Genomic DNA, 288,358 nt, shown 5'->3' with positions numbered 1-288,358 from the left:
TTGAGTTTATGTTTTGGGTCTCGTGAGGGATTGGGGATTAGAGGATCAGGAGTCATCTTGAGGGATGGGAGAGTTGGAGGATTATCTCGAGGAGGAAGTTGGGGGATTATCTTGTAGTTTGGAATAGGGAGTTGGAGGCATTTGGGTCAATACAAGAAACAGGCATTCAATCTACACACACGGTTCTGCAGAAACTCTAACCCTTCTATGCCTAACCTGAGGTAGCATTAAAGCTCCTGCCTTGTGTTCATCCTTAATATCTTCTGCACACCTCTCTGCATTGGCGCCAAATAGCTGATAGTTCCTTTAACATTCATTTTAATATGATGTGCGCCAAGTTTACAAAATTGTCTTCTGCAGGCAACACTTCTCTGCATTGCATGACAATAAATTTATGCACAGACGTCATGCTAATCCCATGCCAACATCTGTGCAAGCTTTCTGCTTCAGTCCCTATGTCAGGTCAACACCACTCAATGAGCCATCGTATACGTTTAATAAGTATTTCTGCTGCTATTACTTATCCTGCACCCCTTTAATGAGTCCTCTCACTCCCAGGTCCCCGTCTAGCAAAATGTGCTACTTCCAGGAAAATTAGGAAAATATATACTGTGCAGGTGGAAAAAATGAGGGATTGAGATCAGTGACAGAATGCAACATGTTCTTTTTCTAAGATCGTGCTTGCTGCAGTTCAATACTGACCTCACCCACATGGAAATCCTCCTTCAAAAAATGTGGAAAAAAGATATAATGTGGTTTTGCCTTCCAAATCAGTGTTCCAAAGCATCTTGGCTCTCCACAGAAGTAATCCCTCAACTTGAAAAATGAAACAGAACTGCAGTACTTGTGTGGCACTCGCCCTTCTCTCTCTCACGTGCTGTTATTTAAGCATAGTTTGAAAGAAGTTATAGGGATCTGTGCTTAGAAGGTTCAATTCAGATGTGCTCACAGGTATATATGATGCTTGCATAGGGGGGCAGGTGCATACCAGAAAAGACTGAAGCTGCCAATCTGGTATTACTTGATTTTGTCTTTCAGCATGTACTGTCCTCCTTCCATGCAGGAGATTCTTCTCCACATGGAATGTCTGAATCAGACCCAAAGTGTGTTAAGATGATTTCACAATTGCACTGTGTATTCCCCTCTAGTCTTTTTCTCCAGAATCTAGTAAAGTGGCATTAGCCAGAACCCCCCCCCCCCCCCCAAAAAACAAAAGTTACAGATGATTCAGCCTACTGCACAGCTCTTGTGGGCATGCGCCAGGAATGTTTGGACCTCTTTACAGACCAATGCTCAACACTAATATCGTGCATACAATTTCTATACTATTAGTGTTGAGCATTGGTCGGTAATTCCGACTCACTGTTGAGCCGGAGTTTTTCCAGCACTGTTCCCAATAGCACGGAAGTTATGTGCATCGGGACTTCTGTGACAGCGTCAGGTATTATATCAACCACAAACTTGACATTGATGGGTGGAGGAGTAGCCTAGTGGTTAGAGCACTGGTCTTACTATCCAGATCAAATCCCACTACTGCTCCTTATGACCTTGGGCAAGTCACCTAACCCTCCATTGCCTCAGATACAAAATTAAATTGTGAGCCCTCCAGGGACAGAGTGGTACCTGAATATAGCTCACCTTGAGCTACTACTGAAAAAGGTGTGAGCAAAATCTAAATAAATAATATTGGACACATTATATTCACTATAGGTTGCATAAATTGGAAGGTATCTTAATGTTGACAGAATGGTAACAAATGCCTTTTTTAGAAAGGCAATTTCATATTACATGCTTGGGGATGTGTTCAAATCGTGCTGATTGTCCTTCCTGGGACCAGGCTGCTGGCATCGGCATTTAAAAAGGCGATAGAGCAGCTTTTAAACTAGAAATAGAGGGAAGGCCAACAGTCGCTCAAAAGCACATGGTTCGGGATAAGGTATCTTTCAAAGATATCACCAAAACAGGGAAGATAGGGTATCCTGATAGTGAGGTTGCAAAAGAGACAGTAGTAGATCAGATGTCCTTAAACAAAAATAAAAACACAGACAAAAGATTGCAAATTAATACTGTCAAGTATTGAGCATAATGTAAATAGGAACAACAAACATAGTTTGAAATGTCTATATGCGAATGCCAGAAGCCTAAGAAATAAGATGGGAGAGTTAGAATATGGAGGGGCATAATCGAATGCGAACGCCCATCTCCATGGGCGACTATCTCCAAGGACGGGTACGCGAAGGGGTGGGACAGACCGTATTTTCGAAAAAGATGGGCGTCCATCTTTTGTTTCGATAATACAGTTTGTGCCGGGCAAATGCATCGGATTTGGGCGGATTTGAGCTGGGTGGTATTGATTTTCAGCGATAATGGAAACCGAAGCCACCCAGCTCAAAAACGAACAACTCCAAGGCATTTGGTCGTGGGAGGGGCCAGGATTCATAGTGCACTGGTCCCCCTCACATGCCAGTACACCAACCGGCCACCCTAGGGGGCACTTGTAAAAAGTTTTTTAAAAAATTAAAATACCTCCCAAGTCCATAGCTCCCTTACATTGGGTGATGAGCTCCCCAAATCCCCCCCCCAAACCCACTGCCCACAACTCTACACCATTACCATAGCACTTATGGGTGAAGGGAGGCACCTAGATGTGGGTACAGTGGGTTTTGGGTGCGGTTTGGAGGGCTCCCATTTACCAGCACAAGTGCAACAGGTGGGGGGGATGGGCCTGGGTCCACCTGCCTGAAGTCCACTGCACCCACTAACAACTGCTCCAAGGACCTGCATACTGCTGTGATGGAGCTGGGTATGACATTTGAGGCTGGCATACAGGCTGGCAAAAAAAAGTTTTTAAAGTTCTTTTTTTTTTGGTGGGAGGGGGTTAGTGACCACTGGGGGAGTCAGGGGAGGTCATACCCGATTCCCTCCAGTGGTCATCTGGGCAGTTGGGGCACTTTTTGGGGACCTGTTCGTGAAAAAACAGAGTCCAAAAAAAGCGGCCCAAATTCTCACTTCTGCTGCCCTTCTTTTTTCCATTATCGGCCGAGCGCACCCATCTCTCCTCGTCCGATAAACATGCCCCAGTCCCGCCTTCACCACGCCTCCGACATGCCCCCATCAACTTTGTTTGTTCCCACAACAGACTGCAGTTGGAGGTGCCCCGCATCGGCTTTCGATTATACCGATTTGGGCGCTCATGAGAGAAAGGCGCCCATCTCCCAATTTGGGTCGAAATATGGGCGTCTTTCTCTTTCAAAAATAAGCCTGATATTGCACTAAATGAAAAATTAGATATAACAGGCATCTCTGAGTAGTAGTAGGGTGGATCGAATTGGTGGAGGGGTAGCATTGTATATTAACGAGAGCCTTGAATCAAATAGATTGAAAATTCTGCAGGAAACAAAACACTTCTTGGAATCACTATGGATTGAAATTCCATGTGTAAAGGGGAAAAGGATAGTGATAGGAGTGTACTACCGTCCACCAAACAGACGGATGCAGAAATCTTAAAGGAAATTAGGGACGCAAACAAACCGAGCAACACAATAATAATAGGTGATTTCAATTACCCCGATATTGACAGGGTAAATGTAACATCGGAACACGCTAGGGAGGTAAGATTCCTTGATGAAATCAAGGACTGCTTTATGGAGCAGCTGGTACAGGAGCCGACGAGAGATTTTTCTCTTGCTGTGAAAACCTTCCTATGTATTGTCACCATTCAAGGTTGGAGTGGCTGGACTAGCTGGACAGGATCCTGAGAGTCGAGGTATCCCTTTACTCTTTAGGAGTGTTGAGATTTCTGAGAATTTTTTTTTTTGATGGGGGTTCTATTATCCTGCTGGCTCAGTCAGATACTTTCTCTATCTCCCACTAAGGACAGAGAAAGTACCTGCATGTAATACATGTAAACTACTTTGGTTGTACAACAGACAGTATATCAAATCTATGAATTAAAGCAAAGTTGTGGAAATTATCTACAAAGGCATCCCTCATGGGCGCTGGGAGCCTTGTAGAAGAAAAAAATAAGTTTAGGAGTTTGTGAAGTATTTTGCTACTACTTATCTTTTCTATAGGGCTACTAGACATGTGCAGCGCTGTATACTTGACCATGTAAGAGACAGTCCCTGCTTGACAGAGCTTACAATCTAATCAGGATAGACAAACAGGACAAATAAGGGATAAAGGAATTACTTAAGGTGGGAATGATAAAACAGACATGGGTACTGAGCAAGTGAATAGGGGTTAGGAGTTAAAAGCGGCCTGCTTTCAGATGCTGGAGTTCTAGAGGTGACACTACTGAAGAAAGAGGAGAGGCTCCCTTTTTACCCAATCAGGCATGTCCCATATCAGGTTTTGAAGAAAGATCATCCAGGAAAGAGGAGAGACTCTACCACTGTTCCCTCTACCTACAGTCCTGCCAGTGAGGGGTATTGTTTCACTATACATTTTCAATAGTGAGAAACAGGCAAGCTTGACTCTAGGGAACCTGCTTGTCCCTAATGATTGAAAATGCAATATTGAAGCACCCCACCCCACCCACCCCATGCAGAAATGCAGATGGAGGACTCCCACTAAGCTTAGAGGGCACAATGGACTCCAAGAAGATAAAGAGATGGGCTTCAGAAGGGAGAGCTAGAGCTATAAATAGGGCCACAAACCTTTATGTAAGGAAAGTAAATAAAAGCAAGAGAAAAAGGAAACCGCTATGGTTCTCCAAGCAAGTGGCTGAGAAAATAAAAGCTAAAGAGTTGGTGTTCCAGAAATACAGAAAAACTCAAGACGAGGAACAAGGGGAGGAATACCGGAGGAAACTGAAAGAAGCCAAGAGAGAGGTACGTCTGGCGAAAGCACAAGCGGAAGAACAAATGGTTAGAAAGGTAAGGATGGGTGACAAAAATTTCTTCAGGTATATTAGTGAAAGGAGAATGACTAAAAAGGGAATTGTGAGACTAAAAGATACTGCAAACCGCTATGTAGATAATGATGAAGAAAAGGCAAATTTGCTAAGTAGATACTTTTGTTCTGTTTTTACTGAAGAAAATCCGGGAGAAGGACCACGATGGACTGGCAAAAGTTCATTTGAGAATGGAGTGGATATAGCACCGTTCACGGAAGAGAGTGTGTATCAACAACTAGAAAAACTAAAGGTGGACAAAGCCATGGGACCGGATGGGATCCACCCCAGGATACTGAGAGAGCTCAGAGAGGTTCTGGCGGGTCCTCTTAAAGATTTGTTTAATAAATCCTTAGAAATGGGAGAGGTTCCGAGGGATTGGAGAACGGCGGAGGTGGTCCCTCTTCACAAAGGTGGTGACAGGGAAGAAGCTGGAAACTACAGGCCGGTAAGCCTCACTTCGATTATTGGAAAAGTAATGGAAGCGATGCTGAAGGAAAGGATAGTGAATTTCCTGGAAGAAAATGAGTTGCAAGATCCGAGACAACATGGTTTTACCAAAGGGAAATCGTGCCAAACGAATCTCATTGAATTCTTTGATTGGGTGACCGGAGAATTGAACCGTGGACGTGCTATAGACGTAATCTACTTAGATTTCAGCAAGGCTTTTGACACGGTTCCCCACAGGAAGCTCTTAAATAAACTGGATGGGCTGAAGATAGGACCCAAAGTGGTGAACTGGATTAGGAACTGGTTGACGGACAGGCGCCAGAGGGTGGTGGTGAATGGAGTTCGCTCGGAGGAGGGAAAGGTGAGTAGTGGAGTGCCTCAGGGATTGGTGCTGGGGCTGATTCTGTTCAATATATTTGTGAGTGACATTGCCGAAGGGTTAGAAGGTAAAGTTTGCCTATTTGCGGATGATACTAAGATTTGTAACACAGTGGATACCCCAGAGGGAGTGGAAAACATGAAAAAGGATCTGAAAAAGCTAGAAGAATGGTCAAAGGTTTGGCAATTAAAATTCAATGCGAAGAAATGCGAAGTGATGCACTTAGGGAGTAGAAATCCAAGAGAGGCGTATGTGTTAGGCGGTGAGAGTCTGCTAGGTACGGATGGGGAGAGGGATCTTGGGGTGATAGTATCTGAGGATCTGAAGGCGATGAAACAGTGTGACAAGGCGGTGGCCATAGCTAGAAGGTTACTAGGCTGTATAGAGAGAGGTGTGACCAGCAGAAGAAAAGAGGTGTTGATGCCCCTGTACAAGTCATTGGTGAGGCCCCACCTGGAGTATTGTGTTCAGTTTTGGAGGCCATATCTTGCTAAGGATGTAAAAAGAATTGAAGCGGTGCAAAGAAAAGCTACGAGGATGGTATGGGATTTGCGTTACAAGACGTATGAGGAGAGACTTGCGGACCTGAACATGTATACCCTGGAGGAAAGGAGGAACAGGGGTGATATGATACAGACGTTCAAATATTTGAAAGGTATTAATCCGCAAACGAACCTTTTCCGGAGATGGGAAGGCGGTAGAACGAGAGGGCATGAAATGAGATTGAAGGGGGGCAGACTCAAGAAGAATGTCAGGAAGTATTTTTTCACGGAGAGGGTGGTGGATGCTTGGAATGCCCTCCCACGGGAGGTGGTGGAGATGAAAACGGTAACGGAATTCAAACATGCGTGGGATAAACATAAAGGAATCCTGTGCAGAAGGAAGGGATCCTAGAATGGGTGGCAGAGCTGGTGGTTGGGAGGCGGGGCTAGTGCTGGGCAGACTTATACGGTTTGTGCCGGGGCTGGTGGTTGGGAGGCGGGACTAGTGCTGGGCAGACTTATACGGTCTGTGCTGGGGCTGGTGGTTGGGTGGAGGGGATAGTGCTGGGCAGACTTATACGGTCTGTGCCAGAGCTGGTGATGGGAGGCGGGGATAGGGCTGGACAGACTTATACGGTCTGTGCCCTGAAGAGGACAGTACAAATAAAAAAGTAGCACATATGAATTTATCTTCTTGGGCAGACTGGATGGACCGTGCAGGTCTTTTTCTGCCATCATCTACTATGTTACTATGTAATCATTTTCTGTGAAATTAACAGATTTTTCTCTATTTTTTAGCTATCACTCATTAAAGGCCAAAACCAGGATTGGATTTCTACTGCATTTGGATAAAATAGTGCAGTAACTGTGTTTACCCACTATACTGTCCTGGCCTGAGGAAGAAGGATTTGGTCTCTGATAACTTGTCAAAAAATGTTAGTCCAATAAAGAAGATATCTGCTTATTTTTCTTTCTTTCTTTTGTTTGTTTTTTACTATTTAATTTGGGTGAATGACAAGTGATGGTATATATATATAGAGAGAGTGCTGGGCCCTAGAGTTGAAGAATGCCTCCCCCATCTCACATAAGCCCTGAAGGTAAGAAAAAAGCCTTCCTCCTCTGGATATGGTCATTAAAGAAAGTACCAAAAAGATCTTGTACTTATCACATGCTTTTCTGAATTATGATATTTTTTGTGTCCCCCAACACCCTTTCTGAGATACTGTTTCATGTGTCCATCATACTTTTAATGATTTATTAACTCCCTTATTAAACCCAAAGGAATTATACATGTATAGAATTTCCCACAGAATTTGTAACTATGCAAATAATCATGCAAAACTGCATAATTCCCAGGGTGCAGCCAAATGAGAAGATGGATCTCACAAGAACAGTCAAAACTGAGTATCACATTCAGAGATGGTGCCAGAGTGTGGCCGGAATTAGTTACCTGACAGTATAAATGTGTTATCTGTATTGTGCCTACGGATCAATAGGATCAGTGCCTGAAACTAGGTCACACTAAACGTCATGCAAGGTCAGTGAAGACAGCACTTGATTAGAGGTAAAAATTCACATGCATTTGCCAGGACTTCAGTGACTGGAAAGAGAAGGTCATATGCAGGGGCTGACCCATCAGACCCCAGGAAGTGACAGAGTTGAAAGAAGTAGGCTTTGCTGAAGGGAAGAGGAAGTCACATGCAAAGGAATAACCACTAGGATTAAAGATTACACCCTAAGCAGAAAGTAACTACAGTTACATGCTGAACTACATTACAGACAATACACTGCTCACAGATTGGGGGTGCAGAACAGTTCCTCTCACTTGAAAAATGTGCAGTTTTAATAGTGTTTCATGCTTTTGATAGACCATCTACTTAGGCACTTTCACAGTTAGAAAACTCAAAACAAGCAGTTGCCATACTGATCTTAAGTGGAATCCCAGGTAGACTTTATGCTGATCCATGTCCGTGAAAAGACGTACAAACAGCCGAAAAGCCAATTCTGAGAAGGAAATTTAAAAAAAACGCAGGTGCATTATATAATAAAACAGCATATGTTATTTATAAAATGTGCTTAAACAAGCATAAGAAAGAAGATATTAGCATTATTCCCCACAGAAATAGAATTTAATCTCATTACACTGACATCATTTCAATAGTTTGAATTTTCTATATACGTTCTTGTCATATTGTATAACTCTCTGTATGATTATGTAGAAAGGGTTAGCCATGTTAGTCTAGTCTAGTGTAACAAAATTGACAGAAGCAGGTTGCACCTTATAGACTAACCAGGTCCGCTGTAGCAGCATCTACGATGATGTTCCTGATGGTATGCAGTCCATCTTCATGGAGGATGTCCATCTTCATGGAGGATGTTTGTGTAAAGGGATTCAGCATTTATGGTTTATAGAATGGTATTCTCTGGAAATGGTGTTTCCTTAGGAAGTTAGTGCTATCCTCAGAGGTTATGCTAGTAGCATAAGGTCTGAGGATGAATCCATGTAGCCAGTTCTGGCTGTGATGCTGGAAACAGGGCATCAAAGATTTCCCGGTTTGTATAATTTGGATAATAGATAGAATATACTTGGTTATGTGTGTACAGTATTATATTCATGTTTTAAATCTTGTATGTTGCCCTAGGCCTTTTAGTGGACAGATTGTTAAAATTATATTACATGTACAGTGGTGGAAATAAGTATTTGATCCCTTGCTGATTTTGTAAGTTTGCCCACTGACAAAGACATGAGCAGCCCATAATTGAAGGGTAGGTTATTGGTAACAGTGAGAGATAGCACATCACAAATTAAATCCGGAAAATCACATTGTGGAAAGTATATGAATTTATTTGCATTCGGCAGAGGGAAATAAGTATTTAATCCCTCTGGCAAACAAGACCTAATACTTGGTGGCAAAACCCTTGTTGGCAAGCACAGCGGTCAGACGTCTTCTGTAGTTGATGATGAGGTTTGCACACATGTCAGGAGGAATTTTGGTCCACTCCTCTTTGCAGATCATCTCTAAATCATTAAGAGTTCTGGGCTGTCGCTTGGCAACTCGCAGCTTCAGCTCCCTCCATAAGTTTTCAATGGGATTAAGGTCTGGTGACTGGCTAGGCCACTCCATGACCCTAATGTGCTTCTTCCTGAGCCACTCCTTTGTTGCCTTGGCTGTATGTTTTGGGTCATTGTCGTGCTGGAAGACCCAGCCACAACCCATTTTTAAGGCCCTGGCGGAGGGAAGGAGGTTGTCACTCAGAATTGTACGGTACATGGCCCCATCCATTCTCCCATTGATGCGGTGAAGTAGTCCTGTGCCCTTAGCAGAGAAACACCCCCAAAACATAACATTTCCACCTCCATGCTTGACAGTGGGGACGGTGTTCTTTGGGTCATAGGCAGCATTTCTCTTCCTCCAAACACGGCGAGTTGAGTTCATGCCAAAGAGCTCAATTTTTGTCTTATCTGACCACAGCACCTTCTCCCAATCACTCTCGGCATCATCCAGGTGTTCACTGGCAAACTTCAGACGGGCCGTCACATGTGCCTTCTGGAGCAGGGGGACCTTGCGGGCACTGCAGGATTGCAATCCGTTATGTCGTAATGTGTTACCAATGGTTTTCGTGGTGACAGTGGTCCCAGCTGCCTTGAGATCATTGACAAGTTCCCCCCTTGTAGTTGTAGGCTGATTTCTAACCTTCCTCATGATCAAGGATACCCCACGAGGTGAGATTTTGCGTGGAGCCCCAGATCTTTGTCGATTGACAGTCATTTTGTACTTCTTCCATTTTCTTACTATGGCACCAACAGTTGTCTCCTTCTCGCCCAGCGTCTTACTGATGGTTTTGTAGCCCATTCCAGCCTTGTGCAGGTGTATGATCTTGTCCCTGACATCCTTAGACAGCTCCTTGCTCTTGGCCATTTTGTAGAGGTTAGAGTCTGACTGATTCACTGAGTCTGTGGACAGGTGTCTTTCATACAGGTGACCATTGCCGACAGCTGTCTGTCATGCAGGTAACGAGTTGATTTGGAGCATCTACCTGGTCTGTAGGGGCCAGATCTCTTACTGGTTGGTGGGGGATCAAATACTTATTTCCCTCTGCAGAATGCAAATAAATTCATATACTTTCCACAATGTGATTTTCCGGATTTAATTTGTGATGTGCTATCTCTCACTGTTACCAATAACCTACCCTTCAATTATGGGCTGCTCATGTCTTTGTCAGTGGGCAAACTTACAAAATCAGCAAGGGATCAAATACTTATTTCCACCACTGTATGTTTTTATCTGTACAGGGATAGGAAATCCACCTGTGTGGATGAACAAAATCCCACGTAACCAGCAAACAGAAAAGTGGGAAGTGGACCAATGACTCCAGAGGCTGGGACGGCTGGGTCAAACTGGGAAACTTTATTACAGACTTAACACAGATCTGTGTTTTGGCCACAGATCTGCCTCAGCAATCTAAAAACATAAAATATCATGAGACAAGATTATATGGCATATATTTTGTATTCTATTGTTTGTATCATTTTACATATCACTTTAGATTACATATATTCATGAATGTGTAGTTTTTTAAATATTGTTTTATGTTGTTTCACATATGATTTTATATCTTATATTATATGGATGTTTTATCATATGATTTTTGTATAACTCTCTCTCTTCACTCCCATTGCTAGGCTGTCCCCACCACTGTCTCCAGCATCCTCCCTCTTCCCCCCCCCCCCCCCAGTCATGAGGCTTAAAGGTCCCTGCAATCCTTGCCATTTCAGATGCAGCTGAAGTAGTGACTGTGCAGGTATAGCTGGTGGCTTTATGCTGCATGCCACCAGACATGCAGCACTAAATGACCCCCATGACTCGAACCCTGTGTTGGCTTCACTCCTGGCCCCAAAGTGATACTGATATAGCTGCAACTGTGGGCCTGCCCCACAACTACCTTTCCGCTCAACCTTTTCCCTTCAAATATTATTGCAATGCTTTTTATGATTCGCTCATATTTTCTGGTAATGTCATCTTTGCTCATTCTGTTCTGATCTTATGTTGCATTAAGTTAATGTAATGAAAAAGTACCACCTTCCTTTTTTGGTTGATTTGTTTTCTTTTATCAACTAACTTATTTCAGCACAGTATCTATCATTCTAGGAAATGTGCTCATTTGTGTGGCCAGACAGCATGGGCACATTTCCCAGAATGACAGACATATGAGTATAATTTATGTTTGAGAAAGAGCAAAAAAACCCACCACACACACACCACTACATAATATACTACTACTACTTATCATTTCTATAGCGCTACTAAGACGTACGCAGCGCTGTACACTTGAACATGAAGAGACAGTCCCTGCTCGACAGAGCGTACAAACTAATTAGGACAGACAGACAGAACAAACAAGAGATAAGGGAATATTAAAGTGAGGATGATAAAATAAGGGTTCTGAACAAAGTGAATAAGGGTTAGGAGTTAAAAGCAGCTTCAAAAAGGTGGGCCTTTAGCTTAGATTTGAAGACGGCCAGAGATGGTGCAATATAACAGGTCCTTTACTACTAACTACGATTCTCATACAACAGGACACATCAGAGGTAGCAATAGTAGTAAGTGGATTGAACCATTTGCTATGGCCTACCTTAAAGTAAACTAAACTCTAGGTTCGAGTAGCCACAGAGGTACAATCCAAGGGTTTATTTATATTTACATTTGTACCCCACACTTTCCCATACATGGCAGGCTCAATGCGGCTTACATAGCAACAATATAAATAATTACAAAGTTGTAGGACGAATATACAGTTTGTGGTAAACGCAAAACTAATGGGGTAACGGAAAGTAGTTAAACATAGGAGGAATTGGGTTCAGAAGGAAAAGAGCGTTAGGAGGTAGGCGTAGAAAGATGGAAGGAATGGATATGGGGTAGCAAAAAGGATAATGGGGAACATGGTCAGAATATAACTACTGTCAATAAGAATCATATGGGCAAGTTTCGGTTAGGTTGGATCATTAGGGTAGGCTATCTTGAAGAGATGGGTCTTCAGTGCTTTTCTGAAGGGCAGAAGGCCATTAATGGTACGGATAGATCTTGGTAGGGCATTCCAAAGCTGGCTACCTAAAAAGGAAAAATTGGTTGCGTAGAAGGATTTGTACTTAATACCTTTGCAGTTGGGAAGGTGTAGTATATAAACTCATGAGAAATTACCAGTCAGTTTTGAAATATGAACTAGGAGAGAGAGGAACCAAGTCCTGTCTCCAGGTTCACAGTGAAAAGCAGAGGACTACACAATCAGTCTTTCTGGTGGTGCCAGGTTAGTATCTCCAAAAGAGTTAGTTTTGTATAGGGATGTACCTTGGCCAAAGGTTTTGGTTTGATTTTAGAAACTTTGGCCTTTCCCTCAATTTTCATTATTTTTCTCAGTTCATTTGAGAAATGTGTGACTGCTCTGTAAATGTTTTGGTTATGCACATTTTTTCTGGCACATTATTTCTTTCTGGTACCATCCTTTTTATTTTTCATTTTTATGTTTTATTTTTGACTGCTATTCATGTACTCTTTTATCCCAGCCTTTCTATAAATGTCACCGATGGATAGTGACGGTCTATCATGTCACTACCTTTCTGTTTAAATTTTAGCGCGCTACTGGGGCACCGATTTTGTTTGTTCGCTCTCTCACTGTTGATTGTGGACTGCACCACATAGGTATGTATTTTCTCTTATGCCGGTTTTCATAACTTGTTTCTCTGGTAGCAGCCTCTGTCACTTTCTCTGGTTTTTGGTGCTCTACTTTTGGCTTTCCTTGCTTTTTCGTAGTCTGTTTTTTCAGTAGCAGCTTTTGTTATTTTCTTCGGTTCTGGCCTTTTTCCCTCCCCAGACTGCCTATTCATTATCTCTTTGTCTTCTTCACAGCGGTGGTTTTTAGTTTTATTTTCTTTTTTCTGGTTATAGACACTATCTTTTTACTTTAGTATTACCATCACCCATCTTTATGACACATGCGGTATAATTCTGTTTGTTTAAAAAAAAATTTTTGTAATATAAAATTACAGCTTTTTTTTGTGTAATACGCAATTACATCTACAGTTGTCCATTTTCTCCTTTTTATCCAATGCAGCACATTGCACCTCATTTTGAGAGGTTCAGATGCTTCATCTATACACGTCAATTTTTTGGTATGAACATTTATAACTCCATTTACAAACGTGCCTGTGTTTTGCCATTGCAGCTGCTATATAGATCCCCTCTATTTCTATGTCCTTTGCAGTGTGATTTTATGTGGTCATATATATATTTTTCATATATTTTTTATCTTTCTGTGAGTATTATAGACATATATATAATTATGACCCTCTACCAGTGTGTGTGATACAACCTTTTTTTTTTTATTTCAAAATATATATTTGTTTTTAATTTTCAAAATATTTTCAGAAAAAATATTCTCTCTCTCTCTCTCTATATATATATAATTGGATTTTTCCATGCATATTCTTATCATGTTTATCATTTTTATATCACAGCAAAATATAAACTTAGGAAAACTCTTTTGAATGTAAGCATATATGTAATTAGGAGGAAAAAGCCTCAAGAAGCACCTCATCGTTCCACAACAGTGTCAAGAGAGCTAGGACTTCTTCATCACTGGCAAAAAACCTCTTCATTTATAGTGTGTAAAAAACAACCTGATTCAACACACTCTTGAAATGGAAGTGACAACAGTATCAATAGGCACTTAGCTTACGGAATTGAATCTCATCGTTGTTCTGACTCTTCTTATCCCTCCTATTCTTGATGACCATATTCAGTTGCTCTCTACTTACATAATTTTTATATGTCATGTCTTAAGATTAAAGTTTTTGTTATAATTCAAATATATTTTCAGTTTTTTGTATTACAGTTTTTATATTACAGATTTACCTTTTTACATATTTTTACATTAAATGGTTACATTTTGTATTTTATGCTTTTAGACCCCTGAGGAAGGCTTTGTAGCTGAAACATGGACCATGTAGGGTCCCAATAAACTGTGGTTTTGGTGCTCTTACCACCGTGGTTTCAGTACTGGTCTTTTGGACTTGGTTTACTTCTACCCTTGTATACTTTACAACTGGCAAAACTACAGCAAGACACTGAGGACAAAGATGAGGGATATGCATTGTTTAATGGAGTTATATATTCAGCCTCCCAATTGCATGGTAATTAAGGAAAACCAAGCTGGGGGCGGCGGTTTGTCTTTAGGTACAACAGGTTTTCCACCAAGTCTTTTGTTGGCCATAAACAATGTGGACTCACTCTTTCCCCTGCCATTAAACATACACATTCACTATGCATGCTTGTTGGTAGGCAGGGAAGGAAATGTTGGGTTACCTTAGCCAGATCTGACCAGACTTGTGCCTCTATGAGTTCTGCAGGTTCCCATGTCACATAGGTTTATGCATAGATCTCAGTTGCAGTGGCTTATGCTGGTCTTTGACACTTACTGCCATATCTAAGGCCTGCATCCCAAAAAGGACAGTGTTATAGTGTCTACAGGGCACTGGCAGATAAAAATAGTAGCTAAATGTGGTCAATACTGCTTGATGGTGTGCCTACTCTTTCTCCTGTTGCATCCACACTGTTCCTCTACCTCTGGGTTCTCCCTTTCCCTCATCTAAATCACCAACGTATCCCTACAGTACATAAGTGAATTGCACCAGATGGTGATACTTCTTTTTACCTATGGATCACAGGGTGGCTAGCATGTAGGCATTTTCCTTGGTGACGGATTTCAACTTATTTTGCACTTCAGTACTCAGGGAGTCCACTAGAACCAATACCTCTGATGTCAATCTCTCTTGCTATCAAAAACCATCTTCACATTCAGGAAATTCTCTATTGGCATGACAATGCCCAGGATGGCCCTTATGGAATTCAGTTCATCCATGGGAAAAAACAGTAGAGGAACACAAAGGAAGCCTCTCACAGATGGTGGTCACAAAGCTTTCTTTATTTCAGTAGACTTCAAGAACAATACAGGAGACCCAACACAACTCGTCAGGTCTCGTTTATTGTTCTTGAAGTCTACTGAAATAAAGAAATCTTTTTGGACACCATCTGTGAGAGGTTTCCTTTGTGTTCCTCTACGGTTTTTTGCCTGGTGCATCCTATCAGTGGAGTTTTTTCTTCTGTTTGTGACTGATTCAGTTCCTCCATGATATCCTTGAAGAGCTTCAGGGCTTCTGTGACCTGAGTCATTTTATTTATTTCATATCATAAGATTATATACTGCTTTTCAAATCAATATCAAAGTGGTATCCCATTTGATGGATCTCTGCTTGTTGTTTCACTCAACTCTCCAGTGTCAGATAAATAGAATTTCACCTGGTTCCAATGTGCCAATATCCTGAATGAACTGGTTCACAGGTATCCCTGCTTATTCTTGCTTCTAATGCAGCTAATGCACACTATTCACACTCCAGTGCAAATATACTGGTATTCTTGGAGTCTATCAATCAGAACCTTCAGGAAAGGGCTACCATGGCTCTTGCTCTCCAGATCCAGGAAATCACCTACTACCAGGTATACCATGCATGCAAAGCATCGAATACCATAAGAGCTACCCCCTCCTTCACTACCTTAACCATATTTTCCCACCATCTGTTACAAAATATCCAGGAAAACATGATTGTCTTTATCTGGCCTACCTGCCAGCCTTCCAGTATTGACCTTATTTCTGCTAAGATTTGGGCCAAGGTATGACTGTCATCCATCACCTGGGTGTGTAAGTGTGCCCCCACTGTACCTGTAGCCTGCTCCAGCCTCATCCAGCTGCCACCAGGGTTGCATCAAGGCAAGATAGAGGTGTACTTTTCTGACTAATGCTTCTGGACTACTCCAGATAGCATTGGTGAAATGCAAACTACTACGCTCTGCCTTGGCCAGCTGTGGCTGTAGCTGGGCAGAACACTATAATAAAAGTCAAGGATCACTCATCTACTAAAAGTGGTCATGGAGGGCATTTGGTAACCAGGCACTAAAAGCTGCAGTAGTCTTTTAAACTCCATGTCCTCAAACACCTGCATGTCCTCAAACACCTGCAAGAGTCATCGAGGGCAATCATTTCTCCAATGTCCCAGGTCACCACCTTTGATACTGCACAGAGACTAAGGACACAAGGATTAATAAAAAACAAAATAGGTAAAATTAATAATAAAAATATAAGTAATGGGACAAAAATGAGATGTAGGAGAGGATGATATCACAAGTAAAGGAAGCATTTCATGAGGAATGGATAGACCATTAACAATTTGAACCTTAGTATCATGTCTTTTGCAACATGAGACACCATAACAAAAGAAAAGCAATACAGAGAAAACCAAATACTAAGCACAGGAAGAAGAAAATAAAAAAAAGTCCATAACTGTTCACAACTAGAAAGCAGTCCAGGAGCTGTCACTTAAAAAAGTTCATTGCAGTGATAGGCAGACAATCCGGATGACAAAGGAGACTGCAGTGGTCAGGTTTGGTTCTGGAATTGTGAAGCGGTAGTCCTAACACAAATCTGCAGTGAAGACTAGCGCTGGCAATGGGCACACAGTCAGGGTTCAAATGATGTGATGTCCTACTTCCACTGTAAGGCGTCAACTAATGTGAAATGACAGTTTCTCAGACCTGAAAAAATGACTACAAAACAATAAATCAATTAAAAAGAGCAGGGCAATGAGGGCCTCAGTTTAGGCCTCAGGTCATAAAGAATAACAATTCACTTAATGTCTGGCCAAATCCTTAACAAAATGCCATTAGCTCAATTCTGTGCTCAGATTTTATGCTTTATTCAGTTCTAGTGATAGTTAATTCAAAATAAAATCAATTGCTATTCTGGCCAATCCCAAAAGAGTATATCATAATTCATATACATATTCCTGTTCAAACACTTCCACATATATTCACTTCCACAGACCTTCTAACTAACTTACAGTGTACTTTCTAGACATGCTGCTTAGTATATTAGCATGCACTCCTGCCATGTGATTATTCACAATATGTATTGTTAAACAGTGCACACAACTTGCAATGGGCAGTAAATAACTTTACAATGTCCAAACATCTCAGTAACCTTTCACATAGAATTACATAAGAATGAATGGGAATTTTCATCCATCTTCTTCACAATTTGACTCCCTACAATTCAAAACATAAATTTAAATCTTTATCATGGTAGATTTCACTTCTCTGGATAACCAGGTTTAAGCGTCTGCTTAAAATCATGAGATAGGCACATTTCAGTTATGGAAAAACATAGGGAAAAATAAAAATGACATCAGCAGCCTAGGGTGGACAATGCAGAGTAAGGAAAATAAAGTTCTATACTTGTCCTAAGAAAACTAATTAATAGCTTGCATAACAAAGAAGATTAGAGCACCAAGTAATCAAATAGGAACACAGTTTCTCCATTCATAGAAAACAAGGCTAAGAAAAGACACATAAAGTGAGAGAAAAAAATGTAACATTCCAACTGTTTACAATGAGTATCTAAATGGTAGATATGTGATTTAGAAGCATCCCTCTTATGGCTGAAATAAGGAGGAAAACAGTAGCTATTTGTAAGGTAGGGGAAAAGGTTTTAAAATTCAGGTAATATAAAACAATAAATTGTGAAAGTTTGCACTCAGATAATGGTCCCAAATAAGAAAGCTAACAATGTATGTCTTATGCAGTGAAAGAGAAGGCAATTTAAACAAATTAGGGCAAACAAGGCAGTTGCCTAGAAAGGTACTTTCCTTTTTTCTAGAGCAGCACAAAACAGTTTCAGGCAAGGCACATAAAAAAACTAAACAACTTTGTAATCTAAAAGCTCATCTAGATACACTCTTCCTGGGAGTTATTTCTCTGAAATCTCAGTTACTGTCCCGTCCGTGGCCGTGACAACCCTCGGACTTACCCTGTTTCTGGGGGTCAGTGTCTGTGCTGGCTTCTGCTTGTCTCTGTGTCTGTGTCCGTCTTAGGTTCTCTCTGGCTCTGTGTGCTGATTGCCCTACTGAACCTCACCTGTGTGGGCTATGCCTCTTCCAAGATGGCTGCCGCCTCTTCCTCTCTGCCAGTATCCAAGATGGCTCCCGCTGTCCCTTCCTATGGGATGACTGCTCTGTGTGTCAAGCCTCTGTTTGGTTGCAAGGTAATTGCTGCAGCTGTGGCTCTGGTGTTGATGAGCTTTATTAGTGACTTGGAGACTACAGTCCTGGCCTTTGCATCTCATCTAAAGGTCCTGGTGTATAGAGTGCTCTGTACCCGGTGTCAGTGTTTGCTCTGTGTGAGTTTCTATGTTTGTCTAGCTAGCTTAGGCACCGTGTGGCTTGTAGCCTGTGTATAGCTTTGCTAGTGTTCTATGTTTGTTCAGACTAGCTAGCTTAGGCACCGTGTGGCTTATAGCCTGTGTATAGCTTTGCTAGTGTTCTATGTTTGTTCAGACTAGTTAGCTTAGGCACCGTCTGGCTTGTTGCCTGTGCATAGCTCTACTAGTTCTCTGTGTTTGTTTCCAGTGTATGACTAGTTAGCTTAGGCACCGTCTGGCTTGTTGCCTGTGCATAGCTCTACTAGTTCTCTGTGTTTGTTTCCAGTGTATGACTAGTTAGCTTAGGCACCATCTGGCTTGTTGCCTGTGCATAGCTCTACTAGTTCTCTGTGTTTGTTTCCAGTGTATGACTAGTTAGCTTAGGCACCGTCTGGCTTGTAGCCTGTGTATAGCTCTACTAGTTCTCTGTGTTGTTTCCAGTGTATGACTAGTTAGCTTAGGCACCGTCTGGCTTGTAGCCTGTGTATAGCTCTACTAGTTCTCTGTGTTGTTTCCAGTGTATGACTAGTTAGCTTAGGCACCGTCTGGCTTGTAGTCTGTGCATAGCTCTACTAGTTCTCTGTGTTGTTTCCAGTGTATGACTAGTTAGCTTAGGCACCCTCTGGCTTGTAGCCTGTGCATAGCTCTACTAGTTCTCTGTGTTGTTTCCAGTGTATGACTAGTTAGCTTAGGCACCGTCTGGCTTGTTGCCTGTGCATAGCTCTACTAGTTCTCTGTGTTTGTTTCCAGTGCATGACTAGTAGCTTAGGCACCGTCTGGCTTGTAGCCTGTGCATAGCTCTGCTAGTTCTCTGTGTTTGTTTCCAGTGATAGACTAGCCAGCTTAGGCACCGTGTGGCTTGTAGCCTGTGCATAGCTCTACTAGTTCACTGTGGTTGTTTAGTGTTAGACTGGCCGCCCTTGCTAGTCACTATCCCAAGACTGTGTTTGTTCCTAGTGTTAGACTGGCCGCCCTTGCTAGTCACTATTCCCAGACTGTGTTTGTTCCTAGTGTTAGACTAGCCGCCCTTGCTAGCCACTATCCCAAGACTGTGTTTGTTCCTAGTGTTAGACTAGCCGCCCTTGCTAGTCACTATCCCAAGACTGTGTTTGTTCCTAGTGTTAGACTAGCCGCCCTTGCTAGCCACTCTCCCAAGACTGTGTTTGTTCCTAGTGTTCAGCTAGCCGTCCTGCTAGCCCTTCTTCAGAGTTGTGTCTTCAGCTAGCCGTCCTGCTAGCCCTTCTTCAGTGTGGTGTCTCCTGCTAGCCGTCCTGCTAGCCACCTCCAGAGACAGTGTTGTATCCCCTGCTAGCCGTCCTGCGGAGACAGTAACTTCTGCTAGCCGTCCTGCTAGCCACCTCCAGAGACAGTGTTGTGTCTCCTGCTAGCCGTCCTGCTTCCCACCTCCAGAGACAGTGTTGAATCCTGCCGACTGCCAGAACCCGGACAGACCCTGCTTGTCTGCCTTGCCTTCGCCTAGGTGCCAGGGGGCACCCCTGGACCTTCATTCCTGCTGTTCCTGTAAGTCCTACCGGCTGCCAGAACCTGAGGGCTCAACCCGAGGGGGAAGGCAGTCAAGTGTAGGTGAAGCCTAGGTCCAGGGTGTTCCAGTTCCGCGGGTTCCGCTCCAGTGTGTTCCAGTCCAGCGGGTTTCACTCCTGTATGTTTCAGTCCAGTGGGGCCACTCCAGTGTGTCCAGTCCAGTGCGCACCCGTCCGGTGCGTTCCAGTTCCGAGTGTTCCGGTGTAGAACTCCAGTCCGGAGTTCCGGTCCAGTCTTATCTCCTCTCTACCTGGAAGGTGATTTTGCCTAAAGGACTCACAAACCCCGCGCTTCCGGGGAAGAAGCCTGAAGGTATGCCAAGGTCCTCGAGAGCGCGGCAAGCGCGTGAGACGCGACAGTTACCTTGGGTACAGAACCTACATATATATATACCTCTAGCATGAGACCTAATAATTAAACACATTTAATATTTCACTAGACAAACATTTCTTGTAAATAAATTTACAGGTAGAATCAGTTGTGTACAATCTTATTAGGGCAACAGTCCAGCAGGTCCGTGAAATCCTGTTTTGTTATAAACCTCACAGTAAAGCTACAGCAGATAATATGGTCCCTCTTGTTTATCAGGGAGAAATGCAACCATAGCAGCCGACTTCAAACTTATGTACACGCACACTTTCAAGTGTACCTGCGACGTCGGCACCTCTCACCGCTTTATGCCAGTGAACTTTATCACACCCTGTGACCTTCCCCCACAGGATTCAATACCACTTCTCAATTTGTCAGCTCTGGAGGATACCTTCTCTGAGCTATCGATAAGTCTCCACAGACCAGCTGCAGGAATAGCCCAAGTCCCTGTTTGGGCACCAAAAATGTGTAGTCCTGTCCCTTGTCCCTGGGGAGGGGAAAACACTCCAGCCCTAGGGGCTGGAATAAGAGAGACAATCAGACTTAGATATAGGCGCAACCAGTAAAAATCTTTATTGGCATCTCATTAAGCCAATACAAAATAATTGTTCTCTCTGGAGCAGGTTGTCACCCAGTAGCCAGATGCACAGACTGAAAAACAAAACTGCTCAGCAAAAACGTTCTTAGCCATCACTTATAAACTATTGTAAGTTTCGTTTCTCCCAAATCATGTGATTTCTCCTAAACTAACTTATGGTCATATATGGATTTTCCTGTAATATTCTATTATTTTTTATATGTATACATATATGGCAATTTCCTACATTGTATCATCCTCTCCTCTTGTGTGCACATGCACACTTTGTGGCAATTGGTTAACTCCTTATCAGTACCATATAACAGGTCAAGGATAGGAAGGAATATACAAACCCCACTATCTACCCTTCTCCATTGAGAATACTGACCATTTAATCCTACTCTCTGTTGATTTCTATCTTTTAACCAGTTTTTAATCCACAATAGGATATTACCTCCTATCCCATGACTTTTTAATTTCCTCAAGGATTCTTTCACGAGATACTTTGTCAAATGCCTTTTGAAAATCCAGATATACAATATCAACTGGCTCACCTTTATCCACATGTTTAATCACCCCTTCAAACAAATGTAGTAGATTAGTGAGGAAAGATTTCCCTTGACCAAATCTATGTTGGCTTTGTCTCATTAATCCACGCTTATGCATATGCTCTGTAATTTTGTTCTTCATAATAGTCTCTATCATTTTTCCTGGCACCAACGTCAGGCTCACCTGTCTATAATTTCCCGGTCACCTATGGAACCTTTTTAAAAAATTGGCGTTACATTGGCCACCCTCCAATCTTCCAATACCATGCTTGATTTTAAAGATAAATCCTCAGCGATCCAAGATGGCGGCATAGTAAGACGCACGGAAAGCAGCTCTGAGCCCGATTCGGCAGAAAAAATACTTCTATAGCAGAATGCCACATACAAAACGAAAAGGGGTAACGCGGGTAGTTCCCCCACCTACCTCGACTCCCACGGTGCCTTTGTCGGGTATCGGGCGTTTTTTTGTGCCAGTCTCCCATACAACAGGAGATATGGAGCCTTTAGCAGGGATCTCTGGGGAAGCGGAGGCCCTGCAAGGCGAAGAAATATCTCTTTCTCCACCTGCAATTGAGAAACCTCCATGCCCGGCGTCTACGACGGAGCCCGAGGAGCAGAGACGCCCTACCGGAAGTGTTGCGGGCGAAACTGTTTGTGGAGGGCGGGAAACGTCGGGGAAGTCGCCGACAGCAGAAGAAAGATCAATAGGAACATCGAAGGAGGTAAATTTGGCAATGATATGGACAATGCTGAATAAAATGGATGTGACACTACAACGAGCATCAGGAGAAGTGAGTGCTTTTGGAAAAAAATTCCAAGAATTGAATTTTAAAGTTGACCAGTTAAAAACAGATTTTGCTGAAAAAGTAATTGATCTTCAGAATAAAGCAGATTCTTTTCAAGAATTTAAATTTGGTTTGGTTAAAGACAATGCAGATATTCGAAGAAAGTTGGAACAAATTGAGAACTTTAACAGAAGATTAAATTTGCGTCTGTTGTATTTTCCCAAACTCCCGGGGATTAATCCTTATGACTTGTTTAAAAGATACTTAAATGAAGTCTTAAAAATGCCCCTGGAAGCGATGCCGCCTGTAAATAAGATTTACTATATTCCTAATCCCAGAGGAGAGAAAGGGAAAAAACAAGACTAATTACAAGCTAATTTAGACCTCGAAAATATATCAGCAATACTAGAATCTACAGTGGATGAAAAAGCAGAGCGGTCAACTTTGATAGTTTCTTTCATTTTTGAACAGGACTTGAATAATATTATGAGACTCTATTTTAAAAATTTACAAACTTCCTTTGGTGGGGTAAAAGTACAAATCTTCCCCGATGTTACAAAATCGACCCAGCAAAGAAGGAAAGCCTTTTTAGCATTGAAAGTAAGAACTTTAGAGATAGGCGGGTTGTTCTTTCTCGCTTACCCATGTAAATGTTTAGTTAGGCTGGGTCAGGTTAAATATACCTTTTATTCACCAGAAAGTCTTAAATCATTTCTAGATTCTAAGCAATTGTAAACAATTTAAGTAAATGGGAGTATTATGCCACTAAGTTTCTTCTGTATATAGAAATGAAAAATTCTTCCCTAACTCTGATTGCCTCATGATCTTAAATGGGGTCTAAGGAAGCATGATTATTTTGTTTGATAAGATTCTGAAAAGTATGTTAATATTTTCTCTTGCTTATTGTTTATATGAAGAGTTATAATACTTTGATTAGCTAATTATTGCTGTATTTCAAAACAAGTGTATTCTTGTTAAAACTGAAAATTAATAAACAAATTGAAATATAAAGATAAATCCTCCACACACCGCCAAGGACTTTCACTAACCACACCCTCTCCAAAAGACATTACACGATGTGATACCCGCAAGCGAGCCTTCTCCGGAGTAGCCCCCACACTCTGGAATGCACTGCCTGAAAGCAAGCGCTTAACACAAGACTATCTCTACTTCAGGAAGTAGGTGAAAGCTTGGCTCTTCAACCAGGCCTTTACTGGAAGAAGTAACTAACTCAGTCTCACTCACACACACAAGGAGTACTCAGGCTGCATTTATCCACTCCTACCCTTGCTGAGATAACATTTAACCATTTCTCTGACCTCATGTGCAACTTTCTTTAAATCAGTCACCTTACTTTTTAACTCTTCCTACTTTCTTACCCTTCTATATGTTACATCTTTGCTTTACCCTTCTCTATCACTTATAATGTTCTATTATGTATTGTGTTGACATTGTAAATAGTATACCATGCCATACTTTGTATTGTTTTTGAATATTTTTACTGCTGTAATTGTCTATTGCTCATGTTTGATCTATTCTTACTGTACACCGCCTTGAGTGAATTCCTTCAAAAAGGTGGTAAATAAATCCTAATAAATAAAATAAATAAATTACATATTACTAACAATAGCTCTGCAAGTTCATTTTTCAATTCTATCAGTACTCTGGGATGTATACCATCAAGTCCAGGCAATTTGCTACTCTTCAGTTTGTCAAATTGCTCCATTACATCTCCCAGGTTTACACAGATTTGTTTCAGTTTCTCTGACTCATCAGCATTGAATATATTTCTGGCACTGGTATCTCTCCCACATCTTCCTCAGTGAAGACCGAAGCAAAAAATTCATTTAATATCTCTGCTATTGCCTTGTCTTCCCTGAGTGCCCCTTTTACTCCTCAGTCATCTAGCGGTCCAACTGATTCTTTTGCCGGTTTCTTGATTCTAATATACCTAAAAAAGTTTTCCTTTTTCTCCGAGTATGCAGGCAGTCTAGACCTACTTGCCTGGTCTCTCTTTTGGACTTGGCTCCTCTCTTCAACAACCCTAACGCCAGCTCTGAGCTGACATTAGGTTCCTGGCGATAAGGGCACCCTTGTTAAGGGTACTCTTCTTTGAGCATCCAGGTGCATCTAAAGTTACCTAATTTACATGTGATTTACATGCTAGCTGTGCTAGTTGATCTCTGCATTGGAGCTCTCCGAGCATCCAGCACTAGTCTGGCACTGATGGCCTCTAGCACCCACATTTGCTTCTGAGCATCAGGGCCTCAGTGTAGGAGAGGAAGTGGTGCTGAATTGATGGTGTTTGCTTTTCAGTTTCCTACTGAGTGGCTGACTTCATCAGCCATGAGATTTGGAAGAAGTGAGGCAAGGATAGACTGGTTTAACTGTTTGTCAAAAAGTTTCAAAATGATTGGTGAAATGATTCATGCTTCTCCCTTCTCTCCTCTCAAAGCAACTCAACTGTGTCTGACCCCATAGCCTGAACTGACATGGTGCCAAAAATAAATATGAATGAATGGGAATATGGTTCATTTCAGTCCTGCAGTCATTTGGTTTGTTTAAAGCTAACCAGATAAGAAATTCTCTTATTTGTCATGTTTGTTTGAAAATTAATTCACTTCTGTATTGAATGACATGTTGAAATGCTAAAGTCTAAGGCAAACGAGTCTTGCTATTACCTCATTGACTGGAGTTCAAATTGCACCCCCCCCCCCCCAATGTACCCTATTTTTCTTTCTAGAAACCCTTAGAATAAAATATCATAAAAAGATAATTGAAATGTTCCAAAAAGAAACATTGCCACACTGTGCTTCATGTCTTCCTAAAGGAATAAACAGTATTTTATTATGTTTTCTGAAGGACTGGCAGCCTGTTAGATTATTTCCAGTGTTTCAATCATCAACATATTATCATAACCTGATACAAGGGGTTTGCAAACTCATTTGCTAACAGTGTACCTTTTGTGGTTCTCTCTCAATAGAAATTTTGGAAAGCTTCCCAGCTATAAAATACCTTCCCAGTTCCATGCAAGAAAATGATACTTCCTACAAAGCCCCTACCAAGCGAAACTGGTTGAATAGTGGAGGTCATGAATAAAGTCAGAAAACATGCCTACAGTTTTATTGTGTTTTTTTTACAAGCAACCTAAAGTGTAATGCTACTACTACTAATAATAATGTTAATAAGATATAAGATAGATGTGTAAAAGAGTGTTCAGTGGTTTCAAGAAATGTTTTTTTAAAAATTCCTGGGCTCCTTTAATAAAAGATGGAATGGGGCTGCTAAGGCAAATAGTCTGGATCGAAAAACACATTCTTTTAGTTCCACTTGAAACTCTGAAAAACCCCTGGGTAGGAAAATAATGTTAAACAGCCAAATCTTTTCTCAGCTGGCTGAGTCTGTAACCCCATAACACATAGAAGAATACTTCACTTGGTGAAAGGACTGCAGGCACTGCTCTCTGACTCATATGAAAGCAAATAAAATGAGACCTAAACAAATAAACCAAACTCTCCCCTGGAAACAAATCCAGCTTTCCAGCTTGGCTTTGATTTTATTTGTACAGGTTTACAGCCAGCGGATGCCACTCTGACAGCTTCAGGTTGATCACAGAAATATTTAAAGGAAACTGACACAATCTGACTGATGTTCAAAGCAAGTTAAATGTGAATGTATAATTTTATTGTCCATTAATTTCTAAGGCAATTATATACAGTCAATACTGAGCCAAATATCTCATTTTGGGCCAGGTTTGAGTTAGGGCAAGGGGAGGCTAAAATATTACCTATTTAGGACTAGATTCTGTATATCAAGGCTAAAAAATCGGCACTGAAAAAAAATTAGGCATGGTTTATAGAATATACCTAAAGCCTGTCCCTGCAACTAAACCTACTCGTGGCCCTTTACGCCAAGTAATACTTGATGTAAATGCCCAAGCCTAAGTTAGACAAGGGATCAGTGTATTCTATAACACTGCACGTATATTTAAGGAATGCCCACGACTTGCCTATGCTCCTCCCATGGCCACATCCCCTTTTGAGATCTGTGTGGTAGAAATTTTACGCATACCACTTTATAGAATATGCTTAGCAAGTAGTGTGCATAAATTCTAATTATTGCCAATTAGTGCCGTTAATTGTTTGTTAGTGTCCAATTATCAGCACTGATTTGCTCATTAATCAATTAAGTTATACACACAATAACTTTAGTCACCATATATAGAATTTGCTGGTTAATGGTGATATGCATTTGCTAAGCAGATAATTCATTTTTACTGTAGGCATGGTGAATAATGCCAGCACAATGACCTCAATCTGTATCACTATCTATAGTGTCACTGTAAATTAGAGAATGACATGAGGATGGGGACCTGCGGTTACTGCAGGGACAGGGACGGCGATAGAGCCCACAGGGATGGGGAAGGGACAGAGCCTAGGGAGATGGGGAGGGGACATAAAGGGTGGGCACAGGGACAAACTTTGTCTCTGTGTCATTCTCTACTTTGAAGGCTGTTAATGAATTGGGCAGTTATTTATGTTTGAGAGATGCAAGTGACTGTGTTTTCATTTTTTGGACAAACAAGCAAAAGTGCTGTCCACAACTTGCAAAATTTGCATGAGGGATCCTGTGTATTTTCTGTTGCAGGAAGGACTAGGGAAGACGGGAGAGCTAGACTAAATCCTGAGATTGTTGATGACTTATTATTCATCCACAGATTAAAAAATCATAACAGTGCTTCATAGGGCATACTTCTCCCCCACTAGAACACAGAGAGCGGGTTGTATTTTGTACCCCTGGACATTGTAAGGGTGGATTAGGGTTCCTTGGAGTAGTAGAAGTCAGCTTTGTTGGGGTTAGAAGGGTAGACGGAGACAGAGGGAGGTTATTATAGTTGCTTATTGTTATTATTGCTTTCTATTTGTGATTTTATAACCAACAGTTGCACAGAATATTATTACTTTTTATACTTTAATAAAAAGATTTAAATATAAAATCATAAGTGTTCAAGGATTGGATGGGGACAGAGTCTGTGGGGATTTGGCAGGGACAGAGTCAGGGCCTGTGGGGACAGAGCAGAGACAGAGCCCGTGGGGATGGGGCGGGGGCGGGGACAGGGATAGAGCCTACAGCAGCGAGGACAAACTTTGCCCCCATGTCATTCCCTACTATATATCACTATCCATAGAATAACAAGAAACAGCATAAGAAATGGCAAGTCAAATGCAAAGCGCTAATAAGGAAGGCAAAGAGGGCCTTTGAAAAAAAGATGGCATTGGAGGCAAAAACACATAGTAAAACTTTTTTTAGGTATATTAACAGGAAAAAGCTGGCAAAAGAATCAGTTGGACTGCTAGGTGACTGAGAGGTAAAAGAGGCACTCAGGGAAGACAAGGCCATAGCTGAGACATTAAATTAAGTCTTTGCTTCGGTCTTCACCGAGGAAGATATGGGTAGAGATACCGGTGCCAGAAATGACATTCAAAGATGACGAGTCAGAGAAACTGAATAAAATCTCTATAAACCTGGAAGATGTAATGGTGCAATTTGACAAACTGAAGTGTAGAAAATTGCCTGAACTGGATAGTATTCATTCCAGAGTATTGATAGAATTGAAAAATGAACTTGCAGAACTATTGTTAGTAATATGTTTATAATCAAGCATGGTACTGGAAGATTGGAGGGTAGCCAATATAACGCTAATATTTAAAAAGGGTTCCAGAGGTGACTGTGAAATTATAGACCAGTGAGCTTGACGTTGGTGCCGGGAAAAATGGTAGAGACTATTATAAAGAACAAAATTATAGAGCATATTCAAAAGCATGGATTAATGAGACAAAAGATGAACACATACTCAACGCATGGAAGCAAACACAAAGAAAAGACAGACCAAAAGGTCATACTATAAAACTAAAAACAGGAACAGATTACAAAAACACGAAGAAACTATACCAACTCGTGAACAAACTACTAGACACCACCCTGGTCACTACAACCAATATAGACATCCCATCTGCAGACAAACTTGCTAAATACTTCAATGAAAAAATCGGAAACCTACGCAACACGCTACATCAGGACAATACCGGTATCGAAAACTTCCTCGATGGTCTGGACCCAACCCTTGGAGAATATCCAGCTGAACGAACCTGGTCAAACTTCGCTCTCCTCACCGTCGAAACAGTTACCCAGGCGATTATTAGGTTCTCCAACACTCACTGTAAACTAGATACCTGTCCCAGCTACCTAATAAAATCCGCCCCTGACCGCTTCATAGCAGACCTCACATCCCACCTAAACTACATGCTTCAGCAAGGCCTCTTCCCTAAGGAAAATGACAACAACCTACTCACCCCAATACCAAAAGATACCAAGACAAAACCAAACAAAATCACTAACTACCGCCCAGTAGCATCTATCCCACTTGTAGTCAAACTGATGGAAAGTATGGTAACCAAACAACTTACTGATTTAATAAACAAATTCTCAATATTACATGAATCACAATCAGGATTTCGCCCCCGCCACAGCACTGAAACAGTACTAATTACTCTCCTAGCCAAATTCAAACAGGAAATAGCAACAGGTAAAAGCATACTTCTCCTCCAATTCGACATGTCCAGTGCATTCGACATGGTAAAACCATAATATATTACTAAGACTACTAGATTACTTCGGGATTGGTGGAAATATACTTAGTTGGATCAAGGGTTTCCTAACCACTAGAACATATCAAGTGAAATCAAATTCAAACATATCATCACCGTGGAAAGCAGACTGTGGAGTACCTCAAGGATCACCACTATCACCAATCCTCTTCAACCTAATGATGACCCCACTAGCCAAGTCCTTATCCAACCAAGGCCTTAACCCTTTCATCTATGCAGATGATGTCACAATATACATTCCTTACAAACATGAACTGACGGAAATCACCAACGAAATCAAGCTCAGCTTGAACATCATGGACTCATGGGCAAATGCATTTCAGCTAAAACTCAATACAGAAAAAACACACTGTCTCATCCTCTCATCCCAATACAGTGTGGACAACCCCACAAGTATCAACACCCCACACTACACCCTCCCTATCTCAGATAGCTTGAAAATCCTTGGCGTTACAATGGATCGTAACCTCACACTAGAGAGCCAAGTGAAATCCACAACAAAGAAAATGTTCCATTCAATGTGGAAACTCAAACGCTTGAAACCATTCTTCCCGAAGGAAAAATTTTGCAACTTGATACAATCAATGGTACTAAGCCATGTAGACTACTGCAATGGAATTTATGCAGGATGCAAAGAACAAACCTTAAAGAAACTTCAGACCGCTCAAAACACGGCAGCCAGGCTTATATTTGGAAAAACACGATTTGAAAGTGCAAAACCCCTCCGTGAAAAACTGCACTGGCTCCCAATTAAAGAACGTATTGCTTTTAAAATCTGCACCCTGGTTCATAAAATTATCTTCGGCGAAGCCCCAGGATACATGACAAACCTCATAGACCTACCAACCAGAAACACATCCGGATCAACACAAACATATCTAAATCTCCACTACCCAAGCTGCAAAGGACTTAAATATAAATCAACATATGCATCCAGTTTTTCCTACATAAGCACACAACTGGGAACGCACTACCAAAAGCCGTGAAAACAACGTATGACCACCTAAACTTCCAGAAATCTCTAAAAACTAACCTGTTTAAAAAGGCATACCCTACCGATCCAACTTAAATGTCTGAACTCTGCAACACAACATAACCAAAGCACGTAATGGACATAACTCTTCCCCTCTACGATTCCCTAATGTGCCTATTCCACATGAACCTTATTTTACCACAACATCACTTTGTATTTGTTCATACTGGAGCCGGCGAACGCCTCTCCGGTACTATGTAAGGGACATTGAGCCTGCAAATTGGTGGGAAAATGTGGGATACAAATCTCTCTATATAAAAGGCAACACCAACGTTCTATGAAGCCTCCAGCCGGAAGTGTGAAGGGGGCGAGATATCCGGTTTCCCTATGAGTGTCTGCCCCGCCCTCTCTGTAACACAGTCAGTGAAGGAAAACAGCAGAGCACAAAATCAAATCGCTGGCTCTGTAACAGTGAAGGACTCAGAGGAGGGAGGGGAGAGAGGCCAGAGGGCAGGGACACACACACTCCCACATGCACACAGAAGAAAACATTGCTAGCCCCCGTTTCATTTGCATCAGAAACGGGGCTTTTTTACTAGTATAACAAATAAATAAAGCCAACATGGCTTTAGTGAATGGAAATCTGACCTCGCCAATGCATTGCATTTCTTTGAAGGTGTGAACAAACATGTGGATAAAGGTGAGCCAGTTGACATTGTGTATCTGGATTTTCAAAATGCATTTGACAAAGTACCTCATGAAAGACTACAGAGTAAATTGGAGAGTCATGGGATAGGAGGTAGTGTTCGATTGTGGATTAAAAACTGGTTAAAAGATAGAAAACAGAGAGTAGGGTTAAATGGTTAATATTCTCAATGGAGAAGGGTAGATAGTGGGGTTCCCCAGGGGTTTGTACTGGGACCACTGCTTTTTAACATATTTATAAATGATCTAGAGATGGGAGTAATTAGTGAGGTAATTAAATTTGCTGAGAGCACAAAGTTATTCAAAGTAGTTAAATTGCAAGAGGATTGTGAAAAATAACAAGAAGACCTTAGGAGACAGGGCATTTAAATGGCAGATGACATTTAATGTGAGCAAGTACAAAGCGATGCATGTGGAAAAGAAGAACCCAAACTATAACTACATGATGTAAGGTTCCATGTTAGGAGTCACCGACCAGGAAAGGGATCTAGGTATCATCTGCTCAGAGTGCGGCAAAGAAAGCAAATAGAATGTAAGGTTTTATTAGTAAAGGAATGGAAAACAAAAATAAGGGCATTATAATGCCTTGTATTGCTCCATGGTGTGACCGCACCTCGAATATTGTGTGCAATTCTGGTCATTGTTTTTCAAGAAAGATATAGTGGAATTAGAAAAGGTACAGAGAAGGGTAACAAAAATGATGAAGGGGATGGGATGACTTCCCTATAAGGAAAGTCTAAAGTGGCTAGGCATCTTCAGCTTGGAGAAAAGACGACTGAGGGGAGATGTGATAGAGGTCTATAAAATAATGAGTGGAGTGGAATCGCGTGTTTACTCTTTCCAAAAATACTAGAACTAGGGACCACGCAATGAAGCTACAAAGTAGTACATTTAAAACAAATCAGAGAAAATATTTTTTCACTCAACCTGTAATTAAACTCTGGAAATCATTGCCAGAGAATGTTGTAAAAGCAGTTAGCTTAGTGGGTTTTTAAAAAGGTTTGAAAAGCTTCCCAAAAGAAAAGTCCATAAGCCATTATTAAAATGGACATGGGGAAAATCCACTGCTTATTTCTAGGATAAGCAGTATAAAATGTATTGTACTGTTTTGGGATCTTGCCAGGTACTTGTGATCTGGATTGGTCACTATTGGAAACAGGATGCTGGGCTTGATGGACCTTCAGTCTGACCCAGTATGGTAATACTCATATACGAATTAAATTAAACACCAGCATTTAATATAATCTGGTTGCTTTACTAGCTCGATATTTACCCCCAAATATATAAAGGCTTACCTTCATTGATGTGGCTGGACAGCAGGGTGCCCCTCCTTGATAATTTGTCTTACTGCCAAACTACTGGGGTTTTTTTTTTTTTCAAATGCACAGGCAGGCAAAGTAAGGCAGGTGATTTTTGTGCTATCTGTTCACATAAATTATAGAGATCATTTCCCCCTACTTTTTCATGTGTGCTGCTGGTAGATCAGTATAACCAAGAGAACTGTTATATTTGTATTTTTCAAGGTAATTCATGGCTTATGAAAAGTGTCAGATTACCAGTATTGGAAATCCGAGTTATTCATGTGTCCATAAAACAGTATAGCATAGATAGGTGATCAGATGTCTAATTTCCTAAGGGAAAGTCTCATTCAGGCCTGGGGTTCTGCCAGTGCATCACTTACTACCAGGTTCAGCAATTTAAAGTACCCAATACCATAAGAGCTCCCCTCCTTCACTGTCTTCATCATATTCTTCCCACCATCTCTTACAAAATATGCAGGAAAAAAGGGTTGTTTTTCTCTGGACCAAATGCCTGGAGATGCAGTTCTGATCTCCCTATGAAAAATAACTCAGTTTAGACAGATTCTAACTTCCAGTCATGTATATCAACTTAGTTCCGCTTTCATTTTAGAGAGCTAAAAAAGAGAGAGAGAGAGAGAGAAATCTAACAAAAAAAGAAAAGGAAACCAGTAATAATGTATAGTATAAATAAAAAAGGAAGCACAATGCATGGAAAAACTTAACAGGGACAGTTATCAAGCTGCATTACAGCGACAGCTCACATTATTTACCCCTTAAAGTGTGTTAAATGGTTCCAATGCAGGTTGCACTGCAGTGGGAGTACATAGTAATGAGAGGCAAAGCATGCAGACCCATGCCAAACTCCTCATTTCTATGTAATTTCTATAATAAGGCTTGAGGTGAACACTGCACGCAGTGCTATAGCTGGAAAAATAGCCCCATCCAAAAGTTGAGGTTATTTTACCGTCCTGGGAACATGGGGCTGCTTCTTGAATTAGTCATGCATAGCACCAGACAGGTGCCCCCAGGCCCTTCTAAGCACAAACCCCTCCAGAGGTCCCCTCCCAAATAAAGACTCCCAATACAAGCACCCCAATCTGAAGTCCTCATCCTGAAGCCCCCAAATCAAGCTTCCCTCCCTCTAGAAGTCCTCCCCCTTACTGGAAAACCCCCAGCCACCTAGAGGCCCCCCCAGTAATACCTTTAAAAATTCCTGTTCCCTAGTGGGGGCGGACAGGAGTGATCCCCAGCTGCTCCTGCCCTCACTGATGCCAGGTTCAAAATGGCATCAAAGCAGGGGCATATCTGCGTGGGGCCACAGGGGCCTGGGCCCCCGCAGATTTCGCCCTGGAACCCCCTACCGCCGTCAACCCTCCCCCGCCGTCACCTACCCCCGCCGAGGTCCGCTTCCTCCTGCCTGCCGGTGCCTTTTACTTCAGCTGGCGGGGGACCCAACCCCCGCCAGCCCAGCCGAGGTCTTGTTTTAAGTTTTCTTCCTCGTGCTGTGCTGCTGTTAAAAGCTGCATCCCTTCCCTTCCATGTTCTGCCCCCTGTGTTCATGGTAGCGGGTTGCATTGTTGTAGATATGTAAAGATGGTAGAGTGGAGGAGTGGCCTAGTGGTTAGAGCACCAGTCTTGCAATCCAGAGATGGCCAGTTCAAATCCCCACTGCTGCTCCTTGTGACCCTGGGCAAGTTACCTAACCCTCCATTGCCTTAGGTACAAACTTAGATTGAGCCCTCCTGGGATAGAGCAATATCCAGTGTACCTGAATGTAACTCACCTTGAGCTACTAGTGAAAAAGGTGTGAGCAAAATCTAAATAAATATTTTGTATGAGTGTTATTTATGTTTAATTGCATTCTGTATGGTACATGGCACTGTGTATTGGGGCTGCTATCTCTATAGTTTGCAGTATCCTGTGATTGACTCCTTGTGAGCTTTCCCTATTGACTCTTATTTCTGAGCTAGGGACCAGCCCTCCCTCTCTGCTCCTGGAGGCTGTGCTAGCATACCTTTATGATCAGCAGTTGTTTTAGGGGCTGATCCCTCCTTAATCTACTTTGATTCCATCAAAATTCTTCACCATTTATTCCCAATTGTCCCACACTTTTTCGTTTGAGTGTTATAGCTTTTCCTTTCAGCTGGGCTGAGGTTCTAGCCATTTTCTTGCCTCTGAGGTGGCTGGACATAGACTCTATTTTGCAGAAGGCAACAATTCTTTCCATGCAACTGAACTGTAAGTTGATTTTCTTTATTGGCTATGATTGCTACATTAAAGAAGAGTTGGATTAAGAATTGAGAGTATACTGGTAAAGTTTTTTGCTTGGGAACGGCTTAGCTGGCTGTTGGAGCTTTGTGACCTCACCTAGCCTAGAATAGCATAAGCTAAAAAGTCAGCAATATAAGGATCTAACAAAATCTCATCAGCGTGATTATTGAAATCGCCGAGAACAACAGTCTTTAACAGATTAACCATAGTAACCAGAACAATATTCATTAATTTATAAAAATTCTGAGTCAGTATCCCTGGAGTACAATAAAATAACAAGATGTTTAGATTAGAGAACAACAATCCTAACATTTCTATGCCTGAATTAGTTGGGACCTCCATCTTATGTAAAAATTCTTTTAAATTTACTATTAGCAATACGCCACTCCCTTGTCTGTAATTAATCAATACTATATCTTCCACAGTTGTCCATGAATCAGTAATAAATACATCAAGCTTAGAGAATTATTAAATCTTTTAAAATAGGGATCTTATTTCTAACACATCTAACATTAAAGTGCATTGAAATGGTTTCATATAAGATATTTCCTTTACAGGTTCTTGAGATATAACAACTTAGGATGTGGTAACTTAATGTTATTCAAAGTGTCTACAACAAAATCCAATAAATTCTACTTCTGACCTAACAATGTCCAGAAACTAATATACTACCCGAATTCTGCATGAAGGAGCGCACAATGAAGCACTTCTTTGTCATGCTCCTTCATCTGCACGACAAGGTGCGCAGTGCCTCCTGTGTCGGGCCTGTCCTTTTCAGGTCTTGATGCCCCTCTATGACATCACCGAGGGGCAGAACTTCACATGTTCCAGGTCAAGCTCCTTCATTGATGGAAAACAAGGAGACAGACAGTGGAATGATAAAACTACTGATGGAACTGCACTTGGTCAGACAGAAGGAACAGATGGAAACAGCCTTCACAGTTGGCTTCTGGCATTGAGCCCATCCTTTTCAGTATCAATGCCCCTCTATGACATCACTGAGGGGTGGAGCTTCAGATGTTCCGGGTTGAGCTCCTTCACTGATAGAAAACAAGGAGACACTCAGTGGAATGATAAAACTGTTAATGGAACTGCGCTTGGTCAGACAGAAGGCACAGATGGAAACAGCTATTTCTCTTCTGTGCAAGTCATATTCTAGGTAGGTTTAACTGGGTCACTAACAGTGCTAAGAAAACTAAATATGTTTCTTAGGGTTCAGAAAATTGCATATACTGAAACTTGGCTATATAAGCTTTTTCAAGGGAAAGTTCCTTGGAAGACTTATAGAAGTGGACAAACTATGACCGGCAGGAGGCCTCTACCTGACTGTCTGCCTGGGAGTTAAAGTATTTTGGGATGAAGCTGATCCTTTGCTGTAACTTGGGGGCTCTCCTACTCACCTCCACCATTGTTTCTTTAATCCTGGAACCAAGGAGGAATACCTCCCTACAGTTGATTGACCAAGTATCTCAGATTTGCTCACCAAAGATAAATGATAACCATAAGTCTGATTGTTAAATACACCCCTGACTCAACAATAGCAAAATGAGGGGCCCTTTGTCTGGTTTTGAAGTATACTGGGAGGATGAAGACATTGTCAATTTAAATGTGAAGACGTCTTCAGATAAGTTTGTTATTTTGGATCAGACCATTTAACATGTTATATATTTCCCTCAGTAATTCTAGGTTTTTTGTGGGGTCATTACACGGACTACGATAGGTGATAGTGTGGCATTTTTTAATGCCTTGTATTGTTTTTTTTCTCCATTACTGTCCTAAAAAAAGGAATGCCAATGATTAGCACAGCTGTAGTGTAACCTGGAGTTAAATAAACAAAAAATAAATTTTACCTGGGTGGCCTGAGGCATTGGTGGGCAGTGGGAAGTCCTTCCTCAGTTCTGGGTGTGTCTGGGGAGGTCGTCAGGGCAAAGCTGAGGCAGGTGCATCCTGCTATTTTATTTTTTTAAATTTTTGTTACATTTGTACCCCGCGCTTTCCCACTCAATGCGGCAGGTAATGGAGGGTTAAGTGACTTGCCCAGAGTCACAAGGAGCTGCCTGTGCCGGGAATTGAACTCAGTTCCTCAGTTCCCCAGGACCAAAGTCCACCACCCTAACCACTAGGCCACTTCTCCAGGTGCATCCTGCTATGGCATGGGCCAGCCAAGAAATGGAGGGCCGACAGGGGAGGCAGGCAGGAAACTCTTGAACACATGCGCCTGGCACAATCCTCCCCCTGAACTCCCTAATGCTCAATGCTTTGAGTGAGCCTGTATTTGCATCTCATTAGCATTGAGCATTAGGGAGTTGTTCTGCGCTGTTCCGGTGCTGTTCAGTACAGCGCTGGAGTTTTGAGCATCTGCTCCTAAGTGCACTATCATGGCAACTATACTACTTCATTCTAGCTTTGGCATAGTTACATATATAACAAGGTGAAAAGCCCCATCTAGTGGTCAGAGAGTGAATTGTGTTTCACTGGCATTCTGAAGGCAAAAGTCCAGTGTGTTCTCAAATCATTGTAGTCCAAGTTATTCTTAAGTGTTTGATTAAAATGTCAGTGTGATAGATGATTGCACATAGCAAGCACCATTTTTGAGGGGCCATGATTCCCCTTGTCTGAAGAATACTAACCAGCTTATAATCGAACGAGAATAACGCCCAAGTTCCGACCTAAATCGGGAGATGGGCGTTCTTCTCACAAAAACAAATAAAGCGGCATAATCGAAAGCCGAACTTTGGACGCTTTCAACTGCACTCCGTCGCGGATGCGGACAAAGTTGACGGGGGAGTGTCGGAGGCGTGGTGAAGGCGGAACTGGGGCGTGGTTATCACCCGAACAGAGATGGGCGCCCTTCGCCGATAATGGATGCGTTTGTAGCTAGAATTTAGGGCACTTTTCCTGGACCCTGTTTTTTGACGAATAAGGCCCCAAAAAGTGCCCTAAATGACCAGATGACCCCCAGAGGGAGTCGGGGATGACCTCCCCTGACTCCCCCAGTGGTCACTAACCCCCTCCCACCACAACAAATGATGTTTCACAACTTTTTACTTTCACCCTCAAATGTCATACCCTCCTCCCAAGCAGCAGTATGCAGGTCCCTGGAACAGTTGTTAGGGGGTGCAGTGGACGTCAGGCAGGTGGACCCAGGCCCATCCCCCCCTACCTGTTACAATTGTGCTGCTTAATGCTACTAGTCGTCCAACCCCCCCAAACCCCCTGTACCCACATGTAGGTGCCCCCCTTCACCGCTTAGGGCTATAGTACTGGTGTAGACTTGTGGGCAGTGGGTTTTGAGGGGGATTTGGGGGGCTCAACACCCAAGGGAAGGGTGCTATGCACCTGGGAGCTCTTTTACCTTTTTTTTTGTTTTTGTAAAAGTGCCCCCTAGGGTGCCCGGTTGGTGTCCTGGCATGTGAGGGGGACCAGTGCACTATGAATCCTGGCCCCTCCCACGAACAAATGCCTTGCATTTATTCGTTTTTGAGCTGGGCGATTTCATTTTCCATTATCGGTGAAAAGCAAAAACGCCCAGCTCACACCTTGGCGAATAAAGCATGGGCGTCTATTTTTTTTTAAAAATACGGTTCACTCCGCCCCTTCACGGACCCATTCTCGGAGATTAACGCCCATGGAGATAGGCGTTTCTGGTCGATTATGCCCCTCCACGTGAATAATTATTCTCCTCTATAAGAGAATATTATGTAGATGTTTTTTGCTCCCTTTCTTAGCTTATGAGATTTATAATGGGGTCACTAAAGAAGTGCAAAAAAAAAAAAAAATTCCTATGGATATAGTACTAACCTAATCCCTCAGAAAAAAAATGTTCCTGACCATCAACACTAAAACCTTAGTATATCTTTTGGTACTGATAATAATAGCAAGTCGTTGAATCAATTTACATATGTACATAAGTACAGACTGAAAGTCCATCAAGCCCAGTTTCCAATAGTGGCCAATCCAGGTCACAAGTACCTGGCAAGATCCCAAAACAGTACAATACATTTTATGTTGCTTATCCTAGAAATAAGCAGTGGATTTTCCCCATGTCCTTTTTAATAATGGCTTATGGACTTTTTTTTTTTGGGGGGGGGGGGGGGGGAGCTTTTCAAATCTTTTTTAAACACCGCTAAGCTAATTGCTTTTATAACATTCTCTGGCAATGAATTCCAGAGTTTAATTACAGGTTGAGTGAAGAAATATTTTCTCTGATTTGTTTTAAATTTACTACTTTGTGGCTTCATGGCGTGCCTCCTAGTCCTACTATTTTTGGAAAGAGTAAACAAGCGATTCATGTCTACCCATTCCACTCCACTCATTATTTTATATACCTCTATCATATCTCCCCTCAGCCATCTGTTCTCCAAGCTGAAGAGCCCTAGCTGCTTCAGCCTTTCTTCATAAGGAAGTCCTCCCATCCCCCTTATAAGTTTTGTAGCCCTTCGCTGTAGCTTTTCTAATTCCTCTATATCTTTCTTGAGATGCAGTGCTCAGAATTGCACACAGTATTCAAGGTGCAGTCACACTATGCAGTGATAAAAAGGCATTATAACATCCTCATTTTTATTTTCCATTCCTTTCCTAATAATACCTAACACTCTATTTGCTTTCTTTGCTGCCACAGCATACTGAGCAGAGAGTTTCAAAGTATTGTCAATGATGACTCCGAGATCCTTTTCCTGGTCAGTGACTCCTAATGTGGAACCTTGCATCACATAGTTATATTCGGGTTCCTCTTTCCCACATGCATCACTTTGCACTTGCTCACATTAAACTTCACTTGGATGCCCAATGTCCCAGTCTCATAAGGTCGTCTTGCAATATTTCACAATCCTCTTGTGATTGAACAACTTTGAATAACTTTGTGTCATCAGTAAATGTAATTACCTCACTAGTTATTCCTATCTCTAGATCATTTATAAATATGTTAAAAAGCAGCAGTCCCAGCACAGACCCCTGTGGAACCCCACTATCAACCTTTCACCATTGAGAATACTGACCATTTAGCCCTACTCTCTGTTTTCTATCCTTTAACCAGTTTGTAATCCACAATAGAACACTACCTCTTATCACATGATTTTCCAATTTCCTCTGGAGTCTTTCATGAGGTACTTTGTCAAATGCCTTTTGAAAATCCAGATACACAGTATCGACCGGCTCACCTTTATCCACATGTTTGTTCACCCCTTCAAAGAAATGTAGTAGATTGGTGAGGCAAGATCTCCCTTCACTAAATCCATGTTGGCTTTGTCTCATTAATCCATGCTTTTGAATATGCTGTATAATTTTCAAATTTATGACAAACTTAGCAAATCACTCAATATTCCAGTCATGCCAGATCACAAAAATAATACATTAAAACTCCTAAGTTCTGTAACTAAACAATACTGCTATGTTCACAAATAGATATACAGTACATAGAAGGTAATTCTCTACAGGTTGCCTACAATTGGGCACCGAGATGATGCATACTAAATGCAAATTCTACATCCGCAATTGTGCATGCAATTGCCATTATAAAATACTTTCAAACAATGTTTATCACCTAATTGCTGGTACTTGCCCCTGAGGATTACTACTATATAATGTAAGCAAGAAGGAATATAGTTAATGCAGTTATTTTAAGGAGGAAAGACTTCAGAAACTCTGTATTCACTGTGTGTAACTGTGAATTACAGACTGTCATCAATCTCAAGCATATTTCACTATAGAGATCATGATACAGGTTCCTCATCAGTCAAAACCTCTGCTAACAATCAATAATCAATATTTTATTTTTTTTAACTATGGTTTTATATTCTATCAAATACCAAACAATAACACCTATCTGGGCTATAGCATGGACAGGAGTGTGTGCTCGACAGAAAGCTTCTGTTTCCCAAACGCTTCATCGGGAGCTCTGCCCTCAAACGCCAGATTTTGCCCTCTCCATGCTATAGCCCAGATAGGTGTTATTGTTTGGTATTTGATAGAATATAATACCATAGTTAAAATATTGATTATTGATTAAGTTAGCGGAGGTTTTGACTGATGAGGAACCTGTATCATGATCTCTATAGTGAAATATGCTTGAGATTGATGACAGTCTGTAATTCACAGTTACGCACAGTGAATACAGAGTTTCTGAAGTCTTTCCTCCTTAAAATAAGTGCACTCATTAAAAAATACTGAAATAAGTTCACATTTATGCACCTAACCATAGGTGTTTACACTAGCTCCCTGCCTGGTGCAAATGCTCGCACATAACTGCTAGTATTCTGTAACTTCTATTTTCTTGTGCTCTTTGTAAATATGTGGTACTCCAAAGTTCTATACATATACACATGGTCAGTGCAAAGCTTTGGTACTTATCTCAAAACCACTTTCATAGTCCCATGATGCCTACCTCCATGGTGAGTTTCGTGGATTCACTGCTTCAAGGACAAGGATACAAGACCATGTTTTCTCCAAAAGAGATTATTCAAATTAACTGCCTCTACTTCTCACAAAGGCATCTAATATGGTGCTTATAGTGTTAAACTTTTCCTATGAGCATTCTTCTCTATTCAGCTCTAATAATTCAACAAAAATGCAGGCAAATTTATTAACACAGAATATGCAGACTGTACAAATACTTTTCCAGGATCTGATTCAAAATGTTTTGTTTGTTGGTTTGCTTTACTTGCTTATTCCCATTATGTTTTGTTTTTGCTGTTGTGTTTTGTGGGGCTTTGTGATTTTCTCTCTCTTTGAACTTCACCTTTAAAGATAAGTACATGCATATAGAATGGTCCAATGTAATTAAGATAACTTTAATGGCCATTTGGATTTATATTTATTCTTGGGTCAAGATTTTCTGTGTTTTGTACAATTTGAAACTAACATTGTATCTGGATTGTGAAAAGGAGAAGTTAGGAACAGTGTGCTAGCTTAACCACAAGGTCAGCTGGTATATAGTTTTGATATGTGATATAAAAAAAAAACTGCTGAAGTAGCTTGAGGAGGTGGGATTAGAATATGTGACAATTGAAGGCTTTTATTTTTAGAAAATATCTTTTGAACTGTTAATAATTGTTGGTTATGAAGCTTTTTGAGGTTCTCTTTTTGTGAGATTTATCTGCTGATTTGTAAACTCTCTGAAGAATTCTTTGGATTTCTTCACTGTTAACCACATTGAACTTATTGGCTATTGCAGAGATACAAGATTATAATGTAAGTCAGAATGATTGAATATTTTGACACCCAACAGACTGGACTTAACAAAGATCTGGGTTTTCTAGCCCATTATAAACCATAAAGTTGTATCGCTCTGTTTATCAGCCTCCTGTCACCTATCCACCCCACCCTGTTAGACTATCTCTGAAATGCTTTGATGTTCCCATGCATACCTCTTACCCACCCCCACCCTGTTAGACTGTCAATGAAATGCTTGGATGTTTCACGTATATAAACTGTCATCTACCACATTTGCTTATTTCCGATCTGACGAAGAAGGGCAACCTTCGAAAGCTAATCAAGAAATGTACTATGTTATGTCCCATAAAAAAGGTATCATCTTATTTTCTTTTCCATATTTTGTTTGATGTCTATTGATTAATGTAATGTAAAAAGGCTCTATCACATTAGTAAGTCATTTTCTAAATTGTCACCAGTATTGAGCACATCGCAGCCTGAATGTCTCCAATCCGATCTCTATATTCTATGTAAGGGGCTTATACTATATTAAATGCAGAAATGTCTAATGTTGTAGTATCAGATCATACTTATCTCTTACACTGTCATGGAATGACACTTCATCTCTCAAACCTGCAAGGAGTTTAATTTTAAATGGTAGAAGATCTGGCTAGAGAGTTAATTGTTAAATGGGTGTGAAAGGTACTTTGAATTTAACAGGGATAACAGAAATTATTTGGCAATATGATGGTATACATTTAGATAGGGAATTATAAATTATTATGCAGGTAAGAAAAAATAGACAAAGAAAGAAACATTGGATTTGGATAATGAGATTTTTTTTTTAACCTGGAGGCTCAGCATGTTAAGAGAAAAGATGATTTATTACTGAAACTTCAGCAGTTATAACATAAATATGGTACCTTCAAGCTCATCCATCTTTCTCAGAAAACCAAGTGCTATGTAGGAAATTATAAATATGGGCACTTATTGGTTTAATGTTTGATGGTTAAAAATTGTAGAGACAGAACGCAAACACTAATAACATGGGAAAATAAGAAAATATACTGCAACCCTTACAGGCCACAGTATGCATCAAACGGGTTAAGTAAATTTTTGCAGTTTGTAGGGAGGTCAGGATGGGACTATCTTACACAGGGAGGCTAATTGGCAGAGTAATCCACTCTCAGCACTCTTCTTTCATCCAGTAAGTCACTCCAGGCCAGAATTTAGATTCTGAACCAAAGGGTTTACCTACCTTGGATTTTTCAAGCAAAAACATGGGGCAACGCTCAGCATCAACTATACAGACCTAAGTAAAGAGAAAAAAAATTGTTCAATTACTTAAGGAGGAAGTTATCAAGGTGTGATAAAAGCAAGATTTTTATTGTACTTTCATTTACTGAGGGAGTCAGCAACTGACTTCCGGGCACTTCTTAAACGGGCTGGCAAGTGAGCCCCCCATTATTTAACCCCTCCCCAATAGAGCCCCTGATCCATATGGCACCCATCGGGATGGCATCCCCTTATCAAGGCCTCTGACCCAGAAGGCAAAGGCCCATATATGGAAACCAGACCCCTACCAGCAGTACTGCAAGATTACCACCATTTTAAACCCAGCATCTGCAAGGGCAGGAGCAACAGAAGATCGCTCCTGCCTGGACTGCAAACTGAAATGACCACCAGCAAAAACACAACTCTCCAGGTCAGATACTTCAGATGATAGAAGTCAAGTGGCTCAAAAGGAGCTTTCATCAGCTGGGTGAGAATTATGTTGAGATCCCATGACACAGTAGGAGGTTTGACCGGGGGCTTTGTTAACAACAAACCTCTCATAAATCAAACAACTAGAAGCTGAACAGAAATGGGCTTACACCCTACACGGAGATGGTAAGCACTGATTGCACTGAGGTGTACACTTACAGATTTGGTTTTCAAACCAGACTCAGATAGGTGAAGGAGGTATTCAAGCAATTTTTGTGTAAGGCAAGTAAAAGGATCTAGGACCTTGCCCTCTCCAGACAGCAAACCTCCTCCATTTAAAAGAATAACATCTCTTAGTGGAATCTTTCCTGGAAGTGAGTAAGATTCTGGAGACACCCTCAGGCAGATTCAAGGACTGAAATTCTATGCTCTCAACATGCAGGCCATGAGGGACCCCTCGTTCTGCATGATGAGTTTCAGAAAACACTCCAATCTCCACAGTTCTTTGGAAGACAGCTCCAAAAGAAATGGGAACCAGATCTGTCTCTGTCAGTACAGGGTGATTAGGATCGTAGATCACTGATCTTGCTTGAGTTTCAGTAAAGTCTTCTTTTTGAGAGGTATGAGAGGATATGCAAACAGAAGACCCTGCCCTCAATGGATGAGAAAGGCATCTGATATTAGTCTGCCTTGCGATCTGAGCCTGGAACAGAACTGAGGGACTTTTTCTGTTGAAATGAGTGGCAAAAATGATCCACAGACAGGGGTGCCCCACTCTCAGAAGATCTTGCAGGCAGTGCCCATGCTAAGAGAACTCGTGAGGTTGCATCATTCTGCTCTCTTTGCCAGACAGGTACATCACCTGATGGCCCACTGGTACATCCTCATCACTTCCTGACCCAAGGGGTAGGATCCTATATCCCCCTGCTTCTTCAAATCACAACCTGGTTGTCGATTTGAATGAGAATAATTTGGTTCTGCAGCCAATCTCTGACAGGTTTTAAGGTGTTCCATATGGCTCTTAGCTCCAGGAGGCTGATGTGGAGATCTGTCTCCCAAGCAGACCATGTCCCCTGGGTGTGATGCTCATCCACATGAGCTCCCCAACTGAGGTTGGATGCATCCATTGTCAACACCTTCTGAGTTGTGTAATTTTGAATGGTAGTCCCACAATCAAATTTGGCTGAATTGTCCACTAGAGTAGGGGATGAGCTAGCTCTGGGGGACCTGGATGACATCTACCAGATTCCCTGTAGTCAGAGACCACTGGGAAGTCAGAACTCATTGGGCCCCTCTCAAATGAAGGTGTGCCATGGGAGTGACATGCACTGTGGAGGCCATGTGGCCCAGCAATCTCAATATCTGCTGAGCTGTGACTGACTGCTGTGGACTTGCGAAGCAATCACAATCAAGGCATCTGCTCTCTCTTCAGGTTGAAAAGCCCGGACTTGCACTTTAAACAGGGCTCCTATGTATACTAATTGTTGAACTGGGTGAAGGTGGGATTTGGGGTAGTTGATCATGAACCCTAGCAGCTCCAGCACCCAAATAATTCTCTGCATTGACTCCTGCAGCTCCTCCTGTGGTGTGCCAATCAGCCAGGTAGGGAAACACAAGCTCCTAGGCTGCGTAGTAACATTGTGACTACTGCTGGCACTTGATGAGGACCCTGGGAGCTGATATGAGGCCAAAAACAGATTGTGATACTGGTAGTGATGTTTCCCTAGTCAAAATCTAAGATACTTCCTGTGACTGGGAAGCACAGAAATATAGGTATAGGCATCCTTCAAGTCCAGACAGGATAGCCAATCCTTTTCCTGAATACTGGAAGAACAGTGCCCAGAGAAACCATCCTGAATTTTTCTTTGACAAGGAATTTGTTCGTGGCCCTTAGGTCTAGGATAGGATGGAATCCCCCCATTTTCTTGGGCACAAGGAAGTACGTGGAATAGAATCCTTTCCCTTCTTCCTGGTGGAACGGGTTTGCCCCCAATGGCAAGTAGAAGGGTGGAGATTTCCTGTGCAAGTACCTGTTTGTGCTGAGAGCTAATGCAAGATGGTAAGATGTTCTCAATGGGCAATTTGTTGGTTTCTGATGCTAATGAAGTGCATAACCAAGACAAACTATTTGAAGAACCCACTGGTCAACTATGATGGAAAAAAAATTCAGTCTCCTCCTCCCCTCCCCGGGATGCTATCCGGGGCAGTTACTGGAACTGCAGCTATGCTCTCTTGGAGTCAGTCCTGGAACTTCTGGCCCATTTCAGTGTGGATTTGACTATCAATGCGTGGCGAGGCAGTTGCACCTTTTCGAATCCAGGAGCCTTTTCGATATGATATTGCATATCCACCTTCTTTGGCACAACCTGAACTAAGAGGGGAGATTCACAGTTTTTCAACATGTAATATCATTGAACTAAATTCATGTGCAAACAATCAAATAAATCTCAGATCTGAGTTTGCTACCAGTACACACACACTCTACAATACCTATCTAAGGGAAATTGGTGTGTGTGTGAGAATCTGCTGAAACCTGTAACGGAAAAATTAAGATTTGAGCACAAAGAATCAGGTCCCTAGTGGACAGAATTGGAATTACATTAAGGCAAAAGAGTAGCTTTGTGTGCTTATCTGATGCTGTGGTCCAGTTGCAGTTACTTTGTAGCTGAGGTACACCCAAGTTTTGTGCAAAAGGTTTGAGATATTTTGTGTTATTACAGAAGTTAAATTATCAACAGAAATCAAACAAAATAAAACATGGAAAAGAAAATAAGATGATACCTTTTTTATTGGACATAACTTAATACATTTCTTGATTAGCTTTCGAAGGTTGCCCTTCTTCCTCAGATCGGAAATAAGCAAATGTGGTAGCAGATAGTATATATGAGAGAAACATCAAAGCATTACTTTGACAGTCTGACAGAGTGGGAGGGTGGGGTTATGCATGGAGACATCAAAGCATTTCATTGATATTCTAACAGAATGGGTGTTGGTAGGTGAGAGGAGGGTAATAAACAGAGAAATACAGCTTTATGTTTTATAATGAGTTAGAAAACCCAGATCCTTATTAAGTCCTGTTTGTTGGGTGTCAAAATATTCAATCATTCTTATTTCAAAGGTCTTGCGTTCCTGTATTGTTTTAAAATTACCTTTCAGTATTCTTACTGTGAAATCACTGGTGCCATGTTCTGGTCTTGTGAAGTGTTGGCCCACAGGGGTGGGGGCCTGACTGGCACCTGCTATTTTCATGTGATGTCTGTGCAGATTGAATCTTGTCTTAAGCATCTGGCCTGTTTCTCCAATATAGCATCCTTCGTTACATTTTTTACACTGAATGATATATACTACATTGGAAGATGAGCATGTAAAATAGTCCTTTATGTTGAATATTTTTCCTTTGTGAATGACTGTGGGGTCTTGTGAAATGTTTTGGCATAGTTTGCAGCTGGCTGTGTTAAACGGAAACGTGCCCTTTTCTTTTTCCGTCTGTGTTGGAAGTTTACTTCTGATCAGCTTGTGTTTTAAATTTGGTGGCTGTCGGAAGGCCAGCACTGGTGGGGAAGGGAATATCTCTTTCAGTAATTCATCTTCCTGTAGTAGTGGCTGTAGGTCTCTTATGATTTTCCTCAGTTTCTCCAGCTCTGGGTTGTATGTCACTACAAAGGGAATTCTGTCTGTGGCTTTTTTTTCTTTGTACTGTAGCAGATTTTCCCTGGGTGTTTTGAGGGAGGAGGCAATATTCTTGGAGATTATTTTGGGGTTGTAGCCTTTCTGTTTGAAGGATGCAGTCAGGGTTTCAAGGTGTCTGTCTCTATCCTCTGGGTCCGAGCAGATACGGTGGTATCTTGTGGCTTGGCTGTAAATAATGGATCTTTTTGTATGTGAAGGGTGGAAGCTGGAGTTGTGGAGGCAGCTGCATCTGTCTGTGGGTTTCTTGTATATAGATGTTTGTATACAGCCATCACTGATTGAGACTGTGGTGTCCAAAAAATTGACTTTTTCTGGGGAGTAGGATGGTATGTATTGAAGGAATAGTAAAATTGTTTCAGAGTTTCTTCCCCCTCCGTCCAAATCATAAAAATGTCATCGATGTACCGGTAGTATTTTAGAGGTTTGGTCTGGTATGTATTCAGAAATGTCTTTTCCAGCTCAGCCATAAAAAAGGTTGGCATATTGGGGTGCTGTCCTGGTGCCCATTAAATTGTTAATGGGCACCAGTTAAATTGAAATTGTGGCAACATCTTATTGCCTTTGAAATTTGTTAACACTTCGTACCATTTTCTTAAATATCAACAAACTTTAACAATTAATACTAACCTAAAGAAACATATCCAAGTGTTTAGTGCTTGCTTATTTTTAGCATGCACTAAAAACGCTAGTGTGTCTCTGTAAAAGGACCCCCTTAGTCTTTAGTAGATGATTCCTTCCCCGACTGGAACTCAGTGACTAGGGTTCTTTCTCCTTGTAGATTTTCAGGGACTCTCCTCTATCCTCTCCTTTTGTTCTTTCAACTCTTTCTCCCCCTCTCCTTCATAGTGTGTTGTGGACAACAGGTTTCCTGTTCCAGCAATCACCAGAGGCAAGCACAGCAGCTTTATAGGCTCTGTTAAATGTCTTCCACTCCTTGTACAGTGGCTATGCTAACCGGAGATCCTTTTCCCTAGTATCAGCTAGTGAGGAAAAAGTAAAGTTCCTTTCCCTCCCTGTAATGGTACAATGGCCAGGGAAGCTGAAGTCATTGAAACTGGGCTGAATATTTATGTCAGCACATGTTGCCTCCAAGAGGTGCCTCCTCCTACCATTGTCAATCACAGGCAGGAGTAACCACCTCTTGTTCCAGAATCTGTGAGATTATTCTCCTCAAAACTTCAAGAAGCAATTCTAAGTAGAGCCACTAGAGGTCTCTACAAGTCCTTAAGGGAGCAGACCATAGGGCCTCTACAGTATAAAAAAAAACAGAAATAGTGAAACATTATGAACTATATTATTCCCCTCTATAAAAGTGCTTAGAAAAAGTCTGTGAACCCCTTGTATTTTAATCACAATTTAATGAGGAGCTGCATGGAAAAAATGGTCAGTTTGTTTTTGGATTTTGAATTATTCGGATAAATCATTTCAAGTCAATGGGGCAAGCAATTTTGAACTCTACCGCTACATTTTTCATCCCTATTTAAATCAAACTAGCTTAAAACTTGCTGACAAGCATCTACAAAGAGCACTTACATAGAGATTCAAAGCCATCACGACAGGGGCAACAGTGGCAGACCCCCAGGTACCAACAGAGGGACCGAGTGTACCAACATCGGTATGAAGACCAAAATTTCTGTGAGTATTTGTCAAAGAAACACCAACATGATTAGATTAGGGTCACTGCTTTGTGAGGAAATGAACACTTTAGAGCAGTGGTTCTCATATTTTCGTTAATAGGAATACATAAAAACAAAACTTTTAAGTCATTAGTTCTGGAGAACTAGGACAAAAATTGGATAAGAAAAAAAAATGTACAAACCTGAATAAGAACTAAAATTATTAATCCCCATGAACAAAAATTCCTTACAGTAGAACAAAAATTGACAGTGTGTAGTGTTGTCCACAGTGTCTTCCCCTCCTATGAGTCCTACCCAAGCCAGGTACACTGCTCTTTTGCTTGCAGTCTCCCTACCTCCCTAACACCTCCAACCACACATGCTAAGTTAAAGGTGTCAGCATAGGTCAGGGAGACGCAGCAGACTTCACAGCTACAATCTGCATGCCTTCTGGTCCACCTGGGCCCACCCAATCTGCCATCTGTGTGCAGTGCTGGCCCACCCAATCTGTTGTCTGCATGCCCTGCCTGGCCCACTAATCTGCAGTCTGTGTGCCTGCAGTTGGCCTTCTTAATTTGCCATCTGCATGGCTGTTGGTCTACCTGGTTGCCTGCTCCTTCTGGCACACCAAATCTGCTGTCTGTGGGGGCAAAGCAGATTTATACCACCCCCTAGAGGACGGTACAGACAGGAATGCATAACTACTTATAATTAGCACTCTGGAAATCACACTTATGGTTCCTGATTTATAGGCCAGGTTCACAGCCCCAGTTATACTGAGAAGTGACACAAAGCCCAAGTATTATAAAAATAAAATAACTTCTTTATTTAACAGCAAATAGCTTAATAGGAACATGAGAACAATGCACAGATGTTAGATTACCTAAAGAAAGGCAATGAATACCTGTTAGGCAAGTTAAAGAAAACACACACCTATTTTTCCCCAGCATTACAGATTAGAAACAGTTACAACCTAGCTAGTAAAGCAGATTTCTGCCTCGGAAGCTGAAGCAGGAGAGCTGCTAGGAGGTGCTAGTGGTTCCATCTTCACTGATGTGCAGGCTGGTCGGTATACTGTGAGGGTCCATCTCTGGAGAGATGCAAGATAGTGCAGAGCGGCACTGGCAGCTCAGATCCAGTTGTCACCAGATAACCTCTCACTTCTCAAGAGGCTCCTTATAGTCAGTTCTTGGAAAGAACTGTGACCCCAAAGGTTGTAACACAGTGCTCTTTGTTCCAGACATTTTGGCTCTGCAAACCCCAAGAATATCCTCTTTTACATCTAGAGTCTAGGGTTCAGTCCTTGACTCGGGTGCACACAGTTTCTTGGGGCAATAAAGCACAGGAGTTGCATCACTCAAATAGGCCATAAGCATCTTCCTGGCTGTTCGGTGGCCTTGGCAAATCGGAGTTTATACTGACTTTTAAACCAAGTCTGTAGTATGTAGTGCTATAAATTTTTGCAGGAGTTAATAACGAGCCTGGGTCTATATTGTAGTGCTATGTCGAGGTTTCACCCCAACATTCCCCCCTCTGTTTCAAGGGGGCCAACTCTCAATGGGGCTGGATAGCTTGAAATACTAGCTTAAAAAAAAAAAAAAAAAACACAGTACAGGGTACATTTTCTCATAACCAAATATGACAGGCAATCTTGCAGTGCAAATGAATCATGATTCAAAAATGCTAAGGCCATTTCAAATTATGTTTGATTTTCTTAGCATGCATTTTAAATCTGAATTCAGTTCAAGTTGTTTGTAGTAACTAACAATAACCATCATATCTTTTGAATGGCATTATTTTACTGTGTTTTTAGCTCGAACATTTTAACCCACAAAAATTTCTAGGTAGTAATGCTAAACTCTCAGTAACATTAAACATAGTTTAAGATAATTAAATGTTGTTTAGCAAGTATGATTAACATATGTAAAATTTCTCATTGAAATTCAAAATGGTTGCTGAGAAAATGGCAAAAAAAAACCCCTCTAGAGTGCTACTTTTTTTTTTGCCTCACTCTATTTATCTATATGTAATAATAAAATCCTAACTATCCTATAATTTGTATATCACACTTGTGCCCAATCCCAAAGCAATTTTTAATTAATAAATGTCATACAATCCCTAATCCAACCCATTCTTCACCCAACAGAACATGCAATATAACCTTGGCACCTTTTTACCTATTGCTCAGCTACCTTCCAATATCAAGGCCCATTTTAGAACCTAAAAATAGTAATCAATACTCCAGGTCAGGATGTGTACAGTTGTAGTAATATTTTCCAAAAAAATCTGTTGTCATAGAGCTTTTTCTAAAATGCACACAGAGTGCATGTGTATGTGGTGGCAGGAGTATCCCTTTTATAAATGTGGGAGGGGGGGAAAAAATCAATAAAGGAAACGTGGCAACCTACATGAGTAAGTGTTGATACACACGTAATTATGGTATTTCACAATTATGGAGTAGCCTAGTGGTTAGTGCAGTGGACTTTGATCCTGGAGAACTGAATTCAATTCCCACTGTAGCTCATTGTGACTCTGGGCAAGTCATTTAACCCTCCATTGCCCCTGGTACAAAAAAAGTCCATTGTCCCTAGTACAAAAAAAGAACCTGAATATATGTAAACCGCTTTGAATGTAGCTGCAAAAAAACTCAGAAAGGTGGTATATCAAGTCCCATTTCCCTTTCCCTTATGTGTGTCGACATGTATGGCAGCCATTTTGAAAATCTACACTTGTGAATGCAGATAATTAGCTACGGAGGTGGTGAAAAATCACCACCTATTTTTCATTTGGAGGGGAAATAAACAATAGGGATTAAATTCATTTATTGTACATTTATATCCCACATTTTCCCACTCATGCAGGCACAATGTGGCTTACAAAAATTAGGCAGATATACAAACAAGCTGAAAGACAGTGCAGAGGAGACAGAGGATAGACAGTGGGAAAAAATAACTAGCAACAGAAGGCAGAGCAGGGTGGGGATCAGGAGGGGGTTATCATATTGCGGAGTAACTAGGGGTGTAGCTTTTAGTAAAGAAGTGGGTTTTCAGCAGCTTCTTGAAAAGGCCGTGGTCCAATTTTTGCTTTAAGGTGCTGCGGGAGAGCGTTCCAGGATTCAGGGCCCCAGTAGCGGAAGGAAGAGGTGAAAATCCTTTTGTACTTGACTCCCTTACAAGTTGGGAAGTGTAGGTGGAGATCCGTCCGTGCCGCAGGCGTGGCATTCCTGGGAGGAAGGTCAATCAATGGGAGCATGTACTCAGGAGCCAACCCATAGATGATTTTGTGGGTTAAGGAGCAGAGCTTAAAAGTGATGCACTCCTTTACAGGTAGCCAGTGGAGCCTGAAGCGAAGAGCCTCGGCATGAGCATAACGACGTTCTCCTAGAATCAGTCTCGCAGCAGTGTTCTGGACTGTCTGGAACTTTTTCAGTAAGGAGATCTTGCAGCCTGCATAAATTCCGCTACAGTAATCCAGAAGGGAGAGAACCAGCCAGTGCACAAGGGTACAGAATAGGGCTCTGGTAAGGAGGCATCGTATGCGTCTTAGCCTCCACATAGCATGAAACATTTAGACTGTTGGAAATTGGGAAAGAGTAGCCCTTTAGTGGAAGCACTGTGTCGGTAATCTGGGCATAGGTGGATGAGAGAACGAGACATTGGGTTTTTTCCTTGTTCAATTTAAAGCGAAACACCTGAGCTCAATGCGAAATGGTGGAGAGGCATGAGTCGATGCGATCAGCGATTTCCGATATGGTGGTATGGAAGGGGATGTAGATAGTAATATCGTCCGCATAGATGAAAGGATTTAGGCCTAGTTGTACTAGGGCGGAGGCTAGAGGTGTTAGCATAGCATTGAATAAGGATGGTGAAAGGGGGGAGCCCTGAGGTACCCCGCAAGAGGCTTTCCACAGCGAAGAGAATGCGGAGTTCGCTGAGACCTGGTTGGTTCTAGTGGTTAGGAAGCCCTCGAACCAGTGCAGAACAGATCCTCCTACGCCGTAAGAGTCTAGTAAATGTAATAGTAGTTCATGGTCCACCATATCGAAGGCGCTTAACATGTCAAATTGGAGCAGTAGTACCTTCCTTCCGATGGCCAATTCTTGTTTAAAGTTTGAGAGGAGGGTGACTAAAACAGTTTCTGTACTATATTGAGCACGGAAGCCGGACTGCGAGTAGTGAAGGATGCCATGGGCAGCCAGGAAGTCATTGAGCTGAGTGTTCACCATACTCTCCATTAGTTTGGTGAACAAAGGAATTGAGGCCACTGGACGGTAGTTACAGATAACATCTGGCTTTGTCTGTTGGTTCTTCGGTATGGGGGTGAGGAGAATGTTACCATGGCCTGATGGGAAGGAACCAGTGCTTTAACATAAAGTTTAGGTAGCAGGTCAGATATTTGACAAAACACGTCGGGGCGGCTTTTAGAAGATGGGCCGGACAGACATCCAATCTACAATGTTTACTGGAGAACTTTCGTAAAGCAGAGGATATGTTGTCGGGTAATAGATGGTTAAAAACAGTCCAAGTGCGATCAGCCAGGCAGAAATATGTAGGCTTAACCAAGGAATCCAAGAAGTCATCTACATCCGAAAAACATCTTACAGTCGAAGACCGTAAGGTTGAGATTTTCTCTTTAAAGTGGTGGCAAGTTGGGTGGCAGACGGAGTGACAGCACTGGGAACTTCCAGTTTGCGGGTATCAAGGAAGGAGCGTGGCAGCTGATACACCTTTTGTATGTCACGGCCATCAGACAGCAATTTAGAAGAAAAGTAGGAGCGCTTTGCTTGCTGGATTGCATATTTATATTTGCGGTGACAGGTTTTCCAGGCCTCCAGTGTCTGGTCTGTTTTCCGTTTACGCCAAGCTCGTTCTAGTCTTCTCGTCTCAGACTTCAAGGCTCTAAGGTCAGCGGAGTACCAGGGAGTTGACTTGCGAATAATAGAAGTTTTAAGATATAAAGGCGCAATGGAATCTAGCACTGACTTGCATTTAGTTTCCCAGTCAGAGAGGTAGGTAGGCAAGTTAGGAAGTAACTCCCTGTCGTTAGTATAGATAGCCTTCCAGAATAGGCAGGGGTCAATGGCGCCTCTAGAATAATACTGGAGGATCTTGTGGGTCTTTGGAAGGCCTGAGCGTTGCCAACGCAAGGTGAATAGCAACTTGTAATGGTCTGACCAGGGACTATCAACCCAGCCGGCATCGTGCAGGAAAAAAAGTTGTTCGTCCAAAAATTTAAAGGAGAGGAAATCCAAAGAATGCCCTTTACAGTGAGTTGGACCAAGCATAGGGCATTCGAGGTCCCAAAGTCGAAGGAAGTCTAAGAACTGTGTGGTGTCCGGCGAAGTGGAGTGTTCTAAGTGTAGGTTGAGGTCGCCCAAAAGGAGTATATTCGAGTTATCCAAGCAGATGTGAGAGATAAAATCCAGTAGCTCAGATTGACTGCTAGACCAAGGAACCGGTGGTCTATAGAATAGCACACAGACTAGCTTACTATGAAGAGAGGAGTGATGGACGTGGACTGCTGCGATTTCCAGTGAAGCAGACAGAAGCTTCCGAGCTAGTTTCTACCATGAGGTAGGAGCGGTAAATAAGTGCTAAACCCCCTCCTCTTTTATCCTTCCGGTCCCAGTGGATGATTTTATAACCTATTGGGCAGAGATCTAGCATGATACCTTCCTTAATCCCTTTGATAAAAGGCTAGCCAAAAATAGCACTTTTAAAAAACTGAATTCCTAGGGTTTTCAGTATTATTTATGTTCAAGTTCAGCTAATGTTCACTAATCCGTGACAAAAATACTACTCCATCTCTGTGCATTAAAAATCAGCATTCTCTGCTACAGTAAAAGGCCATTCTGCACATTTCCATGATACTGGAAAGATAAAATAGATATTACACAGTACTTTAAATCATTCAGATTAATTTAATCAAGATACAAAACATAATGGCATTCCTAGGTGCAAAAAAACATATTACATTTCAAGGCGTAACCTCATCATGAGAATATTAAAATTTTGACAAAAAATGTTTAACATGTTAGCCTGCATATGGTAGTCACATCATGATTCTGAAGAATGTAAGGCACAGCTGTCATCTAATCAAATATTGCAGGATTAACTTATTTACAATGAGAGGTTGGATGATATCCACACTTTTCATCTATAAAAAGGACAATTTCCATGTTAAAGATGATCCTTTGCCACAGCAGGTCGATATAGACACTAGAACGCACACAAATTTATATCCAGTGTCTCAAGGAAACCCCCTGTACTGATGAATATTATTGCCCATAGCATACAAATCGTTATGTCTTCTCCCAAAATAAATAGTAGTTATAAAGTTTTTAATGAGCTTTGCTATCATCCAGGAAAAGAGCTTCACTCAAGCTATTAGTGTGTTGCATTTGTTTCAGTAATATATAAGCATCAAGGAAAACTGAACCATGACTTGCTCAGTTCTGGTTTCCCAATTACATTCCTTAACAAAAGCAAGACTACAAGTGACAGCATGCAATGTGTTAAAACCCAGGTCTGGATCACCTATCAGGTGAATCTGGGACCAGCTGGCACCCAATCTACTGACAACTGCTGCTGGGTTTTAGAAGGGGCAAGAGGAAGAAGATACAATGATTTCCACCGCCCAGCCAAAATCTAGCATGGCTTGATATTCTTCCAGCATCCATAGAAATGTTAAAAATAAGCAGTTTGAAATCCATCTTCATAGCTTTACCTTCAGATCTACTTCCTGGAGAATGGATCAGACCACACTTTCAAACCTACAGACAACACAATGTAAAGAAAAGTATTATGCAGTTATTCAATGACTATTTGAATTCAATTGCACCTTTTGTCCATACAAAATCCTGATGGGTATCACAATTTAAAAATCCGGAAACATACATTTTTGACAGTATACTTTTAGTGGAAGTTCTATATTAAAGGTGAGCAAAAGGAATGGTTATTATTATTCTGGAATGATAAAATGACTTTTCAATAGGTCACACAGAATGTATCAAGACCCAGACTTTATCCAAAGCTCTGGTTCAGTCCTTTAACCACTGTACTAGCCACCACTCACACCTAGAATATATTCAAATACTATTTCTGTGTTGGGAAATTGATAGCTGTAGTTAATCTGTAGGACTATGTATCAGAAATTCTCTATGAGAGCTATTACTCTTTGCAGATGGATATGGGGGAAGCCACTGCTTGCCCTGGGACTGGTAGCATGAAATGGTGCTACTAATTTGGTTTCTGCCAGCTACCTATGACCTGGATTGGCCACTGCTGGAAGCAAAATACTGGGCTAGATGGACCACTGGTCTGACCCAGTATGGCTATTTTTATGTTCTTATGAACTCATTAGAAAACTGCTGCTCAAGAGAAAATCAAAGGCAAGGCAGGAGAAGAGAACTCAGCCCCAGGGATGAGAACCATTAACAGACTAGATTCTGCCAATCATGAACACTGAAAGGATCTCCCGGGTGGTGTTTTGGAAAGAGGTTGGGACAGAACGCCACACCATCTGCCAAACAGTTGCACAGTATTTCTAATGAAGTGTGTTAAAGAATAGCTCTGTGGTTTTGGGATGCAAAAGAGATATTGGAGTCAGCAGGGTGCCATCCTAAACACTTAGGAGGCACTTTTATTAACATGTGCTGAGCAGTTAGCATGTGAATTTCCACAAGGTAATTGTTAGTGCATGGCCACGGTAACCATTACCATGCTGTGGCAAGAGGGCACATGCTACCTCACACACTGGGGTGAGAAATGGGCAGGTTACAGAAATGAATGGACATCGACTGCACTCTATTGGGAATCAAATTTCATCTCAAGCACCTACAATCATTACAATATGTGACCACCTGGATCCTCTGTGGTACACACATATATGATTACATTACAATATGTGACCACCTGGATCCTCTGTGGTACACACATATATGATTACTGCAATTCCGCTTTTGAGACGTCTGTATTGGCTTCCTGTTCAATATCATCTCTGGCTCATGATTCTTTGTTTAGCCCATAAAGCATACTACTTGGACATTCCATCTTATCTTTCCACCCTGACAGTACCTTGGACCCCAACTCACTCTCCTAGGTCGCTTGACACCAACCAAGCAGGCTCGCTATGAATTTACTGGGAATTCAGCTCTTTTTTATGGTCCCTAAACTTTGGAATGGCTCGCCTCCTTACTTATGTACTGAATTTTCATTCCCAAAATTTAAATCTCCTTTCAAAAAACTGCCAGTTTGAGCAGGAAGTACGTGCAGCCTTCTCTCTTGCCATTACTTCTTCATGGGTCAGAGCAGGTGCGACGCCTGATGTTGAGAGATTGGGGCTGACTCATTTATTCCCCTTCTGAGAGGGGAATAAGATACTTATCTTCTAGCCATGCCCTAGTCCTGCCCATGACACACCACCTTGCCATTTGCACACTCCTAGGTTTTTGATGTGCATACCCTGGCTTTGTAAAATGCGAACTTAGATGTTCATGCAAGATAAATATCTCAGTTCTGATTTATGCACATCTCAAACACAAATAGCCCTTCTAAAATTATTAACGCCCAGAATGGTAACCGAATAATAATGTACGTTCACTACGGCTGATTATATGTATCAATTTAACCTCTGACAACAAAAATAATAGGGCTGCTATGCCCTATCAAAACTGACCCAGAGACAAGATAAGGTTCTGCTAACCTTCCTGTTTAAATTTGGAAAACTGAACAAGAAGTCTGAGCATCAGAAACCTGCTGGACTGATCAGCCATGTACACTGAATGCAGTGGAGGAGTAGCTAGTGGTTTGTGCAGCGGATTTTGATCCTGGGGAACTGGGTTCAATTCTCACTGCAGCTCCTTGTGACTCTGGGCAAGTCACTTAACCTTCCATTGCCCCAGGTACAAATAAGTTTTACCTGTATATACTATGTAAACCACTTTGAATGTAGTTGCAAAAATCACAGAAAGGCAGTATATCAAGTCCCATTTCCCTTTTCCCCGTTTAAAATTCTTAGCAACAGGCTTTAAGCACAGAATAAGCTTTTTGTTTCAGAATTAAAACTAGCAGAACTAAAAACCTTTTCCTTAAAAACATCACAGCTGACTTTCAATTTAACAAGATGAAAATATTACAGCAGCATCATTTCTATTAAATACATTGCAAAGTTAAAGCTTCTGTGCCAGAATCTCTGATGAATTATGCATTTTCACCCAAAGCCTGTATTTTGATCAGTGGACTAAAACCATACAGAGTACATACACTTATCCTTGTCAGTTTTACCTGGTGGCTGAACATTTTCTTGAATAATACCAGATCGATTTTCTGCTTGATCTTTCTCTGGTAAGAAGATAAACATTAAGTAAGAAAAAAAAAATGCATACATTTTCTAGTAGTTATAGTTCAAGTATATGGAACTAAGAATAGTCGCTTTGTATAGATCAAGCCTGTATTTCAAATCCAAAGATCCAATCAATCCTGCAAATTCATTCAAACATATTTTTCATTTGGCAGCAAATAAACGCATGAGCAAGAAATCCAAGACCTATGATCTACCTGTTCTTGATACGAGTTGCAGAGTTTACGCGAGATGCAGAGTTTACCCAATCTCAGGCTTCACCTTATATCCTCACATCTCAGAATTTTCTGTACTAATCCGTTTTGGATTCCACCACTTCCACTGCGAGGCTGTCCCATGTATCCACCATCTTTGCTCAAAGAATAATTTTCTATGCCTACCTAGCTTGAGCCATGTATCATGACCCCATCTTCTAAGTCTTCCTTTCCTTTGAAAAATGTTTACCTTGTGTATTATTTCTACCTCTGAGGTCCCCGAGTACTTCTATCATATATCCTATCTTCCTCATCTTCTAGAGAACGGAAAATTAGGTTCTTACCTTGGTAATTTTCTATCCTTTAGTCATAGCAGATGAAGCCATTATGTATGGGTTGTGTCCATCAACCAGCAGGGGGAGATAGAGAGAAAACTTTTCACTGTGCCTCATGGTCAGCCAGCTCCACTGCCTCTTCAGTATTTGAAGCTTCCAAAGCAGTATGGCAAACCGCAATGGGAATAACATGAACTTTCCTCACAGCGAACAATGGCCCCATAACAAGGGCATGAACTCAAAAGGAGGGAATGAACACATCCTCCCGGAGGGAATAAACTCGTCCTCCTTATTGTACAACTGGAGGGGATACACGCAACCTCCTGGAGGGAATAAACTCATCCTCCAAAACATAAACTGGAGGGAATGGACTCATCCTCCTATAAGTGAACATGAATCCTGAAGACTGTTTTCCAACTTTCTCCCAAGGAAGCAACTTCAGGAAACAAGAACAGAACCTGAAACAGATTCACAGCATACAGACAATCATACAGGGAGGGCTCATTGCTTCATCTACTATCACTAAAGGAAAGAAAATTACCAAGGTAAGAACCTAATTTTCCCTTCCTTGTCATCAAGCAGATGAAGCCATTACGTATGGGATGTAACAAAGCAATTCCTATATAGGGTGGGAACAGGTCACACCACGCGCTAGCACTTGTGCTCCAAAACGCGCATCCCTCCTAGCAGCCACATCCAGCCTGTAATGTCGGGCAAAAGAGAGCTTAGAAGCCCATGTTGCTGCACTGCATATCTCTTGATGAGAAAGTGCTCCAGTTTCAGCCCAAGAAAAAGAAAGAAATCGCTCTGGTAGAATGCGCCTTAAAGGCTACAGGCGGAGACCGGCCGGCAAGCAGATAAGCTGAAAAGATAGTTTCTTTGAGCCAGCGGGCAATAGTGGCTTTAGACGCTGGAGACCCTCTGCGAGGACCTGATAGCAAAACAAAGAGGTGATCATAAATCCTGAAAGAGATAATAACTCGCAGATACTGCAGCAGAGTCCTGTGCACATCCAACAGGTGCAACTGCCCAAAAGATTCTGGAAACTCCTCCTTATCAAAGGAGGGCAAGAAAATAGGCTGGTTTAGGTGAAACGCTGAAACCACCTTAGGCATGAAGGAAGGCACGGTCCGAACCGTGACCCCGGACTCTGAGAATTGCAGAAATGGGTCTCTACAGGACAGCGCCTGGAGCTCTGGCACCCGTCTCGCCGAAGTAATGGCCACAAGAAAAACGGCCTTTAGTGTCAAATCTTTCGCCGATGCTCGCCGAAGCGGCTCAAAAGGAGAAGCCTGCAGGGCCTTCAAAACTAGCCCCAGGTTCCAAGCTGGACAGGGTGCTCGCACGGAAGGCCGGAGCCAAAGCACCCCACTAAGAAACCGTGCCACATCTGGATGAGCAGCTAAAGACACGCCTTCAACCTTACCACGAAGGGAGGCCAACGCTGCCACTTGCAGCCGCAGGGAATTATAGGCCAAGCCTATTTATACACCATCCTGCAAAAAGTCCAGAATCGGCGATACAGGAGCCTGCACAGGTGTGATCGCTTTTGAAGCGCACCAAGACTCAAAATGGCGCCAAATCCTGGCATAAGCCACAGAAGTGGAACGCTTGCGGGCCTGCAGGAGAGTGGAAATGACTGTGTTTGAATAGCCTTTGTCCCTCAATTGCGCCCTCTCAATCGCCATGCCATAAGACCAAAGCGGCAGGCGTCCTCCATGGCTACCGGGCCCTATGACAACAGGTTCGGTACCAAAGATAAAGGAAGGGGAGCCTCCACTAGCATCTGTTGGAGGTCCGCATACCAAGGCCTCCTGGGCCAATCCGGGGCGATGAGGACCACTTCTCCTGGGTGCAGCCGAATCTGCAGGAGCACGCACCCTATCAAGGGCCACGGATGGAACACATATAGTAGGCCCGGAGGCCAGGGCTGAGTCAAGGCATCCAACCCTGACGAGCGAGGATCTCTCCGTCTGCTGAAGAAGCACGGGACTTTGCCATTTGAACTTGTCGCCATAAGATCCATCACGGGCTTGCCCCATTTGGCACATATCTGCAGGAATACGTCTGCTAGTTCCCATTCTGCTGGATCAATCTGATGCCTGCTTAATCGGCTTGCACGTTGCTCTGACCTGCAATGTGAGCTGCCGACAGAAACTGAAGATGCAACTCGGCCCAGTGGCAAATGTGTTCGGCCTGCGCGGCCAGTGCTCTGCACTGAGTGCCACCTTGTCGATTTATGTAGGCCACTGCTGTCGTGTTGTCCGACATCACTCTGACAGCCAATCCTTCCAGGGTCACTTGAAAGGCCAGAAGCGCCTGAAACACCGCTTTCAACTCTAGGCGGTTGATGGACCACTCCAACTTCTCAGGTGTCCATAGACCCTGGGCATGCTTCCCCTTGCAATGTTTGCCCCAGCCCTTCAGGCTGGCATGTCACTACTAGACACCAATCGGGGAGCGCCAGCGGCATTCCTCGCCGCAGCATGCTGCCTGAGAGCCACCACTCCATGCTGAGTCGGGCCACAGGGAGCCAAGAAAGTCTGCATTGATAATCCTGAGAAACTGGAGACCATCTTTGAAGTAGGGAATACTGTAGAGGTCTCAGGTGCGCTCTCGCCCAGGGCACCACTTCCAATGTGGCTGTCATCAATCCTAGCAGCTGGACAATGTCCCAAGCTCGCGGGTGGGGCATTCTCAGGAGCAGACGGACCTGATTCTGAAGCTTGCACCGCCTTAGCTCTTGTAGGTATACATAGCCCGAGTCTGTGTCGAACCTGGCCCCCAAATATTCTAGAGAATGCGAGGGGGTCAGGTGACTTTTGGCCATATTGACGACCCAGCCTAGAGACTGAAGTACTGAGACCACTCTGGCTGTAGCTTGATAGCTCTCTGTTACAGAGTCTGCTCTGATGAGCCAGTCGTCTAGGTACGGGTGAACCCTGATACCTTCTCGCCTGAGCAAAGCAGCTACTACCACCATTACCTTCGAAAAGGTTCGGGGAGCTGTGGCGAGGCCAAAAGGCAAGGCCCGGAACTGGAAATGTTTTCCCAACACCACAAACCTCAGAAACTTCTGGTGCGGGGACCAAATTGGTATGTGCAAGTAAGCTTCTTTCAGGTCTAGAGACGTGAGAAACTCTCCTGGCTGTACCGCAGCAATGACGGAGCGCAGGGTTTCCATGTGGAAATGCCAAACTCACAGGGACTTGTTTAATTCTTTTAAGTCCAGAATAGGGCGAAAAGACCCACCTTTTCGCGGCACCACAAAGTAGATGGAGTTTTGGCCATAGCCATGTTCGGCGGGAGGTACCGGGGACACGGCCCCTAACTGAATCAGACCTCGCAAAGTCTCCTCTACCGCCGCCCGTTTGGCGGCAGAACTGCATCGGGACTCCACAAACACGTCTCTTACTGGGACGTTGAATTCTATTCTGTAGCCATCTCTGATCAGGTCCAGAACCCACTGCTCTGAGGAAATATTGGCCCACTCCTCGGCAAAGAGGGAAAGACGTCCTCCAATGACAGGAAGCGAGGAGGGGGCCGGCGCACCATCATTGAGAGGGTCGCCCCTGAACTCCAGGCCTAGAGCCGGTGGCTGCGGAATGCTTGTCCGAGCGAAAGGAGTTCCTCTGCCGAAAAACGGGCACGAGAAGTGAACCCAGCAGAACGCCCCGGGCGGTACCTTCTAGCTTCACGGAAGCAAGGTCTATAAAAGGAGTGGACCGCCTGGCCCTTGGAGGAAGGCCTCAGCCTATCTTCGGGCAAGCGCTGGGGTTTAGGATCTCCCAGGCCTTTAACAATTTTTTTTTCCAACTCCTCAACAAATAGGAGAAGGCCTTGAAAGGGCAACTTCACCAACCTTTGCTTAGAGGCCATGTCCGCTGCCCAATGTCATAGCCAAATAAGACGGCGAGCCGCCACTGCCACTGCCATTTGTTTAGCCAAAGCTCTGATAAATATCATAAAGGGCATCAGCTAAAAAAGACAAGGCCGACTCCAGCTGCGGAGCCACATCCGAGAAGGGCTCTCCGCTCCATCTCCGGGCTGTTCCACTGCCTGTTGCAACCACGCCAGGCAGGCTCTAGCAGCATAACAACTGCATGCAGATGCCCGAACAGTAAGACCTGCAATTTCAAAGGACCGTTTAAGTGCTGCTTCCAGCCTACGGTCTTGTATATCCTTCAGGGCAACTCCTCCTTCCACAGGGAGGGTAGTTCTCTTTGTCACCGCAGTGACTAGGGCATCTACTTTAGGCATTGCAAAGCGAGCCAAATGCTCCTCACGCAGAGGGTATAATTGCCCCATAGCACTGGAAACTTTCAAAGGTCACTCGGGGTCAGCCCACTGAGCTGAAATAAACTCTTGGATGGAGTCATGCAAAGGAAAGGCTCGAGCAGGCTTTTTGGTACTAGCCATCCTAGGATTCACAGAGGAGGCCGTGCCACTGTCAGGCTCTTCAACAGAAAGGACCTGTAGGGCATCTGAAATAAGCGCTGGCAGCTCATCACAGTGTAAAATCCTCACCGCGGAGGGATCATCCGGATCCTGTGGTAATTCTGCACCTAACTCTGGCTCCTCAGACCACGAAGGCCTGCCACAACTCTCCGAATCCTCACAGCCCGACCACGGGGGGGGGGGGGGGGGGGGAAGGAGGTGCACCACAATCTGAAGGGGAATTAGCCCTTCTACGCTTTTCTTTATGCCAATTATCAGGGAAAATAGCCTCAGCGGGCAGTCCCAGGCCACAATCCACCGGGGGGGGGGGGAGGGGGGGGGAACAGAAGGGGCCTCAGACAACCCTTGAGGGAGAGCTCTTTTCAGCATGTATGCTTTATGCAATAACAACACAAAATCAGGGGAGAAAAACTCGCCCTGGGCACCCAGATCCCGTCCGGGGCTAGCCGCTCCCTGAATAGCCTCAATTCGAGGTCCCCCCCCTGGGCTCAGGGCTCTCCGTCTCTACGGAAGCCGCACCATGCGGAGAATTCAAAATGGCGTCCGCTGCCAGCTCTGAGCGGGAAGAATCATCGCTCGCCATGCTCAGGCCGGCTCTTACACCTGTACAGCACCATTTACAGAGTCCCGCTGATGATTTGCGCTTGCCACACCGGGAACAGCGCTTTACATTCTCTGCAGCCATCGCCGAAAACGGCGGGAAAATTCAAAATGCCGGTTTCGCGCCAAAAACGCCCCGATCGCTGGCCCACCCCGGAGGAGTTAGAAAACACTCTTACCTCACCGGACCGAGTATCACAGCTCCGGTCCCATAGAAGAATCAAAGGAAAACCTCTGTTCCATTTTTTTTTTTAAACGCTGTGAGGAAAGCAGAGGTAATAAGAACTCCGGAGGCTCAGATGAGTGGGAAAGGCGAACCAATGTGCCTGCATCCACTGAGTGGGAAAGGACACGGAAAAGCAAGCTAATATGTCCACATCCACAGGGGCATGGGTAAGGCAGGAAAAGGGCTAACCTATGCTATAGCCTCTAACACCCTGGCTAACAACTGGCAAGCCAGGAGCCACCGCAAGCAGATTTTTGATGGAGCTCGAAGAAGCTGCAGCCACCCTGCTTGGGGAGATACAGAATACTGAAGAGGCAGTGGAGCTGGCTGGCCATGAGGCACTGTGAAAAGTTGAGTGCTCTCTATCGACCCCTGCTGGTTAATGGACACAACCCATACGTAATGGCTTCATCTGCTTGATGACAAGGAAACAGAGTTTTGACTGACTAGGGACTCTCCTGGTCACTCTGTAGCACGCTATGGTTCCCAGTGGTTCTATTAGAGCTGCTATCTTTCTCAGTCTTAGAGGGACGGCTGTTATTCTAGCTTAACAACATAAGAACAGCCATAATAAGTCAGACCAATGGTCCATCTAGCCCAGTATCTTGCTTCCAACTGTGTCCAATCCAAGTCACAAGCACCCGGCACAAAACTTGGATCTTCCAGCTCCCTAACATCTGCTGTATCAAGTATAGGGCTCCATGTGCTTTCTTCTTATCTTTTCAAATATTCTTGCTTACTTTGTATTTTATTATTGTACACAGCTGTGTTCTTATTTGTATAGGCCAAGCGGTATAGCATGTGCAATAAACTTAACTGCAACTAAATCCCCCCCCCCCCCCCAAGCACACCGCCCAGCCCTTCAAAACAACAGCGGCCTCTTTGCGAGAGGGTGAATTTTTTTTTAATTTCTTGCACTTTTCCATGGCCTAATTTAACTATGGGATTTTAAAAATGGCCTCCCATACTTAAATTTCGCGAAAATGGCCACTAAAGCACAATTTTTATGGCTTAGTGCATCAGCCTCAAAGGGTAAAAGACTGTATTAATCCCTATGTGAACCATAATTAACAAAAGGGGGCCTTTTACTAAACTGCGGTAAGCACTAACCCACGCTTGTGATGGTGATAAGGGCTGTATCTGGATTCAAGAAAACATGGGACAGACATGTGGGCTCTCTTAGGGAGAGGTTGTAGATGATATGAATGGGCAGACTAGATAGGCCATATGGTCTTCATCTGCCGTCATTTTCTATGTTTCTATGAAAAGTGGCCTAACACAGGATGCAGTAAAGCATTTTGCATTAAGTGCCATTTATATGTGCTAAATATGTGGTATTTATTTAATTTTTTTTTTGGAACGGACATGTCAGGGCGGAAAAGAAACACAGAAGCGATATTCAGTTAGTATTAATTAGTTAGTGACATTAGCGTACACTAAGGGCTAGATTCTATATATGGCGCCTGAAACATTCACGCGGAACAAATTTCCGCCTAAGCGTATTCTATAAGTGGCGCCTAGATTTAGGCATGGTATACAGAATACGCTTAGTTTATATCCCAGCACCTAAACCTATGCACATCCATTTACACTAAGGGAAACATTGCGTAAATAACGGCGCATAAATTTAGGTACATTGGGCCATATCCTAACAGTGCACGTAAATTATGGAATGCCCATGAAACACTCGTTTCTCCATCCATAACCATGCCCCCTTTAGGCTCCATGCACGAGAATTTAGGCGCCTTGCGTTACAGATTACGCTTAGCAAGCTATGCGCATAAATTCTAATTATTGCCAATTAAGTTACGCGCAGATTTCAGCAGGGAACACTAGGCCTGCTATACAGAATCCGAGAGTAACTGACTAATGCTGAATTAACACGGCAGCTTATAACCGCCTCCTAAATAGGGATGGCAGTGAGAGACAAGGGTTTTGTTGAAACGTAGAGAGAGAAAACCGGGCCGGGGAACTAGTTGTCTTCTGGGTGGGGAAGAAAAGTGTGGTGGAGGGGAAGACAGCAGAGAGAGTTGGTCTTGCTGGGAGTTTGGAAGACAGAACTAGGAAGGGCACAGAAAGAACAGCATCTTGATAGGGAATAGGGAGAGATAAGTGGAGAAAGAACTAGGGGCGGTGAGAGAAAATGGAGGAGCATCTACCCTGAAGAGGAGACAGAGAAAGTAGAAGACTGAACTTGTTGGGGGTAAGGGATGGGAAGAGGTGAAGACTAGAGAGGCTTTAAATAAGTTGAGAGAGAGAGATCGTAAGAGTGGGACCAAGGCCCCGATGCTCAAAGCTTACTGTGCTTGCAATATTTGATTTAGACTGGTTGTAGCCAGTCTAGCACACATGTTATTCAGCGTGCAATGCACAAAGGGGTTTAGCGTCACTTTTACCGTTCTCCAAAATAGCTATTGATAATCCTATGCAAATGTATTACAAGTTTCTATTAAAATGAGCACTTTGTGCAATGCACAGAAAAGAGTGCCAACCTTTAACGCTCAAAAATTTCCAACAGGCCTGGAGCTGTTGTTGCATGAGGGTAACTTCTCGGTGGAGCAGTCTGTTTGCACTTGTTAATAGTATCTACACATGTGTGTGAAATGGGCCATATCCGTGTATTATATTTGTGTGTGTTAAAAAGTTGTTATGGAACGAAAAAAGGAAACTCCGTATGACATCACTGGACACACTCCTACGACATGATTGTCACATTTGTTTTCCCTGGGCATGCGTAGAACATTGACACTTACCGAAAGACTGTTCTACACATGTGCTAGGAACTTTCCCTACCGAGCTACTTGCAGAATTTCTGCACATCTCATTTGCATGTTATTGACCAATGACTTTTGAGCATTGGGGTCCTAGTGAGATCCCTAGGGGCAGCTGAGCCTGAGGGGAGAAAAAAATCTTTTGTGTATGTGTGGTGGGAGGGGTCAGGCTTGGGTCTGAGAGGAGCCACACTTTATGATGGAGGAATTCTGCGCAAAAAAATATTAACAATTTTAAAACATTGTACAGAACTCTCCCAGGAGTATATTTTGAAGAAACCATGCTTTCTGCAATTCATTATTTTTCAGGCAAAGTGGTGTGGTAGCAGTGTTAGTCCATTTTTAAAGGTAATAAATAGAAGCAAAACAAAGAAATAAGATACATTTTTTTACTGGACTAACAATATATTTTTTATTATCTTTTGAAGATAATACCTTTTTCTTCAGACCAGAAATTAACAAATGCTGGTAAATGTAAGAATATCATTTTTGATCTTAAGAAGGTAGTGCCTTCCAAAGCTAATCAAAAAATTAGTCTAGTAAAAAGGTATCATTTTATTTTCTTTGTTTTGTTTCTATTTATTACTATTCTTCAGCAAATCTTGCTTTTTGAGCACTGATGGTATGAAATTTTTTCTTGAGTACTGGTTAACGTGTAATGCTCTTGGGACACATAGCTCAGGCTGCTCCCCCTCAAAAGAATTTTGATTGTTTCATTCCCTGCAGTACTCAAAGGCAGTCCTTTCCTTAAAAAGGGGGGAGCACCCTAGGAAAAGGGGTTTACACACAAAGTATTTCACTTTAAAAGCGGCAGTCTAAACACAGTTTAATAGCTGCTGCCATAGTACTCTTTCGGGTTTTTCCACCCTTTCTACTGAGTAGGGGACGGTGTAAAAACCGTAGATCCGGAGGATCCCGCAGATCTGGCTTTTACACCGTCCCTACTGAGTAGTGATCAAGTAATCAGTGTGTCTACACATAAGGAAGGTGAATTTTAATTCAACATAAAAGTCTCACCCATGTTGTTTTCGGGAGAATACAATCACTGTAAAATAGTAATTGACCAGTATATTCTCCGGTGAGGTGAAAAACAGGAAGCTAGGCTACATGGACCTTTAATCTGAATCAGTACGGCACTTTCTATGTTCATGTCATACGCATTCACACCAATTTAGCAACCAAGGCCCGCCATATGCAGAATAAAACTACCCGTCACAATTACCTCAGCCCCTACAAAAATACAGTTCCCAAGAACTACAATATGTTTTTACACTCCACCCCACATTGTTAAACTCCTTAACGTTAGATTAATCATTTCTTTCTTGCATCTAGCCCTTTACTACTCTTAGAAAATGTACTTACTGTACGCTTCCATATGCATCATGGGGTGAAAGAATATTGGGTAAAACGCAGCCCCTACAGCAATAGCAAAACCACCAAAAATCAGCACTCCCCTAAGAGTCCTGGCCATTTGTGAACCTGGAAGTACAAGTGCAAGAACAAGATCAGACGTATAAAAAACAACAGCAAAGAAGCATGATGACCTGTACAAGAGCACCCCGCCCCCACAAACCAGCCTCTGATTGGTCATTGTAGTCAGCTCTCTGATGGGACGGTGAGTGATGTACTGTGATTGGCCAGTTCTACTTTGCTTCCGGGTTTGTTTTCCCTTCCTGTGTGTGCAGCAAGGAGGTTGAATGAAAGCAGGACAATAAAGTTTAATCAAGGAAGCTGAAGAAAGCAGAAGACGGGATGACGTCAAAATTTGAAGCCAATTTGGTTAATCGCTGTTTCCTATTCCCCGCGCGCAGTCGTCATCTAGTACACTCAAAACAAAGCAAGCAAACCTATGAGCTGCTACATCCTCATTGTCGGTAGCATTTTTATGTAATCTCACTTTTACTTTCAAACATGCAGCATAGGGCTATACAGAGGAACTGTTTCATCTGTTAGATTACTAATTTGTTCTACTTTCTAAATCAAGTTGTGGCAAAAGGGGGACGGCGCTGGCGTCGGCACATGTTTTACACATGCGCTGAGGCCCCCTTTTACAGCAGCTGGAAAAAGTGAAGTCTCACCTTCCTGCAAGAAATGGCCGTTCGGCAAGTAAAGCACTTGCCGCGCGGCCATTTCGGGGGGGAGCCAGCAGTATAGGCGCCCAGGGGCGGGTTACCATTCGTCCGGATTTCCCCGGACATGTCCTCTTTTTGAGGGCGCCGTGGGGAGTCCGGGCGGATTTCCGCATTTCCCTGATTTGTCCGGGTTTCGTCGGGACGAATGGTAACCCTACCGCGATCCTGTAACGCGGCCGTTGCCGAGAGGTCCACCGACTCCACCCTTCACTTACCATGAAAAACGGGTCGGTATCCTTCCCCTGTTCTTGCGCCCTCCCTGGCTCCAACAGTGTATAGCTGTCGCGTCCGTTATCAGCACTGCAGTCGGAAGCGTTGCTATGGGACACACGTCATCTCCTCGAAGCTCGAACGAGGCAGGGCAGCAAATCAATCCCCGATCCTAGCGGGGAGGGTGGTGGACAGGCAGTGCACAGTCTATGCATAGCACTGGGTTCCTGCTGGCACCTAGCGATGTCTGGAGCCGATCAGCGCTTCCTGGTGGTGGCCGGCACCAGAGCAGCAGCTCACGTCGATGACGAGCGGAGCAGCCAGGGCTTCTTCGAGGACAACGACTTCATCTTCGTGGTGCAGGTGCTGGAGCAGACGGTGGATGGAAGATGGAGCAGAGAGAGGGGGAGAGAGGGAGGCGGGCAGACTCTGGATGGAAGGGAGAGAAAGGACAGATGGTGGATAGAAGGGGGGAAAGAGAGGACATATCCTGGATGGAAGGGAGCAAGAGGGAGAGCAGACCCTGGATGGATGGATGGGAGAGAAAGGGCCCATGGTAGATGGAAGGGGCAGAGAGAGAAAGGGCACATTCTGGTTGGAAGGGATCGGAAGGGCAGATGGAAGGGGGCAGAAACAGAGAGAGGACAGATCCTGGAGGAAAGGGAGAGGGTGGGATGGCAGACCATGGATGGATGAGAGAGAGACAGGGCAGATAGTGGATGGATTGGGCAGAGAAAGAAGGGGCAGACCCTGGATGGAAGACAGAGAAATGGCAGAGGATGGAAGAGCAGAGACAAAGAGGGCAGATCCAGGATGGAAGCAAGAGAGAAGGCATACAATGGTTGGAAGGGGGGGGGGGGGGAGGACAGACAGGGGCATACGGTGGATGGAATGGGCAGAGACAGAGCAGACACTGGATGGAAGGAAAAGAGGCGGCAGATAGTGGTTGGAAGGGGCAGACACTGGATGGAAGGGAAAGAGGCGGCAGATAGTGGTTGGAAGGGGCAGACACTGGATGGAAGGGAAAGAGGGCAGATGCTGGATGGAGGGGCAGAAAGAGAGAAGTCAGACACTGGATTGCAGGGGCAGGGAGGGAGAGAGAGAAGGCAGACACTGGATGGAAGGGGCAGATGGTGGATGGAAGGGGGAGAGTGAAGAGAAGATGAGGAAAGCAGAAACCAGTGACAGCAAAGGTAAATAAAAGATTTTTTTTTTTTCTGCTCTAAGTTAAAGTACTATTGTAGCAGTGTTAATACATGTTTATAAATAGAAAATGGAAATAAGGTAATTTTTTATTGGACTAATTTTAATACATTTTGACTAACGTTCAGAGACCAAAACCCCCTTCCTCAGGTCAGGACAGGATACTGTAATAGCAATATACTGTATTGACCTGAGGAAGGAGGTTTTGGCCTCTGAATGCTAAATGTATTAGTCCAATAAAATGATATTGTCTTGTTTTCCTTATTTGTTTTATTTCTATTTGTTAATTTGTAAAGTGGGGATTGGTATTTGCTAGTTTTTTCAAATTTACATCTGCTATCTTCATATTTTGAACAGTACTAGGGGACATACATCACTATCACTGTTTCTGTGGTGTTGCATTGTATGCAGACTCTGCCTTCTTGGGGTTCAGTTTAATTTTTGTCTAAATATTTATATTGTTTATTTTATTTAAAATTTGCTATACTGCTAATGCTCACTAGCAGGTCTTGGCGTTCACAATGATTAAAACCAGTTTGTGGTTACTTATTCTATAGTGGATTAGGGTGTATCTGTGTCTGTGAAAAAGACATGGTTTTCTGTTGGCATTGACTATACAGGATCGATGATCTGTACTATTCTTGCTGGTTTAGTTTTACAATAGATGTTTGATGTTCTACTGCTCACTGCAATGTTTAAGATGCTGCCTTTTCCTAGGTACACTCTTGTGTGACTCGTAGAAGTTACTGCTTAAGATATGGTAGAATTGCAATGTAGGTCCTGAATGACATTTGTTGTGTTTTGTATTCTCAGTATGTATAATACTGGATTTTGGAGGGGGTGTTAAAAAATGATCGGCCCCGGGTGTCAAATACCCCAGGTACGCCACTGGGAATATGTGACAGGGCGAAATGAGGATTTGAAAGGGACGTGGTGTGGGTGGGGCAGGGGGGGCGTGGTGTGGGCGGGCATGGGCGTGGCAGGGGGGCGTGGCATGTGTCCTCTTTTTCAGAGGACAAAATATGGTAACCCGCAGCCCGTGTTAACCCGGCGGAAACCGGGCAGCGCACGGCACTGCCTGATTACTGCTGGGTACACTCCGGCCTACTTGCTTCAGCCCCTATAATGGACTAGATAGGAACACGATATATGAGAAGAGCCACATGGAAGTGGAGGTGCACTGGATCCTTACGGACAACAGTGCAATGTAGAGCAGAGAGGGAGTAGAGAAGGTAGGCTCTTTCCAATCAGTGAAGGAGACATGTAGATGATAAAAAGACTTTATTGGATAACATCAAAGATGACTCAACACAGCTGCTGTGTTTCAGCGCCAAAGCACCTGCCTCAGGAGTCTTATGATGTGATTTTAGATTGTAACATGCTTCACAGAGACCGTTTCAACAGTCCGTGAAAGTTTGTTTGCTTTCTTCTAGATTGTAGGTTAAAAAAATCCCACCATGTCAAATATTTCTTTTTTCTGTGCTCAACGTTATGATCTAACATCACATCGTAAGACTCCTGAGGCAGGTGCTTTGGCGCCGAAACACAGCAGCTGTCTCGAGTCACCTTTGATGTTATCCAATAAGTCTTTTTATCATCTACACATCTCCTTCACTGATTGGAAAGAGCCTACCTTCCCTACTCCCTCTCTGCTCTAGATAGGAACACCTCATCTCCCGTTTTCTTCAACCTCTTTGGGTTTAATAATTAGGAGTGGAAGTGAGCCTATCTATTCCATTGTAAGAGCTGAAGCCAGTAGGTGGAGCTTGCCGCATCTTGAGTATACCCAAAACAATAGCAAAAGATTATTAGAAATAAGGGACTGCCTATGTGTGGTCCATCTGTAACAAGTTTAAAGCTGTTCCAGTTGGGTAGGCATTGCCTTAAAAGGTGGAGGACAAAAGTGTTTGGGGTTTATTTTTTTTTTACTTATTGGACAGCTTTTTAATTTATTTGAAAGCTTCCCATATGTAGATATAAATATCATGAAATAACAATTGACTATCACTAAAACAGCTTTAAAAATTATTGTAGCTGGTAGAAACAGCAATTATAACGAGAGGTCTGTACTTTGAACTCATTTCTCTACACTGTTCTATACAATACAGATGGTCATATTTCAGTGAGGATATCCCGTTCCCTGATGGGTTCATCTTAACTGCTGTAATCTGCTTTGGGAAGCCTGGTGTCATAAAGATGATGAAATATATTGAAATTAAATGGGAAGCAAAATTAAACTCTCCTTTCATTGGGGCACATGGAATCACATCTTCTGTTTTGTAGAAGTTTACCTTTCAGATACACACATGGATTATTCTGTTTTAAATATGTTTCAGGAGCAAGTGGTTTTATAAGTCAAAATAAAAATAAATATTTTGTTTCATGCAGATCTCTTTTGTTTAAACATAATGGCTATAAGCCCCTAATGCAATCCATTGATGTTCTCATGTTTTGTTCGTGTGATGACCAAAACTCTTTCTTCTACCTGGTTAATAATAAAAGGACCTCATTGTGAACACTATCCACTCTAAAAAAAAGGTTGTTTTGTGGCTGTACATGAGAAATTGTGATATTGATTAAGTAAGTGTATGCTTGTGTCCTTAGTCATGCATCCAAAGTTTATACATTCCTTTCAAGAAAGCCAGTTAATCTTTTAACTTATTAGTAGAACATAACCACAGAGGAATGGTATGGTCACATTTTCAATATTGTAATACTAGAGCCCAACTAAGGAACGTGCTTTCCTTGTGCCATCACCATCCAACTAGATAGGCAAGGTGGAGGATAAAGGATTTTTTTTTACATTTATATCACACATTATCCCAAGCAAACTCAGGTCCAATGTGGCTTACAATTGAAAAAACAGTGAGACAGAATAATAGAATTCAGTTATATCATGGGAGCAAGTACATGGATATGTCTGAAACATTTGACAAAGTTGAGATTAGCATATATACCCAACTGAGCTTTTACAAGTTTGTTCTTTAATGATGCCACTGATTCAGAAATCATAGCCCATAAGTATTCAAATATTATCACATGAACACACCAGAAAAGGCATCCATGCACACATTGCAAAAGTAAACAAGTTCTACAGAGTACATCCAAAATTTTATTTTTATATTCTCATTTCCATCTTCCAAAATTCTAGACAGCAGATATACAGATGAGCAGGACCCAAAGCAGTCCAAAACAAGTAAAGTCAGAGACAACACAGTTTATAGCTAATTGTTCAGCCACCCTTAGGACTCACCTTTGGGTTTAAAAAGCAAAACCATATGTATGTAAGGTCTGGATAAACAAATTAAAACAAAGTTTAAAGCAAATGCCCATAATATGTAATACTTGGTATCAATAATGAAACAATGATGGAATATTCACATAGCAGGTAGCCTGACCCAACAGATTTATTTTCCACTGAACATAATTTTATTTGTATTTGGGTAATAACTGTGAAAATGCTATTAAAAATTATATTACACAGCATGAAGTTGACTTGGTTAACTTCTGCTGTATATCAACCACTAGTAAATAACTGTAATAAAAAATATCAAGTGTATTTTTATAATATACCACTGCATTTCACAAAACAAAAGGTGCAAGTTCCCACAAACCATCTTTCTCTTTTGATCTAGGCACAGGAGAAAAAAAGATTTCAAATGCTCCCAGGTTTCAACCTAATTCATGTTAAATGTTGGATATAAATGTCATAAATAAGTAAATAAATAAATAAATAGATTGAAACTCTGAGGGCCCTGTCTACTAAGCTGCGCTATAGGCGCTATAACATTTTAGCACGTGCTGTTTGAGACACCCATTATATTCCTATGGCTGTCTCTAGCATTAGTGTGCGCCAAAAGGTTTGCACGCCTACAGCATGGCTTAGTAAACAGGGCCCTGAATGTGGAGTACCTGATTCTCATAACATGATGTCTGTTTTAGAGTTACTTTACCAGGAGAAAAAAAAATTCTGCATGAATGTAACAGATTAGAAGCACATCCCTCCTCTCAACACATCACATGGTGTCCTTCCATATTTATTAAAAACAGAGAAAGGTCCATAGAGTTTAAACCTCCTCTTCCTTTTATAATCCTGCGCTAGCAGCTGCTGGTACGGTAATGCGGACACAGCCCATTCAAAGTGATTGGGTTGTGTCAGCATTGCCGTCCAGCTTTGTAATTGGGGAGGTTAAAAAGTAAAAGATCTGTAATGTTCACCTGCTTGGATTTAATAGTCACAATATTTATTTATGACAAGCATTTTAAAAAATGCTCCAGATGTGCAATATAGAATGTTTAAGACAATTTCCTAGAGATGAAATAATTTTATCACAGAAGTCTAGATCTGAACTGTAGAAGCTCATTTTAATAATTTCCAGCTACTCTGAAAATGCAAAGGATTTTGTTATTGATATGGTTAAAAGAAAGAAGTTTCAAAGCTTCTGGTGACTCATGCCTACATATCTTTCAAGATCGCTCTTGAATCACTCAGCAAGTCTAAAACATTGTTGACATTAGAGGAGTAATTTTATAAAGGTTAAAACCTGTTCTATATGCATATTTAAACACGGTGATAAGGTTGTGCATGCTTACATATGCCACAGGTATAATTCCTTGGGTATAATTCTGACAGAGTAGGGGTGAAGTTGTGATGTACCCATGTTTTTTTTAATATAAAACATGACACATGTAGAAAACATGCACACATACACCATCCTCCCCATTTTATACATTTAAGTGTCAGTTGCACACTTATACATATAGAATACTGCCACCTATGTGTGTAAATGTATACATACATGTGTAAATAGCAAAAGTGCCTAAACACTGTTCTGTAATTACACACTAAGGGCCAAATTCTATAAATGATGCCATAAAAATCGGTGCCAAAAAAACAATATGCTTAGCATGATTCTATAAACTACACATAAATTTAGGCAGAGTTTATAGACTATGCACATGTGCCGTTCTTGTGACTAAAATTTAGTTGCACCCATTTAGGCCACCTAAAACCAGGCCTAAATAACTGCCCTAAGTTAGGCACAGATCGGGTGTATTCCATAATAGTGCACACAGTTTTTTCGAAATATCCACAACCTGCCCATTCAACACTCTTGGCCACATCTCCTTTTCAACTACGCGCATTAGAATTTACGTGCACTGCGTTATGGAATATGCCTAGAAAGTTGTATGTGTAAATTCTAATCAAAGTCAATTAGAGCTGCTAATTGGTTAAGTACCAATTATCAACGCTGATTGGCTAATCAATTAAGTTGTGCACAATTTGGCCATGTGACCAAATTAACACACACAACTTAAGGCGCCATATATATAAAATTTGGAGGTAATTGTCAGAGAGGCATTCACAAAAGAGGGGTACAGGAAGGGCATAGGTGGGGGCCAAAATTTACATGCACAACTTACAGAATACTGTAATTTGGGAACATATATATTGTATTTAGGTGCTCCCAATTACACCAGTCATAGACTTGGTGTAAATGTGCACACCTTCAGTGGCGTAGCCACAGGTGGGCCGGGGCCCACCCACTTAGGGCTCAGGCCCGCCTAACAGTAGCACATGTTTAGCGGTAGCTGTTGAGGATCCCAAGCTCGGCCAGCTCAAGATTTCCCCGTGATGGTAACGAAAACGCTACTCTCCACAATAACGGCACCTGCGCATGCTATTTTCAGTGCATGCCTGCTGCAGACTGCCAAGATGGAAAGAAGCGTTTTCTCACCAACCAGCTGAGATATGTTTTGGGTGGTGGTTGGGGGGGGGGGGGGGGGGGGAGAGAACACTTGGTGCCCACCCACTTCTTGCCTAGGCCCACCCAAAATCTGTTGTCTGGCTATGCCCCTGATTTAGATGCACCAATGCCAACTTACTAGTATTCTATAAGGCCACTTATGTGCATGTCCCTATAGAATAGGCTCATTGCCTGCGTTATTTGGGTACCTAAATGGAGATGCCCAGTTACAAAATTGCCTCCTTATTGTGCATCAGCATTGATGCACTTTTGGAGCTGGTTCTGAGTGCCTATCCTATAGAGTCAAAACACAAGGAGTGTGAACTGGATCGGGCTCTTCAAAAACAAACTCAGGTTACCAAAGCAAAATTATAGATGTTTATTAAATCTGACTCGACACAGGGAGGGAAGGGGAAAGAGAAGAATGAATTTGTTTTCTTTTCTCTTGAGCTGAGCTCCGTTGGTTGTGATGTAATACCTGGCGAGGGGGGGGGGACTGGGAGCCTATCTAGCATCTCTTTCTATCTAAAAGGAAGGGGTCCTTGGTTGGCGGTATGGAGGTCGTGCACCTTTGGTGCCCTCTAGGAGAGGGGTCGGGTTTAGGGAAGGGGGAAGAGGAGGGGGGACTATACAGATAGAGGAACATTTCATGGGGAGGAGGGGGAGGGAGGAGTTAGGTGGAGAACCCTGGATAGTAGCCTGGGAGAGTCTATATTGGTTAACACTTAGGTTGGGGCAGTGGGGGTACTGGCTGGGATACCCTTATCGCTCAATAAGAGTGGTTATCAACTTTCCATATCACTTGTTCAATGCTATTATGTAATGGCCCTTAAAATAGTAACCTGGAACGTGGGAAGCATTTCTTCACCGATTAAAAGACAAAAAATACTTCAGGCGCTCAACAAACAAAGGGTATCCATAGCCCTACTTCAGGAAACACATCTGAATGCTAAAGAACATCGAAAGCTCTCTTGCTGGTGGGTGGGATCTTATTTCGAATCCCCAGCGCAAGCCAAAAAGGCGGGTGTCATTATATTAATCACGAAAGGGATTCAGCTTACAACTCATAAAATTATCACTGATGATGCTGGTAGATTTTTGCTAGTACATTTAACAATAGAACTCCAGCCATTACTCCTTTGTAATGTTTATGCTCCAAATACCTACAGTAAGGCTTTTTACAAACAAATCATTTATCATCTACAAAGCTTTGATGGGATCCCCCTTCTGATAGGAAGGGGACTTTAACGAGGTGGGAGATCCAAGGTTAGACAGATCACACGGAGGGAAGAAGGGATTCACCATGAGTCCTGGAAAATTACTATGATGAATGAGATCCTGGATTTGGTGGATATTTGGCGCATCTTGCACCCGTTGGAGCGGGATTAAACCCACCTATCTCGGGCACACGCCACCATGTCCAGGATTGATTATATATTAATTTCTCAATGTCTGTTCACAGTAATATGGGCGGCAGAGATAGGTCCCATTAAAATATCAGATCATGCTATGGTATCTGCTTGCCTAGAATTTTCTGGAACATCTCCCTGTTGCTATCAGTGGAAGTTTCTTGCCCGTCTTTATAGGGATAGGAGATTTCTGGACTTTATTTCATAAAAATACCAGCTACTCTGAGAAACCAATGTGGATCATATGGATACCCCAATCTTATACTGGGACGCAGCTAAAGCGGTGCTCAGGGGGGAGATCATGGTCTATGTCAGTCATCAAAAAAAGGTCAGAGATAGGGAGTTATTTCGTTTGGAAAGTGAAGTAACACATTTGAGACATGTCTATGGACTCCACCACAACGTATAGATTAAAACTCAGCTTTTGGAGTTGCAACACACTTTAAATGAGTTGATTCATCACAACACCCAAAAAAATGCACACTTATTACACGTATCAGTTATACAAATATGTAAACAAGAGTGGTAGACTACTAGCTCGACTGGTGTATCCTCGACAGGGTCCCTTTAAGATAGGTGCTTTATACTCTTCCAACGGGGTTCTGGAAAATAGGGACACTCAAATTAATTGTACTATGAGAGATTATTATGCACAATTATACTCGCTCCCTGATCATCTCCCATTGGAGAATGCTTTTTATCCTTCTGGCCTGAACATTACCCGATTGGATCCGGACAGTTTGGCTATACTTAATGCCCCCTTTACAGCAGAGGAGGTATCCTGGGCTACACAGCAGGGACCACTTGGCAAGGTCGCAACATTACTAAAAATGTGAGGAAGATTCTAGCAACACTAGATGTGGTATCTGGTCAAGACATTCCTTCCATGCTATTCAGTTTTGATGCTGAAAAAGAGTTTGACAGGATGGTATGGGTTTTTTATTTGGGGTTTTGGACGCCTATGGAATATGTGGGTTTTTTCAGGAGGCACTTCGTGTGTTATATTTTTTTCCTCAAGCTCAGGTGTGGGTCAATGGACTGCTGTCCTCTCCTTTCTCCATATACCAGGGTACTAGACAGGGTTGTCTGCTGTCACCTCTCTTGTTTGTTCTTACTTTGGACCCCCTGATTATTAGGTATTATTAGGATTCACGTCTACCTATTCTATAAAAAGTTGTTAAATCGCAAGAGAATTGTGAAAAATTAGAAGAGGACCTTACAAGACTGGGCATCCAAATGGCAGATAACAATTAATTTGAGCAAGTTTAAAGTGATACATGTGGGAAACAGGAACCCGAATTATAGCTTTGTGATGCAAGGTTCCACGTTAGGAGTCACTGATCAAGAAAAGGATCTAGGTGTTATCGTTGGCGATATGTTGAAACCCTCTGCTCAGTGTGCAGCGGCAGCTAAGAAAGCAAATAGAATGTTAGGTATTATTAGGAAAGGAATGGACGCCGTATAGACTCCTGAAGCAGGCACACACATGCCGAAACATGGTACCATGTTGAGTCAGATTTAACTAAAAATACTAGGGGGAACACAATGAAGCTACAAAGTAGTAAATTTAAAACGAATCTGAGAAAATTTTTCACTCAACATGTAATTAAACTCTGGAATTCGTTGCCAGAGAATGTAGTAAAAGCAGTTAGCTTGGCGGGGTTTAAAAGGAGTTTGTATGGTTTCCTAAAGGAAAAGTCGGGACTTGGGGAAAATCCACTACTTATTTCTAGGATCAGCAGCATAAAATGTATTGTACTTTTTTGGGATCTTGCCAGGTATTTGTGACCTGGATTGGTCACTGTTGGAAACAGGATGCTGGGCTTAATGGACCTTTGATCTGTCCCAGTATGGCAATACTTAAGTACTTTTGAGAATTGTTATGTTCCTTTGAAGCTAAAAACAGTAGCCTTAAAGAGCATGAGCTGTAAATATTTAGCTGAGGGTAACTATCTGATGTAGAGCAAAGGCAGTGGTTCCCAAATTGTGTTCCACGGCACCCTGGGGTGCCGCAGTGAACTCTCTGGGGTGCCGCAGCAAATCCCGACCTCCCTTCCGCCGCCCACAATCCAGCATCGCTCCCTTTCTCCTCCCACAGGTCCAGAATCTGCCGCTTCCTCCTTCTTCCCCAGCTGCCGCCACAGTACTTGCATATTACATTTTTGGGCCATCTGCGATTGACACAGGCATGCGTCCAGCCCTCGAATCAGGGAGTTGCATCAGAGAGGGTAGGACATGGCAGAGGGAAGGCCACGGAGTGCCTGTGTGAATCACAGACAGCCTAAAAATGTAAGCTGCAAGCACTGCAGCGGTGGCAGAGGAAGGAGAAAGAAGTGGCAGTGATCCTGGACCTGCAGGAAGGAAGGTAGCGAGCGATGCTGGATTTGGAGAAGGCAGAGGTGAGCTGGACTTATGGGAGGAGGGGGGGCTGTAGGGAAGGGAGAGGTGTGCTGGACTTTCTGGGAGGAGGGGTTCTACAGGGAAGGGAAATGTGTGCTGGACTTCCTGGGAGGAGGGGGTCTGCAGGAAATGGAGAGGTGTGCTGGATTTTCAGGAAGGAGAGGTGTGCTGGAGTGAGAGGAGAGGGCTAAAGGGAACAGGAGACCTATGTGTGTGTATGTGTGTGGGGGGGGGGGGTACAGATACCTATGTTGCTGGGGAATGTGCGAAGACCTCTGTGGCTAGGGGGGGGGGGGTGCCGTGAAAAAATTGCTCGAACACTAAGGATGCCATGAACCGAAAAAGTGTGGGAACCACTGAGCAAAGGCCTTGAAACCTAACACATGAAAGAAACTGAGCAAGTTGCCTGTAGCTTAGCCAAAGAAGGATGCGCATGGGCCAGAATGATATAATGTACCTATTGATGGAATAGACAGGGCTTGAGAAACGGAAAAGTGTGTTGCTTTTCAATTATCTTACCATGCCACAGAATGAATCTATATTCTGAAATTTGCTAATAAAAGTAGCTCAATTGAAAATAGGGATTAGAGACTTGTCTAGCAAAGCTGCTGTGTTTGCAATTGTAGGACAGTGTTTCTTAAAATTGGCTTTAGCTATACCTGTGACCTGTGTTTTGTGATTATTTCCTCAAAAACACCTTGGTCTCTGAAACCTTACAGCAGAGGTAAGGGCAAGGAGCCCCCACCTCCAAAGTTTTAACAGCCATCACTTCATGGGCCAAAAAAGAAAATCACAACAAAACACCAGTATTGCTAATGAGATTCTCCCATTCTGTATCAATGGAGGAAAAGCTTAGTGAACCAAGCCCATGGTCTTGGATTTCTGCTGAATAAAATTGAAATTGTTTGCAACCAAAAGAGATATTTTCTTCTTCTTCTGTTTTCTGCAGTTTATGGACTTTAAATCAGGTATAGATGTTGTTTAAAAATACCATCTTGGACGCCCAGACCAGACGCATTCCACATATTTACAAAGCTGGAAAAAAAGGGAAAACAAGTGCCACCATGGTTAAAAGGTGACATGAAAGAGGCTATTACAACTGAAAGAACATCCTTCAAAGAATGGAAAAAGGACTAAATGAAGAAGCAACGTAAGCACTGGTGAGGTAGATGCAAAGCATTAATAAAGAAGGCTAAAACAGAATACGAAGAGAAACTTGGCTTTCATAGTAACAACTTTTTCAGATATATCAGATGCAGAAAGCCTGTGAGGGAATCTATGGGAACATTAGATCATGAAGGATCAAAAGGGCACTCAGGGAGGACAAGGCCATAGCAGAGAGAGTGAATGAATTCTTTGCTTTGGTCTTTACAGAAGAAGATGTAAGAGAACATACCGGAAATGGTTTTCAAGGATGATGATGCGGAGGAACTGAAAGAAATCTCAGTGAACCTGGAAGATGTACTGAGCCAAATTGACAGAGTTGTAAATCACCTGGACCAGATGACATGCATCCAAGAGTACTGAAAAAACTCAACCATGAAATTGCTGACCTGCTGCTAGTAATCTGTATCCTGTCATTAAAATCATCAGTAGTACCTGAAGATCGGAGGGTGGCCAATGTAATGCCGATTTTTTAAAAATGGCTCTGAGGTGATCCAGGAAATTATAACCAGTAAGCCTGACATCAGTGCCAGGCAAAATAGTGGAAACTATTATAAAGAATAAAATTAAGAGGAATACACAGATAAACATGGTTTAATGGGAAAGAGTCAGCATGGATTCATCCAACGGAAATCTTGCCTCACCAATTTGCTTCATTTCTTTGAAGGCGTGAATAAACATGTTGATAAAGGTAAGCTGGGTGATGTAGTGTATATAGATTTTCAGAAAGGTTTTGACAAAATTCCTCATGAGAGACTCCTGAGAAAATTTTAAAAAGTCATGGGATAGGAGGCAAAGTCCTTCTGTGGATTAGGAATTGGCTATTGGACAGAAAACAGGCGGTAGGGTTAAATGGCCAAATTGCTCTCAATGGAGGAGGATGAATTGTAGAGTGCCGCAGAGATTTGTACTGGGACTAGTTATATTTAACATATTTATAAATGATCTGGAAATCAGAATGATGAGTGAGGTGATTAAATTTGCAGATGACAGAAAAACTATTCAAGGTTGTTAAAACACATGTAGACTATGAAATATGGAAGGAAATTGGAAGACTGGACATCCAAATGGCAGACTAAATTTAATGTAGACAAATGCAAAATGATGCACATTGTAAAGATAATCCAAATCATAGCTACCTAATGCTAGGGTCCACCTTGGGGGTCAGCACCCAATAAAAAGATCTAGGCGTCATTGTAGACAATACTCTGAAATCTTCTGCTCAGTGTGTGGTGCCAGTGGCCAAAAAAGCAAACAAGATGCTAGGAATTATTAGGAAAGTATGGTAAATATGAGGAAGAATACTAGACTGCTTTGTATCGCTCCATGGTGGGACCTCATCTTGATTATTGTATTCAGTTCTGGTTGCCGTATCTCAAAGGATATCGTGGAATTAGAAAAGGTTTAAAGAAGAGTGACCAAAATGATAAAGGGGATGGAACTCCTCGAATCTGAGGAAAGGCTAAAGAGGTTAGGGCTCTTCAGTCTGGAAGAGACAGTTGAGGGGAGATATGATTGAGGTCTACAAAATCCTGAGTGGAGTAGAAGGCAATTTTTTACTCTTTCAAAACAGTACAAAAGACTAGAGGCCACTCAATGAAGTTACATGGAAATATTTTTCACTTAATAGATAACTCATCGCCGGAGGATGTGGTAACAGTGGTTATCGTATCTGGATTTAAAAAAGGTTTGGACAAGTTTCTGGAGGAAAAGTTCATAATCTGCTCAGCCAGACATGGGGAAGCCACTGCTTGCTCTGGGATTGGTAGCATGGAATGTTGCTACTATTTGGGTTTCTGCCTGGTACATGTGTCCTGCATTGGCCACTCAATACTGGGCTAGATGGACCATTAGCCTCACCCAGTACGGGTATTCTGATGATCTTAAATGAGATACAAAATTTAGTTGCTAAACTTTGTGGTGGATGTATATTTCTGAAGAAGCAGGATTATGAAGCTTAAAACAAATATTTACATGTCTCTATCCTTTCTGGTAGTGTACACACTAGAGATCCAGTGCAGAATCCCAAAATAATTCAGGGGTTCTTTTACTAAGCCGCGGTAGCGTTTAGCTTGCGCTGAAAACAGTACTGCAGCTTAGTAAAAGACCCCCTCAGTGCATACTTCCAAACATAGAAGCCGACTCTGTGGGTGCTTGAGCACCCCCAATATTGAGAAAATTCCTTGTATTTGTACAGGGAGGGATTAGTTCCATTGGGCTTAGCACCCCCAATAATTTTGAAAAGTTGGCTCCTATGCTTCCAAAAGAGGTCACAGAGAGTGCTATGTTATAAAAATTGTAATAACCAGGCTATTTCTTTTCTGGGGTATAATGTTCTACCATTTCTTTTTAACAATCTAAAGGCCCTGTTTACAAAGGTGTACTGGTGCATGCTAACTGTGTAGATGCCCCATTGGAATAATATGAGCATCTACGCAGCATGCGCTAATTTTTAGCGCATGCTAAAAATGCTAGCACACCTTTGTAAACAGGCCCCTAAAACTAAGTTCACTTTGGATATGTTTCAATTGTGGAAATTATAATAAAACGTTTCTCATGCGAAACACCATGTACAGGTTTTACCATTAAAGAAAAAAAAAATCATTCGCTTAAAAAAAGTTCTAAATACTTCAGACCCCACAACTTCAACCCTGATGTTATAGCTACAAAAACTGGTCTGCTTTTCTCAGTACATTATGGTAATACTTTTAGACGATATTCAGATGGGATCTGGGAAAATGTGGCTCTTGTTTTGTGAATCCATGCCCAGGTTATACAATAGAGGCCAATATGATTGAAGCTTCCCATCAAAACGGGAAATGTGTTCAAATACAGCCCACGCTACAGCTATGACACCGAAGATATTAAAAGATCCCAATTAAAACACACTTCAAGTTTCTCTTTCCGTGCATCTGCCAGAGCACTCCGATTTAAAAAAAAAACTTTCACATCACGCTACAATTTGTACGTGTAATTCTGAGTGAACAGTAACATATGAGAAAAATATATAGCGGCAGTAGTAAATTAAAAATTACAAACTACAGGAAGACCAGTTAGAAGCATAATCCAAGGTCAATTCACTTAAGAAAATAGACACACCCAGCTCTGGGCCGAGCAAGGCTCCCCGCCCCTGTGCAGGTGGCAGCCGGGGGAGTTTCCCGGATCGACAGGTGACCCGGGAAGGAGGTGAAGCCGCAGCGGATCCGATTCCCCCGAGAGATTGCAGGAGGACCATGTCCCCACAGCCACGAAAGAACCTCGGCTGCCTGCTTGTGCTGCTACTGCTGACCAGCCTGGTGAGAACTTCCACCTTTCCTATCTCTTCCTCCAGTCTTGCACCCTTCTCCTGCCGACTGATTCTTTCCTTCCGTTCCGACAGAGTGTAGCTTACGTTCTTCTCATTCTCAGGCTCCTCCCCCGGCCACTTGCTGCTGCTTTAGCAATTTGAGCTCTGTTTTCCTCTGACTTTTCTCCTGCTAAGGCGCTTGCCCCCAGGGCCGGTGCTCTACAGAAACATTAAGGCTTGCACCTCCTTCCTCCACTAACTTTTTAGACCCCTAGGCTCTTTACCTCCTGTGTAAGGGCATGATTAGAAATACTACATTTAATACCAAACTTCTCCCCCTCCCAAAAAATGAGGGCAATTTGAGCTTCCAATACACAGTTGTAGGAGGGATTTTAGGCTAGTCCTAGATTTCGGTGAACCTCATTCTGTTGCATTATGGAACCTGCAGCACTAATTTCGATGGGTAAAATCAGGCTCTGCAAACCCCACATACCACATTCCTTTGGATTTAAGTTTAAAATCAGGACTTTCCAAAAAGTCTCCCTCCTGGAACTGGATAACTTGGCAGTTCTGCAGTTTATTCCGGGGTAGATGGGTTAGTTGCATTTTTTTCACTACTGGTTCTAGTCTGCAGTGTTGATGGTTCTTTGAGTCTGTGTCAGAATCAATTGGTTTGCATGGACAGCTGCTGCTTTACACTGCTTTCTAGAAACTTCTGCCCTATGTTAGTGCTTAGTTTGTGTAATGATTAAGCCAGCCCTGTATCCTCTCTTCCCCATCCTCCTTGCTGCCACCATCTGCACAATGTCCACAACACAGAAATAAAAACAAAAAAATGGGGTTCGACCAATTAAGTCTCAAACTAGTGGTTTATTAAAAGCAGTCAAAAAGAACTTGACGAAGTCTGCGTTTGGCGCAAAATGCGCCTGCCTTAGGAGTCTATTTATTTATATTTATTTTTACATTCTTGTAACCCACTGTTATCGAAAAACAGGTTTCCGTTCAAAGTGGCTTACAAGTTATGTTCTGGTTGGTTGTTGCAATTTGGTCTTACAAATTATGTTCTGATTGGTTGTTACAATTTTGTTCTTACATTACTACTACTACTACTTAGCATTTCTATAGCGCTGCCAGTTTAGTATTGATACTTGTGTTGATCAGTTCCTGTGTGCACTTTGGTTTGGGCTTGTAGTGTTGATTTATGATTTGTATTTGGGGTGAATATTGATTGCTAAATTATTTACAGTAGAATTTTTTAAAAGAAGTATTATATCATCTCAGTCAACAACGGTAAAGCACATTCACTGGAGCTGAACAATCCAATACAACAGTGTTGAATCAGCTAACAAGTGTGCCAAACAGCAAAGGTGTGTCAACTCAAATAATATTTGCTGATTGGTACACTTGTTAGCTGATTCTTTCAATGCTGTAGTAATGGATTGTTCAGCCCCAGTGTATGTGCTTTACCGTTGTTGGTTGAGTTATAATAATTGACTCCTGAGGCAAGCGCATTGTGCGCCGAAACACAGACTGTGTTGTGCTTTTTTTGACTGCTTTTAATAAACCACTGGTTTGGAACGTCATTGGTCTACACCCTTTTTTTGTTTTTATTTCTGTGTTGTGACCGTTTGGGGTTTTTTTTTCTCCTTTTTTCCTGCAAAAATACTTTACAGCAAGGGTGGACTGACCATTGGGACAATAGGGAAGTGCCTGAGGGCCCACAGCAGTAGGGTACCCACTCTCCCCTAGCCTCCATTTAGTTTACTTGCTTTTGTTAAGTGGTTAGGCCATATTTCTGAAGTCAAAATAGAGGACACAAAAAATAAAAATGGATGCTGCCTTTGCTAAAGAAATATTTAATTGTAGCAAATGTGTAAATGGCTTTTAATTAATGAACACACATGAAACAGTGACTGATTTACAGTACAGCAGTAGACAAAGTACTTTTCAAAAACGAACTGATTTGAGTTTGATTGAGTCTGAGCCCAAGCGTACTTACCAGAACAGCGGATATCCCTCAACAACTTTGACTGGCTGGCTTCTGAGACACGTGTGAAAGTCTTTGTATGACATATGCTTAAGGTTGTGCTGCATGAACGAAATTCCTTTGACAGATTCACCCAGCAGAAAAATGGGAGATAGGCAATGCCTTTCTCTCCCATGGGTCCAGACTTGACTAAAAAAGGCCAGAGATGATTTCTCTCAATATGTGGAAAGCAAATAGAATGTTAGGAATTATTAGAAAAGGAATGGAAAACAAAAATGAGAATGTTATAATGGCTTTGTATCGCTTATGCTGTGACCGCATTTCGAATACTATGTGCATTTATGGTCACCGGCATCTCAAAAAGATGTAGAAACGTACTAGACGAAATAGCACCCTTAATAATAAGAACAAGAAGAAGACAAAACTCGATCCCATGGTTTAATGACGATCTAAAAAAACTCAAAACACAAACCAGGAAACTCGAACGAGCATGGAAAAAAATAAAAGATGTACACACACTCAACACATGGAAACAAACACAAAGAAAATATAAATATACAATAAGACAGACCAAAAGGTCCTATTACAAAACTAAAATAGGACCTGACTACAAAGACATGAAGAAACTATATCAAATCGTAAACAAGTTACTAGACACCACTCCATTAACCACAACCAACACAGATATCCCATCTGCAGGCAAACTTGCCAAATTCTTCAATGAAAAAATAATAAAATTACACAACACACTTCCTCAGCATAACACCGACATCGAAAACTTCATAAATGGACTGGACTCAACCTCTGGAGAATATCCAGCAGACCGCACCTGGTCAAAATTTGATCTCCTCACCGTCGAATCAGTTACCCTAGCGACTCATAGATTCTCCAATACCCTCTGCAAGCTGGACACCTGCCCCAGCCATCTACTCAAATCCACCCCCGTTCGTTTCATAGAAGACCTCACATCCTATCTAAACTACACGTTCCAAGGTCACTTCCCTCAGGATCATGGCAACATCCTACTCACCCCACTACCTAAAGACACAAAGAAAAAAACGATCTCACCAACTACCGCCCAGTCGTATCTATCCCATTAGTTGTCAAACTGATGGAGAGCCTGGTGACCAAACAACTTACTGACTACATGGATAAGTTCTCATTGCTACATGAATCTCAATCAGGATTCCGTTCCCTACATAGTACTGAAACTGTACTAGTCACTCTCCTGGCCAAATTCAAGCATGAAATAGCCACAGGTAAAAATATACTTCTCCTCCAATTTGACATGTCGAGCGCATTCGACATGGTAAACCACAATATACTAAGACTCCCAGACCACTTCGGGATTGGTGGAAAGGTACTTAGTTGGATCAAAGGTTTCCTAACCACCAGAACATACCAAGTAAAATGAAATACAAACATATCACCACTGTGGAAAGCAGACTGCGGAGTACCTCAAGGAACACCATTATCACCAATACTCTTCAACATAATGATGATCCCACCGGCCAAGTCTTTATCCAATCAAGGCCTCAACCCGTTCATCTATGCAGACGATGTCACAATCTACATCCCCTTCAAACACGATCTGACAGAAATCACTAATGAAATCAGACGTGGTCTGAACACCATGGACTCATGGACAAATTCATTTCAACTGAAGCTGAACACTGAAAAACACATTGTCTCATCCTATCATCCCAATACAATAATTACAAACCCACAACCTTAAACACGCCAGACCACACCCTCCCTATTTCAGACAGCCTCAAAATACTCGGCGTTACAACTGACCGTAATCTTACACTGGAGAGCCAAGGAAACTCCACTATAAAGAAAATATTCCACTCAATGTGGAAACTCAAACATGTAAAACCTTTCTCCCTGAGGGAAATATTCCGTAACCTAATACAATCAATGGTACTAAGTCATATAGATTACTGCAATGGAATCTATGCGGGATGCAAAGAACAACTCACAAACTCCAAACAGCCCAAAACATAGCAGCCAGGTTGATATTCGGCAAAACACGATTCGAAAGTGTCAAACCCCTCCGAGAAAAACTGCACTGGCTCCCAATCAAAGAACGCATCACCTTCAAAATCTGCACCTTGGTCCACAAGATTATCTGTGGTGTAGTTCCCGGATACATGACAGACCTCATAGATCTACCAACCAGAAACAGAACCAGATCATCATGATCATACCTGAACCTCCACTATCCAAACTGCAAAGGACTCAAATACGAAACAACCCATGCATCCAACTTCTCCTATATAAGCTCGGAACTATGGAACGCACTATCAAAAGCCGTGAAAACAATTTACGACCATCTAAACTTCAGGAAATCACTAAAAACATATCTGTTCAATAAGGCGTACCCTACCGACCCAACATAAATGCCTCAACTCAGCAACACAGCAGAACCAAAGATCGTATTTGGAAACTATATAACCTCCCCCATCTTCAACCCCCAACTTGCCTGAAACTTACCTACCTTATCTGCTCTTAACATCACATTGTATTTGTCGACCTCATTCGACCTTAACATCATACTGTATTTGTTCTTCTACCGGACTTGGTGAACGCCTTTACGGTACTACGTAAGCCACATTGAGCCTGTAAATAGGTGGGAAAATGTGGGATACAAATGTAACAAATAAATAAAAAGATATAATGGAATTTGAAAAGCTACAGAGAAGGGCCACGAAAATGATAAAGAGGATGAGATGACTTCCCTATGAGTAAAGGCCAAAGCAGCTAAGGCTCTTTAGCTTGGAGAAGTGACAGCTGAGGAGAGTTAATGATAGAGGTTTATAAAATACTAAGTGGAGTGGATTGGGTAGACGTGAATCACTTGTTTACTCTTTCCAAAAATACAAGGACTAGGGGGCACGCAATGAAGCTACTAAGTAGTAAATTTAAAACAAACCAGAAAAAATATTTCTTCACTCAATGTGTAATTAAACTCTGGAATTTGTAGCCAGTGAATGTGGCAAAAGCAGTTATCTTAGCAGGGTTTAAAAAAGGTTTGGATAATTTCCTAAAAGAAAAGTCTATAAGCCATTATTAAGATGGACTTGGGAAAATCCATTGCTTATTTCTAGGATAAGCAGCATAAAATCTGTTTTACTGTTCTGGGATCTTGGTAGGTACTTATGACCTGAATTGGCCACTGTTGGAAAGAGGATACTTTGCTTGATGGACCTTTGGTCTGTCCCATTATGGCAACACCTGTGTTCTTATGTTGATCGTAGGCACATAAAAGAAAAAGAGGATATTTGAGGATATTTTCCTAAAAATTAAAATTTCTGGAGGACATATTTGAAAAGTCCAAAAGGAGGACCCTGACCCTGGTTGCCAAGGGGCCCAGACCATTGTCAGTCCACCCCTGCTTCATAGCATATATATCATGTTTGACTTGGCCAGTTTTTGGTTTGAACAGTACCTGCATAGGGGAAAGGAGCTGCAATTCACAATCACAAGTTCCTATGACATGTTACCGAACACCTTCATAGTACTGGCAGTAGAAGATAGGCCTCAGAACCATCAAAACTGATTACAGAGTTGATGAGCTCTATCATAAAAGGAAACCCAAGCAAAGTGTTGAAAGATCCCAAAACAGCAGTTATATTTCTCAAGGTCAATATTCAGATGATTGATCCTATTAACTGAAAGTTTCAGACTGGCCAATGCATAGCTTTTGGCTATATATCTCAATGTTCTTTCAAACGTTATATGACTAATAGAGGAAGGGATCTGAGTTATGGGTCATGGGAGGAATAGCTTAAACAACTGAATAATGAGATATTCAGCTGCTGTCTGGTTGTTTATCCATTTGAATAAGATCATATAACTTGTTTTCTCAAACTAGAAAGCTTATCCATTTAAGTTTAGGACTGCATATTCTTTATGATGGGATAAACTGGTTCCCAGCAATCCGTTTTAACTAGCTCCAGCTAATTCTGATACTCATGAGGCCTGTTCTTAGCTGCCCCCGTTCATGCCTCTGTCAGTGTCTTTCTCTGACAAATAGGAGGAAATATTCCATTACCTGTATCTGGGAATGGCCCAGTGTTGAATATCCAGGTATAAAAAGCCTGAGGTGGCCAATGTTAAAAAAAAAAAAAAACACTGACCATCGAGAGTGTATAATTATGGTACAGCCAGAGACCCCCCCACTGGAATGGTGGAGGGCCCAGTCATAGAGCTCAGGCCATTGCAGACCTTAGCTGAGTCAGAAATCTGATGGCTGACATAACTGGGAGCTTACTGGAAAAGTATGACCTAGTTTGTAGCCCAGATTGAGGCCTAAAAGTTAAGTTAATAGATATGGAAACAAAATGGAGGATTTCAGCACAAAATGGAAGCCCGTATCTGTTACAAAGTGGAATTTTCTCTAATGTAAGTTAGAAAAACAAGTTGAGCAATGAGTGAGTCATGCCAGGTGCAGAGAAAATAGGGAACTAGCTGTCCAAGAGAGGAGGGAGACTTTCCTGTGAGCAGGGTCTTGCTTAAGATTTGTGATCAAGCGAGCTAGAGACAAAACCATGTTAGCAAGATAGAAGCTACTCATTAGCATGAGCCAATCAGTGACAACCATGACATTAGCATAGATCCAATTAGGTATATCTACTGTCATATTATCCATATCCTGAGGGCACCTATAAAAATCAGGGTATTTCCTGGTTTAAGTTAGAGAGAAAAGGGTTGCCACTCTCTCTCCAAGGGAAACCAATGTGTCCAGCAGAATTAACAAATTACCTAATTGCTTTCCCTTGTAAAACCTCTAATTGGTAAAAGAAATTATAAAAGATTAGCAAATAATTAACACCTGTTTGCAGCTTATCATATTCCTATAATTAATTGATTGTACGTGCCTGTTGTCAATCACTTATTTGACTTATACCTTGGCAAATAAACTCCTCATTCCAAATGATGATTTGTGGGCTTCACTTAATGATCAAAGGCTGTAAGTATAAATGCATTGTATAACTTGTAATCTAAATCCAGTTTGTCATAAGGCTGGTATCTTTTCCTTAGACCTAACGTCTCCCTTAGAGGCAATAACTCCTTGATTACCCCAGTACTAGTGTTATTTAGAGATGGAGTCAGATTAAGGTCACTCCAGCCTTCTTGGGGGGCTCGGGACCCCTAAATTCTCAACAAGAGCCAAATAGTGCCTCCACTGTGTTCTTGAGAGGTTGAGGTCTCTACCAGTTGCTCTATCTCCCTGGAAGTGGGGTCCTGGTTATTAACATCTGGAGTGGGATGTGTGAGAGTGCCTCTTTTGCACTCTTCATCCTTTTAAGTGCTGCAAGGTATTAGTTTTTTCATCATATTCAAATGCTGGGGTGAGGACATGAGTTTTGAAGTTCAAAGATTAACTATAGCACATACTTTTCTGCCTTCCCAGTAATTGTGTTATGATCTTGTGCATTAGACTTGCTGGATTAATTTTCCAATTTACACAAATTAATTTTGCTGTATATTTTAGCGTATTATTTTCTTTTCCCTTAACTTTTTAACAGTTCTACTGATATAATTAATTTGATATGTGCAGGGCAATACTTTGGTACTGCTGTTCTTTTTAGGTTTCATGATGCTGAAGTTTCACTATTGCTTCTTTTGAAATGGGGTCATGTAAGTATATGAGGGGGATTTAAAAGGGGCAGTAAACCAACTGATGTCTGTAGAATTTTTGGCTTCTTACAGTTTATTACACTTGCTATACCGCGTGGTTTAATATAAGAACACAGTGGTTTACAATATTATAAATAAAAGAAAAATAAGAAAAAAGCTCCACAATCAGGGCCCTATTTACTAAGGTGCACTTGCATTTTTAGCGCTCGCTAATGCTAGAGACACCCATAGGAATAGATGGGTGTCTTTATCATTAGCGCACATTAAAAACACTAGCGCGCCTACAGCATGCCTTAGTAAACAGGACCCAGATAGTAAAGCACACTCACACAAGACCACACATCGTAACAAAAAAACAAAAGTACCCCCCAAGAGGATCATAGTTACTTCTAACCCTGTTAAGAGGACTCGCTGAAAGCTATAGTAAAATAGTGTGTCTTCTGCAATCGTTTGTCGCTTCAAAAGATATTCAGTTCTAAGCACTATGGGCAGTTATGGCAGTATGACAGTAAAGATGCTTAATAGCCTCCCAGTGGATGTGCTGAAAAGACACAGAGAATTAAAGAAAGCATGGGACAAGTACTGAGATCTCCGAGGGAGAAGGAATTGTAGAGACTGAGCTGTTGGTTGGATGGATACACTGGAAAGGCTATATGGTGTTCTGCCATCATCATCTGGGTTTCTTACCATACAACCTGTTGCTTGGCTAGCTGATGATTGCTGCAAGAGTCCTGGAGAACCGCAGTGCTCTCGGTGGTGAAATCCGCCTTATCACGAAATGCCTAGCCACCTGCCTGGGGTTACCCTGTGGCCCCTGAGAGGGTTTATCCCCAGCACAGCACAGGTACGTCTGCAGTTGCCACTTGTGCTCTATACTAGCACCCTCCTCCTACCAACTGGGTCACAACCACCTCTGGGCGACTTCTCCCACTCTCAAATTATCCCTAGTGATTTCTAGGTTACTGGGGCCACACTTCCAGGGCTCCCACAGTTCCTAGAAAACACTCACGGACCCAACATACAAACCACCAGGATTCTTAATCAGTCCAGACAGGCAAAGGCATTAAATAGAAAGGAACGTTTATTGTCTGAAAAATTAGAACAATGAACAAAAAAAGTGCAATCAGCAAACAGTAACAAGTAACTGAAATATGGATCAATTATAACTAACTTTTCCCTGGTTGAAACTGGGGCAGAAACCAGTAACTCCTGGGTAACTTCAAACTCCAGGCCAATCAGAGCCCAGAACAACAATATTTGAAAATAGATGATCACATCACTGCAGGCACTTCCTACAGACCTGCCAAGTCTCCTGCATTCAGCAGGAGACTCCCGCTTTGGCGGTTCATTTCCCACACTCCTGCCAAAGCAGGAAAGTCTCCCGTTGAATTCTGCCACTGCAGCTGCCGCCGCGTCTCTCTTGAGCAGCGGCAGGAACAAGAAACAAGCGCCGAGCCGCTGCTGCCACTTCTCTCTTTAGCCAGCATAAGAAAAAAGTCAAGCCGCCTTCAAGCATGTGCTGTCAGCTCTGCCATCCTCAGCCCCCGCTGACGTCAATTTCACGTTCCGGGGGCAGAGGACCGGCAGAGCTGACAGCGCATGCCTGAAGGCTGCTGCGGTCCCGCGCTTGCTTTTGTTCTTGTGTCGGCACTGCTGCTGTTTCAAAGAAGGCCAGAGGGAGAGAGGAAACATGGTTGGAAAGGGTGGGGGAAAGGGTGTCCAGAGCAGAGGGGAGAGAAAGAAAGAAGAGTAAGGATGCTGGAGGGTACAGAGAGAGTGAGAGAGCCAGAGAAAGATGGGGAGAAAAAGAGGGGACATGGAAAAGAGCAGGGAGAGACAGGCTGCTGCAGAGAAGGAAGGGGAGCAAGGGGGAGACCCTGGCTGATCAGATGGAGAGAGAAAGAGGAGAAATGCTTGATGAAAGGAGTGAAAGAGGAAAAATGCTAGAAGGAGGGGGCAGAAAGAGGGAAGATGCAGGATGGAAGAGGGGTACAGAGAGAGAGATGAGTGGAAAGATGGGGAGAGAAAGGGGACATGGGAAGGCAGGAGAGAGAGAAGCTGCTGGGGAGAAACTGAGGGAGACCCTAGCTGGTCAGACGGGAAAATGCTGTGTGAAAGGAGGGAGAAAGAGGGAAAATGTTGGAAGGAGGGGGCAAAAAGAGGGAAGACGCTGGATCAAAGGGTAGGGAGAGAAATAGGAAAGACACTGGAAGGATGGAGAGAGAGAGAGGACATGCTGAATGGAAGAGACAGAGAACGCTAGAAGAAAGGGGAGATAGTGGGAGACAATGGATGGAAGGATTGGGAGAGGGTAATGGGTGGAAGGATGGAGAGAGAAAAAGGGATGACACTGTATGGAAGGGTAGGAGAGAAAGAGGGAAGGTGCTGGATGGAAGGTTAATGAGAGAAAGAGGAGATGCTGGATGGAAGGATGCAGAGAGAGGGGGGGACAATAGAAGGATGGGGGGAGAGAGGGGAGATGCTGGATGGAAAGGGGGAGAGGAGAGTTAGTGAAAGACTGGAGACTAAGAGGAAGGGGCATGGGGAGACGAAAAGTGAGGAAAAGATGAAAAGCCATAGGTAGATGAAGTAAAAAGAGGGAAATTAAAGAATGGATAGTAAGAGAGGCATATTTTCAAAGCACTTTGGGAGGCTAAGTTCCATAGGTTTCTATGGAACTTTGGGAGGCTAAGTGCTTTGAAAATAAGCCTCAGAATGAATTAAATCTGGACAGAGAGCGAGGCAGAAAAATAACTTGAAGAAAACCAAGAAAAAGGAGAGAAAAATGACAAATGGACAGGAAACCCTGGCAAGAGAGTTAAGAGAAGACAAAGGAATGCAGAATTAAGAGCCTGGGACCAACACAATTAGAAAAAGTAAATGGCCAGACAACAAAGGTACAGAAAATAATTTTATTTTTAATTTATGGTAAAGCAATGTGGTAGCTGTGTTAATGAAGGTTTATAAATGCAAATAAAACACAAAATAGAAAATAAGGTGATACGTTCACTGATTTGTAAAACACTTTTAATTAGCCTTCAGAGTCCAGCACTCCTTCCTTAGGTCAGGAGAGGATACCATAACAGCATTATACTGTCCTGACCTGACCTGAAACAGAAGGTTTTGGCCTCTGAAAGCTAATTGAAAAGGGTATTAGGCGGCTATTAAATAAAATATTTTCTGACATGACTGTGGGATTGAGGTGTGTTGCGGGGCGGAGCCATGTAGAGTGGATGGAGCCAAGGCAGAGTGGGGCGGGGCTGGGGAGGGAGTGTACTAAAATCTCCCTCTCAAAAATTGGGACCCCTTGGCAGCTCTGTTCCTATTTATGTTAATTTAAGAAAGAAATGTCAGTTCTCTGTAACAGCTTTAAGCATAAACATGTACCACCTGCTGGCCAAACTAGAGAAATACATTGCAGGAAGATATCAAAACAATTATCACGGGCTTAAAAACCTTAGAAATCTGTTACACTCCTCCTTTCCTTTTCACTGTAAAAGCTGTCATCATGCAGTGGGAGAAAGCTGAAAATATGGCACACTTATTTTGAAGTGGTATGTTTGTAAAATAGTTTCAGATTTTAATCCCCATAATCCCCTTACCGAAGGGTATAGTAACCCTTGGGTAAGGAGATTACTTTAAGATATGTTAACTCAGAAATGGTGTGGGAAGTATTTTATTTTGAATTTTTATTATTTATCAGGGTTTGCCTTTGTTTCTTTCTGTGAGCCATACTGAACCCTAACGGGTAGTTGCGGCATATAAGAATTTTATGTAAAGTAATGTAAAGATCTTATGAGGAATATATTAAATCATTATTGTCAATAGTGGGGATTTCATTTGCCAAACTCCTCGATGCAAAAGATAATGTGCCCTATTTACTAAGGTGCACTAGCATTTTTAGCGTGCGCTAAACACTGGAGACACCCATATATTCCTATGAGTATCTGTAGCATTAGCGTGTACTAATTATTAGCGCATGCGAAAAATGCTAACGTGCCTTTAGCATGGCTTAGTAAATAGGGCCCAATGTAGCTTAAAAAATATTTAATATTTTATTTTACTTTTCCTTTATTCTAATGTTTCAAAAATAGACAAGAAATAACATACTTGTCCAGCAAATCCAATAGCAAAAAGAATTTATAGGAAAATGAATTAAGAGAAAAAGAAAAACGATCCTCTCTTAGCAGTCCTTTTACTAAAGTGTGCTGATGAATTTAGCACATGCTAACGATTAGCACGTGCTAAATGCTGTACAGCCCATTGTATATCTGGGGGCTCCATGGCTGTTAGCACATGCTAAATTTATTTATTGCATTTGTATCCCACATTTTCCCACCTATTTGCAGGCTCAATGTGGCTTACAGAGTTTTGTTATGACCTTAATAAAAGGACCCCTTAGTCCCCAGTATGAAGGATCCAATGGTAATATATTTGGGAAAAAATGAACAGGGCATATAATCAAAAAGCAAGCCCTAAGTGCCCGACATAATCCATATTATTTATTATAAATTCAGATTCTTTGTTAAAATATGCTTTGCCAATATATTTTTTAATTATTTTAACCTTTTTCCCCAGTGTTCATTGCCCTCTTTAAGCAAAGAGACCACAGCCGTTACTGAACTATCTTCGCAGCATCTGAATTACACAGATTTTGTGCATTTTACCAGCACAGGAAACACTGTGAACGACTCTGAAATTTCAGTGCAGTATTTGTGCTCGAGACCTTGCATTGTCAACATAGAAGTTGTGGCTTCTTCAGAATCCAGAAGTGGAATTTCAGTGATCAAGAAGAGATGGGCGAACCAAAGGCATCTAAATGTGAGCAGAACTCAAAGAGTGCTCTTAAAATTTCCAAGTATTATGGTTTACAGAGATGACTACTTTATTAAGCACTCAGTCATACTGCATTCTGTCTTTGTGAAAGCCAGGATCATTCACAGGGACACTGAAGATCAAGGTTCCAGAAAAGATGAAATGGTGCACAAAGTTGCAGAGTCGATTGCTTTCCTACAGACAGTTACACCCTTTGAACGTCCATTCAAGGATCATAAAAAATGTCTTGCATGGAATATCGAGGTTATATGGAAACTGAAAGCAAACAGAATACCTCGCTGCTCTTATGAAGATGGTAGGTCTAATGTTTCTCCTTTAAAATTGCAGCTATATATGGAAAGCTGATCTCTAGTGGTTTACCACAAGACTACCGCAGAAGTCGAGGCCACCGTTTTAAACCAACAGCCTTTAGGGCAGGGTTACTCCATTCCAGTCCTCGAGGTTCACAGGCAAGCTAGGTTTTCAGGATATCCACAATGAATATGCATGAGAGAGAATTGCATGCACTGCCTCCTTGGTATGCAGTGGGAGGGGGGTCCGAGGGGGGTGTGGAATTTGGTGGGGGGGATCGGAATGTGTGTTATTTTGTCAGAGTCCTAGGAGGTGCTGAATTGGAAGGAGAGAGCTGTAATGGTGTAGCAGGGTTCAGGGGGTGTGGCTTCATTGTGGAGGGGGTTCGAAGGGAGGGGAGCAAGTGTTGAAGATGCAGGACATTGCTGAGGGCTATATGGGTGTTGGCCGATAGTCAGTGCCAGTACCCACATATCTAGGTGATCAAATTAGGTCTGCTATTTTATGTGATGCTATTGTTTTGCGGGTGCCATAAGAATATAAGAGCTTGCCATACTGGGTCAGACCAATGATCCATCAAGCCCAGTATCCTGTTTCTAAGAGTGTCCAATGCAGGTCACAAGTATCTGGCAGAATCCCAAATAGTAATAATTTCCCCATATTTATCATAATAGCAGTTAAAAATAGTCATATTGTGTCAGACCCAAGGTCCATCTAGCTAGTTTCCAACAGTGGCCAATCCAGGTCACAAGTACCTGGCAGAAACCCAAATAGTAGCAACTTTCCATGCTATCAGTCCCAGGCCAAGCAGTGGCTTCCCTATGTCTGTCTCAATAGCAGACTAGGCACTTTTCGTCCAGGATCTTGTCCAAACTTTTTTTAAACCCAGATATGCTAACTTCTGTTACATCCTCCGGCAAAGAGTTCCCGAGCTTAACTGTTTGTTGAATGAAAAGATATTTCCTCCTGTATGTTTTAAAAGTATTTCCATGTACTTCATTGAGTGTCCCCTAGTCTTTGTACTTCTGAAAGAATTAAAAATCGATTCACTTCTACTTGTTCTACACCAGTCAGGATTTTGTAGACCTCATTCATATCTCCCCTCATCTGTCTCTTCTCCAAGTTGAAGAGCTATAACCTCTTTAGCCTTTCCTCATATGAGAGGAGTTCCATCCCCTTTATCATTTTGGTCGCTCTTCTTTGAACCTTTTCTAAATCTGCTATGGGCCAGATTCTATATATGGCACCTAGAAAATCCACGCGGAAAACATTTCTCCCTAATCGTATTCTATAAGTGGTGCCTAGATTTATGCGTGGTATATAGAATACGCTTAGTTAATAGCCTAGCACCTAAAACTACACACCTCCATTTACACCAACAAAAACATGGCGTAAATCCTGGTGCGTAGATTTAGGCGCATTTGGCCATATTCTATAACTACATGTGTAAATTTTGGAATGCCCACGAAATGCCCATTTCTCCGCCCATAACCATGCTCCTTTTTGCCTGTGCGCATTAAAATTTAGGCGCAGTGTGTTAACAGAATAATCTTAGGGAGTTGTGCGCGTAAATTCTAATTATTGCCAATTAGTGCTCATTATTGCTTGTTATGTGCAGTTAACAATGTTGATTGACTTGTTAAGCCAATTAAGTTATGTGCGTTGTTACAGAATACACTTGGAGTTTAGTGCGGATCTCTAAGTGCGCTATATAGAATCTGGGGGTATACCTTTTTTCAGATCTGGTGACCAGAACTGAACTTTGTGTAGTACCGTGAGCTGTCGCGAGAGGTTACAGCAGCACTGAGTATTGCTGGCCCCACATAGCTGCCAATTCCGCCTCTGAAACTCCCCTCTCCAGCCCACTTTTCTAATGACTGGTCAAGCTGTTATTCAGTGGTTAAGTGCCTCTAACTATCAGCAGTTAAGCAGGCAACAGCCTCTTCTTCCTGTTTAAATCGCTTTTGAATATTGACCAGAAAGGATTTATGTTGTTAACACTGAAATTATCAGCAAATCTTTTTGAATATTGACTCCTAATAAATAAATGAATAGCTTTTGCTTTTTTGCTTTTGTACTGTTTAAATGCATGAGTAATTTCTGCTGCCTCTTTCTTTATGTGCTTGCTGGTATTTCCCTGGACACTGTCCTCTCTCCTGAGCTGCCCCTCTCTTGAAGCGCATATTATCACGTGATCCCTGTAAGGATCCCTTTCACACCTGCACCCGGAACTAAATTGCTCTCTTTATTAGTTTTCTGTCTCCCAGCTTGCTGTGGGGAGCCGTCGCGCGCCGATATTCCTTCCTTTTCCCTGTCGTGGAGTCCTTATCCCTAGGTTATCACAATTCCGTGCACGCGAGACCTATGTCTTGTAAGTTTATTACTTTCTTGGTGTTTATGTTCTAATACTTGTTCCTACGCAGCCCTCTAGCCCTTCCGTTTCCCTGTCTCTGTGTTCTGGGGTAACCATCTGTCCGCTCTGTGCCATAAGTTTCGCTCCCCCCACTAGTTTTTCATCTCCCGCCCTGTGTTGCATCAACGCCACGCACCCCACTGTGTGATGACATCAGTCTTCTTAATTGCAGATCACTATGTACTAAACCATTTCTCATACGTGACTTAATCAAAGATCATGGCTGCTCACTCTTGTGCCTTACTGAAACTTGGATTAGGACCGGGGAAGAGGCTAATCTTTATGCCTGCCTTCTGCCAAGTTTCTATCTCCCACTCTTCCAAACTTGGGAATGGGATGGATATTTATGTATACCAATGATCTAAAGGTTTCTGAAATTTTTTTCTCCTTTCTCCCACCCTGACCTCTTGATTGTTAGGGTAGATACTACTCCCTCTGTACATATCCTCTTGTTTTACTGCCCTCCGTCTCTCAGGCCCAGATGCACTAAAACCTCTGCAAAATGTTCTTAGCGATCCTCGTTGCTGCGAACCGATTCTTAGAAAGCCGGGCATGCATGAAGAAAATCACATGCAAATGAGCTGCTCGCTGTTAGCTCATTTGAATGCGATTTCCTTCATGGGGGGGGGGGGAGCTAGTTGGTCAGCTGAGTATGCGCAGATCAGCCAATCACTAAGTGCAGCTGATCTGCGCATGCTCAGAGATGCTTTCATACATGCACAGAAGCTGCATGTATGAAAGCTGTGTCTACAGGTCCTCTCTGAAGCCACAATTCGTTATCCAAACGTACTCATTTTAGATACTTTAATGTGCATGTAGATTACGCCAAAAGGTCATCCCGCACATTCCTAAATCTTCACTTCCGCAGTTGTAAAGGCCTAAAATACAAACTAACCCATGCGTCAAACTTCTCTTACCTGAGTACACAGTTATGGAACACACTGCCGAGCAACTTAAAAACTACTTATGAATTAACTAAATTCCGCAAATCCCTGAAGACCTACCTATTCAACAAGGCATACCAATAAGATCAGCAATTATCAAGGTAATACATCGCAACCTTACCTATCATCAGTAATGCTCTCTGCCTATACTCGCTTGTTTAATCCTCGAACACATTATTTTCTACTGCACCTCCACCTTACCTTTATCATCATTTACCTACTATCAGCTATGCTTTTGCCTATATCTCCTGGTCTGAATTTTGAATACGCTATTTTCTATGGCACCCCCACTTGTACCTATTATCAGTATTATTTTCTACTTATATCCACTTGTTAAACTTCGATTATGATACTCTTTATGTAACAATAATTGTCATCTCTTAACCTACCACCTACTAATAATAATTCACTGTAAGCCACATTAAGTCTGCAAAGAGGTGGAAAATGTGGGATACAAATGCAATAAATAAAAATTACCTCCGTAGTTCTAGAACTAGATGCTTTCTGGATCTGTTATCCAATCTCTCACTTCAAAAGTGGATCTTTTTTCCAACCCACGTAGCGGGCCATACACTAGATTTGGTTCTTTACAAAATTTTTGCATCCTTCCATTGTCCTTTTCATCTGTTTCTTTGATCTGGTCCGACCATTCTGACATTCTTTTTGAGCTTGCCCTGCCCTCTTTCCCCAACCTTCACCATCAGTTCCTGAATACTGTATTAGATCACTCTCTTGGGTCAGAGTCAGTTCCCTCGCTCCATCGCTGTTCTCAGTCCCTGCTGACTTCCCATCTAAGGGGCCCTTTTACTAAGCCGCGTAGGCGCATAAGCGCATTCTATGCACATCAGTTTTAAACTAACGCCCAACTACCATGTGGCCTGGGCGATAATTTCATTTTTTACGTGTGTCCACTAAGCGTGCTGGAAAATTTCTGGTGCATGGCTCTAACCGGGCAGTAATCGGCATTGTACGTGCGTAGACCATTACCGCCCTGTTAACATGTGAGACCTTACCGCTAGGTCAATGGGTGTCAGTAAGTCCTCAGGCCCTAAATGGTCGTGCGCCAATTTTTATTTCGATGCACGTCCATTTTCAGCCAAAACAATAAAAGACCTTTTTTGCAGATACGCTGAAAAATGGACCTGCGTGCGTCCAATACATGCATCTACACCAGCGCAGGCCATTTTTTAGCGCACCTTAGTAAAAGGACTCCTAAATCTCTTAATGACCAAACTGGAACTTGGCATTCTATTTTGGAGCAAGGTCTTGAATCTATTGCCCCAAAAGTTTCTGCCAGGTCAGGCCTTCATATAGGAACTCTAGTATTCCTCTAACCTTCAGTTAGTTAGACACCAATATCAACGAGCAGAGAGACTTTGGAGAAAATCTAGATCTTCACCTGATTTGCGGAAGTGCAAGGAGCTTCACCATGAATACAATTCCTAGTTAAAAAAGGCAGAAAGGGAATACATCACTATTAGGCTTCTAAAGTCTCCGATTTCCTCCAGGGACTTTTATTCCATTTACCAACAAATAGTCAACTCTTGGGCTAAAAGAGTGGTTAGTACAATCCCCACTGCAGAGGCAGTTTCTGTATATTTCATTAGCAAGATTAATACTCTATTACAACCTTTACCACCATTACATACCCCACCACCTTCCATTCCCCTCTACCTTTGCTTTGTCACCTTCTCCCTCTTTGCACTAAGCTGGTACCATGACATGGAGGGGCATAATCAAAAGGGACGCCCAAGTTTTGCTGAGGATGTCTTTGCAAAACGTCCATGTGGAGGGGCGGGGAAACCCGTATTATCAAAACAAGAAGGATGCCCATCTTTCATTTCGATAATACGGTCAGGGACGCCCAAATCTTGACATTTAGGTCGTCCTTAGAGATGGTTGTCCCTAGACTTGGTCATTTCTGATTTTCGGCAATAAAGGAAACCAAGGACGCCCATCTCAGAAACGACCAAATGCAAGCCCTTTGGTTGTGGGAGGTGCCAGCATTCGTAAGCACTGGTCCCCCTGACATGCCAGGACATCAACCGGGCACCCTAGGGGGCACTGCAGTGGACTTCATAAATTGCTCCCAGGAACATAGCTCCCTTACCTTGTGTGCTGAGCCCTCCAACCCCCCCCCCCCCCCACCAAAACCCACTACCCACAACTGTACACCACTACCATAGCCCTTGGGTGAAGGGGGGTACCTAGATGTGGGTACAGTGGATTTCTGGTGGGTTTTGGAGGGCTCAGATTTACCACCACAAGTGGTAAATGTGAGGGGGGGATGGGCCTGGGTCCGCCTGCCTGAGATGCACTGCACCCACTAAAACTGCTCTAGGGACCTGCATACCACTGTGATGGACTGGAGAATGACATTTGAGACTGGCATAGAGGCTGGCACAAAATATTTGTAAAGATGTTTTATGAGGTTGGGAGGGGGTTAGTGACCACGGGGGGAGTAAGGGGAGGTGATCCCCGATGCTCTCCGATGGTCATCTGGTCAGTTCGGACACCTTTTTGTGGCTTTGTCGTAAGAAAAACAGGACCAGGTAACGTCATCCAAGTGCTCGTCAGGGACGCCCTTTTTTTTCCATTATGGGCCAAAATTGCCCATGTGTTAGGCACGCCCAAGTTCCGCCTTCGCTACGCCTCTGACGCCCCCGTGAACTTTGGTCGTCCCCGCGACAGAAAGCAGTTGGGGACGGCCAAAATTGGCTTTCGATTTTATGCCGATTTGAACGACCCTGGGAGAAGGACGCCCATCTTCCCATTTGTGTCGAAAGATGGGCGTCCTTCTCTTTCGAAAATGAGCTGATGGTCTTCCTTTCAGACTCAAACCCTTATTTCCTAAAAGAAAGTTATGTGCACAATGAAACTTGTCTTTTGTCCATATGATCCTGTTCCCTCGTCTTGGCCAATTTTCTGATAAATGGAAATGGGCTGTTATATGCCCATCCATTATTGCTCTGTCTCTAGCCTTTCCTTCATGTCTAAAGTCCTGGAAAAGGTTGAACTCTCTGAGCTTACCTCCTTCGCTGAAAAGGTTCTAGCCTTCCACCGCTGACAGTCTGGTTTCAGACCCCACCATAGCACAGAGACAGTAATGACAGTCCTACTCAGTGAAATCCTTTCTCATCTGGCTCAACATAAAATTCTTAGCAGTCTTCCTAGATCTCTCAGTGGCCTTTGATCTTGTCAACCACTCGCTACTTCTTTGTCATCTGTCATCCCTTGGTATTTCTGGTGAGGTTCTGTCATGGTTCCCTTTCTTTCTATCACACCGTAGCTTTCAGGCTATCACTCCCTCTTCCCCCTTCAGAAATAGAGAACTCCATCGTGTTGTCCCCCAAGGTTCAATTCTTTCCCCTCTGTTGTTGAACCTATTCCTGAGTCCCCTTGCAGCCCTTATTGAGGTATCTGGAATCTCAGCCTACTTCTACATTGATGATATTCTTCTTATTTACTTGACCTACCTAAACAGCTCATCCTCTCCTTCCATTGCCCCTCTCCAGGCTTGTCTGGATGCTGTCACTCACTGGTTAGCACTGGTTAGCAGATAAAAAGGTCACCTGCTGCTTCTCCAATTCCATATCTCCCCCATCCTCCTCCATTATGCTTTTTGGATCACAAATAACCCTAGTTACAAGTTTCCACTATCTAGGAATTGTCTGGGATTCCTCCCTTTCTTTCCTGCCCTAAATTTCACATCTGTCTAAGATCACTTTCCTTCTGTTCTGCCAGCTTCAAGCCATATGTCATCTCTTTGTTGACTTCCATCTTCCATCTTGATTATTCTAATATCATCTACTCAGGTTTGCCTTGTTCATCATTAAATAAAACCTGAAAACTCTTAGATTTCTCTGTCATGTGCGTTGTTTAGACCACACAACCCCACTGTTGAAACAACAGCATTGGCTACCTTCCGGACTGCCTTTCCTGTCTCGCTATCCCCTACTCACCTGCTAGGACCTTCGGTCCCTCAATGATCGTCTTGCCCTTCCCAGTCCTAAGGCTGCTTATTAGGAGAAATCTTTCTCTCACCTTTTACCTGACATAACTTTTCACTTCCTCTTCACAGTGAATCCTCATTCAAGAGTTTCAAGGCAAATCTAAAGGCTTGGCTTTTCAGGTAGGATTTTGGAGGGTCAGTCTGATCAGGTCTACCAGCTAGTGGCTGCTCCTTCTCCACGTTTCCCTTGTTCTTATCTGTATCCTTTCTGTATCTGTTATATGATTGTGCGCCTTTCCTATCTTTATTTAGTGTTCCATTCTTTTTGAAAAATTTTATTGTAGCCTGTACACACTCTGTTCTGCCTGGCATCTACAACGGTTTAGCTAATCTAAATAAACTATAAACTAGAATAAAAAATACAATTTACAACTAGGGGAAACTTTCACTAGGGCACACTGGATGCATCAAAGCCAACTTTTCAAAATGATTGGGGGTGCTAAACACAATGGAAATTACACCTCCTTGGACACTGACAAGGAGTTTGCTCAATATTGGGGGTGCTCAAGCACCCACAAAGCTGACACCTATGACTGGCTGGATTATCATACGTCCAATCCCATTTTATGCAGAGGGACCTAGTTTCTATTTACACATTAGTAACTTTACTGTAAATTCTCTATCTCAATGAATACAGTCGTCTGAAAATCATTCAAGGTCTACCTACCTTTCATTCCTATTTGTGCTTATTTTCTTCTTTCTTATCCCTGGCCCTTCATCTGTGAACACAGAACAGAAATAATTGTTCAAAAAAGTTTTGCTTTATTATCATTAGCCTGTACATTTATTTTAATTAATTAAATTTAAATTATTAATATATTTGATTCTTTTATATACCACCTTTCTGTGGTACACTCTTGAGTTTGATGATACTGCCATTGCACTTTCACTTATATATTTAAAATAAAGTCTTGTTCCTCCATTGCACTGTGTTGGCTGTTTTTAGTAATATTAGAAGATCTTAGTTTCCCCAAAGCTGTGCCCTCTTCTAGGTTCTTGGACATCTTTTTCTCTTCTTCTGTACTCAAATGGTTGTTGCACTTTTCTGCTCCTCTTTAAGTGTCTTTGGTCTCTATCTGGATGGTTAGCAGCTACACTGCATTATCAAAGTGCTCATTTTCAAAGCACATAGACTCACAATTTACATGGGTTACTATCAGGCTCATTTTCAAAAGAGAAAAATGTCCAAAAAGTGACATCAGTCTGCATTTGGACATTTATCTCACAAAAATGTCCAAATCACTATTTTCAAAACCTCTTTTTAGACGTTTTCCTCTGAAGTCCGTCAGAAGGACGTCTAAATCTCAAGGGGGCTCGCCAGGGGCGTGTGTGTTCAAGGTGGGACTTGGGCGTTCCTAAGACTTACATGTCTTTTAGCCATAATGGAACAAAACAAAAATGATGTTTTGAGTTAGACCTCTTTTTATAACAAATAGCTGCAGTGGGAATTGAACCCACTTCCCCAGGATCAAAGTCTGCTGCACTGACCACTAGGCTACTCCTCTACTCCACACAAGAGGTGCCCTAAATGAGAACCAGCAGAATCAGATCTTTCCAAGAACTGATTCAAATCTAAACTATCCATAGATATCTGAGGAGATTGTAAATGCTCCTCAGAAATTTTTTTCTTGGCTAAAGGAAGATAGAACACTCTAGCAATAGGTGGAATATTCTCTGCTGGAATTTTAAGAGTCATAATCAGGAATTCTTAGAAGAAACAGAGAAACATGATGGCAGATAAGGGTGGGTCCCCTACTCCCGTCCAGTCTGCCCATTCTCAGTAACCACTAACTCCTCCTTTTCCTAAGAGATCCCACGTGCCTGCCCCATGCTTTAGTAAATTCAGACACAGTCCTTGTCTCAATGACCTCCACTGGGAGGCCATTCCACATGTCCACCACCCTTTCCATGAAAGAGTATTACTTCTGATCCTATTTCCTCTTAACTTCATCCTATGCCCTCTCATTACAGAAGTTTCCTTCATTTGAAAAAGGTTCACCTCCTGTACATTAAGGCCATGGAGGTATTTAAATGTCTGTACCATATCCCCTCTCTCCTGCCATTTTTTCCCAGAGTATACATGTTGAGGTCTATAAGCATGTCTCTATATGCTTTGTGACAGAGACCACTGGCCAATTTTGTAGCCGTCCTCTGGACCAATTCCATCCTGTTTATATCTTTTTGTACGTATGGTCTCCAGAACTGCAGACAGTATTCTAAATGGGGTCTCGCCAGAGACTTATAGAAAGGCACTATCTCCTCTTTTTTTTCTTGCTGCTCATCCCTCTTCCTATGCACCCAAGCATCCTTCTGGCTTTACACATCGCCTTTTCTACCTGTTTGGAGAAAACTTTGGCACTTTTGCAAAGTTCAGGACACGAAAAATTTTCTTTCAGCATTCTCCAGATTCTCCAATTTCCTATGAATATGCATAGAATCTTTAATAAAGAGATCCCCTACATGGTTGCACTACTTTCAAAGAGTTCTCCACAATGCCCACTTGTTGCTTCAATTAGCTTAATTCTCGATCCTGCCCAGCTGCACTTTGTAACGTTTCTGTAAGTTTGTCATTAATAATTTGTAACTGAGTGGAAAGAGACCATTCTGGTAGAGATATGCCTTCCCACAGAGACTCAAAATTAAAAGTAGGTCTCAACAAGGTAGTCTTCATTTCACTTACAGTTGGAGAAATAGTGATAAATTTAAGACTTCAAGGAAACAACAACTTCAATCTGTTCCTTAACCAGGGATTCCATCCTGAATTGGAAGCCTGTCTGGGAAACTACAGCTGCTCCCTGCAACGCCAAGGAAACCACAATTGTTGGAGCTTGAGCTTGCAGTATTCCCTGTGCCAACAGAGTTGACTCAGTGGCTATCACTTTTGGCAGTGGTGGTAGTATTCGAGTCTCTGGGCTCAAAGAAACTTCCAGCTCAGACTGGGTCGATGAGCCTCCTTTCATCCCTGAGACCAGCAACAAGTGTCCCGGAGTAATCGGCGTTCCCGGGTGCACAAAAGTATCTATTGGTCCCCTCGCTGTCGTCAAGGACTGTATGGGATACTGTTTAACCTTTCACTTATGCCCCATATACCGAGAAAGCCTCGTTCTCAGGAAATCAAGGGTAATCAGGAGCTGAACACCAGTGTATCTGGTCATGATGCCATCTTGACTCCACCCCTCATGCCCCCAATGGCCTATCCTTTATCCTACCTGTGGCATTCTGTGATTCAGGGTACATCTGTTGATCAAACTGGCAACCCCTGACTCATCTCACTCTCATGTGGGTAAGCCCTAGCGACATCTGTGAACCAAACTGGCAGGGCCTGTTCTTTTATCTTCTCTACTTAGCCCCTAGATCAGGGAACCAAGGCTCCTGATTGGCTCAGAGTAGGGGACCCACCCTGTGCAATTGTTACATCTTCCTTAGTTGACTCCTCTAGGGAGGGAGAAGCCTTAACTCCTTTCTTAACCCTAGATTTTATATTTTCCTGCAAAAGCTAAAGATTTGATTTGAATGGACCACTTCTTCATTTTATTTGAATGGCACAAAACAGGAGCAGGGACCCAGAATATTCCTCTTGCAGTTGCATAGGAAGCAGGGGCGTAGCCAGACACCCAATTTTGGGTGGGCCTGGGCTCAAGATGGGTGGGCAGAACTCCACCCTGTTCCACCAGTGATTTAGTTTCTCCCTCTCTTGTCTACATGCCATATGGTCTCTCAAACATCTCCCCTCCCCCACATTTCTTTTAAGCCTGTTTCCGCATAGGCAGGAATACATCAAAGAGAAGGCTGTGGGGCCAGTGTGAGCAGTATGTATCAGTTGCTGCTCGCTGCAGGTGAAGATCTGCTATTTACAAGGTATTAAAGGGGGCAGTTAGAAGTTTTCTGCTGGTGAGGCTTGGGAATCCCTGCCAGCCACATCATAGGTGTGTTGCTACTGGGTGGGCCCGAGCCCAAAGTGGGTGGGCTCGGGCCCACCCAGGCCCACCCTTGGCTACGCCACTGATAGGAAGGCACATAGCTCTTAATATGTAACCAGTCTCTAAAACGCTAACTGTAACCCACATTGAACCTACCACTAGGCAGGAAAATGCGGGGTATAAATGCAATAAATAAATATAAATATATATGCAAATAGGTATTTCACAATATACATTTGGAAGTTATACATGCAAGGTGTTTCACAACTTATACATGTAAATTATGAAATGCCAGCTTGCATGTGTAACATTTACTGAGTTCTTCCATTCAGTTTTTTAATATGTATTTTTGAAAAATGGCCGCTCCCACTGCACAGGCTTTACACTGGCAGCTCCTTTTTCTAAATGTCCCAACCTGATCATATCAGTTTTGAGTTAATGGGGCTGCGTGTGTATTGCTACACCTGAATAGATTATAGCCCAGTATATATATATCACAGTCATAGTTCTCATTGAACCACATATCTATGACCACCACTAAATCCAAGTCAGACTCTTCATCACAGCTTCTAGATCAGGGGTGTCCAACCTCAGCCCTCACCCAGGTGGGTTTTCAGGATTTCCACAATGAATATGCATGAGATCTATTTGCATACAATTTAGACAGTGCATACAAATAAATCTCTTGCATATTTATTGGGGAAATCCTGAAAGCTCGACTCAGTTGTGGCCCTTAAGGACCGAGGTTGGACATCCCTGCTGTAGATCCAGAACCTTATTTTTCTATACTACGGGCATTAAGGTACACTGCTTTCCAGATGTTGCCCTTTTTGTCGTATTTCTATAGAGGTTTTTAATGTTTTAGTTACCTGAAGGCGTTTATATATCGTAGGACTTTGTTCACCTGTTCCTGATGATCCTATTCGGTAGGTTAACCAGTCTCCTGTAGAAGACATTTCTCCCCTTCTTTGATAGGTGGACATCATCTGTGCTTTGCAACCCGTGAAAAATCAACTCGTGGTCTAGAAAACTGAAACCCTCTTGATGAAACCATCCATTCACTCCACAATGCAAATTTCTCTTCCTTGGCCTTTACCACTGACTAGAGTAATACTGCCTGTGTACCTATCTGCTTCATCTTCTCTCTTAGACCTACAGTCACAGTGTGTTTTTTCTAGCGAAAAAGGTGCTGGTACTCAAATGCCAGGCCACTCTGCAGGAGTGGGGTGATCACTGAGGGACCCACCCTAGAATAGCCAGTCCCCCCTGCAACCAGTCACAGAATCTATGACAAGGCAGAATTGGTGTGTAGAGCCTGAGCTCTTTCATTAAAACTTGGGGACCGTGGGCCAATTTTAGCAGGCCATGGAGAAGGTGCCGGTACTCAGTACCCCCAAGTAACCCCTCAAAAAAAAGCCCTGCATTTGATACAATCAGGGAGTTTCCTATTAGTATCATATGTGTCAAAATGGATGAGGAACATAGAATAATAGCCACTAGGCTTGATAAGTCCTGGCAAACTCTCCATAATGTCTCGCATCTTGGCAGTAGGCAGACAGAACACTTTCTGTAACATCATGTTTAGTTAGCAGCTGAATGTCTCTGTACCCCTTAGAAGGGAGTCAACAACCCCAATACCCTTTGTTTCCTGTTGTACACTAGTCCAGCCACTTTCAGGTTTACTTTATTTTTATTTATTTCTGCATTTGTACCCCACATTTTCCAATGTAGTTATTGGTTCAAGATGGCTTACAGTTTAATTCAGTTAGACTTGTTACATTGCTGCTTATGAGTTCCAGTTCCTACTAGTCCTGAGACTCTTTTGCCTAGGCTACATATTGGTTCTTCCGTTTCAGGAGAGCTGTAGTCAGGGTGTTGATTTTGCAGGCTCTGGTGATCTGTGGTCAGTACAGTTTCTTCTGCCCCCCCCTGCTGGAGATTTTGGATGTCTCAGGAATCATTATATCAAGGTGGTTCTCATTATCATGGATTCATCTTAGCCTCACCATATCCTCTCTCAGTTCCTCCACCTGTCTTCTGAGGTAGTCATCCTGTAAGCATTTTGTATATGTATGTCTTAGATTGTAAGCTCCTTGAGCAGGGACTGTCCTTCCATGTTAAATTGTACAGCGCTGCATAACCCTAGTAGAGCTTTAGAAATGTTAAGTAGTAGTAGTAGCAATTTACACATGTAAGCTGTATTTTTTTTTTTACACGTGTAAGTCTTCTGAAATCACCTCTTCTATGCCTTTCAAAAGGACATTCTTAACAAAGTCTAAATGTCTGTACCATCAAATAGGGGCCACAACAGCCCTACATCCAGATTATAAATGGCTATCAGGGGCATTTTCAAAAGAGAAGGGCGCCCATCTTCCGATGCAAATCGGGAGATGGGCGTCCTTCTCCCAGGGTCGCCCAAATTGGCATAATCGAAAGCCAATTTTGGGCATCTTCAACTGCAGTCTGTCGTGGGGATGACCAAAGGTCACGGGAGCGTGTCGAAAGCGTAGCGAAGGCGGGACTGGGGTGTGCTTAAGAGATGGGCGTCCTCGGCTGATAATGGAAAAAAGAAGGGCATCCCTGACAAGCATTTGGTCGACTTTACTTGGTCCATTTTTTTTCACGACCAAGCCTCAAAAAGGTGCCCAAACTGACCAGATGACCACCGGAGGGAATCGGGGATGACCTCCCCTTGCTCCCCCAGTGGTCACCAACCCCCTCCCACCCTAAAAAAAATTTTTTTAATTTTTTTTTTTTGCCATCCTCAAATGTCATAGCCAGCTCCATGACAGCAGTATGCAGGTCCCTGGAGCAGTTTTAGTGGGTGCAGTGCACTTCAGGCAGGCGGACACAGGCCCATCCCCCCTACCTGTTACACTTGTGGTGGTAAATGTGAGCCCTTCAAAACCCACCCGAAACCCACTGTACCCACATGTAGGTGCCCCCCTTCACCCCTTAGGGCTATGGTAGTGCTGTACAGTTGTGGGTAGTGGGTTTTGGGGGGGGGATTGGGGGGCAAGCACTGAAGGTAAGGGAGCTAGGCACCTGGGAGCAATTTGTGAAGTCCACTGCAGTGCCCCCTAGGGTGCCCGGTTGGTATCCTGGCATGTGAGGGGGACCAATGCACTACGAATGCTGGCTCCTCCCATGACCAAATGCCTTGGATTTGGTCGTTTTTGAGTTGGGCGTCTTCGGTTTCCATTATCGCTGAAAACTTGGGATGACCATCTCTAAGGTCACCCATCTCAACATTTAGGTTGACCATCTCTAAGGTCGACCTAAATGTTGAGATTTGGGTGTCCCCGACTGTATTATCGAAACGAAAGATGGACGCCCATCTTGTTTCGATAATAGCGGTTTCCCCGCCCCTTCGCCGGGACGTCCTTGGAGATGGGCGCCCTTAGAGATGGTTGTCCCCGTTCGATTAAGCCCCTCCACGTGTTACTTAGAATTAAATATGTAGCATATTGTACAAAACTAAAGTCCTCATACCAAATGCTTGCAGAGGAAATTACATGATAGAATCTCTATGACAAAGCAGATGTTTAGCTTATCAAAGGCAAAAAGTAATTTGATTTCCCCAGTCAATGCATCAGGGCTGTACATCTATGTCTTAGCACTTGCATGGCATGAACAATAAGAACCAATTATCTTAGAAGCTGTGTGGAGACTGGAGAAAATGTACGTGGATTCTCTGAAACAATTAACTAAAGTGCCCTTTTACTAGTACATGCCTAACACAACTAAAAATGGAGTACCATTGGGAAGTACTCAGGTTTCTACTAGTAATCCTGAAATCTAACCGTTCGCTAAAAATATATATATATATATATATATATTTTTTTTAAGGGGACATGTCAGGAGTGGAGAGTAGGTATTCCTGTATTAACTAGTTAGCGCAGCTACATAACCAGGTTCTAACTGGTTAGCGCATGAGCCCCTTACTGCGTACAAAATGGTTGGTGGTAAGTGCTCATGATGTAATTTTTAAAAAATGGCAGTGTGTTAATAACATTAATGCATGGCCATTAATACAAAAAAATGGAAAAAAGCCATTTTTTTGGCTGCATTAAAAATGGCCTTAGTGCATGGGAAAGACTCATGTAAGGGTGTGCTAATGCCACTTTTTTTTTTTTTACCACAGCTTAGTAAAAGGACCTCTAAATGAATTTTTCTGATCTGTGATGGACACCAACCTTTTGTGAATAAATGCTATAGACTAATGTGAGATACCTTTAATACCCAACTGATCTTAAATGTGTTTTCTTGTCTGCTACATATTTTGTTTTGTTACCTGGTTGCTATTTTGATTTGGCTTCTAGTATCACAGTATAATCTGAACCCTACTTATCGGTTCCTGGCTGTAGTGGTCCATGACATTACATGGTCTGTGTGTTCTCACTATTTTACATTTTGCTTCCCTTTTATTTTAATATTTTGGCTCTCAGCCAATATGAGCCAGAGTACCTAAAAAATAAGTCATCCCTCGACACACCTTTGAGCAGGATTGACATTAGGAGTTCATGGGCCCCACAGGCCCAGCGATTCTGATAGGCTGTCTGTGCTGACTCCAGTCTTTCCCTCTGCCGTGTTTTGCTCCCTCTGGTGCAACTTCCTTTTTCCACCTGGGTGGAACATGGCAGAGGGAAAGATCAGAGGTTGGTACAGACAGCCTATCAGAATTGCTAGCGTGCTCTGTAAAGAATAATACCTTGTAAGGAACATTGGGGAGGGGAGGAGGCAGGGAGAACATTGGGAAGGGGAGGAGGCAGGGAGAACATTGGGGAGGGGAGGAGGCAGGGAGATGTCAGACAGAGAGGAGAGAAAGGGAAGAGATACCAGATTACTGGGGACCCTGGAGCTGTTTTAAGGTTGGGGGAGGATGAGAGAGAGGGGAAAATACCAGGAATAAGGAGAGGAGACTGAAGAAAGAAATGATGGCTTGAGAAGAGAGGGAAGGGAGAGAGAGATGGTGGATATTGGGATGGAGGGAGGGAAGGAAGAGAGTGGAAAAGATGTTGGATCCTGGAGTGATGAGGTGGGAGGGAGAAAGATATGGACAATGGGTTAGATGGAGAAAAGAGAGAGGGAGAGATGTTGGGCCCTGGGATGGAGGGGACGGAGGGAGAGACAGGACCAGATTAAAACTATATGGGCCCTAAACAAACATGCATTTGTGGACCCATTTTTAATTTCCTCCCCCCCCCCCCCCCCACCATCATATTCCAGCACTTGTGCAAACTTACCTGTGCCTTGGAGCACCTATGTACCATCCCTTTCTAGGTATTGTTATCAAGGCTGCCAAGAGACAGAGCCGGACCAGGGCAGGACTGCTGATGCAGCCGCCGCTGCCCCCCCCTCCCCATTCAGGTCACAGCTGCTGCCCTCCAATTCAGGCAACAGTCCCCACTGCCCCCGCCCCCTACCTTCCTCGGTCTGTGCCAGGACTGGGTTATCGAATTGACTCTCACACGGGTCCCGAGACACAGGAGCAGCAGAGAGACAGACTCTGGTGCCGGGCCCGGGGGATCTTGCCCCCCCCCCCCCCCCCCAGCTGTTATAAGAATATGAAGCAAGATCAGAAATAGAAGCATCTGTTACTATGGAATTAGTTGAATGTGACTTTTAAAATGTACTGTTAAATCAAGGCTTGTTTTGCTTTTCACAGATATGACACAACTCCTCAGTTTTCCCTATGCATCCAGTGGAGAAAATAATGGGATTGTGAAAAAGCTGGCAAGATTTCAAAACCGGGAACTTGAGGCAATCAGGCAGCGTCATGCTGACTATCCAATGTAAGTAAATGTTAAACACTTACAGGATAATTTATAAACAATCACAAAAGTGGTGCAGCAGGTATATGTAGAAAACCACAGCTAATTATATACGACCAGCGGCAAAAGAGTAGAACATATATTCGGGCCTTCTGTAGAGCAGGTGTAAGCACATGTAAGAAGTGACAGGTATGGCTGTCACTTCTTACATGTGCTTAGAACGTTTTTTTTCCCCTTTGCGCCATTTATAGAATTGGGTCCATATTGTGTATGTATGTATATATGTTTGTTTATTTATTTATTCCCCCCCCCCCCCCCCCCCCCGATATTCAGCTTGCAGCGGCCAGTGCTTTTACTTTCCGCCTCAGGCATTATAACCCAGATATTCCATGTCGGGCTGTTTCAGCCAGCCGGCATTCAAATTCTGGCTTCATTTTTGACCATGACAACTTAATTGGTTAAGCTGATATTCAGTACTAACCGGTTAAGTACTTAGCAGTTAAAGATAGACCTGCTATTTGTGCAGCCTATTTTAACTGCTAAACATAGCTGGTTTGGCAGTGAATATCCACACCTGACCGGCTGTGTTGTGTGATATCCGTTTATATTCAGCAGGTGATAAGATCAGCTTTAAATATGTTTATATGTAAACCACTTTGGTTGTACCACAGAAAGGCACACTATAACCTTTACCCTTAAAAATCACCAGTTCCAGTACGTGTCCCCCAGTATAGTTAGAAAACATTTACAGGCTTATTTTCAAAAGAGGAGGACGCCCATCTTTCGACACAAATCTGAAGATGGGCATCCTCCCAGGGTCGCCCAAATCGGCGTAATTGAAAGCCGATTTTGTGCGTCCCCAACTGCTTTCCGTCGCGGGGATTACCAAGTTCCTGGGAGCGTGTCGGAGGCGTAGCGAAGGCGGGACTGGGGCGTGCTTAACACATGGGCGGCCGATAATGGAAAAAAGAAGGGCGTCCCTGATGAGCACTTGGCCGACTTTACTTGGTCAGTTTTTTTCTCAAAAAGGTGCTCGAACTAACAAGATGACCTCCGGAGGAAATCGGGGAGTGGCCTAGTGGTTAGGGTGGTGGACTTTGGTCCTGAGGAACTGAGTTCGATTCCCAGCACAGGCAGCTCCTTGTGACTCTGGGCAAGTCACTTAACCCTCCATTGCCTACCGCATTGAGCCTGCCATGAGTGGGAAAGCGTGGGGTACAAATGTAACAAAACAAACAAAAAAAAACCTCCCCTTACTCCCCCAGTGTCACTAACCTCCTCCCACCATAAAAAAAAACTTCAAAAATATTTTTTTGCCAGCCTCTATGCCAGCCTCAAATGTCATACTCAGGTCCATTGCAGCAGTATGCAGGTCCCTGGAGCAGTTTTAGTGGGTGCAGTGCACTTCAGACAGGCGGACACAGGCCCATCCCCCCCACCTGTTACACTTGTGGTGGTAAATGTGAGCCCTCCAAAACCCACCAGAAACCCACTGTACCCACATGTAGGTGCCCCCCTTCACCCGTAAGGGCTATGGTAGTGCTGTACAGTTGTGGGTAGTGGATTTTGGGGTTTTTGGGGGGGGCTCAGCACCCACGGTAAGGGAGCTATGCACCTGGGAGCAATTTCTGAATTCCACTACAGTGCCCCCTAGGGTGCCCGGTTGGTGTCCTGGCATGTGAGGGGGACCAGTGCACTACAAATGCTAACTCCTCCCACGACCAAAGGGCTTGCATTTGGTCGTTTCTGAGTTGGGCCTCCTCGGTTTCCATTATCGCCGAAAATCAGAAACGGCCAAGTCTAAGGACGACTTAAATTTCCAGATTTGGGATATCCCCGACCGTATTATTGAAACAAAAGCTGGACGTCCATCTTGTTTCGATAATACGGGTTTCCCCGCCCCTTTATGGGGACGTCCTGCGAGGATGTCCTCAGAAAAACTTGGGCGTCCTTTTCGATTATGCTCCTCTTAGAATCCCTCTTAGTCTACTATAATCCTATATTTTCCTTCATTCTGTCCTGCCTCTCCTTGTCCAATGCATACCACATATCCATTCAGCTATGTAGTTTGAGGACTGAGGTTTGATATTCAAAAAAATACTGTTTTTAGACTGCCAAGAAGAATTAGTTGCACTTTAAACAGGGCATGGAGGGCTGTATCCTCTATGGAGTGGAAGGTACAACTGTGGCCGCCTTGAAGGGCAGATTGGATGGACCATACAGGACTTTATCTGCCAGCCTTACTATATTAATATATGTGTTACACAGTGTGAATAATTCATTGAATACTGTTCTAGGTTTACCATTTCAACCTGGCTGTATCTACTCCACTACTGCAAAAGTCCACTCTGTGGAATTGTTCATCACATTGACCCAAACAACATGTATACTACGCCTCTACTGTTTCTAACTGAAGAAGGTAAGTTCAGCTCGAGACATCACAAAAAATACATGTGAGTTTTAAGTATGTGTCTGCACCAAGCAAAAGTGTTTTTTTTCCCTCCTGGAATGATTAGTAAAATTACTCCTCATGGCAATTCTGAAGATTACTTCTTCAAAAGAATACTGACCAGAAGGCAACTGTTTAATGATCAATGGTTGTCTTTATGAAGCATAAGGATCTAATAATGTATTCCTTAAGTGGGATAAAGGATATATGATAGGTATTTTATGGTTTTTGGGGGACTCACACTTTTTACCACAAGAGTACCTGTTAGAGTGGGATATGGGCCTGTATCCACTACTCTACAGTCCACTGCATCAACCTCTAGGCTGCACCAGAGGCCTGCTTGCTGCTGTAAGAGGAATGGCCATTATGTCGGCAGCTGTCATAGAGCCTGGTAGGTACTGTCACTTTCACCTCTTAGGGGGGTGGGAGGGAGTCAGTGACCACTAATGACCACTAAGGGATTAAGAGGAGGGTCATGTCTTTATTCCTCCAGTGGTCATCTGGTCAGTTTGGACACCTTTTTGGCACTTAGTCATTATTGAAATAGGTCTAGCCAAAAAAGTTCTATTTTTTTTACCCTGGACACATTCGATTATCGCAGAAAAATGTCCAAATTGTAAACCTGCCCTAGTCTTGCTCAAAACACACCTCCAATGTGCCCCTCCTTAAGATTTAGATGAGAGAAACATCTTAAACATGAGTTTCGAAAATAGCAATTTGGATGTTTTGGTGGAAAAAAGTCCATCTGCCACTTTGTGACATTTTTTGAATGCTTTTTGTTTTGAAAATGAGCCCCATTATATTTGTCTGTGCATAGCTAATTCAGGGGCCTATTTATCAAATTGCATGCACGTGCATTGGCTAGTAAATAGGCCCTGTAATTCATAGCAATAATTGGAATAGCTCTAATTGCTTTGTAGTAGAGGTCCTAAAATATTCCATCACACATTGATGTAGTACAGGATAGCAATATGACCCTGTTAGTACAGCTATATATGAGAATGCATTACAGTTACTAGGGAAACAGCTGCATGAATCATTCTGTTGGATTATTTGTAGTAAATAATTAGCAGATTTTAGTACACACAGCTTCAGCTTTAGAAATGTTAATTTCTTTCTTCATCTCTCTCTCATTCACCCCTGAATAATTCACTGCTGAGTCACTTTAAAGTTGAAGTAACAAAACATCTGTTTACTCACAGTTTGTAGTTAGATTATAATCAGACAGGCTTATATATACATATTACTATACATTTGTATTATCAGCTCCTTCCATGTGCTTAGATGGTAATGGATGCTCACACCACCATAGATCCTCTCAGGTTAGGAGAGATCATGAGCTCCATGTGCTCCATGTGCTGCATGTGCTTCATCTATCCCCCACAGGAAGTTGCATAGCTGTGTGACCTCTCTAAGTAATTCACATCAGAGGTCACAGAGTAATCACAGAGAAATAATAGGTGACAGGCAATGCATGTAAAATACAATTACATTCCAACAAACCCCTTCTCATGCATAACTGTCATGCAATTATTTATTCATACAAAGTCCAAGCTTTATACGCAGATTTTCAAAATGTTCTCTGGGTAACGGTTTGGTCATGATGTCAGCTGTCATCTCACTGGTGTGACAATAGTGTAGACTGATGACCCCTTCTTTCGCCAACTCTCGCACGTTGTGGTATTTCGTTGCGATGTGCTTGGTGCGTGACTGAACCTTGTCATTCTGTGACAGTCGGATGCAGCTCTGATTATCTTCCATTATCTGGATTGGTCTCTGTTCAGCTATTCCAAAATCCAGCAAAAGTTTTTCAATCCACATCAGTTCTCTGCACGCTTCCGATACGGCCACGTATTCAGCTTCTGTAGAAGACAAACTCACAATACTTTGTTTATGACTGGCCCATGAAATTTGTACATTTCCATACATAAACACATATCCACTTGTGGATTTATAATTAGAATGATCCCCTGCCCAATCTGAATCACAGTAACATATTAGTTTTGGATTACTATTGGCTGAAATCTTTAATTTACAATCAATGGTACCCTTTAAATACCTTACCATCCTTTTAACTGCAGTCCAATCTGATTTGGTAGGTGAGCTGACCCTTCTGCTCAAAATTCCTACTGCATTTGCTATATCAGCCCTGTATGTGGTAGCTAGATATAAAAGCTTACCTATGGCTGATCTATATTGGATGTTATCTGGTAAAGGTTCTCTTACTGTTTCATCCTTCAGAAAATCAGTGATCATGGGAGTGCTTACAACTTGGGCATCTTGCATACCTAAACTTTCAATAAGCTCATTTATTTTCTGCTTCTGGCTTAGAAGATAAGAACCATCATTTTGTTTCTCAATTTCTATACCAAGATAGTATGACACATTACCAAGTTCTTTTATCTCAACATTGAGGTTTAAACATTTTACAATGTCCTTGTACTCTTGCTCACTTTTGCTTGCAATGAGCAGATCATCAACAAAAGCTAAAATGTATGCATATTGTCCATTTGTGCACCTAGTGTACAAACATTTATCTGCTTCACCTTGCTTAAATCCTAAATTTGTCAATATTTCATGCAATTTATCATTCCAACATTTTGCACTTTGCTTTAATCCATAAAGACCTTTGTTTAATTTACACACTAGCTGTCTTTGTTTTGTATTTATGAAACCTGTTGGCTGTTCCATATACAAGTCTTCAGTTATATCTCCGTGAAGAAATGCTGTTTTCACATCAATGTGGTTGACTTGCATGCCTTTTGAGACTGCAATGCTCAGAAGTGTTCTGATTGTCGTGTGTTTCACTACAGGTGCAAACACTTCATCAAAATCTTCTCCATATTTTTGAAGATATCCCTTTGCCACTAATCTGGCTTTATACCTTTCCACTTTTCCTTGTGCATTCCTTTTTAACTTGAATACCCATTTGCATCCTATAGCTTTCTTGCCAGGAGGTAATTCTGTAAGAATCCAAGTATTATTTTTATCCAATGCATCAATTTCTTCTTGTGCAGCTTTATGCCATTCAGCAGCTTCTTCTGCTGGCATTTTCTCAATCTCAGCCCATGTTAAGGGCTCTTGAGCTTCTGCTGACTTTGTTAGGTAAGACAGTCTTGGGGGTGGAACACCTTTGTTTTCCCTGGATGAGCGTCTGACAACAGGTTGGTCTGACCTTTCCGCATCCTCTAAATCTGAGAGTCCTTCTCCAATTGATTCCCCTTCTCCAACTGTACTGTCTTCTTCAATGATCCTTTCTGTGTCTGTTTCCTCTGCCTGTTCCTCGTTAGATACAGATGAGTTGCTTTCAGACATCTGCCTTGGTATGGCATTTATATACACTGGCATGTCTATTATGGTTCTAGTTTCATATTCTGGATGATAAGGCTCATCTGGGATAATCCAGCCTTTATCAACCCTTTTGTTTTCATCAAAATATGTAACATGTCTTATGCCAACAATGCCAGTTTTCAGATTCAAAATTCTATATCCTTTGTGTCCTGGAGCATAGCCAACTAAAATGCCCCTTTCTGTTGTGGAATCCAGCTTATGCCTTCTTTGCTTTGGTACATGAGCATATGCTGTACTTCCAAATGTTCTTATGTGTGACAGGTTTGGCTTCCTACCATGCCATGTCTCATGTGGTGTGCGCTCAGCGCCTTTAGTTGGCATTCTGTTTTGTAGGTACACTGCTGTGAGAATGGCTTCCCCCCATAGTCTTTTAGGGAGATTGCTATCTGACAGCATACATCTGGTCATTTCCACAAGTGACCTAAATTTTCTCTCTGCAACAGAATTTTGCTCTGGTGTATAAGCTACTGTTGTGATATGCTGAATGCCTTCTTGTTCTAGAAATGTGCGCATGCTTTGTGAAGTGAACTCACCACCATTGTCGGTCTGAAGAACCTTTGGTTTTCTTTCAAATTTATTGCTCACCATGGCTACGTATTTCTTCAGCATGTCTGTGACTTGACTTTTCTCTTTCAGCAAATAGGCCACACAATATCTAGAGAAATCATCCAAGAATATTAGCACAAATCTGTTATTTCCCAATGATGGGATATTAAACGGTCCACATAAGTCACTGTGTATTAAGTCCAGCACTTTATTACTCCTATTTCCTGTGTATGCAGGAAATGAGGGTCTCACACCTTTTTGAGTAACACAGTCTATGCATTTCTCCATTTTACCAGCATCTTCACTTATCTGAATGCCGGTGGCCAGTTGCTTACTGTAAAGATCCTGGATCACCTTAGAATCACGATGTCCCAGGCGGCGGTGCCAGATTTCCAGACTACATTTACCATCATTCTTCCTTACTTGCGCCATATGTGAGGCTTCACCTGAAATGCTCAGTTTATAAACATCATTATGCATAAAAGCTTCAGCATACACTTCATCATTTTTAGAGATTGTGCACTTACTGTTTTCAAAATGAATCACAAATCCCTTCTTATCTAATGTAGATACACTAAGCATATTGCAAACTGCTTGGGGAATATACAAGACATCACTTACAGGAATTTCTTTAACTTCATTAGACACTTTGCATTTTAAGAATCCAATACCTTTTGCTTGGATCTTAGCAGTCCCTGCGTTTGCAGTTTTAAGAATACCTTCCTCTGGACACATTTCCTGAAAGAAATCCTTACAATTGGTTAAATGGCATGTGCTCCCTGAATCCAAAATCCAAGTACTTTCATTTGAATTATTATTTACCATAGTCAAAGATTTTTCTGCCATTAGAAAGCCCTTGTGTTTATCTTTGTCCTTCATACATTTCCTGGTTTGAAAATTCTTTAGTTCCATTGGCTTAGGTGAGCTAGAGGGAGTGTTTTGTGTTTCCTTACACCATTTAGATACATGTCCCTCCTTTCCACATGAGTAGCAAATCAGCTTGCCCTTGGGTGGAGTTTTCCCATAGCTCCGCCTTCCTCTGTTCTTTGCCAAGAAATTTGTTTCATTTCTCTCTGACTTGCTTTGAGAACACATCTCCTCAGAATCATTTATTATGCATTCCTGCCTTAGTTTTGATGTTGCCTGTTCAAAAGATTGCCCTTCAATGGCCTCATTTACAGACCTAAAAACATCAAACTTCTTTGATAGTGAGGTAAAAAGAAATGCTCTTTTCAATGCATCACACATGGGAATTCCAGAAAGTTCTAGCTTTTGAAATGAAGACATAAGATACATAATGTGATCATTACATTTACTTTTATCCCTTAATTTGGTTTCATTCAACTCTGCCAGCCAAATTGGTTGCTGCTTTGCATATGTAGTTGCATACATAGTTCTCAGTTTATATAAAATGTCCTTTGGTGTATCTTTTCCCTCCACTAATATGGCTTGTTTCTCTGAGAGAGCTTCCAAAAGCATGCACTTCACATAATAGTTTGCATTGTCCCATTCAGCCATATTTTCAGCTGTTCTGTCTTGATCTAAGCATATATTTAATCTTTTTGCTCGAAGGAGACATATGAATCTTAGTTCCCACTGCCGATAATTAAACTCAGTTAATTTAGGCACCTTGAGAGAATAGAAAAATGGTGAATTTCTTCCCTCAGCCATTTTCTTAGCCTTCTGTCTGCTGTGTGGGGGGAGAGAGAGACAGACTGAATCTTTCCTTTAAAACTTAAGAGAAAAATGTGGCCTTTTTTTCTGCCTGGTAATATTTCTCTTCTTTTTCAATTCCTGGACCCTGGGCCCATAACCCTTTTGTTGGATTATTTGTAGTAAATAATTAGCAGATTTTAGTACACACAGCTTCAGCTTTAGAAATGTTAATTTCTTTCTTCATCTCTCTCTCATTCACCCCTGAATAATTCACTGCTGAGTCACTTTAAAGTTGAAGTAACAAAACATCTGTTTACTCACAGTTTGTAGTTAGATTATAATCAGACAGGCTTATATATACATATTACTATACATTTGTATTATCAGCTCCTTCCATGTGCTTAGATGGTAATGGATGCTCACACCACCATAGATCCTCTCAGGTTAGGAGAGATCATGAGCTCCATGTGCTCCATGTGCTGCATGTGCTTCATCTATCCCCCACAGGAAGTTGCATAGCTGTGTGACCTCTCTAAGTAATTCACATCAGAGGTCACAGAGTAATCACAGAGAAATAATAGGTGACAGGCAATGCATGTAAAATACAATTACATTCCAACACATTCAACATGCAATTATGGCATCAATGTTAAATCTATGCGTTTTAATTGATTTTTCTGTTCTGTACCTTCCAATTAGGCCATGCTCATATTCAGGTGCAGCTGGTCAATGGGACAGATCTTGCTGTGAAAACCCTCTTCAGATTTCCTCTGATGCGCTGGTTTCGGATAGATCTTGCATTCCATGGAAGACAGGTGCGTGACTAGCAGGACAAATCTACAGCTGCCAAACCCACAACCAGTTTCTGCATTATGAATACTTTGAAGCACTGCTGGAGTTTCAGCAAGCAGCTCCATGTATTCTTGTATTGAAAAAGTAGAATAGCAAATCTCCGAATGTTGAGAGATGGACGTGGGGGCAGTTCTTTAACTATGTGACCATGGTTACACACTCATTTGTGCACATAAATACAGAGAAATATAGCACTTATTCATTTAAGTACCCTAAGGGCTACATTTAGTAAAAAAAATGAGCACTAAGCACTATTTTATAAATGGCGCTCCAAGTTGGGTTCTGTTTATAGAACAGCAGTTAGCGTCGGGACCTGCGCCCAACTGAAACGTTGTGTAATCCTCGTGCCTAAATTAGGGGCGGGTTTGCCGTATTTTATATCACTGTATGCAAACTCTGAGAATGCCCCTGACCTTGCCCATGGCCACACTCCCTTTTTGGATCCACACGTAAAACTTTTTGTGCGCATCTTTATAGAATACCGACTAGGGAGATGCACTGTAAGTTATGCGCACTCTAGCTGCATTTGAGTATCTCAGTTACACCAGGTCCATGGGTGGTGCAAGTGCGAGTGCCTAAATTAAAGGCACATTAGTATTCTGTAATGGAATCTTGTTCTCACCACACAGCATCAGGGCACCTATAAGGAGCAGCCTAGGTGGAAGGAAGGCATATAAATGACAGGAATCTAATCATTTACATGTGTAAGTAACAACTTAGGGTGGGATGGGGCAGGGACTGGGCAAGGTATAGGTGAAGATTGGGCATGGACTATGCATTGCAGTTAGTGTACTGTAACCTTAGGAAACTGGAAGGCTGGGCGTCCAAATGGCAGATGAAGTCTAACGTGGACAAATGCAAAGTGATGCACACTGGGAAGAATAATCCGAATCATAGTTACTTGATGATAGGGTCCACCTTAGGAGTCAGCACTCAGGAAAAATGATCTAGGAGTCATTATAGACAATACACTGAAATCCTCTGTCCAGTGTGTGGCAGTAGCAGCCAAAAAAGCAAACAGGATGCTAGGAATTATTAGAAAAAGGATGGTATATAAGACCAAGAATATTATAATGCCTCTGTATCGCTCCATGGTGCGACCTTACCTTGAGTATTGTGTTCAATTCTGGTTGCCATATCTCAAAACAGATACAAATGAAATTATAAAAGGTTGAAAGAAGAGCGACCAAAATGGTAAAGGGGATGGAACTCCTCTCATACGAGGAAAGGCTAAAGAGGTTAAGGTTCTTCAGCTTGGAAAAGAGACGGCTGAGGGGGGGATATGATTGAGGTCTATAAAATCCTGAGTGGTGTAGAACAAGTAGAAGTGAACCGATTTTTCACTCTTTCAAAAAGTAGGAAGACCAGGGGACACTCAATGAAATTACATGGAAATACTTTTAAAACAAATAGGAGGAAATATTTTTTTATTCAGTGAATAGCTCAGCTCTGGAGTTCATTGCTGGAGGATGTGATACCAGCGGTTAGCATTTCTAGGTTTAAAATAGGTTTGGACAAGTTCCTGGGGGCAAAGTCCATAATCTGTTGTTGAGGTGGACATTGGGGAAGCCACTGCTTGCCGTGGGATTGGTAGCATGGAAAGTTGCTACTATATGGGTTTCTGTCAGGTATTTGTGACTTGTATTGGCTATTATTTGGAAGCAGGATATGGGGCTAGATGGACCTTTGGTCTGACCCAGTATGGCTATTCTTATGTTCTTATTAGAGCATACTTTCAAATGTGCAGTAAGATTAAACCTGTAGAGGTGGCATTAGGTGCATCCATGCTAATTGCGCTTGAGTTTAACATAAGGTAGGCAACTTATTTGTGCAGTAACTGCAGGGAGAGTGCTTGACCTGCCTTCAAGAGTTAACGCATAGCCTGTGTGCTTGCCGCCCATTAATTTTGTCTCTTAATACACAGTAAGTGCAAAATCTGACTGCACTTTAGTAAACAGACTCCTAAAAAGGCAATTCTGTAACAAAGTGCTTACATGTACACGTATTTTGCATCCGTAAATGTACAAAAATATTGACACTGACCATGCAGGTGCACACATGTGCATAAGTGTCAGTATTCTGCCTAAGCAGTGTTCTGTAGAGGTTGACTTACTTTTGGTTTTGGTTACAGTGCCAAAACTGGCCCAAAATCTTTTTCTGCCCAGTTTCATTTTCAGCTAAAAGACTACCACCATGGTTTCAATTTCGGCCCAAACTGACCATGTGTTTTTGGTGGAAGCCGAAAACATTTGCCTTGTGCTGTTTATCTCCCTCCTTCCCTTCCCCTCTCCTCCTCTTCCCTCCAAACAGGAGTTGCTTTTCCCCACTGCCCACTTCTAGGTATCCCCTCTTGGGCTTATATTACAATCCCTAGTGGAGTAGGGGTGTAGTCGGGGCAGGGTTGATCCCCAGTCACTCCTGCCCATGCTGGCTTTGCTCTCAAAATGGCTGCAGCGACCTCTTGTGGCAATCTCGCAAGACAGCCACAAGAGGTCACTGCAGTCATTTTCAGAGTAGAGCTGACATGGGCAAGAGTGACTGGGGATCACTCCTGTCCTGAGCAGTGGCGTAGCGAAGGGTGGGCCCGGGTGGGCTCAGGCCCACCCAGTAGCAACATACCTAAGATGTGGCAGGCAGGGATCCCCAAGCCCCACTAGCTGAAAACGTCCAACAACTGTCCTGCCTGCATATCTTTTAAGTAGCAGATCTTAGCCTGCAGTGAGCAGCGACTGATACATAGTGCTTGCACTGGCCCCACAGCCTTCCCTCTGATGTATTCCCACCTATGCGGAAACAGGAGGTTGCATCAGAGGGAAGGCTGTGGGGCCAACATGAGCAGTGTGTATTAGCTGCTGCTCGCTGCAGGTGAAAATCTGGTATTTACAAGGTATGCAGGGGAGGGGGGGATATTTGAGAGGCCATATGGCATGCAGGCGAGCGAGGGAGAGACCAAATCACTTGTTGGACAAGGCAGAGTTCTTCTGCCCACCCATCTTGGGCCCAGGCCCACCCAAAATTGGGTGTCTGGCTACGCCCCGGGTCCTGAGTACACCACTAGAACACAAGGGATTGTAAGGTAGTCGAGGGAGGTATATGGTGAACAGAATGCTCCAAATAAATGCTTTTGATTCAAAAGTGCAGATATGTCATCAGCTGTAACTCCAAATGTGGTGCAGTCAGCTATTGTAAAAGCACTCTGGCTTTTAGTTTCAGTTTTTGTTAGCTGAGGTCCATGTGTGCAGAGGCTATTTTGCTTGGAAGTAAAATATGGTCTTTATTATTTAAATTATTATATATATTCTGGCTTAGATACTATTTGGGTAGTTCTAAAGAATTTCCAGGCTCTGTTGGGTATGATGAAGATGCAATGTTTTAATCAAACGTTTGGGGTGCAGAAGCTAGATTCTATGAGAAAGAAACCTGCAGTGATTGTTTTCAAGCACAAGTACCAGTCAGCTTATATTGTTAGTAGGGAAATTGTTATGATGAAATGTAGTTTATATATTAGAAAATAATTTGAGAAATGTATTGCTCTTGATTGTAATTTTTCAGAACTTATAGTCCTCACGTTCAGTGACATCAATGTGATTTTTTTTATTCTGGATTGTGTAGACCAGTGTCTAGATTCCTTTACCCTATTGTAGTAAGGATCTGTATCATGCTTTTCCTTAATCAGTTTTATAACAATACAAAATGAGAAACATCTCAGAGCTATTTTCTCTTGTTACTAGTGCACAGCTTGAGTAAGCATAAAAAGCTGGTAATCATGAATTTTTTTTTTTATGCATTCTCACAAAGTTCCAGCCTCAGAGGATATTTAACTACACTTGTATTGGCTTGGGAACCTAAACATGCCAGATTTGTTGAGAAGTCCTTGTTAAAATGGCTCTCCCAGTTATCAGCCTGTTCTTGCAGTTCTTGGGACTGGAGGGTAATAATCTGTGGGTTTATCACAGTGTTTCCCAAGTCCAGTCCTGGAGTACCTGTGGTTTTCAGAATATCCTCAATAAATATGCATGGTTAACTTGCATACACTGCCTCTATTATATGCAAATCTCTTTCATGCATATTCATTTTGGATATCCTGAAAACCTGATTGGCAAGGGGTACTCCAGGTCCAGACTTAGGGAAACACTGGTTTAGCAGAGGACTGCCAACTATAAGCTCTGACAGTTCCCAGTGGGCCTCATTGGTTCACATTCACACAACCAAACGGTGATAAGTTTCAGCCGAAGTGTTTAGACAGTTTCAGTAGCTGTTTGTCGGCCTCTACTGTTCTCTAAGAGCGTATCTAAGTGGCATAGTGGGAACATGTAAGGAGGGGCATAACAGGGGGTGGGACATGGGCATGTAAGTTACATACATCCCTGCCATATTTAAGCACCGCACTTAATGCCAGCTCCATGGCCTAAATGTTAGGCATTTATTTATTTCCAGTATTTATATACCGCCTAGACCTAAGCGGTTTACAGTTTATTTACAGGTACTGGCACTGTCTCTAATGGGCTCACAATCTAAGTAGTATATTGTACCTGGGACAATGGAGGGCTAAATGAATTACCCGGGTCTTCAACCTGCTACTCTAACCATTAGGCCACTCCTCCACTCTGATACTGGGTTATGCTAGTATTCTATAACAGAACCTGGTCACTCAGATGTTATAGAATAGGCTCTCACCTTGAGGTATCAGAATGCCTAAGTGAAGGTGCTTATTTATAGAATTGCCTCCTAAGTGACTTGCCTTCCTCTGTAATTTTTCCAGCTTTATTATATCTTTGGGGTGTGGTAACCATTTTTTAATTAGTACATAGATATGTATTTTTATGGTACTTTATATTATTAGCTCTGTGATCAGTGATTGATCAAGCCACTGAAACTTCTTGCATGCTGAAAACCAGACTGGAAGACAGATTAAACCTGACACTGTATATTACACATGCCAATACCTCCCTAGAAAGTAAAAATAATCTCATTTATTCAGAAATGAATATTACACTTTATCTTTTTAACATCTCTTTCTTTTATCTAAGGGTAAAGCATGACAGAATAACGGATCCAACCATACTCTAACCTCATTAAGCTTCTACAGAGGCCAGACCTCTGTTAGGAGTGCACATTTTGCTTGGGGTGACACACTCATTTCTTCCAGCTTTAGATTTTGAATTTTCTCATAATCTTAAGATTCTATAACTCCAAAGGATAGGAGCACAGTAGCCAAGAAGTCTGCAATGCTGGCTTTGAATCTGATGGGCAAAAAATAGAAGTGGTGACAGTTAATAGTAAAAACTAAAAAGTAAACCAACAGATCTAAACTTAAAATTCTGAAAAATTAAAAAATACAGAAGAAAAGTGATGATAACCATATATGTTAACTAATATACATTAATATGTAGATAAAAATAAGTACAATGAAAATAAAATAAAATAATTAAAAACAAATTAAGGTCTTCTTTTACAAAGCCATGCTAATGATTCCGGTGCGGCAAATGTGACAAAGCCCATAGGAATTGAATGGGCTTCATCACATTTGCCATGCTGGAATTGCTAGTGTTGCTTTGTAAAAGGAACCCTAAATAATTTAACAGTATTAATCTACCCAAAACTATAAACTCTAGAAATACAGTACTTAAAAACCACCCAACATGGCCACATTTCATCTTATGCCTGTTTTAGGGGTATAATATCTCTCTATATAAAATGCACCTCCAACGTTCTGAAGCCTCCACAAGTCCCAACGTTATAATTGCATGGTGGTGAAACCCAGAATTCGCCCATGAGTGTTTGCCACGCCCCCCGCGTCAAACGTCAAGACGTCGAGGGCGGAACAATGACACTGAACCAATCGCATCGCGATCCCGTTACTAAGCGACGGTACGTGATGTGAGACACATCGCGGACCAATGAAAACCAGCAGCACACAGTTGCTACGCAACGTCAACAGAAACGCTAAAAGGACCAATCAAGAAACAATGCTACGGAACAAGGGAGCAGAAGGAAGAACAAAACCGGACACTTGCAGAACAACAAGGAGACGACAAACCTCACAGGAAGCCGATTCCATTTTGTGCTTTCCCCTGACAAAACGCCATGCTTAAGATCATGGTATGTGCTTCCCCCTGACAAAACACCCTACCAGAACACAAAATCGCTATTCAACATCGCTGTTCAACAAAAATCCGACTGCTAAGAAGGAGCATACAACAAAAACCCACGAAAAACAAACACTGCAGTCAAGAATACGTCCTTAGCTTAGCTATGCACCATATAGATCTCTGCTCTCCACACAAACAACGAACACGGAGGGCATAGGAGGGAAGGGAAAAAAACCCAGCACATACACACTCACTCTCACTCTTAACTGGCTATAATGAGCAACTGATCACAGGGACTGCTAGCACCTCTCTCTCTCTCACACACACACACACACACGGGACACAGAGGGGATGGAAGACAAGGAAAGAATCGTTGGGTATGGAGGGGGCGGCAGGGGAGATAAGGCAAGAACTGCCTCAAATGTTTGTGCTGTGCTATGTACAATTATAATGCTGTCTCTTCATTTTGACCCTACCCTTTCACACTCACTCTCACACACACACTTACACTGTCTGTATCTCACACACACACACACACGCACTCACACACATATACATACTCTCTCACACAGACACACAAACACGCCTCAAATGGTTCAGCTGTCCTATGTAAAATTCCACTGCTGTCTCTTCATTTTCACCCTACCCTTGCACACTCTCTTTCACACAGACACACAGACAGGCACATACATATACACACTCTCACTCTCTCTAAAACCTTGCTAGTGCCCGTTTCATTTGTTTACGAAATGGGCCTTTTTTACTAGTCTCTCAATAATATGAAAACAATAAAATAATGGCAAAAGCTCATGAAAGTTGACCAGTCTGTCCAATAGTTAGAGTTTCTCTAACAACCCCAAAGCAGAAGTAACTATTGACTAAATCATAAATCCAAGAGGCTCTTGGTAGAAAACCAACAAAGAAAGTTCCTGTGCAGATGGATCTATCCTTCACTTGGAGGCTTATTTTCAAAGCACTTAGCCTTCCAAAGTTCCATAGAAACCTATGGAACTTTGGAAGGCTAAGTGCTTTGAAAATATGCCTCTTGGTCACCTTGTTGCCATCCCAATGGAGTTTACAGATTCAAAGGAAACAGTACAGAGGATGTGGTTGTTTCTCCCTGCATTCTGGGACCCTATGGCAATGCTTGAGGGAATTTTTGTGATTAATTCCAAAAAATCAGTATGATTTTGAAAGAACTGTCTCAACCACACAACTGTAGCATACTTGGTATCAGGACTTGGTGTGCAGGGAGAAACAACTGTGATCTCTGCAGCTTCCTTTGAATCTGTGAGATCCAACAAGGTGACAGTGAGATGATCCCACAGAGGATAGAGCCATTAGTAGAGACAGCCTAACAGTATTTTTAACCGAGCCACTGGACACTATTGCTTTGGTGTACTAGATATTGTCTGCCTGTTGAATAGATTGGTCTTCTTTTATGAACTACAAATTTGGGAATTTTTGCCATATTTTATTGTTTATTATTCATACCCCTGATGCAAACTTTAGCCAAAACATACCCTGTTTGTTGATTATTATGTAATGTATTTTGAGGGGCATTTTTGATACGATGTCTAAACCTGATGTTAGATGTTTTGCTGAAAATGTCCAAAAATCAAGTGGCGAGCATAGGGGGCCCTTTTACTAAAGGGTGGTAGGGCATGGACAAATCGGCCCTACCGCCGAGCTACTGCAGGAGCCTGATGGTAGTCTGGCCTCTGCAATGCTCTAACTCCAGCGTTAGAAAATACATTTTTATTTTCTAGCACCGGTGGCATGCCCGGCAGTAATCACTGCTCAGTTATCACTGGGCTACCGCAGAGTCCCTACCGCCTCCACCAGGAAATAGCCATGTGGCAAATATTTCACTTACCACAGTGCCATTTCCTTTCCCAGCCACAAATGTCCTTTTACCAGGTAGCGGAAAAAGGGGGCCTTAGCAAGCGGCAAACCCGTGTGCAGTGCCACTGCAGGGTCCCTTTTACTGCTGCTTGGTAAAAGGGGCACATAATAATTTTTGAACTAGAAAAAACATTTTTTGTTTTGAAAATGGCCATTTCCTAGATGTTTTGTGATTAGTGCATTTTTCTTTTGTTTCCATTTTTGAAAAAAAAAAAAATCCAAGGGAAAAATGCACAAACACAAGCTTTTGGGTTGGATGGGGGAACCAGCATTCTTAGCAGACTAGTCACACAGACATCCCAGCAGAGCAGTGGGGCACCATAGGGAGCACTAAAGTGGGCTTTACATAAAAGGTCCCAGATTTACCATTATCCCCTTATATTGTATGGTGAGCCCTACAAAACCCACCAAAGACCTACTGTACCCAACTGTACACCCGACAATAGGCCTTCTGGCTGCAGGTGTCACCTATTTGTGGGTACAGTTTTTTGGTGGATTTTAGATGGTTCACACTTTCCACCACTAGTGTAATAATTACACTTCTCTATGGTGCAATGCACTGGTCACTGGGCTACTCCAGGGACCTGCTTGCTGCTCTTATAGGATCCAGCAATAATCCATTTAAAACAGATTTTTCACTTAAAACTGTTTTTAGGTTTTCTTACTCAAAACATATATCTTCCAAATCACACATTTGATAATTTGCAAATCACATATTGATAACTTTTATAATTTTTATGGTGACAAAAATTATAAAAGTTATCAATATGTAATTTGCAAATTATCAAATGTGTGATTTGGAAGATATGTTTTGAGTAAGAAAACCTAAAAACAGTTTTAAGTGAAAAATCTGTTTTAAATGGATTATTGCTGGATCCTATTTAATTGAAAAATATGTTGGATATATTTGGGACTGGCATTTAGATTTTGAAAATTAGCCACTACTTGTTTTCTATGCTGCTCTTATAGGACAGGCCATAACATCTAATGTAGCAGAGGGTTAATTAATTAAAAAATAATAATATAAAAATTTACCCCGGGTCCGTTTTGGGCTCCGAGGGGGGCTGGTCGACGGGTTCGAGAGGCGCTATGGAGCGCCACAATTTTGTTGTTTTGGCTCCCGGGGACAATTGAGCACGTCCCCAGGAGTGAGGAAATGCAGGCCGGCGATTCCAGGGCCGATTTTGGGCCCGTTCGGGTTTTTTTTGCTCCCGGAGACGATTGAGCACGTCTCCGGGAGTGAAGAGGATCTCATTTTCGGACATGTGGCAACGAGCCGGGAGATCCCGAAGACTCACCCGGCCCTGTTTGGGAGAGGAGCGGGGCGCTGCGGGAAAGCAGCGTCGGTTTTTTTTGTAAAAAAAAAGAAAAAGCCGGTTCCGGCGAAGAGGAGGGGCCGGTGTGCAGCCTGGTTGGGCTGCGTTGGAAGAGGATGGCCGGAGAGAGGGGAGGAGAGAGCAGAGAGGACGTCAAGGGAGCGGAGCAGCGTGTGCATGAGGCGGCGCGCCTCATGCACGAACTGGGAACGCGCGTTTTTCTGGGTAGGCTGAAGCCGGGGCCTAAATTTTGGGCCAGGCTTCGGATGTTTTTTATTTTTGCTTCCGTTTTTGTTATTTGACGTCTGGGACCGGATCCGGATCCAACGGGAGTGGTCGAGTGAGAGGAAAATCGGGAAAGCAGGTAAGGGGTTTTTAACCCAGAATTTAAATTAGTTTATTTTTAAATTGTATTTATTTTTGTTTTTGATTTTTAGAAATTAAACGGTTAATGATTTTTAAATTCTGTTTTTGGATTTGGGGTCGGGGAATTTTTTGGGATTTTTCTGGTATGTTAATTTTTGAATTTGAATATTTTAAGGGGGTCATTTGGGAGGGGTCTGGTTTTAAGGGGTTAAGAAAGGGTTAACTGGGTAAATTTGACGGAGTAGGTTCAGAGGGGAATATTAAAATTTTTGAAATAGGTTTTTAATTTTTTGGGAATTTTTTCAGGGATTTTTAGAAGACTGTTGTGTGGCGGGGGTTAAATGTTGGGATATTTAAAATTTAAAAACACCGTTTAATAGAGGATGGGAGGTTTAATTTGCATGGGAAATTTGGGGTAATTTGATGAAAATTTATAGGTGTTTTATATTAATTGAAGAATTTCCCATTGATTTCTATGGGGATTTTTCAATTAAAATGGGGATTGAGCAGTGCTGCTCAACATTCCGCTTGTCAGCAGGGAGAGTTGGAATGTTGAGCAGGACTAGGGATTGGCTGGCTGGGGGCGGAATCCCAAGCCAAGCAGCCGTCTCCTAGGAAACGGTCAGTGGGACAGTTGGCAGAGCGCTGGTGACTATGGAGGTGAAAGGAAGTGTGTTTGGTGATGTGGCTGATGTGGTGAGTTTGGAGTGATCTTGAGAAGGTTGGAAGTGGTAGTTGACTGAGTTTGGTGATAGGAGGGCATTGTGTGAGGTTGAATGCTGGGGAGAGGTGAGTTGGAAGTATTTTGTAATTTTTTCTGGTGGAATGTGGAAGGTGTAAGGAGGTGTATATATGTTTGTGCTCATTAGTTTAGGGAAAAATAAGTAAAGTTAGGGGGTTTAGCGAGGGTATAGTTATTTTAATTTTCTTAGTTAAGTGTTGCCCAGTGTTTTAAATTGTATAAATTTAAGTCAGTTAGTGTGGGAAAGGGGTTTGTTAGGAAGATAGGGTTTTCCTTCCATTTATTTTTATTAAGAGCGAGGTGTAGGGTGACGGTGACAAAGAATTCTGGAAAATACCTGAGCTCCTACGCAAGAAAGACTGCGGAGGATACTGTACATAAGTACATAAGTAGTGCCATACTGGGAAAGACCAAAGGTCCATCTAGCCCAGCATCCTGTCACCGACAGTGGCCAATCCAGGTCAAGGGCACCTGGCACGCTCCCCAAACGTAAAAACATTCCAGACAAGTTATACCTAAAAATGCGGAATTTTTCCAAGTCCATTTAATAGCGGTCTATGGACTTGTCCTTTAGGAATCTATCTAACCCCTTTTTAAACTCCGTCAAGCTAACCGCCCGCACCACGTTCTCCGGCAACGAATTCCAGAGTCTAATTACACGTTGGGTGAAGAAAAATTTTCTCCGATTCGTTTTAAATTTACCACACTGTAGCTTCAACTCATGCCCTCTAGTCCTAGTATTTTTGGATAGCGTGAACAGTCGCTTCACATCCACCCGATCCATTCCACTCATTATTTTATACACTTCTATCATATCTCCCCTCAGCCGTCTCTTCTCCAAGCTAAAAAGCCCTAGCCTTCTCAGCCTCTCTTCATAGGAAAGTCGTCCCATCCCCACTATCATTTTCGTCGCCCTTCGCTGTACCTTTTCCAATTCTACTATATCTTTTTTGAGATACGGAGACCAGTACTGAACACAATACTCCAGGTGCGGTCGCACCATGGAGCGATACAACGGCATTATAACATCCGCACACCTGGACTCCATACCCTTCCTAATGACACCCAACATTCTATTCGCTTTCCTAGCCGCAGCAGCACACTGAGCAGAAGGTTTCAGCGTATCATCGACGACGACACCCAGATCCCTTTCTTGATCCGTAACTCCTAACGCGGAACCTTGCAAGACGTAGCTATAATTCGGGTTCCTCTTACCCACATGCATCACTTTGCACTTGTCAACATTGAACTTCATCTGCCACTTGCACGCCCAATCTCCCAGTCTCGCAAGGTCCTCCTGTAATCGTTCACATTCCTCCTGCGACTTGACGACCCTGAATAATTTTGTGTCATCGGCGAATTTAATTACCTCACTAGTTATTCCCATCTCTAGGTCATTTATAAATACATTAAAAAGCAACGGACCCAGCACAGACCCCTGCGGGTCCGTTGCTTTTTAATGTACTGCATCAGAATCAACTGCAGCTAAGTGACAATACAGTGACAGAACAGAGAAATAATTCCTACTTACCTGAGTTGGGTCACTGGGGTTGTCTTACAAGGTCCTGTGAGAAAAGGGAAAAGAAAAAGGACACAAAGTATCAATTCTTTAAAGTTGAGATACAATGGAGAGTTAAGAAAGAAATTAGTCAAAAAGAAAAATTTACACTGAATACTTATCTGATAAGAATCTTGGTATCGATACCAGAGGGGAAATTCTGAAAAGAAGAAAAAAAGTTATACAATTGTAAAATACATTTGGTTTTGCACTAGAATATAAATGTTGATATATTATTGTAATTGAGGGAAATTGGGGTATTGGAAAAGAAAACATACTGTTGTAAACAAATTCTATAAGGTTAGTGGTTAAAGTCTGTTAGTTAATAATTTATCCTTATAGTATTTGAATTGAATTAAAATATTGTTGTTTTTGGTTAATCACTTTTTCCGTTTGGTTATTTCAAAAGCAGGACAAATCCAAATTTAGCTTATTTTTCCCCTCATTTTCTTTGAGATTTTGAGGCGTGGTTAGTGAACTGTCGGCCTCTCCGTCCTTGGTGAGGTGATTCTGGGTACTAATAGTAATTTTAAGTACTCAGGGACACTTTACACTGAGGAACGAGGGGGGTACAACGACACTAAAGCTGCCTTAGAGGCTGGTATGTACTGTTTCTTTCACATCTTTGGAGGTGGTGGTGGGGGGGGGCAGAAGGGGTCAGTGACTACTGGGGAAGTAAGGGGGAGATTATGCCTTAATCCCTCCAGTGGTCATCTGGTCTTTTAGGCCATCTTTTTGTGACTTAGTCATGATTGAAACATGTGTAGACCAAAACTTCTAACTTTGAGCCCTGGACGTTTTAGCTTTTTTTCCATTATGGCAGAAAAATGCCCAAGTTTTGGGAGCGCCCAAATCATGCCCACCACACGCCCCTGACAATACCCCCTTGTGATTTGGATGCACTGCAGACAAACTATATAGAAACACATCTTTAAAATGGGTTATGAATATAGTGATTTGGACATTTTGGTGAAATGTGTCCATCTATTGCTTTGTGCCGCTTTTTGGACATTTTTCTGTTTTGAAAATGAACCCCTTAGTGGCTTCTAATTTTAAGTTTTAAATGATGACCACTAATAGAACACCCTGATGCAAAAATAAATAAGTAAATATACATGTATAGGATAATCACTGGAAAGCACCACCTTCCCTAGTACTCTTAAGGAACCCTTAATTAGTTGGAAAATAAACACCTAAATTTACAATTTATAAAACGCCTAAGAATGGAAGCCCTGAATACATTTCTATTTTGTATTTCTGTGGTTTATGGTTTTTGGGTGAATTGATGAACAAATTTTAAATAAATAACCTATGCTTGTATTAATTTGCTAGTTAATATATTATTGCATTTCTTCTCTGTTTCATTACTTTATTTTGGTGATTTAATTTTTCAGAATTTCAAATTTAGACCTATTGCATTACCTTCCCTTCTATCCACCACAACTCTTTTGTGTGCTTGTTCTAGTGTGTTTCTTGCTGTATTTTGATGAATCTAATGAATCTGTTTTATGTTCTAGATTACATTGAAAACACTCATTGGGGAAGATTTGAAAATCCACAACGATCAGTCTTTTAGGTATATGAAAACCGCGAATAACAGCACTAAGAAGGGTGAAATACATTTTATACAGATGTGAAATTCTTTTTGTTAAATAGGAGGTTTCATTTGAATTTTTAAAACTTAGGAACCTGTTTGCTAAAGTGTGATAAATGTTTGCAGTTACCATTCATTAGTTGCAAAAATTAATGCACAGTACCTGCAAAGCCTCTGTGGTAATTGCAACCTTCCTTTCCTAATTGCACAAAGTAAGGGTTATCTATATAAATAAATCCCACCTTGAACGTTCTGAAGCTCCCTCCAACTGTGGCAGTGAAGTCCTGAACTGCTGTAGTCCTCCTGGCTATTCGGACTACTCACCACCGCCCTCAGCCACGCCCCATCTGCGACCTACGCCACGCCCCAACTGGACATAAAAAGCACCATGAACGTTCTGAACCACACTCTGAGGCTTCAAAAGTTCGTATGTTCGAAGCTCTGTAACCACTTTTAAGCACAGTACATCTGTGCGCCGCCATGATCTGAACGAGCGTCACAGCTGCAACACCCACGGATGAGCGTCACACCAATAGGAATACAACAAGGGAGGAGCGTCTGAGGCGAAGGCGTCAATCGCCGTTGCCACGCAACGGAATGCAATCACGCGCCATGCACCTATCAAACAACTCAAACAAAAGAAGGGGCGGACCTACGGCTCGCACAGCACGAGACTGCCGGGTGCCGGCCAGCTGAGGAGAATACCACTGCCCTGACAGTGCTATCCTGCAGAACCTGCCGCTCCGAACTGCCATCCGAACCCGCACCAACAAACAAAAAAAGTGAACAGACAGCCTCCAGCAGCCTTCGGGATACACACTAACCAAAAAAAAAAAAAACCCCATGAAGAAACAGCCTCCAGCAGCCTTCGGGATACACACTAACCAAAAAAAAAAAAAACCCCATGAAGAAACAGCCTCCAGCAGCCTTCGGGACACACACTAACCCAAAAAAAAAAAAACCCCATGAAGAAACAGCCTCCAGCAGCCTTCGGGACACACACTAACCCCCCCCCCCAAAAAAAGTGAAGAAACAGCCTCCAGCAGCTTTCGGGACACACACTAACCCAAAAAAAAAAAACCCCCGTGAAGAAACAGCCTCCAGCAGCCTTCGGGACACACACTAACCCCAAAAAAAAAAAACCCCGTGAAGAAACAGCCTCCAGCAGCCTTCGGGACACACACTAACCCAAAAAAAAAAAAACCCCGTGAAGAAACAGCCTCCAGCAGCCTTCGGGACACACACTAACCCCCCCCCAAAAAAGTGAAGAAACAGCCTCCAGCAGCTTTCGGGACACACACTAACCCAAAAAAAAAAAAACTCCGTGAAGAAACAGCCTCCAGCAGCCTTCGGGACACACACTAACCCCAAAAAAAAAAACCCCGTGAAGAAACAGCCTCCAGCAGCCTTCGGGACACACACTAACCCAAAAAAAAAAAACCCCGTGAAGAAACAGCCTCCAGCAGCCTTCGGGACACACACTAACCCAAAAAAAAAAAACCCGTGAAGAAACAGCCTCCAGCAGCCTTCGGGACACACACTAACCCAAAAAAAAAAAACCCCCGTGAAGAAACAGCCTCCAGCAGCCTTCGGGACACACACTAACCCCCCAAAAAAAAAACCCCGTGAAGAAACAGCCTCCAGCAGCCTTCGGGACACACACTAACCCAAAAAAAAAAAACCCGTGAAGAAACAGCCTCCAGCAGCCTTCGGGACACACACTAACCCAAAAAAAAAAACCCCCGTGAAGAAACAGCCTCCAGCAGCCTTCGGGACACACACTAACAAAACAAACAAAAAAAAAGGTGAATAAACAGCCTCCAGCCGCCTCAACAGGGGACTTCACAAAAACTGAAAGCAAGAAGATAAAACCAACTGCAGTCTTCTCTGGACGAGGTTCACAGCCGCCCTGAACCGCCCTGATACTGCAGCAGTAACAACAGGGCAAGCTGGATGAGGTTCACAGACACCGATCCTGCAGACAGCAGTGCAACGTGTAAACCAATAGGTACAATTAAGGGGCCAGAAACTTTAAGGGAGGGGGCATGGAACTTGAAGGGGAGACAGACAAACACATGGAGAGGGGGTGAGAGAACAGAATGGGAGGGAAGGGGAGAGGAAAAATTATGCAGATGGAGGGCATAAAGAGAGCACAATCCCTGGATAAAAGAAATAATTCAAAACAGAAACACAGGGGGGGGGGGGCACCCTTACATTGCCACTCACAGGAGGGAAGGGGGGAAAACTAACAGAAAGGGGGCGACTGCACTTCACACAGAAGGAGGGGGCCGTGCACACATACACACAGTCTTTCACTCTCTGTGTCACTGTGACACACACTCTCTCGAACACACACACACACACACACACTCTGTCTCACTGTCACACCCACATTCTCACACAGGCATACACTGTTTCAATGCCCACCCCTGTGGTCCTGCAACAGCTTAAAGGAAGGATATGGAGACACACACTCACGCTCTCTCTCACACACAACCAGTCTACAAATCTCTGTTTCTCACTGTCACACACACCATGTCTCACATACATCTCACATACACATACACATACACTCTGTCTCAGTCCCGCCCCTCTGGTCAGAGAACTTCAGACACAAAGGGTGCGGGTACCTGCACTTTCGAAGGAATGAGGGAGTCATGAACACACACAGACACATACTCTGGCACACTGTAGCACAGTGTCACACACAGACACAATCTCTGTCTCACATACACTCTTTCACTCTCTGTGTCTGACTATGACACACACTCTTTCAAACACACACACAATTGCTGGATTAAAAAAAGGAAAAGGAACTGAAAAACCAAACACGGGGGGGGGGGGGGGGGGGGAAACGACTCTGCACCTCGGACAGAAGAAAGGGGTCACGCACACACACACACACAGTCTCACACACACTCACACATACACTCAGACTCACTGCTCGCTGCTATGGTCCCAGAACTTAAAACACAAAGGGTGGGGGTACCTGCACTTCTGACAGTATTAGGGGGTCATGCACACACATACACACATACTATGGCACACTGTACCTCAGTGTCACACACAGACTCTCTCTCTCTCACACACAAACTCACACTTTTCCACTCTCTGTGTGTCACTGTGACACACACTCAAACACACACACACAATCAGTCTCTCTGTCACACCCACACTCTCACAAACATATACACTTTGATTCACTGCCCACCCCCATACTCCTGCAAGGGCTTGCTGGAAGGAGAAGAATATGGAGACATTATAATACTTTTCTAACAACTCTGTAGTTACCAAAAACAAACAAACAAAAAAAAACCATTGCTAGCGCCCGTTTCCTTTCAAACAGAAACGGGCCTTTTTTACTAGTAGTGCTATATTAAACAAAAGCTGTGACAGGAAGCAACCTTGTCTCATACCTCTGTGCAGTTTATAAGTTATAATAACCAGTTATTTGTATATAATCGAGCTGCTGGGTTTGTGTACAGCAGCTTTATCATGGTGATAAACTGAGCCACATATCCAAATCGTTTCAGTGCCCATGTATGGCCATTCAACTCAATCAACAGCCTTCTCAGCATCCAAGGACACCAAAAAGGCCAGTTGGTTTAGCAATTTAGCATGATACATCAACTGAAAGCACAATCTAGTGTTATTGGAAGAGAATCTATTTCCATTGAATTCCATTGATCCCCTGAGTGTGTGTCAGAGAGTGGAAGACAGAGATACACAGTGTCTGTGTGTGTATCAGTGAGAGACAGATCCAATGGGGGGGGGGGGGGGGGGGGGGCGGTGTGTGTGTGTGTGTCTGTCAGAGAGAGAAAGCGAGAGAGAGTTATTAAACATTGTTCTCCCCTTCCATTCTGTCCACTTACCTCGTCCTTTGATGTCTGTACCTTAGAGTTCAGTGTGCTTTTCGTGGAGCGTTTTTCTCCCCTTCCATTCTCTGCAGTTGCCTCCTCCTTAGATGTCTGTACCTCGGAGTTCAACTTTCTTGAAAGTGAGAGTCCTGTCAGGCGGTTTGTGTGCTTCCCGCCACCGTAGTCCTCTGTTCTCTGGTTGTGGTGTTACTATGCAGCCTTCCCTTCCCTCCGAGGGCAGGGCAGTGAGAGTGAGTGCGATTGCCTGTGGTTAGTCCCTTCTCCTTCTGACGCGTTTCTTTCCCTGGCAACTATACAGAGTTCCCTCGAGGGTGGGGCAGTGATTGGGAGTGCGATTATGAACCCTACGAACACTACACGGCTTCACTGCCACACTACCACAGAGTCAGCTTCAGAACGTTGGAGGTGCGAATTATTATATTAGATTAAAAGCGCCCAGACATTTAACATAAAATGCCCGACATGGACATGTTTTGCCAGTCACAGCATTTTTATGAGAGACTGATCCCAGAATCTAGCTTGCTGTTTTAACAGTTACACCAGCCAGGCTATTTTTGGAATTTTATATCAGCTGGCAACACACTGCCCCTGACACAGCCATTTTATACTGGCGAAACATGGCCATGTTGGGCATTTTATGTTTTTTTTTTAACAAGGTCTGCCTTGTTTTATAATCCATATTGGATTTTGCGGACCACCTGCCTTGCTGCTTTTTGATTGATAATTCTAAAATGGTCTCCTAAGTATTTTACTCACTGATCTTACTGTACTTTCTTTGTGTATTATTGTGTCTCATGAGACACAAAATTGTCATATTTATAACCTTTTTATTGCATAAGAGAAGATTGGTTTCAGTTAAACAAGGGTAGCATGGTAAGAATTTGCAATTCTCATTTTCATGCTTGTGGGTTTACAAACATTTTTGTTCCCCAATTTATTGGAAAAGTCTTCACTGTCCACCCCCGACAATCAGATATTAAAACACTCTGTAGTACTGAGACTATTATTACAGCAGTACTTAATGAGGTTTACTCCTATCTGGACAGGGGCCAATTTACTTTAGCCATTTCACTTGATATTTCCGTGGTATTTGACCATATTGACCACTCTCTCCTTCTGTTCCCTCGTTGTACTTTGGGTATTTTGGATACGTTGTTAGTTTGGTTTCATTCGTTCTTAACTGACCGCACTTTCTCAGTTCAGACTCCTTTTGGTGAATCTGTAACAAAACAGCTTCCATTTTATTTAACCTTTTCTTGAGCCTATTAGCGACACTCATCCAGGACTCGGGAATCTCTTTCCACTTCTATGCTGACATCTTCCTTCTCCATCATACTGATCCTGATAATCTAAATATCAAGCCACTCCAACTCTGTCTGGATTCTCTATCCCAATGGGTCTGCATGGCATAGCATAGTAATAATTCTTATATTCTGCATATACCCACAAAGTTTCAATGCGGATCACAAAGACAAGAGGCTGGACAATTATTCCAGGAATTACATTGCAAATTTAATTTCATAGCAGTGGTGCTGAACCTAGCTACTTATTATAGCATTTTTGAAATAAAAAGATTTTCAGCTGTTCCTGAATAGCCTCTAATTGGAAATACATCTAAACTGGGTAGGCAATTATTTCTATAATTTTGCTGCAAACATTGTCTTCTAAACTGTGAGGAAACCATAGCCTGTTGCTATCAGGCCACCACGCATGTCCAAATTGTCTCTTGATGCTTTTAGGCACTACTATTTCTCTGGTTAAAAATTTCCGTTACCTTGGAGTTATCTTTAACTCTGCGCTCTCATTTCCCCCTCATGTCTCTTTGGCCTGTAAATCTGGTTTCTTTATCCTGTGACAGCTACATTCCATCCGGTATTTCTTTGATCACATTTATCTTATCACTACTCATGACTAGGCTTGATTACTGTAATATTATTTACTTAGGTACCACCAAATCAACATTTAGAAAGCTTCAGAGACATTAAATATTGCTATTCGCCTTCTCTGTAATATGCACAAATCAGATCATATAACCCCAGCCTTAAAGTAACAATATAGGCTTCCTGTTGAATATCGTGTAACGTTTAAAACTTTATTGTAGCTTTCAGAGCTTTTTGTTTTGGCAAACCTCCCTATTTGTCTTCTCATACCATTCCATATTCTCCAGCGTATGTCCTCAGATCTATAAATGACCATCGCATGATTATTCCCAGACCCTGTTTGGCCCAGTTGGAGACCACTTGCCATGTGCCTTCTACTTTGCTGCCCCTTCCCTATGGAATTCCCTTCCTCTAATGATTCAAAGTGAACTTTTCCTAAAACATTTTAAATCTGCATTGAAATCATGGCTGTTTCAGAAGACCTACGGCTCTTACTGTTTGGTCGGCTTGGGCATCTTTCCCTGAATTTGGTCTGTCTATCTTGTGTCTGGAATGGGTGTGTGCTCTTTATTATTGATTATTATAATTTCTTTCTTTTATGTTTTTATTAGCGTGTAAACCGTCTTGTCCTGCAAATTTAGTTAAGGTAGTATACTTCAACCTTGATAAATAAAAATGTGTTTTTGAGATGGCTGGGCCCCCTTTGTTTAAATGGTCTTTGCTTCTTGGGATTCAGTAGTTTGTTTGTTTGTTTTTTTTTTTCATTTAAAGGGACTACTCTATTTTGTCTTTCCTCACTTTTGTTATTAAAAGTCCTAGTCATGGTCATTGCATCTGCTGACTGCTTTCTTTACACTCAACTGTTGAAAGAAAGATGTATGTTTGGGTATGATGCCAGTGAATCATGGGCTGATTTTCCATGTCAGACGTTGATAAATTACAATCTTTCATTAAAGACAATTGTTCTGAGGAAATGGCTAGAGAATGTGATACTTTTTCTATATAAACAATGGAAATGGATTTTCAGACAATCTAGAAATAAGTTCTGTGTTGGAAAGAACTGCAGCACTGATGTATATATAATGACTTTAGTTTTAAGGAGGAGATATACTTCGATGACACATCTGGGTACTTTGTCCTTGGAGGTAGCAAGTATGTGTCTGGTGTGGAGGGGTTCTTTGGACCTGTGAAGTACTATCGCCTCAGAGTCCTGGAAACAGGAGAGGTATGTATTATGTGGATGCTTTACACACAGCAAAGCTATACATATTGGAGGCAATTCTATAAACTGGGGCCTTCATTTAGAATACTAGCATAAGTCAGCATGGGCGCAGTTAAGTTTAGGTGTGAACATTTACACCATGTTAACGGCAGATACAAATGGGTGTACCTACATGCGCCAAGTGACACACGTAACTGACAGTATTCTATAAGTGATGCACACCTAGGGTCTACCCATGCCCTCCCCTGCAGTTACGTACTGTGGCACTTAGATGCTACCTTATAGAATAGCGCATAGTACACGTTCACGTATAACTACCAGTTATTCAAATCAAATGGTCTCGTTTCTCACCAGCAGGGACTTGCACTCAAAAAAGTTACACATCCCAATGCTTCAAAATTCTTCTTAAGACTCTATGGTATTTGAAGTATAAAATTCTTTATTCATTTGTGGGTGCTGATATTTTTTTCTACAAGTGAATAAAGAATTTTGAACTTCACATACCATTGATGCTTAAGAAGAAATTTTAAGCGTTTATAGAATTATCTCCATAGTACTTTTGGTAGCCAGACAGAATAATGATTGAGAAACATGAGTGATCAATTAATTTTTAGAAAAATGTTTAATATTGTATAGCCATATGGTCCATAGGGAGGTGTGGGCTGAGACCCAGGGAAGCCAGGGTTCAAATCCTGTTTCTCCCACTGATGCTCGTTTTGGCCTTGGATAAGTCACTTCACCCTCCACTGCTTTAGATAAAAATTAGATTGCGAGTTCGCTTGGACACGGGGATTTCTTGTGTACCTGAATTTGTAATGTTTCTTGACTTCAGATTTAGAAAAAGGCAAGTAATTAAATCTAATTACCAAAAAGCTATGCTTTGATAAACTACTATAGATTACATTTGCACTTATGGAATAGTTGCTTTTTACAATAAGAGTAATGAGTTTTATAGTTCTTGCAAAAAAACAGCACAAAGGGCCTTTAAAAACACGAGGTTCACAGTGCTTATGTTAAAACCTTTAATAATCCAAATTTGATTGAAGGAAGACCCGACACCGGCCGTGTTTCGGTGCCACTGCACCTGCGTCAGGGGTCACCCGAATGATAAGGAGGCTTATACAGACAAATTCAATGCATCTGTTGACTTGCAAAGTTGTCTCTAAGTAAATTCCTCCTTATGTAGTACGATATTAATCTCGCGCTCACTTCAAGAGTGAATTTCAAATTGACAAATCGGTATAATCGAAAGCCGATTTTGGCCGGCTTCAACTGCTTTCCATTGCAGGGCCAGCCAAAGTTCAAGGGAGTGTGTCGGCTGTGTACCGAAGGTGGGACGGGGGCGTGGTTAACAGATGGGCGTCCTCAGTTGATAATGGAAAAAAGAAGGCCGGCCCTGACGAGCATTTGGCTGACTTTACTTGTTCCCTTTTTGTTCACGACCAAGCCTCGAAAAGGTGCCCGAACTGACCAGATGACCACCGGAGAATATCGGGGATCACCTCCCCTTACTCAGCCAGTGGTCACCAACCCCCTCCCACCCAAAAAAAAAATTTAAATATATTTTTTTGCCAGCCTCTATGCCAGCCTCAAATGTCATACCCAGCTCCATGACAGCAGTATGCAGGTCCCTGGAGCAGTTTTTTAGTGGGTACAGTGCACTTCAGGCAGGCGGACCCAGGCACATCCCCCCCTACCTGTTACATTTGAGGTGGTAAATAGGAGCCCTCCAACCCCCCCCCCCAAAACCCACTGTACCCACATGTAGGTGCCCCCTTTCACCCCTTAGGGCTATGGTAGTGGTGTACAGTTGTGGGTAGTGGGTTTTGGAGGGGATTTGGGGGGCTCAGCACCCAAGGTAAGGGAGCTATGTAGGTGGAAGCAATTTGTGATGTCCACTGCAGTGCTCCCTAGGGTGCCCGGTTGGTGTCCTGGCATGTGAGGGGGACCAGTGCACTGCAAATGCTGGCTCCTCCCACGACCAAATGGCTTGGATTTGGTTGGGTTTGAGATGGCTGCCATTAGTTTCCATTATCGACAAAACCCAATGGCGGCCTGATCTCTAAGGGTGGCCCAAATGTTGAGATTTGGCCGGCCCCGACCGTATTATCGAAACGAAAGATGGCCGGCCATCTTGTTTCGATAATACAGTCAGGTATGCCGCTTAACGGAGCCGTCATTACAGATGGCTGCCCTTATAGATGGCCGGCTCCATTTGATTATGCCCCTCCACGTTACTATGTCTACAATTCTATTTATTCCACAACCCCTACTTTGACTTTATTAGCTGGCCTATCCAGCAGCGCAAATTCCTGTGTGGTCAAGGAGAGAAAACAAAGAGTTCTGGTACCACCAACACCAGAAATTACTGAGTAAATATATTTTGTGTTTTAAAAATAAATTTGCAGTGTTTGAGTACCTCTTTCAAGAGAACATTATCAGCATAGCATGTGCGTACCGAAACACACAGCTCCAGATGCACAATTAAGACTGTCCTGTGGGTGGAACCAGAGACCAGGCCTGGACCTTCTATCCATGTGACATACAAATACTCACTCACCTAGCAAGATAATACAGTAAAATCAGTTCTCGTCAATTCAGATTAAAAAGAGAGGCAGTTTGCTCAGCAGCCATAAGTATCTCCTCCCTGTGGTACACAACAATTGATTTATTTATTTGAAAACTTATATGCCCCAAAATCTGTCAATTCTTGGTAGCTGACATAAGCACAAACACAATAGTTAGCATGAAAATAATGAGGTTCATTTTCAAAGCTCATAACTTACAAAGTTATATGTGCTTTGAAAATCAGCACCAAAATGAAACAACGGGATATAAATAAATAAAACAAAAAAAATAATTATGGGCCCTGTTTACGAAGACACACTAGCGTTTTTAACGTGCGCTAATGCTATAGACAATTATATATATTCTCTAGTGTTAATGTGTGCTAATTTTTAGCACGTGCTAAAAATGATAGCAAGCCTACAACGTGGCTTAGTAAATAGGGCCCTTTATAATTAAACTACAAAAACAACATAATCTCATAGATATTTGTAGAGCAAAAATGCAGCATAACATGCACATTATTTGCTGATGGGATACTAAGAAGTTACTTTGTTGTACCAAAGGTCACCCTAAAAGAGAAGAAGCGTTCCATCAAGATGTGTGTATGTGTGTGTGAGAGAGACAAATACAGACATTTGAGGTACATGCGTAGTAGTAATATTTTTGTATACTAAGTAAAGTCAATATTCAAAAGTATTTATGCAGTCAGCACAGAACTAGCAAATAAGTGCTTAAAAAACAAACAAACAACCAAGCCATGTAAACAGATGACTTAATTGTTATGCAGCCAAAATTATCAATTTGGAAAGGGGGCACTGATACTGAACCATCTAACTTCCACATCTAAACAGATAAGGGCCCTTTTACGAAGGCATGGTAGAGCTCCGCACGGCAAAACAATACTACCGCCGGGCGCACCCAGGCGCCTTGCAGTAATTCTGTTTTTGCCGTGCGCCATTTCCCGTGCTAGAAACTGTTTATTTTCTAGCAGGGGGGTGGGGAGTAGGCGTGCCCGGCGGTAATCTGACAGTGCCACATGCTGCCTGAGTTGTGCGTGAGCCCTTAGCACCTACTAAATAGGTGCTGTTAAGGGCTCAGGCATTAATGGTTGTGCACTAATTTGGAAATTAGCGCATGGCCATTAATGGCAGAAATAGAAATTCAGCCATTTTAGAGCTGTGCTAAAAAGTGGCCGGAGCGCATGGGAAACACATGCGCTAAAATTACCACCGACCACTTTTTAGCACGGCTTAGTAAAAGGACACCATACGTAGATGTCCAAGTGACCCGCACAAATAGCAGGTATTTTTTGAAATCTCAAATTTTATGTGGATGTTCAGTGTTGCTACCTAATTGTATAAAATCGTAGAATGTACATATGATTTGGAAATGTCTAAGTTAGATATCTGATTATATGTTCAGCGTTTCTTAATTCATGTGTATTGTTTAAGGAAGCTTTCACTCTAGAGTCAACAGTATTCTTTGCATTTCTAGATCGTTAATCCGCTTGCCGAATCAGAAACAGCCAGCAAAATTGATCTGTACTATAAAAGATGTACTGGTGTCCAAGAAATAGTGCAAGTATATGACTATATTGTGAGAAAAGGGCTGGCATCAAACACAGACTGTAAGTACTGAAGTGATTCCCTGCATTGCTGTGCCATTTGTGCTTGTGCTTTTGTCTTTATCAATGTTCCTTTGATCAAATATATGATACTACTGTGTTTTTAATACTAGTTTATATGAGGTAGAGGTGTTAGACGATTTAAGCATTTTAATCTTGATTAATCTCATGATTAAAATTTTTAATATTGAGTTAACTGATCTGAATACCAGACCAATTAACGCAATATTATGGTATTGCTGTACTGGCCTGGGTTGTGGACAGGGTCTGCAATGTAAACAGGCTTCCTCTGCAGGCACCAAGATTCTTTCTGCAACTGTGTCCCGTCTCCTCTGATGCAATTTCTTGTTTCCACAGCTGCAGGAAGGATCTTGGATCTACAGTCCATTACATCTCATGGATTGTCCTTATCATGATTTTTTTAAACTGAATTTGTAATCTTGAATTTAAAAGAATGCATACTAGTCAGTTCACTCTCTTTCTAGTTAACTCTCCTTTCCTTGGAAATTAGAACTACTACTACTACTACTGTATAAGTCGTTGGTGAGGCCCCACCTGGAGTATTGTGTTCAATTCTGGAGGCCGTATCTTGTTAAGGATGTAAAAAGAATTGAAGCGGTGCAAAGAAAAGCTACGAGGATGGTATGGGATTTGTGTTACAAGACGTATGAGGAGAGACTTGCGGACCTGAACATGTAAACTCTGGAGGAAAGGAGAAACAGGGGTGATATGATACAGACGTTCAAATATTTGAAAGGTATTAATCTGCAAACGAACCTTTTCCGGAGATGCAAAGGCAGTAGAACGAGAGGACATGAAATGAGATTGAAGGGGGGCAGACTCAAGAAAAATGTCAGGAAGTATTTTTTCACTGAGAGAGTGGTGGATGCTTGGAATGCCCTCCCGCGGGAGGTGGTGGAAACGAAAACGGTAACGGAATTCAAACATGCGTGGGATAAACATAAAGGAATTCTGCTCAGAAGGAATGGATCCTAAGGAGCTTAGACGAGATTTGGTGGCAAAGCCTGTGGCGGGAGACGGAGATGGTGCTGGGCAGACTTATACGGTCTGTGCCAGAACCGGTGGTGGGAGGCGGGGCTGGTGGTTGGGAGGTGGGGATAGTGCTGGGCAGACTTATACGGTCTGTGCCCGTAAAAGGACAGGTACAAATCAAGGTAAGGTATACACAAAAAGTAGCACATGTGAGTTTATCTTGTTGGGCAGACTGGATGGACCGCGCAGGTCTTTTTCTGCCGTCATCTACTATGTTACTACTATTTACCATTTCTATAGCGCTACAAGGTGTACGCAGCGCTGCACAAACATAGAAGAAAGACAGTCCCTGCTCAAAGAGCTTACAATCTAATAGACAAAAAATAAAGTAAGCAAATCAAATCAATTAATGTGTACAGGAAGGAGGCGAGGAGGGTAGGTGGAGGCGAGTGGATAAAAAGTCATTTGAACTACTACTACTACTTATCATTTCTATAGTTGTACTCTATAGTTCTATTACTAAACTGTTCTCTTCTACCGAAGTTTTCCAGGTCTGTATAATAGATGATCTGGTTTATTTATACAGGCTGGTCATGATAGGTAAGCAATTAAGAAGGGCAATTTTATAGTACATGTAAAATTTGCTGGGAGTATATGCGCATAAAAGTAGGTACTCAGAAGACAGTGAGGTAGATTATTTAAAACAATTTTACTGGAGAAGACTGGTTACCAGTCCAAATCCAGATATTCAGTGGCACTTACCTGGATAGTGCTACCAAATATTTGGGTAGATTGCTGAAGCTCTATCCAGTTAGCACCAATGCAGAGTAGACCTGGTAGTTATTCAGGCATTGCAGACATTCAGTGCTGATATCCAGATAGCTAAAAGGCAGTCCTAACTATGTCTGTTTAGCTATCCAGGTATGACATTAAGGGTCTATACCAGTGGTTCCCAAACCTGGTCCTGGAGGCACCCCAGCCAGTCAGGTTTTCAGGCTACCTACAATCAGCTAGCAGGGCGTGGTTTGTGTTGGCTGGGCATGCTCGCAGTTGGTGACGCGAATCTGGTGGCCAGTCCTGTGATCTCATTTCCTCCTGCCTGAGTTAAGTTCTTCTGAGGACGCAATTATCTAGCGAAACATGGACCATGTAGAGAACAAAAAAGAGAATAAGAAAGCAGGATACACAGTTTAAAGATTCACATTTTGGGCAGTCACAATGGTGAAATTTTATAAAGTAGAAGATTACATCAAGACCAGCACCAGTCGAAAGAAAGGCACCGCAGCACCGAGATAACAGCCATTTCAAGCTAAGTAAACTAGCCTTCTATATAAGATTTAAGAGAACATCATTTTAAGTTAAATATGTTTCAGTGGTAGGCAAGAATGGATAATGGTGCGATGGTGGTGGATTGGTGTAATTACATATAGTTGGCTTTGGTTGATGTAATGCACTAAAGACTGAGCTCTTACCTGTAACATTAAATTAAAAGTAAAACACAGTAGTAGCACAGCAAGAAAAAAAAAAAAGTAAAAAAAAGTTTTAAGGTTTCCTGGCATTACTGATTTAGTTAAAATTTAATTCCAAGAAATGCTGAGTGATGCACTTGGGGGTGCAGAAACCCAAAAGAGAGATACTGGATAGGAGGGGAGAAATTAGTAAGCTCGACTCGGGAGAGAGACTTTGGGGTGATGGTGTCTGAGGATCTGAAGGTGAAGAAACAATGTGACAAGGTGGCGGCTGTGGCCAGAAGGATGCTAGGCTGCATAGAAAGGGGTATAACCAGCAGAAGAAAGGAAGTGTTGATGCCCTACAATTCATTGCTGAGGCCCCAATTGGAGTATTGTGTTCAGTTTTGTAGGCCATATCTTGCTAAAGATATAAAAAGACTGGAAACGGTGCAAAGAAAAGCTACAAAAATGGTATGGGATTTGTGTTGCAAACCATACGAGGAGAGACTTGCCGACCTGAACATGTATACCTAGGAGGAAAGAAGAAACAGAGGTGACCTGATACAGATATTCAAATATTTGAAAGGCATTAATCCGCAAACAAACCTTTTCCGGAGACAGGAAGGAGGTAGAACTAGAGGACATGAATTGAGGTTGAAGGGGGGGCAGACTCAGGAGTAATGGGCTGCCCTCTTGTGGGAGATGGTGGAGATGAAAACGGTAACAGAATTCAAAACTGCATGGGATAAACACAAAGGAATCCTGTGTAGAAGGAACGGATCCACGGAATCTTAGCGGAGATTGGGTGGCAATACCAGTAATTGGGAAGCAAAACCAGTGCTGGACAGACTTCTACGGTCTGTGCCCTGATCGTGACTGAATAGATATTGATGGGCTGGAGTGTAAATTTTAAGGGGCTTTGACGTTAACTTCAGAAATTTTAGTACAAGAACAGTACTGGGCAGACTTCTGTGGTTTATGCCCTGAAAATGGCAAGAACAAATCAAACTCAGGTATATATAATGAGTTTATCTTGTTGGGCAGACTGGATGTACCATATAGGTCTTTATCTGCCATCATTTACTATGTTACTAGGGATGGATGAGTGGTCTTCCAAAAGAATACAGAGGACACACTTGGAGGTAGGTAGAATGAAGTAATATAATATCTTTATTGGTAATGTCAACTATATCAGAATTCCACACTCATCTCATAGACAAGTCCTGATACAGTTGAAAATATCAATAAAGATATTATATTCTGTCTACCTCCAAGTGTGTCCTCTATTGGAAGACCATTCGCCCATCCCTACTTTTGTGTGCTAAATGTTAAACACCAAAAAAACTGGGCACAAAGCTAGTATTCAATAACAGCAGAATTAAGTGTCAAATCTGTTCAGGAATACTAATGTAAGCCTGCAGTTAAATGACATGTCTGTGGTTGACATAATTGGTGGTGCGCTAAACTAGTAGCTAGTATTCTATAATAAGAAATATGCATGCCAAGGCTGTTTAAAGATTACTAGTGTAAGCAGTGATGCTCCTAAATGTTGGTACTTATACATGCAACTTAAAATACTTTTATAAAATAATTTTCTGTATGAGTGTATGACCTGCTCATCCTCACCCACGTGCACACCCCTTTCATTTATGTTCTAAAACAATTGGGGCCCTGTTTACTAAGGAGCACTAGCGTTTTTAGTGCATGCTAAAAATTAGTGCATGCTAATGCTAGAGACACCCATGTATTCCTATGGGTGTCTCTAACATTAGCATGTGATAATTTTTAGGGCATGCTAAAAATGATAAAGCACCTATAGCGTGGCTTAGTAAACAGGGTCATTAGGCTCTACCATATAGAATAACACCTAAGTGAACTGCTGTTTACCCCCATTCTGGCACATAACTTCCATTTTAATGCCTAAAGCATGCAGGACAATTTAAGAAACTTTTGAACCCCACCCCCTTTTTAAAATTTTGTTCAGGCTTGCTCCATGTGATGCAGTTAGGGACTAGCAGCTCCTTGGGGGGGATGATGTTGGTTATATTGTATGTCTTTGTTGTGATTTTATGATTATGTATGTTATGCTATGAACTGCTTAGTTTTAAGCAGGGAATACAATTTATAAATAAAGTTACATGCCAAAATGGCGCCTAACATTTGGCACACTATCAGGCTTATTTTCGAAAGAGAAGGGCGCCCATCTTTCAACATAAATCGGGAGATGGACATTCTTCTCCCAGGGTAGCCCAAATTGGGTCGCCCAAATTGGCATATTCGAAAGCCGATTTTGGGCGTCTTCAACTGCTTTCCGTCGCGGGGACGACCCAAGTTCCCGGGGGCGTGTCGGAAGCATAGCGAAGGCGGGACTAGGGCGTGTTTAACACATGGGCGTCCTCGGCCGATAATGGAAAAAAGACGGGCGTCCCTGACGAGCACTTGGCCGACTTTACTTGGTCCATTTTCTCTTACGACCAAGCCTCAAAAAGGTGCCCGAACTAACCAGATGACCACCGGAGGGAATCGGGGATGACCTCCCATTACTCCCCCAGTGGTCACAAACCCCTCCCACCCTAAAAAAAAACCTTTCAGAATATTTTTTGCCAGCCTCAAATGTCATACCCAGTTCCCTCACAGCAGTATGCAGGTCCCTGGAGCATAGCGAAGGCGGGACTTGGGCGTGCCTAACACATGGGCATCCTTGACCCATAATGGAAAAAAAAGGGTGTCCCTGATGAGCACTTGGATGACTTTACGTGGTCCTGTTTTTCTTACGACCAAGCCACAAAAAGATGCCCGAACTGACCAGATCACCACCGGAGAGAATCAGGGATGACCTCCCCTTACTCCCCCAATGGTCACTAACCCCCTCCCACCCTCAAAAATATCTTTAAAAATATTTTGAGCCAGCCTCTATGCCAGCCTCAAATGTCATACTCAGGTCCATCATAGCAGTATGCAGGTCCCTGGAGCAGTTTTAGTGGGTGCAGTGCACTTCAGACAGGCGGACCCAGGGCCACCCCCCCCCCCCCAACCTTTTACACTTGTGGTGGTAAATATGAGCCCTTCAAAACCGACCACAAACCCACTGTACCCACATGTAGGTGCCCCCTTCACCTTTTAGTGCTATGGTAGTGTTGTAGAGTTGTGGGTAGTGGGTTTTGGGGGGCTCAGCACCCAAGGTAAGGGAGCTATGCACCTGGGAGTAATTTGTGAAGTCCACTGCAGTACCCCCTAGGATGCCTGGTTGGTGTCCTGGCATGTCTGGGGGACCAGTGCACTATGAATGCTGGCTCCTCCCTCCACCAAATGGCTTGGATTTGGTCGTTTCTGAGATGGGTGTCCTCGGTTTCCATTATCCCTGAAAACTGGGGATGACCATCTCTAAGGATGACCATCTTTAAGTCGACCTAAATGTTAAGATTTGGGCATCCCCGACTGTATTATCGAAACGAAAGATGGACGCCCATCTTGTTTCGATAATATGGGTTTCCCCGCCTCTTCGCCAGGATGTCCTGTGAGGGAGCCCTCAGGAAAACTTGGGCACTCTGTTCGATTATGCCTCTCCACATATTATCAAGGGGGTTAACATTAAGCAAGACACTTATGCCAGCCATATAGGTGGTGGGTTAGTGCCAAAATATGGATACTTGAGCATAAATTGTAGTACAGTGGAACCCCGTTAAACCATGATGTGTGGGATCCATAAAATATGGCGTTAAAAATTGATCTGTTGCAAAAGATTTATTTGCTACAAACCAAAGGCATTCGCACAGCATTGAGCATTATGGCTAATCTATGGTATATATACAACATTATTGAAACATGCAATACTGTACATTACTGTACTAGTACAGGAACTTATCTAGTGTGGTCTGGTTTTTTTTTTTTTTTAGTGCAAACTGTGTTTGCAAAAAGCCAACTGTTGGCGTTGTAGCTGTAAAATTTAGATGCTGTCCACATCCTGAGTTTCTAGTCATCCCAAATTTGCCTCAAGATGGTCTATAACCTCTGACACTTTTGCTGAAGGAGCAGGAGGAACATTCAGTGTTGTCCGATGGCGTGGCTGTGACTTTTCGTTACACATTTGCCACAATTTCTTCATCAGTCACATGCTCATAAATGGGGCACTCATTATCAATTGAAACCCAGTTCAGGATATCATTATGCACATGTTTGAATTTTCTTAATGCCACTTCAGCTAGCTGCATGTCCTTTGGAGAAAAGCCAAAAAAATGTCCCCTTTGGCATCGTCATCCTCATCAGTTGTCGATGAAGAGAATACGGATCCAAATCCCTTTAACCAGCATCCCAGGCCTTTCCACCAAGGTGGCAAACTTCTTTCAGGTAAAGTGATGCCAGCGCTGCATTAACTGTGGCAGTGTTATCTGCCATCATCCTCTTAATCAATTCACATCAGTAGTTTGTTTTAAACATTGAGCTAATGCCCTGGACCAGGAGTTGGATCTCTGAAGTTGTATTCTTTGGTAGATAAGACACTTGGGCCTTTTTTTCTTGTTTAAGTTCATATAGATGAGCTCTAACAGCTGGAACAAAGGATTTATGAAACCAGTCTGTAGATTGAAGAGTTCCTCCAGGCATTCCTGCTGTTTGTGCAATCAAAAGGCAAAGATTTCATATTCACATGATGAAAACACCTGGGTGAGTTGGACTTCCCAATCATGAGTGGTTTTACTTTGTCAGATTTATTCACACAAACATATAGTAACATAGTAGATGACAGCAGATAAAGACCAGTATAGTCCATCCACAAGATAAACTCATGGTATGAAGTGATACTTCATATGTATACCTGATCTTGATTTATCTTTGCCATTTTTAGAGCTGTAGAAGTCTGCTCGTCACTGGCCTTGTTCTAAAATTTCTTAAGCTGTTGTCAGAGCTCCTGAAAGCTCCACTGTAGCCTCTCTGAAAGCTCCACTGTAGCCTATCTAAATCTATTCAGCCTTGATTAGGGCACAGACCGTTGAAGTCTGCCCAGCACTGGCTTTCCTAGCTATTCTTTGGTAAGCTTCTTTGGATCCAGTCCTAAACGGGATTCCTTTGTGTTTTTCCCACACATTTTTTTCTGTTACCGTTTTCATCTCTACTGCCTCCCATGGGAGGGCATTCCTGATATCTACCACCCTCTCAGTGAAAAAATACTTCCTGACATTATTCCTGAGTCGGCCCCCTTTCAACCTCAATTCTTGCCCTCTAGTTCTACCACCTTCTCGTCTCTGGAAAAGGTTTGTTTGCGGATTAATACCTTTCATATATTTGAAATGGTCACTCTGTCCTTTCTTTGTTTAAAGCCTTCCCAGTTGTGTACATCATCTTTGGCAGCTAGCGTACGATCTGGTAACATTTTGAAACACAATCCTGTTTTATCACAATTGTACACTTGATCCTCACTGTATGCTCCTTCTTCCAGCAGTTTAAGTTCTCTTAGGTAAGAATGTGCTGCATCCTTGTCAGCTAATTGGATCTCCACTGAGACCAGGACTTGACTGATAGCATGTCTTTTCTTAAATCTGTCAAGCTATCCATTGCTGGCTTTGAATGTTGACTCTTGGCCATTTAGCTGTCAGTCAAATTTTTACACCTGTGCTTTCATGATGAGAACAAGAAATAGGGACTCCCTGTGACTGAGTTCATCCATAAGGGCTATTGTAGTTGCTTTCACACCAACACTGGGTACGGCCAACGCCGTGTTGAAAGAGTCCACCCAAGGTTGTTTTCACACCGGCATCTGGAACAACTTAAGTCACCTTACACAGAGTCCACTTGAACTTGTCTTCACACCGGCACAGACAGAGCTCATCCAGAGGTGGGCAGAGGCCTACCCCAGTGTAGCTAGACATTGGCAGGAATGGTTTTCATTCAGGGAAGGGGGTGGGCTCCATCCTGGAGTAGCTAGACATTGGCTGGAGTGGTTTTTAAGCAGGCATGAGGAGAGGTCATTGCTGACAGAGGAAATGTAAGTTAAAAAAGGAGCCAAGATATGATTGTGTTATAATCGGATTCACGTTATTGTGGGACACGTTATAATAGGGTTCCACTGTATTCTATAGCTTAAGCATGTAAATGTGAACTCTGCCCATGCTGCACCCATGTTTACAAATCCTCCCCCTTGCGACTACACGCTGTGTAAGGTCAGTGGGTAGTCACAGAATAGTGAAATTTTGGCATTTATGTGCACACAGACGCATGTAAATTCAATCATTCTAAACATTTACATGTGTAGCGGGTGCCTGTGTTAGTGCCTGTGTAATAGAATTGCCCTGTTTTATGTGATAAGTGGGAATCTTTACCATGCTGTAGTAAAAAGGCCCCTAAATCTCCTCTGTGTAATGCTGGTTGAGATTCCTCACCCAACCAGTTCGATCTTACTGCTTTCAATGAAACCAGCCCTCTTTACCAGGAGGCTGAAGAAGATCTTACAACTCTTCTGTCGTTTTGTTTTGTATAGGCATTTCCCATAACTATTATTCCAATCTGAGTGACCGATATGGGGACAAGCCGGTGTGCCTTGCCTTTCCTTGGGGGAAGGAAATGATGAATGAATACCACAATTTATTTAACCTTCTTCATGACATGGACTGGAATTTACCATTTGGTAAATATGCTTCTTTTTCTCTCTGAAATTAGCAGGTTAGTTCTAAGAACATGATTGAACAATCAGTTTTTTGAAAGCAGCTATTATAAACTGATATTTAAAATGCATTGTGTCTTTAGCAACAGCAAAGCCACGTGACGTAGTTGTAGAAATTGGTCGGAGGATATTTGAGAAAACTGCTCAGAAACTGTCTTGTACTGCTGGTCTGAATGACGCCTCCTCCGTGATTCCTTCCCTGATGGACTCCAGCTGCTGTGGATATCATAAAGCCTCCTATTACCTAGCAGTCATGTATGAAACAGGGCTAGGCGTGGCTGTGGATCCTGTCCAGGTATTACATTGACCACTATCACTTATCAGCAAAACCTTTTATTGTTTTTGCTGCTATTAACGAGCAAAAAGTATGTTGAACTGTAAGATTTGTGTGCCAGAAAATGTGATGAATTTTGGGGAAACAGAAGTTCCTCTTTTATTTCTAGGAGGGGAATGGGGCTTGCTGAAATAATCAAGACATTCTACAGCTGATTTAAAAAATCTGTCCCAATATAGAAACTTGCTATTTTAAAATACTTCTGCCCCAGTTTTGCTGTAATCTAATGCAACTGTATGTGTAGCTGTTGAAGTACTATTAAATTTTTTAGCACAAATCTCTTCAATTCTTTTCCATTATCTGAATTCTACAGGGTCGGTTGTACAGTTTGGTTGGAGCTCAGGAGGATGAGCGGCTTGTTGTAATGAAGCTTGGCTATAAACATTTCCATGGCATTGATAACTATCCTGTGGACTGGGACCTGTCATATATGTATTACAGTAATATTGCCAAAAAAACAATACAGGACCGTCAAACTGTGAACGGAGACCAGGTACAAGATATATAGATATAGATACAGGGTGAGGCAAAAAAAAAAAAAAAAAAAGGTAACCGCATACAGGTTTTTGCAGTTTTCTCAGCAACCCTTTTGAATTTCAGTGAGAAATTTTATGTACTTATTTAGTCATTATACTTGCGTATTTCTATTAAACAACATTTAGGGGCTTATTTTCAAAACGGAAAAACGTTCAAAAAGTGGTACAAAGCGGCAGATGGATGTTTTTTTTTTTTTTTTGCCAAAACGTTCTAATCACTATTTTTGAAACCCATTTTAAAGACTTTTTCTATGCAGTTTGTATGCAGTGCATCCAAATCACAAGAGGGCATGTTGGGGGTGGGATTTGGAGTTTTATTTTATTTTTTTTTTATTTTTGTTACATTTGTACCCCGCGCTTTCCCACTCATGGCAGGCTTAATGCGGCTTACGTGGGGCAATGGAGGGTTAAGTGACTTGCCCAGAGTCACAAGGAGCTGCCTGTGCCTGAAGTGGGACGTTTTTCTGCCATAATGGAACAAAGCAAAAACATCCAGGGCTAAAAGTTACAGTGGTGGAAATAAGTATTTGATCCCTTGCTGATTTTGTAAGTTTGCCCACTGACAAAGACATGAGCAGCCCATAATTGAAGGGTAGGTTATTGGTAACAGTGAGAGATAGCACATCACAAATTAAATCCGGAAAATCACATTGTGGAAAGTATATGAATTTATTTGCATTCTGCAGAGGGAAATAAGTATTTGATCCCCCACCAACCAGTAAGAGATCTGGCCCCTACAGACCAGGTAGATGCTCCAAATCAACTCGTTACCTGCATGACAGACAGCTGTCGGCAATGGTCACCTGTATGAAAGACACCTGTCCACAGACTCAGTGAATCAGTCAGACTCTAACCTCTACAAAATGGCCAAGAGCAAGGAGCTGTCTAAGGATGTCAGGGACAAGATCATACACCTGCACAAGGCTGGAATGGGCTACAAAACCATCAGTAAGACGCTGGGCGAGAAGGAGACAACTGTTGGTGCCATAGTAAGAAAATGGAAGAAGTACAAAATGACTGTCAATCGACAAAGATCTGGGGCTCCACGCAAAATCTCACCTCGTGGGGTATCCTTGATCATGAGGAAGGTTAGAAATCAGCCTACAACTACAAGGGGGGAACTTGTCAATGATCTCAAGGCAGCTGGGACCACTGTCACCACGAAAACCATTGGTAACACATTACGACATAACGGATTGCAATCCTGCAGTGCCCGCAAGGTCCCCCTGCTCCGGAAGGCACATGTGACGGCCCGTCTGAAGTTTGCCAGTGAACACCTGGATGATGCCGAGAGTGATTGGGAGAAGGTGCTGTGGTCAGATGAGACAAAAATTGAGCTCTTTGGCATGAACTCAACTCGCCGTGTTTGGAGGAAGAGAAATGCTGCCTATGACCCAAAGAACACCGTCCCCACTGTCAAGCATGGAGGTGGAAATGTTATGTTTTGGGGGTGTTTCTCTGCTAAGGGCACAGGACTACTTCACCGCATCAATGGGAGAATGGATGGGGCCATGTACCGTACAATTCTGAGTGACAACCTCCTTCCCTCCGCCAGGGCCTTAAAAATGGGTCGTGGCTGGGTCTTCCAGCACGACAATGACCCAAAACATACAGCCAAGGCAACAAAGGAGTGGCTCAGGAAGAAGCACATTAGGGTCATGGAGTGGCCTAGCCAGTCACCAGACCTTAATCCCATTGAAAACTTATGGAGGGAGCTGAAGCTGCGAGTTGCCAAGCGACAGCCCAGAACTCTTAATGATTTAGAGATAATCTGCAAAGAGGAGTGGACCAAAATTCCTCCTGACATGTGTGCAAACCTCATCATCAACTACAGAAGACGTCTGACCGTTGTGCTTGCCAACAAGGGTTTTGCCACCAAGTATTAGGTCTTGTTTGCCAGAGGGATTAAATACTTATTTCCCTCTGCAGAATGCAAATAAATTCATATACTTTCCACAATGTGATTTTCCGGATTTAATTTGTGATGTGCTATCTCTCACTGTTACTAATAACCTACCCTTCAATTATGGGCTGCTCATGTCTTTGTTAGTGGGCAAACTTACAAAATCAGCAAGGGATCAAATACTTATTTCCACCACTGTAGATGCTTTGGCCTAGACCTGTTTCAATCACTATTAAGTCACAAAAAGGTGCCCTAAATGAACAAATGACCACTGGAGGAATTAAGGCATGACCCTCCCCCCTTATTCTAACGGTGGTCACTGACCCCCCCCCAAAAAAAAAGAAATGTGAAAAGAACAGTACATATCAGTCTCTGACAGCTTCAAATGTTATAGCCAGGCCTAAAGCTGTGAGCAAAATCTAAATATTAGAGCAGCAAGTAGGTCCCTGGAGTAGTCTAGTGGTCGGTGCAATGCACTGTAGAGAAGGGAACTCAGGCCCATATCCTACTTTGTACACTAGTGGTGGAAAGTGTAAGCTGTCCAAAACCTACTGTACCCAATATAGGTGACACCTGTAGGCATAAGAGCTATTCTAGTGGTGTACAATTGGGTACAGTAAGGTTTTAGTGGTTTTTGGATGGCTCGCCATACAATATAAGGGGGTAACGGTGAGAATTGTACCTGGGACCTTTTATGTGAATTCTACTGCAGTAGCCCCTAGGGTTCCCCACTGCTCTGCTGGGATATTTGTGTGGCCAGTCTACTAAGAATACTTGTCTCCCATACATCCCAGTAGCTGTTTTTATGCATTTTTCTCTTGAACCTTTTTTTTGTCCGAAAATGGTCCAAAAAGATAGGTGCACTGAGCACAAAAACATCTAGCAAATGGCCATTTTCGAAAGAAAGAGAGTTTTTTTTCCTGGTTCCAAAAGCACTATGTTTGCCGCTTGCTTTCTAGACATTTTTAGCAAAACGTCCAAAATCATATTTAGATGTCATATCAAAAATGCCCCTCCATATCATCTTAAGCTATGTTGATGTTACTGACATTTTTTTTGTTTTTTTTTTTATTTATCATTTTACTTAATTACATTCACATTTATCACATAAATGTAAGGGAAAACAGAAATTGATATTAAAAAAGAAAACATTTTCTCCCACCAATATATGTTATATAATCGTCCACAACTGGGAGATCCAAGATCAGGAAAACAATCTCAAAGAAAATAAGAAAAACTCAAAATGGTTAATTTTACAATTCACATTTTCTGAGGGAGGAAGGTTAATTGGTAATTGCAGCCGGTACAGTGGTAACTAAAGGAAATTGCTGCAGAGGGTTCTTCATCTGTTCTTTCAACTCCACAAACTCTTGTAATTTCTTAGGTTCAACAAATAAGTAATTATTAAAATTCAAAGAAATAGAACACTTACAAGGGAATTACACTAGGAAGGTCCCACTTAGGGCAATGATCTTTGGCTTAAAAACCAAGAGTTCACACCTCCTAGTCTGCGATTCCCCTGATAAGTCAGGAAATATATTTATCTTTGAACCCAAAAAACTATCAACAATGTGTCGGAAATACGATTTCAAAACATTATTCCTATCTAAATCAAAGGCGAAAGTCACTAGTAATATAGCTTTTCCAAAATATCAGTTAAGTTCACATCTCTTTTCTCTGATAAAGAAGATTATTTAGGGGAAATATAAATCGCTTTAGACACCGGAGGGTGGCTATCAGAAAATGTTTACAAATTATCAGAGAAATATTTCTTCAACAGTTCAATAAAAGAAAAGATTCCATAGTCAGTCTCTATTTTTATATCTTGGACTTCCACTTTGTTAGATAAATATTGATATAAATTCTTTAATTCACATGTTTATTCCTGAAAAATTTTAGACATCTGAAGAAGAAAGTTATTCACACTCTGCAGCGCTTCTCATAATGCGTCCATTATGACATTTTTTGGCTTCACCAGGTCCAATTTCTCCACAGAAACCGCTCCAGATATCTTCGGGGGGGGGGGGGGGGGGGGGGGAGAACTCGCCCTCCAATCCCCCAGTTGGTTTATTATCCGGAGTCGATGCTGCGCCAGGACCTCCTCGGGTCGTGTGAAAATCCTGACCCACTTCGGGCGTTTCCACTGTCGACCTCCATAGCGAAGCGTTACTATTTCCAGGTCTTGGAGGGGTCGTGCCAACAGGGGGACTCAAAGTCACTCCCTCTCCACTGAAATTTGGCAATAAAGCCTTGCTGTTCCCCGAAGCAGGAACCGATATCCCTGATGTTATGATCCCGAATCTCTCCAAAGTAGGCTGAGAAGTGGTGGGAACCCCAGCCCCGTTCGAGGAGGACAACACCACAGCTTTACCTTTTCTCTTCCCCATTCTCTGGGGAGCGCACCTACTTCTTCAGGTATTTTGGTGTAAAACAGGAACTCAACTAACGTACGTCCTCCCTCAACGCCATCTTGGATCCTCCAGTTTGGGACACTTTGTCTGGTTTCTCCTCAGAGGCCTGTCAGATATGGGTAACCCTGATGTTACTGACATTTTAACATTACTACCTAGCAATTTTTGCGCATTAAAAATGTTAAAGCTAAAACACAGTAAAATAACATCATTCAAATGATACAATTAACAGTGTGTCAGAATTTTGCAGTCACTGTGGATGCTCAAAATGTACACCCCTAGCTTTAACAAAAGCCGTTAATCACTTTGGGAAGTTCTTAAAGCTTTGTCGATTGGTTTCTGTGGCAGGCTGACCCAAATCATCTATCGACACCTTGCCCATGATTGCAGTTCTCATCTAAAATGCTTTTAAAGAAATTCTCTGTAAATTATCACATTATCAACTAGAACTTACTCTAATTCGCATTATTGTTTATAGAAGTCTACGTCATTGTGACATCATTACCCCGTTTTTATTTTTCAAATAATGGTAATTTTACATTGGCAACATTTTTCAATGTGTGAAAATCACTGGGTGGTCATTCTAAAGTCTGTAACTTTGCCATGTTTAAAGATGATCTCATTCGGCACATAAACGTAGATAGTTTCAACAGATACAGCTGTAAAATTTCATGTTGAAATTCCAGGTGGTTGCTGAGAAAACAGCAAAATAACACTAGGGGTTACTTTTTTTTTTCCTCACAGTGTGTGTGTGTGTGTGTGTGTGTGTATATATATGTGTGTGTATATATATATATATTGCCCATTTCTCCTCCCTCCCTTCAGTCCGCTAACTGGCTAGGTAATCACAAAGTTAGGACAGAAAAAGGCCACTCTAATTTGGTAGTAAGATTAAATGAGCACCCATCTGATCGGTTGGAGCTTGGTTAATCTCTGGGTAGTGGTCAGTAAGGTCTGGTGACCCCACTTCCAATACCCCCTCCCACTGTCCCAGAACAGTTACCTAGCCGGTTAGCAGACTGAATATTGCCGCTCGCTGTCTGGGTTGCCGCTGTGCCCAAATTTTGTCCTTGGCCCAACCTAACCTTGCTGGTTAGGGGATGGCCGGTTAGTGGAATATTCAGCGGCACTGTCTGGTTAAGTGCCACTGAATATCCCCGCATATCCCCAACCAAGCAATTTAAATGGCCAGGAGCCTTTGTAAAGATGTCAAACCAGATATCAGCTCCTTGGACCCCAGAATGTGGGGTACCACAGGGATCTCCAATATCACCAATACTGTTTAATGTAATGATGTCATCGCTCGGCAAAAAACTGCAGATGATGTTACCATCTACATACCATTCAACATCAGCATCACAGAAATACTGGACAAAGTTAAAACAGGGCTGGACTAAAAAAAAAAAAACAGGCCTGGACTGGGCAACAGCTTTCAAACTCAAACTAAACAGAGAAAAAAAAACATAATCCTGGTCCTATCCAGCCCGCACAATACCACAACTCACCAAAATTTCATAATCAACAATCAAACATACCAAATCAAAACACAACTGAAAACAATCAAATATCAGCAGTAACATCAAAATGCTTCAGAACATTTTTGGAAACTAAGGGATCCTTTTACAAAGGCAAGCTGAAAAAATGGCATGCGGTAGAGTAGGCATGGGTTTTGGGCCTGCGCCAATCCATTTTTTAGCACACCTGTAAAAAGGCCCTTTTTAAAATTTTTGCCAAAAATGCACATGCGGCAAAATGAAAATTGCCGCACATCCATTTTGGGACTGAGACCTTACCACCAGCCATTGTCCTAGCAGTAAAGACTTACACGGTAACTGGGTGGTAATGACCTACACACGCCAAATGCCACTTGGCGCGCGTCTATTACACACGCCCAAAAATAAAAAATATTTTTCAGATGTGCGTATCAGATGCGCGCCAAAAATGAAATTACCGCAAGAGCCACATGGTAGTCAGGCAGTAACTTCATTTTGGCACGAGTTGGGTACGTGTAGATGCTTACGTGGCATAGTAAAAGGGCCCCTCCGAAGAATAAAAGACTATTTTCCCAAACTATCATTCCGGATAATGGTACAATCAACAATAGTATCACAATTAGAGTACTGCAACGCAGCATGCATAGGGTATAAGGAAAGCACACTAAAATCACTACAAACCATCCAAAACACAGCAGCAAGACTGATTTTCAAAAACTCGAAATATGAAAAAGCTACAGGAGCAATAAAAAAGGCATTATAATGTCGTCATTTTTGTTTTCCATTCCTATCCTAATTATACCTAACATTCTATTTGCTTTTTTAGCTGCCGCCACACACTGGTCAGAGGGTTTCAACTTATCAACAATGACATCTAGATCTCTTTCCTAGTCCATGAGTCCTAATGTGGAACCTAGCATCATGTGGCTATAGTTCGGGTTTCTCTTTCCCACATGCATCACTTTGCACTTGATCACATTAAACCTCATCTGCCATTTGGATGCCCAGTCTCCCAGTGTCATAAGGTTCTCTTATAATTTTTCACAATCCTCTTGCGATTTAACAACTTTGAATAACTTTGTGTCATCAGCAAATTTAATTACCTCACTAGTTACTCCCATCTCTAGATCATTTATAAATATGTTAAAAAGCAGCAGTCCCAGCACAGACCCCTGGAGAACCCCACTAACTACCCTTCTCCTTTGAGAATAATGATCATTTAACTCTACTCTCTGTTTTCTATCTTTTAACCAGTTTTTAATCCACAATAGAACACTACCTCCTGTCTCTTGACTCTCCAATTTCCTCTGGAGTCTTTCATGAGGTACTTTGTAAAATGCCTTTTGAAAATCCAGATACACAGTATCGACCAGTTCACCTTTATCCACGTTTGTTTACCAGCTTCAAAGAAATCTAATATAATAAAACGCACCGTGAACGTTCTAATGAGGACAACGTTCTGAAGCCATCTGACGTCACTCCCTGAGTCCCTGGTTCGTGGGGTTCGTGGAGTTCGTGGCGTTCATGGTGTGAAGCCATCCAGCCGTCTCTGGCCCGCCCTCGCGCCTAAACAAACAAATACGGAAGCGAAGCGTCAGGGAAGGAGGCGGCGCTCCCGACGTCTAGCCTTCCCTTCGCTGTGTTCCGCCTTCAAAACAAGGCGGAACACAGCGAAGGGAAAGCTAGACGTCGGGAGCGCCGCCTCCTTCCCTGACGCTTCGCTGCACGAACCGCCACGGAGGTAAAGTTAAAAAGAATAAAAAAAAAAAAAAAGGGATGCATGGATGCGAAGGGGGGGGGGGCATGGATGCGAAGGGGGGGGGGGAGAAGAGGGTGGGCCAGGCTGGGACATGGGAGAGAGAGTAGCATGGATGCGAGGGGGGGGGGGTCATGGAAGGGCGAGAGGGGACTTGCTGGAAAAGGATGAATGGAGGCGGCAGGGGACAGAGGAGCATGGATGGGTATGGATTAGGAGGGCAGGGCACAGGGAGAGAGGGGAATTACTGGAAATGGATGAATGGAGGGGGCAGGGGACAGAGGAGCATGGATGGGCATGGATTGGGAGGGCAGGACTCAGGGAGAGAGGGAAATTGCTGGATAGGGAAAAATGGAGGGGCCAGGTGACAGATGAGCATGGATGGGCATGGATTGGAAGGGCAGGACTCAGGGAGAGGGGAATTGCTGGATAGGGATGAATGGAGGGGACAGATGGGCATGGATGGATATGGATTGCAGAGCAGGCCTCAGGCAGAGAGGGGAAATGCTGGATAGGGAAAAATGGAGGGGCCAGGTGACAGAGGAGCATGGATGGGCATGGATTGGAAGGGCAGGACTCAGGGAGAGGGGAATTGCTGTATAGGGATGAATGGAGGGGACAGATGGGCATGGATGGATATGGATTGCAGAGCAGGCCTCAGGCAGAGAGGGGAAATGCTGGATAGGGAAAAATGGAGGGGCCAGGTGACAGATGAGCATGGATGGGCATGGATTGGAAGGGCAGGACTCAGGGAGAGGGGAATTGCTGGATAGGGATGAATGGAGGGGACAGATGGGCATGGATGGATATGGATTGCAGAGCAGGCCTCAGGCAGAGAGGGAAAATGCTGGATAGGGAAAAATGGAGGGGACAGGTGACAGATGAGCATGGATGGGCATGGATTGGAAGGGCAGGACTCAGGGAGAGGGGAATTGCTGGATAGGGATGAATGGAGGGGACAGATGGGCATGGATGGATATGGATTGCAGAGCAGGCCTCAGGCAGAGAGGGGAAATGCTGGATAGGGAAAAATGGAGGGGCCAGGTGACAGAGGAGCATGGATGGGCATGGATTGGAATGGCAGGACTCAGGGAGAGGGGAATTGCTGCATAGGGATGAATGGCGGGGACAGATGGGCATGGATGGATATGGATTGCAGGGCAGGCCTCAGGCAGAGAGGGGAAATACTGGATAGGGATGAATGGAGGGGGCAGGTGACAGACAAACATGGATGGCCATGGATTGGGAGGGCAGGGCTCAGGGACAGAGGGGAATTGCTGGAAAAGGATGAATGGAGGGGGCAGGGGACAGATGGCCATGGATTGGGAGGGCACGGCTCACACTGTCTCTCTCATATACAATGTCTTTCTGACTCTCACTCTCACACACTGTCTCACACAGTATCACATTCACTCTCTATGTGCCACACAGTCACTCACACACTCGCTTGGTGTCATACACTCACTCTCACAGAGAATCTGTGTCTCACACACACTCTGTCTCTTGCCCACACACACACACTCTCTCTCACACTGTGTCTCACATACACACTTGCACACACTCTCATTCTCACACACACTCTCTCACAAACACACTCACACCCAGAGTCACTCTCTCTCTCACACACTCACACTTTCACTCTGACTCTCAAACACTCACTCTCACATACACTCTCCCAAACATACACACTCCAAGGAAAACCTTGCTAGCGCCCGTTTCATTTGTGTCAGAAACGGGCCTTTTTTACTAGTGTAATATATTGGTAAGACAAGATTTCCCTTCACTAAATCCATGTTGGCTTTGTCTCACTAATCCATGCTTATATATATATATATATGCTCTGTAATTTTGTTCTTTATAATAGTCTCTACCATTTTGCCCGATACCGACGTCAGGCTCACCAGTCTATAATTTCACGGATCATGTTTGGAACCTTTTTAAAAAATTGGCATTACATTTCCACCCTCCAACCTTCTGATGCCTTGCTTGATTTTAAAGATAAAGCACATATTACTAACAATAGTTCTGTAAGTTAATTTTTCTATTCTATCAGTACTCTGGGATGAATACCATCTGGTCCATGCGATTTGCTACTCTTCAATTTGTCAAATTGCGCCATTATATCTTCCAGGTTTATAGAGTCCCAGTGCATGTAAATCTACGCATAGGGATTTATGCCACATTTTCGATGGTGTAAATGGAGGCGCATAGTTTTAGGCGCTAGGATATAAACAAAGCATATTTTATATACAGCACCTAAATCTAGGAACCTCTTATAGAGTACATGTAGTCAGAAATGTTTACCGTGCGGATTTTTTAGGTGCCTTATATAGAATGTGGCCCACAATGACTGTCTTACTATTTTCCAACCATGAATTTCTGAGAGTGAATAAGATACACGATTCAGCATTTTCTTACGAGGCAGCAAAATGCTGCAGTGCTCTTTCCCCTGATATCAGATCAGAATCTCATTACCTAATTTTCAGAAGGAACCTGCAAAGAAGAAAAGTCTGTTTAATCTGCACAAAACTGTTTGGCTTTTAGCAGAATTTGAGACTATGATATTATATTATTGGTACCCGGTCAAAATAACCCCGACAAAAATCTCTCAACATAATAGCCCCTGACATAACAGCCACTGTCAAAATGGCCTGCCCACAATATACCCCTTAACAAATTAGTTCCCCGACAAAAGGGCCCGATCAGGCTGGCCAGAATATGGCACTGCATTTTTTTCCTAGTAATCTTACCTTTGCCAAACAGGATATTTGGATGCCCAGTCTCCTAGTCTCGTAAGGTCCTCTTGTAATTTTTCACAATCCTCCCACGATTTAACGACTTTGAATTATGAAAATGATGACAATATTGGGGTTTTTTAATTAGCATGTTGATGGAAGAATAATTTCCTTAAACAGCAGAACAGATGATGTATACCAGTTGGTAGCTATAGAATTTTATTTATTTATATATTTTCTTTATACAATGCAATGCTGGTAGGAGCCTTTATCAGTGAAGATTTCACTTGGAGTTTATTATCCTTTTTTTGTGATGTGTTATTTTTTTGCAGGGGACTATTTTGTTAAGAGTTAAGGGTTATTTTGTGGGAGGGGCCATTTTGTCAATGGCTATTTTGTTACAAGGCTGTTTTGTCAGGGCTATTATGTCGGAGTGCCTATATTATTATTATATTCAAGAAATAGTCTACAACTTCTGCTATTTGGAAAAAGGACTATATGTTAGGAGGGTTGGTGTTATATTTTTCTTCTTATTTTTCAGGCATATGTTGAAACTGTAAGGCTAACAGACGACGAAATGTTAAAAGCCCAAACCAAAGAAAATGGAGATATTTTTCTGTGGCTCAAGCATGAGGCAGCAAGAGGTGATGCACTTGCTCAGGTATAGTCTGTTGGATCTAATGTGGTTAACATAGGAATTTGAGGGTTGATATGCAGCTGGTGGCACTTAGCATTTTGCTGACCACATGCCAGGCTTTGGCATTGAATTTTCAAGTTTGCAGAGCTGACTAATCCATAGCCGATTAAGTGCTGAATATCAGCACTTAATCAGTCAAGTGATGACTCCTGGAACGCCCCCAAAATAGCCGGTTTTGAAATGGGTGCTAACTGGACATTTTCAGTGGTACTAAGCAGTTAAGTGCCACTGAAAATGACCAGTTAGCCCCGAACAAGCATTTAACCAGCCAGGAGTCATTTCTGGATGGTTACATTGCTTTGAATATCGACCCTTTGGTTTTTAAAAGGTCTAAGCAAGTAACTTTAAAAGTTAGGTGCCCAGACTTTTGCTTTAAACAATTTGTTGGCTCTTAGCCTCTCTGTTTTGGAACCTTAAATCACAAGGAATTTACATGTTTATGCTATTAAAAGGGAGAGGGGCTAAGGTAGAACGGAAATGGGTAAATGAATAAGGTGGGCACCCAACAGGCACCTTAGGTGAGGTACCTCAGTTTAAGACAACTCCAGGTTAAAGTTAGGAACCTGTTTACACACCTGTAATCTGAATCTAGTCACCTAACTCCACTAACCTGGGAGCCTATACTGAGGCAGTGAGCTCCTGTTGAATACTGGGGAAGCACTAAGATTCCTCTTGTGGATTGCTTGTATCTTTGCAAGTGTTTGTATACTTTAGTTATATATACTGCATAAAGCAACACTACCGCAGGTGGGGTTCAAACGCACAGGCAAGAAGAAAATCTGAAGAAGGGACCTGTGATGAAAGAAAGCTCATGTGCTTACACCATCAATAAAAAGTATCATAGCCTAAAGATTCCTGGAGGTGAGACATTTTCCATAATTAACCCACTATTAAAGTAGAACTTGATTTCTCTTTCAGTGTTCAGAGAAATCTGCTTTTATATCCAGTTCGATTACAATTCCACTTTATTGTTTGTGTAGCATAGATTCCAAAAATGCTCACCTGCAGGCAACAATACAGTAATTACACACATATATACATAAGATCATAAAACATCAAACACTGAGTTTAAATAGCGCAAACAAAATAAAACAGAGTCTTAAAACAACTAAACTGTTTAAACACTATGTTCTATTGATGTAGCGATTTTGCTACAAATGTATATATGCCGCCACTTACCTGTGTAATCTGATATGTGGACTCAATAAAGTTATAATAAATTCAGCAGGTGGAGGCTAAATAGGTATATCCACTGATCACAATACTTCCCCAGCGCCATCAATTTTCAAACATTCACAATATACTATCTTCCCTTATGTCCATTATTTGTTACATTTCCTGTACTCTTCGTGATTGCTTCACATTTACTCTCAATAACTTCTACCCATAGATTCAACTAAGTAAAGGACCTCAGTAGCACAATGTATGCTGTAGCAGCGCTTCATATGTCAGAAGGCATGCATGCTCCCATCTCTTAATGCGCATTGGCTCCTCGATCCATTATTAAAGGAGCGTATCGGAGAGCTAAATTTGCTAATAGGGAGTTACTGTTACAATATAATTCAAAAGCTTCAGAAGACAGATTGGTGGCAGTACACCCTTATAACAAAGTAGCTACGTTCGTCACCTCGCATATACGCAAATATTGGGAGATATTATCCATACATGCCTGTTTTCAAAAACACCCTATAGTGGCCTATCGGAGGAGCAAAACTCTAGGAGAAATCTTGTCTTACAAACGTTATCCATAAGGGAAGATAGTATATTGTTATTGTGAATGTTTGAAAATTGATGGCGCTGGGCAAGTATTGTGATCAGTGGATATAATCACTTACCTGTGTGGCGGATTTTGTAAACCTGCGCATCAAACAAGTAGTAATTAAGGAACCTTGCTCTAAAAGTCACTGTTTGCCTCATGGGGATGGGAGGTCTGCATTTCCTTGTCAGAGTGGATTGCAATCATAAGAACGTATGAATTGCCATGTAACACAGTATCCTGTTTCTAACAGTGCTTATTCCAGGTCACAAATATCTGTCAGAGTCCCAAAAAGCAGCAAGATTCCATTCTGCTTAACCCCAAGGATAAGCAGTGGCTTTCCCCAGGTCTACCTTAATAACAGTTTATGGACTTTTGCTCCAGGAGTTTGTAAAAAAAAAATTTTTAAACCCATCTGGAAGCCAGTGTATAGCTCCCTTTGAAAACTGGGCCATATGCATAAGCAGCACCTTTTAAAAAAATGTTTTATTTACACCAAGCAAAGAAACTACGATTTTATGACTGAGGGGACTTGGATGGGTGAATGTGGATATTTGTGTTAGCTGTAATTCGTGGACAGAGACCCTTTCCTATAATTGCCGCTTATACATGTATATGTCTGCTAATGATATGTACAAAAGGCCCCTAAGGCTTCTAAAATTTACTCCAAATTCTTTTATTGGTAGGTATGGTATACATACTAATGAAAAGTATTCTAGAAATGTAGGGGATGATATTCATCGAGATTTAACCGTCCAGAAATGGCTCCTGGTCATTAAATCACCTGTTTGGGGCTAACTGGTCATTTTCAGCAGCACTTAACCGGTTAGTGCTGCTGAAAATAATCAGTTAGCGCCAGGGGTGTAGCCAGACATCGGTGGGAGGGGGGCCAGAGCCCGAGGTGAGGGGGCACATTTTAGCCCCCCCCCCCCGCCGACGACCCTCTCGATCCCCCCCCCCCCCCCCCCCGCCGTCGGCTACCTTTGCTGGCAGGGGACCCAACCCCCGCCAGCCGAGGTCCTCTTTGTCCAGTGCAAGGCTTCATTCTGTTTCTGTGAGTCTGACGGGGACGTACGTGCAGGATGTCAGACTCACAAAAACAGAATGAAGCCTTGTGCCGGAAGAAGAGGACCTCGGCTGGGTGGGTTGGGGTCCCCCGCCAGCAAAGGTAGCCGACGGTGGCGGGGGAGGGTTGGCGGCTGGAGGGGGGGTCGAGAGGGTCGTTAGCAGGGGGGTCCAGGGCCAAATCTACGGGGGCCCAGGCCCCCATGGCCCCATGTAGGTACACCACTGGTTAGCGCCAAACTCAAAACTGGCTATTTTAGGGGTGTTCTGGGGCGAAGTCAGCATTTGGGCTGGTTATGTGCTGATTTCCAGTACTTAACTGGTCTGGTTAACAGCATAAATAGAACCACGTAAAAGTCAGGCCTATCTTTATTCGGTAACCCATAGCCGGTTCCGTGCTGAATATCGGATTTAACCGGCTATGCGTTAGCTGGCTGCACAAACCCGGAAATTCAATTCCAGTGCCCGGACCCAGCCTGACATTGAATTTGTAGGTTTAGTGCCAGTGGCGGTCAGCAAAACGCTGATTGTCACTGGCTGAATATCGGGCCCGTAAAACCTAGCATGTTGACTTTGCAAGTGATATATCTCAGTGAAAAAGGAAAAAAATGGTCCGACACATTTCTCTATGTAAAAAAACAAGGGAGCTATGCAGAGCCCTTGGTTTAGAGCTGTACACTATGCTTAATGCACGGCTTCCTAGTGCAAGAGCAATGCCAAGGTTTGCTCCCCAACGCGGTAACCCAATAATATGCAAATGGGCCCAGTGCAAAAAATGTGTACTAACATGGGAGAGTGCACATCTGCGCAAACAGCAGCTGTATCTTGCACACAAGTTATCATCTGAGTTGCATACACACACATCTGTGCATAACATTTTTGCAGTACCAATATGTATGTGCACAATAGCACTCCAGCACATGCGCAGACGTGTGCACATACAACTCTGTGTGCTGATAAAATATTTTCTGTGCGCAGACCTGTGCATGCATGCACTTCTCAGCAGTCCCAGCACTTTTCTCTTTGTTCAGCCTTAGATTAACCATTAAGCAAAATAAGCACATGCTTAGAGCACCAAAGGAAAGGGGGGAGGGCACTGCAAAGTATTTTTTCCCCTATCATGTCCTTAACTCTTTCACTGCTGTCTGCCACACCCATGATCCAACTTGAATTTCAGTTTTTGTTTCATGCAATAATGATATTTCTCAGCAATTATTGAGTCTTACGCCCCCTCCTTGTTTACTAAGTCATGTGGCAATGCCGACGGGCTGTGTTGGCATTAGCGCACGGCAGCCGCTAGTGCAGTTTAGTAAACAGGGGGTTAAATGTCATGTCAGTTAAGCAATGGAAGGACCAAGGGGCACCATTGTTGAGTTGTGCTTAGGGCATCAGTTGGCCTTAATCCAGCCCTGTTTTTGTTCCAACACACTCCCCCACAGTTCTGTCTTTTTTTTTTTTTAACCCATGCAGTTTATGGATGCTGGAAAAAAAAGCTGCAGATCTATATGCTCACAGTAAGGAGAAAAAAATGGGCATGGAATCCTCACTAATCCTGTCCGCAGAAGAATGAGCTAATCTTTTGCGCCTCCTCAGCCCTTGCATTAAAGCCTCAGAATTGAGCTCAGCCTTTTGGTGTTCTGTCACTTCTCTGCATCTGCACTGAATAGCTAATATCTTCATTAGCATGGATTTAAATGCGTTGTGCGTTGATGTCTGTGCAAAGCTTTGTGCATGGTTAATAAAGGTGCAACACTTGTTTTTCCATTGTGCATGCACAAAATTGTATGCTAAAGCCGAGTAAACCAGTGCACAAAGCCTAGTACATTTTATTGGATCAGCTCTAGGCGCAGGTGGCTTCGTTATACCTTACTCAATCTATAGGTGTGCAAGACAATATTCAGATAGTGCTTTAGGACTGTGCTAATTTTTAAATATGATCCATGAATGGTGCAACATATACTTATTGCTTTTATCACTTGTTTCTTTTATAGCAACGGTTGGCACAGATGCTTTTTTGGGGACAGCAGGGTGTGTCAAAAAATGCTCAGGCAGCAATAGAGTGGTATAAGAAGGGAGCCCTGGAAAATGAGGATCCAGTATTAATGTACGACTATGCTATTGTTTTATTCAAGGTAAGGTATGCATGAAGCACTTAATTATCTATTAAAATACAACACGCAAGGAGTGAAGATAGACTGTTTAGAGAACGTTTCACAGGAGCCCTATGTTGTTTAGGGAGGAAGTTATTAAGCTGTTGTAAAACACTGCATGCTACCACAACTTAATTTACCATAGAGTCACTAACACATGATAACACAGTAACACAAGTTAGGAACTCATATGGTAAATGAATAGCACAGCTTTCAAACAGTCTCACAATCTACTTTTCTCCCAGGAAGTACTGGGTGGCTAATATGCAGCCCAGTTCTCCAGTGAGCCATCTTAAAGAGGCAGGAGCCAAAGCACATGTGGATTACCCTCCCCCACTAGCACAGACACTCCCATCCTTACCAAGGCCCCCAGTAAGGCATCTTCCCCACCACAAAAAGAACCCTTACCTCCCCTGGACCGTCTGGTGGTTTCCCTGGAGCCTAGCGAGTGGGACTGGAATGATCCCCAGTTGATCCTACCCTGCCAGCCACCAGGTTCAAAATGGTTCTGGTTGACCGGTAGTGGTATTACGGTAAGGAGTCTAGCAGTCAAATAAAGGCCTTATTTGGCAGTTTGATTCCTAGCAGTAGTACTACAAGGTTGTGGCTCCTAGCTTAGAAATTCAGACTGTTACATTTGAAATTCCTCCCACCCTACCTCAAAGCCACTCACCCACCCCTGGGCTTGCTTGTTTAGGTTGCCCAATAAACATCAATATTATTTCTCAAAGTCACATTTAGGTAATCTTGCTGATTCATATCCCTTATCATAGTACGCCTGTTCACACTCATTCCAACCAATCAGTATGGCTTTCATTCAGTATATTAGTTATCTGGTTCATTGGCCCTAAGGAGGACTATTTGGAGGCCTAAGGTTTGCCCTGTCTGTCTCCAGCTTTCTTCTATCAGTCCCTGAATATGACTAACATACACTATCAATATTTCAAATCATGAATGTATTAACTAATCATATTAGTACATAAGTAATGCCACACTGGGAAAAGACCAAGGGTCCGTCGAGCCCAGCATCCTGTCCACGACAGGGGCCAATCCAGGCCAAGGGCACCTGGCAAGCTTCCCAAACGTACAAACATTCTATACATGTTATTCCTGGAATTGTGGATTTTTCCCAAGTCCATTTAGTAGTGGTTTATGGACTTGTCCTTTAGGAAACCGTTTAACCCCTTTTTAAACTGCCAAACTAACCTCCTTCAGCACGTTCTCCGGCAACGAATTCCAGAGTTTAATTATGCGTCGGGTGATGAAACATTTCCTCCAATTTGTTTTAAATTTACTACACTGTAGTTTCATCGCATGCCCCCTAGTCCTAGTATTTTTGGAAAGCGTGAACAGACGCTTCACATCCACCTGTTCCACTCCACTCATTATTTTATATACCTCTTTCATGTCTCCCCTCAGCCGTTTCTTCTCCAAGCTGAAAAGCCCTAGCCTCCTTAGTCTTTCTTCATAGGGAAGTCATCCCATCCCCGCTATCATTTTAGTTGCCCTTCGTTGCCCTTTTTCCAATTCAACTATATCTTTCTTGAGATGCGGTGACCAGAATTGAACACAATGCTCAGTATGTCTCCAAATCCCTCTTCCCACACATTTATTACAACTTCAAAGAGAACGTACATCTAACTAATAAATAAATGATTTAATTTTCTCTAGTGTGCTCTATATTCTCAATTTTGTAAAACAATTTTTTCATTCAAACTGGGATGGACGATTTCCTTAGTGGTTTAACTTCTTCCAACTGAAGCGGTCCAAATGTCATGTCCCCTACCTCAACGCAAGCGGCGTCCTCGGGCTGCAGGGGTCCCGTCAACACGCACATGAGACTGGCACAGCCCTGAGCCATGTGTGTGTAGTTTTTCTCTGGCTGCAGGCTCCTTGATTGCTTTGCTTCCATGCACCTGGTTCTGCTCTCTCTCTGCCTGGCTTCCCTTGCTTCTCTCCTATTGGTTTTCCGGTTCCTCCTTCCCCTGCTCTTGTCCTATGGCTGTGCTCCTTGTCCCTGCTGATGTCAAACGCCAGCACTTTATCAGCTGAGCTCTTCCTGGGCTCCATGCTTCGGCTTCTACTTTGGTAGGTGTTACTTGCTCAGTACTTTGCTTCTGCTCTACTTTGTCCCTCGTTGCTGACTTTGCCTGTGCGTGGATTACTCTCTCGACCTGCTGCCTGCCTACTGACTTTGCCTGTACCTGGATTACTCTCTCGACCTGCTGCCTGCCTATTGACTTTACCTGTGCCTGGATTACTCTCTCGACCTGCTGCCTGCCTACTGACTTTACCTGTGCCTGGATTACTCTCTCGACCTGCTGCCTGCCTATTGACTTTACCTGTGCCTGGATTACTTTCTTGCCTGACTACTGACTTTGCCTGTACCTGGATTACTCTCTTGACCGGCTGCCTGTCTATTGAATCTAGAATGGACTAGATTCAGTAAATGGCACCCAAATTTGAGTGCTGAATGCTATTCTATAAACGGCAGTCTAAGTTAGGCACCATTTATAGAATAGCGCTTAGCACCAGGATCTGCACCCACTTTTGTGTGCAAGGATTTACACCAACTAAAATCTGGTGTAAATCCTTGTTCCCAAATTAGGTGTGGATCCTCCAAATTCTATAATAGTGAATGCCCTGACCCATCCATGCTCCTCGCCATGCCCCCCTTTCAGCTGCACGCTAAAACATTTATGTGCGCATCTTTATAGAATACTGCCTAGCAAGATGCGCATGTAAATTCAAATTGTTGCTGACACTGATAATTGCTTATTATCGCCCATTTGGCTCATTGTTCAATTAAATTGCACACACAATTTGGGCTCATGCCAAATTTGCACATACAATTTTGAGCACCATTTATTGAATTTGGGGGTATGTTTCTAGACATTTAAACTAGGGGGTGGGGATGACAAAAGGATGCAGGTAAATTTAGGAACTAATGCCCAACAAAAGCAAAAGCATGATGGCACTGGAGAAGAAAAGTTAATATAATAAATAGTCAAAGCAATTCATTCATGAGCAGCAAATAGAAAGGAAAGAGCACAAATGCTTGCAGTTTAAGTAACAAGGTTTGGGATTTGCAGGCCCTGATGTTTGGTTCAGACTTGGATATTGTTGCTGTCACAGAGACATGATTCAATGAAACTCCTTAACTAAGATACAACTATGGCGGGCTATAATCTTTATTGGAAGGATATGGAGCATAGGCATCCTGAATAAGAGGCTTGGAGAGGCTAAGCCTCCCCAGCCCAAACCACAGTCTTCCCCTCTTTCCTGCTTCTTGTCTTTCTGCTGAACCTGCTACCTTCCTGGGTCATCTTTTGAAGAAATGGTAAAATCTACAGGAGAGATGCATGGGACAATTTCTCTCTATGCCGTTGCTAGTTCTGTCGGTCAAACCCCTTTGACACTGGAAGATAAATTGGAGCTGATATGACAGGCAGAACTAGCAGCGGCACAAAGTAGGGACATGATCCTGTGTGTCTATCCTATAGATTTTATCACTGTCACCATTGACCCAGTAAGAGAGCATGAGCAGAAGGGAGAAGGGAAGAGAGAGATGGAGAAATACTGGATGGAGGGAAAGGAGGAGAGAGAGACAGGATCATGCTAGGGGGTGAAGAAGAGAGGGAGAGGAGGCGATGCTGGATGGAGGGAATATAAGTGGCAATGTCAAAGGAAGGGTCAATACGAAAGGAAAATCCTGCCAAACGAATCTTATTGACTTCTTTGATTGGGTGACCAAAGAACTAGATGAAGGACTTGTGCTAGATGTAATCTACTTGGTTTTCAGCAAAGGTTTTGATACAGTCCCTCACAGAAGATCATGAATAACTGAGAGGGCTGAACATAGGACCCAAATTGGGGAAGTGGATAGGAAACTGGTTGGCCGACAGGCAACAGAGGTTGGTGGTAATCGGAATCTGCTTGGAGGAAAGGAAGGTGAATAATGGAGTGCCGTCAGTACTGGGACTGATTCTGTTTAATATATTTGTGAGAGATTTTGCTGAAGGATTAGAAGGAAAGGTTTGACTTTTTGTGGATGACACGAAGATAGTCAATAGAGTAGATACCTTGGAGGGAATAGAAATCATGAGAAGAGATCTCCAAACATTAGAAGAATGGTCAAGGGTCTGGCAGTTAAAATTTAATATAGCTACTATATCTCAATATGTTATCTAATCACTATCATGTCAATTATTAAATAATATATAAATGAATATAAATGTTCTCCAGTTCTAATCTATCCGTACCATTCCATATCATCATGCTGATCAATCCATAGACTGGTGGGTTGTGTCCATCTACCAGCAGGTGGAGATAGAGAGCAATCCTTTTGCCTCCCTATATGTGGTCATGTGCTGCCGGAAACTCCTCAGTATGTTCTCTATCTCAGCAGGTGGTGGTCACACACAGCAGCAGCTCTGGCTAGGCCTCCAAGCCTAATTTTTAGGTTTTGTTGAGTGCCTGGGGTTGAGGGCTCTTCTTGAGCAAGTGCAAACCTGGTGGTGCCAGGTCCCTCCTTTTCTCCCCCCTCCCGCTGGCTCCGTTTAAAAAAAAAAAAATTTTGGACGTCCTTAAGGGCGTTTATTTCGACGTTTATTTAAGCGTTTATTGCAGCTACTCACTGGGACACCAGGTCGTTACAGCTCGGAGCGGAAAGCAGGTAATTTTTACCTTTTTGTAGCGGGCAGGGGGTTCCCCGATTGATCTCCACGTGGCTGATGGCGTCAGAGGGCGAGGGCGCAAAGAATCGCTCCCCGGACCGCGTGTGCGCGTCTAGCGGGGATGCGGGGGTTTTAAAGTCTGATTCGCCCTTGTTGGGTGTCAGTTTGGAGGCCGGTCAGTGTCCCGGTTTTTCCCGCCATAAACGCCCATCCCCCGCTGCTCGCCTCCGCCATCTTGGCCAGCCACGCTGCTCGGACGGCTTCTTCTTGGGCCGCCCTTGAGGTGGGAGACGTTAATGCCATGGCCGCCCTTCATTTAGGCGACGGCAGAAAAGCGGCTAAAGTTAAGCGCCGTTCTTCCCGCGCGGCTCCTTCTCGGAGTGTCGCGCCGGACGCCATCTTGGATGCGCAGCATGTTTCTCCCCCGCTCTTGCGAGCGCCGGTTGAGGGTGCGTCTAGGGCTGTGGCCCAGGCTGCTGAAGTGCACAGTCTGGGGGGTTTCTCCCCCGAGTTTATTTTGCTGCTGCATCAGGCCTTTCTTATGCAAACGCTGCCCCTGCTCCCTTGTCCGATAAAGGGGTTGAGGCCCCCGGAAGTAAACACCCTCGGGTGGATTCCCAGGCCTTAGAGGACTCTGTTTCCTCTGATGTAGATGAGGGCAGCGTATCTGAGTTCTCCCAACGGTCCTTTGGGGATTCCTTGGAGGAGACGGATTCCCGCTCGGATGGAGCGGATGACCCCTCTGCAGCACGGATCTTTCGCTCAGAGGATTTGCCCAACCTGTTAGTGCAGGCCATGAGCATTTTGAAGATTTCCTCGCCAGAGGACGTCTCTCCCTCAGCCCCTGTTGGCTCTGCCATTATGCTGGGGACGAAGCGCCCGCCTAGAACCTTCCACATGCATGATGCCATGCACACCTTAATTTCGGCTCAATGGGATGTCCCGGAAGCGAGCCTCAAAGTGGCTAGGGCTATGTCCCGCCTCTATCCTTTGCCTGAAAGTGAACGTGAGGCCTTTATTTGGCCTACCGTGGATTCTTTAATCACTGCGGTGACTAAGAAAACGGCGTTGCCGGTGGAAGGTGGCACAGCCCTAAAGGATGCCCAAGACAGAAGATTGGAAACGGCTTTAAGGTCGTCCTTCGAGGCGGCTGCCTTAAGTTTGCAGGCCTCAGTTTGCGGCTCCTATGTGGCCAGGGCGTGCCTGACGATGGTGCAGCGGGCTTCCCCCTCGGATCCTTCCTTGAGGGCTGATTGGCCGGCCCTGGAATCGGGCTTGGCTTATTTGGCAGACTTACTGTATGATGTCTTGAGAGCCTCGGCTAAAGGTATGGCTCAGACAGTCTCTGCGCGGCGCTGGCTTTGGCTGAAACATTGGTCTGTGGACCACGCCTCTAAGTCCTGCCTGGCTAAGTTGCCTTTTAAAGGCAAGCTGCTCTTTGGGGTCGAGCTGGACAAAATCGTGACCGATCTCGGCACGTCTAAGGGCAAGAGGTTACCAGAGGTCAGGGCTCGGGCCAGTGCTCGCCCCGGTATCTCCAGAGGACGGTTTCAGGAAGCCCGTCGGTACCGCCCGGGCAAGTCGGGCTCCTCTGCCCCCTCTTCCTTCAAAAGGAACTTCTCCCCCAAGCAGCATTACATAAGTACATAAGTACATAAGTAGTGCCATACTGGGAAAGACCAAAGGTCCATCTAGCCCAGCATCCTGTCACCGACAGTGGCCAATCCAGGTCAAGGGCACCTGGCACGCTCCCCAAACGTAAAAACATTCCAGACAAGTTATACCTAAAAATGCGGAATTTTTCCAAGTCCATTTAATAGCGGTCTATGGACTTGTCCTTTAGGAATCTATCTAACCCCTTTTTAAACTCCGTCAAGCTAACCGCCCGTACCACGTTCTCCGGCAACGAATTCCAGAGTCTAATTACACGTTGGGTGAAGAAAAATTTTCTCCGATTCGTTTTAAATTTACCACACTGTAGCTTCAACTCATGCCCTCTAGTCCTAGTATTTTTGGATAGCGTGAACAGTCGCTTCACATCCACCCGATCCATTCCACTCATTATTTTATACACTTCTATCATATCTCCCCTCAGCCGTCTCTTCTCCAAGCTGAAAAGCCCTAGCCTTCTCAGCCGTCCCGGAGGTGCGCCCTCCGGTCCTCCCCCAGGGTCTCGTACCCAATGACGGGGCCCTGGTCCATGGCCCAGTGCAGATTGGAGGACGCCTGTCCTCGTTTCTGGGCGAGTGGACCAGGGTAACTTCAGACGCTTGGGTTCTGGAAGTCATCAGAGACGGCTACAAGTTAGAGTTCTGCTGACCCTTAAGAGACGGGTTTGTACTCTCTCCCTGCAAGTCTCCGGTCAAAGCTGTGGCAGTGCAGCAGACCTTGGACAACCTGATACGCCTGGGTGCGGTCGTTCCGGTGCCAGAAAATCAGATTGGCAAGGGACGTTACTCCATTTACTTTGTGGTACCAAAGAAAGGCGATTCTGTCCGGCCTATCCTCGACCTCAAAGGGGTCAATCGGGCCTTGAAAGTGCGGCACTTTCACATGGAGACTCTCCGCTCTGTTATAGCGGCAGTGAAGGCAGGGGAGTTCTTGGCTTCCTTGGACTTCAAGGAAGCGTACCTGCATATTCCCATCTGGCCTCCTCATCAACGCTTTCTGCGTTTTGCAGTCCTGGGCCGACACTTCCAGTTCAGAGCCCTCCCTTTCGGGTTGGCTACTGCTCCGCGGACCTTCTCCAAAGTAATGGTGGTCATCGCGGCCTTCCTGCGAAAGGAAGGAGTACAAGTCCATCCTTATCTGGACGACTGGTTGATCCGAGCCCCCTCTTATGCAGAGTGCGGCAAAGCTGTGGACCGGGTGATTGCTCTTTTGAGCTCCCTGGGGTGGATCATCAACTGGGAGAAGAGCCAGCTGCGCCCGACTCAGTCCCTGGAGTATCTGGGAGTTCGATTCGACACCCAAGTGGGCAGAGTGTTCCTGCCGGACAATCGGATTGTCAAACTTCAGGCTCAGGTGGACCAGTTCCTAGTAGCCTCTCCTCTTCGGGCTTGGGACTATGTGCAGCTGTTGGGCTCTATGACGGCCACGATGGAAGTAGTGCCCTGGGCCAGGGCTCATATGAGACCACTACAACACTCTCTGCTGCAGCGCTGGACTCCGGTGTCGGAGGATTATGCTGTGCGCCTTCCCTTGGACCCAGCAGCGCGCAAGGCGCTGAGCTGGTGGCTGCAGACAGACAAGTTGTCTGCAGGAATGCCTCTGGTGACCCCGGAGTGGATTGTCGTCACGACGGACGCCTCTTTGTCGGGCTGGGGAGCCCACTGCTTGGGAAGGACAGCACAGGGGCTCTGGTCTCCTGCAGAGGCAAAGTGGTCTATCAACCTCCTGGAACTCAGAGCCATTCGGTTGGCGCTTTTGGAGTTCATCCCGGTACTGGCGTTGAAGCCAGTACGGGTCCTGTCGGACAATGCCACGGCTGTGGCCTATGCCAACCGCCAGGGAGGTACCAAGAGCGCCCCTCTAGCCAAGGAGGCCATGAATCTATGCCAGTGGGCGGAAGCTCCCGGAGAGTGGCAGCTATCTGCTCAGGCATTCTTGGACATCATGAAGTGCTGGGGCCAGCCGAGCCTAGATCTGATGGTGTCATCGGCCAATTGCCAAGTGCCGCGCTTTTTCAGCAGAGGACGGGACCCTCGATCCCTGGGAGTAGATGCTCTTCTCCAACAGTGGCCGACACAGGAGCTTCTCTATGTGTTCCCGCCCTGGCCCATGTTGGGCAGGGTGCTAGACCGGGTGGCAAAGCATCCGGGCCGGATAATCCTGGTGGGTCCGGACTGGCCCAGACGTCCCTGGTATGCGGACTTGGTCAGGCTCTCAGTGGACGATCCTCTGCGGCTGCCAGTGGAGCAGGGCCTGTTGCATCAGGGTCCCGTGGTGATGGAGGATCCCTCCCCCTTTGGTCTTACGGCCTGGCTATTGAGCGGCAGCGTCTGAGAAAGAAGGGCTTCTCAGACAAGGTCATCGCCACTATGCTGAGAGCGAGGAAGCGCTCTACTTCTACTGCTTACGCCAGGGTTTGGCGTACCTTTCCAGCGTGGTGTGAAGCAGGCTCACTTTCTCCCTTCACTGCTCCAATTTCTTCAGTGTTGGCGTTCCTGCAAGAAGGTCTGGAGAAAGGCCTGTCACTCAGTTCCCTTAAAGTCCAGGTAGTGGCTCTGGCTTGCTTCAGGGGCCGCCTGAAGGGTGCTTCCCTGGCTTCACAGCCAGATGTGGTGCGCTTTCTCAAGGGAGTTAATCACCTGCGCCCTCCTCTGCACTGGTGCTAAGAGCCTTGCAGAAGCCGCCTTTTGAACCCTTGTCAAGGGCATCTCTGAAAGACCTGACGTTGAAAGCAGTCTTTTTGGTGGCTATCACTTCAGCCAGAAGAGTTTCCGAGCTCCAGGCACTCTCATGTCGAGAGCCCTTTCTGCAGTTCACTGAGGCAGGAGTGCCTATTCGCACAGTGCCTTCCTTCCTGCCCAAGATTGTTTCTCGTTTCCATGTGAATCAGCAGCTCTGTCTCCCTTCCTTTCGTAGGGAGGACTACCCAGAGGAATACTCTGCTCTCAAATATCTGGATGTGAGACGAGTCATCATCAGATACTTGGAAGTGACCAATGATTTCCGGAAGTAGGATCATCTGTTTGTCCTGTTTGCAGGTCCTCGTAAGGGTCTGCAGGCTGCTAAGCCTACAGTGGCAAGATGGGTCAAGGAAGCCATTGCAGCAGCTTATGTGGCCGCGGGGAAGGTGCCGCCTATCCAGCTGAAGGCTCACTCCACTAGAGCTCAGGCGGCCTCAATGGCAGAGGCCGGGTCCGTCTCCTTGGAAGAGATTTGCAAGGCGGCAACTTGGGCATCGGCCCATACCTTCTCCAGGCATTACCGCTTGACTGTGGCTGCTCGGGCGGAGGCCCGGTTTGGAGCTTCAGTGTTGCGGTCAGGGATTTCTATGTCCCGCCCTGGGTGAGTACTGCTTCGGTACATCCCACCAGTCTATGGATTGATCAGCATGATGATATGGAAGGTAAAATTATGTATCATACCTGATAATTTTCTTTCCATTAATCATAGCTGATCAATCCATAGCCCCTCCCAGATATCTGTATTGTTTATATTCTGGTTGCATTTCAGGTTCAAGTTTAGTCTTCAGTTCCTGTTCAGGAGGACTTCGTGTTCAAGTTTTTCAATGGATTCTTCAAGAGTTGAGACGAATTTGTGTTACAGTGAGCTGCTGCATTCCTCTCCCCTCCGTTTTACGGGGCTGGATTGAGACTTAAATTCTGCCGGCGCTCCCTCCTGCTTCGTGCGGCAGTAGGGCAGCTTTGTACCCCTCCCGCTTCGGCGGTGTTAGGGTCAGTCAGCTCCTCCCGCGGTTGCGGTTGCAGGATAAGCCAGATCCCCCCCGCATCGGCGGGTGTGGTGTCCCTCCCCCGCTCCGCGGGGATGAGCTGGACGGATTCCCCTCCCCCACTTGTGTGGGGATGAGCTGGGTTAATTCCCCTCCCCCGTTTCGGCGGTGGTGAGCTGGGCAGAGTGTCCCTTTGTGGGTGTAATTCTCTAAGTGCTGAGTCCTGCGGATGGAGCTTGGATATCGACATACTGAGGAGTTTCCGGCAGCACATGACCACATATAGGGAGGCAAAAGGATTGCTCTCTATCTCCACCTGCTGGTAGATGGACACAACCCACCAGTCTATGGATTGATCAGCTATGATTAATGGAAAGAAAATTATCAGGTATGATACATAATTTTACCTTATATCCAACAGGGGATATAATGTATTGTATTTGGTGTCCCTGCGGCTTGGTGTATATTGGACAAACAACACGAAAGATCAAGGTACGCATAGGGGAACACGTCAGCAATATAAAAGTGGCAAAACCTGAAGCACCTCTAGTGGCTCAATGGAGACAGAGCAACCATGATATATTGGATTTACAATATTCAGTACTTTTGCAAGTTCGTTTGGAGAGATGGGGTGCACTCAGTGAGATTTTGATTCGTAAAGAACAATGGTTTATTTACAGTTGGAATACCATTCGGCCACATGGGTTAAACCAAGATATAGACTGGAATTAAATAATATGAAAGATGTTGAGAATCATGTGATCAAGTAGAGGTTGGATATAATAGGGGCTACCATATGTGTCAGACGCACACAGAATACGCTCTGGGAGTGGCTTTGCGCTTCCCTCGGGAAGCTGGCTGACAATTTTGAATAACTGTGGTTTGTGAGTATGATGTAACTATCATTGGAGATTGTACATTTATGCATATGAGTGCAAGTTCTTTAAGGTAAGAGATGGAAAAATCATTTAATTGTTTGTATAAAGGTTCCCTTTTGAGAAAGCAATGCGAAACTCGGCCAGAGTCAAGGGAGCGGTCTTACAGAGCTATTGGTATTTGGGAATTGAACACGAAGTCACATTTATTTGGGATTCATCAGGGGAAGGTGAAATCAAATGAGTTGTAAGATGGTGGCCCATTAGTAGGATTGTTTATATGTGAGTAAGTAATATATTCAAATTGTGAGCGACCTCGTCTAGTTTTATTTCACAACATCCAGGTGGGTTTTTACACATTTTAAATATGTAAGAAAAACAATTTTTGTGTGACAAAAGTATTAATAGTATACTCAATCATAGGGTAGCATGTTAAATATTGAGGGATTAATAACAACAACATAACTGCATAATATTGTAATTTGTATAGAATGAACAACAGCCTTATAAGATTTATGGTTATATACTTAGATATAAAATATTTTTTATAGTTCAGAGCATAGAGAGAAGAATTATGTGTATACTATTATTGGTCTTCTGTTAACACCATAAAGATTGATATAACTTGCGTTGCAGGCGGCACGGAGTATGAACATACTATTACCTAACAAATAGGAACACCTGGATGTGCAATGATGGCTCTTATGATTCTACCAAAATGGTCCCCTGTGGGATATAATAGTATGGACTGATTAGAACTGAGCACATTTATATTAATTTATGTATTATTTAAGTAATTGGCATGATAGTGATAAGATAAAATATTGAGATATAGTAGTTATATTGTTTGGAAAGGATCAATCGTGGTATTATTATTATTATAAACTTCCTTTTATATATTGATTGTATAACAAGTTAAAATTTAATGCCAAGAAGTGCAGAGTGATACACTTGGAGTGCAGAAACCCAAAAGAGAGATTGGTAATCTTGGCTCAGGAGAGGGACATTGGAGTGATGGTGTCCAAGGATCTGAAGGTGATGAAACAATGTAACAAGGTGATGGCCATGACCAGAAGGATGCTAGGCTGCATAGAGAGGGGTAAAAAGCAGCAGAAGAAAGGAGGTGTTGATGCCCCTCTACAAGTCATTGGTGAGGCCACATTTGGAGTATTGTGTTCAGTTTTGGAGGCCATACCTTGCTGAAGATGTAAAAAGACTTGAAGCGATGCAAAGAAAACCTACAAAAATGTATGGGATTTGCGTTACAAAATGTACGAGAAGAGACTTGTTGACCTGAACATGTATACCCTGGAGGAAAGGAGAAGCAGGGGTGATATGATACAGATGTTCAAAAATTTGAAAGGTATTGATCCTCAAACAAACCTTTTCCAGAGATGGGAAGGCAGTAGAACTAGAGGTCATGAATTAAGGTTGAAGGGGGGTCAGACTCAGAAATAATTTCAGGAAGTATTTTTTCACGAAGAGGGTGGTAGTTACTTGGAATGCCCTCCCGTGGGAAGTGGTGGAGATGAAAATGGTACAGAATTCAAAAATGTGTGGGATAAACACAAAGGAATCCTGTTCAGAAGGAATGGATCCACAGAAGCTTAGCAGAGATTAGGTGGCAACACCGGTAATTGAGAAGCAAATCCAGTGCTGGAAAGACTTTTTTGGTCTGTGCCCTGAAAATGGCAAGGTTTATCTGCTCAAAAACGCTAAGTATCCCTCTTTTTTTTTTTTTTTTTATATTTATTTATTAATTTCAAAATAATTCACAAGAAACAATCTTGTACAGAAAGAATAATGTCAGCTGTTATAACTCAAAAATTTCACAAATAACTAATTTTTTTTTTTTTCCAATGACATATACATCTCAAGTCCACAATAAAGGCAAGACACAATTCAAAGTTATAATACTTAATACCAGGAAAATAGTAGGGGTATACCACCTGTGCTTATAATTCTTACGGAGTAGATATCAGAGGGTTTGCTAACGGTGAGGATACAGCCGGGCCTTGTTTAGAGTCCAAAAAGGCCTGTAAATGTTCGCTCTCATAGAAAACATATTTAACAGATTGCAATTTTATCACGCATTTACAAGGAAAATTTAACCAGAAGATTCCTCCTAATTGGAGGACACGAGTACGCAATTTCAAAAAGGATTGACGCCTTTTCTGTGTCTGTTTAGATACATCTGGAAATATTTTAACTTTACAATTAAGAAACATATCCTCTCGGTGAGAAAAAAAGGTCTTTAAGATCCAATCTCGGTCAGGCTGTAATACAAAGTCCACTATCAAGGTAGCTGCTTGTACGCCTAATAGTTCATTTTCTATTGTTTGAGAAAGGTTTAAATTTAACTCCTCAAATGGTATTTCTGATCCTGCTGTTAACACTTGATCTGTAGATTGCTTAATATAAGGCGCTAAATAGTAAATCCTTGAGATCGGTGGATATAATTGATCAGATATTTTCAAAATTTCCGTGAGGTATCTCTTAAAGGTTAACAATGGAGCCACTGATGGCACTTTAGGAAAATTTATAAGTCTTAGAGTTTTCATCCGTTGTTTATTTTCTAAATTTTCTATTTTTCTTTGCAAAAGTAAATTTTCTTTCATTAGTGCCACTTGGCCATCTCTGATCTTGTCAGTTTCTGTTTTAATAGACTGTTCAAACACTTTAGTCTGTTGTATTTGTTTTTCCATTACTTCAATTTTATCAGAAAAGGTTTGAATTGGCTTTAAAACAGAGGTAATTTTTTGAATAAAAGAGTTTTCCAGACTCACCAGGGCATCCCATATGTTTCCCAAGGTAATTACTTCTGGCTTTTCTGTCGTTAGAACCTTTGTTTGTAGCAGATTCACTTCCTGAATCTCTCCCCTAGGCTCAGGCTGTCTCCCCTCTGCTGCAATTCCTTCACCTCCTGTGACATTCACAGCGTCACATTCCTGTGGCGTTGGACTCAGCACTCTACTGCTAATGTCTGCCCCTGCTCCCAGATCAGTTTCCCCCACTTCGGGTCTTAACGATCTGGGACATCCACTTTGCAGCGTTGCCGGCATAACAGGAGGACTCCGCATTTCAGGGCTCAATGTGATGTCTCCTTCTAGCGGGGAGAGCGGTTCACCTCTCACCGTCCCTCCCTGCAGCAAAGCGTTCTGCCCTGTTCCTGCTCGGGTGGTGAAGCGATCCATCGGACCCAGATGAGATTGCATTGAGGGTGCTGGGGAAACCCTCTGTCTGCCCCTTCTTTTAGGCATAAGTTTCAATAAGGAAATTGAGGTAAGCAGGAAAAAGAAAGTGAGTCGGTGGAGCTGCTTCTCTCACCTCCTACTCGGACGCCATCTAAGTATCCCTCTTTTTATTATTCAATCTATAGATGGACGCGAGACCTTGATCAAACATAAGATTTTCATATAAATAAAATAGCCTCAACAGCCCAGGGAACCTAACATTAGGACTCCACTGAAATGGCCAACATCATAGGCTCCTACCGCCTTCTGAAAAAAATCACAGACATAAAAAAACTCCCACACTTGGGGAGAAAAAGATTCTGTGAGCAAAAAACGGAAAGCGGAATGTCTTCCAATATCAAAAAGTGATAAGTCTATACACCCCTCTATAGAGAATACTAATGGATCTAAGAAACTACAGTATCCACTGCTAAGCCCTCTTAGATAAGACTGAAAGGTATTGAAAATAAAAGATGAAACACAATTACAGTGTCTACTATTCAACACGTATCAGCAACAAGACATTCAAAAAATCAATAAATAACTAAGCTTGAATTGCTGATTTGTGACTCTTCTGGAGTCTTACGTCCTGACTCTCAAATAGCAATGATGATAGTGTCTCAAGTTGCTGACTCGTTCCTTCCAGTCATACTTGTAAGAAGGTCATGAAGTTGAATACAATTTATCTGCTGTCATCTACTATATTACTATGTAATGCTGAAGTGGAAGAAAAGACAGGATGATGCTGGATGGGCATAGAGAGAGAGAGCAATGCTGGATGGGGAAAAGCCGGTAGGTAGATGAGGTGAAAAGGAAACTAAGGAACAGAGGATGAGAGAGAGGGAAAATGAGGGGTAAAAATCATATATTGATGGATATAGAGACAGAGAAGAGAAAAGAAACAAAAAAGAAAGATTAGTGCCAGATGGATATAGAGAAGGGAGGGAATAAAACCAAGTGGAGAGAAAAGAAATGGAAAGGCAAACCTGGAAAAGAATTTTGAAGACCAGCACCAAAAGTGGGACAGACTGGGACCAACCCAATTAGAAAAGTGCCTAGACAACAAAGGTAGAAAATAAAAATGTTTTTTATTTAGTACCTTGTTAAGGATTTGGATGTTTGCTTTGAGAAATGTTACAGAACAGAGGCTGTGATCTACATGCAGATAAACCATAGGAGAACGATGCAGATCAGAGTGAAAGCAGAAATACACTGCTGAGGCTGGCAGTTTTCTGAGTTCCGACAGTTGATGTTATACGAATGATTGAGTTGGTTTGAGAGTCCTATATACGACTGGTTGGAACATAACAATTTAAGGATTGTGCTCCAGTGAGCAAGTTCAATGGCTTGATATCTAGAGGACTTTAGTCAGTAGACAATTGTGTGAGACCTATGGGTTTAATCATGTGAATAAGCATATAACATATAGACTTTTAAGTAATTTTGGTAATTCCTACACAACATTGTATTTGAGTCAAAATGTGAAATTTTTATTATTGAATTGTATTATTTATTTGTTACATTTGTTCCCCACATTTTCACACCTATTCGCAGGCTCAATGTGGCTTACATAATACCGTAGTGGCGTTTGCCAATTTGGTTGATAACAAATACAAAGTTATATTGTGGTCAGATGAGGTAGGTGTGGATCAGACGTCATGGGGTCGAAGGAAGTGAAGCTGTGTTGCTGGGTGTGAGGGTTTACGTTGGATCTGTGGGATAAGCCTTTTTGAAGAGGTGAGTTTTTAGTGATTTCCTGAAGTTTAAGTGGTCATGGATTGTTCTCACAGCATTAGGGAGTCCATTATTGGAATGCATTGTTGATTGTCATAGCTATTCCAGCTTAGATAGTGTATTTTAATGTTGTATTAATTATTTCTTAATATAGTCAATAAAGACTTTATGTATTAAGTTGAATGACAATATTTATGATTGGGAATAAATACACCCAAATATATTAACAGAGCAAGAATAAATCACTCCCCCCGCCCAAATTCTAGTTCTGGTAAAGTATATGAGTGTGTTTAAATATCTGAGAAGGGTATGTTAAATTTTTTTATCAAATACAGTACTGGTAGATGGGTTTTGCCTACATATTGGTCCTTATTCTATAAAGGTTTTGCTCTTAAATTTATGCTCCTAAAATTTATGTTCCTAATTTGAGCATAATTTAGGCTCATAAATTAGGAGCATACTTTGTGTGTAGGAGCGTAAATTATGCTCATAAATTAGGAGCATAAATTTTTTGGAGCATAACCTTTATAGAATAAGGGCCATTATTCTTTCCCAAGCTACTGATGTGAAAGCTTGCCTTATATTAAAAGAGAGAGAGTGAGTGTGCTTGTGTGTGTGTGTGTGTGTGTGTGTGTGTGTGCGCGATTAGAACATGTGGAGGGGCATAATCGAACGGGGCGCCCAAGTTTTCCTGAGGACGTCCTCGCAGGACGTCCCCGTGAAGGGGTGGGGAAACCCATATTATTGAAAAAAGATAAGCGGCCATCTTTTGTTTCAGTAATACGGTCGGGGACGCCCAAATTGTGAAATTTAGGTCGACCTTAGAGATGGTGGTCCTTAGAGATGGTCATCCCTGATTTTCGGCGATAATGGAAACCGAGGACGCCCATCTCAGAAACGACCAAATCCAAGCCATTTGGTCGTGGAAGGAGCCAGCATTCGTAGTGCACTGGTCACCAGGACACCAACTGGGCACCCTATGGGGCACTGCAGTGGACTTCACAAATTGCTCCCAGGTACATAGCTCCCTTACCTTGTGTGCTGAGCCCCCCAACCCCCCCCCCCAAAACCCACTCCCCACAACTGTACACCACTACCATAGCCCTTAGGGATGAAGGGGGGCACCTACCTGTGGGTACAGTGGGTTTGTGGTGGGTTTTGGAGGACTCACCTTTACCTCCACCAGTATAACAGGTAGGGAGGGATGGGCCTGGGTCCGCCTGCCTGAAGTGCACTTCAGTACACACTAAAACTGCTCCAGGGACCTGCATACCACTGTCATGGAGGTGGGTATGATATTTGAGGCTGGCATAGAGGCTGGAAAAATATTTTTAAAGTTTTTTTTAAGGGTGGGAGGAGGTTAGTGACCACTGGGGGAGTAAGGGGAGGTCATCCCCGGTTCCTTCCAGTGGTCATCTGGTCAGTTCAGGCACCTTTTTGAGGCTTGGTCATAAGAAAAAATGGACCAAGTAAAGTCGGCCAAGTGCTCGTCAGAGATGCCCTTCTTTTTTCCATTATTGGCCGAGGATGCCCATGTGTTAAACGTGCCCCAGTCCCGCCTTCGCTATGCTTCCAACACGCCCCCGTGAATTTTGGTCATCCCCGTGACAGAAAGCAGTTGAGGACACCTAAAATCGGCTTTCGATTATGCCGATTTGGGTGACCCTGTGAGAAGGACGCTCATCTTCCGATTTGTGTCGAAAGATGGGCGCCCTTCTCTTTCGAAAATAAGCTTGTAGGTAGTATACAGACTTAAAATAAAGAAAAGAAAATATGATGGTATTTTTTTAATTGGGCTTTATAATTTTAAAATTCTTGTATGGCAATGCCCCTCTGTATATGAGTCAGCTGTAGCTCCTCTTCATGGTGGTGACTTTCATAATTCACGTAATCAACTGTTATTTCATTTTCCTTCAACACAGAAAATAGTATCTAGTAAGATGTTTAATTCTTCATTGTCATATCAAGCAGTTTTGGCCTGGAATTCACTGCCATTACACATCAGAACAATTATTTGATGTTTCGAAAGATCTTAAAAGCATTTTTATTTCTTAAATATGTTCTATTGAAGGTATAATTTTCTTTGCTTTTGTTTGTAATATGTAGCTCGTGGAATTTCTGTATATCCAACTCTTTCTTTTAACTCTGTACACTTATATGTAGTTGTGAAATATAAGCCTGGTGTAACATAACACAATACATTTTTCAATTAGTTTTTGAAGTCAGTACTACCTTCTTCAGATCAGAAATGAACAAATGATGACATATCAGAATATATATGTAAAGCATAAAAGCATTCCAAGGTAAGGGTGGGAATGAGAATCGAGGAAAGATGGATGGGTGATCACAGGATGACATGAAGTGTATTTTCAAAGCACTTAGGGGCCCTTTTACTAAGCCGCATAGGCGCCTACGCACTTGCAATGCGCACCAATTTGGAACTACCGGGTGGTAATTTCAATTTTACGTGCGTCCACTACACGTGCTGGAAAATTTACAGTGTGCGATGATTACTGCTCGGTTAGCGTGTGACACTTGATCGCTAAGTCATTGGGTGGTGGTAAGGTCTCAGGCCTAAAATGGATGCACACCAATTTTTATTTTGCCGCACATCCATTTTCTGCCCCAAAATAAAGGCCTTTTTTTGCAGGTGCACTGAAAATGGACCTGCGCATCCAATACACGCGTCTACACCAACACAAGCCATTATTCAGCGCAACTTAGTAAAAGGACCACTTAGACTTACAAAGTTCTATAAGTAACCTGTGGAACTTTGTAAGTCTAAGTGCTTTGAAAATGAGCCCCAAAGTAGCATAATTTTATGGTTTATAACGTGATAGGAAGCCCAGATCTTTGTAAAACATTTGAAGTTAAAATGATGAAATATTCTGACACCCACCAGATAGGGGTTTTCTGATCTGAAGAAGAAGGTAATAACCTTTGAAAGCTAATAAAAAATGTATTTAGTCCAATAAAAAGATATCGTCATATTTTGTTTTGCTTTATCTCCATTTATTACCTTAAAAGTGGACTGACAAGGCTACCACAGCACTTTTATCACAACAACAGGGAACCCAGTGATGAGAGAGTGACAAAATGAAGGTTAGGGTTAGTTGTATCAAAGACTGTGAATGATTGATATATGCACATTAACCAGCAGTGCTTATTCAGAGCAGACAAGGATGGCAAACTCTATAGTCTTATCCCTTCCTCACTTTCTGGCTCTTTTAAATTATTCATTTCAGTGATTAAACAACACTGCTATTCATTTTTTAAAGACTGATACATAGACAGCTGTACATCCTGGGCATCCAGTAAGTGGGGCAAGTACTTTTGTTTCCAACTGGTTACCTTCTTGATGCTTCTGCTTCTAGTCTCAGAGTAATGCTGTGGCAAGTTGGCTATTTAAATTGGCAGGGTAGGCCTTTCTGCGCTTCTGATGTACATATATACACAAAGAAGATGACGGCGTCTCATTTTAGGTGCCCTGGTGCTGCACAGTGAGAGCGCCCAGATTCAGTTGTAGAATACTACCATAACCCGCACTGGTGCGCTTTACATTTGAACATGAGTAGCCATACTGTGTCAGACCAATGGTCCATCTAACCCAGTATCCTGTTTTCCAAACAGTGGCCAAGCCAGGTCACAAGTACCTGGCAGAAACCCAAATCGTGGCAACACTCCATACTATAAATCCCAGGGCAAGCAGTTGCTTCCCATGTCTGTCTCAATAGCAAATCATGGACTTTTCCTCCAGGAATTTGTCTAAACCTTTTTTAAACCCAGATACGCTAACTGCTGTTACCACATCCTCCGGCAAAGAGTTCCAGAGCTTAACTATTCGTTGAGTGAAAAAATATTTCCTTCTATTTGTTTTAAAAGTATTGCCATGTAACTTCCTTGAATGTCCCCTAGTCTTTGTACTGTTGTAACAAGTAAAAAATCAATTTACTTCTACTCGTTCTACACCACTCAGGATTTTGTAGACCTCAATCACATCTCCCCTCATCCATCTCTTTTCCAAGCTGAAGAGCCCTAATCTCTTTAGCCATTCCTCATACGAGAGGAGTTCCATCCCTTTTTATTATTTTGGTCGCTCTTTGAACCTTTTCTAATTCCACTATATCTTTTTTGAGATACAGCGACCAGAACTGAACACAATACTCAAGGTGCGGAACACACCATGGAGCGATACAGTTGTGTTCACAGTTATACCAGCCATAGACCTGGTGCAACTGTCTGTGCCGAAATGTGGCAAAGATGCATGTAAATTACAGTGGGGTCCTTTTACGAAGTTGCAGTAAAAGGTTTGTGACGCGCATCGAGGCCCCCTTTTACTGAGGTGGGTAAAAGGCAGGTTTCTTTTTTCTTAAAAAAATGGCTGTGTGGCAAGTGAACCGCTTACTGCGTGGCCATTTTCATGGGGGAGCACTTACTGCCACCCATTGAGGTGGCAGTAAGAGCTCCTGCGCTAACCCAGCGGAAACTGGACACTGTGCAGCACTGCCCGATTACTTCTGGGTACACACCAGCGCTATAAAAATTTAGGCACACATTTTATAGAATAGGGTCCAGGGCAGGTCCGTGCATAAACCCAAATGAGTGCCAATTAACATCAATTATTGGTTGTTAAAGAGTTTGCATGTGGATCTGGGATCTGCGCCCAAATTTTGGTGACCTATATAGAATCCAGGAAGTGATGGGCATGGGTGGTGCTGCCACTCCAATGCTTCACACATGTAAACACCCTCCTTGCATTTACATGCTGTTCCACTTTCTCATGCCCTTACACAGAATAGCACTTAGTTGCTTTGCTGCCACTTTTGTGGATAAATGTACAGTTATCCATGAAAAGTGCAGTTATTCTGTATATTTATGCACGTAAGTAATGTGTAAATGCAGGTGCCCAGTTATAGAATTAGCCTTAAAGTTTCACTTGCTGCAAGTTCACGATGACAGATCAGTGGCATAGCCAGATGGCCGATTTAAGGTGGGCCCGAACCCAAAAAGGGTGGGCCCAAAAATTCATCTCTTCCCTAACCTCCTCACTTCTCTCATATCCCCCCCCCCCCCCCCCCCCCGAAAACTAAAAGTACCTGTGCTGGTAGAGATCTGCAAGCTCCACCAGCCAAAGACCTCCTCCAGGCAGAAGGAACACTTACACCCTATGCAGACAACGGCAGTGTCCCAGAGTCGCTGATATGGCTAGCCTCGGTGTGTGCGCGTAAACTGAGCACGCACAAGGGCTAGGGTGGCAGTGGCTTGAGGACATACACTGCCACTGGCTGTATAGGGTATAAGTGTCCTTCTGCTGGGAGAAGGTCTTCGGCTTGTGGGGCTTGCGGATCCCCGCCACCCACACCAACAGAGCAGTGATTTTAGGTGGGCCTGAGCCCAGAGTGGGTGAGCTCAGGCCCACCTGTTGCTAGCCACTCTGACAAGACTACTGCTGTAGCTAAATGTTTGAGATTTGAGCTCTGTTATTGCATCAGGGCAGGTTTAACTGTGAGGAAAGATAAAAGCTCCCTGTCACAGTTCAAATCTGAGACTACTAGAAGTGGGAGTGAATGATGATCTGCACTGGGCAAAGGCCACTGCTCACGTGTGGATCAACCTTGATATCAGATACTAGAGGAAGCAAGGGCTGGCTAAAGCCTGTTTTGGCCAGTTCTCCCTCTCTAGTGCTGCTGATAGATGCTTTGATGGTTTTATGACCTCTCTGTTCTGGACTTCTGCACTTATCTTCATGATGAATTTCAGAAATTTGCATAAGTAGTAAGCAGACAACTGAAACAAGCTTATTGAGACATTAAGAGTAATAATATGTATTGCTCTGTCCTAATTGTACAAGGTGTCCCTTTTTTTTATTTGATTGCTTAAGTGGTTGTTATAATTTGTTAAACTTTTACAGAAAATAGCACAATCAAGATCCAGGTGTTAAAAAATAGCCCAGTGTGGTCCTTTTATACATCCTTCAGTAGAAAGGTTACATGCCATAATACATTATGTACAGTGGATCGGAATACACAATGAGTTATGAGGAAAATTAAAAGAGAGCAAGTTAAAATAAACTGTAACCAAAATCAAAAAAGGGTGGTTTGAGATCTGCAGTACTGAAATGCTGAAAATACTAAGAACTGTAAACATAAGCCTTCGATAAAGCTGTGAGAATAATATTTGGCTAATTAGTTCTATCAGCAGTTGATGTAGTCCTTCTGTTGCTTTAATTTTTCTCAGAGGTGGTACATTGGTATGGCTAGAAGTTCTGAGTACTTTGCAGGTTTCGTTGTGGTTTGAAATAAATGATATTGGTGCTGTGTATTACAGGTCTTAAAAAAAAAGTTTATTTATTTATTTATTGCTTCATTCAGAGTTGGTTAGGTTTAGGTTCAAATCTGGATCGAGTAATATTTTGTTATATCAGAGATATTTTGCCATAGAATCTTTTTTTATGTTCCATAAATTTAAAGTGAGGATTCATTTATCAGCTGTGGTTCATAGAAAAGCCTGAACTAGGGATGAAGAGATGGATTTGCAACTTTGAGTCAGAAACAGCTATCAGCTAAGCAAATCAGGGCTGACCTTTTGCTAAATCATGGAGCTGAGAGCTGCAAATCTGTCAACCTCTTTTTGTCTGGAATAATACTGTTGCATCATAATATAGCATTTTTTTTTCACTCTTTAGGGTCAAGGTGTGACAAAGAACCGAAGACTTGCTTTGAAACTTATGAAAAAATCAGCGTCCAAGGTGAAAAACAAACAAACAAACAAACAAACAAAAAACGTTTAATTTTTTTAAGGGGCCCTTTTACTAAGCTTAGTGTGTTCTAAGGCAAGGCTTAGTCACAGCGAAGGAGACAGAAAAGATGATGCCCAAAAACTTCCACTGGACTAAAAAAGTTCACAGTAAACGTTTATTGACTCTGAGGTGATATATGTCCTGTTCTGACGGTGTTCAAACAAGGAAAATCACAGTTCTTTAAGTCTGACAAGTTTTCAGAAGACTGCCATCTTCCTGCATTTTTTTGCAGCAACTATATACAGGGACTCCTGAGGCAGGCCGGAGTGGCCGAAGCACGACTTGTGTCGAGTCCACATTGTTTTAATAAACTTTTGCTGTGAATCTTTTTAGTCCAGTGAAAGTTTTTAGGCATCATCTTTTCTGTCTGTTTCACTGTGACTTTGCTCTTTGGGTTTCCAAGTGCGGAGGCTAGTCTTCTTCTGTGTTTGTCACGCTAAGGCAAGACTTTCCAGCTCGATAAGCCCAGATTTACCCCAACATACCCCTTATGTCAGATTCAATGACATAAGGGAAAGAAGACTGTTGGTGACCCAGAAAGATAAAAGAAGTGGTATAAATAACAGGATACCCCCCACAAGCTTAGAGCCTGTTTACAAAGGCGCGCTAGTGTTTTTAGTGCGTGCTAAAACTTAAGGCATGCTAACCATGTAGACACCCATATGAATGTTATGGGCATCTACACGGTTATGGCTAAAAATGCTAGCTTGCCATTGTAAACAGGGTCCTTAATGAAGACAAAGTTTGGCAACCATACAAGACACATTTAACACCAAAAAAATTGGCACCGAGGACCAATGACTTTTCCCACCCTCAAGAGTTCAAAATTAATTAAACAGAGATTGACGATTTTGCCCACCTTGAAGAGTTTAAATGTGATTGGACAGACATGAATCAATTTGGATAGAGAACTTCTACAAAAAAACAGCACACAGATCTACCACATAGCATCACCCTGAAGAAAGCTACAGCAAGATGGCTGAAACCTCAGTCAAGCAAACTCCATAACACCATCCACAGAAACCTAAGAGAACATACACCCAAAGATTTATACAAGCAACAAAAATAATAATTTAGTTTTAAGGAATAGATGCTGCAGCAACAGGTGATTCCAGTAGGATTCCAAATAGTGACCTGGAATTCAGAAATGCAGTTAAATGGGAAGGTTCAAAAAATACATATTTGCTTGACTGGAATTTAATTACAATTACATGGGAAATACCACCAAAAAGGCCTTAACAATAAAAATAAAAATTGCTGCTTCCTTTTCTAGTTTGCCCTAGCTACTGTACATCAGATTATGGGGGCATGATTTTTAAGGAATCTTTATAATTTCCAACATATACCTTCAAAACATTGATATAGATATAACAGCAGGCAGTTCTGAAAAGTTGATAATGCACAAAATCTTATGCCTAACCACATTCCCAGCTTTTCAGTTATTTCGAGAGTTGACTCAGGACACAGCACTAAATGTGGTGCAGTTAGATTTTAGTAAGGTGTTGATATGGTTTCATGAGGGCAACTCATATACCTACAGAGCACCCTCAGTATGGTCCCTTAATTCACTAACGGAGTCAAAAAGGCGACAAAGGGTAATAGTGAATGGAGTTCACTCTGAGGAAGGAACATTACTAGGGGTATGCCACAGGGATCAGTCCTTAGTCCAGTTCTCCAGGATCACTTCTGAGCGTAAAAAGCATTGAAAAGGTCAGATATTACCTCTACATTAAAATGAACCCCATAACATTCAGCACATGGCAGGCAGGGATTTTAAAGCCACTGACCACGATGGGCTGATTCTGGAGTGGAGGAGTAGCCTAATGGTTAGTGCAGTAGACTTTGATCCTGGGGAACTGGGTTCAGTTCCCACTGCAACTCCTTGTAACTCTGGGCAAGTCACTTAACCCTCCATTACCCCAGGTACAAATAAGTACCTGTATATACTATGTAAACTGCTTTGAATGTAGTTGCAAAAAAAAAACAAAAAACCCCATACACAAAAAGGTATATCAAGTCCCATTCCCTTCCCTTCCCTAACCTGGATATTCAGAACTGAGTCATGCCTGGGTCAGCCACAGACCCAGAGGTTATATGGGTGCTAGCATAGCTAACCAGGCAAAGTTAGGACTGCCTTTTATGTGGTTCTGTATACCCGGTTATCTGCATAACTGCTGGCTCCTCCTTGACTTTACCCACAAACCACTCTGGCACTAACTACACTGTACCGCAATAGTCGGAGAGGACATTCACTGACATTTTGTAGTTGTGCTGCTGAATATCTGGGGATGGCCCACTGATTGGTATCTAAGCAAACAGCTCTTCTGCCCACTTAAACCCCTTTGAAATCTATTCCAATATGTCTAAATGCTAAATTTATTTTTCTACATTCAGGGATTTCATCAGGCGATGAATGGCTTGGGGTGGTATTACCATACGTTTAAGAAAGACTATGTCAAAGCTGCAAAGTTCTGGAGAAAGGCAGACAGAATGGGGAATGTAGACTCAGCGTACAATCTGGGAACCCTGTACTTAGATGGACTTTACCCTGAACAACCTGAGAGAAATGAAGTGAGTACTGAATTGCTGAAGATGTAATTTCTTTCTTAGTGTCTAATTATATTTTCTGCTATATTAATCATAGGTTTATTTCTGGTCATGTTTCTCTAGCACTTGACCAAGAGTAAACTTGATCCAGTTTAGCGAGAAGCATGAGCAAGTCTGAAATAATAGAGAGCACCCATAGATCAAAATCTAGTGGGCAGGTGGGGCTCTCAACCTGTTATTAAGGGCAATTTTATAACAGGGCTACCCACATTTATGCACCACTGGAACACACAAGCGGGCATTACTGTCACAGGTATGTGTACGTTTACTCCAAGGTTGTCCAAATGTAGGCACCAAGCCCAGATGCACACATAAACTAATTAGACAATTGGGTGCTGGCAACTAGCTGTTGAATTGCACTAATTTGGAGTTATTATTTATTTATTTTGATTTTGCTCACACCTTTTTCAATAGTAGCTCAAGTTGAGTTATAATCAGGTACACTAGGTATTTCCCTGTTGCTGGCAGGCTCACAATCTATTTTTGTACTTGAGACAAGATTACACAGAGCTGCCTTCATGTTATTCTATAATGTTGCATGACCAAAAGATCTCATGTGCAACCCAAAAGGGCCATGGCCATAGGAGGTGCATAAGTACACAAGTGTTGCCAAACTGGGTCAGACCGAAGGTCCATCAAGCCCAGTATCCTGTTTCCAACAGTGGCCAATCCAGGTCACAAGTACCTGGCAAGATCCCAAAATAGTACAATACATCCCAGAAATAAGCAGTGGATTTTCCCAAGTCCATTTTAGTAATGGCTTATGGACTTTTCTTTTAGGAAGCTATCCAAACCTTTTTTAAACTCCGCTAAGCTAACTGCTTTTACCACATTCTTTGGTAATAAATTCATGAGTTTAATTACATGTTGAGTGAAGAAATATTTTCTCCGATTTCTTTTAAATTTACTACTATGTAGCTTCATCACATGCCCCCTAGTCCTAGTATTTTTGGAAAGCGTAAACAAGGGATTCACGTCTACCTGTTCCACTCCACTCAGTATTTTTATAAACCTCTATCATATCTCCCCTCAGCTGTCTTTTCTCCAAGCTAAAGAGCCCAAGCCGTTTCAGCCTTGCCTTATAGGGAAGTCATCCCATCCCCTTTATCATTTTTGTCGCCCTTCTCTTTACCTTTTCTAATTCCACTATATTTTTTGTGAGCTGCGGTGACCAGAATTACACACAGCATTCAAGCTACGGTCACACCATGGAGCGTTACAAAGGCATTATAACATGCTTATTTTTGTTTTCCATTCCTTTCCTAATAATACCTAACATTCTATTTGCTTTCTTTGCCACTGCAGCACACTATGCAGACGGTTTCAAAGTATTTTTAACGATGACTCCTAGATCCTTTTCCTGGTTGGTGACTCCTAACGTGGAACCTTGCATTATGTAGCTATAGTTCGGGTTCCTCTTTCTCACATGCATCACTTTGCATTTGCTCACATTAAATGTCATCTGCCATTTGGTAGGTTTGGTCATTCCAAATATTTAGGTGCAGTGTCATAGAATACTGAGGTTACCTGCCCAACTTGCACGCCAGGATTTATACCAGGTTTCAACTGGCCTAGGTCCAAAATTTGGCACAGGAATCTACTCCAAGCGCTATTCTGTAAAGTGTACTCAGCCCAGAGTTCCTTTTATAGAAAAGCGCTTAATGTGAATTTTTGTCAGCGCCATTTACCGAATCTGGGCCTCAGCACATAAGTGGCGGCAAAATACTCAAGTGTTCTTCTGTAATAGCATGTGTAAGTGGCATAGCTGTGTAGCCACATGTTTATCCTTTTTTCTTTTTTTTGTTTTGTTTTGTTTCTTTCCATTAGGAAATGTGTTATTTTATCCGGAAATACTGCTGAGTTTGTTTCTGTGCCTTTTTCTTCTGTCAGAAACTATGGGCCTAATAATTTTAAAAGCTAAACTCTTAAATTTGTGCTCTATCTTCAGTGCTAAGCTCCTACAATTTTCCCCACCCCTGCTGCCACCCACTTTTTATTAAGGTTACCAGATTTTTAGTGTATATATTTGGGACACTAGGGCAGGATGAGCAGGTGGAGTGGGAAGGGGCACCAGTTCTTTCTCTGAGTTTATCTCCCCATAAAAATTACAATCAAATTAAAATATTCAATCCCCTCATATCATAATATATTTTAATTATCATAAAATGTTTAAGATCCAGTACAATAAAAGGCTTAGGCTGGCAGGTACATTCTGCATAGAAAATAATTAATATGCAGAAGAAAAGCAAAACCAGCTGAGAAAATCCAACTGCTCCCACATAGATTCAGATCCTGAGACTTTGGTCATTTTGTACTGATAAGTTTTACTACTCTCTATTAGACAATAAAAACTTTCAGACCCTTGGTGTCGCTGCCTTAATTTCTTAGTTCAAAATCTCTGTTTCTGTCTTTTCGTGTCTGTTCTTCTGTGGTCCTCTGGTGTCCTACTTTTTATTTCTGTTCTGTCTCTTCTTTGTCTATTTCTTTCACTAATAAATATTTCTGTACTTTTTTTCCTTCCTTCCTTCCATATCAGTCTACCCCCTTCTCCTGGTTATCTTTCCTTCTTTCCTCTGTGCTCTCCCCCCCAAAACAATTCCACCTCCACTTCTCATCCTCTTCCCCTGATACTCTATTCACATATTCCTTTTAGTCCCATTAAGGGTGCTCTGTTCCTCTTTCCTCCTTTCTGAGTGCATGATCCATGAACTCTGAGGCAAGCCCTCATATTTGGTCTCACCAGAAATTCTGGGTCAGGTACCTGAAACCAGGGCCACAAACTATAGTTCTGTTAAGTAGTAGTAGTAGTAGTTGTACTGAGCTGGGTGGCTCAGTAAGCCGTAGTGTTTTAAGCCACACGTTCGTGCTGTAATCCCTCCTTCCAGTGAATCTGGAGAGTTCTACAATCAGTTCTGGTAACCCTGTGGGGAAAACCACATATCCAGTATATACATGATCTTCTTCACACACATCTACAGTCCTAGAGCTCCCAATCACATACTCAGTTCTCCCCATATACCTTCCACAGTCCCAGAACCCCCAACTATATGCGCAATGCCCCCCTTCTTCAGTTGCAGAGCCCCCCAATCAATTGTACCCCCATTTAAAGGCGGCTGCTCATTTTCTTGACAGCATTTAAGAATCCCCCCTCCCCACTCTCCATCACTACCACCACCACCACCACTCTCAACTTGGTTTACACAAGAGCGAGTGGTGGTTCAATGGAATTCAGTTTAGTTTATTAAAATGTGTTATTCTCCCATTTTCGTCCTGTGGGTCAAAGCTGATCTGTACTGCACAGGCGGGAGAGAAGTTGATGTAGGATAGGAGAGTGTCTTGGACTGCTGCTGCTGGTGAAGTAGAGGGAGAATAGTGCTGCTCACCTTTTTCTTCAGCCACAGGCCTGGGACCAACTTCTTTTTTTCTGAACAGCACATTAGGTCCAACCCTCCCTAACAATATCAGCATGAGTAGCACTTAATAGAGCATCAATTTCTATGATATGCTGGCTCAGTCTCGCAAGACTGGTCTCATGCAGCACGAGAAGTTAACAGGTTATTAAGCGCTGTTCCTTCTGCCGGCTTGGCCAAGGATTGGAAAGAAAAGACAGCCAACTGGTAAAGATTGGGGAAAGATCGAAAGAATAGGATTGGCCTTGCCAATTCACAAAAATGAAAGGGAAAAGAATGTCCTGTGACTCTCCCAGGTGGAATTGGGGACAGGTGGTTATGGCAAGAAAACAGCAAGGCAAACGATCTCCAAACTCCAAGATGGAAGGGCAAAAAAGCAGATCAATCAAAGAAAATAGTTTATTGAATGACAACCAAATAAACAAATCAGCTAATTTGTTTATTTGGTTGTCATTCAATAAACTATTTTCTCAGGTGGTTATGGCAGGCAGCTTATCCAGAAACTCTTGTCTGAACTCGGAGCGAAGCCCTGAAAATTGTAGATATCTGGTAACTTTACATGTGTGGGTGTTGAGCTCTGCAGTTCCCTCCTCCTCCTTTTGGTTTCCATTTTCCCCTGTTTTCATATCATATCTTCTTCCTAACTCAGCCCCTGCTAAGGGGGCAATGCCTAACTTTGGCAGTTTATAGGTCAGGTTAGAATTAAGGGCCAGAGGCACTAAAAAATCGTTAAAGCCCTTCCCTTACCGATTCCCTTAGTGAATCGGTAAGGAACGGGCATGCATCAAGGAATAGGAATGCAAATGAGCTGCTCGTTGTAGCTCACTTGCATTCTCTTTTCCATCATTAAACAGTTGGCCGGTCGAGCATGCGGAGAGCAGCCAAGCGTTATACTGGCTGCTCTGCGCATGCCAAGGACGTCCTTTATGGACATCCTTCACTATATATAAAAAAAAGACGAGCTGTGCCTATGGACATCCTTTATGGATGTCCTTCACTACATATATATAAAAAAGACGAGCTGTGCCTATGGACGTCCTTCGCCCCCCTCCCCCAAGGTCGCTGCCGCTCCCCCTTCCCCCCTGCATTGAAATGACAGCTTCCCGCAGCCCTGGCCTCCCTGCCATCCCCTGCGGCCCCGCCCCCGCAACCCCCCCTGAGGTTGTTACCGCCGCCACTCCCCCCTCCACCCGCCCCCCTCCGTCTGCCACCGGGCCGGGCCCTCACAGCGCCTCTCACCTCCATGTGAAGGCGCTGCAGCAAGCAACAGCTGATCGCTTCCCTTCGGACTTCCGTCCTTTCCTCCCTGGCCCGCCCTCGTCTGACGTAGGTGCCCCCTTCACCCCTTAGGGCTATGGTAGTGTTGTACAGTTGTGGGTAGTGGGGTTTGGTGGGGGTTGGGGGGCTCAGCACACAAGGTAAGGGAGCTGTGCACCTGGGAGCAATTTCTGAAGTCCACTGTAGTGCCCCCTAGGGTGCCTAGTTGGTGTCCTGGTGTGAGGGGGACCAGTGCACTACGAATGCTGGCTCCTCCCATGATCATTATCGCCAAAAACTGGGGACGACCATCTCTAAGGTCGACCTAAATGTTGAGATTTGGTCATCCCCGACTGTATTATCGAAACGAAAGATGGACACCCATGTTGTTTCGTTAATACGGGTTTCCCCGCCCCTTCGCCGGGACGTTCTGCGAGGACGTCCTCAAGAAAACCTGGACGTCCCGTTTGATTATGCCCCTCCACATTATATATATAAAACCTCACAATGAAAAGTAAAATGATTAAAAAGCAATCAAACATATAAACGGCAAGTGACCGACCCACCTGCAAATGTGCAGTAGAGTCGGAACGCTGAGAGTGTAGAAGTCCAAGCCCCGCCTCAACCAGCAGTACAGCCCAATAGGGGGCCCAAGAGGAGGGCTTGGACATGGGCGTGGAAATCGGAGGAGGAGGGAGCAGGGAGGGAAGGAGGGGGCGGAACTGAGGGAAACAGACGCTGGGGGGAGAGGGCAGGGGAGAGTGCGGGGAGGCCTTAGGAAAACAAAAAACTAGCCCGTTGTTACGGGCTTAACGGCTAGTATTAAAGATAAAGGAAGACTTTCACATAAAAGACGCCATGGAAAGGAATGATCTTTCTAGTGATCTTTTAGACTGTAGCTCTGTTAACTTGCTTAAATAAAGTGTTAAATTATACTGAAAATATAAAGATCTAATAGAACCCGGAAATTAAATCAAGATAACATATATAGAGGGACTATCTCATTTACAATTTTGTAAATAAAACATAGAAGTTTAAATTTTACTTGGGCAGGGCCAGCACAGGTAGTGAAGGAAGTGGATATACAAGAAAGTTCCTCAAATTTACATGTCCCATAGATCAACCTAGCAGCAGTATTCTGAGGTAACTGTGATCGTCCCATTAAGGGGCCATTTTACGGAGCGGCGGTAAGCCCAAAAGGGGCTTACCGCTTGCTCTTCTGGGACTACTGCTGGCCCAATGCAGCTGCTAGCAATAGTCCCATCCCGAGCATGCACCATTTCCTGGGGAAAAATAAAACCCCTGGAAATGGTTTGCATGGCTATAACTCAGCGGTAATCAGGCATTAGCGCACGCTGCCTGGTTACTGCTGGGTTAGCGCAGGAGCCCTTATCGCCACTTCAGTTGATGGCGGTAAGGGCTCTCCGTTGCATGGCCATGCGGTAAGAGTTCTCTTACCGCATGGCTATGTGTGTCTGGGGGGCTTTTTTACCAGCTGCAGTAAAAAGGGAAAATGCAACAAATTACACTGAGTTAATATTCTAAAATGTTCCATATTGAAAATTAGACCTAATTAATCAAAATTGTTTTAGACGTCAAAAGGTCAATTTGTATACCTGCAATTCCATAATTAGAGAACTGAGTCAAGAGTGACCCCCTAAGACCTTCAAAGACATTTCCTAGAGAATAAAAAATGAGAGAGAGGTTTTGAAATCCCTGACTACCCTAGACATAATAATTTTGTTTTGGCAATATTTAGAACAAATTTATGTGAATATGCCTAATTCTGGACCAATGTGAAACAGTTATTTAGTAAGTCATAACAAAAATTTAAGTCTGGTCGTAAAGGTATTAATAACAAAATATATGAAAAGTGAAGGATTCCCAATTCCTGAAAACCCATCCCAAAAGAAGTCACAAAAAATATTAAAGAAAATGGGAGATAGTGGTGATGCCTTAGGGTTCAAGATTCAGACAGAATTTCATTCCTTACACCCCTAGAACTTCAGTTCCCCAGAAACTCCTGAAACCATTTTAAAACCCTACCAGACACTTCCATTTTATTCAACTGTCAGTAAAAGCAATCCATGATCTGTCAGGTCAAAGGTTGAAGTGAGATCAAATTGCATCAGAATTGCTTTTTTATCCCTATGTGATAATTATTTTTCCTCAGCTACAGTCGTGGTCAGTAAGGTCTCTGTACTATAATGACATCTGAAACTAGACTGAGAAGAATTCAGTGTATCATAATTATCAAGTAATTTTGCAACTATTGAAGGTTTGAAATTGGTCTATAATTAGAAGGCTGAGAGAGATCTAAATTATTATTTTTTTTTAGTAATGGCACTATTTATTTATTTTTCCATATTTATATCCCGCTTTAAACAAAAAAAAGGTTACAATCAAAGATATATCATTTAAAATACATAAACAAATACACATAGGACGACAACAGTCTACCCTCCAGCCTCATCTATACATCCACTGATTCAAATAAAAATTCTTAGAACTAGTTTGAAGTCATGTCTCCAAATGACTGCTCGAGTCCAGCTTGAAATTATCTGTCCAAGAAAACTTTCACAAAACAGTGAGTTTTCAAATATCTGAAAGTCTCAGGTGCCCTGGAAGCTTATTCCATATAATAGATCCAGCAGTCAAAAATACTCATGTACAAGTTTCAACAAAACGATATGTTGAAGTTGCTGGAATACATAATTGTTTTGCCATTTCAATTAATAGTACCCACATGGCTGGAAGACTGCCTTCCTTCAGGTTGTGCCGTAACATTATAGCTGTCCGATTTACGAATTTTACTATCATTTAAGACGTATGGGACTGAAGGTCATCATACAATGAGAATGAGAAAATGTCTCTCAGTTGGACAGTTGATCAAAGGAGGGTCACACCATGATCACACACAATGCTTTGCATATATACTAATCCCTCACTAATGCCTTTTTTAAAATTCCTGGTAAGTTATGCATGCAGCCTGTATATGCACAACTGTACCCACTTTTGGATTTGAGATTTAGATTTACGGTAGTTGTTAAGCTGCAGTAAAATAACACATTTTATCACATCATAATTTACCATGGGAATCACTAAATTGCAAGTATCACAGTGCCACAGTTCAGTGACTCCTATGGTAAATATAAATTTTAGGCTTGCTTTTCTGAAGTAGGCTATGAAAACTGTAGGGCTGTTTATAGCTATTTACAAGCTGTTTTAAATTCTTTAGGGGCCCTTTTACTAAGCCACCTAAGCGTCCACGCGAGCCAACTTGGAGTTACTGCCCAGCTATCGCATGGCTCCTGCGGTAATTTCATTTTTGGCATGTGTCCAATACGCGCGCCCGAAAAATAATTTTTATTTTCTGGCGTGTGTCTGCTAAGTGCGCCAAGTGGCATTTGACATGCATAGGTCGCTACCACCTGGTTAATGCATGAGACCTTATTGCTAAGTCAATGGCTGGTGGTAAGGTCTTAGACCCAAAATGGACGCATGCCAATTTTTATTTTGCTGCACGTCCATTTTTGGCAAAAATTTTTAAAAAGGCATTTTTTTGCAGGCGCACTGAAAGATGGATGTGTGCATGCCCAAAACACATGCCTACAGTACCACAGGCCATTTTTCAGTGCACCTTAATAAAAAGGACTCCTTAATTTGCAGTTTTTCAATTTGTATGTTATATTTCTTATCTTTTCATTACTTTTTATTCTTTAATGTGATTAGGGCTGCATTTCAATTAAAATTTATAATCATGATTAAAAGTATGTTATTTATTCATTTTTTCTCCCACTGCAGCTCCTTTAGACTGTTTGCAATGGAGGGTTAAGTGACTTGCCCGGAGTCACAAGGAGCTGCAGTGGGGGGAAAATGTTTTTTTAAAAGTGCCTTTTATCGTGTGATTAATTGCAATTAAAATTTTAATTGAAATGCAGCCCTAATAAATTTGCATTGCTGAAATTGGGAATATCGCATGTTCCTAGCTCTAATAACACATATAGTAGGCCCCAAGTCGGGCCCACTTTGGCTATAGATAATATAAATCTCACATCAACCCCAGCATAGATCCCTCTGATTAGAGCACCCACGAAGACAAACTACCAATCCTAAAAGAGAGACCCATGGACCCCCTCCCCCCCCCCCACACAGAATAGATCCCCACCCATCCTCTGAAGATACCCTTCTTTCTCTGGAATATATTCCCCACCTCCTTGACACCTCCTGTAATCCCCTCCCTACCCCATGCAAGAGACCACCCACCACTACTAGATACCAAGGATAGCCCCAGTAGATCCAGGATGTATTTGGGATGAAAATCTAAGGGGTCTGTTTCAGGGACAGTAAGTTGTCTTTGAAGCAGGCTTAGATTGGGGTGGGATCTTTTCTGGGGCTGGGTATGGGATGTACATTACCTCCAGACCCTTTAAGATAGCTCCTGGGAACATCGTGAGGAATTTTAGCAGCCTGCTGCACATTAGCTCAGAATTGGTTTTATTTTATTTATTATTTTATTTATAATTTTAATTAGTACAAAAAACAAGCATCTGCTTGGTCAGAAAAATGATTTTACATTAATTAACAATTAGCTTGAAGATTCTCTAAGAGTAATAATGGGAATGGGACTTGATATATCGCCTTTCTGTGGTTTTTGCAACTGCATTCAAAGAGGTTTATATGTTATATACAGGTACTTATTTGTACCTGGGGCAATGGAGGGTTAAGTGACTTGCCCATAGTCACAAGGAGCAGCAGTGGAAATTGAACCCAGTTCCCCGGGATCGAAGTCTGTTGTACTAAACACTAGGCTATTCCTCCAGGAAAAATAATACAAGGAAAACAAAATTATATAATAAGATCTTCAATATATAACAAGAAGAAAAGGAAAATGTTTTAGCCTTCTTAGCCCACTATATAAGGGGAAGCGTGAAAAAGCAAACCAAAAGGAATCAAAGAAGGAAAAAAAGAAAAAGAAAAGACTTAGCAAGGATACCCCCCCCCCCAGCATCTTCATTATCCAACTTAAACCTAGATCTTCAAACCTGGAGCTCGCTTCCCATCCAAAAAGAACTGCAGTTGTTCTGGGCAAAAGAAAACATAACGAATCTCACCATATTTAACTAGACACTTCCATGGATCAGATTAAAAAAAAATATGCTCCTAGGTGTTTAGTCTGTTGTCTCATGGCCAAAAAAAGCTTTCTTCCTATTTTGAGTGGACTTCGTAAAGTCAGGATACATCCAAACCTTTTGGCCATGAAACAGTTTTAACATTCCAGAACTGGTATTATTTTACGAATAACATAACTTGTGTAGTTAAACGCAAGCTGCATTATTCAATTTACATAATAAGGAGGTGCTTTGAAGCATCTGCATTCTTCCCATCTCATTATTATTTAGCTTGTGTTGTGATAAAATGGCAAACATTAAGGTAAAATAATGAACAATTTTGCATGACCAGTTACCAGCCCTAGAGCTGATATAAATGCTCACGCCTAGATTAAGAAAATGCGTAAATTATAGCATTTATAATGTACACGTTTAACTGTGAAGCCTGTCCACACTCTTCCTATGTAGGAGCCATTTTAGAGAATAGCATGTTGCTGGAAAATTGGCATTTAGATGCATATATGTACATGTGCACTTTTATGCCGAAATTCTGGTATTTATGTGCATTCTTGGAGGAGTGGCCTAGTGGTTAGAGTGGTGGACTTTGGTCCTGGGGAACTGGGTTCGATTCCCACTGCAGGCACAGGCAGCTCCTTGTGACTCTGGGCAAGTCACTTAAACCTCCATTGCCCCAGGTACAAATAAGTACCTGTATATAATATGTAAGCCGCATTGAACCTGCTATGAGTGGGAAAGCGCGGGGTACAAATGTAATAAAAATAATAAAAAAAAAATATTCTTTATAGCACTAACCACATGGGGGGAACTCTATATAACTAAAGTTGCGCGTGTAAATTTGGCAGTTTGACCAAATTGCATGCACATGTTAATTGATTAACAAGCCAATCGGCACCAATATGGGTGATAAGTAATTATCAGCACTAATTGGCACTGATTCACTCACACAACTTTCTAAGCATATTCTGTAAAGCGGTGCGTGGATCTCAAAAGGGGCGTGGCCATAGGAGGGGCAGGTTTGGGTGTTTCTAAAAATTATGTGCAGTGTTATAGAATATGCCCAATCCATGCCTAAGTTAGGTGTGGGCAGTTACACCAAGTTTTAGTTGTATAGCTGCGCCTAAATGTTAGTCACGGGGATGGATGTACATGTATTCTATAAACCACGTTTAACTTTAGGCAAGGTTTATAGAATAGCACCAAATTGTGTTTTTTTCCAGTGCCATATATATACTTCCCCCCCATTTCCAGCTCCAAGCTCAAATCAAGTTACAAGCAGCTACATAATTTAGTTCCCTGCCCAAATGGATTTTACAATCTAACTTGTGCCTGAGGTAATAGAGGGTGATGTAATTTGTACAAAGTAACAAGAAGTGATAGTGGGAAAAGGAGGATTTGAATCATGGCTTACTCGCTTCTTAGTCTGTTGCTCTAACCACTAGGCTACTTCTCTACTCTGTAAAGAGGAAGGAAGGGATTTTGGATTTAGCTCACACCTTTTTTTTTTCAGTTGTAATTCAAGGTGAGTTACCTTCAGGTACAATAGGTATTTTCTTCTCCCCAGTGTTAAACAATCCTTCTCCCCAGTGTTAAACAATCCTATTTTGGCATTTAAAGCAGTGTTTTATATATAGAAACTAGTAAAAGAAGCCCGTTTCAGAGCAAATGAAACGGGCGCTAGGAAGGTTTTCGTGGCCAACACCCACCACCCTCCCTCCCTGGCCAACCCCTTCGTTGTTCTAGCATTGCTCCGCCCCCAACATCATGAGGTTTGACGTGAGGGCGGGGCCCAGAGCGATTTCCCCCCCCCCCCCCCCCGCCTCCCTGCCTCCCTCCCTGCCAACCCCTTCGTTGTTCTGCCATTGCTCCGCCCTCGAGGGTAGGGCCTGGAGCGATTTTGGTGGCTTCACCACCACAAACCTTCGAACCTTTTTGAAGGAAGTCAGGGCTTGGCTTCACTGACGTCAGTGTCCTCAGAACATTGAGGGTGAGTTTTATTATAGTAGATATGGTTTAAAATTATCTTCTACACCAACACAGGACGTTAATTGTTGGTAAATAACCTCTGAAGAGGAAATTGTTGCTCTTTCAAGCTAAATCTTGCTGATTGGAGTTTTCTAAAATGTTTTAATATCTTTTTGAAATAGAAGGAACTGACGTTATTCAACACAGTTAAATCAATAATGCAAGGAATTTCTTGAGAGTTAAAATACTGTCTTATACAGTGGTCAGTTAGATTATTTAGAATCAAGTGTTGAATCCTATTTATCTTAGAATACTTAAGAGTGGTCTGTAAAGTGTACTTAACAAATTTGTCCTGTAATTCTTTTTTTTTAAAGACACGTGCCTTTGAATACTTCCATAGAGCTTCCATGGATGGGCATTTTGAAGGAGCTATTCTTTGCTCTCATTATTATATGATGGGAAGTTTAGAAAACATTCCTAGAGATCCTGAGAAAGCTATAATGTAAGTAACTAAGAGGTCACAATAAAAAGTGTCTACTGATCAGTAGCATTTTAGATTCAGCAAAATATTGCTATTTGGATGACTTGGGTATTTCATTTCAACCTACTGACTACTTTTCACTAGCCAACCAAAAATGGTAGATGATTACAAAAAAAGACTGATGGTGGTTATAGCCTCAATTTTTACTTTTCACAGTTTGATACTATTAAACTCCTGAGTTGTTGAATTTTATTTACTTTTTAAAAACTTTATTAAGAAATATGATATAACAATGCAATGCTTAATAATATGGTAACAAATAATCACAGTATATAATAGTAGCATGTACATAATTATCTATAGCCTCTTTGTCATTAGATACAGTAAGGAGCTAGTGAAAGAGAAGAAAAAGAAAGCAAAAATTTGTAACAATGGAAGCCTGATTTTTTTTTTTAATGGGGCGTTTAGGTCGGAAATGGAATGTCCAAGTTGGAATGTTAAAAGTTTCCAGCCTATTGTGCAAAAGGCTTACTGAATGTGGCATCTTTTATAAAATATGAATAGGGTATTCAGGAACTAAACATGCATTTTCCTAAACATGCAGTGGGAGCTAGACAGGGGCCCTTTTATTAACGTGTGGTAGGTTTTGCAGTTACCGCACGTTTAACACAAAAATTAATGTGCAGTAACTGAAATGCATTTACCACACAGGGCAGATGCTTACCTAACCACCTGATACTGCAGTACATTAAGTTGCAGATAGTGCAGCAGAACTGCAGTACCTGTCCCTGCATGTAACGCAGTGGAGAGCCAGCTGGTAAATAAAACTGGTCTAATATTGCTGCGCTCTTATACCCTTCCATATCTCTCTCCCTCATTCCCCCATCAGTACCGCTTGGACTTACAATATATGGAAGGATGACCCTTAGTGAGACTACTTCTAGGGGTCATTGCCATTTTAGATTTCAGCACCTACCTGGGCGGCAGCGAAGGGAGTCATTGGGGGGCCAGAGAGAGACATTCCAAGGGTGGAGTTTAGGAGTAGCTGGCAGCTGGTTCATAAGGGATGTTGAAATCATGGGGAGGTTGAGGGGAGTGGCCTAGTGGTTAGGGTGGTGGACTTTGGTCCTGGGGAACTGAGAAACTGAGTTCGATTCCAACTTCAGGCATAGGCAGCTCCTTGTTTCTCTGAGCAAGTCACTTAACCCTCCATTGCCCCATGTAAGCCGCATTGAGCCTGCCACGAGTGGGAAAGCGCGGGGTACAAATGTAACAAAAATAAAATATCTGAATTAGCGGGGGGGGGGGGGGGGGGGGGGGGAGGGAGAGAGAAACAGATGCACTTATGTGGGTTCTAGACAATATTGAGCCAGGACCTACTTAAGTATCTTATGTGGGTTCTGGCTGAATATTGGCGAGGACCTAGATAAATGTGAGCAGCCAGCAGCAGTCCAGTCAGACCTGGATATTAATTGCTAGTGACCTGACAGGACCTGGCATTGAATACTTGGGTGTAACTTAGCTAACGACAGTCAGTTTTAAAAACATGCTGCCTTAGCCAGCTGAATATTGACCAGACAGATCAGGTTTCAATGTGGGGACCATAACTTTCTAACAATAACAGCTCCATATAGTTATGAACTGAATACACTCTATAAAATGCTGGGATTCCTGTTACCATTTAGGACTAGATTCTATAAAAAGTCGCCAAAAAATCGGCGCAGAAAAAAATAATCTTTAAGCATAATTCTATAAAGGCCGCACGCATACTGTTTATAGAATTACGCTTTGTAACACTTTCCACACCATTTACAGAATATGCTTAGCCAGTTTCGGTGCCACTTATAGAGTCTGCCTAAATTTCCACACCATTTTTAGAATCACTAAAATATTGGTGCTGATCTTTCAGTGCTAATTTGACATCGGCGTGTAATGACAGGGACAGTGAGAAAAATGACATCCAGACATTGACAGCCAAACTTTAGCTATGCTGACACTGCTATTGGCAAGCTTCTTTCTAAAAAAGGGCAAGCAGTACTTTATCCTCCCAGGCCATAGGAAGAGATCCTACCTGAAATACAGGAGGGCCTCTTCTAATTTATGTTGATTCCTTATCTAATGCTCCAGTATCCCTACGCTGCACTTTAATAATGTTCACATGTTGTGCAATTCTAGACTTGATCTTACGCTTTGTTTCCCCTATATACCACTTGTGGCATGGACATTTCATGCCATACACCACCTGATGTGTATTACAATCTGTTCTGGAGAGTAACACAAACTCCTTCTGTATGATAGCTATCCATAGTAATTTAGCTTGAATCACAAATTTATAATACACACAGTTAAAAAACATGGCAAGTGTCCTGTAGCTTGCCCATTGTCATCTATCATGGCCACTCCTGAACAAAATCTCCACTGAATTTCTACCTCCAAAATAAGAGAGCCGAGGTGTTTATTCTAATCTTGCATGTAGAGTCAATATTGGCCAATGTTTATAAATAATTCTCTGTATATCTAATGATTGTGCATAATAAGGCAATACACAAGTTAATCGTGTGTTCTGGTTCTTAATCGATTTTTGTAATAACCAATTTCTGTGTGCATTGCTTGCTCTTTTACTTGCTTTCCTAATAATCCTCTGAGGATAGCCCCTTTGACTAAACCTGTTTGCCATGACCCGAGATTTCTTTAGTATCTCTAGATGTAAAGTCTCTGTACACCAATGTCCCTCAAGATGCAGCTTTTAGATTGATAGATAAAACTCTCAGGGCCCTGTTTACTAAGGTGCGTTAGTGTTTTTTTTAGCATGCCTACACTTAGCATGCGCTAAACATGTAGGCGCCTGTAGGGATATTGTAGGCACATACATGGTTAATGCGGGTACATAGTTAACCTGCATTAAAAATGTTAACATGCCTATAATGCTGCTTAGTAAATAGGGCCCTCAATGAATTAGATGTATCAGACAGTTGAATCCATTTATTAAATCAAATAGCCCATATGGTCTTAAAAAAGAATTATTTTGCTTTTTGTGAGAAATTTTATTAGCAGATTAAAGGGGTCGCCATGAGGGCCACAGTAGCCCCCACTGTGGCCTGTATGTACATGATAGATTTTGAGAACAGATTTGTACATTCTTCACAGTTTGTAGGGGATATAGTGATGTGGAAAAGGTTTATTGACAATGTGTTGGTTATCTGGTCAGGAGGGAATCAAAACTTAATAGCATTTATAAGGTATTTAAACAGTTGTGATAATAATATACAATTTATAGCAAAGGTAAGGGGTAACACAGTACAGCTTCTAGATATAGATATACAGTATCATCAAGGGTAGCTTTTTAACTAAAGCATTACAGAAACCTACAGACCGAAATACCATTCTGCATTTTAGACGCCATCATCCAAGTAAGATGAAGGAAAGTGAACCCACAGGGCAATTTTTCCATATCAAAAGATTGTGTACTTCAGGTGAAGAAATATAGGAAAGAAGCTCGGGTCATGGCAAGAGGGGCATGGACCTGGGAGGGGCATTGGCGGGTTAGGAGTGTGCCTGAACACAGGTTATAGAATACTAGTTAGTTGTGAGCATTTACACCATCCACTGAGCTAGTGTAAGTTAGATGCGTAACTACAGACTTACACTAGTATTCTTTAATAGTATTTGTGTGTGCAATTGCCATTATTGCCAAGATCCATCCGAACAGTCAACGACCATCTACCATTCAGAAAAATGTTGAAGACCCATCTCTTCAAGGAAGCTTACCCTAATGACCCAACTTAACTTTTTAAGCCCACCACATGATTCCTGCCCCGACGATTATTATACCTTTTGACCATGTCTCACAATCTCATTATACTCATTCCTCAATCTCTTCCTCTCCATCCTTCCTACTCCTTACCCCTCCCAATCTCTTCTCCTTTTGCTCATCGTATCTTTGTTTACCTCTCCATGCTCAATTTACATATCCTCAAAACCCCACTACTACTATGTTTACTACAACTTGTAACATTCTCCTTCAAGACTTTGTAATTCTATTTACTATGTAAGCCGCATTGAACCTGCTATATGTGGGAAAGTGCGGGGTACAAATGTAATTAATAATAATAATTATTATTATTATAGAATTTCTACGTAGCACACAGTATCCTGGTGATTAACTTTAAGTGACTATCAAGAATTACCTCGGGGGCATTTTCTCCAAATGGGTTAGTTTTGTGCATACTGTGATAGGAACGAACCTCATTTCTAAGCTAGGGTATGTAGAGTATGATCTCAGGCTCTGAAATTTAATGCTAGCTGTAGTACTTGCATCATGTCAAAGAGAGCTTCTTTCTGGAGTTTATAAGAAGTAACATGTATAGGCAACTTATCCAGGTGCGCTTAAGAAGTTGTTTTTGATCAAACCTATGGCACCCAAAACAATGGGAAATATTTCTGTATCTTTCTGCCACATTTTCTTGGTCTTGAACTGCATTTTTTGGTACTAAAGGATCTTCTCTCTCTCCATGCGATTCATCAAGTAATCGCTTGGGACTGACACCTCTATAATCAATACTGTTCTGGTGTTTTTCTGTTTTACCACTATTTCTGATTTTCTTGCATCCTAGTCAGGATGGGGATGTCCCAGGCGATCACCTCTATAACTAGGCACCCATGGTGAGGCACCCCTTTGCATGCATATGTATGCTTAAAGTATCGCTTACATGCATTAATGCCCTAAGGGGCCCTTTTACAAAGCATCGGTAAGCCCAACGCGGGCTTACCACATGGTAACCCGGAACTACTGCTGCGGTAGTTCTGCCTTGTGTATGTGACATTTCCGGCATGCGGGAAATTTTTTATTTTAATAGTGCGGCACTAAATCAGCAGTAATTGATTCCTGGTTACTGCCGGGTTACCATGAGAGCCCTTACTGTCACCTTAATGGATGGCCATAAGTGCTCACCCCACATGGTAAGAGTAATCCTACCGCATGGCCATTTTTAGGGGCTTTTTACCTGCTGCTGTAAAAAGGGCCCTTAGTGTTTGGGATAAATGGCCCCTGCCGCTACCACAGGGTCCTTTTTTCCCACAGCTTAGTAAAAGACTCCTAAGTGTTTGTCTGTAAAGGCGCGCATAAGTGCTATGGCATGCAAATGCAAGGGGGCATACACATGTATCTTATAGGCCTTCTATTATGTATTTAGAAGCATTGTTAGTAAAGGAGTATGCAGATGATTATGTTAGTGTTATTGTGTGAGTGGTTTTAATGAATGCATTTTAGTTTGATGTTTTAATTTTATTTCCTTTTTTGTATGTATTATTTATATTTAATTAGTTTTAATTTGTATTGTATATTTGTCATTTCATGTTTTAATTATGTATGTTCATTTGTTACCTGCATAGACTGAGATAAGTGGGATATAAATTTGTAAAGTAAAAGAGAAAGATGTTAATTATTGCTGATTAGTTGCTCCTAGATGTTTCTATAGTGATTAATAGATGATTTCCAGCCAATGGTAATTCAATTTAATTGAATTCCGCTCTTATATACCGCTAATATTCCCTTTTCGGGGTTTGGTGCGGTTTACATAAAAAGTGGGGCATAGGTTGGGTACTATGTTATATGGTTTATTTTATTTATTTATTTATTTATTTATTGCATTTGTATCCCACATTATCCCACCTCTTTGCAGGCTCAATGTGGCTTACAATTCATCATGGATAATGGAAATAGAAGTGAATATACAAATGGTTTACAGAGGGTTTTGTATTACATGGTGGTGAAGTACATGATGGTGTAAAGCAGAAAGACGTTATAAGTACAGTTTTACAGTTTTACAATCTTGTTGGTTGAATATAATCTTATACAACACTAGAGAGTGTGGGAGTAGTAGAAGTGATTTTTTTATGTTTATATTTGGTTAAAAAAGGATAAAATGTAAAAAAAAAAAACTAAATAAAATGCATAAATAGCTGGAGATTTAGTTGACATTCTCTTGTCTGGAGAAGCCAATACAGTCACCTGGAAATGATTGAAGAGAAGACTCTGAGCTAGTGCTAATTGACTGCACTGTTGTGTATTCTTAATAAGGCGTTAGCTGTACAGGTTGTGAAGGCTTGATATATCAGTTATATCTGTTCAGTTAATATATATCTATATATACTTTTCTATGTTACAGCTGGGCAAAACAAGTGGCAGAACAAAATGGATATTTAGGTCATGCTATTAGAAAAGCTCTGGATGCATATCTGGAAATGTCATGGTAAGTTTGGCATTTCTCATGAATTGTGATTGTATAATGGTTTGTCCATGACTTTGATCAGTGTTTATTTGGGGAAGTAGTTAATCATTTAAGTAAAATTAATAAATTGATGTTTATATTTTTTAATTTACTAATGGCCATAATAACTAATGGGTTGGCTTCTGTCTAGAAAAGCTGCCTGCCTCAGATATTTAAAGACAAGGAAATGCTTTGAAGTGTTCCATTTTCTGTTTATGCATGTGAGCATTTTATCTCCCTGTCTTCTCGTCTCCAACATTTAGCTGGCATCTTTCAACTAAAATTACCAGCCTTCCTCCAGTATTGGTTCTAGTTTTAGGGTTATTCATGTTGGCAGCTTGAAGCCTAAATAATTTGCCTATATTCTCCAACTACTGTGGTAGCCTTTGTCTCTTGGGCACCCTACAAACTCGGTGAGCTGTACTTACTAATGTGCATTAACAAGTTATCTTGAGTTAGGGGCACAGTTAGTAAATGGGACACATTGAGAATAATGAGGCTTGGGTTACTTAACGTGTCAAATCACGTAATGCATGTTAACTAGTTAATGCACTTTAAGAAATAGAGCCCTATTGGTTATGTATTTTTCATTTAAATCAGTTCTTGTAGGGTCACTTAGGGACCATTTTACAAAGGCACGGTAGGTAGACTGTATGCACATGTAGCACATGCTAAAACGAGACTACCACCAGGCTAGCGCACCCTCCTGGCAGTAATTTCGGATTTGGCATTTGCCCATAACACTGGGCCAAATTATTTTTTTATTTTCTACTGCATGAAGCGTTAATCGGCACTTGGCGCGTGCCAACTGGTCTTCACGCGTGTAGCACATGAGCCCATACCGCTAGCGCAACGGGTGGTGGTAAGGTCTCAGGCCGAAAATAAACATGCACTGGTTTCAATTTAACGCACGTCCATTTTCTGGCCCCTTAAAAAAGGTCCGTTTTCTGCTGAAGTCTTGGAGGCCACCCTTGTAAGTCTCGGCGGCCATTTTGAAGAGCGATACGGCAGCGGGGGAGGGTCAGCGCTGGCAGCGGGCAGGCAAGACTGGGGATCTTTCCTGCCTGCCCTGAAGAATTTGCTGGACAACCTGGGTGGCTGGAGGGGAGGCAGGGGAGAGAGGAGAGTCGGTGGACATGGGTGGCTGGAGGGGGGTAAGGGGAGAGAGGAGAAGCTGGGGACTTTTCCCTTCCAGCCTCCCTCCTTTCCTATGTGGGGGGGGGGGGGGGGGGCGTGTGTCTCAGATTGTGTTTGCGGTGGTAGCGGCGCAACCGGTTCAGTTGTTGCCGGTAACGTTGACTGCGGACCCAGGGGGGAGGGTGTTGTGTGTCTGGGAGGGGGGTTGTCAGGGAGGCGGTGAGTGGTTTGCAGGGGGTGGTAGCAGTGGCAGTACCAACAGTGTTGATGCCGGCGACGTTGGGCCAGGACTGAGGGTACATTGGTGTGCCTCGTTCTGCTATCCTGTGGTTGGTCACTGCTGCTTGTGACGAACCAGGAAGCACGCTGACGTCAGGACAGGAGATGGATACAGTGTTATAGGCAACACGAACCCTGCAAACTCTTCACTGCCACGGAGTCAGCTTAAGAACAGAGGTGCTTTTTATTATAGTAGATTATCCCCCTAATTATTTATATGGTGCTCAAAATCACACATGCAAATTTGGGCATGTGTGGAATTTGCATGGTCATTTCATCGCATAATGAGCCAATTAATGCTGATAATTGTCTAACAATCAATAATTGACCTCAATAATTTGAATTTATGCGTGGATCTTTATAGTTGCTAATCAACAAAGATGTGCCTGTAAATTTTTACATGTGGATTCAGAAAGGGGGCATGGCCATGGGGGGGGCATGGGCAGGTCAGGGGCGTTCTTGGAATTTGCTCATAGTGTTACAGAGTAAGTCAGATCCACGCCTAATTTAATCAGAATGATTTACACCAAGTTTTAGTTGACGTAAATCCTCACGCCCAAAATTGGGCATGGATTCCAGCTCCAAGTGCTATTCTATAAACAGCACCCAACTCAGAGTGCCATTTATAAGAAGAGCGCTTAGCGCTTATTCTTTTTGGCACCATATACAGAATCTAGCCCCATAAGGTCATTTTTTTTTTTTTAGTAGGCCACTTCCAGTTGGTCACCCCAATAACACTCAAAAGGAGAATATTCTATAACAATACCCGGTGTCAACTTTACAAGAAAAATCCAGTAAAACAGTTTGAACTTAAAAACAACACCTGAGTGTCCAGATGTCCTTGTAGATTAGAAACATATCCCGGTATCAGCGTTCCTAACATTTACGCACCCGCAGTTACATCAGTCATAGACCTGGCATAACTGTGTATACCTAGATGCAGCCGGAACACGTGTTACGTACAGCATTCTGTAAGTTCTGCTTGTTACGTTTATCTTGTTGGGCAGACTGGATGGACTGTTCAGGTCTTTATCTGCCATCATTTACTATGTTACTAAGAGCTCACTATTGTCCTTTCCTTGCTCCACCCCCTTTGCAGTTCAGCACTACAGCATTTATGAGTGCCCTTATAGAATAGTGCTTAGGGCACTCAAACATGTCAGTGCTCATTTTATACGTTTTGAAACTGTTCATAAAATATTTTGTATATGTTGAATATTAACAAGAAAAATTTAAGACAACTATAAAGTGAAAGAAAATAGGAAAAAAAGTCAACAAAAGTATTTTTGCTTTATGAAGAGATAAGGTGTTACACCTACTTCCATTTTTTTCAATGCCGATGGCTTAAGTGGAGGCCTACCTCTGAAGATCCATTTTTGTACATTTGTGGGGATTTTTTGGTTACAACAGCAATTAATGCATAGCGTTTTGATGGACATATAGCTGTTGGTTATGCTATATTGTTTGTGTGTATATATATATATAGAGAGAGAGCGACGTGTATTTTCGTTTTGAGTGCTCATTTCCAGTCATGAGTGTGCATAGAGGAGTCATAACCTTGGATGTTTCATTACAAAATTGCCCTTCATGATAACTGTGTCTTTATAAAATAAGCTAGAAATAGGTACCTATGCAGCTTTGACATATCAGTGATCTGTTATAAAATTTTGCTTTGAACCTGCAGAGTGTTTTATGCAGATCAGTGAAAGAAGCTCATTTTAATGCATTTTGAGTTGTACTCTTTAGCATGATCTTAAAAATGTAAAAGGGTGCGAAGGGTATCTAGGTCGGAAATGAAATGCCCAAGTTGAGATGTTCCCAGATTCCAGCCTATTGTGCAAAAGGCCTACTGAATGTAGCATCTTTTGTAAAATACGAATAGGGCAGCCAGAAGATGCACATGTATTTTCCTAAACACATGGTGGGAGCTAGCTTTTTAGAAAAAAGACAAATGTAAAAAATAGCATCACTCAGGGGCCCTTTCACTAAAGTTTATAAAGTACTTTCTACATGTAAATTATTTTTATAGGTGGAAAAGGGCACTTGACCACCCATACACTATTATGGTAGTTCCAGAGTGGTCCAGGGTTGAAGTCTGGGCAGAGCCAGCACCCAGGTACTGTTGATATTCAGTCCCAGTGCCAGGCTAGCTAACCTATCTTTACCTGGTTAGCTGTCTAGGTACTAGCATTGAGTATTGGCCAGTGCCTGGATAACTTCTGGGTAGCACTCTGAAGTCCTCTGGTCTCCCTTCTCACCTGATACTCCCAAAGAGCACTGTCATCCCTCCTACCTACCTGGCCTTATGTACCACCCTCAGCAATTAAATGTCCCAGTCATCTGAACTACAAAAATCACATCCCTATCTTTAATGTAATATAATTTTATTTAATACAGGCATGCATACCCAGCTTCTATCCCCTACAGGGGTTCAAAGTGACTTACAACTTAATACAACAGTGAAACATAGTAACATATAGTAACATAGTAGATGATGGCAGATAAAGACCTGTACAGATACCATATGTAATGAGTTTATGATGTGATACTTCATATGGATACCTGATTTGATTTGGCCTTACTATTTTCAGGGCATAGACCGTAGAAGCCTGCCTGGCACTGGCTTTGCTTCCCAGTTAGTCGTGTTTCTACTAATCTCCGCTAAGCTTCTTTGGATCCATTTCTTACAGTTTTTTCTAACACAAAGTCATCCTTACTAGCACATTTCCAGATCTATGTTTCAGAAAAATGTAAGAACAACCTCATGCATTCCAATAGATTATCTCAGATCCATTGGATCAAGCCACTTTTGCAAAACTTTAATCATGAGCACTGCTAGACTGCCACCAGAGGTCACAGCAGCCATTTTGAGATGAGAGCCATGACAGGCAGGAGCAAGTGAGCATCGCTTCTGCTATGAGAACCCCTAGACCACCAGGTATATCACAGCTATGCCTGGGGAGCCTACAGGGTTTGGGGGTGGTGGGTCTGTTTTGGGGGCTTGACTTGTTTTGTGGGGAGAGGGAGGGGGCACCAGAAACCCGCTTAGCCATAACCCAGAAGTTAACCAGGCACCAGACAGTATTCAGACCAGTGCCCGGTTAGCACAGTGGCTAAAGTTAAGACAACCTTTTTGCTATCCTAACTTTAGCCACGAATTAGTTAATTACCGCCTTCACCCAAGCTCCACCCACGCAGTGCCCCAGCACTTATCGGACAGTGCAGGGGCTGTTTGTGCTAATATTCAGCGACACTGTCCGGTTAAGTGCTGCTGAATATCATCGGTGATTTAGCCAGGCCATAGGCTCTCCTGCCCAGTTAAATCGCTTTGAATATTGATCTGTAAATAAATTCCTTCCAGTCATAGTTAATGTCTGTGCACTCTCAACATTTCAACTCCCTACCTGAAGCCATTTCGGAGATGTAAGTAGGACACACACACATACAATGTGATAAGCCTCTCTTTAGATAGAACCGAGGCTAAAAATAAACTAAATGAGCTGTTACAACTGCTGAGCTAAGAAAGATGAGGACAAAGAGAAAATTAAATCAGAATTTTAGAGCAAAAATAAATAAATAAATTTGAGCAAAGGTTTATACAATAATATATGTGTTCTATACTGAGGTATTTCACCTTAGGCACACTAGTTTTTCATACTTTGTAGATCCAAATTCAAAACTATGATTTTCTGTTCAGAATCTTGTTCCAAAATAGATTAATGCACCATTAATGCACATAACAAGCACTGCAGAGCCCACCAAGACTATCGCAGTGCCTGAAAATAGTGCTTTTTGGCATTTTGAGCAAACAGATTGATTTTGACTTTTTGAGCAGTGCAAACGTTTTGAAAATGGAGCACCTCACCAATTCAAATTTTGCTTATTGCACTATTGTAATCTGTTTCAGGCATGAAGCGCTGCTGTACTACATTTTAACTGCAGAGACAGGTATCGAAACGTCACAGACAAACTTAGCATTCCTCTGTGAAGAGAGACCTGTAAGTCAGCCCACTGGCAATCATTGCATTTGTGCATGAGCATTGTCTTTGTGTAATATTGCCTGTTGATGTCCACTGATAAAAGCATTCTTCTTCCAGGAGCTGGCAAAGAGATATTTAGCTACAGACTGTGTACGACGATATTATAATTTTTCAGTTTTGCAAGTCAATGCTCCACCGTTTGGTATGTATAAACTAATTTCTTTCAAGCATACTTTACTTTATTTGGTGACCCACCTCACCAAAGTAGTTCAAGGTGAGTTATAAAATAAACATTAAAACACAAAATACAATTGTTTCAAAATAAAAACACAACAAAACAAACTAAGCATGTGCTGAAAAATTCTAACTAATAGGGAGCACTTAGTTCTAGCAGTGTAGGCTTCTGAAATGTGGAACATAAACTCTTCCTTTATTGTAAGTTTAGGTACTACTACTACTATCAGGGTAAATATTCAGCCAGCGGGGGTGAGTGTTTTTCTGACCGCCACCGATGTTATTCCCTGATATTCAGTGTCATGCCATGTCCAGGCTTTGACATTGAATATCCGGTTTATGCAGCGCCTTAACATAGCCTGTTAAGTCGATATTCAGAACTTAACCAGCCATGGGTTGCCACATATAGGACTGTGTTTTATGCAGTTCCATTTATGTGATTTCCATGGCCGGTTAAGTGCTGAATATCGGCATGTAAACCGCCTAGTGCTGACTCCGCCCCAGAAAGCCCCCAAAATAATTGGATTTCCCTTAGATGCTGACTGCTAATTTTCAGCAGATCATTTCCATAGTGCTAGTAGATATACACAACACTGTACACAAACACATTTATTTATTTTTCAGTTTTATATCCCGCGTTACCCAAATAATCTAAATGGGTAACAACAAACATACAACATAATCATAAAATACAAAAAACAAGATAAAATCAAAGAAAAGCTAAAAAAAAAAAACCTTAACACAGAAAATCATCCACATCTGATACAATCATGCAACACATAAGGGACAGTCCCTGATCAACAGAGCATACAATCTATTCAAGACAAGCAGTAGGTGTTCATATGCTGTAGTTTACATGCACCCTCGCCACATTTAGGCATTTTAATTATATCAGGTCTATGGCTGCTGTAACTGCGCACGCCTAAATTGTAGATGTCCCAATACTGGATTACACACCTACATAAAATAGGCTCTCACCATGCGGCATTGAGGTGCCTAAAAAGAGGCCCCCACTTCTAGAATTACCTCCAGTGTTACCCATGTCTAGAAGCATGTGTAGCTTTATGTGGGAGCTCTGGGGTAGGCTATTTTCTGAAGGCATATATAGGCACGTATAAATTAAGTGCAATATATATGCCTATGTGCCTTGCCAGCCTAGCAGCCTTATCATAAAATTACTCTCCCAGCGTGCATATATGTAAACCGTATCATGTTTATGTTTATTGAAATATTTAATATACCGCTTAACTACATCAAAGATCAAAGCAGTTTACAATAATGTGGATGCACTGCTTGATACTACATTTTTTACCTTTCACAGCTTATCTGAAAATGGGAGACCTCTATTACTATAATAATCAGAATCAGTCCAAAGACATTGAATTATCAGCCTTGATGTACACTCGAGCTGCTTTACAAGGAGATTCACAGGTATGGAGTGACTTAAGAGAGGTTTGACAGCCTAAAATATCAGGATACATGTAATATAAAGTAGTAATCCAGCAAAGGTGAGCAAATCATTGGCTACACAGAGCAGTTCCATGCACAACCCTGAAGGACAGATGTACTAAGCATTTTCCCCTTAAATACAAAATTTGGATTTGCACGCACATCTTGCTAAGCACTATTCTATAAAGATCCACACACAAATCTTATAGCGCACAACTCAAAAGGGGGTGTGGGCATGGGTGGGTCAGGGGTGTTTATTAAAGATGTGTGAATACCGGGAATCCGCTCCTGACTTACATGCCAGGATTTATACCAGGATTCAGTTGTGGGCACAGAAATCGGCTCTAAGTGCTGTTTTATAAAAGGTGTGCAACTCGGAGTGCCATTTATAGAAAGCACTCCATGCAGATTTTTTCATTTACTTAATCTAGTCCATACTGTAGGCGCATGTGAAATAGACACACATATTTGCACCTTCTCTGAGGCAGGTGTGGTTGTGCGCATTTACATGCTTGTAAGAACTAGTACATATTCATGTATTTTATCAAGTATGCATATGCATGCGCCCCTGGGATCACCTATGTATATATATAGCAAGATTCAGTTTAAAACGATTTGCTTTCATCTAGCCATTCACTGGATTTTTGGACTGGATAGAAAAACTGACTATCATCAACATAAAGACGAAAATGAAGACCAAGACATGATCATACACAGCAAATGGATATCACATATAGATTAAAATGAGCTGCAGACAAAGCAGATCCTTGAGGAACACCTCTTAAAACTGATTTCCAGTTGGAATGATCAAGACCATTTTGCATACAATACCAACTTTTAGATAGAAAAATTTAAACCATACCCATAAGGTGCCTACAAAATTTTCTAGAAAAAAGCCTATTGTATACCTAGTTTATTAAATCCAATAGAATAAAAGTTCTTCCTATGATTCAGACTCTTTTAAAGATGATTGCTCAAAATACAAAAATAAAATCCATTCATGTCATCATCACCCTTTGGTCAATAGGAGGACATTTTGCCTTTTGATCCATTCTTTAGTATTGTCTCGTATTGACTATTGTAACTCTCTCTGTTTTTATATGTATCTCAAACCCAGGTACATAGATTACACATTGTTCAGAATACTTCTTTAAAATAGCTTTATGGGGTAATGAAATATAAAAGGGTCATAAGTACATAAGTATTGCCATACTGAGAAAGACCAAAGGTCCATCGAGCCCAGCATCCTGTTTCCAACAGTGGCCAATCCAGGTCAGAAATACCTGGCAAGATCCAAAAATGTACAAAACATTTTATACTGCTTATCCCAGAAATAGTGATTTTCCCCAAGTCCATTTAATAACAGTTATGGACTTTTCCTTTAGGAAGCTGTCCAAACCTTTTTTTAAACTCCGCTAAGCTAACCACCTTTACCACATTCTCTGGCAACAAATTCCAGAGTTTAATTACACGTTGAGTGAAGAAACATTTTCTCTGATTCGTTTTAAATTTACTACATTGTAGCTTCATTGAATGCCCCCTAGTCCTAGTATTTTTGGAAAGCGTGAACAGACGCTTCACATCTACCCATTCAACGCCACTCATTATTTCATAGACGTCTATCATATCGCCCTCAGCCACCTTTTCTCCAAGCTGAAGAGCCCTAGCCGCTTTAGCCTTTCCTTATAGGGAAGTCATCCCATCCCCTTTATCATTTTCGTCGTCCTTCTCTACACCTTTTCCAATTCCACCATATCTTTTTTGAGATGCAGCGACCAGAATTGAACACAATATTCGAGGTGCGATCACACCATGGAGCGATACAGAGGCATTATAACATCCTCATTTTTGTTTTCTATTCCCTTCCTAATAATACCTAACATTCTATTTGCTTTCTTAGCCGCAGCAGCACACTGAGCAGAAGGTTTCAACGTATCATTTTATCTGAAGCACTTTGACTTCCAGTGCAATACCGTATTCCATTTAAGATTCTTATTCTAGCCCATCATGTCTTTCATTCTGGACTTCCTCCATTTCTTTATAACTCCCTTATTCCATATAGGCCAACTTGTTCTCTTTATTCATCACAACAACATTTACTAGTTGTTCCCACACATATGCAGATTTGTTTGGACTCAGTTTGATGCTCTTGTTTTCAAGTCATGGCCCCTGTGATTTTGAATCATTTTTTAAAAACGACAAAACAGGAGAAGAGGTATACCTCTGCAATAGCATTCAGTACCAACACGAGTGGAAGAAGGTTAAAGGAGTAGGGAGTCACTAGTCCAGACGTCTTGTTGAAGACCAAAATTTATTTAAAAAAAGACCCATCATGGCCAATGGTTTCTTAGAACACAATGATCTTACAATGATAATAGGGAACTCCTTTCTAATCCACTGTAGCAGCTGCCACAAATGTCAGTACCTTTACAATACTAAACCATCACGTTACATTCAGACTGAAGCTTCATACTGTAAATTTAAAATAATGTTTATGGACGTTTTTTTCCACTGGTTGAATTCCTGGAGTGTCAGTGTTTGCTGGGTTTTCCTATTGTAGCTATGCCATTATATGTTTTGCACTTGTTAGTCTTCGTAAACTCACCTTTCCTTCCTGGTATTTCCCCCATTTTCTTTGACAAATAACATTACTAGCACAGCCTTTTTGAATTAAAGGGCTGCAGATTTAGCACGTTTTTAATGTGATTAACATGTTAAAATTTTAATTAGCATTAGTAATTTAACACATTAATCGCATTCCCCCTTCCCCTCCCCTGGTGGCCCTCTCAACTTTCCTATACATATGGCAGCACTGAGCATATGCTGCTTCTCTCTAGCCAGATGTCATGGTCTCAGGGTCTTAGCAAACTGTCACGGACTCGAGGACAACGTGAGCTCTTGGGCTGCTGTCGATGAACGGCAGCAGCAGGCAAACCCTACAACCAGTACTGGACTGAACAAGCAGGACTGGAACAGACTAGAAGTGCAGTAAGCACACAAGCAGAAACAGACCAGAAGTGCATAGAGCACACAAGCACTACTAAGAAACAAACCAGGACTGGAGCAGACTAGAAGTGTAATACACACACAGGCAGGAACAGACCAGAAGTGCATAGAGCGCACAGGCTGTACCAAGACACAAACCAGGACTTAACTAGACAGGGAGCACAGGAACAGAACCAAGTAAAGCCAGAAGAGAAAACACTCAAACGGGCCGCAAGACCGACCTGGAACCCATGCACACAAAGCCCTCTCGTATGGGCTGCAAGGCTGAACTGGAACCCAAACACAACAGCAGAAGGCAGAAGAGACTAGACAGAGCTCTGGGTGAGGCAGACTAGGCAGAGCTCTAGGCAAAGCAGACTAGGCAGAGCTCTAGGCTGGGCACACGGCCACACAAACAAACAACAGATCAAACAGGCAATAACCAAGACAGAAGTGCTAACACTAGCACACAGACAAGCTGAAGAACTAAGGCAGAAGTGGTAACCCTTGCAGACAGACAAACAGAAGAACTCAGGGAGAAGTGCTAACCCTAGCACACAAACAGAAGAACTAAAGCAGAAGTGCTAACCCTAGCACACTAACTAGGAAACAAGACAGAAGTGCTACACAAGCACACCAACAAACCTGGAGACCTTTGGCTTTGCAAAGGCCCTGAATGAATGTCCTCACCTTCCTTACGAGGGCCTAAACTGATGATGTCACAACTACAGGAAAGAGACTTGGAACACTAAACACCAAAGTGAGGCTTGGAACACACTGAACACCAGAGTGAGACTTGGAACACAAGGAAATGGTAGCAGAGGCAACAATGCAAAGAAAAGAACAGACTGGAGCCACCCCAGAAGCTAACCACCGGAAGATAAGGTGAGACTTAAAGTGGAGTCACGACCACAGTCGTGACGGCAGAGCACACCTTCTCTAGCATCCTGCCTCCTTTGATGCCTCTGATGAAACTTCCTGTTTTCTGTGGGTAGGGTGCTAGAGAGGGAGGGCTCTGGCTAGAGAGAAGCAGCATGTGCTTAGTGCTGCTGTCTATACAGGGAGGTTCGATGGGTCACCAGGGGAATGGGGAAGGGGAAATGAGATGCCAGTGAACACAGGGGCGGCAGAAGGAAAAAAGCTGCCAGAGTGCGTGAGGAGGGAGGGTGGGCAGCAGAGAGTAAAATATGCTGGTCGGGAGGAGGAAACTTGGGCCAAAGTATCCTGTCTCAAGTGGGGTGTGTATGTGAGATGTTGCCTATGGGGGGGAGGGAAGGAAATAGAGATAAAGATGGTGCCAATGGAGAAAAGGGCAAGGGAGATGGGAGGAAAAGATGCCCATGGAGAGAATGGAAAGGGAGATGGGAGGAGAAGATGCCCATGGAGAAGAGGTGGAAGGGAGATGGGAGAAGTTGGTGCCCGTGGAGAGGAAGGGATGGGAGGAGAAGGTGCCTATGGAGAGGATAGGATGGGAACGAGATGGGAGAGATCCAAGAGGCATTGAAGGGACCACAAATAAAACCCAGCCATACAGAGCACTGTAGTAAGAAGAAATTTTCTTACCTGGTGCCAAATGGTAACTGGAATCCCTGGACAGTCCAGTTCAGTCTCCAGATTCCCATTCACCAACACTGGTAGATAATTAAATAACCAGTTCCCATAGCTTTATACTACTACTACTACTACTACTTAACATTTCTAAAGCGCTACTAGGGTTATGCAGCGCTGTACAATTTAACATAAAAGGACAGGCCCTGCTCAGAGAGCTTACAATCTAAAGGACAAGGTGTTTATTGTATCAGCACTGAGAATCAGGGATTCAGCAATCAGATTCTCTGTCTGAATTATGAAGCATTGTGCTACACCTTATATATAGTGTTTCAATATTGTGATTTCCATAAGTACAACCCAGGATAATACATACATGCTTGTTAGTGCATACACATAATACTGATTAGTAACATAACACTTGCTAATCTTGTTAACTCCACTTTACTAATGAGTGATGCCCTTTAGCACTACCTATTTTGGTAGAAGGTGCATAAAATGATACAGGTGTAGTTAGCAAACGGTCAAGAAGTAGCATGAAGTGGTCATTGTTTGACCTCTCACGTCTTCACACACTTTTGAGGAACACAATTTCTGCACAAAACTAGTTTGTACCTGTATGATAGGGCTATACTATGTGCCAGGTATTTTTCATAAGACACATCCCTATTATTTACATTACTTCTACATGACCATCTCATTTCATTTCTGTTCAGACCCTACTCCTGTATGCCTTCCATGGTCTTCAGTGTGAATCACTGAATACTTGTTACCACACTCCCCCACATTCCTTCACTGATTTACTGTACAATTCATAATAACAGAAAACATAAGCCTATGATTTCCTTCAGTTACCCATGACAGAACTGGTTTCTGGGTTTGTGAGATGGTCTGGTCCCTGAGTTGATGTCATTGTTTTGCAGTTTGTGGTTACTGTACCTGATAGCTTTTGGGCTTGCAGGTGATATATAAGAAATAAAAGAATTTTAAAAATACTGGTGGGTATCTAATGTTGGCTATCAGTAAGCCAGGACAGGTCTACTAGGTGTGTGTCAAGATTGCATGTATCAAATTATAATTATATGCACATGTCAGAGAAAATAAAACATAATTCAGTCTGATTATTATATTTAGCCCCATTTAGACAGGTTGTAGAAGCAGGAATTGAGATGTGCAGGTCAGTGTGTCTCAGGTTTCACCAGTATTTTAGAACAGAATCTGCCAACCTACACCCTGTTCTAAAATACAGGAAAATGAACATTTATGCACTGGGTATATGCAGCGTAAACATCTATTTTAGAAAATAAACATATATAATATCAACATGTTCAAAGCCAGCACTTAACCATGTCATTGCGATCTTAGAAACATAACCAGGTATTATCCCGACGCTATCACAGAAACCGATTTCCTTTGCCAATCTGGCATTTGGGGCAGAAAAAAATTATGGGGGATTAAGGGGCAACCCCCCCTCCAGTCCTTCCACTGAAGCATTGCTCAATAGCAGCTGTTTACCAAATCCTAAATGAACTTGAAAGCAGGTATAACTCCCAACGTCAGTTTTTAGGGCATAGAGTTTAGTCCCCTTCTAAAGGAGGAATAAATATCTATGAACATGCCCTGGCCTTGCCCCACCCAAAACACACCCAGACCCATATCCCTTTGCCTTTTGCTGCATTTGGGTTTGATATGTGCATATCCCAACCATGCAAAATAGGAACTTAGATGTTTATGCAAGATACATTTAAGAGCCGGTTTATGCAACTATCAAATGTGAATAGGGCTTGTAAAATGAGGGCCATTATTCATATAATGAAGGCTATCAAAGAGGCAAGAGAAATAAATTTTTTTATTATTATTATTATTATTTATTGCACTTGTATCCCACATTTTCCAACCTTTTTGCAGGCTCAATGTGGCTTACAAAGCACTGTTATTGCATTGCCATACCAGGGTAGAGAATACAATTGGTGTTACAAAGAAGTCAAAGAAGACAAGAGGATCTGGTCAGGCAGTTATAACAAGTTACATTCTGAGTAAAGGTGGAGAGGTATTGTTCTCTAGATAGTTAAGGTTTTTATTGGTAGGCCTTGTTAAAGAGAGAGGTTTTCAGAGATTTGCGGAAATTAGTTAATTCTTTGATCGTTTTCAAGTGAGTGGGGAGTGCATTCTATAATTGGGAACTCATGTAGGAGAAGCTGGTTGCATGGGTTAGTTTGTATTTCAATCCTTTACAGCTGGGGAAGTGTAGGTTTAGAAAGGTGCGGGACGATCTTTTAGCATTTCTGGGTGGTAGGTCCACGAGGTCCAGCATGTAGGTCGGGGCATCTCTGTAGATGATTTTATGAACAGTCGTGCAGATCTTGAACGTGATGCATTCTTTAAGTGGGAGCCAGTGTAGTTTCTTTCTTAAGGGTTTTGCACTTTCATATTTTGTTTTGCCAAATATAAGTCTGGCTGCGGTATTTTGGGCTGTTTGAAGTTTCTTGATGGTCTGTTCTTTGCATCCAGCGTAGAGTGCATTGGAATAGTCCAGGTGACTTAATACCATTGATTGTACCAGGTTCCGAAAAATGGCTCTTGGGAAGAAAGGTTTCACTCTTTTGAGTTTCCACATGGAGTGGAACATTTTCTTAGTTATATTCTTCGCATGATTTTCCAGTGTGAGATTTTGATCAATGGTAACTCCCAGAATTTTCAGACTGTTTGAGATGGGGAGGGAAAAGTTAGGAGTGGTTATGGAGGTGAATTTATTTGTGTTGTATTGTGAGGTGAGAATGAGACATTGTGTTTTTTCTGCATTGAGTTTTAGTTGAAATGCATCCGCCCAGGAGTGCATGATTTGGAAGCTTTGGTTGATTTCATTGGTGATTTCCTTTAGGTCTTGTTTGAACGGGATGTAGATCGTTACATCGTCTGCATATATGTATGGATTGAGCTTTTGATTGTCTAATAGTTTGGCTAGGGGTATCATCATAAGGTTAAAGAGGGTTGGTGAGAGGGGGGATCCTTGGGGAACTCTGCATTCAGGTATCCATGGGGCTGATATCGCTGCGTTAGTTGTTACTTGGTATGATCTTGTTGTTAGGAATCCTCTAAACCATTTAAGCACGTTACCTCCAACTCCAAAGTATTCCAGGATGTGTAATAATATTCCATGGTGGACCATGTCGAAGGCACTGGACATGTCAAATTGGAGGAGAAGTATGTTATTGCCAGTTGCAATTGTTTGTTTAAATGTGTTCATTAAAGTTACTAGTACTGTTTCTGTGCTATAGTTCGATCGAAATCCTGATTAAGAATCGTGCAGAATTGAGTGTTTATTTAGGTGGTTGGTGAGTTGTTTTGTCACTACGCCTTCCATAAGTTTGGTTATCAGTGGGATGGATGCTACTGGGCGATAGTTGGTTAGGTCATTTGTACTTTTCTTTTCATCTTTAGGTATTGGAGTAAGTAGAATATTTCCTTTATCCTTTGGGAAGATGATTTGCCCATGTTTCCAAGGAACATAAAAATATCCATACTGGGTCAGACCAATGGTCCATCTCAGGGGCGGGACTTCGGCGGGAGGGGGGTCCAGAGCCCGAGGTGAGGGGGCACATTTTAGCGCCCCCCCCCCCGGTGCCGCCAACCCCCCCCTCTACCATTGCCAAACCCCCCCGCCACCAACTTTGACCCCCCCCTCCCGCCGCCAACCCGCCGTCACCTGGCCTGGGCCCCCCTTGATTTGCTCCTGGACCCCCCTGCCGCCGACCTGCCCGACCCCCCCCCACTCCTGCCGCCAACCCGCCATTGCCTACCTTTGCTGGCGGGGGACCCCAACTCCCGCCAGCCGAGCCTAGGTCCTCTTCTTCCCAATCCCGCGCAAGACTTCATTCTAGTCTGACGTCCTGCACGTTGTACGTTCAGGACGTCAGACTCACAGAAACAGAACGAAGCCATCTTGCAAGGCTTCATTCTGTTTCTGTGAGTCTGAAGTCCTGCACTTACAAAATGCAGGACATCAGACTAGAACGAAGCCTTGCGCGGGATTGGGAAGAAGAGGACCTTGGCTTGGCTGGCGGGGGTTGGGGTCCCCCGCCAGCAAAGGTAGGCAATGGCGGGTTGGCGGCAGGAGTGGGGGGGGGGTCGGGCAGGTCGGCGGCAGGAGGGTCCAGGAGCAAATCAACGGGGGCCCAGGCCCCCGTGGCCCCATACTGGCTACGCCACTGGTCCATCTAGCCTAATATTCTGCTTCCAATAGTGGCCAATCCAAGTCACAAGTACCTGGCAGAAACCAAATTAGTAGCAACATTTCATGCTACCAATCCTAGGGCAAGTAGTGGCTTCGCCCATGTCCATCTCAATAACAGACTATGGACTTTTCCTCCAGGAACTTGTCCAAACCATTTTAAATCCAGATATGCTAGCTGCTGTTACCATATCCTCTGGCAACGAGTTCCAGAGCTTAATTATTGTGTGAAAAAAATATTTCCTCCTATTTGTTTTAAAAGTATTTCCATGTAATTTCAATAAGTGTTCCCTGGTCTTTGTACTTTTTGTAGACCTCAATCATATGCCCCCCTCATCTGTCTCTTTTCCAAGCTGAAGAGCCCTAACCTCTTTGGTCTTTCCTCATATGGGAGGAGTTGCATCCCCTTTATCATTTTGGTTGCTCATCTTTGAACCTTTTCTATTTCTGCTTTATGTTTTTTGGAAATACGGCGACAGTATTGAATGCAATACTCAAGCTGAGGTCGCACCATGGAGTGATACAGAGGCATTATAATATTTTTGGTCTTATTTTACATCCGTTTCCTAGTAATTCCTAGCATCCTGTTTGCGTTTTTGCTGCTGCTGCCGCACACTGGGCAGAAGATTTGAGCGTATTGTTTACAATGACACCTAGATCTTTTTCTTGAGTGCTGATTCCTAAGGTGGACCCTAGCATCAAGTTAACTATCATTTGGATTATTCTTCCCATGGCAAAGGGAATTAAAAATGTTTTTCTTTCAGGACTTCAGTAATCTGTTAGACCACTGCCTACAAATTCAATAATATTTTTCCTGTGAGTATGGCATTAGGAAATATTACATTAGTTGTGAAACAGTTCATAAGAAAAATAAAGGTTCTGGTTGTTTGTTGCAATCCTTTCTGTGCATTTTCTAATATGGTGTCTCTTTAATTTTTGTCACATGCATATACATTCTAGGGTTTCTTCAACTTGGCCATGCTAATTGAAGAGGGCTATGGCTTACCAGGATACATTCTAGACCATTTAAAAATTGACACCACCCTTCGCTTCAGTAACATGTCCATCCTTGAGGAGCTGTACAAAAGGTAAGACTGCATTTGTTATTTGCTTATTTTGCCATATATTTGAAGGTCTTAAGCTGAGAGGTAAGGTTCTCTTATCTGGTACAGCAATTTAAAATAGGACATTTGCACCAAAGAGAATGGGTTGAAAAGGTAAAGTAAAGGCAAGTGTCATGTATTTAATATACTGCCTTTCTGTGGTTTACATGTACTTTCAGTGCAGGTACATCAGAACCAGCTACACTCAACATAATTACCTTTCCCCCAACAAAATGAAAGAGTTTGTTCAATACCGGGGGATGCACAAGTATCTGCTGCACCCGCAGACATGGTACCTATCAAATAGTGGACTTGTAGTTGAGGCAAGAGAAATGTGAGGGAAGTGGTGAGAGAGTTACAGAATCAGTTTTCTTCTGCAAATACAACTTTTGAGGATTTATTTTTTAAATAGAAATAATTAAAAGAAGGACAAAAAGAAATTGGAGTAGGCTTATCAGTCTTGGAGAAAGCTGGAATCATGCTTTTCTATTGAACCAACATAAAAAAAGGTGATGTCTTTTTTTGAAGTTTCAGGACCCCATAAGGAAGAAGGGATCCAGCCCATGTTTTTACATTGAGATAGACATGAGGAAATCCATTGCTTGTCTCTGGGATCAGTAGCATGAATCTTGCTACTGTTTGGGATTTTGTCAGGTACATGTGACCTGAATTGACCACTGCTGGAAGCAGGATATTGGGCTAGATGGACAATTAGTCTGACCCAGTGTGGCTATTCTTATGTTCTTATGTTAATATTCCAATAAATGATATGAGAACCTACTCTATGGTTATGGAAGGTGTCTGCAGAAAAAGGCCATTTGTTCCATCCTGCCTGCCAATTTGTGCCTGCTAACTGTGCTGTCAGAGATTTTCCTAAGATTTGAAAGATGAAAAGACAAGCATATGTACTGGCAGAATAAGTATCTAAAACTGTGCAGTGTAGTCCTATAAAAAAGATGAGAACATTAATTGCAGGAATTTTCATTTATTTGTAGGTGCTGGACTCACAGCAACCAAGATTCAGTTAGCCCGTGTTCATTGGCTCTGCTGTATTTTTACCTGAAGGTCACGTGGAATAGCCTTTTACAGTCAGCAGTGGTATGTTTTGCACTTTGCACTATCCTGCTGATTTTCATATTGTGTTGGTGGTGTTCTTGCTTCAGGAATGTTGTGGAATAATATAATGCTGATTTCTTTTGCAGGTATATCTCAGTGGAACCCTTCTTGTGTTAACTCTAATTGCATTTGTGTTGCAGTATTTTCATCGCATGTCAGGTAATGTTTGAAATATTTCTAGCCACAGAGTAATAGGATGGTAGTATAAACACAAATTGGCCCTCCTAGTTACATCTTCCCATACTTCTCTAGCTCTGACCATTGCCATTCCTTGCCATTAGCAGTACTCTCAGCACTAAAGACATTTCTCAGCTGTTTAAGCTGCAGGGGTTCATTTCTCATGCTGTTTGGGGGCAATTTTCAAAGCCATTTGCATGGGTTAAAAGTATTTTTGTGCATAAATCAGCCATCTGAAAAGTGCCGTTCCTTAATTAAGGTGTTTTCTGGAGACATGTTTTGGTTGAGGTGGAAAATAATGTACCATATTTTTCGGACTATAAGACGCACTGGACCATAAGACGCACCTAGGTTTTAGAGGAGGGAAATAGGAAAAAAAAATTTGGACTATAAGACGCACCTTTTTCCTCCTCTAAAACCTAGGTGCTCCGATGCATCTTGTCCGAATCCCTCCCTCCGAGTTCGGGATCTCCCTCCCTCCCGCCCCGCCGAGTTCCGAGATCCCCTGCCCTCCCTCCCTCTGAGGTCTAAAAGTAATTTTACGTAGTCGGGGCTGCAGTGAAAAGCATGCAGGCTCAGGATGTCACTCTTCCCTTCTGTCTCTCTCAGCTCTGGTCCCCCCCCCCCCCCCCCCCCCCCCTTCTTCCTTTCGCACTGACTTTGACACCTGGCTTTCCTTCTTTCTTCAACCTTTAACCTTCATCTCCTTCCCTCATTTTTGAGGATTTTAACATTCATGCTAATGATCCCTTTGACTCTTATGCTTCTCAGTTTCTCGCTTTAACATCCTCTTTCAATCTTTAACTGTGCTCCACTACCCTCACTCACCAGAATGGCCACTGTCTTGATCTTATCTTCTTCTCAAACTGCTCACTCTCCAGTTTCTGCACCTCAGCTCTTCCCCTCTTTGACCATCAAATGATAACTTTCACACTTAAACACCCTCCCCCAAATCCTGTCCAATCTCAACCAAAACATTTAGGAATCTTCAGGCTGTTGACCCTTCTACTCTGTCCTCCAGTTTTTCAAATCTCTTCTCAACCATTATGTTATCCAGATCTGTCAATGAGGCTGTCTCTTCCTATAATACTAATCTCTTCTCTGCTCTGGATACTCTCGCTGCTCCCATTCCCTATTCTGTAAGGTGTACTAAACCCCAGCCTTTGCTGACCTCTAGAATCCGCTACCTACATTCCTGTGCCCGCTCTGCCAAACACCTTTAGCTGAAATCCTGTGCCCATTCTGACATCATACATTTCAAATTCTTGCTGATCTCTTCCAGTCTTCTCTTTCACTTGCCAAACAGGACTACTACATCCAGTTGACAAATTATCTTGGTTCAAACCCTTGACATCACTTTGCCACACTGAACTCTCTCCTCAAAGTGTCTTCACCTCCAACTCCCCCTTCACTTTCTCCCCAGACTCTGGCTGAGTACTTTCATGATAAAGTTCAAAAGATTAAACTTGAATTCTCAAGCAAGTCACCTCCACCTCTCCTTCCCTTGGTCCATTCTCTCAACCCTCCTTCAACCCCTGCCTCCTTTTCTTCCTTTTTTGAAATCACTGAAGAGGAAACTGCACATTTTCTTTCCTCCACAAAACTAACTATCTCTTCCCGCTGATCCTATTCCTACCTATCTACTTAGCACTATCTCGCCTACTGTCATCCCTTTTATCTGGCACACCACTCCTCAAAAAACCTTCATTGGACCCTATCTGTCCTCCCAACTGTCGCCCCATCTCCCTCCTCTTTCCTATCCAAGATACTTGATGGTGCTGTTCACCACCATTGTCTTGACTTTCTTTCATCTCAAGCTTTTCTTTATCCACTTCAATCTGGCTTTTGCCCTCTTCATTCAACTGAAACAGCGCTTGCTAAGGTTTCCAATGACCTATTTCTGGCCATATCCAAAGGTCTCTATCGACATCTTTTTTCGATCTATCTGTTGCTTTTGACACCGTTGATCATCGTCTACGCCTTGATACGCTGTCCTCACTTGGATTTCAGGGCTCTGTTCTTTCCTGATTTTCTTCTTGTCTCTCCCATCGTTCTTTTAGTGTATACTCTGGTGGATCCTCCTCCACTTCTAGCCCACTTATCAGTTGGTGTACCCCAGGGATCTGTTCTTGGACCTCTTCTTTTCTCCATCTTGGCACTCTGATCTCTTCCCATGGTTTTCAGTATCACCTTTATGCTGATGACTCCCAGATCTACCTCTCCACACCAGAAATTTCAGCAGGAATCCAAGCCAAAGTATCAGCCTTCCTGTCTGACTTTGCTGCCTGGTGTCTCACTGCCATCTGAAACTATACATGACCAAGACTGAACTTCTTATCTTTCCCCCTAAACCAACCTCTCCTCTTCCCCCATTCTTTGTCTCTGTAGGTAGCACACTCATCCTCCCTGTCTCATCAGCTCGTAACCTTGGGTTCATCTTTGACTCCTCTCTCTCCTTCTCTGCTCATATTCAACAGACTGCTAAAACCTCTTTAATATCACCAAAATTAGTCCTTTCCTTTAAATATCACCAAAATTAGTCCTTTTGCCTTTCTGAGCACACCACCATAACCCTTATCCACGCTCTTATCCCCTCTTCCTTAGACTATTGCAACTTGCTATCTCTCTCCCCTTCAATCTGTTCAAAATTCTGCTGCACGACTTATATTTCGCCAGTCTCACTTTGCTCATATTAGCCCTCTCCTCAAGTCACTTCATTGGCTCCCTATCCATTTCTGCATACAGTTCAAACTCCTCTTATTGACTTACAAGTGCATTCACTCTGCAGCTCCTCAGTACCTCTCCACCCTTATCTCTCCCTACACTCCTCTCCAGGAACTCTGTTCACTGAGTAAATCTCTCTTATCTGTACCCTTATCCTCCACTGCTAACTCCAGACTCTGTTCCTTTTATTTTGTTGCACCATATACCTAGAATAGACTTCCTGAGCCACTCTTATCCCTTATTTGTCCTGTTTGTCCTAATTAGATTGTAAGCTCTGTTGAGCAGGGACTGTCTCTTCATGTCCAGTTTACAGCGCTACATATGTCTAGTAACGCTTTAGAAATGATAGTAGTAGTAGTCTTCCCTGCCCTTTGTTGGTCCAGCATTTGTCCCCTGGTCCAGTCTCTCTCTGCTCCCTACCCCCACTGCCCATCACAGTCCAGCACCTGCACCCCCTGTGCCTGTGTTCTCTCAAGGGTCAGCACATCTTCATTGTCCCTGTTCCTCCGTATGTCCAGCTTCCCTTCATTCTGCACCCCTGAACTCTTCATTGTCTGACATTTCTCTCCCCCTCCCTTTGTTTGTCCAGCATCTTTCCCCTTCTCTCCCCTGTTCCATTCTCTCTCTCTCTCTCTCCCCAAACCCCAACCCCTCTAGAATCCAGCATCTGCCCCCTTCTTCCCCCTCCCTTTTGCTCCAGGTCTTCATCCCTAAAGTCAGTTTGGTATCTCTCCGTGCCTGAGTTTGTCATATTTCCCTTCTGTCCCCCTCCCCTTCCTCCCATGGCTGTGTGGGTCCAGCATCGCACCAGCTCTCCCCCACTGCCGGTCCTTCACACGTGGCAGAGAGATCACTGAAACCTGCCTCTCTGGCTGGTTGGGGTCTTTCCTATGTCCTGCCCAAAAGAATTTGAATCAAAGAGGCAGGGCGCTCACTGGAAATGCTCTGATGGCCAGAGAGGCAGATTTCAATGCTGTCTCTGCTGTGTGTGGAGGACCAGTAGTGGGGGAGAGCTGGTGCACTATTGGACCTGAGCATGGGGAGGGAGGGAGAAAGTGCAACCTGAGGCAGCTGCTACCATTTTGCAGCCCTGGGCATTTTGCCAGGCTTGCTCAATGGTAGCTATGCTCCTGGATTGTTGGCTTAATCATTATCATAATGAATGTGACTATGCTGAGGCCATAATAATAAAACAATTCTTCAGACTATTGGCATGGTGTTGTAATATTGAGGCTGTTCAAAAGGAATGGATCCACAGAAGCGATTGGGTGGCAACACCGGTAATTGGGAAGCAAAGCTAGTGCTGGGCAGACTTCTACAGTCTGTGCTCTGAAAATGTCAAGGACAAATTAAGGTCAGGTATACATATAAAGTAACTCATACAATGAGTTTATCTTGTTGGGCAGACTGGATGGACTATATAGGTCTTTATCTGCCATCATCTACTATGTTACTATGGAACGAATCAAAATCGTCCAGGACTAAAACTAAGACGTTTTGAACTAGAACTACTACTACTACTACTTATCATTTCTAAAGCGCTACTAGAACTGTTTTTATAATGGATAAGGCACAAAAAGGTGTCCTAACTGACCAGATAACCATTAGAGGGAATCAGGGGTGACCTCCCCAATACCCCTTAGTGGTCACTGACTCCCTCCCACCCACCCCTCCAAAAAATATGAATAAAAATATGACTTACCAGCCTTTGTGACAGCCTGATGTTAAAGTCAGGTCTATTACAGCAGCATGCAGATACCTGGAGGAGTGTAGTGGTTGGTGCAGTGCACTAAGGAGTGGGGGACTCCGGTCCCTATCTCCCACTACTTGTTACACTTGTGGTGGACACTGTGACCCATTCCAAAGTCACCAAAGCGCTATTGTACCTACGTATAGATGCCCCCTTCATCCATAAGGGCTATTACATAAGTATATAAGTGTTGCCATACTGGGACAGACCAAAGGTCCATCAAGCCCAGCATCCTGTTTTCATCAGTGGCCAATTCAGGTTACAAGTACCTGGCGAGATCCCAGAATGGTACAATACATTTTATGCTGCTAAATAAGCAGTGGATTTTCCCCAAGTCCATTTTAATAATGGCTTATGGACTTTTCTTATAGGAAGCTATTCAAACCTTTTTTAAACCCCCACTAAGCTAACTACTTTTACCACATTCTCTGGCAACGAATTTGAGCATTTAATTACACGTTGAATGAAGAAATATTTTCTTCTGTTTGTTTTAAATGTACTACTTTGTAGCTTCATTGCGTGCCCCCTAGTCCTAGTATTTTTGGAAAGAGTAAACAAGTGATTTACATCTACCCGTTAATAGCAATAAATATGTGTTGTGCTTTTGTAGCAGCACTTCAATCTGGGTTACTTCTACTTTAGACTTATGTTCTGTAACTGTATTAAAAAAAAATCCACAATCAAGCAGAGAACTCGAACGCCCCACGGGAAAACACAGATATAGGTAAAAAGTGGGATGTTTGACCACGGAAATACAAATCCTGGAGACAGTATCATAAAAACTTCTTTATTGAAGAAAAGGGGGGGGGGTGGGAGGGAGTCAGTGACCACTAAGGGGTATTGGGTATACAAGTAAAAGCCCTGTTTAATGAAAGGGAAAGGGAATGGGGCTTGATATACAGCCTTTCTGTGGGTTTTTTTTTTTGTAACTACATTCAAAGCGGTTTACATAGTATATACAAGTACTTATTCGTACCTAGAGCAATGGAGGGTTAAGTGGCTTGCCCAGAGTCACAAGGAGCTACAGTGGGAATCGAACCCAGTTCCCCGGAAGCTGCAAAGGCTCTCAGTTCTTTTGAACTGACCTAAGTTTTTGGCACTGTAGTATGTGAATCACACTCTGGTTGTAGAATGGCAGATTTTTCTTACAATACTTTTAAAGAAAATAAATCTTTTCATCGCAGCTTGTTTTCAGTCTGACTTGTGAGTTGTTGCCTAGGTTTGCATGATTTCCACTGTCTGAAGTGGCAGTAAGAGCTTAATTGATCCTTGAAACAGAGGTTCCAGTTATTTTCTTATCTTCAGCTTTTATCTTTTGGCAGAGCTTTGTGAACCTTTCCGGTGTGTAATGAATTTGGTGGCACTCTAGAACACCTGAGCAAACTGCGGTCCTTGAGTTCATACTAGATAAAAAAGATGCTTTTGATTCTTAGAATCACATTCATTTTATTGCAGACACTGGCTGGCACTGCTAGATAATTTCTGCTGTAGATCTGATAACATGACATTCTGATAAATTGCTTTAATAGATGTAAGGGCTTACTTGCACTGCATGCAGTAAGCAACAGCTCTTCCTTGTGTATGTGTGTGTCTGCGTATGTGTGTGCTTTAAACCTGTAACTTAAGGGGGCAATTGCATGACTGGATGGCTCCATTTAGGGCTCCAAGGAGAGGCAGTGAGGGCATATTCTATAATGGAGTCTCAGCACCTAAGTTCCATTATAGAATACTAGGTGCTGATCTGTAATTTGGTGCCTGTGTTCTAGTGCAGTGGTTCCCAAACCTGGTCCTGCAGGTACCCCAGCCAGTCAGGTTTTCAGGATATCCACAATGAATATTCATGAGCAAGATTTGCATGCATTCAAATCTAGCTCATGAATATTCATTGTGGATATCCTGAAAACCTGACTAGCTGGGGTGCCTCCAGGCTCGGGATTGGGAACCACTGTTCTAGTGCATAACTGTAAGGGAAGTGTTCATGTGGGAGGGGCGTGGGCAGGCCATGCGTATGTTGCCAAGCGACACGTGTAACTTATAGAATACTGTCAGAATACTGCATTTATGCCTGCTATAGGCATTATGTCAGTAGGTACACCTAAATGTTCGTGTGTAACTGCCAGATTACACTAGTATTCTGTAACAGATTTGGTGCACTTTTTTGCCATTATAGAATACTAGATTAGTGCTCAGATTTTTTGGCACATAACTGTTACCACTCTTTATGGAATTGCGCAATTAAGTCCAAATTCTATATATGGCGCTAAGAGTTATGCATGTTAAATTGGGCATGAGCCAACTTTGTAATGAGCCAATCAACGGTGATAATTGGTGACAATAACCAATTATCAGCACTAATGAGCAATAATTAGGATTTGCATTCATATCGTATTCTGTAATGTACATATTTGGGGGTGTTTCTGGGAGCGTTCCCAAATGTTATGCGTGTTGATGTAGAATACAGCCAAACTAAGCCTAACTGTAGGTGCCTGCAGTTAATGCTGCTCGTAGCAGGCCTAATTGCAGGTGCCTACAGTTAGGTGCAGTTTATGCCTAAGCATGATTCTATAAAGGACGCATACTCTTTATAGAATTGCACTAAGAGCGTTACATTTTTGGCACTGATTTTTTTGGCAATACTTATAGAATATACCCCTTAATAGGTAATTCTGTAATGAGAGTGCTAACATTTTTGCACCAGATACATGTGGAAATGATTAGACTACTGGCACCTACACACTATGGAGTAGATTCAGTAAATGACACTCAAATTTGAGTACCAAAAAAGTGCACTGATCACTATTCTATAAATGATGCTCTGAGTTGGGCGCCATTAATAGAATAGCACTTAGCGCCAGGATCTGCAAGGGTTTACACCAACTAAACTTTGGTGTAAATCCCCGTGCCTAAATTATGCACGGAACCCCCTGATTCTGTAATACTGCGTGTATCTATAATGAACGTGCATGACCTGCCCATGCTCCTCCTGTGGCCATACCCCCTTTTCAGTTGTGCACTAGAAAATTTATGCATGCTTCTATATAGAATACCGCCTAGCAAGATAGGCACATAAATTCAAATTGTTGCCAATTAGCACCGTAGGAGCCAACTTTTCAAAATGATTGGGGGTTCTCAACTTGGCACACATTATCATGTCTGTAAAAATGAAAACAAAGTATGGCAGGTTCATGGGTACAACTGGTAAGGATATATTTTAGATGTAGGGCACAGCACGTAGTGCATACCCTGGAAGGACGGATGGCTAAAAGAAGAGTTAGGGAAGCACTGAATGTCCCACCAGTCTCTCTTGCTCCCCAACCCCAACTCATCCCTACCAATATACTCTACTGCCTCCTTCCTCCCTCCCCTCCCCTCCCCTACCCATAGTCTATCTGTCCCACAGTCATATGCCTTCCAGTCCAACCTGGCCTAGTCATACCACCCACACTCAGGCAGAATGATTGTTTTATTTTTGTAAAAAAGGAAAATGATGTTCCTCTCCATTTCTCTTTCAGTTTGAGACTTGGCTATAGGTCCTCCATTACAAAGCTTTTTCAGATCATGGCATCACATACTGCCAAAACTTCCTCTGCTCCCCCTCATTTCTTCACTATAATAACTCGTATATCCTGGTGACCATAGGGCTGCAGAAGAATGGCACAATACCAGCTTTCCCTACTCTCGACCCATCCCAGCTAGCACAGAAACCTTTGCTTTTGTTTCTATAGTTTGTCTTATATCCTCTGTCTCTGCTTATTCTTGGACTTCTCTTATGCCTCCTCTCCGCCTTCATATTCTTTGTCTTTTATGAATTCTTTCTAGTCTTCTCATTTCTTTCATTTCTCTTTACTCCAAATGTTTGACACTCCATAGCTTGTCTCTTTACCTTCTTTCATCTCACTTCCTTCTAGTGTCACCTCCTCACACCACTTCTCACCATTGTCACCTTCATGTCTCTTCCCTCTGTCATGATGTCTTTCCTCTTACCTTTCTCTCAGCCCCTCTTTTCCCAATCATGCAATCCATCTCTTTCAGCTTCTCTTTCCTTTGCATCTTGTGACCTCTCTGCCTGCTCTTTTCCTCTCTCCCAAATCATGTCTCCTTCTAGCTCTGTTCCCTCATCATAGCCCATATTTTCTCCCTGAGTTCCCCCATCATACCTCATACTCTCTCCCTGAGTTCCTCTAACTCTCACAGCCTGTTTCTTCTTCAGTCACACAGTTACACTCCCAAGTTGTTGTCCCCATCACCCAGCCTCTCTTCTCTGTAAAGCTTTCTGACTCTTCCAGCATTTACAGCAACATTCACACTCCCAACAATAACCCAGCTGTTCCCAAACGGAGCACCGCAGTGAACTCACAGGGGTGCCGCGGCATATTTTCTCCACCTCCCGCTGTCATCCAAGCTGTTACTACTGTTGCTTTAAATGAGCAGCAGCTGCAGCAAAACAAGCTGCAGCCACCGTGGGGCCAGACTCTCCATACGCGCGGCTGATGGTCTGCCCTCTCAGAAGTCACATCCTCTTCTGGGGCACAGCCGGCAGCCATGAGAATGAAGAATCCTGCCTTATGGTGGCTGTGGCTTGCTTTGCTGCTGCTGGTGTAGAGAAGCAGCAGTGGCAGGGGTGGGTGTGGGGGAGGGGGAGAGAGGAGGCAGACACTGGATTAGTTGGGGGAAACAGAGAGGGGCCTTAGTCTGGATAGAAGTGGGGAGAGAAGGAGGGCAGACACTGAATGGAAGGGGGAGAGAAGGAGGGAAAACACTGGGTTGAAGGGGGAAAAGAAGGAGGACAGAGGCTAGATGGAAGGGGAAGAGAAGGAGGGCAGAAGTTAGATGGAAGGGCAGCTGGATGGAAGGGGGAGAGGAGGAGGGCAGATGCTGGATGAAAGGGGAGAGGAGGAGGGCAGACGCTGGATGGAAGGGGGAAAAGGATAGCAGTGGTTGGATGAAAGGGGGAAAAGAAAGAAGAAAGACCCTGGATGGAAGGGGAGAGAACGAGGGCAGACACTGGATGGAAAGGGGGAAGGAGGGCATGTGTGGGAATTCTGCTGTCAGTGGCTGAAGCGTGCCACCAATTTGCTCGCTGTTCAGGCAGTGGACCTCTTCAGCTGTTAGGGCTTGGGCATCCCCGCCAACAAAGGTAGTACTCAGCATCTTTTTTTGGGGGGGGGAGGAGGAGACCTGAGACAAAATGTGTAGTCTAGGGATGCTATGACCCGAGAAAATTTGAGACCCACTGCAATCACCCCTTTCTTGTATATTATCTAAATCCTTGAGTGGGACTTCAATAACAACTTCAGTAGTTGGAGAACAAGGCCAGTGCCAGGAAGACTTCTATGGTCTATGCCTTGAAAATGGAAAGGGCAAATGAAGATCATGTAAGCATATGTAGAAACACATCATACCTTATACTATGAGTTTATCTTGTTGGGCAGACTGGATGGACCATACAGGTCTCTATATGTCATCTACTATATTACTATGGAGCTCATTTTCAAAGGAGAAAAATGTCCAAAAAGTGGCATAAATCTGTATTTGGACGTTTTTCTCACAAAAATGGCCAAATTGGTATTTTTAAAACCAATTGTTAGGTGTTTTTCTAAGAAGTCCATCAGAAGTGCATTCAGATCACAAGGGGGCGTGTTAAATGCGGGATCTGGGCGTTCCTAACACCTGGATGTTTTTCAGCAATAATGGAACAAAACAAAACCACCCAGGACTAAAACTAAGACGTTTTGAGCTATACCTGTTTTTATAATGAATAAGGCACAAAGGGGTACCTTAAATGACCAGATGACCACTGGAAAGAATCAGGGGTGACCCCCCCCAATACACCCCAGTGGTCACTGACCCTCTCCTACCCCCCACCAATGTAAATGCAAATATGATTTAGCAACCTCTATGATTGCCTCTGATGTTAGAGCCAGGTCTATTAGAGCAGCATGCAGGTCCCTGGAGTAGTGTTGCGGTCAGTGCAATTCAGTGCACTATGGTGTGGGAGACTCTGATCCTTATTTCCCTCTACCTGTCACATTTGTGGTGGAAACTGTGAGCCATCCAAAACTCACCAGAAACCCACTGTACCCACATATAGGTGCCCCCTTCACCCATAAGGGCTCTTGTGTATAGCTGTGGGCAGTGCGTTTTGGGTGGGTTTTGGGGGACTCAGCAGACAAAGTAAGGGAGCAACGGTGAGATGTGTACCTGGGAGCATGTTTTTGAAGTCCACTAGGGTGCCCCATTTGTCTCCTGGGATGTCTGGGAGACCAATCTACTAAAAATGCTGGCCCCTCCTACACCCCAATGGCTTGAGTTTCTACGTTTTTCACTTGGATTTCTTTTTATATTTTTTTGAAAATGGACCAAAAAAACAAAACGTCCAAAGCACAAAACCTTGTTAGAAACAGTATTTTCAAAAACAAAAGATAGACATTTTTCTTTTTTGGAAAATGAACTTCTTTCTTATTCAGATTTTGGACGTTTTTTTGCAAAACATCTAAAGTCTAACTTAGACGTCATATCAAAAATGCCCTTCCACGTATGTTACCTTACATTTCTTTGTTTTTCTTTTAGTCGTTTATGTGCATTCAGCCACACCAGGACAAGCCCAAGATGTGTATACTTCTACAGGAAACACAGATAACATCACAGGAACAGGGCAAGCGGACTCTATACCTGCAAACAGTTTTGGCCAGCACAACCTGGAGAGAAGGCTTTGGTGTAGATGGGAAACAGTCCTCTTATTAAATGATATTTTAAAACAAACTCTATGGCATCACAGACATTTAGGAAAATGGTTAGTAACCATGCTCGGAATTTGCATCTGTATGTGCTACATTGGTTTTGCATTGCACTTCTTATAACTTCAATTTAACAGTAAAGAAATGGGGGTGAAGGGTTTTATCTACTCAACATTAAAAAACCTGGGGGAGGCAGGGATGGGGAAACTAGATCTCCATGTTCAAGAGTGAGAAAATACAGGGGTATTTGTTAATTACTCCCCACCCCCCACTGTCAGACAAATGCGTGACCATCGTACAGACTTCTATTTGAACATTTTGGGGTAATTTTGTAAAGCATTTACATGTGTAACAATGTATTATATGCAGAAAATTATGTGGCTGAATGCGTGTATGTACTTGACTTTGTACTGTATGGAGGTGTATGTACTCGGGTGTAGTTTGAGCAGAGCAGAGCAGAGTTGAGATATAAAAAACTGAGGCAAACCCCCTAGAGTTTTTTGCTGTTTTCTCAGCAACCACTTGGAATTTCAAGGTGAAATTTTACAACTTGGATTTGCTGTATTATCTACGTTCATGTGCCAAGTGGAATGAGATTATCTTTAATTACAGTGAAGTTACTGACTTTTTAGTGTGACCACTCAGCAATTTTCATGTGTTCAAAAATGTTTGCACTATAAAACTGCAATTATTTGAAAAAAAAATAAGGGAGTACAAGCTTACTGTTAATGATTTCACAGTGACATAGACTTTTGTAAACAAATTCACCAGGCCTAAACCCCTTGGACTGCCATGTCTGGGAAGCTATGTTGGAGGCCTGTCACCAGCTCCACCCAAAGCAGTAAACAAGTGCTGAACTCAAGGAAGCACTGCAGATAATCTGGGACAGCCTTCCATAGGGACTGATTGTCAAAGCTGTGGAGAACTTCGCAAAGCGACTGAAGGCCTGTGTTAAAGCTGAGGGTGGACACTTTGAGCATTCACAGTGACTGCAAAATTCTGACACACTACTAATCGTATCATTTGAATGATGTTATTTTACTATGTTTTAGCTTGAACATTTTTAATATGCAAAAATCACTAGATAGTAACACTAAAATGTCAGTAACATCAACATAGCTTAAGATAATTAAATGTTGTTTAACAATAATACATAAGTATGACAACTAAATAAGTTAATAAAATCTCTTGTTAAAATCCAAACCGGTTGCTGAGAAAACGTCAAGAATCAAGAAATGTATTAAGTTATGTCCAATAAAAAAGGTATCATCTTATTTTCTTTTCCATGTTTTATTTTGTTTGATTTCTATTGATAACCTGAGAAAACTTCAAAACACTGTAGGAATGTGTTTTATAAAATATGCATGCTATATCTACAGAAAGTTACTATGCACAATATTATATCCACATAAAATTGTCCAATGGTGCAAAGTGCAAGTACAAACAATCTCTTTATCTACTTGTTATTAAAAGAGGGGACTTCGTGCCTTCTGTCTCACTACACCCTACGCCTGGAACAAACTTCCTGAGCCCCTACGTCTTGCCCCATCCTTGGCCACTTTTAAATCTAGACTGAAAGCCCACCTCTTTAACATTGCTTTCGACTCATAACCACTTGTAACCACTCGCCTCCACCTACCCACATTAATTGATTTGATTTGCTTACTTTATTTTTAATTGTATTGTCTATTAGATTGTAAGCTCTTTGAGCAGGGACTGTCATTCTTCTATGTTTGTGCAGCGCTGCATACGCCTTGTAGCGCTATAGAAATGCTAAATAGTAGTAGTAGTAGTAGTAGAAAAGACCTCAGGTAGCCTAAGCATGTCAGCAAACAGCTCATCTTGGATTCCACTTTCTGTTTCATCAGTCAAAAACCCCCATGTTAAATCTTTATCTTTTAGTCATATATAAGAAATGTTTTTAGTATTTTTATGTATAATGAATTTTTAATATATTTTTTCAACTTTAAAATAAAACTTCTGTCCAAGTCACACATCATCAAAATTGAATTGGGAAACTCCACTATTAAAGCTTTCCAAAACTTATATCTTCGAAATGCATAACTGAGTCTAGAGTACTTATCCGTGTAGGCTTATCATGGGGCTCATTTTTGGTAGATGTACCTTTTTTTTTTTTTTTTTTTTTTTGCAAAAATGTTTAAGCCGCTAATTTTTGAAAGTAATTTTTAATCCATTTTTCTTTGCAGGTCCTCTAAATCTCAGGGAGGCATGTTGAATGCATGTTTGGGGAGTGACTAGGGTGAATGGTTTTCTGCAATGATGAAACATTGTAAAAACATCCAGGGTAAAAAAAAAAATAGGACATTTTTGGCTAGACCTGTTTCAATAAGCTGCCCAAACTGATCAGATAAAGGCATCACTCTCCCTTTAATCCCTTGGTGGTCACTGGGCCCCCTCCAACTCTTCTAAGAGGTGAAAGTGACAGTACATACCAGACTTTTTGACAGCTACAGATATAATAACCATTTCTCTTAGAGCAGCAGGCTGATCCCTGGAGTAGCCTAGTGGTCAGTGCAGTGGACTGTAAAGAGAGGGACCCAGACCCATATTCTACTTTAACTGGTACACTTGTCTTGGAAAGTATTAGCACTCCCAAACCCACGAAACACCTACTGAACCCACATTTAGGTGACACCTGCAGGCATAAGGCCTATTGTAGTGCTGTACAGTAGAGAATGACAGTTACTGTTACTGCAGATATCCTGCAGTAAACTGCGGTAACTCTGTGGTAGCGGCAACACTGAAAAAAATTCATGTGGTAAAAAAAATCCTCTGCTCCCCACGGGTGTTACCACTTACACTTTCCTGCAGTCAGCCAGCATCGTCAGCGATTCACACAGGCCAGCTCCATGGCCTTCCTCCTGTCAAGTCCCACCTTCTCTACTGCAAATTCCTGCTTAGCATCAAACAGGAAGTTGCAATAGAGAGGGTGGGACTTGACAGGAGGAAGACCACAGAGCTGGCCTTGGTGAATTGCTGCCAGCTGGCTGCAGGAAAGGCAGTGTGCTTACTGATGCTGCCGGCAGCCCAATAATCGAAGAAGGACAGCAGTGCGGAAAGTCGGAAGGGAGCGAGTAGGAAAGAGCTGACCTAGGAGGTTAGATTGAGAACTGGAGACAGCATGATGGCTGAAGCCCATGAGGTTAGTAGTCTCCCTTCCCTTGCTTCCGCGCAGCCGTCATACCCGTTCACCCAAACAAAAAAGTAAACCTGTAAGCTGCTCTGTCCACGTTGTTGTTCTTTATTGTTGGTAGCATTTTTATTTGCTCTTATATTTTCAAACATGCCAGCTTGTGCAGCATACGGATGTTCAAAGAGGAAGTTTTGGTTTTCATCCGTTAGAGTAGTAATTAGTTCTAAATTGTAAATCATTAAGGGGACCTTTTACTAAGCTGCATAAGTGTCTATGTGCGCCCAACATGCGTCAAAATGGAGTCACCGCCCGGCTACCACATGACTCTTGCGGTAATTTCATTTTTGGTGCGCGTCCAATAAATTTTTTTGGACGCGCGTATTGGGCGCGTGCCAATTGGCATTTGACATGCGTAGGTCATTACTGCCTGGTTACCACATGAGATTTTACTGCTAGGTCAATGGCCGGCGGTAAGATCTCAGACCCAAAATGGACACGTGGCAATTTTCTTTTTCCTGCACGTCCATTTTCGGGAAAATTTTTAAAAGGCATTTTTTTACAGGTGCGCTGAAAAATGATTCTGCGCACGCCCAAAACACACGTCTGCACTACTGCAGGTCATTTTTCAGCACACCTTAGTAAAAGGACCCCTTAGCCAGTGATGCACTGAAAACTGGTAGATAGCCAGTTATATCACTAACCGGCTATCTGCTGGGAATATCGGTGGATAGCCAGTTAAGTACCATTTAACCTCCCAGGTGCCATTCCTGGCCAGTTAAATGGTTTTGAATATTGGCCAGAATGAAATAAGGAAGGTTTTTGGTCCATAAGTGTGTATCCATGGATAAGTTTTCATAAAGGAGTTTCCCAGTTCAATGTGAGTGTTTTATTTTGAAGTTGAAAAATATATTAAAATTCTTTATATATATAAAATACTAAAAATTGTTCTCGTATATAATAAAAGATAAAGATTTAACACGGGGCATTTTGACCATTGAAAGAGATAGTGGAATCCAAGATTGCTGACATGCTCTGGATTGCTGAAGTCTTTTCCCCTGTTATAATAAAGGGAATGGGACTTGATATACTGCCTTTCTGTGGTTTTTCCAACTACATTCAAAGCAGTTTACATAGTATAATAAAGGTACTTATTTGTACCTGGGACAATGAAGGGTTAAGTGATGTGGCCAGAGTCACAAGGAGCTGCAGTGGGAAGAAGTAGATAAAGAGAGTATGTGTTTGTACTTGTACTTTGCACCATTGGACAGTTATATGTGGTTTTAAAATATGCATTTTATTGGGGTAATTTTATTAAGGATTTTCCCTGTGTAAAGCTAGTTGACAATCAGGCTTGAGCCAGGCATCCAAGTGGGTGAAATCGTCAGCTCTCCTAGAGCTCAGAACTTAATGTAAAGTTGTTTGTGCAGCTTTTCCCACTCGCAGCTCTCTACGCAGTTTTGTTTTGTATTTTTTTTCCAGCCAGATACAAAACAAAGTTCTCCCAACAATTTTTTTCTCTTCACTTAAAAAAAAAAACATTTTCCAATGTTTTCATTGAATTTCTTGATTCCAGTCGTCTCCAAAATCCAGCAGAAAAATCCAGAACTTTAACACTTGCTCTAACCCCCCTCATTCTAAAACAGGGCACTTAAATTTAAGCGTCATCTGCACTTCACTTGTGAATGTACACCAGTGGTTCCCAAACCTGTCCTGGGTGAACCTCAGCCAGTCACAACTCCTGGATACCCACACTGAATGAATATGCATAAGAGAAATTTGCATGCAGTGGAAGCTGTGCATGCAACTCAATCTCATGAATGTTCATTGCAGATATTCTGAAAACCTAACTGGGTGGGATTTGGAAACCACACTTAAATGTGTAAATGCTCGCATAGTGCTCAGTGCTATTCTATCATTTAAATGCACAAATCACAGCATGAAAAGGCAAGATGGCCGTTCACAGGGGAGGGGCAAGGGTAGGTCTAACAATTACACATGTAACTTACAGAATATTGTATGCTGTGCAGGGGCATAGCCAGACTTCGGCGGGAGGGGGGGGTACAGAGCCCGAGGTGAGGGGGCGACTCACACAGAAACAGAATCCTTCCATCCAGATTAGCTGCAGCAATGCACCGGCCCAGAGACCGGCGCTGAAGAGGACTTCGGCTGGCGGGGGTTGGGGTCCCCCGCCAGCACAGGTACCTGATGGCGGCGGCGCGGGAGGGGTTGGTGGCGGGAAGGGGGGGTCGAAAGGGTCAGCGGGGGCCCAGGGCCAAATCTGGGGGGGCCATGCCCCCGTGGCCCCACGTAGCTACACCACTGTGCTGTGCAGGTAAGTGCTGAATTTATGTGCACCCACTTATGCCAGCCATAGACCTGGGATAAGTGAACGTGCCTGAATGTAGGAGCATTGATGTCAACTTCTGCTAGTATTCTATATGCACATAAGTGTTCTTGAAGCATAGGCTCATAGCCCGCATAAAGAGGGCACCTAAATTGTGGGACCCAGTTATAGAATTGCCCCCCAAGCTTGGATGCTGAGTGTAACCGAGAGCAAATGCAAACATTGTGCTCATATATCTCTCGGAGAACCGAAAGATCACTTAAATTGCCTTTGTGACCAATTCGAAACTGAGAAGAGGCTGCTTCAAATAAAGGATGATAAAAGGGTCTCCTCTGCACAGAGGTCTGCCAGCTTTATGAATAACAGGCAAGCATCTTCTATGGAATGATCCTAACCTCCCGGTGCAGTGGCTTCAAATGTCCAGTCCCTCTTGAGAATCGCCAGCAATAATTAAAACTGGTGCATACTTCCTCAGAGGTTTCCAGGCCTGTAGTGTAACTGTCCTCTGAGCATTTGCAAAGGCTGGAAGAGAACATGCTCCTCCCAAGGTGATTGAAAAATGTAATGCTGTATCTCCTCAGGCCAAGCACCATTGATTGAATAGACTGTTTTCCCATGTGCTGCAGCTCTAATACACATTCAGCCCAGAGTGTGTAGTTTTCACAAGCACAGCACAAGCCCTATTCAGTGCAGACTGATTATTTATTAGGATTTATTTACTGCCTTTTTGAAGGAATTCACTCAAGGCAGTGTACAGCAAAAATAAATCAAACATAAGCAATAGACAATTACAACTGTAAAAGTTTATAGTTTACTAAAAGCTTGATATACCACTTATACAACAAGTTGGCCAAAGCGGTTTATGATGTAAAATAATAATAATAAAAGAATGCCTCTGTGTAACTGTATCTGTTTCATCAACTCCAGTGTTAGTCACAAGTCTTTACCATCAAGTATGTTTGCTCTTGGAGCAGCCACATTCTTTCCTGCAAAAGATGCCAATGAATTTGTGAAAGGCTATAGCAAAGGCCTACCAAATATTCAATGTCTCCTCATTCAACAGGTGTAGCTCTGGCCTAGAAGGATACATGATCTCAGGATCCAGTACCAGCTTTATTAACAACCGCTGACTCCGGCCGAAGCAGTGTATTCACTGCTTCCCTCCTCCCCTGGACTCTCACATAGAGGAGTTCTTGGATCCCTTAGATGTCTACTCAGGCTCTCAGAAGGTGAAAGAATATTCCGCAGAAATCCCTTCTGATCTATCTCCTCCCCCAGCAAGGAAAAAAGATTCAGGTAGCAAAAGCGATACCTTTTCCACTGCAGCAAGAGGCAGAGCCACAGGCAGATCTTTCCAACTTCCTAAAGTATATAGAGGCATCAATAGCCTCATTGCAGTTCCTATGTATGGCCTAAAAAGCAACAATTTCATATGTGGCAAAATCCAGGGGCAATTCTATAAATGAGTGCCTGGTAAGAGTATGTTCTATAAAGGAACATAAGTGTCTATTTTCCTTAATTGAATACTAGAGTTACAGTTCAAATACACACCTATAATATAGGTACAAGTGCTTCCATCAGTCATAGAGCTGGTGTAAGTGTGTGCACCTAAGTTCCAGAGATACATGCTTAATTTATAGTATTCTATTTTCTACGTAAGTGTGAATCCCACCAAGGCTCCACCTATGTGTACGCTGACCTGTAAAATACACTTTATGTGAGATATGCATGTATTTACAGAATAGAGCTCAGGCAGAATGTTGGTGTATACATGCATATGCATGCATATATGGGGGTACATGCCATTATTCTAATAAAATATGCATATAGTCAGTGTGCAACTGTTTTCATATACTTTATATAATTCCTCTAAAGATCGGCCAAGAAGATAGATGTGAAATACAAAGTCCAGCCAGTTCCAGGTTTCAACAAACTCCGCTTTCGCAGTCTTCTGTTGTGGCTGAAACAGCTATGAGGAAGGCCAAAAAATGTAGGGAATTATCCAGTATGCCACTGGGAAAAGATCTGTGACTTTTAGATCATTTTGCCAATAAAGAGTTTCAGGAGAATTACTTTCAGCTGATATAGCAGCCCTTCCATTCTACATGGTACAGTACATGCATACAGTTTTTCAAAAAGTTCAGACTTTTTCACCTAGCCTCCCATTTCTGGCTTAGATTCTGTTAGTTGCCATATTAGCAGAGGCTAATGAATGTGGCACTCATATATACAGTACAGTCTCGATTCTCCGACCTTCACTAATCCGACCATCCGGCATATCCGACGGATCCCCCCGATGACATCATCGCGTTGCTGTTAAGAAGTGTGCAGGTTCTCTTCCTGTGTTTTGGCTTCACATGCTGCTGGTTAGCGTTAATAAACAATACTGTATTTTAAATGCAGATACCCTATGCCTGTTCTTTATGAATAAAGTATGTTTTCATGCATTTTTTAAGGAGTTACCATTGTTTTCTGTATTATCCAAAGTCAACTCCAACAGAAGGTAACTTCTTCACTGAAGATCAATGCCAAGCAAACAAGTGAAGAACAACATCCTCTCTCAGATGGTGTCCTTAAAACAGCTCTTTACTCAAAAACAGTAAACAGAAAAACGACCCAACACGAGTTGTATTTCGGCCCTATAGCCCGAAACACAACTCGTGTTGGGTCGTTTTTTTGTTTACTGTTTTTGAATAAAGAGCTGTTTTAAGGACACCATCTGAGAGAGGTTGTTTTTCTTCACTTGTTTGCTTGGCATTTCTGTATTATCCAACATTTCATTTATCCAACAATGGCTTGGTACTGTTTACATTGGATAATCGAGATTGTACTGTATATATAGAGAGAGGGGCATTTTCGATATGACATCTAAATCCGATTTTGGATGTTTTGCAAAAAAACGTCCATAAAGCACTTAGTGAACATGACCATTTTTGAAGAAAAACGTATCAATAAAGCTATGATTGAATTCAATGCAATGGCTGACCAAAGGCACTGTCAGAACTTTGTTTTACAATCTGCTACGATGTTTCATTAAGGGGCTCTTTTATTAAGCCGCGTAAGCGTCTATGCGTGCCCAACAAGCACCAAAATGGAGTTACCACCCAGCTACCGCATGGCTCTTGTAGTAATTTCATTTTTCGCATGCATCCAGAAAATAATTTTTATGTTTGGCCAGGCGTATTAGATGCATGCCAAGTGGCATTTGACATGCATAGGTCATTACTGCCCAGTTACCATGTGAAACTTTACCACTAGGTCAATGGCTGGCGATAAGGTCTCAGACCTAAAATGGTCGCTCAGCAATTTTCATTTTGACGCATGCCCATTTTTGGCAAACATTTTAAAAAGGCCTTTTTTACAGGTGCACTGAAAAATGGATTGGCTCGCACCTAAAACCCATGCCTACACTAACGCAAGCCATGTTTCAACGTACCTTTGTAAAAGGACCCCTAAGTCTCTGTCTGATTGTTCTTCCCACATATACTTTTAAACAAGGATGGGCGGCTACAAAATTAGTAAGCGGTCTTGAATGCAAAAATTATAGGGACAGGCTTATGAACCTCAACATGTATATGCTGGAAGAGAGGAGGGAAAGAGGAGACATGATAGAGACATTTAAATATCTCAAGGGCATTTATGTACAGGAAAAGAGCCCTTTTCCAAATGAAGGAGAGCTCTGGAATGAGGGGGCATATGACAAAGTTAAGAGGGAATAGGCTTAGGAGTAACCTAAGGAAGTATTATTTCACAGAAACGGTGGTGGAGGTGGTGGAGTTGAGGACTGTTCCAGAATTTAAAAAGGCATGGGATAAGCATATGGGATCGCTTAGGAACAGATAGAATTGGGGGTTACAGAGGATGGGCAGACTGGATGGGTCATATGGCCTTTACCTGCCGTCATGTTTCTATAACATAAACAACACTCACTGAGGAGCAATCAGTAGACTCTCTCAATCAACCTTTTTGAGTGTTATGGTGTCGCCAAAAAGCACAAGTTAAAGACATGAGGCAACCGTTGGCAATGCAGCACTGGTGTGCCTGAGGATGTGTATATACCTGGTTACACTAGTATTCTATAAGGGAAAGTAGGCACCTATTTTCCTTTGTAGAATAGGCTCCAAATAGGTGCCTTTCAGATACCTAAATATAGGCCCCCTATACTGAATTGCATTCATAAAGTATAGTTTTATAACAGGATACTTGTTTTAAGAGGGCAAGTAGGTGCCTACTTTGCAGCTTTTTTTAAGAAGAGGAGTGTGGTAGCCGTGTTAGTCCACTCTTAAGGTTATCAATAGAAATCAAACAAAATAAAACATGGAAAAGAAAATAAGATGATACCTTTTTTATTGGACATAACTTAATACATTTCTTGATTAGCTTTCGAAGGTTGCCCTTCTTCGTCAGATCGGAAATAAGCAAATGTGCTAGCTGACAGTGTATATAAATGAAAACATTCAAGCATTACTATGACAGTCTGACAGGGTGGGAGGATGGAGGTGGGTAGGAGGTATGCATGGGGACATCAAAGCATATCATTGATATTCTAACAGGATGGGTGTGGATAGGTGAGGGGTGGGGTGATCAACAGAGAAATACAGCTTTATGGTTTATAATGCGCTAGGAACCCCAGATCCTTGTAAAATCCTTTCTGTTGGGTGTTAAAATATTCAATCATTCTGACTTCAAAGGTCTTACGTTCTTGTATGGTTTTAAAGTTACCTTTCAGGATTCTCACTGTGAAGTCATTGGACCAGGACACTGTTTGATTTCTATTGACAGCTTTTTTTATAAAGACGCATAGGTGTCTATGAGGGGCATTTTTGATATGATGTCTAAATCCAACTTTGCACGTTTTGCTAAAAATGTCTAAAAATCAAGAGGTGAACATGGCCATTGTCAGGCCTGAAAAACATCTTTTTCTTTCAAAAATGGCCATTCCCTAGATGTTTTTAAACATTTTGTACTCAGTGAGTTTTTCTTCTGTGACCATTTAAAAAAAAAAAAAAAAAAATAGTCCATGAGGAAAATGCACAAAAACAAGCCATGGGCCAGCATTCTTAATACACCCATAGTGATTTTTGAACCAACCCCCCCCCCCCCCCCCCACCACCACCACCATCTTTTTCTTTTGAAAATAGCCATTTCCTAGACGTTTTATGCTCAGTGCTTTTTTCTTTTGTGACCATTTAAAAAAAAAACATGCAAGGGAAAAATGCACTAAAACAAGCTATTGGGATATATGGGGGCCAACGTTATTGGTACACTGGCCACAGATATCCCAGCAGAGCAGTGGAGCACCCTAGGGGACACTGCAGTGGACTTCACATAAAAGATACCAAGTATCTGTAAAAAGCTCAGACCCTCTTTAACTGCATCTTAGTAAATGGATCCCTGAGCTCTTTAATAGGGTACATTGCGAGTTATAAGAACCGAGTTAATGTAATGCAATATAGGGTGATCTTCTGTGTTCATTTTATGCCATGCATATCACATAATAGTAAGACCAAAAAGGTCCACTTTGGTTTCATCACATCATAAAACCTCCCACATATCTACATGTCCGGTAAGTCTATTTTTCCAGTGAATGTCACATAGCACATTATATGATTTTCCTTCAGCAGTGGCTTCCTTTTTGCCACTCTCCTATCCAGGCTATGTTTGTGAGTAACCTTGAAACTACTGAACAGTCAATATTTTCCTCAGTCTCAGCCAGCGACCTCTGTAGGTCTTTTAAAGCATTCTTAGGCCTCAAGTTGATTCTCCTCAGTAGTTTCTTTAACCCATAGCTACTGACTATGGAAGGATGGCAGTGTCTCGGTGGTACCAAACTATTTTCATTTTACAGTAATGGAAATGACGTCACCTCAAGGGATATTCAAAGACATTAGGGAGCCCTTTAACTAAGATGCACCCAAAAATCACAGTAAAATAACCCCAACATTTTGCTGGGGTTATTTCACTGCCCAGGAGCATCGAACCACAAATCTGTAGCCTGATGCTCCCAGGGGGTGGGGCATGGGTGGGGCCTCAGCCAGGGGGATCTTGAGCCATGGGGCCTGTATTCCCTTTGAGAGAGGCGGTAAGCTGATGCTCCCAGGCCGGTGGAATAAAGCTGCTTGCAAGGTACTTCACATGCAGTGGATTCACCAAGCTGTGGGGTTGAGATTCCACAGGTTGCTGAATCCAGCAGAAAATCAAGGTGCAGTAAAAGGCGATCTTTTACCGCACCCTGATAACTTTCCTCCTAAATACTTGAACGGTATTAAATATATAAAGAGATCTTTTTCAGAGACTGGGAAATGGTGGAACTAGAGGATATGATTTGAAGTTTCAGGGTTGGAGACTTAGGAGTAACATCAAGAAATACATTTTCATGGAGAGGGTAGGAATACATGCCCTCCTGAGGGAGGTGGTGAGGAAAAAAACTGTGAAGGAATTCAAAAATGTATGGAATAAACACAGAAAAGTGGTGGGACTTGATGCACTGTCTTTTTGTAGTTACAATCAAAGTGGTTTATATATTATATACAGATACTTCTTTTGTACTTAGGACAATGGAGGGTTAACTACTACTACTAATCATGTCTACAGTGCTACTGAAAATCAGTATATAATTATGGAATTATAATCTGGAGGAAAAAAAGAGCCTCACAGAGCTCCTAGACAATATGTCAGTCTATTGGAGCTGAAACGGATCTTAAACTGATCCTCTGTTCATCATTGGCTCTAAAAAAAAACCTCCAAGAAAGCATATTAATCATTGCTCACTAACAGATTTAAGAAAATGACTGTAGTGACAAATTTAATAGTTCCACTGTAGTGACAAATTTAATAGTTCCATCTAATTGTTAATTCACAAGATATTGGAACTTAGTGCAAAATAAGCACTTATCTTTAACGCTAGAAGACTTCAGACACACTTCTTAGGACGCTCCAAGCCAACGTGGCCAGCGTTTCGTTAAAAAAATGCTTCAGGGCTTAGGTAGCGCTAGTCTTATGAAAACTGCTGTAGCGATAGTTTCCTGCACTCTTTTTTCCTCCAGATTATAATTCCATAATTACAGTATATACTGATTTTTTGTATCATTCTAGTGAAAGGAAAATGTAGTATTGTGTTATTTATTGTAAGCAAATTTTTCCATACCTTATTGGTTGCTTTATAGTGCTACTGAACATATGCAGCACTGTACACATTATATGCAGGTACTTTTTCTGTCCCTAGAGGGCTCTAAGTTTTTGTGCCTGGGGCAATGGAGGGTTAAGTGACTTGGCCATGTTCTACTCCATGTGGAAACTGAAAAGAATAAGACCATTCTTTCCGAGATCTGTCTTCCGCAGCCTAGTGCAATCACTCGTACTCAGTCATCTGGACTATTGCAACTCACTATACGCAGGCTGCAAAGAACAAATACTGAGGAAACTTCAAACAGCCCAGAATACAGCAGCCAGACTCATCTTCGGAAAACCAAAATGCGAAAGTGCAAAACTCTTACGTGAGAAACTACACTGGCTCCCACTCAAGGAACGCATCACCTTTAAAGTATGCACATTAGTTCACAAAATCATTCATGGTGAAGCCCCCACATACATGTCTGACTTAATAGACCTGCCACCAAGAAACGCTAAAAAATCATCCTGAACTTTCCTCAATCTCCACTTCCCCAATTGCAAAGGCATAAAATACAAAGTACTGCATGCATCAACCTTCTCTTATATGAGCACGCAATTCTGGAATACACTACCACGCAACCTGAAAACGATCTACGAATTAACCAACTTCCGCAGACTATTGAAGACTCATCTCTTTGAGAAGATTTACTGCAAAGACCAAAACACATGAATCCATACACACTAATAGAAAAGCACCAATACACTCTCTTCTGAATTCTCTTCCCCTTACTCTCACTACACTTAAAACTCCACCCACAGATAAAATTGTTATACCCTAATGTTCTCCTGCTATTGTTCTATCGCCCTATCATTTCCCCATTGCTACATTCCATTGTTCTATTCCCAGATGATACTTGACTTTGACTTTGTCTTCCCATAACTCTCCACAACGTACCCCATAATCGTACTGTGACCAATTGTATTTCGATCATTCACAATGTATTGTAAGCCACACTGAGCCCGCAAATAGGTGGGAAAATGTGGGATACAAATGCAATAAATAAATAAATAAGGAGCTACAGTGGGAATTGAATCCAGTTCCCCAGGTTATCAGGCCACTGCACTAATCACTAGGCTACTCCGCCACTCCAAGAAAATCTATATCTGGAATGAGCATGGAATCAAAACAAAATTGGTTTTCACATTAAACAGGACATAGAGGGGTGTAAGCTACACAGAGCAGCAGGTGCATCTCTGGCCACCTTGTTGAGCAGATGGACACAGGCCTTCATCTGCTATTATTTACTACGTTACCATGTTAAATTTGGGTTTGCCAGGACAAAGGTGTGAAGATTTATGTAATCAAAACGTTTTGGTTTTTTATTTAATCTTGCTACTGTTTGGGGTTCTGTCGGGGACTTGTGACCTGAATTGGCCACTGCTGGAAGCAGGATATTGGGCTTATCCACTAAAGCTATTTTTATGTTCTTATGATACTTCTTGAGTAATAAAGGGCAGTTCTATAAGGTGTGCCTAAAGTTAGGCGTCAATAATATGTACATATTTATTTATTTATTTATTATTTTATTTATATGCATTTGTAATGGTATCACAAGCAACAACTTGTTTAGAAAACACGAAGGAAATACAACAAAGCATTGTTATATATAATATATATAATGATGGCCATTTTTCATCCGAGGTGCAAATGACCTTAGTACAGGGTCTGTATTGAGTTGAGTTTTTATCAAACTGGACTTTTAGAGTAATTTCTCCTAAGATTTCTTCTGATATTCAGTCTTTACATTATGGAGTCCCTCAGGGATCCTCCATTCTTTCTCCTCTCCTTTTTAAATTTGTTCTGGAGCCCATTAGCTGCTGACATTCAATCAAAAGGAATATCTGCATATTTTTATGCAGATGACATTTTGTTGATTTACCCAACAGATCCTTTTTCTCCATCCATAGATTCACTTCAGAATGGTCTTTATTCTGTAGCAGATTAGTTGTTTAAACATAGACTGGTATTTAAAAAAGAGAAAACAGTAGTATGCTGGATTACTGGTCATTTTCCTCAGCCGTCCAGCTCTGTTTGGAAATCTTACCACAACAGTTGATTCTTTTAAATATCTTGGGGTTTTGTTGGATTCAAAACTTTCATCATGGACTCATTTTTTTTTCTCCTTATAACATAGTTGGATTACTGCAACATTATTTATTCTGGTCTTCCACACTCATTACGGAAAAATTACAATCAATTCACAATATAGCAGTCAGGTTATTATACTATGCGATAAAATCCGATCATGTTACCCCTTTGTTTAAAAAAAAAAAAACACTGGCTACCTGTTGAACAAAGGATCATTTATAAGATTTTAGTTTCCCTGTGACGGAATCAGTGGAACCGTTAGTTCATTACTCAGGGAGGACAAGGCCATAGCAGAGAGATTGAATGAATTCTGTGCTTCGAATTTTACGGAAGAAGTTGTAAGAGATCTACCTGCACCAGAAATGGTTTTCAAGGATGATGATGCAGAAGAACTGAAAGAAATCTCAGTGAACCTGGAAGACGTACTGAGCCAAATTGACAAGTTAAAGAGTGATAAATCATCTGGACCGGATGACATACACCCCAGGGTACTGAAATAACTCAAACATGAAATTGTTGATCTACTGTTAGTGACCTGTAACCTGTCATTAAAATCATCTGTAGTACCTGAAGATTTGAGGGTGACCAATGTAATACGATTTTTAAAAAGGTTCCAGGGATGATCTGGGAAATTACAGACTGATAAGCCTGACTTCAGTGCCAGGCAAAATAGTGGAAATTATTATAAAGAATAAATTATAGAACACACAGACATTAATAAGACAGAGTCAGCATGGATTCAGCCAAGGGAAGTCTTGCCTCACCAATTTGCTTCATTCCTTTGAAGGCGTGAATAAACTGTGGGTAAAGGTGAGCTGATTGATGTAGTGTATCTAGATTTTCAGAAAGCTTTTGACAAAGTTCCTCAAAAGAGACTCCTGAGAAAATTCAGAAGTCATGGGATAGGAGATAATGTTCTTCTGTGGAATAGGAATTGGTTATTGGACAGAAAACAGAGGGTAGGGTTAAATGGCCATTTTTCTCAGTGGAGGAGGGTAAACAGGACCGGCTTTAGTGGGGGGGGGGGGGGGGGGGGGGCAAAAAGGGCAGCTGCCCAGGGCCCCACAGCTCCAGGGGACACCGTGGTCCAGGCCCCATGGTCAAGGCATCTCTTCCCCTTTTCCCCACCACAGTCCATCTCCTTCTCCCTTCCCGATCTTTGGAATTCCCTATTTCGACACCTTTGCCTTGAAACTTCCTACACTTCTTTCCACACACATTAAAGACTAATCTTTTCATGCAAGCTTTTCCTACATAATTATAAATGATTCTGCAATGGGAGACCGGGAATTGCTGAAATTTTGGATGTAATGTTTGAATGGTTGTCCTCTAGATTTGATTTATGTAATTTACTTTGTTATTTTTTTCTGTATGAATGATAGTAGTTAGTTCTTTCCTGTCATACACTAGCATTCTTTTCTGTTTCACCAGTTGTTTTTAATACTTTTAATTGTAAACTTCCTTGATTTGTCCACAACTAAGTGGTATTGCAGATTCAATAAATGATAATCATTTCCATTCTCAGAGGGGCCCCCGGTACGGCAGCCATTCTCACAAGCCGCCTCTGGCTGCTCTGAAGCTTTCCCTCTCTGCCGCGATCCACTCCCTTTTGATGCAATTTCCTGTTTCCACCTGGATGGATCGTAGCAGAGAGGGTAAGCTTCGGTACAGCCGGAAGCAGCTTGTGAGGATGGCTGCTCTGCCATGGCCCCTCTGAGAAAGGAAATAAACATTTTTAAGAAGGCCACAAGGTGAAGGGAAGGGAGAGAGATGGACTGTGGTGGGGAGAAGGGGAAGATATGCCCAGACCGTGTAGTAGCAATGCAAGTGGGAAGATCAGGGGAGGGGGAATCAGGGATCATGGACCCCCTCCTTAATGTTTGCCCTCGGCCTCACCATGTTTAAAACTGGCCATGAGGGTGAATAGTGGAGTGCCGCAGGGATCTGTACTGGGACCGGTGCTATATAATATATTTATCAATAATCCTGAAATCGGAACAACAAGTGAGGTGATTAAATTTGCAGATGACACAAAGAGGGGCTTAATCGAACGGGGCGCCCAAGTTTTCATGAGGGTGTCTCGCAGGACAGCCCCGCGAAGGGGCGGGGAAACCCATATTATCGAAACAAGATGGGAGTCCATCTTTTGTTTCGATAATATGGTCGGAGACACCCAAATCTCAACATTTAGGTTGACCATCTCTAAGGTCGACCTTAATGTTGAGATGGTTGACCTTAGAGATGGTCGTCCCCGGTTTTTGGCCATAATGGAAACCGAGGACACCCATCTCAAAAACAACCAAATCCAAGCCCTTTGGTTGTGGGAGGAGCCAGCATTCGTAGTGCACTGGTCCCACTGACATGCCAGGGCATCCTACGGGGCACTGCAGTGGACATCAGAAATTGCTCCCAGGTGCATAGCTCCCTTACCGTGTGTGCTGAGCCCCCCAAAACCCACTCCCCACAACTGTACACCATTACCATAGCCCTAAGGAGTGAAGGGGGTACCTACATGTGGGTACAGTGGGTTTCAGGTGGGTTTTAGAGGGCTCGCATTTACCACCACAAGTGTAACAGGTTAGTGGGGGCCTGGGTCCGCGTGGCTGAAGTGCACTGCACTCACTAAAACTGTTCCAGGGACCTGCATACTGCTGTCAGGGAGCTGGGTATGACATTTGAGGCTGGCATGGAGGCTGGCAAAAAAAAATTAAGTTTTTTTTTTAGGGTGGGAGGGGGTTGGTGACCACTGGGAGAGTAAGGGGAGGTGATCCCCGATTCCCTCCGGTGGTCATTTGGTCAGTTCGGGCACATTTTTGAAGCTTGATCGCAAAAAAAATGGACCAAGTAAAGTCAGCCACGTGTTCGTCAGGGACACCCTTCTTTTTTTAATTATCGGCCGAGGACAACCATCTCTTAATCATGCCCCAGTCCCGCCTTCACTATGGTGCCGACACGCCCCTGTGAACTTTGGTCATATTCGCGATGGAAAGCAGTTGAGGACACTTAAAATCGGCTTTCAATTATGCTGATTTGGGTGACCCTGAGAGAAGAATGCCCATCTCCCGATTTGTGTCAGAAGATGGGTGCCCTTCTCTTTCGAAATTAAGGGGGAAAGGAAAGGGAAGGGAAATGAGACTTTCTGAGGTTTTTGCAACTACATTCAAAGAAGTTTACATATATTCAGGTACTTATTTTGTACTAGGCAATGGAGGGTTAAGTGACTTGCCTAGAGTCACAAGGAGCTGCAGTGGGAATTGAACTCAGTTCTCCAGGATCAAAGTCCACTGCACTAACCACTAGGCTACTCCTCCACTCCTGGAAGTGGAGCCTGAAAGCTATTCAAAAATGTCAAAACACATATGGACAGTGAAAAATGGCAAGAGGACCTTAAGAAGAAGACTGGGTATCCAAATGGCAGATTAAATTTAATGTGGACAAATGCAAAGTGATGTACAATGCAAAGAATAATCTGAATCACAGTTACCTGATGCTAGGGTCCACCTTAGGAGTAAGCACCCAAAAAAAATATCTAGGTGTCATGTAGACAATATGCTGAAATCTTCTGTCCAGAGTGCAGCGGCGGCCAAAAAAGCAAATGGGATGCTAGGAATTTTTAGGAAAGGGATACAAAACAAGACCAAGAATAATATAATGCCTCTATATTGCTCCATGGTGCAACTTTATCTTGAGTACTGCATTAAAGTCACCATATCTCAAAAAAGATATAGTGGAATTAGAAAAGGTTCAAAGAAGAGCAACCAAAATGATAAAGGAGATGGAATGCCTCTCGTATGAGGAATGGCTGAAGAGGTTAGGGCTCTTCAACTTGGAAAAGAGATGGCTGAGGGGAGATATGATTGAGGTCTACAAAGATCCTGAGTGGTGTAGAACAGATTTTTCTCTCTTTCAAACAGTACAAAGAGCAGGGGACACACAATGAAATTAAATGGAAATACTTTTAAAACAAATAGGAGGAAATATGTTTTCACTCAACAAATAGTTAAGCTATGGAACTCATTGCCAGAGTATGTGGTAACAGCGGCTAACATTTCTAGTTTTAAAAAAGGTTTAGATACATTCCTGGAGGAAAAGTCCATAGTCTGTTATTGAGATAGACATGGGGAAGCCACTGCTTGCCCTGGGATTGGTAGCATAGCATGTTGCTAATATTTGGGTTTCTGCCAGGTACTTGTGACCTGGATTGGCCACTGTTGGAAGCAAGATATTGGGCTAGATGGACCATTGGTCTGACCCAGTATGGCTATTTTTATGTTCTTACTTTTAAGGCATTTAATATAATTTTCCTGACTGCCTTACTGGTCTCACAATTCCATATACATCATTAAGTGTTTTTCGCTTCATAAATGATTATCGTTTAGTCCTCCCAGGCCCTAAACAAGTGAGATTTGAAATCACAGGACATAGTGCTTTCTGGATTTTTTTTTTTTTTTTTAGCTTCTGCTACTTTTAACAAGTTACCATTAAACATCCATAGTACCCCCTCTTTGAAGGAATATAAAACAACTATTAAAACTTGGCTTTATGGCCAAGCACTCGATATCTGATTCCTTCTCTCTCTCTCTCTCTCTCTCTCTCTCTCTCTATGGCACTGTATCTCTAGTAAGATATTTATTTGCTAGATTTTTATCACTTAAATGTAATTTGACTCTATCCCTTTGTATGAATGTATCCTGTCATTTTATACAACTGTAGTTCCTTTCTGTTTCTTTACCTACTGCATTCACATTGGCTAAGTCTTACATCTATTCCTAATTATGCACTGATGGGCTAATTATCTCACCTAAATAATGAATATGACTGTTTAAAAAGTTTCATAACTCTATGACTAAGAAGATAATTGCAGTACATTTCAAGAGAACACACCCACCTCTTTTCTGATATGCTGCAATATCTTGATAGTTTCATGTCAGCACCCTGCACATGGCACCTGCACATCACACCCATGGTAAAATTAATCAGTTGCTGTTTGTGTCATATCCCAGTCTTGCAGCACTTATCCTTTTTGTATATAGTTTATATTCATCCTTTTGTGTCTGAATAGCAATTATAGTATGATTAGTCATACTAATTCCTGCCTCACTTTCTGGCTGAACATGGGAATTTCTGGAAGCTGAGAAGCTACTACATTCATGAGGTTCCTGGGTCCTTTCCTGACAGGGGAAATAGTCTTTGAAGGCACTTAAGCTTGTAAGGTTTTCTGACACTCATCAATACAAAGAACCACAGAGGGGCATAATCGAATGGCGCCGGCCAAATTGATGGGCGGCCATTTCGGGGCCGGCTCCGCGAAGGGGTGGAGCCAAGCGTATTTTTGAAATACGCTTGGCGCCGGCCAAATCGCTCGCCGGGGTTAGATGAGATGGCCGACTCTGATTTTCAGTCATAATGGAAACCGGAGCCAGCCATCTCAAATCCGGCGAAATGTAAGGCATTTGGGAGTGGGAGGAGCCAGCATTTCTAGTGCACTGGCCCCCCTGACATGCCAGGACACCAACCGGGCACCCTAGGGGGCACTTTAAGAATTAAAAAAAAAACCACAATTTTAGCTTCCAGGTGCATAGCACCCTTCCCTTGTGTGCTGAGCCCCCCCAAATCCCCCCCAAAACCCACTGCCCACAACTCTACACTATTACCATAGCCCTAAGGGGTGAGGGGGGGCACCTACATGTGTGTACAGTGAGTTTTGGGGGGCTCCCATTTACAGCACAACTGTAACAGGTAGGGGGTGGGGTGGGCCTGGGTCCACCTGCCTCAAGTGCACTGCACCCACTACAAAGTGCTTCAGGGACCTGCATATTGCTGTCAGGGAGCTGGGTATGACATTTGAGGCTGGCATACAGGCTGGCAAAAAATGTCTGATTTTTTTTGTGTGTGTGGGAGGGGGTGGTGACCACTGGGGGAGTAAGGGGAGGTCATCCTCGCTTCCCTCCGGTGGTCATCTGGTCAGTTGGGACACCTTTTTGGGACTTGGACCTAAAAAAAGAGGGTCCAAATAAAACGGACCAAATTCTCCTGACGGCCGGCTTTCTTTTTTCCATTATCGGGTGAAGCCGGCCATCTCAACGTACGCCCCCATCCTGCCTTCGCTACCAATGCCGACACACCCCTTTCAACTTTCGCCGGTCCCAAGACGGAACGCAGTTGAAGCAGCCCAAAATCGGCTTTCGATCATGCCGATTTGGGCGGATTCAGGAGATCGCCGCCCATCTCCCGATTTGTGTCGTAAGATCTGCAGGGATCACTTTTGAAAATGAGCTGGATAGTCAGACAGGACGGGTTATTCCAAAATGAAACTGTTTATTGGAGAACTTGATAGATGTGACTAACTTGAAAGAGTACAATTTTGCCCAGCGCAATGCACACAGAATATTAAATTCAATATAGTCAAAATGTTAGTCACACAAATCTTCAGCACTAAGAAATTCCTTCCTTCCAGTGTAGTCAATTCCCTCTGAGACTTTCCTGGTGTTAGTGCCTGAACAATATAAGTACATAAGTATGGCCATACTGGGAAAGTCTGAAGGTCCATCAAGCCCAGTATCCTGTTTCCAACAGTGGCCAATCCAGGTCACAAGTACCTGGCAAGATCCCAAAACAGTACAATACATTTTATGCTGCTTATTCTAGAAATAAAAAGTGGATTTTCCCCAAGTCTATTTTAATAATGGTCTATGGACTTTTCCTTTAGGAAGCCGTGCAAACCTTTTTAAAACCCCACTAAGCTAACCGCCTTTACCACATTCTCTGGCAACGAATTCCAGAGTTTAATTACACGTTGAGTGAAGAAATATTTTCTCTGATTTGTTTTAAATTTACTACTCAGTAGCTTCTTTGCCTGCCCTCTAGTCCTAGTATTTTTGGGAAGAGTAAGCAAGAGATTCACGTCTACCCATTCCACTCCACTCATTATTTTATAGACTTCTATCGTATCTCCCCTCAGCTGTCTTTTCTCCAAGCTGAAGAGCCACAGCCACTTTAGCCTTTCCTCATAGGGAAGTCGTCCCATCCCCTTTATAATTTTCGTCGCCCTTCTCTGTATCTTTTCTAGTTCCGCTATATCTTTTTTGAAATGCGGTGACCAGAATTGAACACAATATTTGAGGTGTGGTCGCACCATGGCGTGATACAAAGGCATTATAATGTCCTCATTTTTGTTTTCCATTCCTTTCCTAATAATACCTAACATTCTATTTGGTTTCTTAGTGGCCGCCACACAGCAGAGGGTTTCAACATATCAGCGATGACTCCTAGATCCCTTTCCCGGTCGGTGACTCCTAATGTGGAACCTTGCATTACATAACTATAATTCAGGTTCCTCTTTCCCACATGCATTACTTTGCACTTGCTCACATTAAACGTCACCTGCCATTTAGATGTTCAGTCTCTCTGTCTCATAAGGTCCAGATCTCCATCAGCGGTAGAACTGGAGGGCTTTTAAACACTTACACTTAAGTTCCATAACTTAACTATAACACTTCTTCACCCCACCCTGACTCTAAACGACGTCTTTCTCTAAATGTTTACTTAGCTATTCTCTGTCATCCTTGATCTCTTTGTAACACCAATTGTATCTTTTACCCTGTAATGGCAATGCCATAACAGATCTTTGTAAGCCACATTGAGCCTGCAAATAGGTGGGAAAATGTGGGATACAAGTGCAATAAATAAATAAATAAAGTTCTGTTAAGCAGCAAGTCTGTAGCAGTTTCACAAGTCTGACAATCCTTCTGACACCAGAAAGCAGAGCTACTTCTGAATATATGGGAGGAATTCTATGTATGGCGCTGAACGTTAGGTATCAAATTTTCAGTGCAAAAAAGCATTCTAATAGATGCAAGGTGCTGAAATGGGGCAGAAACAGCAGATCCGTGCGAAAACACACTTACACACATGTTTAGAATAGCTCCTAAGTGTTTTCATGCAGACCTGCAAAGGGGACATGGTCATGGGAGGGGCATGGGCGGGTCATGGGTGTACCCTTAAAATTCATGCAGTATTATAGAATTTGGGAGATCTGTGCCCAACTTGTACACCAGGATTTACAGCTGGTTTCTGTTGGTATAACTCCTCATGCCCAAAGTTGAGCATGAATCCCGGCGCTACCTGCCATTCTATAAAGGGCACAGATCCCTGAATGTCCATTACAGAATACCGTTCAGTGCTGATTTTTTTCAGCGCCGAATTTTGAACACCGTTTATAGATTCCCCCCCCCCCCCCTTTGGGGTCTGTTTAATATGCATCATTAGCTGTTTATCAGAGAAATTACCATATGCTAATAGTTAACACAGGGCCTTAAGAGCATGCGGTATTCCTGCTTGAAACAGATAGCAAAGAAGAGCAGAAGGAGCATGGAACGGGTGTGGAATGAGCAAGGGCCATGCCGTACAGTTAACAGGGGGATCATTATTATGCATTAAGATATTAACTCTACATGGGGGTTGATATTCAAACTACACTGAATAATATTTGGAATCTGTAGAATTCAATATCAAAATTATAGCAATAATCCTACACTTATGTACCAGGTACTTGAAGGCGTATCTTGTAAGTTTCAATGAAAAGTTGGTGGAGAAAAGAAGACTTCAGTGTTCACGGAGACACCTCATTTTGAAGGACACACCTTTCTAAGTAAAGAGGACTCCTCATCAATCTTCAAAAAAACCTCCACATATCTCATTCATGAAACTATTACATAACCACCTTTCCACAATACCTATAGGGTGAGACTCAATTTTTATGATGAGAGTATAACATTGTTACTTATGTTGGATGACGAGATGTGTTCCTTCACAATAATAAAGATCCAATTTCCCGATCTCCTCTTTACAAAAATGAAGATCAAATCTCCCAGTTAGTGCCACTGAAAATAACCGGTTAGTGCCGAACTGAAAATTTTGGGGCATTCTGGGAGTAGAGTTGGCACTTAGCTGGTTAAAGTGCTGATATTCAGAAGTTTACCAGCCAGGTTAACCCCATAAATAGGGCCACCTAAAAGTCAGTCCTTTTGTTATGCAATAACTTGTTAAATGCTGAATATTGCACTGAACCAGTTATGTGTTAGCTAGTAACACAAACCTGGAAATTCAGTGCCAAACTCAAACAAGGCTCAGCATTGAATTTCCAGGCATAACGCCAGCAACAGTCAGCAAAACACTGATTGCCACTGGCTGAATATTGAGCCCATAGTGTGTCACAAGATAGGTGCCAACTAAGCACAAAACTGTAGGCATGATAACGGCAGTTAAGCACCAGAATGTTTCGACCGTAAAGGCCTGCGTCAGGGGTCTATTAAATTTTAATGCAAAAAGTAATCTGGCAGAACAAATGACAAACAGTGATTTGTCTGCTATCTGAGATATCGCATACAGTGTGCTGCTGCACAACCTCCTCTGTCAAATCTGGTATACCAGCAGCATACTGTATGCACACTGTATGACCTAAACCCCTTCATCTATGCAGATGACATTACTATACTCATCACTTGCCAATCCAACCTAGCGGAAATCTCTGATAAAATAATCACTGGCATGAAGATCTTAGCCTCCTGGGCTAATGCTTTTAAGATGAAAATGAATAAAGAGAAAACACAATGCCTAATCCTCTCATCCCAACACTCTACACTCCTCCCAACTACCCTGATCACCCCTGACATCACAATCCCCATATCCGACAATCTAAAAATCCTAGGAGTAACATTAGACAACCACCTAACTCTGGAAACTCACGCAAAAGCCACGACGAAGAAGATGTTTAATATGATGTGGGTGCTGAAACTAGTGAAGCCATATCTCCCCCTAAAAACTTTCCGCAACTTGGTACAATCCACTGTACTTACCCACGTTGACTACTGCAATAGCATCTTCATTGGCTGTAAGGCCCAAATCCTAAAAAAATTCCAGACCGCCCAAAACACGGTAAATCACGATTTGAAAGTGCAACACCACTCCGTGAAAAACTCCATTGGCTCCCTATCAACGAACGAATAAACTTCAAAGTCCACACACTGATTCACAAGATTATCTATGGAGTATCTCCAAGCTACATGACCAACCTAATTGACCTTCCAGCTAGAAACGGGTCAAAATCTTCTTGAACATATCTCAACCTACACTTTCCCAACTGCAAAGGTCTCAAGTACAATACTTACTACGCATCCAACTTCTCCGTTATAGGTAGCCAACTCTGGAATGCCCTACCAAGACCCATCCGAATAGTCAACGGCCATCTACCCTTCTGGAAGTTGCTAAAAACCTACCTCTTCCAACAAGCCTACCCAAATGACCCGACTTAATCTATGAGCCCATTCTACACCACCCCTCCCTCCCTCCTCCCTTGCCATCTCACCCATCTTGACCTATTCTAAACAACCACATCATAACTCTACTATTCTACAGCTGTGTTCTGTGATACTTTGTAACCCATATTATGTAAGCCGCACTGAACCTGCTATCGAGCGGGAAAGAGCGGGGTATAAATGTAACAAACATACCTCCCCATAACTGTAAGCTCTCCAAAACTGGCCAGAAACCCATTGTACACACATATAGGTGCCCCCTTCACCTATAAGAGCTATTGTAGTGGTGTACAGTTGGGGTAGTTGACTTTGGGTTGGTTTTGCAGGGCTCAGCTGACAAGATAAGAAAGCAATGGTGAGATATGTACCTGTGAACATTTATATGAAGTCCACAGCAGTGCTCCCTAGAGTGCCCCATTGCACTCCTGGGATGTCTGGGGAACCAGCCTGCTAAAAATACTGGCCCCTCCTACATCCCAATGGCTTGATTTTCTACGTGTTTCACTTGTGCGTTTTTTTCCAATATGGCAGACAGCACGAAACCTTTGTTACAAACAGTATTTAAAAGAAAATAAATGTTTTGCTTTTTCAAAAGTAGTTACATTTGCTAATCGTATTTGGGATGTTTAGCGCTAAATGCCCAAAGTCCGACTTAGACATCATATCAAAAATGCCCCTCCATATGATGTATATGTATTTTAGGGTAAATAAAACAAAAGGCAAACCGTCTGCTTACTAAAGTCAGATGAAAACTAGAAAGCAGACTGGGTCAAAAGATAATAAATGATTTATTAAAACGATACCCGACGTGGCCACATTTCGCCCTCAGGCTGCATCAGGGGTAATACAAAAAGGGGGGGGGTTAAAAAAATGCACCCCTTAAAAAATATGATTAAAAAACTGTGCTTATTTTACTACTCAACATCCGACACTCCTTTCTGCTGTATCACAGCCTGAGGGTGAAACGTGGCCACGTCGGGTATTGTTTTAATAAATCATTTATTATCTTTTGACCCAGTCTGCTTTCTAGTTTTCATATGTATTTTAGGGAGCATGCTATTTTTAGTTGCTTTTAGAAGTAAGATTGCATTATATTTTGGATATATAACATGTTTTATTATTGTAAACTGCTTAGACACTGATGTAAATAGTGATATATCAAATGAATAAATCCAATCCAATCTCCAATTCTGTGTGTACATGATTGGACTGTGAAGGATGACTACTGATTCACCCATTAGTTAGCAGTGTGTTCTGGACAACCAATATGAGAGATTGCTTCCAGAATCTTGATATTGGCATGCACACAACTAAGAGTTAAGATGAAGGCTTAAAAAGATTACTAAAATAAAGGCATTGCTTTTGCCACACATGCTTTTTGGTCTTGGCTTTTTTCCACCATTACTCTTATGGCCAATGTTGTAAGATTTCTTACAACCACCATCTGTGCTTTATACTTTGACCTACACTTTTGTATGCCAAAAGGTCTTATCTCTAGGCTCTTGCATCATGTGCTGTCCAAGGACTAATCCCAGATAGTTAGAACTGGGCATCACAAGTAATCCTGGCCTGATCTCAAAATTGCTGTCATTCCCCAGAATTCAGACTGGAGTCTGGCATCCTTCCCTATACCCAATAGGTTGTAAGGCTGTAGTTTATGTCTTCTCTTGGCATTTTGAGGTTAACTGGGTGATACTGTTTATGATACTGTATTGTAAAATTGGATTCTTATAACAAATTCATTTCTTATGCATTATTCTTTGTTATGTATCCTATACTGTTTATTGTAAGCCACATTGAACTCAGACTTGTTTGGGATAATGTGGGATATACAGTAAATGTCCCAAATAAAGTGCAAACCTGACCTGATAACATAGTGGTATTTGAGTTTCTTAGGGAAATATATATTAGGGAGGAGTAGCTTAATGGTTGGTGCAGTGGGCTCAGATCCAGGGGAACCACGTTCAATTCCCACTGCAGATCCTTGTAACCCTGGGCAAGTCAGTTAATCCTCTACTGCCCCAGGTACAAAACTTACCCCCCCCCCCCCCCCCGCCCTTTTACAAAGCAGCATAGCAATGCTGACACAGCCCATTCACTTTGAATGGGCTGTGTCAGCATTAGCGCGGCTATGCAAAAGAGGGGGGAGGGGCTTAGATTGTGAGCCCACTAGGGACAGAGAAATTACTTGTATATTTGTATAGCACTGTGTACATCTAGTAGCACTAAAGAAATCATCAGTATTAGTATTAGCATTTTAATGAAATTAATGTTTTCCTGATAATGAATCTGCTACTATTGACATAACTACCTTGTTTTTGTGTTTGTTGCTATTGTTATTTTTATAATAAATCATTATGCACATGACACTTCTGCTCATCTGTCTCACTGCCAGATTATTTCTGATATCCAGAACGGAAATCTGTGAAATCTTCCATGGGCAAGTAAAACCACATCTTCCCCACAGACCTGGGAACTGTATCCTGGAGCCCCAGCCTCTTTAATCGGATAGTAGATAGATGAGAAGAATATGAACCATTGGAAATTTCTCTTTTATATATTCTACCCTCCTGACCAAAATACCTACTTTCTGACCTTATAGGTATGAGAATTCTATGACACTTACCATATTAGTAAGGGATACACTTACATTTTTCTGAGCCTTTTGGCCATATTAATAAAAACTCTTGGCATCTCATATTACTATGCAGATGGTATTCAACATTATTACCCTGTAGACCCCAAGCATATGAACCTATCATCTCTCAATAACAAAATAGCTCCATGATTTGAATAGAACAGACTCAAACTCAACCTAGCAAAATGTCAGGCGATATGGGTTGCAGACCCATGGCCAACTCAGACCCTGAGCCTGTCGATTAACGGAGTCCTTGTCCTGCTGGTAAATTCTCTTAATATCTTGGGTTGTTATTTTGATGCTAGGCTAAATTTTCAACCACAGATCATGGCCATTGTGAGATCAAGCTATTGTGCTGTCTGACAATTGCGTTTCATTCATCCATATCTAGGTACCAACGCCTTTTGTACCCTACCTCACTTTCTGGTTCTCTCTCGAGTGCACTATGGTAATGTTCTTTTTAGTGGCATCAAGTGGAAAAAGGGTCCAAGGCTTCACCTTAGCAATGGAGCTTTATGCAGAAAATTTTAAGAAAAAATGTGACTGTCAGAGGCCTGGAGGGAAGGAGTGTGAAAGTATAAAATCAGTTTATTTTCTGATGAAATATGATGATAACAAACTTTTGATCCTGTCTTCCAAATAGTCTGAAACAGATATATCAGGATTTGAGGTGAGCTACATTAAACATGAGACTTCCCAGTCAGGAACAAGGGGTTCTTGAAAGACAACTTCCCCTTTAAATGGACTGACCAGAAGATTAAATATCTGGAAATATATATCCATAATACCATTAAATATTCATATACAGTAAAATAAAACACCCCAATTAAGTCTATTGAAAGACAGTTATTGTACTGGGACAGTATGGGTAGGTGGAAAGGTCGAATTCATGCAGTTAAAATGAACTTCCAGATTTACCTGTTTATTTAGAGCTCTCCCATTTATAGTCACATGCAGAGCACTGATCTCTGTTACAAAGAATTTGATGGATTTTATTTGTAACTGAAAAACTTCAAAGGTAGGATAGGAGATGGGATTTGATATACCGTCTTTCTGTGATTACAATCAAAACAATTTACATATTATATACAGGTACTTATTTTGTGCCTGGGGCAATGGAAGGTTAAGAGTCATAAGGAACTGCAGTGGGAATCAAACCTGGTTCCCGAGGTTCTCAGGCCACTGATCTAACCCATTATGCTACTCCTCCACTCAGACATGTTATGAAGGCAAATTAAAAAGAGATCTGAGAGTCCCAAGTCTGGCTTGGTACCACAGTTATAAGTTGGTATAATGTGGAGTACAGGAACTAGTAAGTGCAGCTAGAATGGAGAAAATAGGATTCTTTTTGTGGGGGTGGGCTTTAGGAGAAGCATTTAATTTTAACAATTTGCATATTAGTATGGTTGGGGAATGCAAGGAAGAGAAGAACCTTCCCTACTACTCTGCTACTGATTTTGGCCAGAAGGAAGGGGGGCTGTAATTAGTCCCTTTAATAAGATAGTAGGCCCTGTGCATAGAAATGTGCAATGTTCCCAGCTGTGACAACATAAATACAATTAATGTGAAATTTTACCACCGATTAATAAATTATCTTCTTAGTTTCTAATACCAAGCCTCTAGTTTTTAATTATTTGATAATTTTGTTAGAGTATCAGAAACTGTATTCCTAAAACTGAGATATGGCCACTATGAAGTATAGTTTTCTAAAAGGCTTTCTTGGAGCAAAGAATAATGTCTAACATGAGTATGATGTAACCTGCCTTTCAATTCAAGTGACATTACATCATGTGGTGTCATACCACTACTGACCAAAACAATGGAGGGCCTAGTAGCACAACAACTAATGGAATAACACAATTCTTAGTCCTTCACAGCTCACAATTAAGCTTCAAACCACTACACAGCACTGAAACAGTCATAACTATACTGATAACAAAATTCAGAAGATTGGTAAGACAAGGCCAGACAATCCTACTACTACAATTTGACATGTCGAGTGCCTTCGATATGGTAGACCACGCAACATTAATGACCCTACTTGATAACATGGGAATCAGTGAGGCAGTGGCAACCTGGTTCAATGGATTCTTAAGAACTAGGTCACACCTATTAAAAATGTCCACCCAACTCTCAGCCTCCTGGATCTTGGAATCTGGGGTGTCACAAGGCTCCTCAATATCACCCATATTGTTTAATATTATGATGGCTCCACTCGGCAAAAAAATGGAAAAAATGGGATTTAACCCATTTATATATGCCGATGATGTGACCATTTACATACCATTTAACAAACACTTCACAGAGATATCGGATAAGATTAAATCAGGACTGGACCTCATGGAACATTGTTTAAGTTTGAAGGTCATGGCCCAGAGACAAAACCAAATTCCTGGGCTTATCCAGTCAACATAACCCCATGTCTGACCAAAACTTTACATGTGACCAAAAGACATACCCAATCGAATCACAACTAAAAATATTAGGAATCATTATCGATAAACACATATCTCTTGAAAATCAAGCCACAGCAGTCACATCAAAGAGTTTTAAAACACTATCCAGCTTATAATCGAAAGAGAAAAACACCTATATTTCGACCCTGGGCATTTTTCTCGCAAAGGCGCACAAATCGGTATAATCGAAAGCCGATTTTGGGCGTTTCCAACTGCACTCCGTTGCGGAAACGAATAAATTTGATGGGGGCGTGTCGGAGGCGTGGTGGAGGCGGGACTGGGGCGTGGTTATCAGCCGAGGAGAGATGGGCGTCTTTAGCTGATAATCGGGAAAAAAAGGCATTTTTACCGCAATTTTGGGTCACTTTTTTTTACCCTTTTTTTCACGAACAAGTCCCAAAAAAGTGCCCCAACTGCCCAGATGACCACTGGAGGGAATCGAGGATGACCTCCCTGGACTCCCCCAGTGGTCACTAACCCCCTCCCACCAAAAAAAACCCACTTTAAAAACTTTTTTTCCAGCCTCTATGCCAGCCTCAAATGCCGTACCCACCTTCATGACAACAGAATGTGTTTGATCCTCTCACAGCCTTTCCCTGGGTCAGATGTGGCTCTCGGGTGCACTACAGGGTCACATCAGCATTGCATTGGGTTGGGTGTAGGGTATTGGGCTCCGTGATTTCATTAGCTTCTGTTACAGTCTCACGATGTTGGTAGTTGGTAGGCTCTTCTCCCATGGTGCTTTTCCCCCTGCCTACTAGGTCAGAGTGTGCCCTGTTGTGTTTCCGGTAGTCCATGAGGTAGTGGCCATTTTTGTAAGCCAGTTTTAGATCCCTTCCATGTGTTAGCCACGTTAGAGAACTTAGTTCTTACCTTGAATGTGGCTGAAAGAGGGCATTGTACAACATTCTGCCAGCTCTGACCTGCTAATCTCACTACCAGGGAGACTCGTTGCCAGTGGTGGGGCACAACCTCTGATCTGCAGTTAACTGTGAGTAAGTGTGCTTATTCCAATAAAGGACGTTTTCGGAGAGATTAGTCTTCAGGTGTAAACTGGTGTGCCAATGTTATACAGCAGTAACAAGTCCTAGAGGCCTGTGTGTATGCAGGTCCCTGGAGCACTTTTAGTGGGTACCGCAGTGCACTTCAGCCAGGTGGACCCAGGCCCATCCCCCCCCCACCTGTAACACTTGTGCTGGTAAATGGGAGGCCTCCAAAACCCACTGTACCCACATGTAGGTGCCCCCTTCACCCCTAAGAGCTATGGTAGTGTTGTACATTTGTGGGTAGTGGGTTTTGGGGGAGGGGGATTGGGAGCTCAGCACCCGTGGTAAGGGAGCTATGAATGTGGGAGCTTTTTCTGAAATCCACCGCACTGACCTAGGGTGCCCAGTTGGTGTCCTGGCATATCAGGGGGGCCAGTGTACTACCAATCCTGGCCCCTCCCATGACCAAATGGCTCGGATTAGGACATTTTTGAGCTGGGCGTTTTTAGTTTCCATTATCGTTAAAAAAAAGAAACGCCCAGCTCAAAAACGTCCATTTTTTCGAAAATACGGTTCGGCCCGCCCCTTCACGGACCCGTTCTCGGAGATAAACGCCCATGGAGATAGGCGTTTCCGTTCGATTATGCCCCTCTATGGAAACTAAGAAGGATCAGAGACTACTTCCCTAGACAGCCCTTCCGTCTAATAGTACATTCGATAATACTATCCCAACTAGATTACTGCAATGCAGCATACGTTGGATGTACAGAAAACATACTAAACTCATATCAAACCATATAGAACAAGACTGATATTCAAAAAATCAAAATATGAAAGAGCAACTCCATTGCTTGCAATGCTACATTGGCTCCCAGTCAGGGCCAGACTGTTTTTCAAAACTAGCACTCTCATTTTCAAGATACTGTTTGGCATATCTCCTGATTACATGCTAGACTTGATCGAACTATGGCCGAGAAACGCAAGTCCAGAGACCAGAGGATATTTATTACTTCATCTGCCCAACTGCAGAAACATAAAATACAAAACCTTCTACACAGCTGGATTCAGTCAACTGGGTTCTAAATGGTGGATCTTGATTCCCAAAGCAATAAGAAGAAATAACCACATATCATACAAATGTCCAACACTGAATATAATGTAATGATGGTAATGTAATGATTGTAATGTAAAGGTAAATACAAAAATGTAGCATAAACTAATTGAAAATTGTAAGCCACATTGAACCAATACATGTTTTTGGGTAATTGTGGGATATAAGAATGAATGAATAAATAAATAAATAAATATTCTAATAAGTTAATAAGTGTGTGGGAATTACTGTAGCCAAGTAGATCATGTCACAACTTAATGAGGAAATGATACTTGCAGCCCATGTCAATAAGGCACACCCTAATTTACTGGTATTATAATGTTTTTTCAGGTTCCTGCTATGTTTTAATTTAATAAATATTAACAGTTAATGTACTGATCATTTAAAATCTCTATTCTACAACTTATATTCTTGTAAAATCTCTGCACTGGATTTGGACCAGTATTTGTTGCAGTGGCATAGCCAGAAGGCAATTTTTTGGTGGGCCAACAGGTAGAATGGGTAAGCATAGTTGGAAGGACCACGGATAGGGGGAGGAAGGAAAATGGAGAGATGCTGCACTCATGGGAGGGGGAAGGAAAGGGAGAGAGGGATACCATACAGCAGGTGGCTGGGGTGCTCTGCTCTGGGTGGGCCTAGACTCACCTATGGCTAGACCACTGTTTTGTTGGGGACAGAGTCACTAAATGGATTCGTTTTTGTGCATGACAATAGTCAATCTAGGCATAATAGTGAAAAATATAACATTCAAAAAGAGTGTCACTATTAGAGTGGAAGAGTAGCTTAAAGGTTAGAGCAGCAGGCTGGGAACTAGATGGCTGAGGTCAGTGGCGTACCTACTTCAGTTGCTACCAGGGGTGGCATCAGTTCAGAAGGAAACGCTGGAGGCACAGCAAATAATACAAAACCTGGTTGGGTGAATGGAAGACTTAGAAAATAGGTCAAGGAGAAATAATCTCAGAATTCAAGGTATACCAAAAACTGAGGCCTATCAGGATGTATCACAAGTAGTACAGATGTTTAATAAGAAGATCATGCCCCCAAATGGGCCTGATGTAGAAAGACCTAATCAACGCTCAAGATCGACAGGGCACATAGAACATTAGGTCCTGGGAAGCGGGGTACACCAGAAATATTGTGGTTACACACTGACCAATTGGTTCCAGCCAAAATCAAATCCATGGTCAAAATGGAACTAGAACTGAAACCGAAAATGGGACCTCACAGGTCCTCCTGGGCCAGCTGCCTCCCCGACCCCCAGATGAGGACTGATGGGCCAGCCAGCCATCCAACTACCCAACCCCCAACCCCTCCACCCTTCCCACCACCTGAAGGCCCTCCCCGGGTCTGCTTTTAAATGGCCTGGTGGTCTAGTAGTGTCTTCAGGGCAAGAGTGATCCACATTCATTCTTACCCCCACAGGTTCCTCAGCCAAAATGAATGACGGAACTACTAGCAACCATTTTGGGATTGGAAGTAGCATATGCAGGAATGGCTGGAGATTGCTCTGGATTATGCTGCTTCCAGTGCTTTTTTTGAGGGGGTACTTGGGGGTACTCAGTACCAGCACCTTTTCCATTGTCTGCTAAAATTGACCCCTGGACCTCAAGTTTTAATGAAAGAGCTCAGGCTCTACACACCAATTCTGCCTTGTCAGAGATTCTGTGACTGGTTGCAGGGGACATGGCTATTGTGCGGTGGGTACCTCAGTAATCACCCCACCCCTGAAGGGTGGCCTAGCATTTGAGTATTGGCATCTTTTTAGGTAGAAAAAGCTCACTGGCTGCTTCCAATCCCAAAATGGCCACCGGGACCTCCAGTTGCAGTTTTGTAAGGCTGCCGCAGGTTTTGTGGCAACCATTTTGGCTGAGGAACCTGCATGGCAAGAACAAATGGGGATCGCTCTTACCTAGAAGATGCCACTAGATCACCAGACCATTTAAAGGTAGGCCTGAGGAGGGCCTTCAGGTGGTGGGAGGACAGAGAGGTTGTGGTTAGATGGTCGGCCAGTCCAGGAGGACCCACCCTTTTCCGGGGAGGGGGGATAGCTGCGGAGGAGAGTGATCGTGGGTGGGTGAGGGGGGTGGAGTTTGTTTCAGCTGAAAATGCATGAGCATTTTCAGCAAAAACCTAAATCTGGATTTCAGGCGGATTTAGTGTTGAATCCGAAATCAAAACTGAAATTCATTTGGCCTCTAATTGTGGTTTGTGTGCATAACTTCCAAGATAAAGAACAATTTATGAGACAAGCTAAGAGCTATGGAGAAGTGATCTGGGGAAATCACAAAGTGGAAATATTTAATGATCCACTATTACACTTCAGAAACAGAGGGAATTAGCTATCCTGCATAAGGAAAATATAAAATATCATTGGCTCTTCCCATTTGGCTTTTTGGTCACTATCACAGAGTAGCATAAGAAACTGACATTGATGCAAGAGTTATGGTGGCTGCTTCAGAAAACAGGCCTAGCTAAACCTCACTCAGAGAGTACAATGGAGCGAGCTACATAGAAGTTGGCACAGTTTAAATGGCAGCACACTACAAAAGGGCAGAGGTGGCGCTAGCAGGAACAGGCTAGGATGGTCACACCAGTAGATGATCAGACAGAGGTAGCACATCACCTTGCTGATGAAGGTTGAATTGGCTCCTATGGACAATGTGGAGAAAATTGCTGGTTGGACAGTATATTTACATATATATGAATGTGGGAATGACTGTAGAAGTGAATGAATAATTGGAGGCTTAGGTGGGAAATAGGTACTATTAGAACTATTTAACTGGACATATCAATGCTGTTGGTTTCATATGCTATCATTAGCTTTAGGGAAGGGTTAAGTGTACAGTGATATGAGTGACTGGTGAGAGTTTGCTGCGAACATGTACAGGGAATTGTAGAAACTATATGAACAGGGTAGGCTGCTTTATCTGGCTGTCTGTATGCAGGCTTGGGAGGGAGTACAGCATGAGGGAGAAATGGGAAGGGGTTGAGAGGGCTTGTGGAAGGGAGAGGGTGTCTGAAGGTGGGAAAGAGGAACTTCAGAATTTTATGTATGGGATTGGGGTTTGGGTAGTACAACATGTCAATTACAGTACAACAAGGGGCAATAGACAAGGCAGTAGGGAGGGGCAGAAGCAGGGGTGTGCTGGTACATTTTTAACAACGGGCTCTCTCTCCGGGCATAGCCGGCCCTGAAATTTGGGGGGGGGGGGGGGGGGGGGGAATACATGCCTCTTTCTCCTCTCCCTTGTGCAGGCACGCTAGGCATACCTTTGCCGAGCCCCACCAGCCAATAAATGGACTGCCACCATTCTCTGCTGCTTGTTTCTGGCTCTGAGCAGCATGATGGAACCTTCTTGTGCTTGCATGAAAAGTTCCAGCCTGATGCTCAGAGTCAGAAACAAGGAGCAGCAGCAGTAGTCTATTTACTTGGCTGGTGGGGCCAGCATCACTGCCAGCAAAGTAAAAGAGAATTCAGGAAGGGGCCCAAGCCCACATTTTGGAAGTCAGTTGTTAAAGAAGCCATGGGGAGGCCTACTTTAACAACCGGCTCCCAAAATTCTTAAAAACTTAACAAACGGCTCTCACGAGCCCGTGAGAGACCGCTCCAGCACACCACTGGGCAGAAGGGTAGTACTCAAAGGAGGAAAGGGGATGGGAGTTAGAATTGTAACAAAGGTTTGAGGGTTGAATTCCCTATGCAAACTGCAGCTGCTATGGAAAGAAAAAATTTAAATCAGCTATAAAAAAAAAACCTGGTTATTTCACAATGCTTTCAACTTACCACAGGATTTTGAACAGCTGTTTCTGCATGTTCTTTTGTATTTGATTTAACTCCCTCCCTTTCCTTAACTGGATTTTCCTTCTACGCAACCCCCCCTATCCCTTCTCCACACCTATTGTTACAATATTTTGTGTCTGAATGAATGTATTATTTTTCTATTATTATGCTATAGTTCCTGTATGCTAGAATGATGCTACCACTTTCCTATAATCATATTGTAGTTCCTTTCACCTCTTTTATTTTATGTTTTATTGTTGTACACTGCCTAGATCTATTTTTAGTTAAGGCAGTATATCAAATTATCCTAAATAAATAAATAAGAGCTGCAATGGCTTTGAGCTGGGATCAATTTTATTCAGGAATCTCATTTGGGTTACTCCCATGCACATTTGCTACGTCATAAAATGTTTCCAATTGTAACCTTAGCTGCAAACCAAGAGGAAGGGAAAAATAGGGCATTGGTATTATATTTGGGGGTAGGGAGGACCTCAAGGCTGTTCTCACCAGGGAGTTGACAACCCCACCCCTCCCCCAAGGTCGATGGCTGATTTGGGTAAGGGTAGGGGTAGGGGAAATAAATGGTGACTTTTTTGTTAAGGTGCTTCCAAGAATATTAAAGGTACAAGAGGGAACACTTATAGTAGGAGAAGAAAGTTGGCCTTTAAAGAAAGAACACAGAGATTGAAGGGTCTTCTTGGATTCTTTAAATGTAGTAGATATCTGGAGGCACAGGAATCTGGGCGGTAAGTTATATAACTTCTTCTCCCCAGTGCATCTGACATATTCTAGAGTAGATCTTCTATGTGTGGCTAAAAGATGGAGGGGGAGGGCATGGTGAAGATCAGATCTATAACATGGACAGACCACAGTTCTGTGTGGGCAGTGATGGCAGTGGTGGGCTGATGCTCAGAACTTTGGCACTGTACTGAACCGTGCTGGAAAATGTCATGGAACCAGTGCACAAAAATAACTTCCCAATGCTCAGCATTAACAGCATGCAAATTATATGCACACTGTGCAAGGGGAAGAACATAGCTGGCACATGCACACAAGAATTTTGCGGTAAGCAATGCTCTTGTGCTCATGCCCATTCAAACCCTGAAGCGCAGGCACACATCAGTGTCGTTCTTCTGCTCCTTAAATATAAGCTTTTCACATTTTTTTCACTTGAAAAGCTTACATTTAAGCACAGAAAACAGGCGTCAATGTGTGCTTCCATTTTCAGTTTTGCTCGGACAGATTTTAAAAGGAACATCATGAGAAATCCTCTCTTCTAATCCCTTAATGCAACCTCAGAACTGACGGTAGGCCTCGGGAGGTTGCTTAAATTCCAGCACTAGGGCAGGGTCTTTTTTGTGCACTGTTTCTCTAAGCATTGGGAGGGACTAGCTAATGGCCTCATTTATATCCATTTATCTACATTTAAATGCAGTTTACACTAATCTTTGGCGTGCACATTGTTTCCTTTGCTAGAGCCTTCTGAGCATTCTGTGCACATTAATGCTAATTGCCTCCAGCACTAGCATTAGGTCTTGAGCTTCAGACCATGGGAGCAGAAAGTTCTGGGGTGAAGTATTAGCATCTTAACGATAGTATGCTTAAAGACCCAAAAACAGTACAGCACATAGAGGGGTTAATAAAGGAATTTTTGCAAAATAATAACCACAAACCAGATTGGAATGTTTAAAAGCAGTTTTAAGAAGGAACTTAATTGGGTTGGCTGGGGCCAAAGATAAGGTGAGACAATTCAAAGAGCAGCAATTGCAACTGAAATTACAATGGTTACAGAGACAACAGCAAACATGGAAAAATGATTCAGATCTCCTGACAAAATTGAGCAAGTTGAGGGTAGGATTGGGGGAACTCCAAGATGAGGAAATCCAATATATGTTAGAGTCATAAAGAGATATTTCAAATCAGGAAATAGAACTAGCAAATTGTTGGCTCAATGTCTAAAAATTCAACAAACCTGCAATAATAAAGGGGAACCCGAGGGGAACTTTACACTACAGAGGAAGAAATTCAAGGTCAGTTTGTTAAATTCTACCATTACACATCTCAGCAAACTGATAGGAAGAAATTCAACAATATTAAGGGGACATTGAGTTACCTGAGATACATAAGGGTCTAGAGGGAGATATTACTGAAGATGAGGTGAGGAAGGCTATTTAGTTTTTCAAGGTGGCAAATCCCTGGGACTGGACGGTTTTACAGGACTATTTTGTAAAACATTTAGTTCATTGATGACTCCCCTTTTGGTGAGATTATATAATTCACTAGAAGGAAGTGAACAATTGCTCCATTATATGAGACTGGCAGGAATTACTGTACTCCCTAAGCTGGGCAAAGACATTACCCAGAGTGGGGGATATCGACTTATTTAATTCCTGGGCATAGATAATGGCAAGAGTACTGGCAGATAGACTGGTGCGGGTTATGCTATCTCTTATACATCCAGATCTAGTAGTTGCAATGGATGCATAGAAAGCTTTCGACCACATCTACTGGCTGTTCCTCTTCCAAATTTTGGAAAAAGTAGGAGTGGGTGGCCTCTTTATTCATTGGACCCAGTCCTTATACCACCAGCCATTGGGAAGTGTTAAAGTCAAAGTTATTTGAACTTTGGAGAGTCACCAGACAGGGTTGCCCACTGTCCCCCTTATTGTTTACATTAGTAGTGGAACTATTGGCACAGAAAATTAGAGATTACCCCCAATATAGAAGGGCTAGAAGCTGGAGGCATTAGGGACCCTTCAACACTTAAAGAATCAATATGGGACTTTATCCAGATACAATACGAATTAAAAAAAAATACATATATATATTGTATGTCTCAGTTTCAGAGAAGGATATTAACACCTTAAGGGCTAAATTTCCATTCTGGTAGGTTTCACCATCTATAAAATATTTAGGGTTGACCTTGGGTGGGGATTATCAGAAACTGTATGCTTGGAATTTTGAGCCACTGATAGCAAAGATTAGCCAAGATTTAGAAATGTGGGATAAACTTAACTTATTCAAGATGGGGAGGATAGAAATAATTAAAATGATGGCTTTACCTAAGTTCCTATACTTATTTCAGACAATGCCTATCCATATACCATCATCTATATTTTGGGCTTGGCACAGGACAATATTTTTACTTATATTTGGGGAGGGGGGAAGAGAGAAAACTGAGAGTGGTTCAACAAGTAGTGTTTTTGTTGAAACAGATGGGAGGGCATAGGAATCCTCAATTTGGAAAAATATTATTTTGCAGCACAGCTGAGAGGGCTGGTTGATTGGCAGAGTTGGTACAAGTGAAACAGCAGTGGGAGATTCCATTATGATACTTACCCTGGGTAGATTTGTTGAGAAAGGAAGTTAGTGAGATAAAATCTTTCACGAAGATAACCATACAAGTGTGGGATTAGGCAAGATGAAGATACTGATGCATTGGTATCTCACCCCTGATAGGTTAAATACAGATAATATCAGGGGTCACATTTGAAGGAAAAGATGTGGCAATCGTAGTACTTATCAACATATCTGGTAGGCATGTCCCAAATTACAGGAGATTTGGAAGACTGTGTTTCAGTATGTTTGTTTGCCGATACAGGTGCCTATCCCTATAGATAAAGAAGTACTTTAAGTGGATTCCTGGTGTAGAAGGACCTAAATATAAACTAATGCTTTTGACATTTGGCAGGAATGACATTAGACATACTATTGGGCACATCTGAGGTACTAGATTTACAGAGGAATAGGTACAGCTGGAGCATCTCTATGAACAACATAGGATTACAGCATTTTGTTGTAACCAATGGAATTTGTACAAATATATGTGGAGTAATTTTTAGAAGTGCCATGGGGGAGGGGAGGGGGAATTGGTGGAGGGCTTGTTTCTGATTGTTGCGGTGTGTAACAAATTGCCTCTGCTGTGTTGGTGACATCTTTGGGAGAAAGATGGGAGATGGGCACCCATATAACTGTACAAGGGCTATTTGGATATAGATGTCATTATATGGCATGATGTTTTGTGTATTAGCAATATATATTTCGGTTGTTTAAATTAAATAAAGACCGTTAATAAAAAAAAAATTCAGTATATGTGAGTAAAAATAATCACACCTCTTTACAAATCAGTAAGACAGTTTAATGCTCTGTTTCTCAGAAGCTGACAGTCAGTATGCCAATAAATGCAATACTGGATCTTCTTGTCAGTTGCCTGCTTAAATGATCTATAAATATAATGTAATATAATTCCCAACATCAACCAATGTTTTAGCAGTCTGGTTGCACCATGGGATAGAGGCTGAACTCCATTTTGTCCACATTTTGTTTAACAGTGATCTCAGTGGTCCTTTGTAGCCATTTTAGGTTGACACTGACTTTGTACCTCTTTACCTTTATGTAGGTATATTTCTCTTTATGCACTGGGCCCACAGCAGGCAGGAGGGAAGAAGGATGCTCTTATGCAAGAAAGGCCACCTTAAATCCTATTTGAAGTATGCAAAGGAACACTCAAGCAGAGCTGGTGCAGGGATATTAGGTACCCTAGGCAAACTTTCAGTTTTCTCCCCCACCCCATCTCTCTATTAACTGTCAAGTCCCTAGCCCCTCTGCCCTCAGGATTTTGATAAACACAGCTATCATGCTTACTCTAACACCATCCCTCCCAGAACAGCCATGGGTAAAACAGATCATACTTTGTTTTCTATATATGTAATCCTATTTTGCCCAATGTGCATCTTGGCAGGTAACTTTAAGTGTTTTTAGGACTGGTTTGTGAGGGTATGGCTAGGATCAGCAAACTGGGAGGCTGAAAGGCACTGCAATCCACTCACTCAGCACTTTCCTAAGGTAGTCCAGGCTAGTGTACAAGCTTTGAACTAAAACTTTTACTGAAAGTTGGCTATTATCAGAAAACATGAGACATAACAGCTAGTTCAATAGACAGTAGGTTTAATACTTGCGATAGGTAATCAGATCCAGTATAGGGCTCTTCTGGGCTACAATATCCTGATACAGTCTTTATTTAGCAGTACACCATCTGTGGCTGGCTATAAGGTCTTTTGTATTATACCAACATCTCTCTGAGCCTTTTATCATAAAGTCCTTTCCATATAGGATCTTTCACCAAATGGGACTCTATGGTAGATCTCTTTATCCTTAGAGATGTTGGTTGGATCCCCCTCAATCCTCCCTGGCTCCTCCAAGCAGATGTCATTACTGCTCCTCTCTCTAACTTCTGAGAAGGCAGTGTTGGTAGTTTGACCCTCGCTCATATTCCATATAGAATCAGTGTGGCACTGGTTCTGTTACTGTTCCTCATTCCTTCTCTTCCCCTGTGCACTGGCTCTGACAGTCTGTCATAATCTCCCCCTTACTTAACAGTGCAGTGGCCAGGGAAACCAAGAGCCAAAGACAGAGTGATCCCCTACGGGTTTGGTATTTATTTTCCCTTAAATTTCCCTTCAAAATGGTGACTTCAAGTTCTCCTACAACTGACGTTCACACCAGAAGGGTCATTGCTTGTTCTAGAATCTGTGAGATCTTTCCAAGTCAAAAGTTGACTTACCTAATATTGACAAGAGACACTAGAGGCTGCTGAGCTGTTTCTAGCAGGCAAAATCTTTTACATATATTTACATGTAACAATTCCTTGTCAATATGGTGTATTCCATACAGGATAGTCACCAAACGACATTGCAAGCTCTGAGCATTATATTCAAAGGGATATTTGAAGGCTTTTCATATGAATCATTAACAGATATTGCTTGAGAA

At 42.4% G+C, this 288,358-nt stretch overlaps 2 protein-coding genes across 6 annotated transcripts; one reads left to right on the top strand and one right to left on the bottom strand.

Moving 5' to 3' along the window:
* Positions 1-16,834: 16,834 nt before the first annotated feature.
* On the bottom strand, positions 16,835-67,905 carry SMIM20 (small integral membrane protein 20). Of its 4 annotated transcripts, XR_003940718.1 has the most exons (6): positions 67,713-67,905; positions 57,691-57,747; positions 55,133-55,178; positions 42,655-42,708; positions 17,311-17,358; positions 16,835-16,860 (listed from the first exon to the last, which is right to left on the bottom strand). XR_003940718.1 is itself a non-coding variant. In XM_030191258.1 (4 exons), exons 1-3 carry the CDS (start codon positions 67,819-67,821, stop codon positions 55,141-55,143), a joined length of 204 nt encoding a protein of 67 aa, XP_030047118.1. In that variant the 5' UTR covers positions 67,822-67,905; the 3' UTR covers positions 54,131-54,275; positions 55,133-55,140. The 4 variants fall into 4 exon arrangements, 2 of the variants coding, with proteins under 2 accessions (XP_030047118.1, XP_030047117.1); XR_003940719.1 differs by lacking the exon at positions 42,655-42,708; XM_030191258.1 differs by lacking the exons at positions 16,835-16,860; positions 17,311-17,358; positions 42,655-42,708 and adding an exon at positions 54,131-54,275.
* Positions 67,906-83,221: 15,316 nt separating this feature from the next.
* Positions 83,222-247,196, top strand: SEL1L3 (SEL1L family member 3). Of its 2 annotated transcripts, none has more exons than XM_030191255.1 (24): positions 83,222-83,911; positions 96,113-96,665; positions 113,619-113,745; positions 116,022-116,143; positions 122,426-122,541; positions 136,075-136,133; positions 143,002-143,134; positions 147,194-147,326; positions 156,240-156,386; positions 156,506-156,717; positions 157,070-157,249; positions 168,132-168,251; positions 173,100-173,240; positions 195,860-195,922; positions 198,368-198,544; positions 210,716-210,843; positions 216,990-217,073; positions 222,415-222,505; positions 222,605-222,689; positions 224,043-224,152; positions 233,895-234,022; positions 235,033-235,135; positions 235,240-235,312; positions 246,375-247,196. In XM_030191255.1, exons 1-24 carry the CDS (start codon positions 83,849-83,851, stop codon positions 246,662-246,664), a joined length of 3,438 nt encoding a protein of 1,145 aa, XP_030047115.1. In that variant the 5' UTR covers positions 83,222-83,848; the 3' UTR covers positions 246,665-247,196. The 2 variants fall into 2 exon arrangements, with proteins under 2 accessions (XP_030047115.1, XP_030047116.1); XM_030191256.1 differs by lacking the exon at positions 83,222-83,911 and having other exon boundaries at positions 96,273-96,355; positions 96,466-96,665.
* The last annotated feature ends 41,162 nt before the right edge of the window (positions 247,197-288,358 follow it).

Source organism: Microcaecilia unicolor, chromosome 2 (genome assembly GCF_901765095.1).
Source record: "Microcaecilia unicolor chromosome 2, aMicUni1.1, whole genome shotgun sequence".
In the NCBI taxonomy this organism is placed as follows: Eukaryota; Metazoa; Chordata; class Amphibia; order Gymnophiona; family Siphonopidae; genus Microcaecilia; species Microcaecilia unicolor.
Note: the sequence above shows the minus strand (reverse complement) of the source record. Positions and strands in the feature narration are given on the sequence as shown.

What these genes read in the sequence shown, in the direction of transcription:
- SMIM20 (XM_030191258.1), bottom strand. Translation starts at nt 67,821, where the DNA reads ATGGCCAGGACTCTTAGGGGAGTGCTGATTTTTGGTGGTTTTGCTATT. An exon ending in GATGCATATGGAAGCGTACA is followed by an intron (nt 57,748 to 67,712) that starts GTAAGTACATTT and finishes TCTTCTTACCAG; the next exon opens with AGAAAGATCAAGCAGAAAAT. An exon ending in AGAAAATGTTCAGCCACCAG is followed by an intron (nt 55,179 to 57,690) that starts GTAAAACTGACA and finishes TGTTGTCTGTAG; the next exon opens with GTTTGAAAGTGTGGTCTGAT.
- SEL1L3 (XM_030191255.1), top strand. Translation starts at nt 83,849, where the DNA reads ATGTCCCCACAGCCACGAAAGAACCTCGGCTGCCTGCTTGTGCTGCTA. An exon ending in AGTCAATGCTCCACCGTTTG is followed by an intron (nt 222,690 to 224,042) that starts GTATGTATAAAC and finishes TACCTTTCACAG; the next exon opens with CTTATCTGAAAATGGGAGAC. An exon ending in CTTGAGGAGCTGTACAAAAG is followed by an intron (nt 234,023 to 235,032) that starts GTAAGACTGCAT and finishes ATTTATTTGTAG; the next exon opens with GTGCTGGACTCACAGCAACC.